The sequence below is a fragment of the Antechinus flavipes genome, chromosome 5, assembly GCF_016432865.1.
Source record: "Antechinus flavipes isolate AdamAnt ecotype Samford, QLD, Australia chromosome 5, AdamAnt_v2, whole genome shotgun sequence".
Classification (NCBI taxonomy): Eukaryota; Metazoa; Chordata; class Mammalia; order Dasyuromorphia; family Dasyuridae; genus Antechinus; species Antechinus flavipes.
The window spans coordinates 244,701,553-244,989,910 of NC_067402.1; the positions used below are offsets into that span (position 1 = coordinate 244,701,553).

Genomic DNA, 288,358 nt, shown 5'->3' on the forward strand with positions numbered 1-288,358 from the left:
TAATTTTACATTTGGTACAGCTAGGCCATCTTCATTTGGTTTTCTTTCCATTAATTAACTTGAAAATTTGTTATTCCAGATGAATTTTGTTATTATTTCTTCTAGGCCAGCAAAATATTTTCCTAAGAGTTTGATTGGTATAGCACTAAATAAATGGATCATAGTTTAGGGATTATTGTCATCTTTATTATATTCCCTTGACTATCCAATAGCACTTGATATTTTTCCAACTATTTGGATCTGACTTTATTTGCGTGGAATATATTTTGTAGTTTTGCTCATATGGTTCCTGACTTTCCCTTAGCAGATAGATTCCCAAATATTTTACCCTATCAACAGTCATTTTAAATGTAATTTCTCTTTGTATCTCTTGCTGTTGGATATTGTTAGTGATGTATATAAACGTTGATGATTTGTGTGGGTTTATTTTGTATCCTGCAACTTTGCTAAAGTTGTGGATTATTTCTAATAGCTTTTTAATTGATTCTCTGGAATTCTCTAAGTATATGCTCATATCATCTGCAAAGAGTGATAATTTGGTTTCCTCATTAACTATTCTAATTCCTTTAATCTCTTTTTCATCTCTTATTGCCAAAGCTATACTACTTAATACAATATTGAATAGTAATGTTGATAGTGAGCAAAGTTGTTTCACCTCGATCTTATTGGGAATGGTTCTACTTTATTAGAACCATTACATATGATGCTTACTGGTGAATTTAAATAGATGACTTCTGACTATTTTAAAGAAAAACGCATTCATTCTGGCACTCTTTATGATTTTCAATAGGAATGGATGTTGGATTTTCTCAAATGCTTTTTCTGTATCTACTGAATTAATTTGGTTATTGATATAGTCAATTATGCTAATAGTTTTCCTAATCTTGAACCAGCTCTGCATTCCTGGCATAATTCCTACTTGGTCATGGTGTATGATCTGGGGGAAGATTTTCTGTAATCTCTTTCACAGCTGTATTCTAAACAGAGAATGCCAAAATTTGTTTAACTGTTGGTTCTTTTAAAAAATATAATAGAATATATAGATTTAACACATAAAGAAATTAGGGCCTGTCTAATATATCTTCCTTATTTTACAGATAAAAAATTTAAGAATGAGCAAGAGTGAGAAACTTATCCAATATCGCATGGAAAAGATAGTTTTTTTTTAAATATGGCTTTTTATTTTCTTTCTTTTTAAAAATTTATTTTTATTATCGCTTTGTATAAACAAAATATATGCATGGGTAATTTTTCAACATTGACCCTTGCAAAAACATCTGTTCCAACTTTTCCCCACCTTCCCCCTACCCTCTCCCCTAGATGGCAGGTAGTCCTATACATGTTAAATAAGTTAAAATATATGTTAAATATAATGTATGTATAGATAGTTAGATAGATTGATAGAAGATAGATAGATAGATAGATAGATAGATAGATAGATAGATAGATAGATGATACAGTTATTTTGTTGCACAGGAAAGATCAGTTTTAGAAAGAGTAAAAATAACCTGAGAAGAAAAAAACAAAAATGCAAGCAAAGAGTAACAGAAAGAGTGGAAATGTTATGTTATGGTCCATATTCATTTCCCAGTGTTCTTTCTCTGGGTGTAGCTAGTTCTGTTCATTACAGATCAATTGGAACTGATTTGGATCCTCTCATTGTTGAACAGAGCCATGTCCATCAGAACTGATCCTCCTATATTATTGAGGTATTGTTGTTGTTGTTTTTATCTTTTTAATTTTGAAAAAAAAAATTCTTTATAACATTATCCCTTGCACTCACTTCTCTTCTGACTTTTTCCCTCCCTGCCTCCACACCCTCCCCCAAATTGCAAGCAGTCCTATACATGTTAAACATGTCACAGTATTTCCTAGATACAGTATATATGTGCAGAACTGAACAGTTCTCTTGTTTCACAGGAAGAATTGGATTCAGAGGGTAAAAATAACCCAGGAAGAAAAACAAAAATGCAAACAGTTTACATTCATTTCCCCAGATTCTTTCTTTGGGTGTAGCTGATTCTGTCCATCATTGATCAATTGAAACTGAGTTAGCTCTTCTCTTTGTCAAAGAAATCCACTTCCATCAGAATAAATCCTCATACAGTATCTTTGTTGAGGCATATAATGATCTCCCATTTCTGCTCATTTCACTTAGCATCAGTTCATGTAAGTCTCCCCAAGCCTCTCTGTCTTCATCCTGCTGGTCATTTCTTACAGAACAATAATATTCCATAACATTCACATACCACAATTTACCCAACCATTCTCCAATTGATGGGCATCCATTCATTTTCCAGTTTCTAGCCACTAAAAACAGGGCCACCATAAACATTTTGCCACATACGGGTCCCTTTACCTTTTTTAGTATCTCTTTGGGGTATAAGCCCAGTAGTATCACTGCTGGATCAAAGGGTATGCACAGTTTGATAAATATTTTAGCATAATTCCAGATTGCTCTCCAGAATGCTTGGATCAGTTCGCACCTCCACCAACAATTCCTCAGTGTCCCAGTTTTCCCATATCCCCCTCCAACATTCATCATTATTTTTTTCCTGTCATCTTAGCCAATCTGACAAGTGTGTAGTGGTATCTCAGAGTTGTCTTAATTTGCAATTCTCTGATCAATAGTGATTTGGAATACCCTTTCATCTGAGTGGAAATAGTTTCAATTTCATCATCTGAAAATTGTCTGTTCATATCCTTTGACCATTTATCAATTGAAGAATGGCTTGATTTCTTATTCTCTATATATTTTGGAAATGAGGCCTTTATCAGAACCTTTTAGTGTGAAAATGTTTTCTCAGTTTGCTGCTTCCCTTCTAATCTTGTTTACATTAGTTCTATTTGTACAAAGGCTTTTTAATTTGATGTAATCAAAATTTTCTATTTTATGACCAATAATGTTCTCTAGTTCATCTTTGGTCACGAATTTCTTCCTCCTCCACAAGTCTGAGAGATAAACTATTGTATGTTCCTCTAATTTATTTATAATCTCATTCTTTATGCCTAGATCATAGACCCATCTTGATCTTATCTTGGTATATGGTGTTAAGTGTGGATCCATGCCGAATTTCTGCCATACTAATTTCCAGTTATCCCAGTAGTTTTTGTGAAATAATGAATTCTTATCCCAAAAGTTAGGATGTTTGGGTTTGTCAAGCACTAGATTGCTATAGTTATTGACTATTTTGTCCTGTGAACCTAACCTATTCTACTGATCAACTAATTTATTCCTTAGTCAATACCAAATGATTTTGGTAACTGCTGCTTTATAATATAATTTTAGATCTGGTACAGTTAGGCCACCTTCATTTGATTTTTTTTTTCATTAATTCCCTTGAGATTCTCAACCATTTGTTCTTCCATGTGAATTTTGTTATTATTTTTTCTAGATCATTAAAATAGTTTCTTGTGGGTCTGATTGGTATAGCAATAAATAAATAGATTAGTTTAGGGAATATTGTCATCTTTATTATATTTGCTCAGCCTATCTAAGAGTACTTAATATTTTTTCCAATTATTTAAATCTGACTTTATTTGTGTGGAAAGTTTTTTGTAACTTTGCTCGTATAATTCCTGACTCCTTTGGTAGATAGATTCCCAAATATTTTATGCTATCAACAGCTATTTTGAAAGGACTTTCTCTTTGTATCTCTTGCTGCTGGAGTTTGTTGGTGATGTATAAAAATGCTGAGGATTTATGTGGATTTATTTTGTATCCTGCAACTTTGCTAAAGTTATGAATTATTTCTAATAATTTTTAGTAGAATCTCTGGGGTTCTCTAAGTATACCATCATATCATCTGCAAAGAATGATAATTTAGTTTCCTCATTACCTACTCTACTTCCTTTAATCTCTTTCTCAACTCTTATTGCCGAGGCTAGCGTTTCTAATATAGTACTGAATAATAATGGTGGTAGTAGGCAACCTTTCTTCACTCCTGCTCTTACTGGGAAAGGTTCCAGTTTTTTCCCATTTCATATGATCCTTACTGACAGTTTTAAAATATATGCTCCTGACTATTTTAAGGAAAAGTCCATTTATTCCTATCTTCTCAAGTGTTTTTTATTAGGAATGGATGTTGGATTTTATCAGATGCTTTTTCTGCATCTATTGAAATGATCATGTGGTTTTTGTTAATTTGGTTATTAATATAGTCAATTATGCTAATAGTTTTCCTAATATTGAACCAGCTCTGCATGCCTGGTATAAATCCTACTCGGTCATTGTGTATTATTCTGGGATGATTTTCTGTAATCTTTTTGCTAATATTTTATTTAAGATTTTAGCATCAATATTCATTAGGGAGATTGGCCTATAATTTTCTTTCACTGTTTTGAACCTACCTGGTTTAGATATCAGTACCATGTCTGTGTCATAAAAGGAATTTGGTAGGACTCCTTCATTCCCTATTTTTTCAAATACTTTATATAGCATTGGGGCTAATTGTTCTTTAAATGTTTGGTAGAATTCACATGTAAATCCATCTGGTCCTGGGGATTTTTTCTTAGGGAGTTGATTAATAGCTTGTTCTATTTCTTTTTTCTGAAATGGGACTATTTAAGCACTTTACTTTTTCCTGTGTTAATCTGGGAAGCCTATATTTTTGGAGGTTGTCATCCATTTCACTTAGGTTATCAAATTTATTGGCATAAAGTTGGGCAAAGTAACTCCTTATTATTGTTCTAATTTCTTCTTCATTGGTGGAAAGTTCCCCCTTTTCATTTTTAAGAGTAATGATTTGATTTTCCTCTTTCCTTTCTCTAATCAGATTTGCCAAAGGTTTATCTATTTTTTTTATAAAACCAACTCTTAGTTTTATTTATTAATTCAATAGATTTTTTTTTACTTTCAATATTATTAATTTCTTCTTTTAATTTTAGAATTTCAAGCTTAGCATTTGATTGGGGATTTTTAATTTGGTCTTTTTCTAGCTTTTTAAGTTACAAGCACAGTTCATTGATTTTCTCTTTCTCTATTTTATTCATGTAAGCCTCTAAAGATATAAAATTTCCCCTTATTCCTGCTTTTGCTGCGTCTCACAAATTTTGGTATGATGTCTCACCGTTGTCATTATCTTGAGTGAAATTATTAATTGTATCTATAATTTGCTGTTTCACCCAATCATTCTTTAATTTGAGAATATTTAGTTTCCAATTACTTTTTGGTCTATTTACACCTACTTTTGTTGAATGTAGTTTTTATTGCATTATGATCTGAAAAGAAGGCATTTACTATTTCTGCCTTCCTGTATTTAATTTTGAGGTGTTCATGTCCTAATATATGGTCAATTTTTGTATAGGTTCCATGAACTGCTGAGAAGAAAGTATATTTCTTTTTGTCACCATATAGTTTTCTCCAAAAATCTATCATATCTAATTTTTATAATATTCTATTATCCTCTTTAATTTCTTTCTTATTTGTTTTGTGGTTTGGTTTATCTAATTCTGAGAATGTAAGATTGAAATCTCCCACTATTATAGTTTTGCTGTCTATTTCTTCTTGCAACTCTCTTAACTTCTCCTTTAGGAAGTTAAATACTATACCACTTGGTGCATATATGTTAATATTGATATAGCTTCATTGTCTATACTACCCTTTAGCAAGATATAGTTTCCTTCCTTATCTCTTTTTATTAGATCAATTTTTGCTTTTGCTTGGTCTGAGATAAGGATGTCTACCTCTGCTTTTTTTGACTTCACCTGAAGCATAATAGATTCTGCTCTAGTCTTTTACCTTTACTCTGTATGTATCTCCCTGCTTTAAATGTATTTCCTGTAAACAACATATTGTAGGGTTCTGACTTTTGATCCAGTCTGCGACCTGCCTCCGCTTTATGGGAGAGTTAGCCCCATTCACATTTACAGTTAAAATGACTAATTCTGTATTTTCTGCCAGCCTAATATCCCCAGATTATGCTTTTCTTTTTCTTGCCCCATCTTTACCCCCTTACCTAGTATTAAACTTATAGGTTCCCTCTTGCGTCAGGCAGCTCTCCCTCTTTAGTATTCCTCCCTCCTCCCTTTGAATCCCTTCCCCTTTTTTGTACCCTTCCCTTATTACTCTTTTTCCTTTTCCCTTTTCCTCTCCCAATTTTTAATGAGACGAGAGAAGATTCTCTGTAAAACAAATATATCAATTATTTCCTCTTTGAGCCAACTCTGAAGAGAGTAAGATTTACACAGTATTTCTTCACCTCTCTAAGTTCCCTCAGATATGATAGGTTTCCTTTGCCTTCTCATGGGATGTAGTTTCCCTCTTTTTATCTCCCCTTTTCCCTTTTTCTGACATTATCCCCTTTCCATTTCTACTTCCCTTTTTTATGTTATATCAGTAAAATTAAATTATACATGTGGTTTTTATGTATAGCCACAACAGAAATACAGTTTTCAAAAGTTCCTTTTACCTTTTTCTACTTCTCTTGAGTCCTATGACTGGAGATCAAATTTTTTGTTTAAATCTCATTTTTTCCTTAGAAACAACTGGAATTCCTCGGTTTCATTAAATGTCCATCTTCTTCCATGGGAAAAAATGCTCAGCTTAGCTGAGTATTTATTCTTGGCTGCAATCTAAGTTCTTTTGCCTTTCGGAATATTAGATTCCAGGCCCTTCGATCCTTTAATGTTGAGGCAGCAAGATCTTGCGTGACCCATATTGTGTCACGTCGGTATTTGAATTGTTTTTTTCCTGGCTGCTTGTAATATTTTTTTCTTTAATCTGATTTGGCCACAATATTATTTGTAGTTTTTATTTTAGGGTCTTTTTTAGAAGGTGTTTGATGAATTCTTTCAACATCTATTTTCCCTTCTGGTTCTATTACTTCTGGGCAGTTCTCTTTGATGATTTCCTGTAAAATAGTATCTAGGCTCTTTTTTTCATCATAATTTTTGGGAAGTCCAATGATCCCCAGGTTATCTCTCCTGGATCTATTTTCCAGGTCTGTTGTTTTTCCAAGTAAATATTTGACTTGTTTTCCCAATCTTTCATTTTTTTTGGTTTTGCTTGACTGATTCTTGATGTCTCCATGAATCAATCATTTCTATTTGTTCAATTTGTTCAGTTCTGATTTTTAGTGAGTTATTGTCTTCAATTTACTTCAACAAGTTGTTGAAGTGTATAATGATCTCCTTGTTCTGTTCATTTCACTTAACATCATTTTATGTATGTCTCTCCAAGCCTCTTTGTATTCATCCTGCCGGTCATTTATTATAGAACAATAATATTCCATAACATTCATATACCATAATTTATTCAGCCATTCTCCAATTGTTGAGCATCCATTCAATTTCCAGTTTCTAGCCACTACAAAAAGGGCTGCCACAAACATTTTTGCACATACAGGTCTCTTTTCCTTTTTTAATATCTCTTTGGTATATAAGCCCAGTTGTAAAACTGCTGGTTCAAAGGGTATGCACAGTTTGATAACTTTTTGAGTATAATTCCTGATTGCTCTCCAGAATGGTTGAATCCGTTAACAACTCCACAAACAATGCATGAATGTCCCAGTTTTCCCACATCCCCTCCAACATTTGTCATTATCTTTTCCTGTCATCTTAGCCAATGTGACAGGTGTATAGTGGTATCTCAGAGTTGTCTTAATTTGCATTTCCCTGATCAATAGTGATTTAGAACACCTTTTAATCTGACTAGAAATAATTTCAATGTCTTCATCTGATGACTGTCTGTTCATATCCTTTGATCATTTATCAATTGGAGAATGGCTTGATTTCTTATAAATTGGAGTCAATTCTCTATATATTTTGGAGATGAAGCTTTATCAGAACTTTTTAGCTGTAAAAATGTTTTCCCAGTTTATTGCTTCCCTTCTAATCCTGTCCACATTAGTTTTATTTGTACAAAAGCTTTTTAACTTAATATGATGGAAATTTTCTATTTTGTGATCAATAATGACCTCTAGTTCCTCTTTGGTCACAAATTCCTTGTCCTCCACTTGTCTGAGAGTTTACAATCATATGTTCTTCTCATTTATTTATATTCTCATTTTTTATGTCTAGATCATGAACCCATTTTGATCTCCTCTTGGTGTATGTTGTTAAGTATGGGTCAATGACTAGTTTCTGCCATACTAATTTCCAATTTTCCCAGCAATTTTTGCCAAATAATGAATTCTTATCCAAAAGGCTGGGGTCTTTGGGTTTGTCAAGCACTAGATTGCTATTGTTATTGACTATTTTGTCCTGTGAACCTAATCTATCCCACTGATCAACTATTTTATTTCTTAGCCAATACCAAATGGTTTTGGTGACTGCTGCTTTAGTTTTAGATCAGGTACAGCTAGGCCACATTTATCTGATTTTTTTCCCTTGAAATTCTTGTCTCTTTGTTCTTCCAGATGAATTTTGTTGTTATTTTTTCTACGTCATTAGAAAAAGATAGTTTACCCACATCTATCCAAACTAACCCAATAAACACTTATTAAGCACTTAAAATTTGCCATGAAAAGTGTTAAATAGTGGGGAAAGAATTAATAAAAGGAAAAGTGGTTCTTTCCTTCAATATGATTACAAATAAAAGGAGAGATAACACCAAAGAAAAGGAAAAAAGTAGTGGGGGCAGGGGAGGATGGAACAGAGTATACTCAGTTCAAGAGCATCTTATCCCATTGAATTGAAAGGCAAGACAGCAGATAAAAAGTGAAGTTGAGCTGAAAGTCCAGCTTTTGCTCATGTTAAAGGAAAGAATTAGGAGGATTGTGGTATCCTTTCCTCTTACTGTCCACTAAGAAGAAAGAAGATGCTGAGGGAACTAATATTAAGCAAGGTATGAGTTTGTAACATAGTAGTAAGTTTTGAAATAATATGCTGATCCGGGGAGAGTATCTTGTTTTATGGAATTGACACCAGGAAAATGCAACTATAGTGCTTTTTCTACTGTTCCACATTAAATGAACAAATTAACTTAATTGAATTATATAACATATATTACACGTGTATCATATTTTATATTGCTCTAATTTCTTACTATCTCCCTATATATGTCTGTATAAGTTCATGTGATATATGTCTATCTGTGTCTATGTATTTGTGTGTATGTCTGTGTATATGTGTATAGACAGAGATTTATAGTTATAGATATGAAAGTTAAGTGCTACCTAAAAGAATTTAGTTATCAGGAAATTTGAATGAATTAATTTTCAATGATATTATAGAATTCTTTATTTTAAATTTTTAACATTATTTGAAAAAAGTCATCTGGTTTGTTTTGTTGTATTCACATCTGTTTTTGCATATTTCCTCTTTATCTGGAGCAAATTTAAAAGTTTCAAAATAAAATAATAATTTTTGAATAGGTTTTTCAGAGTGAGTTGTCCTTGCCACAACTCAGAGAGATATCTTTAAAAGAATTTATATTGAAAAGTCAGATGTAACTTCAACAAAGGCATTACAAACTCTACTTCCAATTAGCACTGCATCAATTAGCAGCACATATATTAAAATCATAGAATGTATTTTATAAAGTGCAATCCTTTATCCTTTTGCAATATTTATTCTTTCTGAACAACAAAATGATCGTCATTATGTAATGAGAACCAGAGATCCAGTCTACTATTGTCTAGGTAAATAAATGAGCATTCTTTTTCTCATCTGTCGAATAAGGCAATTGGAATAGATGATCCAAATTTCCACCTCCAAAACATCACTAGCAAAACAACTAGCAATATTCTTTTAATTATATAGAGAAGGCTCCTTGGACACCGTCTAGTCCAATTCATTTTACAGGTGAGAAAATTGAGTCTCACAAAGGGTAAAAGATTAATGAAACTTTACACATATAATAACTAAACAGGCTTTGAATTTAAGACCTATTGTTAAAAATCCAGAGTTCCTTTAGTTGTTTAACATACTCTCCCACACTTAAGCCATATTCCCTAATAAAGAATGCATCTATTTATGTGGATATGATTCTAGAATAATAAAAAGACCTTTTTTACATAAAGATTTACATAAAGTCTATTTATTTCTTTACACATAGTTTGTGTAATTGAATATGAATTCCTTTGTTTTATTTTTGAACACTAACCTAAATACTGAATTCACAATCTCATCTAGGTCTATCCATGTGTTTTATTTTAGCTTTCTTCTTGTGAGCCATTTAATTATTTCACATATCTCATCTTCTTTTTCCTGTTGTAATTAAATACTTAAATGTATCTATGATTTTATAGATTCCCATTCATGCCTTTATATTTTATGTGATTGCTCTCAAAAAATTCCCACAGGGAATGTACTGAAAATTTGAAGGACCTTCCTGCAAGGGTACTAATGAAGCCTTCAATTTGTCATGTCTCATTCTGGCCATGTGACTAACACATCTTGTTTTCCTTTTATATAATCCTTTAACCCCTCCTCATTGATTAAAAAATGAAACCACTTCATATTCATCACACATCTTTACATTGATGTTGATAGGATACTCATCCTTATTTCTTTAGAGGAAGCATTAAACCATGTCTTACTGCCATATTAGCAATAGTAGCACAATATTCAAATTGACAAGATAATCCTTTCCTTTATGCAGAATATTGGAACTTTGAAATTTCCAGTACAAAATCCAATACATTCTCCATTTCAACTTTTTGTTCAATTCATTAGATGCACTGACTTTCCCAGATACTTGCACATATGTATCTTAATACATGAGATTTACTACAGTGCACTGGGGTTTGATAACAACATAATGTCATTCACAAATAGGACCATCAGTAGAAACTTGCATTCACACAGAAGCCTTCCTCAATCTGGGTGCTAGATCTCCTCCAACATGATAGCAAACACCTTTGGTTAGGGTACATCTCTCTTTTTTAAGACTTACTTTAACATTCTAATTAGAAGGTTTCAATAAGGTTATTTTTGTTACATCTTAAAATGTCTCTTGAATGTGCTTGAACAATGAATGGCAGGGTAATTGTATAAAAACAACCTATAAAATGATATTTTGTTCATTCTTAATTGCTATACTGTAGAGGGCCACAGAGAATAGGGAACTCTGAGAAAAATATACTTGAAGCAAGGATACTAACAGCAGAGTGTATATTCAGTGTGATTGATGAGATAATGGTTCTCTAGTTCACATATATTTAGTGTGATGTAATGATGTAATCAGACTAAGGTATTTAAGGGCTGAGAGGACTGGAGACGAAAGCTCTCAAGCTTAAACTCATACTCAGACACAGATACAGAGGATACTTGGAGTCAGACACAGAGGAGACTCAGACAAGGACTCAAACACAGAGGAGACACAGAAGACAGAGAGAGAAACAGAGATCCTCCTAGTACCTCTTCTGCCTTTATCATTCCTCCACTTAAGACCAAGGCTCATCTACAGATCCTCCAGAGAGCTAGTCTGGACATTACATTTTGGCATCCAAACGTGGAACACCAAACGGGGGACCCTAGACATGAGGCTCTGGACATAAGGACATACACTCACCAGTTTGACTAATGTGATCATAAGCTCAGTGGAGAAGTCACTGTGATCTGGAAATAGGGTGAGTATAAAAATAGACAAGCAGGAAACTTTGGTAAGGGCTAACCTAGTTATTTACATTTTTTCTGATAAATTACTAAGAGAGTCTCCCACACCCCAAGGGGTGTGTGTAGCTTGCATAATTAGGTTAAAAAATTGTTTGTTAATTAGAAGGGAAACAATAAACTGGGAAAACATTTTTACAGTCAAAGATTCTGATAAAGCTCTCATTTCCAAAATATATAGAGAAATGACTCTAATTTATAAGAAATCAAGCCATTCTCCAATTGATAAATGGTCAAAGGATATGAACAGACAATTCTCAGATGAAGAAATTAAAACTATTTATAGCCATATGAAAATATGCTCCAAATCATTATTAATCAGAGAAATGCAAATTAAGGCAACTCTGAGATACCACTACACACCTGTCAGATTGGCTAGAATGACAGGGAAAGACAATGCAGAATGTTGGAGGGGATGTGGGAAAACAGGGACACTGATACATTGTTGGTGGAATTGTGAACACATCCAGCCATTCTGGAGAGCAATTTGGAACTATGCTCAAAAAATCATCAAACTGTGCATACCCTTTGATCCAGCAGTGTTTCTACTGGGCTTATACCCCAAAGAGATACTAAAGAAGAGAAAGGGACCTGTATGTGCCAAAATGTTTGTAGCAACCCTGTTTCTAGTGGCTAGAAGCTGGAAAATTAATGGATGCCCATCAATTGGAGAATGGTTGAGTAAATTGTGGCATATGAATGTTATGGAATATTATTGTTCTGTAAGAAATGACCAGCAGGATGAAGATAGAGAGGACTGGTTGAGATTTACATGAACTGATGCTAAGTGAAATGAGCAGAACCAGGAGATCATTATATACCTCAATAACAATACTGTATGAGGATGTATTCTGATGGAAGTGAATTTCTTCGACAAAGAGATCTAACTCAGTTTCAATTGATCAAGAATGGACAGAAGCAACTACACTCAAAGAAAGAACAATCAGAAATGAATATAAACTGCTTGCATTTTTGTTTTTCTTCCCGGGTTATTTATACCTTCTGAATCCAATTCTCCCTGTGCAACAAGAGAACTGTTCAGTTCTGCACACATATATTGTGTCTAGGATATACTGTAACCGGATATACTGTAACCTATTTAACATATATAGGACTGCTTGCCATCTGGGGGAGGGGGTGGAGGAAGGGAGGGGAAAAATCGGAACAGAAGTGAGTGCAAGGGATAATGTTGTAAAAAATTACCCTGGCATGGGTTAGAGTGCACATCTCCTTGGCTCTCTAAGGAAGAAAAATTATAGCCAGATATGTGGAAAATAGTGGGAGAGCAACTAATTGAATGTTATGAAGTTATGGGGTCTTGCTTCAATTCCTGAGGAAACATTCCTAATGTACAATGTAATACAATTGGGTTTAAAGAAGCCTACAAGATCTAAAAGAAGGAAAGATTTTCATGTGTATAAGCACACAAGTAAGGGTGAGGAGAAAGAGCAGGGTGGGGGGGTGGTATTGACAAAGCAGCTGAAAGGCATGGAGAGTTGGACAAAACAGGAGTTAAGTACAATGCTGATGACCTTAAAGAGTGTGGAGTTTCTCACTTTAACAGCTCAGTTTCACTTCCTCCTATACCTGAGCAGGTGCCCTTAGGGCATTCCTCATTTCCTGACCTTCCTCCCTCAATTTCAACTTCATGGGCAGAGGAAGAAGGAGGAATGGGAGGGGTAGTGATACCATCAGCACTACCAATACAGCAGTTTTGTCCACCCCCTATGACACAATTACAAAAGGCATTAATTAAAGCTAAAGAGGAAGGACAGGATACATCTGAATTGAGACTAGAAGCACACCCTATGATTGAAGATTTTGACTTTTCAGGTGAAGCTAGGAAAAGATACACTCCTTTTAATTTGGAAACTATCAAAGATCTGAAAAAGGCTTGCACTCTTTATGTTAAGATGTTATTAGAGAATTTGGCTTATGAAATTTTAACCCCTAGTGATTGAAAATCTATAGCAAAGACATGTTTAGAAACTGAACAAAATTTGTGGCTTTCTGAGTATAGTGAACTCTGGAGAATACAAGCCCAATGAAATAGGCAATTTGGAGGTAATATAACAGTCACCTCTGACAAACTAACAAATGCAGACAATTTAGCACAAATTAATTACCTTATAGAAACATATGAGCAAATTGCTGCTGCTGCTGCTGCTGCTGCTATCAAAGCATGGGGCACCCTCCCAGGAAGACAAGATAGAGGGGAAGCCTTCAGGAAAATAGTCCAAGGTCCAAATGGATCCTTTGTTGATTCCATGGGACATCTGCAGACAATTGTCATATGAATTATTGGTGAAACTATAGCAACATAAATTATGATAAGACAGCTTGCTAAAGAAAATGCTAATGAGGTTTGTAGAAGATTATACTAAGGCTACACAAGGATGCTTCTTTAGCGGACATCATAAGATGCTGTGCCATAGTGGGTACAGATAACTTTTATTCCCAGGCTATGATGCAGATTTCTCAAGATCTGAACATGGGAGGACAAGGTCCCTTTTGGAAAGGGACTTCTAGACAGACTTGTCAATGCTTTCAATGTGGTAAAGCAGGGCATCTGAAAGCTCAGTGTTAGCATAGAAGATGGTGGGAGAGCAAGACCTGAAACCATATGTCCAAAATGCAACATAGGCTTCCACTGGGGATCAGAATGCAGATTGATTCAGTGAAAAGGGAAGCAGGGTCCAGATCCAAGGCCTCAATGGGCATCAGAATGTAGATTGACTCAGGGAAATGGGAAGTGGGGCCCAGCTCCAGAGCCCCAGGAAAAACACATATGGAGCATGATGGCAGTTGCTGTTACAACCAGAGAATCTCTAGATGTTTAGTACTCCCACATGATCAATCAACTGAGAAGCAACCTGATAGGAGAAAGGGATTATAATAAGGAAGAATAGAGATGTATGCAGCTGGGACTATTGAAATATCCCCTGGAGAGGTGAAATCTGTCCCTATCCCACCTTTAGATCTTTTGCCTCCAGGCACAGTAGGCTTGACCATTTCACCACCTGAGAGTGCTTACAAAACAGTATCCATCCATACACTGACGTGGGAAATTAAAGAATGTATAGCTAATATCCCAGTCACTAATACAGATAGAAGATGTGTAATTTATCAAACAAAAGAAGTAGTAGCATCAAATTTACTGATACAGACTTCTAATAGAAAATTTGGTGATATTTGCCCAAATTCTGACTCCCAACAACAGAATTCAGGAATATTCTGGACTGTAGCTATTACAGCTGACTGTCCAGTGCTCACCATCTATGTAAATGACATACCATTGAAAGGGTTGGTAGACACGATGCAGGTCATATAGTCATTAGAGGTGCCATTTGGCTCAGGCATTGGCTAAAGATTAAGGCAGACACCTATATGTCTGGCATAGGAGGATCAATAGTAGTTGAAGTTAGTGTTATCCCTTTGAGATGGATATTTGAAGGTAAAACAGGAATTTTTACTTTTTTGTAGTTGAAAAAAATACCCATCAATCTATGAAGAAGAGACATCTTGCAACAGTTAGAAATATAATTGATTTCTTCAACTTTTTAGACAGGGCTGCTATTGAAGGCCTGCCTTCACTCTCATCAATGGAAAACTGATATATCAATGTGGGTAGAACATGGCCATTAGTGAGTGAATTTGGTCCTCATTAGATATAGTACAAGAGCAACTTGACCAAGGACACTTGCAACCTTCTCTAAGTCCTTGGAATCCTTCTGTATTTGTAGTAAAGAAAGAAATCTGGAAAATAGAAGATAGTGACTGATTTGAAAAAAGTAAATGAACAGATGGAAACTAAGGGAACTCTTCAGCCTGGACTTCCATTTCCTGCTCATTTGCCTAGAGAATGGCCTCTTTGGGTTATAGATATTAAGGATTGTTTCTATTTTATCCCTCTAGATAAGGAGAATATGAAAAGATTTGCCTTTTCAGTACCCAGTGTTAATTTAGCTGAGCCTTATAAAACATATGAATGGACAGTATTGCCACAGGGAATGACAAATAGCCCTACTATGTGTCAAATGTATGAGGCTGCTGCTCTTACTCCAAGATGAAAAGCATTTCCAAAATTTATGTTGTTACATTATATGGATGATATCTTGGGGTGTGTATTTGAGGAGCACATGTTAGAAGCATGTCTACAAAAGACCATAAAAACACTAAAGAACTACAAATTGCATATAGCTCCAGAAAAAATACAAAGACATACTCCTTTTCAATATTTAAAATATGAAGTATATCCTAAGGTGCTTATAGTACAAAACTTTTTTTTTTTAAGAATAGTGATGTTGAACACCTTAAATGACTTTCAGAAATTAATAGAAGATAGCCAATGGATGCATCCAGTGTTAGACTTGACTACCTATCAATTACAACTATTACATGATATTTTAAAGGGAAACATTGCTTTAAACACCCCACGCTAGCTTACAAAAGAAGCTCAAGTGTCTTTGAGAGAAGTTGAACTGACTTTATCCAATGTGGTTGAATGAGTTATTCAAAACCTTTGGAAATATCAGTTTTTACTACAAAAGAGTCACCCACAGCAGTCTTTCATCAAGGATACAGTGTGATCGAGTGGTGACCTTCTCAGCACAACCAGAACAAAGCCTTACTCCTAACTGAGTGCTTGTGGCTAGAATTTTATTAAAGGCCTTTAAGTGAGCAGGACAATTATCTGGGATGAGACCTGACAAGAAAAATACCTTTTATACCAATGCACAAATTAATGTATTCTGTGAATCAATATCAGAATGACAAATTTTATTGGCCACAGCTCCAATTTTTACACATGGATCTCATGAAAGATAATCTACCTATTAGATAGTTGGCAATGGATTTTTGAAGAAACGTTTTCTAAGGTTCCTCTTGAAGGACCAACTATCTCTACAGATGCATCCAAACATAACATTTGTGCTATATACTCTCACCTAACTATAAAGAGAGTAGTCAGAACTCCTTTTCAGTCCACTCAGCAGAATGAATTGTACACAATCATGCTAGCTCTTACTAATTATTGAGGAGATGTACATATACTATCTCATTCAGCTTATTCTGTAGGTGTGGTACAAAGAATTGCCTCAGCCCAAATAAAATTTGTAGCTTCTAATATATAATCAGCTCTTTAAGGAATTTCAAGAACAAGTACAAAAGCATCAAGGTAAGATTTATATCTTGCATGTCCACTCTCATAGTAGACTTCCAGGTCCTATTTTTTATGGAAATTCAAAGGCATATCACCTTGTAACTATGGTAGCCAATTCTCCTTTATTTCAGGAAGCCCAAGAATCTCATTCTAAATATCATCAGGCTGCTCAAGGTTGCAATTTGGGATAAAAAAAAGAGGAAGCTAGGAGCATAGTAAAAGCTTGTACAACTTGCCTTTCTTTCCATGCTCCTATGCTCCTTCCAGGGAAGAACCCTCGTGGTTTGAATCCCAATGAAATTTGGCAAATGTATATGACTCATTATAAATCTTTTGGTCATCTGTCTTTTATCCATGTTGTACTAAACATCTTTTCAGGATTTACTTTTGCATTACCAGCAGCAAAAGACAAAGTCTGAGTAGTCACTGAATTCCTTATACAAGCTTTTGCAATTATTGGTGTACTACAAGCAATAAAAACAGATAATGGACCTGTATATACTCTAAACATTTTGCACACTTTTGTGCACAATATCAGATTTTAACACCACAGGCATACCTTTTAATCCTAAATGGCAGGCAATAGTAGAGAGGAGAAACAGAGACATTAATATGCTTTTCCAAAAACAAAAGAAAGGGGGAGCCACAGGTAACCCTAGAGAACTTCTAAATTTATCTTTTTATACTATTAATTTTTTGATTTTTGATAAAGATGCACTAGCTCTGGCAGATAGGTTTTATGACCCATTGGAAAGACAGTGTCTAGTGCAAGCAGCTTCACTATCTTTAGATAATGGTGAGGTGATGTGGAGAGATCCAGAAAGTAGTGAATAGAAGGGACTTAACATAGGTTAAGTGATTTGGGGGAGGGTTTGCTTGTATCTCTATAGATGGAGAAGGAATTATATGAGTGCCAATGAGTGGTATTTGCCTTGTCCATCAGAGAGAGACAGAGAAGACCCTTGAAACTAAGGTAAAGACCCAAGAAATATCAGATATTTCCATCTCTGACTACATGTGCCATTGAAAAAACATGGCTGTTAACCCTATAAGTATATCAATTGACTAATGAACATAAAAAATTGTTAACAAAACCACTGCAGGGCTTCAAAACCAGCAGGAATCATTTGATTCCCTGAGACATGATGAAAATGTTAGAGCACATCAAAATCTACAGGAATCTTTTGATTCCCTGACACATGAAGTAATGGGCAATAGATTGGTTTTGGACTATCTCTTGGCTGCTAAAGGAAGTGTATGTGTGATTGTTATTTATATGCCCTTCTTCTTAGACTTATGGATATATATAATTCCTCATATTGATTTATGTTGTTTGTTATGTCACTACTAGCCTGTGTTATGTTACTATGTGCTTGTGTAATACCCCCATGCTGATGGATTTATGTATACCTATTTCAAGTAAGACCCTGCAGGCCAGAGGAAACCTGCTAACAATATCTGGTTTGGTGTTCCCACCTCCCTGAGAAGTCAGGGAGGGCATGACCACCTTGTTCTAAAACAAAAGAAAGTGGGAGATGTAGAGGGCCAGAACATTGGAGAAGTATACTTGAAAGAAGTATATTTGAAACAAGATGTTATCTCAGTGGAACTGACAAGAGTATGACTCTCTAGTTCACATATATCTAGTATGATATAATGATAGAATCATTCTATATTGACATACTCAGTATGCTATAAGTTTGTAATTTTAATAGGGTATTTAAGGGCTGAGAAAACTGGGGACAAAATCAGACTCAGATTGAGACTGGTTGAGACTGACAGACTATTGGACTGCTGGAGGAGACTGGATCAGACTGAGACTAGGTCATACTATGAAAGACACAGACCATGAAGGAAACAATAAAGACTTTGAACTCTATTCTTGTCCATCCTTGTGGTGACTATCCTACTGAGACCAAGGCCCTTCTGGAGGACCTCCAGAAAGCTAGCACAAACGTTAGAGTTTCTGATTGGATTCTCTGTTCCTATCCAGAGTTAACATCATTGCAGCCTTTTATTCTGTTGACCATCTAATTCTATTGTCTTCAGAGATAACACATTTATCTGATTCAAATCTTTTATAAGCTCTGTCTTTATTGGATCCTCATATGTTCAGCAAATACTGTAGTTATTCTCCCAAGGTCTGCATTTGGCTTGTTTCTATTTGCTATTTACTTTTTTCATAAGAAATTCCTTTTATTTCCAAAGCTTCAAACATCATATTATATAGATGACTCCCCAGAACACATCTAAGATTTTTCGATATTTATCTTTTACCAAAATCTTGTCATATCATAAATATATATGTACAATCACATATAAATATATACATACACGTGTATGTATATGTGCATATATGTGTGTGTGTGTATATATACATATATATATATGTTATATGCATATATAAACATAGATTATGGCAGTTAGAATTAGAGAAATCAAATTATTTGCTATACATACATTTACATATATGTATGTAGTTATGTGTATATATGTACAGCATTTATATGTTATTTTAAAGTTTGGTAAATTATTTATATAATATTGTATCTCATTTTATCCTCATAACAACCCTGAGAAGTAGATGGTATTATTATTTCCTTTTTGATGACATGGAAACATCGACATTAAGAAATTTGCTCAGAATCTCATATGTACCTGAAGATGGATTGAAACTTGAGCATTCTAAACAATCCATTGTATCAACTACTAGTCAAAAGATAGATGAATAGAAAGATAGATATATAATGAATAGGTAGATGTAGATAGACACACTCATATATATCTATATATATATGTGTGTGTGTGTGTGTGTGTGTGTGTGTGTGTATACAACACACACACATGTGTATTTGCATGTTGTCTTATTTCTGGGAATTTGCCAAATGATATAGTGATGTTTCTAATTTATTTCAGGTGTTATTTCTTTCCTAGACATTTTAGGGCAAGTTAGTCAGATTCTCTGTTAGATGGACACAGTTTGATAAACCATCTTGATAAACTGGAATGTGTAATGCTTATAACAGCAGAAATTATAGAAATGCTATCTTAACAAGAAGAAAATGTTACCCAGTCTTTAATAATCTGCTGATGTCTACAGATTTAGCATGGCTGAATGAATTAGCTTAAATGTGCTAAAGTTGAAGAAACTGCAGGATTAGCTTTTAAGCTCATTAGTTCTGCAAAAGGCTAAGAAACAATGCTCAAATGCTAAATGTAAATGTATTTATTTCTCTCTAAAGATTCTAAATGGAGCATTTAAGTTTGAATTGAAAGAATTTCTACTTTCTATTTACATTGCCATTTACAGTGGGTTTTTTTTTTTATCTCTAGCACACATTTCTGAAATATTCCCTTGAAAACATCTCTGATCTAGAAATAATGGCCAAAAAACAGCAGCTGGGAGAGCCCTTCATCTGTGCTTTATCAGTTCCATGTCTTTGAGAATAATGTGAAAAAGGGTACTAGTGGTTGAATCAATTTTTTAAAATACATTATTCAGAAATTATAGTGCTATTCCATGATTCAATATTTAGGGAAGCCATAATATGCAAGTCTAAGTAATTCAGGTTTCCATATGAATTGTAAAGGATGTCTGGAGTCTTAATGTATACAATGGATTATGGAATTTAAAATTATTAAGGTGTGGGAGTATGAAGAATAGTCAGGAGTATTTACTGTTTGTTCAAAATGAAGGAAAAATATTCTCTCTCCCTACCCCCCATCGGTCTCTCTGTCTCTCCACATGCCATATATATATATGCACACATATTTACAGATACATATTTTTATATGAAAATGTTTACATATACATACATTTGTATACATATATAATCTGTGATTTCAACAGTGTGGGGAATTCACAGCATAAAAATCCCCTTCATTATTGCAAACCACAAACTCTTCTAAATATAGTCCTACAGAGGCAGCCAGGGTGTTGGGAACTTAGGTGAGTTGTTCAAAATTAAATAGTATGTATCAGTGGTAGGGCTAAAACACAGGTCTTCTTGATATGAAACCCGACTCTGGCTACTATGATTTGTCATTTTCAGGAAAGAGGCAAATCCTGCATCTCAGCCTTTTAATACAGTTCTGTGATTACTCAAAAACTCCTCAGTCTCAGATTTAAAACTCTCACTCTCCCCAATGACTCCTTGGAAATGAGTAAACTATCATTGTTTGAGATTCCAGAAACTTCTCAAAGAAAAAGTATGTAATGTTATTGATACAAATGCTAGGAATTCCACCTTCATTTCTCATTATGGAACCAAAGCCTTTAATATATAATGATAATTTTTCATTTATGTAGTACTTCAATGTTTGCAAAATGTTTTACTAATACATCCCATTAAGTTCTCACAACAACCCTGGGAGATAAAAGCTATTATCTTATTCATTTTTCAAATGAGGAACCTGAGTCCTGAATTTTAAGTACTTGGACAAAGTCACAAAGCTAAGAAATGTGTAAGGAAGGCAGAACCAAGATGGCAGAGAGTAGATGGGGCCAAAGTTCTTTCTGGCTTTCCTCAGAAGCAATACTGAATGAAGACTATGAACAGATTTGGAGTGACTGAACCCACATATATTTGAAGTATAACAAATTTCCACCATAAAATATCTTGGAAGAAGTTCAGGAAAAGTCTGTCTCAATTGGGCAAGGAAATGTGGTCCAGTGCAGGTATGCCTTGAGGATGCCCAGGGTGAAGAGGCCCTGAGTGGGAAAATCTAGTGGGAAGCTTTTAACTAAAATACAGCAGTTTGGCTGTTCTGTTCTGATTCAGAAGGACAATGGACATCAGATTAGTTATGAGACCTCCAACACAACTACAAAAGTCAAATAGTGAGCTCCTGAACCCCATCATAACAGGCAGGAAAGCCTATAGCATAAGCATCCCCAAGGCAATGAGAAGCTTCTTCACCCTATAAAGAACTTCAAAACAATCTCTCATTTTCTAGGAGCAAAACTCAATCTTGAAAAATGAGCAAAAAAATTAAAATAAAAGTTCTGATCATGGAGAGCTACTATGCAGATAGGGAAGAAAAGAACCTTAAGGACACGAGAGACAAAACACCTTGAGATGAAGCCTCAAAGGGAGATATGAATTGGTCTCCAACTCAAAAGGCTCTCATGGAAGAATTCAAAAAGGATCTTTGAAAGAGTTAGAAGAAAAATGGGAAAAAGAAATGAGAGCTTTGCAGGAAAGTTTGGAACAGGAAACAGAAATTTACTGAAGAAAAAACTCCTTCAAATACATTTGGGAAATTGGAAAAAATTAAACTCAAGAAAAAAATTCTTAAAAATAGATTTCATTAAATGGAAAAAGAAAACAATTCTTTGAAAAACAGAATTGGTGAAATAGAAAAAGAAAACAACTTCTTAAAATAGAATTGGTGAAATGAAAAAAAAATCCAGTAAACAGAACAACTCATTTAAAAGTTTAATTGGTCAAATGCATAAGAAAATAAAAAAGTTAACTGAAGAAAAAAATTTACTAAAAATTAGAATTGAACAAATGAAAGTGAATGACTTTGTGAGACATCAAGAATCATCAAACTAAACCAAAAAAAAGAAAAAAGAAAAAAAAATAGAAGAAAATGTGAAATACCTCAATTGAAAAACAACTGACCTGAAAAAATAGATCTTGAAGACAATCTAAGAATTACTGGACTTCCTGAAAATCATGATGGAAAAAAAAAAAAGATCCTGGACATCATCTTTCAGGAAATCGTCAAGGAAAACTACCCTAATATCCTAGAACCAGATGGGAAAATAGCCATTGAAAGAATACACCAATAATCCCCTGAAAGGGACCCAAAAATGAAAATTCCAAGGAATCTTATTGCTAAATTCCAGAATTATTACACAAAGGTGAAAATACTGTAAGAAGTCAGAAAAACATAATTCAAATATTGAGGAGCTACAATCAGGATTACCCAGGACCTAGGAGCTTCTACTTTAAAGGTTTGCAGGGCCTGGAATATGATGTTACAAAGGGAAAACAGCTTGGACTGCAACTGAGAATCAGCTATCCAACAAAACTAAATATTATCTTTCAGGGGGAAAAGATGGACATTCAGTCAAATAGGGGATTTTAAGTTATTTTTTGATAAAAATAGCAGAATTGAACAGAAAATTTGATCTTCAAATATAAAACCAAAGAAAAGCATATAAAGCTAAAAGAAGAGAAAACAAAACTTTGTTTTTTGGAGGTTAAAATTTTTATATATCTACATGAGAAGATGACACAGGTAAATCTTGAGAACTGTAGCTTTGTCGAGAGTATACTTAGAGGATGTAGGTGTAAATTGATTTTAATATGATGACTAAAAAAAAGAAATTAGGGGTATAAAGGTATTGTACTGAAAGAAGAGAGAAGGGAAGGTAAAATGGGGTAAATCACCTTAGATGTAGAGATGACGAAAAAAAAAAAAAAAAACAACCTATTACGCTTGAATTAAAGAAAGGAGGGGAATGAGCATTGTTTGAACCTTAAACTCAGCATTTGCCTCAAAGAGGGAATACCATATATACTTAGTTTGGTATAGAAACCTTAAGGAAAGTAGGAGAGAAAAAGGGAAAGGAAAGAGGAAGGCTAATAGAAGGGAGGGCAGAAGTAGAAGGGGAAAGAGATACAATAGGGGGCAAAGGCTGAAAAAAGGAGAGCAGATTAAAAGAGGAGGTTGTCAGAAGCAAAACACTTGTGAGGAGGAAGGGAGTGAAAGAAGAGAGAACAATGTAATTTGAGGAAAATAAAATGGTGGGAAACAAGAGTTAATAATATTAACTGAATGTGAATGGGATGAACTCATAAAATGGAAGCAGAAAGCCAAGTAGATTAAAAGCCAGAATCATACAATATGTTGTTTACAAAAAACATATTGAAGCAAAGAGATACATACAGAGTAAAGGTAAAAGGCTGGAGCAGAATCTGTTATGCTTTAACTGATCTTAAAAAAAAATCATGATGGTGATCCTGATCTCAGATCAAGCAAAAGCAAAAGTAGCATCTAATTCAAAGATAAGAAAAGAAACCAAAAGGTACCATAGACAGTGAAGTAATATTAACACTAAATATATGCACCAGGTGCAATAGCATCCATATTACTAGAAAAGAAGTTAAGAGAGTTGCAAGAAGAAATAGATAGCAAAACTATACTAATGGGCAATCTCAACCTCCCTCTCTCAGGCCTAGATAAATTTAATCACAAAATAAATAAAAAAGAAGTTAAGAAGATAGACAGGATTTTAGAAAAGTAAGGTATGATAGACCTTTGGAGAAAATTAAGTGGAATGTTTTTCTCAGTGGTACATGAAATCTACACATCAATTGACTGTGTATTAGGATCTAAAAACAAATGAAATGCACAAAGGCAGAAATAGAAAATGCATTCTATTCAGATCATGATGCAATAAGAATTACATGTAATGAAGGTCCACTAGACCAAAAGTTAATTGTAAATTAATAACCAAATCCTGAAGAATAAGTGAATGAAACAATAAACCATAGGAAAAATGATAATTTTATCCAAGAGAATGACAATAATGAGACAACAAATCTAAAATTTTAGAGATGAAGCAAAATCAGTTTTTAGAGGAAATTTTATAACACTAGACGCTTAAATGAATTAAGTAGCAAAAGAGATCAATGAATTGGCTTGCAACTAAAATAGTTAGAAAAAGAACAAATTAAAATTTACAAATTAAATACCAAATTTGAAATTTTGAAAATAAAAGGAGAGATTAATAAAAATTGAAAGTATGAAAAGAATTGAACCAATAAACAAAACTAAGATTTTATTTTATGAAAACCCCCACAAAATAGATAAACCTTTAATTAATTTGGTTAGGAAAAAGGAAGAAGAAAACCAAATTACCAATATCAAATATGAAAAGGGTGAACTTGCTGTCAACAAAAAGGAAATCAAAACTATAAGTAAATAAATAAAACAAGCTATTTCACCCCATTATATGTCAGTGAATCTGATAATCTAAATGAAATGGATAAATATCTACAAAAATATAGATTGCACAAATTAGCAGAGGAGGAAATCAATTGCATGAATACTCCTATTTTAGAAAAATAAATTGAGCAAGTTATTAAGGAACTCCTCAAGAAAAAAATCTTCAGGAACAAATGTATTCACAAGTGAATTTTACCAAACATTTGAAGAACAATTAATTCCAAATACTATGCAAACTATTTGGAAAAATAAGGGAAGAAAGAGTCCTACCAAATTTCTTTTATGACACAGATATGTGTTGATCTCTAAACCCGGAAGGGTCAAAACATAAAAAGAAAGTTATAAACACATTTCCCTAATTAATATTGATGCAAAAATCTTAAATAAAATATTAGCAAAGAAATTTCAACAATTTATCACTAGGATCATACTCTATGACCAAGTAGAATTTATACCTGGAATGCAGGGTTGGTTCAGGAAAACTATCAGCATAATTGATTCTATCAATATCTAATAAACAGATGTCATATGATCTTATCAATAGGTGCAGAAAAATGATTTGACAAAATAAAACACCAGTTTCTATTAATAAACCAAGTGCATAGGAATAAATGGAGTTTTTTTTTTAAATGATAAGTAGCCTCTATCTAAAATTATCAGCAAGTATTATATATAATGGGGACAAACTAGAAGCATTCCCAATTAGACCAGGAGTGAAACAGGATAGCCCACTATCACCATTACTATTCAATATTGTATCAGAAATGTTTACTTTAGGAATAAGAGAAGAAAAATAAATTAAATGAATTAGAGTAGGTAATGAGGAAACAAAATTATCACTCTTTGCAGATGATATGATGATATACTTAAAGAATCTCTAATTCTCAAATTCTAGAATTCTAGATTCTCTAGAAATTCTCTAATTCTAGAATACTAGAAACAATTAACAACTTAAGCAAAATGGAAGGATATAAAATAAACCCACACAAATCATCAGCATTTCTATATATTACCAACAAAATCCAGCAGAAAGAGATAGAGAAATTTTATTTTAAATAATTATAGATAATATAAAATATTTGGGAATCTATCTGCCAAGACAAGCTAGGTTGAAAGACATAATAGTCAATGACTATAGTAATCTAGTGTTCAATAAACTCAAAGACTCCAGCTTCTGAAAAAAGAAATGAGCATTTGACAAAAATTGTTGGGAAATTGTCCTTTCGAATATCATATTCCAGACTCTTCGATTCTTTAAAGTAGAGGCTTGTAAATCCTGATAATCCTCATAGTAGCTCCTTGATATTTGAATTGTGTCTTTCTGGCTGCTTGTAATATTTTCTCTTTGATCTAATAATTCTGAAATTTAGCCACAATATTCCCTGGAGTTTTCATTTTTGGATATCTTTCAGGAGCTGATCAGTAAATTCATTCAATGGCTATTTTATCCTCTGATTTTAGGACATCAGGGCAGTTTTCCATGATGATTTCCTGAAAGATGTTATCTAGGCTCTTTTTTCATCATGATTTTCAGGAAGTGCAATAATTCTTATATTGTCTCTCCTGGAGATGGTTTCCAGGGCATTTGTATTAAATACTAAGTAGGTATTTTAAATTTTCTTCTTTTTTTTTTTATTTCATTTAACGATTCTTGATGTCTTATTGAGCTATTCACTTCCATTTGTTCAATTCTAATTTTTAATGAATTATTTTCTTCAGTTAGCTTTTTAAATTTTCTTTTGCATTTGGTCAATTGAACTTTCAAACTCATTGTTTTGTTCTTTGGATTTTTTTCTCCATTCCACAAATTCTATTTTTCAATGAGTTGTTTCTTTTTTCATGTCACCAAATGTATTTTGTAGATAATTATATGCTTATCCCATTTCTCTAAATCTATATTTAAAGGAAATATTTCTTCAGATAATTTCTGTTTCCTGTTCCAGTCTCCTACAAAGCTCTCATTTCCTTTCCCCATTTTTCTTCTAACTTTTCTAAGATTCTTTTTTGAATTCTTCCACGAGAGCCTTATGAGATGAAGAGCAACTCATATTAATCTTTGGGGCTTCATCTGGAGACAATTAATCTTTCATTTCCTCAGGGTTTGTATTCTGTTCTTTTCTGTCTCCATAAAAGATATCTATGATCAGAGTTCTTTTTGCTTTTTTGCTCATTTTAAAAGGTTGAGGTCTGCTCTTATCCTAAGATTGTCCCAAGCTTCCTCTACAGATGACAGCATCTTCATGCTGCCATGGGGCTAGTGCTACTAACTTCCTTCCTGTGCTTAGTGGACATGGGCAAGTACTATGTTATTCTGGGGTTCAGGAACTCACTATAGGTCTTTTATAGTAGCATTGAATGTCTCACAGTTAATCTGTTGATCCACTAACTTCTGAACTAGGGCAGAATAGTCAATACTACTATATTTTGAACAGGAGTCTCTAGATAGATTCCCCTAGTGTGGGAATGCCACATCTCGCAGGATCTCTGTGCCACTAGGTCATCTTCTCGGTGACCCTTCCTACTCCCTCCTCTGTCTGATTAAAACAGACCTTGTTGCGTGTTCTGTCACTTAAAAAAAAAAAAAAAACAGTTCAGAGGTTTGATCTGGTACTGATCTGAGGGATCTAGAGAAACTAGGAAGAGCTCAAACAAAAGACCTATCTATTCTCTGTCATTTTGACTTTGTCCTAGGGAAATTGGAAAATAGTATGACAGTAACTAGACATTGACTAATACCTAACATTCATATCAAAATAAGGTCAAAATTGGTTTATGATTTAGATATAAAGAATGATGTCAGCAAATTAGGAGAACAGATGATCTGTGAAAAAGGAAGGAATTTATTTTTGAAAAAAAATACTATGAATTGAAAAACAGATAATTTTTATTTTATTAAATTTTTAAAAATTGTAGAAACACAACCAATGCAGCCAAAACTAGAAGGGAAGCAGAAATTTTTAAATCCAAGGTTTTTGATAAAGGACTCATTTCTAAAATATATGGAGAATTGAATAAAATGTATAAAAACACAAGCTATTCTCCAATTGATAAATGGTCAAAAGATAGAAACAATTTTCAAACCAAGAAATTAAAATCATTTCTAGTCATATGAAAAAATGTCCTAAATCACCATTAATTACAGAAATGCAAAATAAGACAACTCTGAAGTACCATTATATGCCTTTCACATTGGCTAAGATGACTGGCAAAGATAACAATAAATGTTGGAGTGTGGGAAAACTAGGACACCAATACATTGTTAGTATTGTTGTGAAATGATCCAACTATTCTGTAGAGCAATTTGGAACTATACCCAAAAGGCTATAAAGCTGGATCAAAATCTTTTGATCCAGCAGTATCTCTCCTGCGTCTGTATCCCAAAGACATAATTAAAAAGGGGGGGGAGGGGGAGAAGGAGGGGAAGGATTCACAGGTGCAAAAATGGTTTATAGCAGCCCTTTTTGTAATATTGCAATGTTCATCAGTTGGAGAATCTCGGAGTAAGTCATGATATATGAATGTAATGGAATATTATTCTTTAAAAATGATCATCAGGCTGATTCCAAAAATGCCTAGAGAGGCATTTGCTTACTTAGCAAAATGGGCAAAACCAAGAGAACATTGGACACAGCAACAGTAAGATTCTATGATGATCAAATGTGAAAAATTTGATTCTTTTCAACAATGAGGTGAATCAGGCCAATTCCAATAGCCTTATGATGGAAATAACCATCTGTATTCAGAGGAAGGACTATGGGGACTGAATGTGGATCACAACACAGTATTTTCACCTTTGCTGTTGTTGTTTTTTGCTAGCTTGTTTTTTCTTCTCATTTTTTCCCATTTTGATCTGATTTTTCTTATGCAGAATGATAAATGTTTAAAAGACTCACACATATTTGATCTATAATCAATTATTTGTTGTCTAGAGGGAGGAAGAAAAAATTGGAACACAAGGTTTTGGAAGGTTGAAAACTATCTTTTCCTGTATTTTGAAAAATAAAAAGCTATTAATAATATTAATTAATTAAATTAATTAATAAAAATTAATTAAAAAGAAATTTTTAAAAAAGAAACACATGAGACTGAATTTGAACTCCGGTCATTCTAATTCCAAACTCAATACTCTATCCATTGAACTGCCTAGACTCTATAGTATACTACTTATGAATCTCTTGAACTTTGTAAATGCAAGAACTTTGATTGTGTGATTGTAGAAAGAGTTAAATTTGTGTTCAGAGGACTTATATTCAAATTCTATTTTTTATACCACAGTTTGAAATTTGGGATAACTAAATCATCTTTCTTCACATTTTTAAATGGATTCTCTTGATCTTCCAAATGTTCTTCCTTGGTGTTCTTCTAAATGATTTTAGTTTTATTTTTCTCTACCCATATAAAATAATTTTAGTAGTTTGATTGATATGATACTGAATGCATAGATTAATTTGGGTAAATTGTTATTTTTATTCTGTTGACTTGTAATCCTGTGAACAATTAATGTTTTTCTAATTGTTTTGATCTGACTTTATCTGTGTGAAAAATGTTTTGTAATTGTGTTCATATATTTCTTGGGTTTATCTTGGTAGATAGACCCCAAATTTTATAACGTGTTTAGTTATTTTAAATGGAATTTCTCGATCACTTCTGCTAGATTTTGTTGTTAATGACACTATGGATTCATTTTATATCCTGCAACATTACTAATGTTGAAAATTATTTCCATTAGTTTATAGTTAATTCTCTAGGATTCTCCAAATGTGCTATCATATCATCTGCAAAGAATGATAGTTTTGTTTCCTTACTTTCTATTCTAATTCCTTAAGATTCTTTTTCTTCTTTTATTGCTAAAGTTTGCATTTCCTATACAACATTGAATAATAGCAGTGATAATGGGCATCCTTGCTTCAACCCTGATTGTATTGGAAAACTTCTAGCATATCTCCATTACAAATGTTTGCTAATGATTTCAATAAATATTATTTATCATTTAAGGTCAGCTCCACTTATTCCTATACATTCTAATGTTTCTTTTGTAAAATAGAAATAGGTGTTATAGTTTGTCAAAGGGTTTTTCTGCATTTATTGAAAAAATCTTGTGATTTCTCTTGATTTTTTTATTGATATGGTCTACTATGTTAATTGTTTTCATGATATTAACCAGCCCTGAATTGCTGGTATAAATCCCACCTGGTCACAGTGTATAGTCCTTGTGATATATTGCTGTGCTGTTTTTACTAAAAATTTATTTAAGTTCTTGCATCAAAGTCAGCAAAATTGATTTATATTTTTCTTTTTCTGTTTTGGCTCTTCATGGTGGAGATATCAGTATCATATTTATATCATAAAAATTGATAGGATCCCTTCTTCCCCTATATTTCCAAGTGGTTTATATAGTTTAGGAATTAATTGTTCTTTAAATATTTAGTAGCATTCACTTGTGAAAAACTGAATAAGTTGTGGTATATGACTTGGTAATGAACTATTATTGTCCAAAATAAAATTTATGACAAATGAAATGATTTCAGGAGAGAATTACATAAATTAATGCAAAATTAAACAGATTCAGAACAATAATGTACACAGTAATGGTAATATAATATGATGAGGGACTGTAAATGACATCTATTCTCAGAATACAATGATCCAAGGCAATTCCAAAGAACTCATAATGAAAACTGCTCTCTTACTCAAGTAAAACAATTAATATTGTCTGGACACAAACTGAAGTATATTATTTATGAATTTTCTTGCATATAAAATGAAGGGATCAATCTAGATTAAACAAAAACCACAACAACAATTGGCATTCATTAAGCCCCTACTATATGCTACACACTGTTAAATTGGGGGGGGGGAGATAGAAAGAAAAGCAAAAAACAGTCCTTGTTCTTAAGAAATTGAATTCTCTTCCAACTTCTGTCAATATACCAGTGTGCTCTCTATGAATCTCTGTTTGATTATGAATGGATAAATGGTTACTATTCTGAATAATTATTGTTATATAGCCTTTAGAACAATGAATGAGTGGATTAATTTGTTAATCACATAAGTGGGAAAGTTTGTCATCTTGGCACTGAAAAACTGATCCAAGATATCTGAATAGAACTCTTCCATCATTGTTGCACCCTTTTTGTTTTCATAAAGAACTTTAAATATACTGACTGTCTTGATTGAATCTAAGTTTATATGTGTGAAATCCTATGAAAATCAGTTAAGCAAAGAAGCTTATTTATGTCTATTGGTTGATCTCTTTTCTTCTGAATACATTTTCCCCCAAAGCTTTTGAAAAGGCGTAGCTTTAGAATATGTGTGCCAGAAGATTTTCATGACAAGGACAAGCAATCTTTTTGTTTAAAAAAAAAAAAATCCTTCGCACATTCACAAAATCTTAAAAATGGAAAGGATTGTAGAGATTATGATTCAAGGTGGGTGAAGGTGGAGATAGAGAGATATTATCTTACTCTTGAGAATGGAATAAGATTAAATTATTTACTGAAATCAGGATGCACTCTACTTTTGCTATTATGAGAAATGGTTTTAAAAGTAATGTTTATAAGATTGTCATGTGGAAGAGGAATGAGCCTCAAAAGACAGAATTTGTAGTAATCACGGGAGTTTGAGTTACAAAAATGAGAATATTGACTGTGTTTGGAAAAACTATCCAAAAGTTAGGATTTTTTAAGTTTAAAAATGCAATACATTAGGAAACAGTGAGTTACTTCTTTAAAGATCATAAATAGGTACTGGTTGCTTATTTAAGGGATATGGAATGGAAGGAATTCCTTTTCTACTGAAGGTTGTGCTAAATGAGTATGACATTACTTCCATCTTTAAGATTCTTCAAGTTGAGGAAATGAATTATAATGATGATGATGATGATGATGATGATGATGATGACGATGATGATGAAGAAGAAGGAAAAGAAGAAGGAAGAAGTAGAAGAAGAAGAAAAAGGAAGAAGAAGAAAGAAGAAGAAGAGAAAGAGGAAGGAGGAGGAGGAACAACAAGAAGAAAAGGAAATCCAGAACCAAGTCATAACTACCAGAAAAATCACCAGTAGGGAGTTCAGATATATTTATCAATGAAGGTTATACAAAGTAATGAGGTTTAATATTAATAACAATAATCACTATTATTTATATCATACTTCTAAAGTGCTTTAGTATACTTTCTTCTTTTGATTCTAATAGACAGATTGATTCTGATAGACAGATGTTATTGTTATGTCAATTTTACAAATGAAGAAACTGAAGTTGAGTTTAAGTGACTTGGCCAGGGACACATGACCAGTAAATCTATGAGGCCATATTTGAACTGTAGTCTTCCTGATTTCCAACCTACTGTTATTGTCTCTTGTAATATCTAGTAAATTGATTAAATTTGGTTCTTGATTCAGGAATCTTGGCCTTTAGTCTGTTTCTACTGCCTACTATCTGTGTGATTTTAGCCATTTCAGCCACAATTTAGTTTCCTAAATTGTAAAATGAGGGGTTTGGATCAGATGGCTATTGATGTTTCTTCCAGATGTTGATCCATGATCTTATGATTTAACTTCCTTGTCATAAAAATTGCTTGGCACACATACTTTGAAGCTTTACATTCAGCTTTGAACAGCATGTTAAGAATAACTTTTTTTAAAATCTATCAAATATCTAGAACGACATGGTCCAGGTATCCAGTGGTCAGCATTATACAACAAAACTTTACTATCCTTCATAACTTATCAGATAACCAATGCCCCTGCTGTAAATATACCTCTCAAGATACCATAGAAAATTAAACTGTACTGAATAAAGTATGATTATAGATGGAACTTTAGCCACAAAAACATTATTGGAAATAGAAATCACAATATTCAATATCCAGTCTTCGTGTAGAACTTCCAAATGTATATATCTAGTGCAAGAAATCAAAGCTATGTGTGAATAGGACAGGTTTATTTCATAGCTGTCATGGTGATTTTTTTTTTTTTGCTTTAAGCATGAGGATGGTTTCTATAAGGCCTACAGAAGATGACCTGATATTCCAATACTTGTTATTTAATGACAAAAAAAAGGTGATTTTATCCATCTTTGCAATATATTCTACAGAACATGTGATATAAAAGCAAATAAAGTTAACAATTTTTTGAAACATAATTTCTACCTGAACTTTATTGAAAAAAAAGAAGTCAGTAAATAAATATTTTGTAAGCCTTTACTATGTGTTCAGGCCCTTGAACTAAAAATCCAAAAACCAAAAATTCAACACATGCTATGTTCACTTTTTTTTCTTTTTCTTCTGTTTTTTTTCTCTTGTGGTTTTCCCCTTTTATTTAGATTTTTCTCTCCCAACAAGATTCATAAAGAAATGTCTATAATAAAAAATTTACATGTATAACCAGCAAAAAAACCAATAAAATACTTTTAGAAATAAAAAAATAAGTAAGTAGGAGTGAAGAGAGGACTTCAGTGGAAAGATAATGAGCTTAGTTTTAAATATTTTGAGTCTAAGATGTCTATTAGTCATTCAGTTCAAGTTGCCTAGCAGGTAGAGATGTCAGACTAGAGATCAGCAGAATGGTCAAGGCAAGATAGGCAAATTTAAGAATCATTAGCATAGAGATGATAACTAAATGTATGGGAGCAGATGAGATTATAGTGTAAAATAGAGAAAGAAGTACTAGTATAGTTCAGTTCTGCAAACATATATTGTATCTAGGATATACTGCAACATATCCAACATATAAAGGACTGCTTGCCATCTAAGGGAGGGGGTGGAGGGAGGGAGGGGAAAAAAATTGGAACAGAAACGAGTGCAAAGGATAATGTTGTAAAAAAAAAAATTACCCTGGCATGGATTCTGTCAATATAAAGTAATTATTAAATAAAAATTAAAAAAAAAAAGAAGTACTAGTATATTCACAATTAGTGGTTATGACCTGGGTAAGGATCTATCAAAGGAGACTAAGAATGAGTTCTCTAATACATAGGAAGTGAACCAAGACAACCAGTTGTGTAATATATAGGAAATGAACCAGGCTTCAAAAATCTAGAGAAAAGAGAATATTAAAAAGATGTATCAACTGTGTCAAAAGCCACATATAGATCAAGAGGAATTAAGAATGAGAAAAGACTATTGGATATGGCAATTAGGAGATCACTGGTAACTTTGGAAAGAGCTGTTTCAGAGTCAGTGGAATGATGAAGTTGCAAGCTGAATTATAAATGATTAAGAAGTAAAAGGAGGAAAAGTAGAGATCCTTACTGTAGAGAGTATTTTCAGTGACAATGGTCACAGAGTAGAACTGTAGAATAATAGTTTGCAGGGATGGATTTATCAAGTGAAGTTTTGTTATTGTTTACAATGGCATCTTTGTAAACACTAGAGAAGGAAGTAGCAGACACGGGCAGAATGAAGATAAATGATAGAATAAGGATGACAAGGGGGCAGACCATTGGAAGATACAGGAAGGAACAAGATGACTTGAATTGGTAGAGGAATGGGCCTTGATAAAAGGCAAGGCCACTTCTTTGTGTGAGATTAGAGTGAAGGAAGAGATAGTTGCAAAAGACACCTGAGGGATATAAAATGAGGAAAGGAGAAGAAGAGGGAGCTTTTGGTAAATAGCTTCAACTTTTTCAGGATTGGTACTTTTTTTTTTTTTTTTCCCTAACCACTTTCCTGAATCCTCCTAGGATCCACATTATCTCCGCCCCCCCCCCTTTTTTTTTACATACTGAGAGAAGGCATCACAGTAAAAGGCACAGGAACAACCTTCTATGCCTTTCATTGTAGAAGAAGAATGTGTCCTTAATTTCCCACAGCTCTCTAGAACCTGATGCCCAGTATATAGTTTTAGCTCACCTACTCTATTCCTAGTTTTAGAACTCGGCTCCCTTTTCCTATCCAGTGTTATATTTTATGTAGAAATATTGGTCAAAGAAAATGGAGAAGTTTTAGATGCTGTGGATAAATTCATTTACTTTGGCAGTATATTCTTCAGAGATAATCACATTGATAATGAGGTTGACACACACATTGCCATAGCTATCTCAGTATTTGGGAGTCTCTAAAGGAAAGTGTGAAAGAAGAATGGTATTAGACTGACTACCAAGCTGAAGATCTGTAGAGCTATTGTGCTGACTTCACTGTTTTGTTTGTGAAACCTGGACAATGTACCAGTACCATGCCAGGAACCTGAATTGCTTCCATTTGAATTATCTTAGGAAGATCCTGAAGATTACTTGTTAGGATAAGATACCAAAAACTGAGATGGTTTCTTTTTTTTTTAATAACTTTTTATTGATAGAATCCATGCCAGGGTAATTTTTTAAAATAACCTTTTATTGATAGAACCCATGCCAGGGTAATTTTTTATAGCATTATCCCTTGCATTCACTTCTGTTCCGATTTTTCCCCTCCCTTCCTCCACCCGCTCCCCGAGATGGCAAGCAGTCTTTTACATGTTGAATAGGTTACAATATATCCTAGATACAATATATGTGTGCAGAACCGAACAGTTTTCTTGTTGCACAGGGAGAATTGAATTCACAGGGTATAAATAACCCGGGAAGAAAAGCAAAAATGCAAGCAGTTTATATTCATTTCCGATTGTTCTTTCTTTGGTGTAGCTGCTTCTGTCCATCTTTGATTAATTGAAACTGAATTAGCTCTCTTTATCGAAGAGACCCACTTCCATCAGAATACATCCTCAAACAGTATCAATGTTGAGGTATATAATGATCTCCTGGTTCTGCTCATTTCACTTAGCATCAGTTCATGTAAGTCTTGCCAGTCCTCTCTGTATTCATCCCGCTGGTCATTCCTTATAGAACAATAATATTCCATAACGTTCATATACCACAATTTACTCAACCATTCTCCAACTGATGGGCATCCATTCATTTTCCAGCTTCTAGCCACTACAAACAGGGCTGCCACAAATATACACCTGCACATATAGGTCCCTTTCCCTTCTTTAGTATCTCTTTGGGGTATAAGCCAGTAGAAACACTGCTGGATCAAAGGGTATGCACAGTTTGATAACTTTTTGAGCATAGTTCCAAATTGCTCTCCACAATGGCTGGATGTGTTCACAATTCCACCAACAATGTATCAGTGTCCCTGTTTTCCTACATCCCCTCCAACATTCCACATTATCTTTCCCTGTCACTCTAGCCAATCTGACATGTGTGTAGTGGTATCTCAGAGTTGCCTTAATTTGCATTTCTCTGATTAATAATGATTTGGAGCATATTTTCATATGTCTATAAATAGTTTCAATTTCTTCATCTGAGAATTGTCTATTCATATCCTTTGACCATTTATCAATTCGAGAATGGTTTGATTTCTTATAAATTAGAGTCAATTCTCTATATATTTTGGAAATGAGGCCTTTATCAGAACCTTTGATTGTAAAAAATGTTTTCCCAGTTTATTGTTTCCCTTCTAATCTTGTCTGTATTTGTTTTGTTTTGTACAAAAACTTTTCAATTTGATATAATCAGAATTTTCTATTTTGTGGTCAATAGTGATCTCTAGTTCTTCTTTGGTCATAAATTCCTCCCTCTTCCACAGGTCTGAGAGGTAAACTATCCTATGTTCTTCCAATTTATTTATAATCTCGTTCTTTATGCCTAGGTAATGAACCCATTTTGACCTTATCTTGGTGTATGGTGTTAAGTGTGGGTCAATGAGATTGTTTCTAGAATTAAATTGCCAGGCATTCAAACTACCACAGAGAGTGCAACTCCATTGGACTAGTCATATTGTTTGAATGACAAACATTTACTTACTCCATTTATTTTGTGGAGAACTCACACAGACAGATCTTGTTTGTACATGATTGCATGCTGCTGCCCAACATATAAGCTGCTTAAAGACAGGGTCAATTTTTTTTTTGTTATTGTTGTTATACTTTATTTGTATACTTACAATGAAGCAAAGGGCTTAGCACATAGTAATTACTAAATGTTTATGCACTTGATGCCATATGATATCAAAAGAGATTTGAGAGATCTAAAATAGAACATTCAGAGGAAAATTAAAAATAACTTGAAGAATTTCATCATTTATTTCCTCCACTAACTTATCATTATCTACATGGAACTTGGCGACACACTGAAAGGGTAAAAATGGATTCATCATGAATTATGCACCAAATCCAGAATGGGCACCTCCTCCCCATAGCTAGGGCCATTGGCACAAACTCCTACACTCTTGCTTTCCTATACTGAAAAAGGGAGGCTTCCTGATGTTAGAGATCTAGGAGAGAAGCATATGAGAGAAATTAGCAAAATTCTTTTCCTCCTTATGGTATAAACCAAAGCCCTGACATTATTCACTGACTTTGCCATGGGTTTGAAAAATATCAAGTTTCTTAAGAATTTTGCAGAAATTTCAGATATTTGAAAGATATTGTTGACATTTGAAGGCCACATTTTTACTCATTTATTTTTTTCATTGGTAAAATTCAGTTCTTAGAAAAGGGTTTTTTCTTCTTTTTTTGCTATGTTCTGTTTGCATCAAATGTCTTAGAATGGACTTTTCAAAAATAAATTAAAAATAACCTCCATTCTGGATACCATCCTTGAAAGAGATATGTGACAAAATGGAACACCATCAAATGATGCAAATGCAGCTTTCTGGATTTTACTTTCAGGTAGTTACTCGGCTTTAGTGAGATTGATTTTATTGTTCTCCAAAACCATCTGATTATGAAAAGTGATATGATTAGGAACAGTAGAAAAGCAAACTAAGCTGAGATAAGAGACATCTTAAGGCCCATGTCTAAGTTAAGGGGCAGATCAATTCTCCAAGAGCCTCCACAGCTGTGAATTATAATACTTGATGGAGTTGCAAAGCAGCCTTTACTAAGGCAGATGTTCCTTGTGGATTGGGAATGAAATAAATTGGAAGCAAGAGGGAAGAGGAGAGACGTCAGAGAACCCAACTGCTGCTCAGTCTCCTTGTAGCATCATTATCCTCTCACATGAAGAGATCCATGTATCACAACAATTCCTGGAGGAAACCTGTCAGGACCAAACTGCTTTGTTATACCTCATTAAATCATATTTAGTGACTTAAATATAGTTTAATATTTAGTATAATATAAGATCATAATCTTTCCTTTTTTACTTTCAATAATTCACAGAAGACAGAGAACCTGGGGTCAATAATATTTTATGAATCTAGAGACTGAATCAACAAACTTCTAAGAAGATGAAAACTTTGTGGAAAGAGACACTGACTGATAGAAATGGTAAACATAAGGAGAAGACAATTTCCAGTGCCAGATGTCTCCCTCTATCTCATTCTCCTTATCCTTTACCTCTCTTCTTTCCCTAATGAAATAAAAAGTTTTCTGAAGGCAGATTTTTTCTTTTGCTTGTTTTCTTAGTCATTTCAAATGTTTAGCACTTTATTATCCATAGAGTAGGCATTTCATAAAATGTTTGTTGAATTAAACTCATGATTGACTTTTATTGCTATTCAAGGCTCTTTGGAATTTCATACCATTCTACTTTCTCAACCTTATCTTATATTAATCTCCTTTAGTCAAGAGAACTACTTACTCTCCCAAAAGACATTTTCTTGCTTTCCTTACTCTAATCTCTATACTTGGTATTCTCTTCCAATCCTATTAACTTTCAAACCTTCTACCTACTTTTAAAAACCAGCACAAATTATGTAGTACAAGAAAAGGATACCTGTCTCTGGAAATAGAGAATGTGGGTATAAATTCTCTCTGTGATGACTTCTTGAGAATGTTGGTTAAATCATCTAGTATCCCTGAACCTCATTTTTCCTCATCTGTAAATGAAGAGTTTGGACTAGATAGCCTCTTATATCCCAATTTCCACAATTATCATGCTGCATAAGAAAAAAGAGACCAAAAAGGGAAAAAAAATGAAAAAAAAAAACCCAACATGCTAATAACCAACAACAAAAAGGTGAAAATACTTAGTCCCCACAGTCTTCTCTCTGAGTGCCGATGGCTCTTTCCATCACAAGAACTAGCCTGAATCATCTTGCTGTTGAAAAGAGCTATGTCCATCAGAATTGATTGTCACATGATTTTGTTGTTGCTATGTTCTCTTGGTTCTATTCACATCACTTTTTATCAGTTCATGTAAGTCTCTCCAAGCTTTTCTGAAATCCTCCTGCTGATCATTTCTTATAAAACAATAATATTCCATAACATTCATATACTATAGCTTATTTAGCCATTTTCTGACTGATGGGCAGCCACTCAGTTCCTAGATCCTTGCCACTACAAACATTTTTGCACATGTGGGTTCTTTTCCCTTTTTATGATGTCTTTGGAACACAGGCCCAGTAGAAAAACTGCTGGATCAAAGAGTATGCACAGTTTGATAATCCTTTAGGTATAGTTCCATATTAGTTGGATCAGTTCACAACTCTAGTTTTCCCACATCCCCTCCAATATTCATCTTTATCTTTTTCTGTCATTTTAGCCAATTCAAGAGTTGTGTAGTAGTACCTCAGAGTTGTCTTAATTTACCTTCTTTGATCAATAGTAATATAGATTATTTTTTATATATGAATAGAAATGGCTTTAATTTCTTCATTTGAAAATTGTCTGTTCATATCCTTTGACCATTTATCAATCAGAGAATGGCTTGGATTCTTATAAATTTGAATAAAAATAACTTTTTTTTATCACAACTGTAATCTGCCTCTTACTCTTTCCTTCCTCTTTACTAAATATCTTAACTGTGACCAAAATTTAGTCTAAATATATCTTATGATTTTTATTTGGTTTTATCTCTAGAATAGAGATGTTTATGTTTATTAGGTCTCCTGTTTCTAGGGCAAACTGAAAATTTTTCTCTGCCTTGGTGGACCAGTGGCCGAATTTCTCTTTCTCTTTATTAAACCACATTCTTTTCCTGAACTTTGTTTTTTTTTTTTTTAATTTAAATTTTATTTTATTTAACAATAACTTTGTATTGACAGAATCCATGATGCCAGGATAATTTTTTTTTACAACATTATCCCTTGCACTCGCTTATGTTTCGTTTTTTTCCCCTTCCTCCCTCCACCCCCCCCCAAGATGGCAAGCAGTCCTATATATGTTAAATATGCTGAACTTTGTTTTAATAAAAGCTCTTGAAGCAAACTTTCTTGCATGTCAGAAGGACTCAAGAGAGTAGTTTGTTCTCTCTTATGATAATAAAACAACATGTTGTGACCTGTGTTCTTTGGGGAATAATAGAGGGTTAACTAAAATTATAGTTTTTTTTTTCACTTTATAGACTGAGTTTTATCTAATTCCATCATTGAATTTTTTAGCACATTTATATTAAATTATGGGGGAGCATTTATATCTTTGTAAACACCATGAAAGAATAACGAGAATTCACTTTAATACAAATAAATTTAAAATAAAATATGCATATGCTGTGACATAGGAAAGAGCTTTCATCTCCCCATAACAGTAAGAAATACCAAGGTATCCTGATGAGCAGCAGTTAAATTATCAATTAGAACTTTCCCTTCCAATCTTCCCTTTAGAGTCCTGACAAATGTTTGCAACAAGATCATCATCTTCTTGGATAACCAGTTTTCCATATTTTGGGGAGCCATACAAAGATATGATATTCTGTATCTTTTATTTTCCCAATATACAATAAGTCTAAGGTTCATTTGTGATACTCATTTTATCCAATAAACCAGAGATGGCAAAAAGTAGGGGGATTATGTTCCCAATCTTCTGCTTTTTCTTTCCACTGATGATTGTTTTCTTAATATTATTTTCTAAGTGAGAAGAGTATTCGATTTAGAATATTGATTATGAGGCAATGTGGTACAGTGGAAAGAACACTTTGAAGTTGGAGGAATGAGGTTCAGATTTAATCTCTGAAACTCACTCTGTATCTATGAGCAAATCATTTAATTCTTTGGGTCTCAGTTTCCTGAAATCTAATATGAGAGGATGAGACTGCATAGCTTCTATGGTCCCTTCTATTATTAGAGCAAAAATCTTTATTTTGTTTGTTTTAAAATTTATTTTATTTGAAAAAAAAATAAAAAGAAATAAAAAATAGAAAAGCAATATAAAACAAAATAAAGAAAAACAAAAGAGAACATTGCCATGTGCCCAGCAGAACATCAGGGAGGATTCAAAACATATAATAACCAATCACCAGATCAAGAAAGTAGTGTCCCTTAAAGCTACTCTAACCTTGTAGCTCTCCTTAGAGATACTCTTCTTGCCCATCCGTGGGCAGTATGGTTAGGCCACACTTACATGGTTTTGGGCACCAACCTGGATAACACAGACACAGACCGACCAGGAGGTAGGGGTGAAGTGAAAGAGAACTTTATTCTTAGATAGCACATATTTATACTCTCTCAAGGATCCGAGGAAAAGGAGGTCCTCTAGGAACCTGGTCAGGCAGGTCATAATGGGATTGGCTTGAGAAGAGGAAGGGAGGCGTGCTACGCTTTGAGAGCACTAAGGTGGGAGACATGGTATCTGAGGTCAGACACCCTGCTTGGAGCTATGCCCCATCTCCACATAGAAATCATTGGGCCTCAGTACCTCTTATCCCTCAGGTCTTCCCATATGTCTTGAACTGAATTCTATGATTCTAAAAGCTTTTTAACCCTTATATCTCCCCCTTTTTTATTAATAAGACCAAGTGTTCTCATGTTGACAAATAAGAAGCTCTTCCATAAGCACCTCTATAGAATTTTTAAGAATATGTATAAAGCATCCTAGCAAAGTAGGCAAAAGCAAAAAAAAAAAAAAGCAACCAACCAGAAATGACTACATAGAGCCCATGGGATACAATAGAAGGGAATGTGAAAGGAAGTATGTTGGATCCCACTAAGCTGGTCCGGGAAAGGTAATCATCTCTCTTCTATGGCGCTGTTTCAGGCATTTCTTGGATCATCTCCTTCTCTTCTTTTTCAGCCCCTATTTTAATTGGGGCAACTTTCCTTGTTCTTCTTTCTGGAATCCAGCAGCCTTTCCCACCAGGACCTGAAAGACATAAATATCCTGGCCCTCTCCAAAGTACTAAGGATGGACCTTGCCAATGTCCTTCCTCATCCTTCCAGAGGACCTTTTGAATGTTCTCCAGTGTTTGAAGCACTGTTTTTATGGGCCCTAGGTTTCTGTCCTGTCTATAAGATTGTGCCAAATGTATCATTTCTGGAAAGAGGCCAGTATCCCTATCCAGGCAAAAATTTGTAAGTATATAAGGTATTATCCACATCCACCATCAGGGATTCTGTCTACTTCTTCCCCCTTTCTGTTTAACAAGGGTGGCCTTCAGAGTATGATGGGCGTGTTCTACTAGGGCCTGACCCTGTGGATTTTATGGAATCCCTGTAACATGTTTAATGGCAAATGTGGCAAGGAAGGTGGCCATCTGTTTAGAGGTATAAGCTGGACCATTGTCAATCTTTATGTATTAGGAACACTATGACAGGGAGAGCAACTATACAAATGTTTAATGAAAGAAGGAGTATTCTCACAGGAGGCTACTATGACCCAAAGGAATTTAGAAAAGGTATTAATGCAGACATGGATGGCCTCACAGCCCACATGTGTCACATCCATTTGCCACAAATCATTGGGGAATAAACCCGGAAAATTAACTTCTTTACTAGGTGGAAAAGGGAGAAATGGAATACATTGCTTCACTATCTGTCAGGCTTGTTCCTAGGTGAGACCATAAAGGTGATGTAGAGAATTAGTGGTAAGTGGAGAAAATCATGGGCACATGGCAACCATGAGAAGGTAGCATTGTACTTCTGGGGGCGGAGCCAAAATGGCGGAGCAGGCACACGACTCTAAGCTCCTCTCATTACCCTCATAACCAACTATTTAATCCAGCCTCAAAAATAACTCTCAAAAAAGAAAAAAAATGAACTTAAATTCATGAAGATTAGAAGCACTACAACTTACCAGCCGAAGTGAATTTGGAAGATCGCCAGGAAAGGTTTGTTTGGAGGAGCCAGGAACAGACTAGCACAGGCAGGGAGAGGCTAGCATCCTAAGCAGACCGGGCAGGGGTGATCTCTGTGGCTAGAGAAGTTATAGGGACACTCTGCTATAGGCTAACTGCTCTGCCTTGATTACAAAGCAGTAAACTGGCAGAGAAATTAAAGCCTAAAACAGAGGGTTCTCTAAAAACGCCAGAACCTAACGAGATCTGGCTGTAACCCCTCAAACCTGGAAGTGACTCAGGCAGACTGTAAGGCAGCCCTGCAGCCATGTCCTGCAGTTCAGGACTTTTGCAGGGGCAGTTACTAATCTGCATGGCAGGGGGGCACAGCCTGGGCAGCCTCTGATCGGCAGAGTGGGAGGTTCGGCCTGGGCAGCCTCTGATCAGCAGAGTGGGGGGCTCAGCCTGGGCAGCCTCTGATGGACAGAGTGGGGGGCTTGGCCTGGGGCAATAGAACCTCCCCAGCTGACTGCTCATCTCAGGCAGACAATTCCAGTCCCTGCAAATCCATTCACTGCTCAACTACTAATACTCACAGCCCCAGGGCAAGGTTTGGCTTGGGAAGTGAAACTCTCACTGCTCAGCGTCTAGCCCCAGGGCAGTCGTTATCTCACACAGCCGGGGTTCTTTGAAGGGCACTTTCCCAGCCCGGCCCTGCAGGCCTGAGTTACTTTCTGGTGGGGAACTCTTTCCCAGAGCACTCCAGTACCTCGCTGCTTTTTGTAGCCGGTCAACAGGACAGCTACCCCGTCCATATACCTTTCACTGCTCTGCAGAGGAAGCTGGTAACCTCCTGGCTCTGAAGGCAGACCTTACAGGCTTTAACAAAATGAATTTAAAAAATCAAAAGAACGATTGATAGTTTCTACACAGAAAGAGAACAGCTTTTCAACCCTGAAGAGACTAATAGCAGACAGTCTCCAGATGATTGTTGGTCTCCAATACAAAAGGCTCTCCTAGAAGAGACTATTAAAAACCTTAAAAGAGAGCTAGAAGAGAAATGGGGAAAGAAACATAACTCACTAAAAGAAAAATCTGATAAAGTGGAAAAAGAAAACAACTTCCTGAAATGTGAATTGGAAAAGGTAAAAAAAACTCCCAAGGAGTGCAGGGAAATAGAATTTGCGAATTGGAAAAAGAAAATGACTCACTAAAAAAAAAAAAAAAAAAAAAAAAAAAAAGCTAATGAAGAAAGTAACTCACTAAAAATCAGAACTGAACAAATAAAAATGACTGATTCATTGAGACATCAAGAATCAGTCAAACAAAACCAAAAAAAAAGAAAGATTGGAAAAAAATGTCAAATATTTACTTGGAAAAACAACAGACCTGGAAAATAGATCTAGGAGAGATAACCTAAGGATCATCGGACTGCCAGAAAATTATGATGAAAAAAAGAGCCTAGATACTATTTTACAGGAAATCATAAAAGAGAACTGCCCAAAAGTAATAGAACCAAAAGGGAAAATAGGCATTGAAAGAATTCATCGAACACCTTCTGAAAAAGACCCTAAAATAAAGACTCCGAGGAATATTGTGGCCAAACTTCAGAATTTTCAGACTAAAGAAAAAATTTTACAAGCAGCCAGGAAAAAACAGTTCAAATACCAAGATGCCACAATAAGAGTCACACAAGATCTGGCTGCCTCAACATTAAAGGATTGAAGGGCCTGGAATCAGATATTCCAAAAGGCAAAAGAACTTGGAATGCAGCCAAGAATAAACTACCCAGCTAAGTTGAGTATTTTTTTCCACGGAAGAAGATGGACATTTAATGAAATAGAGGAATTCCATCTGTTTCTAAGGAAAAAACCAGACTTAAACAAAAAATTTGATCTTCAACAACAGGAATCAAGAGAAGTAGAAAAAGGTAAAAGGAACTCATGAGAACTGTATTTCTGTTGTGAATATACATAAAAACCATATGTATAATTTGATTTTACCAATATAACATAAAAAAGGGAAGTAGAAATTGAAAGAGGATAGTGTCAGAAAAAGGGAAGAGGGGAGATAAAAAGAGGGAAACTACATGGGACAATGAGGCAAAGGAAACCTATCATATATGAGGGAACTTAGAGAGGGAGAGGAACATTGTGTGAATCCTACTCTCATCAGAGGTGGCTCAAAGAGGAAACAATTGACATATTTGCTTTACAGAGATTCTTCTCTCACTTCATTAAAAAGTGGGAGAGGAAAAGGGAGAAGAAAAAAGAGTAATAAGGGAAGGGTACAAGAAAGGGGAAGGGATTCAAAGGGAGGAGGGAGGAATACTAAAGAGGGAGAGTTGCGCGACGTTAGTGGGATCAATAAGTTTAATACTAGGGAAGAAGGGAAGGAGGGCAAGAAAAAGAAAAGTATAATCTGGGGATATTAGGATGGCAGGAAATACAGAATTGGTTATTTTAACCGCAAATGTGAATGGGATGAACTCTCCCATAAAGAGGAGGCAGATAGCAGACTGGATCAAAAGTCAGAACCCTACAATCTGTTGTTTACAGGAAACACATTTAAAACAGGGAGATACATACAGACTAAAGGTAAAAGGCTGGAGCAGAATCTACTTTGCTTCATGTGAAGTCAAAAAAGCAGGGGTAGCCATCCTTATCTCAGATCAAGCAAAAGCAAAGATTGATCTAATTAAAAGAGATAAGGAAGGGAACTATATCTTGCTTAAGGGTACTATAGACAATGAAGCAATATCAGTATTAAACATATATGCACCAAGTGGTATAGCATCTAACTTCCTTAAAGAGAAGTTAAGAGAGTTGCGAGAAGAAATAGACAGCAAAACTATAATACTGGGACTCTCAGATTTAGATAAATCAAATCACAAAACAAATAAGAAAGAAATTAAAGATAAAGTAGCATTGTAAAGCCTGGTCCACCACCTCAGTGCCCACAAATATGCCTCCTGTACAGTATTGCTGAGAGTAACATGCAAAATGTAAATAGGATATTTCCTAGTCTGTAAAATCAGCTGAAATTCAGCAAGAAGGTTAGCAATTGAAGAATTATGAGGTTGTGCGACAGCATCCTCAATGCCTCTGAGCACCCGGACAGCATATAAGCTATTTGATATTATGTTAATGGGCTCTGGGTATCTCTTACAGGCATGGAGAATAGCAAAAGCTCATTTTTCTGGATGGAATCATAAGGAGTCTCTAACACCAGAATCTCTTTTAAGCATTCATGATAAATTGAGGCCTTGTGGTTCTTAGTGGCATCAGTAAAGACATTTGCACCTTGCACAGGCTCATCAATAATTGTCTTACAAGGGGGCTGTACCATAATGTGGAACAGCAAGGGAAGGAGTAAGCATGTAGAATGCAGGCTTAGTGTAGCCCATTGAGCACAATACACCCATGGCTATAAGTTTGCATCATGACTTCTCTAGCTCCCAGTTCAAAGGTTAAATATAGTCTTTTCCTGATTTGATGAGAAGCTTTTTTTTCCTACCTCAAGGACAAGTTCTCCCAGCATTTCAATATGGTTTGGTAATATCTTCTGTGGTCTTATCATTTACACATATTCCAAAATTTTACTACTTTGATATAATACCACAAAAGAATTTTTTTTGGTCTGCTAAAGAGACCTCTACAGAACATGTGGGATCCCACCTCGCCTTTCCAGATTTAGAAGTGAGAGCAATGATCTTATAAATTGCATCCTTCGTGGAGGAGGTCCATTCACGAGGGTAGTTTATATCAGATTCTCCATTTAAGATGTCAAATAAAGACTGCATTAAAGAAATAGGAATAGAGGCATTAGCCTTTAGCCATTGAATTTGTCCAACTAATTTCTGAAATAGGTTCAGAATATTCACCTTGTCTAATTTTAAGCTAGGTATCTGATTAGTAACTGTAGAAGTCCTTATGTGGAATTTCAGGTAAATGATGGGATAGTTATGTTGGATCTTTTCTGAGGCTGCCACCAGTCCATGTTGAGCAAGAGCGCTCATGGTCTCTGAGCAGGGCAGAGAGATCTTTCCCACAGCTCTTTGATAACAGTATATCATCCATATAATGCAGTATCATGGCATGAAGCTACACCTTCCTAGTTGGTTCTAGCACTTGTGCTACATATGCCTGACACAAAGTGGGGCTACAATACATCCCTTGGGGGAGAATTTTCTATTGGTAGTGCAGATTAAGTCCTGCATTGTTTATAGTGGCAATGGTAAAAACAAATCTTTTCTTATCCTGTGGGGCCAGAGGGAAGGAGAAGAAACAATTTTGTGTGTGTGTGTGTGTGTGTGTGTGTGTGTGTGTGTGTATGACTGTAACTGGTCAGCCAATGGGTACTAGATTAGGAGATGGCATGGCAGGCTATAGGGCTTCCATAGGTTCAATAGTAGCATTAACAGCATTAAGGTCCACTAGCATTCTGAATTTCCAATATTTTTTTCTTTATGATAAATACAGGGATATTCCATAGGCTGGAAACTGGTTCTCTATGTTGGGCCTTCAACTGTTGTTGCATAATTTCATGTAGGGCTTGGGCTTTATAAACTGAGAAAGGCCATTGAGGTACCCAAACCAGGGTGTTAGATTTCCATGTTAATGGTGTGGGCATGATATGAAAGTTGGTGCCCAAACACCCAATGACACCAATTAAAAATCCTGTGAAAGGAGTATATAAACTGAGGCCCCACAAACCTTCAATACGTCCTTGCACCATAGATTGTACCTGAGACCTGCAGCCACCAGGGGTTGGAATATCACCTTTTTGTCTGCAAGCTGCCAGGGCAGGTCTTCTGCTGCAACCCCTTTAGATACAGCATCTGCAAGGTCATCCATTTGAAATGCCTTGGAGCCTACATTCTCACATCTCTTTCTCATCTTTTTCAGTTCAGCCTTCCCATTTAAAGTAGGCATGGTCTTTTGGCAGTTAGTATTTGCAGTCTCTCATGTCAATTTCTGCATAAGGAGAAGGAGTCTTCTCCTCTGTCCACTGACCTCTCAACAGCCACCTGTAGGTGGGCCACAAAATCAGGAAAAGGTTCATCTGGGCCCTGTTTAATTTTTGCCATTGAGAGCTTCTGTTTGGCGGAAGCTTTAATTTACTAAATGCTCTTTGGGCTGCATCATATTGCATTTGATCTTCATTTCTTTCATGCCTTCCAGCTTTCTGTATTATTTGTCCTAAACTTGTCTGGGAATCGCCGAAGTCTTCATAAAGAGGCACAGGGAGCAGATAGGAAACATATCTCCTCAGGGAGGGCAGGGGATAGGAGAAAAGGCCATGCCTCAGAGACTAAGGCAATCTTCTCTCTGTTTGCTTTCTCCTCCCTCATCTTATCACTGTCCTTTTCCTCGAGTTCATATGTCTCTCTGTTTACTTTCTCATTCCTCATCTTATCCTTGCCTCCTCCTGTTCCGTCATATCCACTTCCTGCTTCTTCCTCACTACCTCTTCCTTTTTCATCACATCCATCTCCTTTGTCTTCTTATTTACTTCCTGATTCTTTCCCACAGCTAACTTCCACCGGCTCCTTTTTTATGAGCACTGTTGGTCCAGATGAGTGTCAGTTTATGACCCTCATTTGTTTTATGACTTTCAATTTGCACTTCATTATCTACATGCATCTTTTAAAGTACCCCCAAATCACTTGATAAATGATGTTGTTCCGGGATGGCTCCCAGTGTTTCTTTATTGTTGGAAGCCATCTGATTACCTACTACCTCCCACTTTTTAAAATCAATTTCCAGTTCTGCTTGCTTTACTATTTTATAAACTTCTTTCCCTAGCACCTCCTGGTATGAGACCCTCACAATAATTTGTCCCATTTCCTAACTTTCTACTCAGTAGAGCAGAGTTCTGTCTCTCTTCCCACATGTAAGTCTGCTACACCATGAGGTACTAGCCAAAATTGTCCCTCTTCAGGTGCCACTTGTAGCATCTCTTAACATTACTATAAACATATAGCTCCCCTTAGAGATACTCTAACTGCCCACCTGTCAGTGGCACAGCTAGGCCACACTTACTCATCTTCAGGCACCAACCCAGATAACACAGAGACAGACCAACCAGAAGATAGGGTTGAAGAGAAAGAGAACTTTATTCTTAGGTAGCACATATTTATACCCCCCTGAGGATCTGGGGGAAGGGGAGGTCCTCTAGCAACCTGGACAGGCAACTCATTAGGGGATTGGCCCAAGAAGAGGGAGATAAATGTGCTAGACTTTGAGAGCACTAAGGAGGGAGACTTGGTACCTGTGGTCAGACACCACTTCTTGAGGCTCTGCCCTGCCTCCACATAGAACTCATCTGCACTTCAGTACCTCTCATCCCTCAGGTCCTCCTACATGCCTTTGCATTCCTTGCTCCTAGAGGCTTTTAACCCTTACAGAAAGTATAAATATTAGTAGAAGAAATTATACTCATGAATGTTCATCCACCTTTTCCCTCCCTGTAAATTGCTCCCCTATTTTCTGCTGAGCATCCTATTTTATTCTTTTTCCCCCATTTCATCTTCCCTACTCCCAAGCAAACTATAATTAAGAAAAGATACATTTACATATACATATGTATACATACATACATACCCCATATACACTCACATATATCTTTCCTATTCCTGATGACTTTGCTCTACTTCTGCTCCTTAACTCGCTTTGCTATTATGTAACTTTACCCCACTCAAGGATGCCTCTCTTGTCTTCTTCCTCAACACATTGCTCTAGAGCAAAAATGTTGATAGTCCCTAAATTTGTATAGGACTTTAGAGCTTTCACTATGCTATTTGTTGTGATTTACTTGTTTCATTCATGATTCTTTAAGATTCCATTTGGAATTTTCTTGACAAATATTTAGTGTTTTGCTAATTTCTTTTTCAGTATATTTTATAGATGAAGAACTGAGGCTAACAGTGTTAAATGAATTGCAGAGTCACATTGCTAATGTATAAGAAATTAAGAAGATGATTCTTCTTGATTTCTAGTCCAATTCTCTAATTATGGTGCCACCTAGTCACTGTTTAGAATTCTGTTTAGAAGCCATTTTAAATCTTTTCACATGTTTTTTTAACAAGCCCTTTCTAGTAGAGCCTCTACAATTTTATATTTGTGAAATTGATTTTTGAGACCCATGTATAAAGCTTCCCATTTATTTCCTTTTGTTTTATTCAATGTGGCCAACTATTCTAACCCATGAAGATCTTTTGGGAGCCTTATTTTGTCATCCAATGCATAATTTTCTATTATCCTAAAATCCAAAATTTGATAAACACAACATCTATATCTTCAAGTCATCAGTAGATACATTTAATGAAAAAGAGTTGAGAAAAGACATAATATTCCACTGGAGACTTCCTACATTGACATCAATCAGGTCATTGATATTGACACATTCATCCAATCAGTTCTAACTAACTATGCTCAAATATATTAATGTCAACTTATAATCTAGTTTAAATCCAACTCTTTTCCTCTAGAAAAAAAAAGAAAGATGGTATGCACATAAGCAGAAACAGGTTTAGAAAGTAAAATCCATAAACATCAAAAGAATTTTTAAACACTTTAACCAATCATGAAGTCATCTCTCTCTAATTTAATTATGATTAATATTTTTTAAAAAGTGTTTGGTATCCGTTTTCCAAAGAACAATATATTTGTTGACAGTTCTATCTTTTTTTTTGTTGTTGTTTGTTTTCCAAATATAAAATTGTACAAACTTAACCATCCAAGGTCACTCAAAATCATTCCTCATTTCAGGATGGGACTGGCTTCTGGGAATCAATTTGCATGTTGGTTCGTTTCTCAGAGACAATATTAAATAATATTGGTTATTCTGAACCAATGGATAATTATTTTTACGTGTAATTAAATGCAGACTAGTCTGTGTACTATTGAAATGACCCATGATAAAATCATTGGAATGTGAGGCTTTGAATATACTTTACACACATATAAAGAGAGACAGAGAGAGAGAGAGAGAGAGAGAGAGAGAGAGAGAGAGAGAGAGAGAAAGAGAGAGAGAGAGAGGAGAAGAAGAAGAAGAAGAAGAAGAAGAAGAAGAAGAAGAAGAAGAAGAAGAAGAAGAAGAAGAAGAAGAAGAAGAAGAAGAAGAATTTAGCCTGGCATGAGTTTTTCTTGATTGTTATAACCCTTTCTTTAAGATACTTGCTTCTTTAGAAACTCACTATTCAGCCCTTTAGTTGTATTTTTTAGAATTTTTTTTTCCAGTAATCAAAATAAAGCTCAATAATTTACAAATCATAGATTCTACTCCCCATTAAAATAAACTAGGATAACATTTGCTTTTTTTTTCCAGCCCTGTTACTTCTCCCCTATGCCCTCAAGTCCTTTCAAACATCAATGAGAGAAGTTCCACAATAATACTTGCTAGGTTTTTCAGAGATCTGACAGGTAGTGCATTTGGGACTACTGATGGGAACTAGTCTTGGTATCATGTGCTCTCTTTCTGTCTCTTTATGTATCCCCAGTTTTGACAACTGCTATGCTATTTTTATCCTATTGTTTCCAGTCTTAAGCTTATTCTCTTTGGCAGAGTAAACACATGTAAAAGTTAAGTTATTTTATTCATAATTATCATACTATCCACACCAAGGAATTGTCACTTTATCTTCTTTCTCCCAATGTAGCTAAAATAGAACAAAACAAAGTAAAAAATAAATAAGAAAAATTCACAAACTATCATTTTTCTTTGTTGGTCTCTGCTCATTCTGATTTGTACCAATATTACCTTTATTATATATGTATCCCTTTCATTCACTGGTTCAAGGTCCTTGAGTAAATAAATGCCCCAAGTTTCTACCATATATTCATTTTCATTTCTGGTAAAATAAAAGAGTCAGGGATACATGATAGCTGTCTCCAACTACTTAAAATGTTATTTTAAAAAATAGATAAGTTTTGCTTTATTCCAGAGAACAGAAATTGGAGCTACAAGAATGTAGTGAGTTCAAATGTTGGAGTTCTTGTTCTTCTCAAAACACAGCCGGTTTAGCTTAGAGTTCTCCGAATGTCTCCAAATCCAAAGGTTCTGTCCGTTAGCCTCTGCCTCTGCTTTCTTCAACCTCCAACCAGCACAGAGATGGAATGAAACTCTTGTTTCCTTCTCTTGGGGCTCGGCTAGCTTTCTGGTGAGTCTTTCAGACCAGCTTGGTCTCAGTGCAGGAGCCCAGCCACCTACCACAGTGATGTGAGATGAAGATGAATCTGGTTGTCCACTGAACTCTCACTCGTAGCTTTATCCTCTGAAAACTCTTTGTCTGCCACCAGCCAGCCAAGTGGAATATATTCTGCTTTGCCTCGGAGAGAGGGCTTCTGGCATAATTCTGCTGAAATCTGTCAAAATGCTCTCTGTCTGCAACAGAGTCGCTCCACTCTAGTCAAGCTGAACTCTCCTCTGCGACCAGCCAGCCAAGTGAAAAATGTATTCTGGAATAGCTCTCTCTCCTCATTGGCCTTATATGTGAATCTTCTGAGAGAATGGGATTATGGGTTTTCTCCCATAGTGCTCTCTGGCCCAAAGAGCTTTAAGGGAGGTGTGAACACAAAGGTGTAAACACAAGCATTGTACTAATTAGTTCTACTTAGTACCTTGTTTCAGGTTCTGGCCAAAATCTTCTTGTAAGATTAGATCAACTCTAATTAGTTAGCAGTTTGTAAGGATTCCAACATCTCCCCCTTTCTTTTGTTAGATGAAAACACCAAAGGAAATAGGAAATCTAATCAGGTTAGTGGGTTTCTGAAGGGGTACACATAAATCCATCAATATGGGCCAGAACTTTGTAACAGATATACATGGTATACATAAATCCATCAATATGGGAGGCATTATACATAATTTACATAAGCACATAGCAATATAACACAGGCTAGTAGTAATGTAACAACATGAATCAACTTGAAAATTTACACATGTCCATAAGTCCTAGAAATAGTCCATAAGGAATCCATTGTCCATTAGTTCATGTGCCAGGAATCCAATAGTTCCTGTAAGCCCTGAAGTACTGCAAAAGTCTCATCAACAATTTTTCATCTTAAGGAATCCAATGATTCTCGCTGGTTTTTCAAAACTAAAACAGTTTCATCTTGTGTTAGGAAATCCAATGATTCCTGAAGATTTTAAAAGTCTTTTTAACAGTCTCCTTGTCAGCTATGCTCTTTCAATGGTGAGCACCATCAGCAACAGAACCACCCGATATTTCTTGGGTCTTCTCCTTTGTTTCAAGGATCTGCTCCATCTCTCTGCGATGGACAAGGCGAATGCAGCCTGTAGGCACCCATCTGATTCCTTCTCCACATGTAGAGATGCAAGCAAATCCTCTCCCCCAAGCAGTTAGCCTATCTGGTCCCTTCCATTCACCACTTTCTGGGTCTCTCCATATCACCTGGCGATTATCTAAAGATAGTGGAGCTGCTCGCACTGGACACTGATCTTCTGGTGGGTTATAAAACCTGTCTGCCGGAGCCAGTGCATCTTTATCAAAGATTAAAAAATTAATGGTATAGAGAACTAAATTTAGAAGTTCTCTAGGGTTACCTGTGGCTCCCCCTTTCTTTTGTTTTTGGAGGAGTGTCTTAAGGTCCCTGTTTCTTCTTTCTACTATTGCTTGACCTTGAGGATTAAAGGGTATGCCAGTGATGTGTAAAATCTTATACTGAGCACAAAAGTGTGCAAAATGTTTGGAGGTATATGCCGGTCCATTATCTGTTTTTATTTCTTGTGGCACACCCATAATTGCGAATGCTTGAATGAGGAATTCAGTGACCACTCGGGCTGTCTCTTTTGCTGCTGGTATGGCAAAAGTGAATCCTGAAAAGGTGTCTACCACAATGTGGATAAAAGACAGACGACCAAAAGACTTATAATGGGTCACATCCATTTGCCAGATTTCATTGGGTCTCAAACCACGAGGGTTCTTCCCTGGAGGCAGTGTAGGAGCATGGAAGGGAAGGAAAGCTGTATAGCTTTTTACTATGCTCCTAGCTTCTTCTTTTGTAATCCCAAATTGTAAACACAAAGCTCGAGTAGCCTGATGGTATTTAGAATGGGATTCCTGGGCCTCCTGAAATAAAGGCGTACTGGCCAACATAGTTAAAAGGCTATCTGCCTTTGAATTTCCATCAAAAATAGGACCTGGAAGTCCACTATGTGAGTGGACGTGCAGGATATAAATCTTTCCTGGATGCTTTCTCACTTGCTCTTGAAGTTCCTTAAAGAGCTGATATATATTAGAAGCTGCAAATTTTATTTGGGCTGTGGCAATTCTTTGTACCACACCTATTGAATAGGCTGAATCAGATATTATATTTATGTTGCCTGGGTAATAAGTGAGAGCTAGCATGATCACATATAATTCGTTCTGCTGAGTGGACTGAAAAGGAGTTCTGACTACTCTTTTTACGTTTAAATCATGAGAGTATACAACACAAATATTTTGTTTGGCTGCGTCTGTAAAAATGGTTGGTCCTTCAAGAGGAACCTTAGAAACCTTCTCCTCAAAAATCCATTGCCAATTATGCAGTAGTCTGGTTATCTTTAATGGAGATCCATGTGCAAAATTTGGAGCCATGGCCAATAAAATTTGCCACTCTGGGATGGTTTCACAGCATACATTAATTTGTGCATTTCTATAAAAGGTGTATATCTTGTCAGGTCTTGTCTCAGATAATTGTACTGCTCGCTTAATGGCCTTTAATAGAATTCTAGCCACAAGCACTGGGTAAGGCCCAAGGCTTTGTTCTGGTTGTGCTGGGAGGTTCACCCACTCTATCACACTGTCTCCTTGATGAAGGACTACTGTGGGTGCTTCTTTCATAGCAAAAACTGGTATTTCCAAGGGTTTTTGAGTTACTCTTTCAACTACATTGGATAAAGCCAGTTCAACTTCTCTCAAAGCCTCTTGAGCTTCTTTTGTAAGCTGGCGTGGTGAATTTAAAGCAGTGTCTCCCCTCAAAATGTCATGTAGGGGTTGCAATTGATTGGTAGTTAAACCTAATACTGGACGCATCCATTGGATATCTCCTATTAATTTTTGGAAATCATTTAAGGTGTTCAACCTCTCTGTTCTTAGACAGTTTTTGTAGTGTAAGTGCCTTAGGATATATTTCATATCCTAAATATTGAAAAGGAGCATGCCTTTGAATTTTTTCTGTAGCGATATGAAGTTTGTAGTATCTTAGTCTTTCTATGGTCTTTTGTAGACATGCTTCTAGCATTTGTTCCTCAGGTGCACATCCCAATATATCATCCATATAATGTAATAGCATAACTTTTGGAAATGCTTTTCTTATTGGAGCAAGAGCAGCAGCAACATACATTTGACACATAGTGGGGCTGTTCTTCATTCCCTGTGGCAAAACTGTCCATTCATATCTTTTATAAAGCTCAGCTAAGTTAACACTGGGCACTGAAAAGGCAAATCTTTTCATATCCTCTTTATCCAGAGGGATAGAATAGAAACAATCCTTAATATCAATGACCCAAAGAGGCCACTCTCTAGGCAATTGAGTAGGGGATGGAAGTCTAGGCTGAAGAGTTCCCATAGTTTCCATCTGTTCATTCACTTTTCTTAAATCAGTGAGCATCCTCCATTTTCCCAATTTCTTTTTTACAACGAACACTGGGGAGTTCCAAGGACTTAGAGAAGGTTGTAAATGCCCTTGTTCAAGCTGTTCCTGTACTATATCTAAATAAGGCCTGAATTTTATCGCTACTTAAGGGCCACTGTTCTATCCACACTGGTGTATCAGTTTTCCATTGGATAGGAACAGGTGAAAGGGTTGGCAGGCCTTCAACAGCAGCCCTGCTTAAAAAACCGAAGTACTCATTTTTAACCCCAATTGTTGTAAAACGTCTCTTCCCCACAGATTGATGGGGAGTTTTTCAACTATAAAAGGAGTAAAAAACTCCTGTTTTGCCTTCAAAAGTCCATCTCATAGGGGCAGCACTAACTTCAGCTGCTATTGATCCTCCTACTCCAGACATATAGGTGTCTGCTTTAATCTTTGGCCAGTGACTGGGCCAATTGGCACCTCTAATGACTGTACGATCTGCACCTGTGTCTACCAATCCTTCCAATGGTAGGCCATTTATATAGATAGTGAGCATAGGTCGGTCAGCCATTACAGCTGCTGTCCAGTATATTCCTGGATTTTGTGGTCTGGAGTCAGAATCTGGGTGACTATCACCAGGCTGCTTATTGGGATTCTGTATGAGTAAACCTGATGCTACTACGTCTCCTGGGTGATAAGTCACACATTGTCTACCTGTATTAGTGACTGGGATATTATCTACACATTCCCCAGTTTCCCACATCAGTGTGTGGATGGACACTGTTTTGTACATACAAAAAGGAGGTGAAATGGTCAAGCCTACTGTGCCTGGCGGTAGGGGATCCATAGGCTGGAAAGGAACAGATTTCACCTCTCCAGGGGGTATCTCAGTTGTCCCAGCTGCATACAGCTCTATTCTCCCCAATTGTAATTCCCTTCTGCCATCATATGGCTTTCTGGCTGATTGGTCATGTCTGGATACTAGGCACTCTCTGGGTGCACCATTTGCTGCCATCATGCCCCAAGTGTTTTTTGCCTTGGGCCCTGGGGCTGGGCCCCTCATCCCGTTTCCCTGAATCTGTCTGCATTCTGAGGCCCAATGGAAGCCTCTGTTGCATTTTGGACATGGGGTTTGGGGTCTTATTCTCCCACCTTGTTTTCCCATTCTATCTCTATACCAACATTGAGCTTTCAGATGTCCTACTTTTTCACACTGAAAGCATCTACGAGTCTCTCTGGAAGTCCCTTGCCAGGAGGGACTCTGTCTTCTCATGTTTGGATTTTGGGAAGTCTGCATCATAGCCTGGCTATAAAAGGCACCTGTGCCCACTGTGGCACAGCGTCTTATGAGCTCCTCTAAAGGAGCATCCTTGTGCAGTCCTACTATATAATTCTTCTGCAAACCTCATTAGCATTTTCCTTAGCAAGTTGCCTTATCAAAATGTCTGTTATTGCATTTTCTCCATTTGTTCTTGTGATAGCTGTCTGCAAGCGTCCCACAAAGTCAGCGAAGGGTTCATTTGGCCCTTGTGTTATTTTTGTGAAGGCCCTCCCCCTTGTCGTCTTTATTGTGAAGAGAAGCTCACGCTTTGATAGCATTATCAGCAATTTGCTGGTATGCTGCTACAGAATAACTAATTTGTGCTGTGACATCTGCATAAGGACCTACACCTGTTAGTAGGTCACAGGTGATTGCAGTATGAACTCCACTTTGACTATTTTGTTGGGCTTGTATCCTACAGAGCTCACTATATTCAGAAAGCCACAAGTAGTTCTGTCCAGGTTCTAGGCATATCCTTGCTATAGATTTCTAGTCATTAGGGGTCAAGATTTCAAAAGACAAATTTTGTAATAGCATCTTAACATAAGCTGATGTAGCCCCATAAAGAGTACAAGCTTTTTTCAGGTCTTTGAGGATTTCTATATCAAAAGGTGAGTATCTTCTACTTTCTTGAAGTAGAAATGAAGGTGAAGGCCGGCTTCCTCGGGCCGAGGTGGAAAGTGCTGGATGCTGTGGGGGAGGTGTTGGTGCTGTCACTGCCCCCCCCCCCCCCCACTACCCCTCCTCCCTCCATCCCGGAGGGTGGAGTTGATGGAGGAGAGTCAATTACCTGCTCCTCAGGTGGAGCTGAAGCTGCCTCAGATTCACCATACCCTTGAGCCTCACTTAAGTCTCCCTGCCCTGTAGGGATATGGCCATTAATCTGTTCTTTGTTTCCTCTTTTATCTCAGGCTTCCCCCTTTGGCTATTCCTAGAGTTTTTTCCTTTTCTCCTAGAACTAATACGGTATTTTAAGGCCAACTGTATCATATTGTATAAATAGAATACTTCAATGGAAACTGAATGAGGACTGTTTTCATTGTTATATGCAGAGATCTGTTGACCAACCAATGCCCAGTTATTTAGAGAGATTTGCTCTTCCTCTAAGAACCAAGGGGAGGTGCGTTTTAATGTAGCCAGAAGTCTAGCTGCCTGTCCCCAAGTTACAAGTAGCCCTTGATCTTCTATCAGCTTAAGCAGGCTTTCTATAGCACCACTCCTGGGTGGGGCTGGGGTTTGTGGGGTAGGGGTGGGGGATGGAGAATCTTTACCTAGGATCTGTCCCATTTCAGCCAAAAAAGGTTGTACTCACTAAGTTCCTGGTCACTGGAGACTTCTTCAGTGAAAGTAGGGTCCTTGGGCCCCACGTTGGGCACCAAAGTATAGTGAGTTCAAATGTTGGGAGCTCTTGTTCTTCTCAAAACACAGACGGTTTAGCTTAGAGTCCTCCGAATATCTCCAAATCCAAAGGTTCTGTCCGTTAGCCTCTGCCTCTGCTTTCTTCAGCCTCCAACCAGCACAGAGATGGAATGAATCTCTTGTTTCCTTCTCTTGGGGCTCGGCTAACTTTCTGGTGAGTCTTTCAGACCAGCTTGGTCTCAGTGGGGGGCGTGCAGGAGCCCAGCCACCTACCAGTGATGTGAGATGAAGATGAATCTGTTTGTCCACTGAACTCTCACTCGTAGCTTTATCCTCTGAAAACTCTTCGTCTGCCACCAGCCAGCCAAGTGGAATATATTCTGCCTTGCCTCGGAGAGAGGGCTTCTGGCGTAATTCCACTGAAATCTGTCAAAGTGCTCTCTGTCTGCACCAGAGTTGCTCCACTCCAGTCAAGCTGAGCTCTCCTCTGCGACCAGCCAGCCAAGTGGAAAATGTATTCTGGAATAGCTCTCTCTCCTCATTGGCCTTATATGTGAATCTTCTGAGAGAATGGGATTATGGGTTTTCTCCAATAGTGCACTCTGGCCCAAAGAGCTTTAAGGGAGGTGTGAACACAAAGGTGTAAACACAAGCATTGTACTAATTAGTTCTACTTAGTACCTTGTTTCAGGTTCTGGCCAAAATCTTCTTGTAAGATTAGATCAACTCTAATTAGTTAGCAGTTTGTAAGGATTCCAACATTTTTCAAAAAAGTAAGAGGTTTTAAAGAAGAAAAACCAAGCTTCTGACCATTTAGAGCTGTACAAATACAGAAAGAGCTATGTTAACATTCAATTGTTTGTACTTCATTCTTAAAAAGGACCATGATATCAGAGAGTTTATATCATAATATGCAAGTGAATTGGATTAAAATTAGTGAGGACTGTGCAAGGTCATCTGTCTCACTTTCTCCTATAGAGCAATCTGGATCCAGTGTTCAGATATAGGTTTCCCTTCACTGGAGATCTTTCAGCAAGGACTAGATGAAAACTTGTTGACTATGTTATCAAGAGTAATTTCTTTTGGATATTATGAGAAGGTACCTTCCCGTTCTCCTGTTATTTGATTCTGTCACTATAAAAAATTTCCTTTAGTAATCTCCCATATTCCCTTAACAATAATATTTCTGTACAGACAATGACTAACAGATATTTGTCTTACTTAAATTCTTCTGTGTTTTGAGTTCCACATTTCCATTTTACCAAATACTCCTAAATGTAACATAAACAACTCTTCTTTCCAATTTCCCTCCTCCCCACAAATGGTATCATTATATTGTTAGCTACTGTACCACTATTATCCCCCCATATCCAATCAACCATTATGTCCTATTGAGTGTCTTGTATCTTGCATATTTCCCTTCTCTCAACTCCCCCTATCACCAATCTAATCGAATTTCACATCATGTCTTACCTCATGTTCTAACTGAATGTTCCTGATTCCAGGCCACCCACTCATCTGAAAATTGTTCATATCCTTTGACCATTTATCAATTGGAGAAAGGCTTGATTTCTTATAAATTTGAGTCAGTTCTCTATATATTTTGGAAATGAGGCCTTTATCAGAACCTTTAACTGTAAAGATGTTTTCCCAGTTTATTGCTTCCCTACTAATCTTGTTTGCATTCGTTCTGTTTGTACAAAGGCTTTTTAATTTGATATAATCAAAAATTTCTATTATGTGATCAGTAATGGTCTCTAGTTCATCTTTGGTCACAAATTTCTTTCTCCTCCACAAGTCTGAGAGATAAACTATCCTATGTTCATCTAATTTATTTATAATCTCCCATACATTTTGGTATGATGTCCTGAGTACTCCTTACTCTGCTGCATTCAGATCATGCCCTGTAAATGCAGGTACTCACTAAGGCTCTTTCCTGGGCCCTTGTATTCTTCTTTCTTCATGCACATTCTCCTGGTGACTTCATCAGTTCCAATTCCCGTTGGTTCAATTATTATATCTACAGAAATAATTCAAAAATATATGTATCCAACCCCAGGCTTTCTCCTGAGACTCAATCTAGTATTGCAATAATAAATCAACAAGAAGCAATCAACAAGCATTTATCAAGCACCTAATATATTCCAAGGACTGCAACAAGGAAAAACAACCAGTCACTGATCTGGAGGAGCTTACACTCTGTTGGAAGAAATGGAAACAACAATGTGTATATACAAGGTAAATACAGAATAAAAGGAACATAATCTCTGGACAAAGAATGCCAGGAACAATGGGTTGGGATCCCATCACTGAGCATTACTATATGTATAACTCTCAATAAATCACTCAACCAGAACCTTAGTTATCTCATCAACAAAATATCCATAATAATAACTCCAGAAGTTTGTTCATAATGTTATTATAAAGATTAAAAGAGCTAATTTATGTATGTATGTATTTTTTTAAATAATCCACAAAATATGTAATTGCCAGGATTTCATGAGGATCAGAAGAGATAAGGGATATAAAGTACTTTGTAAAACTATAAAATAAAAATATTAAAAGTAAATAATAATATCTATAATAAAATAAATATAAAATAAAAATATTATAATACATTTTAATATGAAATGTAATAAGTATAAAACATAACTATTAAAATAAATAATAAATATAAAACAAACATAATAGTAAATAAATATAATAATTATTAATATAAATTATTGGAATTAATAACAACAATAATAATTAGCCTTTGCCAGATCTCCAATTTGGTGATAATATCACTGTGAGTCTTGTACTGAAGTACTGCAGAGCAATTTTTACAGAATAACACAGAAATGATAGTAAATGTTCAACACCTGCTATTTTCTGGAGTGAATACACATTTAAACTTAATCTGTATTATTAACAATTTCTTAATTCTAGATGACCAGCAAAACAATAACTCAACCCCAGTTTTTATAATTAGTATCATTTCTGAGATATAAATATTTACAATGAAATTCTAATAATTGGTTCTCAAAAACTACTTAGAATTGAATTGACAAATTCCTGTCAATGTCATGATGATAATAACTATGATGATGATAATTAATTACCAATGTTTCTCATTAGCCTCTTAACGAGATGTTTCTTAATGCATTATCCTTTAAAAACTTGCACAAAAATGTACCCATGAATTAATTACTCAAAAGTAACAAAATGAATATTTATTTTCTCTACCTGAAGCTATATCAACAGTAATATGTTTCTTGATAGCTCTTTAATTGAAGGAAAGGCATTGAAAGTCTATCAGATAATCAAATGTCTTTAAAGAGTTTTGGAATTCTTCAGAAGATTGAACCTTTCTCAGTAAATGACAATGAAAATGCTAAATAGTACCAGAAGCAAACAGCATTTCTGAAAATTGCATAGTTATGTAGGGAATCCATAAAGAAAGTTTATCTCTTTGTAAGCTCTAGATAAAATTGACGGTGAAAATGGAGCAGCAGGAGAATATGCAAGATAAAAAAGAAACTACTTCTCTCTCCTCTGGGAATACAAGTTTCTTTTTCTCCCACTTTGCCTCCACCCTACACTAGTTTGTCTCCCCTTCTACTCATCCTTTGATGTGAACACACACACATACATAAATATTCAAACCTGTGTGTACATATATTACATATATATGTGTAATTCTGTACATATATGTACATGCATGTGCATGCATGTTTGTGTATAAAAAGCCAAGAATATATGTTGATACATTCTTTAATTTCCTTCCCCAAAAAGGGCAATTACAGTTTGTATTATATTGGTAGAGTAAGGGGCAAGGCTTTAGATTGTACAGAGATGGACACTGGCTGCTGTGGCTTGGATAATCCATTGATAAGGCCAAGCTCAGTTATGGGCATAGGCAAAAGATGAATCAAAAGTCAAGACCTGCTAGAAATTGGGAAAGCAATCCAGTCTGTCTGTGGCAATAGAGGAAAGAAGATGTAGTCAGGATATATTTCATAAAAGTCTAGGGTTTAGAGTTAGAAGGAACCTTGAAGGTCATATAATCCAACCCCTCATTTTATAGATGAGAAAATTACAAGGTTAATTGCAGAAGTGGAAAGATGAGAATGGGAGTAGAGGTTGACAGGTCAGCACTGAAATGGAAGAAAGAATTAAAGTAGGGAAGAGAGACAGAAACAGAGACAAAAAGTGATAGAACATCAAAAAAATACTTGCAAATTAGCTTGTAAACTTAAAACAATTAAGCTATTTTTCATTATTACTATCATTATTTTAAACATTTGCATTATCATTATTTGGAATCAGAAGATCTGTTTTCCAATTTTTCCTCAGCTACTTATTATTTGCGACCTTGGGATAAGTTACCTAGATTTATCAATGGTTAGGCATCATTTTTTTTTAAGTGTAAAAATGACCCCTAAAGTTGTCTCTGGGCCTAAATCTATGAAACTATCATCCCAGGAAGTGTTTTGGCCAAGGTCACCAGGGGGAAAAATGAAAACAAAATAAAACCAAAAAACCCACAAGAGCCAGAATTAGAGAAAGAAATTATTTTACCATCCCAAATTAGACAAGAATGCCAAATCTCCAAGTGAAATTATTTCAGTTACACAATGCAAAGGCCTATAAATATCTGAGGTAGAGAATCATTCAAAAGGTTTAAGGATTTAACTTTATAGAAAAACTTTAAGCCAAAGGTAGAAAGAATCTGCATTTAGTTCTGTGATAAAATATAAAAAAGGGGCCAAACTTCCTTATATTTTGTATTATTATTTTAAATTATTTTTATATAAATTCTGTTGATGAAGATCTTTCTAAAAGCAGAGAGTTAAAAAGAACCTCCACATCTTCAGCATCAGAGTTGCCACTGTCAGAGTCATTGTGAAAAATCTGAAGCTTTGAAAAAATCTGTAGATATGAAATGGGGGAAGGGTTGGAAATGTGGGGGAGATGAAAAGAGACAGAAACACATAGAGAGAAGAGAGAAAGAGACAGAAAGAGAGAGAGACACACACAGAGAGAGACAGAAACAGAGAGGGAGAAGAAGAGACAGAGATAGAGGCAGAAAAAAAAAAAAGACAGAGACATAAAGATAGACACAGAGACAGAAAAAAAAAGAGAAAGAGTCCAAAGGAGAAAGAAACTTGGAAGGGAGAGGAGAAAAAGAGAGACAAGAGAAAGAAAGGAGAGGAGATAGAGGTCAGGCAAAGACAAAGAGAGGGAAGGAAAGAAAAAAAAAAAGAAAGACAGAATGAAAAGTTAAAAGTATTCTATTATTGAAATTATCTTCACTTGGTGGTGGAGCCAAGATAGTAGAGAAGGCACAGGCCACTTTCTAAGCTCCTTTCATGCCCTCATTAAGAATTTTAAAAATCAGCCTCAAAAATGGCGCTTGACTGATAAAATTCATGAAGATTGGAAGTACAACAACTTACCATACAAAGATAATCTGGAAGATCACCAGAATAGATTTGTCCCGAGCGGTGAAAACAGACCAGTGCAGGCAAGGATAGGACTGGGAGAAGGAGCAGCCTCTGTGATATGAAGGTTTGCAGAGAGCTTTCTGCCATAGGCTAACTGCTTTGCTTTGGTTGTGGAGTAGTGGGTCAGCAGAGAAATTAGAGCCTACGGTAGAAGGTACTCTGAAGGACACCAGAGCCTAACAGGATCTGGCTGTGCCTACCCAGGACCAGAAGTGACTCAGCATAGACTATAACAGAGCTCTTCAGTGGCATTCTTCAGCAGGAGCTTTCAAATCCACACAGCAGGGGGCACAGGCTAGGGCAGTTTGGCCTGGGACACTGGAATTTCCCCTAGCTGTACAATGCTACCCAGGCAGAGACACTTCCAATGCCCTCAGGGATAGGGCAACTGCTAATACTCAAAGCAGGCTTTTGTGGGGGGCAGTGATGCTTTCACTGCTCAGCCTCTAACCCCAAGGCAGTCAATAATCCTCACAATGGGGCACCTCCAAGGCAACTTTCTCAGCTTGGCCAGTGATACACACAGCCTACATCACTTTCAGTATAGAGCTCTTCCTAAAGCATTCCCAAAGCTCAGCTGCTCTTTGCAGCCCATTGACAGGACAGCTACTGTCCATATACTTATCCCTGGTCTGTAGAGGAAACTGGTAACCTCTTTTCCCTGAAGGCAGACTCTACAAGCTTAAAAAAAAAAAAAAAAAAAAAAAAAAAAAAAAAGAGTAAAAAAATCAAAACAACAATCGATAGTTACTATACAAAAAGAGAGCAGGTTTTCAACCTGAAGGAGAATAATAGCAGACAGTCTTCAGACAATACACCAAAGGGGGATATAACCTGGTCCCCAAAACAAAAAGTTCTCTTAAAAGAAACTACAAAAAAATTTTAAAAGAGAACTAGAAGAAAAATGGGGAAAGGAAAGAGAAGCTATGCAAGAGAGCACCAACTTGTGAAATATGAATTAGAAAAATTAAAGAACTCCCAGGAAGTGCAGGAAAGCAGAATTTGTGAATTAGAAAAGGTAAAGAACTCCCAGGAAAACAGGATTTGTGAATTGAAAAAGATAAAGAACTCCCAAGAAAGTAGGATTTGTGAACTGGAAAAAAAAAATAACTCAGTAAAAAAAAAAAAAAAAAAAAAAAAAGAGTGAAATGGAAAAAAAAATCCCATAGAGCAAAACAACTCATACTCAATTGGACATTTACAAAAATAAGTTTAAAAAAGCTAATGAAGAAAATAACTCATTAAAATCAGAACTGAACAAAGAGAAATGAATGATTCCTTGAGACATCAAGAATCAATCAAGCAAAACCAAAAAAATGAAAAAACTAGGAATAAATGTTAAATATCTACTTGGAAAAACAAGAGACCCGAAAATACATCTAGGAGAGATAATCTGAGGATTATTGGACTTCCCAAAAATTATGAGAAAAAAAAAAGCATAGATACTATTTTACAGGAAATCATCAAAGAGAACTGCCCAGATGTAATAGAAGCAGAAGGTAAAATAGGCATTGAAAGAATTCATGGAACACCTTCTGAAAAAAGACCCTAAAATAAAAACTCCAAGGAATATTGTGGCCTAATTTCAGAACTATCAGACTAAGGAAAAAATATTACAAGCAGCCAGAAAAAAAAAATTCAAATACCGAGGTGCCACAATAAGGATCACTCAAGATCTGGCTGCATCCACATTAAAGGATCAAAAGCCCTGGAATCTGATATTCCAAAAGGCAAAAGAACTTGGAATGCAGCCAAGAATAAACTATCCAGCTAAGATGAGCATTCTCTTCTATGGAAGAAGATGGTCATTTAATGAAACAGATGAATTCCATTTATTTCTAAGGAAAAAAGCAGATCTAAACAAAAAAAAATGATCTGCTGCCATAGGACTCAAGAGAAGCAGAAAAAGATAAAAAGAACTCTTAAGAACTGTATTTCTGTTGTGTATATACATAAAGAGTACATATACAATTTGATTTTACTGATATAACATAAAAAAGGGAAGTAGAAATGGAAAGGGGATCATGTCAGAAAAACGGAAAAGGGAAGACAAAAAGAGGGAAACTACTTTCCACAAAGAGCCAAAGGAAGATTATCATATCTCAGGGAATTTAGAAGGGGAAAAACATTGTGTGACTCTTACTCTCATCAGAGTTGGCTCAAAGAGAAAATAATTGACACATTTGTCTTACAGTGAAACTTCTCTCACCCCATTAAAAAGTGGGAGAGAAAAAGGGAAAAGGAAAAGAGTGATAAGGGAAGGGTACAAGAAATGGGAAGGGATTCAAAGGGAGGAGGGAGGGATATTAAAGAGGGAGAGAGGCATGATGCAAGTGGTGCCCATAAGTTTAATACTGGGAAAGGGAGAAAGGGGGGCAAGAAAAAGAAAAGCATAATCTGGGGATAATAAGATGGCAGGAAAAACAGAATTAGTCATTTTAACTGTAAATGTGAATGGGATGAACTCTCCCATAAAGAGGAGGCAGATAGCAGACTGGATCAAAAGTCAGAACTCTACAATATGTTATCTACAGGAAACACATTTAAAGCAGGGAGATACATACAGAGTAAAGGTAAAAGGCTGGAGCAGAATTTTTTATGATTCAGGGGAAGTCCAAAAAACAGGGGTATCCATCCTTATCACATATCAATCAAAAGAAAAAGTTGATCTAATTAAAAGAGATAAGGAAGGAAATTATATCTTGCTAAAGGGTAGCATAGACAATGAAACAATATCTATACTAAATATATATGCACCAAGTGGTATGGCATCTAACTCACTAAAGGAGAAGTTAAGAGAGCTGCAAGAAGAAATAGACAGCAAAACTATAATAGTGGGAGATCTCAAACTTGCACTCTCAGAATTAGATAAATGAAACCACAAAACAAATAAGAAAGAAATTAAGGAGGTAGATAGAATATTAGAAAAATTAGGTATGATAGATCTTTGGAGAAAACTGAATGGTGACAGAAATGAATATACTTTCTTCTCAACAGTTCATGGAACCTATTCAAAAATTGACCATCTATTAGGACATAAAAACCTCAAAACTAAATGCAAGAAGGCAGAAATAGTAAATGCTTTCTTTTCAGATCACAATGCAAAAAAAAAAAAACTACATTCAACAAAAAGTTAGGGAAAAAACTTCAAAACAAAACAACAAAAAGTTACATTAGACCAAAAAGTAATTGGAAATAAAATAATCTCATCTTAAAGAATGATTGTGTGAAACAGCAAATTATACACACAATTAATAATTTCATCCAAGATAATGACAACGATGAGACATCGTACCAAAATTTGTGGGATGCAGCCAAAGTGGTAATAAGGGGAAATTTTATATCTTTAGAGGCTTACTTACTTAAATGAAATAGAGAAAAAGAAGATCAATGAATTGGGATTGCAACATAAAAAGTTAGAAAATGACCAAATTAAAAACTCCTAATCAAACACTAAACTTGAAATTCTAAAATTACAAGAAGAAATTAATAATATTGACAGTAAAAAAAATAATGAATTAATAAATAAAAGTAAGAGTTGGTTTTATGAAAAAAACCCAATAAAATAGATAAATCTTTGGTAAATCTGATTAGAAAAAAGAAATAAGAAAATCAAATTGTTAGTTTTTTTTTAATTTTATAATAACTTTTTCTTGACAGAACCCATGCCAGAATAATTTTTTGCAACATTATCCCTTGCACTCACTTCTGTTCTGATTTTTCCCCTTTTTCTCTCCATCCCCTCCCCTAGATGGTAAGCAGTCCTATATATGTTAGATATGTTGCAGTATACCCTAGATACAATATATGTTTGCAGAACCGAACAGTTCTCTTGTTGCATAGGGAGAATTGGATTCAGAAGGTAAAAATAACCTGGGAAGAAAAACAAAAATGCAAATAGTTCACATTCATTTCCCAGTGTTCTTTCTTTGGGTGTAGCTGCTTCTGTCCATCATTTATCAATTGAAATTCACCTAGGTCTCTTTGTCAGAGAAATCCACTTCCATCAGAAATGATCCTCATACAATATTGTTGTCGAAGTGTATAATGATCTCCTGGTTCTGCTCATTTCACTTAATATCAGTTCATGTAAGTCTCGCCAAGCCTCTCTGTATTCCTCCTGCTGGTCATTTCTTACAGAACAATAATATTCCATAACATTCATATACCACAATTTACCCAGCCATTCTCCAATCGATGGGCTTCCATTCAATTTCCAGTTTCTAGCCACTACAAACAGAACCACCACAAACATTTTGGCACCAGGTCCCTTTCCCTTCTTTAGTATTTCTTTGGGATATAAGTCCAGTAATAACACTGCTGGATCAAAGAGTATGCACAGTTTGATAACTTTTGGGGCATAATTCCAGATTTCTCTCTAGAATGGTTGGATATGTTCACAACTCCACCAACAATGCATCAGTGTCCCAGTTTTCCCGCATCCCCTCCAACATTCATCATTATTTTTTCCAGTCATCTTAGCCAATCTGACAGGTGTGTAGTGGTATCTCAGAGTTGTCTCATTTTGCATTTCTCTGATCAATAGTGATTTGGAAGACTCTTTCATATGAGTAGAAATAGTTTCATTTTCATCTTCTGAAAATTGTCTGTTTATATCCTTTGACCATTTATCAATGGAGAATGGCTTAATTTTTTATAAGTTAGAGTCAATCTCAATATATTTAGGAAATGAGGCCTTTATCAGAGTTTTTAACTGAAAAAATGTTTTCCCAGATTGTTGCTTCCTTTTTAATCTTGTTTGTATTCATTTTGTTTGTACAAAGGCCTTTTAATTTGATATAATCAAAATTTTATATTTTGTGATCAATAATGATCTCTAGTTCATCTTTGGTCACAAATTACTTCCTCCTCCACAACTCTGAGATGTAAACCATCGTATGTTCCTCTAATTTATTTATAATCTCATCCATAAATCATGGGCCCATTTTGATCTTATCTTGGTATACGGTGTTATGTGTGGGTCCATGCCTAATTTCTGCCATACTAATTTCCAGTTATTGCAGCAGTTTTTTTCAAATAATGAATTCTTATCCCAAAAGTTAGGATCTTTGGGTTTATCAAACACTAGATTGCTATAGTCGACTATTCTGTCTTGTGAACCGAACCTTTTCCACTGATCAACTAATCTACTTCTTAGCCAATACCAAATGGTTTTGGTGACTGCTACTTTATAATATAGTTTTAGATCAGGTACAACAAGGCCACCATCATTTGATTATTTTTTTCATTAATTCCATTGAGATTCTCAAACTTTTATTGTTCCATATGAATTTTGTTATTATATTTTCTAGATCATTAAAATATTTTCTTGGAAGTCTGATTGGTATAGCACTAAATAAATAGATTAGTTTAGAGAATATTGTCATCTTTATTATATTTGCTCAACCTACCTAAGAGCACTTAATATTTTTTGAATTATTTAAATCTGACTTTATTTGTGTGCAAAGTTTTTTGTAATTTTGCTCATATAATTCCTGACTTTCCTTTGGTAGATAGATTCCCAAATATTTTATGCTGTTGACAGTTATTTTGAATGGAATTTGTCTTTGTATCTCTTGCTGTTGGATCTTGTTGGCAATGTATAAAAATGCTGAGGATTTGTGGGGATTTATTTTGTATTCTGCAACTTTGCTAAAGTTATGAATTAATTCTAATAGCTTTTTAGTAGAATCTCTGGGGTTCTCTAAGCATACCATCATATCATCTGCAAAGAGTGATAGTTTGGTTTCCTCATTGCCTACTCTAATTCCTTTAATCTCTTTCTCGACTCTTATTGGAGAGGCTAGTGTTTCTAATACGATATTGAATAATAATGGTGATAGTGGGCAACCTTGCTTCACTCCAGATCTCACTGGGAAAGGTTCCAGTTTTTCCTCATTGCATATGGTGCTTACTGACAGTTTTAATACATGCTCCTGACTATTTTAAGGAAAAGTCCATTTATTCCTATCCTCTCAAGTGTTTTTTATTAGGAATGAAAGTTGGATTTTATCAAATGCTTTTTTTGCATCTATTGAGATGATCATATGTTTTTGTTTGGTTGGTTATTGATATAGTCAATTATGCTAATAGTTTTCCTAATATTGAACCAGCCCTGCATTCCTGGTATAAATCCTACTTGGTCATAGTGTATTATTCTGGGGATGACTTTCTGTAATCTTTTTGCTAATATTTTATTTAAGATTTTAGCATCAATATTCATTAGGGAGATTGGTCTATAATTTTCTTTCTCTGTTTTCAGCCTACCTGGTTTAGGTATCAGTACCATGTCTGTGTCATAAAAGGAGTTTGGTAGGATTCCTTCAATCCCTATTTTTTTTTTAATGGTTTACATAGTATTGGAGTTAATTGTTCTTTAAATGTTTAGTAGAATTCACGTGTAAATCCATCTGGTCCTGAGGATTTTTTTTTTAGGGAGTTGGTTAATAGCTTCTTCTATTTCTTTTACTGAGATGGGACTGTTTAGGATATTTACTTCTTTCTCTGTTAGTCTGGACAAGCTATATTTTTGAAGGTATTCTTCTATTTCATTTAAGTTGTTGAATTAATTGGCATAAAGTTGGGCCAAGTAATTGCTAATTATTGCTCTGATTTCCTCTTTGTTAGTGGTGAGTTCTCCCTTTTCATTTTTAAGACTAACAATTTGATTTTTCTCTTTCCTTTTTTTAATCAGATTTACGAAGGGTTTGTCCATTTTGTTGGTTTTTTCATAGAATGAATTCTTTGTTTTATTAATTAACTCAATAGTTTTTTTTTCTTTCAATTTTATTGATCTCTCCTTTTATTTTTAGAATTTCAAGTTTAGTAACTTGAAAAAACTGGGGGTTTTTAATTTGTTCCTTTTCTAGCATTTTTAGTTGCAAGCCCAATTCATTGACCTTCTCTTTCTCTATTTTATGCAAGTAGGGCTCTAGAGATATGAAATTTCCCCCTATTACCACTTTGGCTGCATCCCATATATTTTGGTATGATGTCTCATTATTATCGTTTTCTTGGGTGAAGTTATTAATTATGTCTATGATTTGCTGTTTCACCCAATCATTCTTTAGTATGAGATTATTTAGTTTCCAATTATTTTTTGGTCTACTTTCCCCTGGCTTTTTGTTGAATGTAATTTTCATTGCATCATGGTCTGAAAAGGATGCATTTACCATTACTGCCTTACTTCATTTGAGTTTGAGGTTTTTATGTCCTAATATATGGTCAATTTTTGTATAGATTCCATGAACTGCTGAAAAGAAAGTGTACTCCTTTCTGTCTCCATTTAGTTTTCTCCAGAGATCTATCATATCTAACTTTTCTAGTATTCTATTTATCTCTTTGACTTCTTATTTATTTTGTGCTTTGATTTATCTAATTCTGAGAGTACAAGGTTGAGATCTCCCACTATTATAGTTTTGCTGTCCATTTCTTCTTGCAGCTCTCTTAATTTTTCTTTTAAGAAATTAGATGCTACACCACTTGACGCATATATGTTTAATAGTGATATTGCTTCATTAGCCACGCTACCCTTTAGCAAGATATAGTGCCCTTCCTTATCTCTTTTAATTAGATAAATTTTTGTTTTTGCTTGATCTGAGATCAGCATGGCTACCCCTGCTTTTTTTACCTCACCTAAAGCATAGTAGATTCTGCTCCAACCTTTTACCTTTAACCTGCATGTATCTCCCCGCTTCAGGTGTGTTTCCTGTAAACAACATACTGCAGGATTCTGGCTGTTAATCCATTCTTCTAATTGCTTCCTCTTTATGGGGGAGTTCATCCTGTTCACCTTTATGGTTAAAATGACCAATTCTGTATTACTTGCCATCTTGTTAACCCCTGTTTATGCTTTTCTCCCTTCTTTCTCCCTTACCCCCTTCCCAGTATTAAGCTTGTGAGCACCACTTGCTTTTCACAGCCCTCCCTTTTTAGTATTCCTCCCCCCATCTTAGAGTTCCTTCCCCTATCTTACTCCTTTCCCTCACAGTTTCCATATTTCCTTCCACTTAGAGTATTCCTTCCGTTTTCACTTTTCCCTTCTCACTTTTTAGTGAGGTGGGAGAAATTTCATCATAAATTGAATATGTCTAAAATTTTTCTCTTAAAGCCAATTCTGATGGCAGTAAGATACCCACTATATTCATCTCCCTCCATTCTTTCTCTCAAATACAATAGGTTTCCTTTGCCTCTTCGTGAGATGTAGTTACCCCCACTTTACCCTTTTTCTGGTACAATATCCTTTCCAACTCTAGTGTCTAGAACAAGGTATACATGTATTCTTTATACATCTTTATAGCAGAATATGGTTCCCAAGATTTATTTTTACCTTTTTAGGTTTCTCTTGAGTTCTATATTTGCAGATCAAATTTTTTGTTAAGTTCTGATTTTTTCATCAAAAATCGGTGAAACTTGTTTATTTTGTTGAATGACCATCTTCTTCCCTAGAAAAAGATGCTTATTCTGGCTGGGTAAGTTATTTTTGGTTGCATACCGAGTTCCTTAGCCTTTTGGAATACCATCTTCGAGGCCCTTTGATCTTTTAATATGGATGCTGCTAGATCCTGGGTAATCCTTATTGTGGCTCCTCTATATTTGATTTGGGTTTTTATAGCTGCTTGCTGTATTTTTTCCTTTGTGTGAGGGTCCTGGCATTTGGCCACTATATTTCTTGGTGTTTTGATTTTAGGATCCCTTTCAGTAGGTGATCGATGAATTCTTTCAATGTTTATTTTACCCTCTGTTTCAATGTTGTTCTTTGTAGTTGTCTTTGATAATTTCCTGGAAAATAGTGTTCAGTCTCCTTTTTTCATCATATTTTTCTGGGAGTCTAATAATTCTCAGATTGTCTCTCTTGGATCTATTTTCCAGTGTGTTATTTTCCCAAGAAGGTATTTCATATTTTTTTTTCCATTGTTTGATTTTTTTGGTTTTGCTTCACTGATTCTTGTTGTCTCTTCGAGTCATGTAATTCCATTTGTTCGATTCTGATTTTCAATGTAGTTTTTTCTTCACTCACTTTTTTTTATAGCTTTTTCTAATTGTTCAATTGAGTTGTTTTGTTCTATGAAGTTTTTTTCCATTTCACCAATTTTATTTTTTAGAGAGCTATTTTCTGTTTCCAGTTCACTAATCCTATTTTCAAGGATTTTATTTCTTTATCTACTCTGTCTTTAAATGAGTGGGATGACTTCTCCAAATTCTCTTACCAAGCCTTCTTCTCCTTTTCCCATTTTTCTTCTAGCTCTCTTGTGAGAGCCTTTTTAATTTCTTCTATGAAATTCATCTGTGCTGAGGAACAGATAATCCCCTCCTTTGGGGATTCACTGCTAATAGTCTGTTTTTAGTCTCCTCCTCAGGTTTTAGAGTTTATTCTCTATCCATATAGAAGCTGTCAGTGGTTAAGGTCCTTTTCAATTTTTTGCTCATTTCGTCAGAAAAGAATCAAAGACAAACTAGCAAAAAAAAAAAAAAATGGAATCTGCTTTTTTGGGGGGAGTGGCTGGATAGTGTTACCAAGCTTCCTCTACAGACTGAATGGAAGAGCGATGGGGGCAGCAGTGAGGCCCTAGCAGGACAGTGATGGCTGTGCTGCGCCTGTGCTCTGAGACTCCGATAGCATGCTGAGACACTGTGGGGGAGGGGTGGCCAGGTCCCGAGAGACTCCAGCTGTTTGGGGTTGTATTTTTCACCCCTGGTGTTTTTTTAGCTTCTCTGTTGGGCTACTGACTTGCTGTAAGGGCAAAGTATCTTATCCTGCAACAAAGCTCTCCCACAGAGACAGCTGAGATCACACCCCACCCCCCTCCAGTCTGCTGGGTTATGAGCTACCTTTTGGGCTCACGCTGCCGCTGCCTACCTTCAGCCTGCACCCAATCTAAAACCATCCCCACCTTCGAGCAAAAACAGACCTTTCCTAGCGAATTTCAAGGATGTCTTCTCTTGGTAACTATTTGTAGGTTTTTTTTTTTTCAGTCAAGCATTAATTCAGAGGCTTGCAATGAAATGGATTCTGAGAGAAAACTGGAGCTTACATAGCTGTATGCCTCCTGTCTACCATCTTCGCCGTAAGTCCCAAATTGTTAGTCTTAAAAATGAAAAGGGAGTACTTTTCAACAATGAAGAGGAAATTAGAGAATAATGAGTTACTTTGCCCAACTTTATACCAATAAATTTGATAATCCAAGTGACATGGATGACTGCCTCCAAAAATATAGTCTTCCCAGATTAACTGAGGAGGAATTAAATTGCTTAAATAGTCCCATTTCAGAAAAAGAAATAGAACAAGGTCTTAATCAACTCCCTAAGAAAAAATTCCCAGGACCAGATGGATTTACATGTGAATTCTACCAAACATGTAAAGAACAATTAGCCCCAATGCTATATAAACTATTTGAAAAAATAGGGAATGAAAGAGTCCTACAAAATTCCTTTTATGACACAGACATGGTACTGATACCTAAACCAGGTGGGTTGAAAACAGAGAAAGAATATTATAGACCAATCTCCCTAATGAATATTGATGCTAAAATCTTAAATAAGATAATAGCAAAAAGAATACAAAAAATCATTCCCAGAATAATACACCATGATCAAGTAGGATTTGTACCAGGAATGCAGGGCGGGTTCAATATTAGGAAAACTATCAGTATAATTGAAAATATTAATAACCAAATTAACAATAACCATATGATCATTTTAATAAATGCAAAATTCAACTTCCATTCCTATTCAAAACACTTGAGAGTATAGGAATAAATGGACCTTTCCTTAAAATAATCAATAGCATCTATTTAAAACCATCAGTAAGAATCATATGCAATGGGGTTAACCAGAACCATTTCCAATAAGATCAGGAGTGAAACAAGATTGCCCAATATCACCATTACTATTCAATATTGTATTAGAAATGCTAGCTTTGGTAATAAGAGTTGAGAAAGAAATTAAAGGAATCAGAGTAGGTAATGAAGAAACCAAATTATTACTCTTTGCTGATGATATGATGTTATACTTAAAGAATCCCAGAAATTCTATTAAAAAGCAATTAGAAATAGTCCACACCTTTAGCAAAGTTGCAGGATACAAAATAAACCCACATAAGTCATCAGCATTCTTATATACCATTAACAAAATCCAACAGTCAGAGTTACAAAGAGAAATCCCATTTAAAATAACTACTGATCATATAAAATATTTAGGAATCTATCTGCCAATGGTAAATCAGAAAGTATATGACCAAAACTACAAAACAGTTTCCACACAAATAAAATAAGGTCTAACCATTGGAAAAATGTTAAATATTCTTAGATAGGGCAAGCAAATATAATAAAGATGACAATACTATCTAAACTAATCTATTTATTTAGTGCTATACCAATCAGATTCCCCAGAAATTATTTTAATGACCTAGAAAAAAATAACATCAAAGGGCATATGGAAAAACAAAAGGTCAAGAATCTCAAGGGAATTAATGAAAAAAAAATCAAATGAAGGTGGATTAGCTATACCAATTTTAAATTTTATTATAAAGCAGTGGTTACCAAACCATTTGGTATTCTCTAAGAAATAGACTAGATGATCAGTGAAATAGGTTAGGTTCAAAGGACAAAACAGTCAATAACTTTTATAATCTAGTTTGACAAATCCAAAGACCCCAGCATTTGGGAAAAGAATTCACTGTTTGACAGAGAAAAATGGAAATTAGCATGGCAGAAACTAGGTATTGTTTCACCATATTGGTGATATCACTTATCACCATACATCAAAATAAGGTCAAAATGGGTTCGTGATCTAGGCATGAAGAATGAGATTATAAATAAATTAGAAGGACCTAGGAGAGTTTACCTCTCAGACTTGTGGAAGAGGAAGGAATTTATCACCAAAGAGTAAATAATGATCCTTATTAATCACAAAATAGAAAATTTTGATTATATCAAATTGAAAAGTTTTTGTACAAACAAAATTAATGCAGACAAGATTAGAAGGGAAGCAATAAACTGGGAAAACATTTTTACGGTCAAAGGTTCTGATAAAGGCCTCATTTCTAAAATATATAGAGAATTGACTCTAATTTATAAGAAATCAAGCCATTCTCCAGCTGATAATTGGTCAAAGGATATGAACGGGCAGTTCTCAGATGATGAAATTGAAACTATCTCCAGCCATATGAAAAGATGCTCCAAGTCATTATTTATCAGAGAAATGCAAATTAAGACAATTCTGAGATACCACTATACACCTGTCAGACTGGCTAGAATGGAAAGATAATGCAGAATGCTAGAGAAGATGTGGGAAAACACTGATACATTGTTGATGGAATTGTGAATACTTCCAGCCATTCTGGAGAATGATTTGGAACTATGTTCAAAAAGTTATCACACTGTGCATACCCTTTGATCCAGCAGTGTTATTACTGGGCTTATATGCCAAAGAGATTTTAAAGAAGGGAAAGGGACTTGTATGTGCAAAAATGTTTGTGGCAGCCCTCTTTGTAGTGGCCAGAACCTAGAAACTGAGTGGATGCTCATCAATTGGAGAATGGCTCAATAAATTTTGGTATATGAATATTATGGAATATTATTGTTCTGTAAGAAATGACCAGCAGGATGATTTCAGAAAATCCTGGAGAGAGTTACATGAGCTAATGCTGAGGAAATGAGCAGGACGAGGAGATCATTATAAACTTCAACAACAATACTATATGATGATCAGTTCTGTTGGACATGGCCCTCTTCAACAATGAGATGAACCAAATTAATTCCAATAGAGTAGTAATGAATTGAACCAGCTATACCCAGTGAAAGAACTCTGGGATGTGATTATGAACCACTACATAGAATTCCCAATCCCTCTACTTTGTAGATCTTAATTTTTTATTTCCTTCACAGGCTAATTGTACACGATTTCAAAGTTTGACTCTTTTTTGTCACTAAATAAATGTGGCTAAAAAAATACTAACATTTTGACCAGATTTTCTAGTCCATTGTTGTTTCTGTTTTGTTTTTCCCTGACTCTGGGAAATCTGTATTTACATTTTTTTTTTTTGGAACAAGATCAACTACCCCAAATAGCTATTCTTTTGCTAAAACAAACAACTAAAAAGAAATCCAAAAACTTCAAAACTTAAAAAAAAATCACCTCCAGCACAAACATGTACATAAAAATGTTTAGACCACAATCCTATCTGTATCACTCTCTAAAACTGTTTTAGCAGAATAACTGTTTGGACATGTATACATCTTATACTTTAACATATTTAACATATATTTGTCAATCTGCCTTCTGGGGGAAGGAGTGGGGAGGAAGGAGGGGAAAAGTTGGAACAAAAGGTCTTGCAATTGTCAATGTTGAAAAATTACCCATGCATATATCTTGTAAATAAAAAGGTATAATAAAAATCATTTTGAATGTAATGTGGAAAATAATAAATAAATTGAAATATTAAAAAATATATAAAATAAAATTATCTTCACTCATATGTAAATACTTTATCAATTTTTCTACTCTAGTCTTTGACAATGACTAGTGATTGAGATTTCAACTTCGGGTTTTCTCCTTAACTGGACCTTAAAAAGTTCATCTAGACTTCCGGTTAAGATGGCGGAGAGGAGGCACACAGCTGTGTAAGCTCCGTGCTTTCTCTCACTATCCATTTCATTACAAGCCTCTGAATTAATGTTTGACTGAAAAAAACCCACAAATAGTTACCAAGAGAACCCATCCTTGAGATTCGCCAAGAAAGGTCAGTCTTTACTGGAGGGCTGGGATGGTTTTAGATCGGGCGCAGGCTGCGGGCAGCGGAAGTGAGAGCACGGGAGCAGACTGGAGAGGGGGTGGGGAGTGATTGCAGTCGTCTCTGCGGGGAGAGCTTCACTACAGGATTAGATACTTTGCTCCGGCAGCAAGTCAGCAGCCCAGCAGAGAAGCTAAAAACACCGGGGGTGAAGAATACAACCCCAAACGGCTGGAGTCTCTCGAAACCTGGCCGCCCCCCCCTACCCCCCCCACAGTGACTCAGCACGCTCTGGGATCTCAGAGCGCAGGCGCAGCACAGTCCTGCTAGTGCCTCACTGCTGCCCCCCGTAGTCTGGAGAGGAAGCTCGGTAACACACCCAGCCCCTCCCCCAAAGAAAGACTCCAGTTTTTTCTGTTTTTCTTTGCTAGTTTGTCTTTGATTATTAGACAGAATGAGCAAGAAACTGAAGAGGACTTTAACCCTTGACAGCATCTATACAGATAGAGAGCAGACTCTAAATCCTGAGGAGACTAAAAACAGACAGTCTCCAGGTGAATCCCCAAAGGAGGAGATCATCTGTTCCTCAGCACAGATGAACCTCATAGAAGTAATTAAAAAGGCTCTCACAAGGGAGCTAGAAGAAAAATGGGAAAAGCAGAGTGAGGCTTGGCAAAAGGAGAGGGAAGCTTGGGAAAAGGAGAGGGAGGCTTGGCAAAAGAGCCTGGAGAAAGTTAAAGAGAGAGTGGATAAAGAAGTAAAATCCTTGAAAAATAGGATTGGTGAACTGGAAACAGAAAATAGCTCTCTAAAAAACAAAATTGGCGAAATGGAAAAAAATTCCAAAGAACAAAAGGAGTCAATGGGACAATTAGAAAAAGACTTTTAAAAAGTGAGTGAAGAAAATACTTCATTGAAAATCAGAATTGAACAATTGGAATTGAATGACTCGAGGAGACAAGAAGAATCAGTCAAGCAAATCCAAAAAAATCAAACAATGGAAAAGAATGTGAAATACCTTCTGGGGAAGACTACAGACCTGGAAAACAGATCCAGGAGAGACAATCTGAGAATCATTGGACTACCAGAAAAACATGATGAAAAAAGAGCCTGGACACTATTTTCCAGGAAATTATCAAAGAGAACTGCCCAGAAGTCATAGGAACAGAGGAAAAAATAAACAGTGAAAGGATTCATCGATCACCCACTAAAAGGGATCCTAAAATCAAAACACCAAGGAATATAGTGGCCAAATGCCAGAACCCTCAGACGAAGGAAAAAATATTGCAAGCAGCTAGAAAAACCCAATTCAAGTATCAAGGAGCCACAATAAGGATCACCCAGGATCTGGCAGCATCCACATTAAAAGATCGAAGGGCCTGGAATATGATATTCTGAAAGGCTAAGGAACTTGGTGTGCAACCAAAAATAACTTACCCAGAGAGAATGAGCATCTTTTTCCAGGGAAGAAGATGGACATTCAACGAAGTAAGCGAATTTCATCTATTTCTGATGAAAAAGCCAGAACTTAACAAAAAGTTTGATCTACAAATATAGAACTCAAGAGAAATCTAAAAAGGTAAAGATTAATCTTGGGAACTATATTTCGACTATATAGATGTATAAAGAATACATGTATACCTTGTTCTAGAAATTGATGTGGAAAGGACATTGTACCAGAAAAAGGGTAAAGTGGGGGTAGTACATCTCATGAAGAGGCATAGGAAACCTATTATATCTGAGAGAAAGAATGGAGGGGGATGAATATAGTGGGTATCTTACTGCCTTCAGAATTGGCTTTAAGAGAAAAATCTTAAGACATATTCAATCTATGGTGAAACTTCTCCCTCCTCATTGAAAAGTGAGAAGGGAAAAGTGAAAAGGGAAGGAATAAGCTAAGTGGAAGGGAATACGGAAACTGGGAGGGAAAGGGGTAAGATAGGGGGAGGAACTCTAAGGCAGGGGGAGGGATACTAAAAAGGGAGGGCTGTGAGAAGCAAGTGGTGCTCACAAGCTTAATACTGGGAAGGGGGATAAGGGGGAAAGAAGGGAGAAAAGCATAAACCGGGGTTAACAAGATGGCAAGTAATACAGAACTGGTCATTGTAACCATAAATGTGAACGGGGTAAACTCCTCCATAAAGAGGAAGCGGTTAGCAGAATGGATTAAAAGCCAGAATCCTACAATATGTTGTTTACAGGAAACACACCTGAAGCAGGAATATACATGCAGGATAAAGGTAAAAGGTTGGAGCAAAAACTACTATGCTTCAGGTGAAGTCAAAAAAGCAGGGGTAGTCATCCTGATCTCAGATCAAGCTAAAGCAAAAATTGATCTAATTAAAAGAGATAAGGAAGGGCACTATATCTTACTAAAGGGTAGAATGGATAATGAAGCAGTATCTATATTAAACATATATGCACCAAGTGGTGTAGCATCTAAATTCTTAAAAGAGAAATTAAGAGAGCTGCAAGAAGAAATAGACAGCAAAACTATAATAGTGGGAGATCTCAACCTTGCACTCTCAGAATTAGATAAATCAAACCACAAAATAAATAAGAAAGAAGTCAAAGAGGTAAATTGAATACTAGAAACATTAGATATGATAGATCTCTGGAGAAAATGTAATGGGGACAGAAAGGAGTACAACTTCTTTTCAGCAGTTCATGGGACTTATACAAAAATTGACCATATATTAGGACATAAAAACCTCAAACTCAAATGCAGTAAGGCAGAAATAGTAAATGCATCCTTTTCAGACCACGATGCAATGAAAATTACATTCAACAAAAAGCCAGGGGAAAGTAGACCAAAAAATAATTGGAAACTAAATAATCTCATACTAAAGAATGATTGGGTGAAACAGCAAATCATAGACATGATTAATAACTTCACCCAAGAAAACGATAATAATGAGACATCATACCAAAATGTATGGGATGCAGCCAAAGCGGTAATAAGGGGAAATTTCATATCTCTAGAGACCTATTTGTATAAAATAGAGAAAGAGAAGGTCAATGAATTGGGCTTGCAAATTGGGCTAGAAAAGGAACAAATTAAAAACCCCCAGTCAAACACTAAACTTGAAATTCTAAAAATAAAAGGAGAGATCAATAAAATTGAAAGTAAAAAAACTATTGAATTAATTAATAAAACTAAGAGTTGGTTCTATAAAAAACCAACAAAATAGACAAACCCTTAGTAAATCTGATTTAAAAAAGGAAAGAGGAAAATCAAATTCTTAGTCTTAAAAATGAAAAGGGAAAACTCACCACTAACGAAGAGGAAATTAGAGCAATAATTAGGATTTACTTTGCCCAACTTTACACCAATAAATTCGACAACTTAAATGAAATAGAATACCTCCAAAAATATAGTTTGCCTAAACTAACAGAGGAAGACATAAATATCCTAAACAGTCCCATCTCAGAAAAAGAAATAGAACAAACTATCAATCAACTCCCTAAGAAAAAATCCCCAGGACCAGATGGATTTACATGTGAATTCTATCAAACATTTAAAGAACAATTAACTCCAATGCTAAATAAACTATTTGAAAAAACAGGGATTGAAGGAGTCCTACCAAACTCCTTTTATGACACAGACATGGTACTGATACCTAAACCAGGTAGGCTGAAAACAGAGAAAGAAATTTATAGACCAATCTCCTTAATGAATATTGATGCTAAAATCTTAAATAAAATATTAGCAAAAAGATTACAGAAAATCATCCCCAGGATAATACACTATGAACAAGTAGGATTTATACCAGGAATGCAGGGCTGGTTCAATATTAGGAAAACTATTAGCATAATTGACTATGTCAATAACCAAACAAACAAAAACCATCTGCATCTCAATAGATGCAGAAAAAGCATTTGATAAAATCCAACATCCATTCCTAATAAAAACACTTGAGAGCATAGGAATAAAAGGACTTTTCCTTAAAATAGTCAGGAGCATATATTTAAAACCTTCACTAAGCATCATATGTAATGGGGAAAAACTGGAACCTTTCCCAGTAAGATCTGGAGTGAAGCAAGGTTGCCCACTATCACCATTATTATTCAATATTGTATTAGAAACACTAGCCTCTGCAATAAGAGTCAAGAAAGAGATTAAAGGAATTAGAGTAGGCAATGAGGAAACCAAACTATCACTCTTTGCAGATGATATGATGGTATATGTAGAGAACCCCAGAGATTCTACTTAAAAGCTATTAGAAATAATTCATAATTTTAGCAAAGTAGTAGGATACAAAATAAATCCCCATAAATCCTCAGCATTTTTATACACCACCAACAAAATCCAAGAACAAGAGATACAAAGAGAAATTCCATTCAAAATAACTGTTGATAGCATAAAATATTTGGGAATCTACCTACCAAAGTTAAGTCAGGAATTATATGAGCAAAATTACAAAAAAGTTTCCACACAAATAAAGTCAGACTTAAATAATTGGAAAAATATTAAGTGCTCTTGGATAGGCCGAGCCAATATAATAAAGATGACAATACTCCCTAAACTAATCTATTTATTTAGTGCTATACCAATCAGACTTTCAAGAAAATATTTTAATGATCTAGAAAAAATAACAACAAAATTCATATGGAATAATAAAAAGTCGAGAATCTCAAGGGAATTAATGAAAAAAAAAAAAAACAAATGAAGGTGGTCTAGCTGTACCTGATCTAAAATTATATTATAAAGCAGCAGTCACCAAAACCAATTGGTATTGGCTAAGAAATAGATCAGTTGATCAGTGGAAAATGTTAGGTTCACAAGACAGAATAGTCAACTATAGCAAACTAGTGTTTGACAGACCCAAGGATCCTAACTTTTGGGATAAGAATTCATTATTTGATAAAAACTGCTGGGATAACTGGAAATTAGTATGGCAGAAATTAGGCAAGGACCCACACTTAACACCATATACCAAGATAAGATCAAAATGGGTCCATGACCTAGGCATAAAGAATGAGATTATAAATAAATTAGAGGAACATAGGATAGTTTATCTCTCAGACTTGTGGAGGAGAAAGAAATTTGTGACCAAAGATGAACTAGAGACCATTACTGATCACAAAATAGAAAATTTTGATTATATCAAATTAAAAAGCCTTTTTACAAACAGAACGAATGCAAACAAGATTAGAAGGGAAACAACAAACTGGGAAAATATCTTTACAGTTAAAGGTTCTGATAAAGGCCTCATTTCCAAAATATATAGAGAACTGACCCTAATTTATAAGAAATCAAGCCATTCTCCAATTGATAAATGGTCAAAGGATATGAACAGACAATTTTCAGATGATAAAATTGAAACTATTACCACTCATATGAAAGAGTGTTCCAAATCACTATTAATCAGAGAAATGCAAATTAAGACAACTCTGAGATACCACTACACACCTGTCAGATTGGCTAAGATGACAGGAAAAAATAATGATGAATGTTGGAAGGGATGCGGGAAAACTGGGACACTAATGCATTGCTAGTGGAGTTGTGAACAAATCCAACCATTCTGGAGAGCAATCTGGAATTATGCCCAAAAAATTATCAAATTGTGCATACCCTTTGATCCAGCAGTGTTTCTATTGGGCTTATATCCCAAAGAAATACTAAAGAAGGGAAAGGGACCTGTATGTGCCAAAATGTTTGTAGCAGCCCTGTTTGTAGTGGCTAGAAGCTGGAAAATGAATAGATGCCCATCAATTGGAGAATGGCTGAGTAAATTGTGGTATATGAATGTTATGGAATATTATTGTTCTGTAAGAAATGACCAGCAGGATGAATACAGAGAGGACTGGCGAGACTTACATGAACTGATGCTAAGTGAAATGAGCAGAACCAGGAGATCATTATACACTTCGACGACGATATTGTATGAGGACATATTTTGATGGAAGTGGATTTCTTTGACAAAGAGACCTAACTGAGTTTCAATTGATAAATGACGGACAAAAGCAGCTACACCCAAAGAAAGAACACTGGGAAACGAATGTGAACTATCTGCATTTTTGTTTTTCTTCCCGGGTTATTTATACCTTCTGAATCCAATTCTCCCTATGCAACAAGAGAACTGTTCGGTTCTGCAAACATATATTGTATCTAGGATATACTACAACATATCCAACATATAAATGACTGCTTGCCATCTAGGGGAGGGGATGGAGGGAGGGAGGGAAAAAAATTGGAACAGAAACGAGTGCAAAGGATAATGTTGTAAAAAAAAATTTACCCTGGCATGGATTCTGTCAATATAAAGTAATTATTAAATAAAAATTAAAAAAAAAATAAAGTTTGTTTGTGCAAAAAAAAAAAAAGTTCATCTAAACTCCCAAGGTTTTGGGGAATAATGATTATTGCCCATTTGCACGTCCCAATCAATAGACAAGTTTGTCCAGATGGTCTATAATTCTAGAGGTAGGAGCTTAGAATTCATAGGACTATTGGAAATAGATATGCGATATTGATATGTCGCAAAGTCAAGGCTAAAAACTGTTTTCATTTTTCTACATAAGTGGACTGAGTCTCTGAACATCTCTAGAATAAAGTGAAGTGACAACTGTGATGTTCCTCCAGGGATGGCTGAATCAATGAACAGTATTCATTTGGGCACAATGTGAGTGACAAAGAAAGCAATATCATCAGAAAAGCACTTATGGCTTCAACCCCATTCCCAAAGCTAAATATATGTTACCTTTCCCTAAATGCAATTCATTTAGTCCAGCATCATCAGGCTTGGTGAATAAGAACAGAGGAGGAATATGATAGGGACTGGTAGTGTTTGATTTGGAAGAGGGTTAATGAGAGAATACATAAAAAAAAAAAAAAAAAAAAAAAGAATGCCACATAATAGAAAGAACTAATTCAATTTAACAAGTGCTAATTAAGTACATACTAAGGTCATGTGCCTACTATAATATGCCAGTGCCTGTGAAAAGGAATTTTAACAATTCCTGCCTTCAGGGATCTAGATTGGTAACTAATGGCAAAATTTCCAAATTGTGTTTGATACCTTATGCAAAAGAAAAAATTCTACAAAAATCCTAACTATTTGCAAGATGTTTATGCCTATCAGTGAACCAGTAAGCACTTAGCAAACATCTGCTTTGTGCCAGGCTCTATACTAGGCACAAAACCTAAAGGAAATAGCTTTGGTTGAAGAAACTTAGATGTATTCAGAATATGAACATATATGTAAATACATGAAAATATACACAAAAATACAAGATAGTTTTAGAGAGTGATACAGATAGGAGTGTGGTCTCAACATTTTTATGTACATGTTTGTGCTGGAGGTGATTTTTTTTTAAGTTTTGAAGTTTTTGGATTTCTTTTTAGTTGTTTGTTTTAGCAAAAGAATAGCTATTTGGGGTAGTTGATCTTGTTCCAAAAGAATGTAAATAAAGATTTCTCAGAGTCAGGGAAAAACAAAACAGAAACAATAATGGACTAGAAAATCTGGTCAAAATGTTAGTATTTTTTTAGCCAGAATGACAGAAGAAACTGGGATAATGCACTCCAGAAGCAAACTCTGTATCAATTCATATATATATATATATATATATATATATATATATATATATATATATATATATATATGCAAAACCTTCTGTTCCAACTTTTCCCCTCTTTCCCCCTATCCCCTCCCCTAGATGGCAGGTAGACCAATACATGTTAAATATGTTAAAGTATATGATGTTAAATACAATATATGTGTATGTATGTATATATATATATATATATAGTTATTTTGCTGCACACACACACAAAAAAATCAACTTAGAAATAAGGTAAAAATAACCTGAGAAGGAAATAAAAAATGCAAGTGGACAAAAACAGAGGGAGTGGAAATGCTATGTTGTGGTTCACACTCATTTCCCAGAGTTCTTTTGTTGGGTATAGCTGGTTTTCTTCATTATTGAACAAATGGAACTGATTTGGTTCATCCCATTGTTGAAGAGAGCCAAGTCTATCAGAATCAATCATCATATAGATCATCAACAGTATACTTGTTGAAGTATATAATGATCTCCTGGTCCTGCTCATTTCACTCAGCATCAATTCATGTAAGTCTCTGCTAGAGCTGATTTTTGAAGGAAAGTAGGAATTCTAGATGGCACATTGCAGCTAGGTTTCAGTTAGCATGAAAAATTAATTCCACACACACACACACACACACACACACACACACATATATATATATATTCATGCTTTATGAAGTCATAATATGTAAAATATGGCAACTACTTACAGTCTGATGGAATGTGAATTCAAATACTGTGATCATTTCATGGGTCTTAGATATTGAAAGCTTAAATAATCCTTCCTCTCTCCTTCCCTCCCTCCCTCCCTCCCTCTCTTTCTTCCTTTGTTCCTTCTCTTTTTGCTTACTTCCTTCCTCTGTGCTTATCTCCCTCTCTTCCTCCCTCCCTCTCTTCCTTCTTTCCTAACTTCATTCCCTTCTTCTTTTTTCAAAAATTCATGGAGTGTCTCCTATTTAAGAGGAATAATGGGGTGGGGCAATAAAAAGAATAAGAAGACATAGTCATTATCCACATAATGCTTATATTTTATAAACCACAACTTTATTCTATTTACAGAAAACTAATTTTCCTTTCCCTTCCTTTTTCTTGGATTTTTCAGATTTCACCTTGTTTCACCTTCATCCCCTCTAGCTTGAGAGACTGAAGCATTCTTATCTATGATGAGTCTTTGTAGGCAGTTTATCAGGGACGTCTACAGAGATTATTTTGCAAGTCCTCATCTCCAATCTTCAAAAGCACCATTTTTCAGAGTTCTGGATACTTTAGAACTAACAGATGCTCAAAAAATGAAGTCACAAGTAATATTCTCTCTAAAATGTAACGTTCTCTATTGAGGTTTTCTTGGGGTCTCTGAGAGCAGCCTTCGTTTCATTTCAGTAATCATCACATGAGTAGCCAGGAGTTAAAGTCCAAATTCTTTATTATCTCCTTCAAAGTCTTATCTCCTTCATTTGGGGATCAGCTAGTTTTCTGGAGACCTTCCAGATCTTGGTTTCAGTGCAGAAGCAAAGGAGGGGAGCCTGCCACCACTTCTCTGTCTTCCCTAGTTCTGATTCTGGCTGAGTTTGTTTGAGCTTACATGCTCTCTTATCATAGGTACTAAGTCCATGTACTGAACTAGAGAACTGTTAAACACCATGCTAAATAACCATTGTCTCTATCAATTCCACTGAATTAGCACTTTGTAAGAATCCTTGTTTCAAATTCAAAGTTCTGGTCCATAATAGCCACATATCATAAGATTATCAATTTATAGTTGGAATGGCTCTTCAGAAGTCATGTACTCAAACGCCTTCATTTTATGGTGGTGGAAATAGAGGGTCCACATTTACTTCTGGGGAAAAATTGGTAATAAAAGTGACTTGCCCATAAACACATTGGTAGCAAGATGCAGAAAATGACTCCTCTGACTTAAGAAATATAGATTTTCTTCTTAATCAGGAACATTTTGAGAAGTGATTTGCATTTGATGTCTCACATAAAGTATTAAAATGTCTATAACTTGGACCTACAGTTCCAACCATTAATATATGCCCCCCAAAGAAATCACTGACCAAAAAAAAGAGGCTCAATTAAGCTATTTAGAGTAGGCATTATTAGCATTTTTATTATTATTGTGTGTGTATGCTAGCAAAGAAATAAAAATAAAATTAATTTTCCATCTAATGTAGGATAGTTTAAAAAGTTATGATATATAAACACAATGGAATATGGAATATTGACTGGAATGGAATATAACTATTGCACAAGAAATAAGGAATTTGATGAATACAGAGTAGAATATAAGACAAAATGAGGCAAAAAGGAGTAAACAGAGCCAGTAAAAAACATAACAAATTTTTTTCAATGTCAATGAAAAGAACAATCATAAAACAATAAAGATAGATATCCACAAAATTATAAAGATCAACACTGATCCTCACAGACAGATAAGGAAAACTACATCCCAAAAGCCCAATAGCAAAAGTTGGGGGATCTACAGTTATGGAAGGTGGTATTTAACATAATTTTTTTTTGATATGTTGAATGAATTTTAAACATTAAGCAAATGTTACACCTATTCTGGAAAATTTGGGGTTTCACCCTATGGCTTGAAGTGCTAGGGAATCACCAACTATCTACTTGTCTTCTACTCTTTGGCTAGAAGTTCTTTGAATGTACAAACTAACTCAATACTGAGAGGGTAGGATTATTGTGGAATTAGATCATCAGAATAGCTCTGCAAACTATTTGACTTCCATTACTTTACTATATTTAACCAAGATGTAGTGATTGGTACAATAGCACAAACTTTATATGGAAATAAAGAGACATGGTAACATGGTAGTATTCTGCATATGAATGTGTATGCATATGCATATATGTGTGTTTTCATTTTTTTCCACAGAACCAACAAATCCAACAAAGCAATAAGTAATGATAGTAGCTAACATTTGCATAACACTAAAATTAGTGAAATGAAAGATACTTTACCAGTGTTATTTCATTTAATCCTAATAACAACATTGTAAAGTATGTGTTATTATTGTCATCATTTTACAAACAAGGAAACTGAGACTAAGAAAGGTTAAGCAATTCAATTACAATTACACAGCTACTGTCACAGGCAAGACTTAGCCTTTTTCTTGATTCCAAGTCCAGCATTCTTATCTACTGCTCCAGCTAATTGTTGTAACTGTATATTGCTATTAAAAACTATTATATTAAACAGTAACAAAACATAGGGACCTTGGTTGCACAGTAAATAGGACATCAAGCCTGAAGTTGGGAATGCATGAGTTCAAATCCAGCCTCAGACACTTACTGTGTGAACCTGGGCAAGTCACTTAACCCTGTTTGCCTCATTTTCCTCATTTGTTAAATAAGCTGGACAAGGAAATGCCAAGCCTTTAGTGTCTTTACTAAGAAAACTCCAAATGGGTTCAAAAAGAGTCAGACACCACTGAAAAAATTAAATAATCATAGTAACAATACATAGTAAAACTAACACAATATATTATACAACTACCACAAAATTCCAAGCCCACAATCTCTCCAAACCAGTAGTTTATGGACAAAATATATAACATTCTAAAATTAGAAGTCCTAGTGAATGCATAATTCAATTTCCTTATACCCCTGTACCCACCACCACCACTTCTCAGTCAGTCCTCCTATAAGTCAGAAAATATATACAATACAATGTGGATTGCACCTACTGTCTGACTCATGTATCTATCAATTGAATATTCAATAACTCTAAACCAAAGAACTTGGGCAGAATATGAATTTGTGTCTGGTATCCACTGAAACCTTTCCAGCTGTTACTTTACTTTTCTACTTTTTTACCCCTGATAGAACTCTCCAAAACCTTGCTTCAGTGTATTTATCTTATTTTGCTTAAAGCAGCATATGAAACAAAAGAAAGAACATTAGATTCAGAGTTGAACCAATTTGGATTGAATCTCAGTCTTACTTCTTCACTCTTCATGATCTTGAACAAATCATTTAATATCTTGGAGATATAGTTTTCTCATCTATAAAATGAGAGGCTCAGACAAAATCTTTTCTAAGGACCACTTCCTGTGGCCCATTGTATCTCACTCCCATGCCAAGCCCTACTATTGAGAATGAGAATAATAAGGCCATATGGAGTCTTGGAAGGGGGGAGGGGGGAAGGAAGGGGGAAGGGGAGGGGATCTTAGAGAAATAAGGAATATATTTAACTATCTCAATAAAAATAATTTATACAGAACATATTGTACATCGAGAAATACACATAAAGACTCAATTTCACAGCTAATGAATACATACTTATAGTTAATTACCTGCTTTAATAGGAATTTTTCTGTTTTCCCTGAGGCATCAGAAACTGTCAAGCAGGTACTTGCTAATAAATCTAAGATGCATTGAAAAGCCAGATCTTATTAAAAACCTGTGATCTGTCTCATCAGGAATATGCAAAAACAGGTTTAGTATTAGTATTTCCCATTTTGAACTCTCAGAGATTAACCTCATTATCTATGCAGGGTAAATAGCTTTTTAAAGTATGCATTGTAAAAAAAAAAAAAAAAAAAAAATGCCTTCAAATGGGGCCAAAAGGTGAAGAAGGAAGGGGAAAGTGCAGCTAATTGCAAATATTCCCCATGATTTATTTTATTGTGTTTTTAAAACTGGTGTCTACATATACTACCTCCAGCCCCAGTCCTCAGAGGACTAGTTTCTCAACATTAGTGAGATGTTTGGAAGACTGAGAGAGGGATTCTAGAAGCTTACTAGTGAAAACTAACTTTCAAACTAACTTTTTTATAAGGCTTTTAAGATTATCAATCTGCCATCTACTCAATTTTGTCCTATTCTCAAAACAACCTTAAGAGGTAGGTGTCTGGATTTTCTCCATTTTGCAAATGAGGACACTGAATCAATGACTTGCACAAATTTCCACAGCTAGTATTTGAATTAAGATCTGAACTCATGGCTTTCTGATTTCAAGTCTAATACTATATCTACAATGTTACATGCTTCTAATCACTTAAATTTTTATCCATCATGTCTCGATCCCATTGTCTAACTTAATAATATGATCAGGACCAAATCATGTATATAGTTCCACAAAATTCACACCTATGATACTGGAGTATATAATAGTCAGCAAAGATGAGATGAGATTCATTCTTCAGTCAGGCTTTTGGTGGCTCTCCTGGGGGACCCAGAGGCTCAGAGACAGAGCCAGAGAAGACAAGTGCACTGGAGGCAGGACCTCAAACTCTCGGAGCCAAGCAGAGACAGATTCATTCCATTGTCCCCCTTTGTGGTGGCTGGAGGCTGAAGCACTGTCCCTAAGATTCAGAGAGATTCATTCATTCCATCTTACACCATTGTGGTGGCAGGCCTGTCCTCCATTTCCTCTACTGAGACTAAGCTATCCCAGGCCACAGGCAAGGAGACAATAAAGAATTTTGGCTTTAACACCTGGCTATTCTTATGGTGATTTCTTAACTGAAATGAAGGCTGCTCAGAGACCACTAGAAAACCAAACAACAACATTATGCTTTATGTCTCTGTATTTCTCTGTCTCTCTACTTCTGTCTATGTATGTATAAGCCTATCTGTCTCTGTCTTTGTCTCTCTGTCTATGTTTGTGTCTCTGTGTCTCTGTGTCTCTCTCTCTGTCTCTGTCTCTGTCTCTATCTCTCTGTCTTTCTCTCTCTCTCTTTCTCTCTTACATGTCCTACTAGATAATAAAGAATTTATTATTCTCTAGTCAGATTTGAACCTCAAACAGTATCAATTCTTCCTTTTCAGAATGGAAAGGAGTGCTAAGGATATTATAACACAATGTCTATTATTTCTGATTATGTTTAAGTATAACTCTGGGATCAAATCTGGATAATTTGCAGCAGATTCTCCATATTTATAGGGAAAATTCATGATTCAATATTACATAAGTAACTGAAAAAAAAAAAAAAAAGATTAGGGTCTCCAGGAATGGTAAAAGATTTCAACATGGAAGTTTGGATTCCAAAACACTATCTTGAGAAGTAGTTTGTATTAGCTTCACTCCTACCTCCAGTAGAATATTAGTTCTTTGTGAGCAAAGCCAGTGTTCATTTTTTGTTTTTCATTTTACCTCTAGTACCTGCCACAGAACTGAGCACATAGAAGACATTATTTTTTTGTTGTTGTTGTTGGAACTATTTGGAATCAATTAAATGGAATGAAATAAAGAGAAAATCTAAAAAAGAAATCTCCCTTTTTGTTGCCTCTCAGGTAAAGCAGAAAAATAAGTGAAATAATATTTATTAAGCATTTGAAACTACAAAACAAATCTGTCATTATAGAAATGTATGTACTATACTTCCATGTAAGTATCATAGTGATTACTTATAGATATCATTTGGGGTATTATAAGCATCTATTTATCTAGTACACACACATACACACACACACACACATACACACACATATATAAGAAACAATTAGATAATGAATTTCTTAAGTTTAAATCAAATTTGCAATAATGTTACTATGATTTACAAAGCAGCTACCATGATTCTTAAATATATGTGTTATTCATTTATACTTTGTATATTACATAAATTAGTCAGGTGTCAGTGATTTATAAGCTTTAAAAAATTACTTTATATCATTCAAATATAAATGAAAATTTGCTAAATAATACAATGAAGACTTTTTTGAAGAAGAAAACTATAAATAAAACATTACCTTTCCTCTAAATCCAAATGTCAATGGAGAAAAGACATGAAATAAGTTTAAAAACAACAAAATATTTAAAAGATGCACTCAGAATTGAAGAATGAGATGCATAAATACTCTTTATGCATTTTATATATGCATGTATATATTGTGCTTGCTATTAGGAAATATGCTGGTGTATAGGTAGATATAGATAGATAAATAGATAGATATGGATAGATACATACATACATATATACAAACATACCTGGAATGTATGCATATTCAATGTACATGTGTAGCTTGCATTTATGTGTGTGCATCTGAATTTATGTATGTACACATGAAATTTAATATGCAAAATATGCATATGCACACACACACAAAAAAAAAAAAACACAGAGACACAAAATGCTAGTAAATCTCCTTTACAAGATGGTGAACACATGAAGACAGTTGGGTTTAGAGTAAATATTTTGAATAAAGGAGTCTAAGGTAAAAAGTCCTTGCATTTATCTTCTAATTCAAGCTATTCATGGATATTCAATATTTCAGAAAACAAAGAATAACCTCTTTGCTCAGTAGACTATTCTATGCTTGACACCTGTATAAAACACACATTTTAATTGTAGCCTTTATTGCTGACTTGCATGGCTTTATTATTGGTTGTTTTCTATGCAAATTCGGCAAAAGGTAAACTATGTATGGGTTCTTTTTGAGATTAGTGTGCCAGGGTATAACTTAATACAATACAGGAGTCTCTGAAACAGTTGCCAAGGATGTTTGGATATGCCAAGCTTCTACAACTTCTAATAGGAGACTACTGACACATTTTTCACTGCCTAAATCAATCAATGGCTCTAGTTTTCTCTCTATCTTGACTAATGGCAAGTCTACTCAATTTATAAACACTGAAAATGATCAATTATCATGAAAAGTTGAGACGGGAATGCATGCAGATGTGTGTCATAGTCAAGACAGCATAACCATATGATATTTCTTCTTTTGCTAGGGACTTTTAAACATTATGATAATTAGATTCTATGGACTTCTGGAAAGGAAAAAGAATATCAAGGTTACAAATCTTTGTAAGATGGACCAAGTCATGGGTATATACACAGTACAATTAATTGTTTCACCCAGAATAGAATGAAAATCAGAGTATAGTCCTACTGATGAAATAAATAGGTTGAAATCCTGATCAAACTGAATTCCCTACCTGTTGAGGAAACCACTGTGTCTAGATTTCTTCATAGGTAAAAAAGAATTAGATCAGATGATCTTCAATATCTCTTAAAGCTCTAAATCTTTGATCCTGCGGACCTATGAATACTTTGTACTTCTAAAGAAGTTAGTTGTATTTGTTTGTTTATTTATTTTGTGGGTCCATGTCTATTTATCTCGCACAGGCTGGAAAAGAAAAAGCCATTAATAGTCCAACACCACATTCGTAATGCTAAAGGAGAATAAAAATAATTTCTAGAAATTAATGCAATTCTACAGAATGATGAAATAAACTCCCAATGCTGGAAGCAACAGGTCCACTGTAGAAGGCCAAGTGTACTTGAAACAAATAATCTTACAACAAGGTGTTAATTCAGTGGAATTGAGATAATGATTGTCTAGTTTACATGTACTTTGTACTTGGTATAGTTCTACAAATTGACACCTATGATGATGTACTTATAATAGAGTTTATAAGAGTTAAGAGATCTGGGAGGGAGACAGACTTGAAGATAGACAGAGAAGACAGAGGTCTGGAGGCTGTAGCTCAAACTCTTGGACTCAGACATAGACTCCAGAACAGACTTGAAGAGAGACTTGAGGACAGACTCAAAGAGAAAGACTGTCATGGTGGCTGTCCTCTCTCCTTCACTTATCCACTAAGACCAAAGCCCATCTGAAGGTCCCACAGAAAGCTAGCCCAGCCCAAGAAGAGGGAGACCAACTGTGAAGGAGACAATAAGGACTTTGGACTTTATCCCTGACTATTCTCATGGTAATTATTCTGCTGAGACCAAGGCTGGTCCAAAGGCTCTTCAGAAAGCTAGTCAGAACATTACAGCCCTCTTATGTGATATCCTATCATTCAAAAGGGGATGCCCAATGAGACAGAATCAACAAAAATTAATAAATAACTAAGACATCATGCATTACTTTCCTCTCACCACTTCCCCCTCCCCCCCAAAAAAATTGAAGATCAATGGACATTTATAAATCTAGGTCAATACGCAAATTCTCTAATACTGGCACTAAGACTGGCTTTATCTAAATAGTGTGGAGAAGGTTAGGAAAAAAATACTTAATAGGCCTATCAGCAGGCAACCTTATACATTATGGTCTTTAGGTTGTGACAGGAGGAGTAAGTAAGAAAATGGTTTTGAGAAAAGTTGTTCTCAAGACTCAGTGCATTGCTACATTAACCTTTTGCTAAAATATTCCTCCAACCTTCTCTCAAACCAACAGTGGATAAAGCCTCTACACTGGTTTTGTAGTCAAAGAATCCATAAAAATTTGGAGTACAACACATTTCTAGAAGTAGATACGTTGGAAGAACTTCAGAAGAGATCTATTATAATTAGGCAGTGGGACAGTCTGCCAAGCCTAGAATGCAGCATAGGGAGACCAAGGCAAGAAGCTGGAACAGAATTTTCTGTGAGCCTCTTAGGCCACTCTGTCCTTGTTGCAAGAACGTAATTTGGTAGATTTGCCTTTTATAAAAGACAAATTGAAAACTACTGAGCATGGAAGAATAGAGGACCTAGTCACCATTACCCAGCAATGGAAATCAATCAGCAGAACTACCCCAGGGCAAATTAAAGCAGCTGTTGCTTCTTTGCATTGAGCAGACCTTAAGCCTTAAAAAATGAATAAAAAAAAAAAGAACACTCACCGTTGACAGCTTTTATATATAGAGAGAAAAACAGACCTCAAATCCTGAGGTTCCTAAAGGCAAAGCTACTCCAGAAGAAGCCCCCAAAAGAGACATGAGCTGGTCCCCATTTCACAAGGCTTTCTTAGAAGATTGCATAAAGGATCTTAAAAGAGAATTAGAAGAAAAATGAGGAAATGAAATGAGATCATTACAAGAAGGAATAGATAAAATGGAACAAGAATGCAATGAACAAAAAAAAAAAATTAATTGGTCAAGTGCAAAAGGAGCTAAAAAAGGTAACTGAAGAAAATAATACATTAAAATTAGAAGTGAACAAACAAGTGAATGACTCAATGAAATTTCAAGAATCAATCAAACAAAATGAAAAAATGAAAAAAAATAGAAGAAAATATGAAATATCTCCTAGGAAAAAACAACTGACCTGGAAAATAGATCTAGGAGAGACAATCTAAGGATTATTGGGCTTCTTGAAAGTCATGATGAAAAAAAGAACATAGACATTCTCTTACAGGAAATCATAAAAGAAAACTGCCACTGATTTCATACTATTTTCATTCCTATTAAAAACTCTAGAGAGTATAAGAATAAATGGACTTTTCCTTAAAATGGTCAGTGGCATCTATTCAAAACAATCAGCTAGTATCATATGTAATGGTGATAAATTGGAATTATTCCCAATAAGACCAGGGATGAAATAAGGTTGCCCACTATCACCATTACTATTCAATGTTGTATTAGAAATGCTGGGTTTGACAATAAGAAAAGAAAAAGAGATTAAAGACATTATAGTAAGTAATGAGGTAACCAAATTATCACTCTTTGCAGGTGATATGATGGTATATTTAGAGAACCCTAGAGAATCAACTAAAAAAATATTAGAAATAAACCATTTCTTCAGCAAAGTTGCAGGATATATAAATCCACATCAATCACCAACATTTTTATACTTCACTAAAAAAAATCTAATAGCAAGAGATACAACGAGATACAAAGAGAAATTCTACTCAAAATAACTGTCAATAATATAAAATATTTGGGACTTTTTCTGCCAAGGTGTTGGAATCCTTACTAACTGCTAACTAATTAGAGATGATCTAATCTTACAAGAAGATGTTTTGGGCAGAACCTGAAACAAGGTACTAAGTAGAACTAATTAATACAAGGCTTGTGTTCACACCTTTACTCATTGGAGTTCAAGGAGTTCACACCTCCCTTGAAGCTCTTTGGGCTAGAGAGCACTATGGGAGAAAACCCATAATCCCTCTCTCTCGTATCCCACAATTCCTCCCTCTTGGATAAAAGAAACAGACAGAGGGTCTTGGTCAGATTTCACCGAGTGAAGAGTGGAGCTGGCTGGAGGCTGAAGAAAGCAGAGGCAGAGGCTGAAGGACCAGACCTTTGGATTTGGTGACATTCGGAGAGAGCTCTTGGAACCAAGCAGAGAGATAGGCCTCTACGCTAACCGGGCTATACTAGAGATAATAAAAGATCTGAACAGGTGATTTTATCACCTGGCTGTGTTTTGAGAAGAAAAAGCTCACAACACCAAGGGAAAGTTAGGAACTATATAAGCAAAACTACAAAACACTTTCCATAAAAAAAAAAAAGTCATATCTAAACAACTGGAAAAATATCAAGTGGTGTTAGGTCGATCGAATATAATAAACACGACAATACTTCCTAAACTAATTTAATTATTTAATGCTATATTTCAAACTCCCAAGAAACTATTTTACTGACCTAGGAAAAATAACAACAAAATTCATCTGGAAGAACAAAATGTCGCAAGTTTCAAAGGAATTAATGAAAAAAAAAAATACAAACAAAAGTGGCTTAGCTGTACCAGATCTAAAACTATATTAAAAAGCAGCGGTCATCAAAAACCATTTGGAATAGGTTAAGTTCACAGGACAAAATAGTCAATGACTATAGTAATCTAGTATTTGGCAAACCAAAGACCCCAGCTTTTGGGATAAGAATTCCATATTTGACAAAAACTGCTGAGAAAATGGAAACTAGTATGATAGAAACTAGGTATTGACCCACACCTAACACCATATACCAAGATAAGGTTGAAATGGGTTTATGATCTAGACATAAAGAATGATATAAACAAATTAGAGGAACTTAGGATAGTTTACCTCTCAGATCTATGGAGGAGGAAGAAATTTGTGATCAGAGAAGAACTAGAGATCATTATTGATCACAAAATAGATATTTTAATTATATTAAGTTAAAAAAGGTTTGTACAAACAAAATTAATGAAGACAAGGTTAGAAGGAAAGCAATAAACTGTGAAAACATTTTTACATTCAAATGTTCTGATAAAGGTCTCATTTCTAAAATATATAGAGAATTTATACTCAAATTTATAAGACCTAAAGCCATTCTCCAATTACTAAATGGTCAAAGGATATTAACAGAAACTTTTCATTTTTTTAAAATTTAATTTTATTTAATAATAACTTTGTATTGACAGAATCCATGCCAGGATAATTTTTACACAACATTATCCCTTGCAATCACTTATGTTTCGTTTTTTTCCCCTCCCTCCCTCCTCCCCCCCCCCAAGATGGCAAGCAGTCCTATATATGTTAAATATGTTGCAGTATATCCTAGATACAATACATATTTGCAGAACCGAACAGTTCTCCCGCTGCACAGGGAGAATTGGATTCAGAAGGTAAAAATAACTCGGGAAGAAAATCAAAAATCAAATAGTTCACATTCATTTCCCAGTATTCCTTCTTTGGGTATAGCTGTTTCTGTCCATCATTTATCCAATGAAACTCAGTTAAGTCTCTTTGTCAGAGAAATCCACTTCCATCAGAATACATCCTCATACAATATCGTTGTCGAAGTGTATAATGATCTCCTGGTTCTGCTCATCTCACTTATCATCAGTCCATGTAGGTCTCTCCAAGCCTCTCTGTATTCATCCTGCTGGTCATTCCTTACAGAGCAATAATATTCCATAACATTCATATACCACAATTTACCCAGCCATTCTCCAATTGATGGGCATCCATTCATTTTCCAGTTTCTAGCCACTACAAACAGGGCTGCTACAAACATTTTGGCACATACAGGTCCTTTTCCCTTTTTTAGTATCTCTTTGGGGTATAAGCCCAATAGAAACACTGCTGGATCAAAGGGTATGCACAGTTTGATAACTTTTTGGGCATAATTCCAGATTGCTCTCCAGAATGGCTGGATTCGTTCACAACTCCACCAACAATGCATCAGTGTCCCCGTTTTCCCACATCCCCTCCAACATTCATCATTATTATTTCCTGTCATCTTAGCCAATCTGACAGGTGTGTAGTGATATCTCAGAGTTGTCTTAATTTGCATTTCTATGATCAATAGTGATTTGGAACACTCATGTGAGTGGTAATAGTTTCAATTTCTTCATCTGAAAATTGTCTGTTCATATCCTTTGACCATTTATCAATTGGAGAATGGCTTGATTTTTTATAAATTTGAGTCAGTTCTCTATATATTTTGGAAATGAGGCCTTTATCAGAACCTTTAATTGTAAAGATGTTTTCCCAGTTTGTTGCTTCCCTACTAATCTTGTTTGCATTCGTTCTGTTTGTACAAAGGCTTTTTAATTTGATATAATCAAAATTTTCTATTTTGTGATCGGTAATGGCCTCTAGTTCATCTTTGGTCACAAATTTCTTTCTCCTCCACAAGTCTGAGAGATAAATTATCCTATGTTCCTCTAATTTATTTATAATCTCATTCTTTATGCCTAGATCATGGACCCATTTTGATCTTATCTTGGTATGTGGTGTTAAGTGTGGGTCCTTGCCTAATTTCTGCCATACTAATTTCCAGTTATCCCAGCAGTTTTTATCAAATAATGAGATCTTATCCCAAAATTTAGAATCTTTGGGTTTGTCAAACACTAGATTGCTATAGTTGACTATTCTGTCTTGTGAACCTAACCTTTTCCACTGATCAACTAATCTATTTCTAAGCCAATACCAAATGGTTTTGGTGACTGCTGCTTTATAATATAATTTTAGATCAGGTATAGCTAGACCACCTTCATTTGATTTTTTTTTCATTAATTCCCTTGAGATTCTCGACTTTTTATTGTTCCATATGAATTTTGTTGTTATTTTTTCTAAATCATTAAAATATTTTCTTGGAAGTCTGATTGGTATAGCACTAAATAAATAGATTAGTTTAGGGAGTATTGTCATCTTTATTATATTCGCTCGGCCTATCCAAGAGCACTTAATATTTTTCCAATTATTTAAGTCTGACTTTATTTGTGTGAAAACTTTTTTGTAATTTTGCTCATATAATTCCTGACTTTCCTTTGGTAGGTAGATTCCCAAATATTTTATGCTATCAACAGTTATTTTGAATGGAATTTCTCTTTGTATCTCTTGCTCTTGGATTTTGTTGGTGGTGTATAAGAATGCTGAGGATTTATGGGGATTTATTTTGTAGCCAACTACTTTGCTAAAATTACGAATTATTTCTAATAGCTTTTTAGTAGAATCTCTGGGGTTTTCTAGGTATACCATCATATCATCTGCAAAGAGTGATAGTTTGGTTTCCTCATTGCCTACTCTAATTCCTTTAATCTCTTTCTCGACTCTTATTGCAGAGGCTAGTGTTTCTAATACAATATTGAATAATAATGGTGATAGTGGGCAACCTTGTTTTACTCCAGATCTTACTGGAAAAGGTTCCAGTTTTTCCCCATTGCATATGATGCTTACTGAAGGTTTAAAATATATGCTCCTAACTATTTTAAGGAAAAGTCCTTTTATTCCTATGCTCTCAAGTGTTTTTATTAGGAATGGCTGTTGGATTTTATCAAATGCTTTTTCTGCATCTATTGAGATGATCATATGGTTTTTGTTTGTTTGGTTGTTGATATAGTCAATTATGTTAATAGTTTTCCTAATATTGAACCAGCCCTGCATTCCTGGTATAAATCCTACTTGGTCATAGTGTATTATCCTGGGGATGATTTTCTGTAATCTTTTTGCTAATATTTTATTTAAGATTTTAGCATCAATATTCATTAGGGAGATTGGTCTATAATTTTCTCTCTCTGTTTTCAGCCTACCTGGTTTAGGTATCAGTACCATATCTGTGTCATAAAAGGAGTTTGGTAGGACTCTTTCAATCCCTACTTCTTCAAATAGTTTATTTAGCATTGGAGTTAATTGATCTTTAAATGTTTGATAGAATTCAGATGTAAATCCATCTGGTCCTGGGGTTTTTTTCTTAGGGAGTTGATTGATAGTTTGTTCTATTTCTTTTTCTGAGATAGGAGTGTTTAGGATATTTACTTCTTCCTCTGTTAGTTTAGGCAAGTTATATTTTTGAAGGTATTCTTCTATTTCATTTAAGTTGTCGAATTTATTGGCGTAAAGTTGGGCAAAGTAACTCCTAATTATTGCTCTAATTTCCTCTTCGTTAGTGGTGAGTTCTCCCTTTTCATTTTTAAGACTTACAATTTGATTTTCCTCTTTCCTTTTTTTAATCAGATTTACTAAGGGTTTGTCTATTTTGTTGGTTTTTTCATAGAACCAACTCTTAGTTTTATTAATTAATTCAATAGTTTTTTTACTTTCAATTTTATTGATCTCTCCTTTTATTTTTTGAATTTCAAGTTTAGTGTTTGATTGGAGGTTTTTAATTTGTTCCTTTTCTAGCATTTTTAGTTGCAAGCCCAATTCATTGACCTTCTCTTTCTCTATTTTATACAAATAGGCCTCTAGAGATATGAGATTTCCCCTTATTACCACTTTGGCTGCATCCCATATATTTTGGTATGATGTCTCATTATTATCGTTTTCTTGGATGAAGTTATTAATTATGTCTATAATTTGCTGTTTCACCCAATCATTCTTTAGTATGAGATTATTTAGTTTCCAATTATTTTTTGGTCTACTTTTCTGTGGCTTTTTATTGAATGTAATTTTCAATGCATCATGGTCTGAAAAGGATGCATTCACTATTTCTGCCTTACTGCATTTGAGTTTGAGGTTTTTATGTCCTAATATATGGTCAATTTTTGTATAAGTTCCATGAACTGCTGAAAAGAAGGTGTACTCCTTTCTGTCCCCATTACATTTTCTCCAGAGATCTATCATATCTAATTTTTCTAGTATTCTATTTATCTCTTTGACTTCTTTCTTATTTATTTTGTGGTTTGATTTATCTAATTCTGAGAGTGCAAGGTTGAGATCTCCCACTATTATAGTTTTACTGTCTATTTCTTCTTGCAGCTCTCTTAATTTCTCTTTTAAGAATTTAGATGCTACACTACTTGGTGCATATATGTTTAATATAGATACTTCTTCATTATTCATTCTACCCTTTAGCAAGATATAGTGCCCTTCCTTATCTCTTTTGATTAGATCAATTTTTGCTTTAGCTTGATCTGAGATCAGGATGGCTACCCCTGCTTTTTTGGCTTCACCTGAAGCATAGTAGGTTTTGCTCCAACCTTTTACCTTTAACCTGCATGTATCACCCCGCTTCAGGTGTGTTTCCTGTAAACAACATATTGTAGGATTCTGGCTTTGAATCCATTCTGCTAATCGCTTTCTCTTTATAGAGGAGTTTACCCCGTTCACATTTATGGTTAAAATGACCAATTCTGTATTACTTGCCATCTTGTTAACCCCGTTTATGCTTTTCTCCCTTCTTACTCCCTTACCCCCCTTCCCAGTATTAAGCTTGTGAGCACCACTTGCTTCTCACAGCCCTCCCTTTTTTAGTATCCTTCCTTCCCCCTTAGAGTCCCCCCCCCAACTTACCCTTTTCCCTCCCAGTTACCGTATTCCCTTCCACTTAGCTTATTCCTTCCCTTTTCACTTTTCCCTTCTCACTTTTCAATGAGGTGGGATAAGTTTCACCATAGATTGAATATGTCTAAAATTCTTCTCTTAATGCCAATTCTGAAAGCAGTAAAATACTCACTATATTCATCCCTCTCCATTCTTTCTCTCAGATATACTAGGTTTTCTTTGCCTCTTCATGAAATGTAGTACCCCCACTTTCCCTTTTTTCTGGTACAATGTCCTTTCCACATCTAGTTTCTAGAACAAGGTATACATGTATTCTTTATACATCTTTATAGCTGAAATATAGTTCCCAAGATTAATCTTTACCTTTTTAGATTTCTCTTGAGTTCTGCGCTTGTAGATCAAATTTTTTGTTAAGTTCTGGCTTTTTCATCAGAAATAGATGAAATTCGCTTATTTCGTTGAATGTCCATCTTCTTCCCTGGAAAAAGATGCTCATTCTCGCTGGGTAAGTTATTTTTGGTTGCATACCAAGTTCCTTAGCCTTTCGGAATATCATATTCCAGGCCCTTTGATCCTTTAATGTGGATGCTGCCAGATCCTGGGTGATCCTTATTGTGGCTCCTTGATACTTGAATTGGGTTTTTCTAGCCGCTTGCAGTATTTTTTCCTTCGCCTGAGCGTTCTGGCATTTGGCCACTATATTCCTTGGTGTTTTGATTTTAGGATCCCTTTCAGTAGGGGATCGATGAATTCTTTCAATGTCTATTTTACCCTCTGTTCCTATGACTTCTGGGCAGTTCTCTTTGATAATTTCCTGGAAAATAGTGTCCAGGCTCTTTTTTTCATCATGTTTTTCTGGAAGTCCAATGATTCTCAGATTGTCTCTCCTGGATCTGTTTTCCAGGTCTGTTGTCTTCCCCAGAAGGTATTTCACATTCTTTTCCATTGTTTGATTTTTTTGGATTTGCTTGACTGATTCTTCTTGTCTTCTCGAGTCATTCAATTCCAATTGTTCGACCCTGATTTTCAGTGAGGTATTTTCTTCACTCACTTTTTTAAGATCTTTTTCTAATTGTCCAATTCAGTTCTTTTGTTCTGTGGAATTTTTTTCCATTTCACCAATTTTGTTTTCCAGTTCACCAATCCTATTTTTCAAGGATTTGGTTTCTTTATCCACTCTCTCTTTAACTGACTTCTCCAGGCTCTTTTGCCAAGCCTCCCTCTCCTTTTGCAAAGCCTCCCTCTCCTTTCCCCATTTTTCTTCTAGCTCCCTTGTGAGAGCCTTTTTAATTTCCTCCATGAGATTCATCTGTGCTGAGGAACATATGATCTCCTTTGGGGATTCACCTGGGGACTGTTTGTTTTTAGTCTCCTCAGGATTTGGAGTCTGCTCTTTATCTGTATAGAAGTTGTCAAGGGTTAAATTCTTTTTCAGCTTCTTGCTCATTCTGTCTAATAATCAAAGACAAACTATCAAAGAAACAGAAGAAAAAAAAAACCCTTGAGTGGAGGCTGCTTTCTTTGGGGGAGGGGCAGGGTATTCGTGAGGCACGGGTCCTACTGTGCTATGGCGCCTGCGCTCTGAGACACTGTGGGGGAGGGGTGGCCAGGTCCCGAGAGACTCCAGCTGTTTGGGGTTGTATTCTTCACCCTCGGTGTTTTTAGCTTCTCTGCTAGGCTGCTGACTTGCTGCCGGAGCAAAGTATCTAATCCTGTAGCAAAGCTCTCCCCGCAGAGATGGCTGCGATCACGCCCCACCCCCTCTCTGCTCTGCTCGGCTCTGAGCTGCTTTCTGTGCTCTCGCTGCAGCTGCTGCCCGCAGACTGCTTCCGATTTAAATACTGTCCCTGCCCTCGCGCAAAAACAGACCTTTCTTGACGAGTCTCAAGGATGGTTTCTCTTGGTAAGTAATTGTATGTTTTTTTTCAGTCGAGCATTAATTCAGAGGCATGAAATGAAATGGATAGTGAGAGAAAAACACGGAGGTTACACAGTAGTGTATTTCCTCTCCGCCATCTTGGCCGGAAGTCTCAACAGAAACTTTTCAGATGAAGAAATTGAAGTTATTTCTAGTCATATGAAAAGGTGCTCCAAATCACTATTGATCAGAGAAATGCAAATTAAGACAACTCTGAGATACCACTACACACCTGCCAGATTGGCTAAGATGACAGGAAAGAAGTAACATTAAATGGTTCTCTGCCCAGAAATAATTTATAGAAAAGCAAAAATATAATTTAAAAATCAAATGAGAGACATTGAGTAAAAATTAAAAAACTCAAAAAGTAAAAATCCAAATCATTTTAAAAATCTACCAATCACCCCCTCAAAGAGATCCTTTGTGAAAAGCACATTGAAATATTATTGCCAAATTTTGAAACCTGCATGATCAAAGATTAAATTCTGCAAGGAGCTAGAAAACTAACAAATTAAATAAACTTTTGGTTCATTTGATCAGAAAAAAGAAAGAAAAAATCAAATCATCAGCATCAAAAATGAAGGCTGTGAACTTACCACCAATGAAAAAGAAATTAAAGCAATCATTAAAAGCTGTTTTGCCCAACTCTATGGCAGCAAGTCTGACAATTTAATTGAAATGGATGAATATTTACAAAAATATAAACTACCCATACTTACATAAGAAGAAATAAAATATTCAAATAGACCCATTTTCCCATTTTATTGAATACATTTGAATTTTTCCAATCATTAAAAGAATATAAGTGCAAATGAGAATGGGGTGAGGGAAAAGAAAAATGCAGTTTGGAATAGACTTCACCATGGAAAAAGCTTCATGAGCTTCCATTTATGAGGAAAAAAGGATAAAAGCATAGGGAGAGAAATTGAAGGATTTAGAAAATGCTCTATGCAGATAATAGGGTGATATAATTGGAGAAACCTAGAAAATTATTAAAAACAAAATTAACTGAAATCACAACTTTAACAAAGTTGAAAAATATAACATTAACTTATGTAAATTACCACTGAATACCCACATATTACCAAAAGAAGTCTAGCAGAAAGTTAGAAAAAGAAATTCTATTTAAAATAATTGTGAATTTGCAGGATACAAAATAAACCCACATAAGTCATCAGCATTCTTATATGTATCACTAACAAAATCCAACAGTTAGAGTTACAAAGAGAAATTCCATTTAAAATAACTACCAATAGTATAAAATATTTGGGAATCTCTCTGCCAAGGGAAAATCAGAAACTATATAAGCAAAACTATAAAACACTTTCCACACAAATAAAGTCAGATCTAACCAATTTGAAAAATATTAAATGTTCTTGGATAGGATGAGCAAATATAATAAAGATGACAATACTACCTAAACTAGTCTATTTCTTTAGTGCTATACTAATCAGATTCCCAAAAAACTATTTTAATGACCTAGAAAAAATAACAACAAAGTTCATATGGAAAAACAAAAGGTCAAGAATTTCAAGGGAACTAATGAGAAAAAAAAATCAAATGAAAGTGGCCTAGTTGTACCAGATTTTAAATTATATTATAAAGCAGCAGTTACCAAAACCATTTGGTATTGGCTAAGAAATAGACTAGATGATCAGTGGAATAGATTAGGGTCAAAGGACAAAACTGTCAATAATTTTAATAATCTAGTGTATGACAAACTCAAAGACCCCAGTTTTTGGGATAAGAATTCACTGTTTTACAAAAACTGCTAGGAAAATTGGAGATTAGAATAGCAGAAACTAGGCATTGACCCACACTTAACACCGTACACCAAGGTCAAAATGGGTTCTTGACCTAGGCATAAAGAATGAGATTATAAATAAATCAAAAGAACATAGGATAGTTTACCTCTCAGACCTGTGGAGAAGGAAGGAATTTATGACTAAAGAAGAATTAGAGATCATTATTGATCACAAAATAGAAATTTTTTATTATATCAAATTGAAAAGTTTTTGTACAAACAAAACTATTGCAGACAAGATTAGGAGGGAAGCAATAAATTGGGAAAACATTTTTACAATCAAAGGTTCTGATAAAGGCCTCATTTCCAAAATATATAGATAATTGACTCTAATTTATAAGAAATCAAGCCATTCTCCAATTGACAAATGGTCAAAGGATATGAACATACAATTCTCAGATGAAGAAATTGAAAGCATTTGTAGCCATATGAAAAAAAAAATGCTCCAAGTCATTATTATTCAGAGAAATGCAAATTAAGATGACTGAGATACCACTACACACCTATCAGATTGGCTAGAATGACAGGGAAAGATAATGCAGAATGTTGGAGGGGATGTGGGAAAACTGGGACACTAATACATTGTTGGTATAATTGTAAACACATCCAGTCATTCTGGAGAGTGATTTGGAACTATGCTCAAAAAGTTATCAAACTGTGCCTACCCTTTGATCCAGCAGTGTTTCTACTATACTTATATCTCAAAGAGATCTTAAAGAAGGGAAAGGGGCCTGTATGTGCAAAAACATTTGTGGCAGCTTTCTTTGTACTGGCCAGAAACTGGAAACTGAGTGCATGACCCTCAATTGAAGAATGGCTGAATAAATTGTAGTATATGAATGTTATGGAATATTATTGTTCTGTAAGGAATGACCAGCAGGATGAATACAGAGAGGCTTGGAGAGACTTACATGAACTGATGTTAAGTGAAATGAGCAGAAACAGGAGATCATTATACACTTCGACAACAATATTGTATGAGGATGTATTCTGATGGAAGTGGATTTCTGTGACAAAGAGACCTAGGTTAGTTTCAATTGATAAATGATGGACAGAAGCAGCTACACCCAAAGAAAGAACACTAGGAAATGAATATAAACTATTTGCATTTTTGTTTTTCTTCCTGGGTTATTTTTACCTTCTGAATCCAATTCTCCCTGTGCAACAAGAGAACTGTTAGGTTCTGCAAACATATATTGTATCTAGGATATACTGCAACATATCTAACATATATAGGGCTGCTTGCCATCTAGGGGAGGCGGTGGAGGGAGGGAGGGGAAAAATCAGAACAGAAGCGAGTGCAAGGGATAATGTTGTAAAATAAATTACCCTGGCATGGATTCTGTCAATGTAAAATTATTATTAAATAAAATAAAATTTTTAATTAATTAATAAATAAAATTTAAAAAAAAAAAAAAAAGAAAAAGAAAAAATAGAATCACTTAGGAACAGGCTGATGCTTTTGACAGCAAAATAAAAGATTGAAGATTCCATTTCAAAAAACAAAACAAAACAAAAAAAAAAAAAAAAAAAAAAAACAACTCTATTCTCCCCCATTGTAATCCCTTTCTCCCATCATATGACTCCCTGACTGATAGGTCATGTCTGGGTACTGGACTTCTAGGCACTCTCTGGGTGTAGCATTGGCTGCCATCATGCCCCAAGTATTTTTTGACTTGGGACTAGGGCTGGGCCCCTCATCCCATTTCCCTGAATCAGTCAACATTCTGATGCCCAATGGAAGCCTTTGTTGCATTTTGGACATGGGGTTTTGGGTCTTGTTCTCCCACCCTATTTTCTCACTCTGTCTCTATGCCAACATTGAGCTTTCTGATGTCCTACTTTACCACATTGAAAGCACTGACAGATGTCTCTGGAAGTCCTTTGCCAAAGGGGACTCTGTCTTCTCATGTTCAGCTCTTGCGAAGTCTTCATTGTAACCTGGCTATAAAAGGCATTTGTGCCCAGTGTGGCACAGTATCTTATGATCTCCTCTACAGGAGCATCCTTGTGTAGTGCTAGTATAATTCTTTTACAAACCTCATTAGCATTTTCTTTAGCAAGTTGCCTTATCATAATGTCTGTTACTCCATTTTCACCATTAGTTCATACAACAGCAGTCTGCAGATGTCCCACAAAATCAGCAAAGGGTTCATTTGGTCCTTGTATTATTTTTTGTGAAGGCTTAATCCTTATCATTTTTATTGGGAAGAGAAATCCATGCTTTGATAGCAGCAGCAGCAATTTGCCCATAAGCTGCTAAGGGATAATTAATCTATAGTAAAATTTCTGCATAAGAACCTACACCTGTTAGTTGTTCACAGGTGATTGGAGGATTAACTCCACTATGACTATTTTGTTGGCCTTGTATCTTACAGAGCTCACTATATTCAGAAAGCCACAAATAGTTTTGTCCAGGTTCTAAGCATATCCTTGCTATAGATTTCTATTCTTTAGGGTTAAGACTTCATAAGCCAAATTCTGTAGTAACATCTTAACATAAGCTGATATAGCCCCACAAAGAGTGCAAGCCTTTTTCAGGTCTTTGAGGATTCCTATATCAAAAGGAGCATATTTTCTACTTTCTTGATCTGAAGAGTCAAACTTTTGAATCACAGGATACATTTCCAGTTTCAAATCACCTAAATTCTGCCCTTCTTCAGTGGCTTTAAATATTGCCTTTTGCAATCTAGTCATAGGAGGGGATGATTTTTGTGGGGGAGGTGCTGGTGGTGTCACTGCCCCTCCTACTACTCCTCTCTCCTTCATCCCGGAAGGTGAAGTTGATGGGGGAGTGTCAAGAACCAGTTTGGGTTTAGGTGGGGTTGAAGCTACTTTGTGAGAGCAAGAATCACCATGCCCTTCAACACGCCCTTCATCTTCACTTAACTCCTCATGCCCTCTGGTGATATCGCTTTTAATTCCTCCTTTGTCCTCCTCATTTTTTCTCACACTTCTCATCTGGCCATACTTAGAATTTTTCTTTTTTCTATAACTTGCAGGATTCTTTAAGGCCAATTGTATTATGTTGTATGTATAGAATGTTTCCTTAGAAATATAATGAGGACCTTTATCATTGTAGTATTCACATAATTGTTGTACTAGCTTCCAATTATCTAGCCCTATTTCCTCTTCCTTTAAGAACTGAGGGGATGTGGGTTCTAATGTACCCGAGACTAGCAATCTGCAACCAAGTTATAATTAAGCCTTGTTCCTTGATCAACTCCAGGCCTTGTTACCGCACTCTATGACGCAGCTGCCCATAAGTCACAGCTAACTCATTTGGTTCAGGGATAGAACTCGTTAAGGCTATAATCGGAAGTCATTTATTGTGTATTAAATATCACGGAAGAATATTACGGTTCATTTTTTATTTAACACCCAAAGCATCTTGGAGACCTTTTGTTGCCCAGGTACGTACGTAGAGCTGGCCCGCAAGACACTTTGGTTCGTTCTTTTTCTGAGACGATGTTTACAAGAAGAAGAGTCCGCCCCTTTTTGTATTGTCGAAGTAGTTTGCTCTAGTTGTGTATCCGTTAATTTATTCGTCATCAAGCGAGCACTTTGCCCAAAAGAGAGGACTGACAAGTGTGCAAAATGTTTACAGCCCTTTGTGAGATGGTAGCTTCTCCTCTGTTTGTATCTGTAAGTTATTGTTCCAAAATCTGACCTGTCTCTTTGCGTTACCTACAACTTATACTTTGGAAGTTTGTAGCTGTGAATTTGCAACTGAGATTTCTTTTGCCTTCTGGCTTTGCCCCAAGAGATGAATAAAGCTTCTGTTGCCCCCTTGGATCGGAGGTGGGCATGGGGCTAGGGCTGGGGCTGGGGGAGAATCTTTTCCCAATATCTACCCCATTTCAGCTAGAAAAGGTTACTAGTTTAGTCCTTAATAAAGTAAGTTCCCTGTTTGTCTATTTAAATACTCATCCTATTTCCTGGTCACTAGCACTTCTTCAGTGAAGTTAGGATCCTCAGGCCCCATGCTCGGGCGCCAAATGTAACGATCGCATTAGCACCCAGGATACTGCAGAATCAGCTGGAGACAGGATAAGCAAAAGTTCTTAGTCTTTATTCTTGGTCTTTAGGGGTAGAAGTGAAGTGGATGGAATAAAATTGAGGCAGAAAAATACAGACTAATATTCCTAATAAATATTAAAACAAAATAATCAATAAAACATTTGCAGAGGCAATATTATTATTAAATATTAGTATATCATATATAATATTAATATTTGTAGGGGTCTGAAACTCCAAAAAGGTATGCTTGAATCAGACAACCAAGCACTTAAGGCTAATTACCTATTCGATGTGAGATGATGGCTCTATATCCATATTTAGATGAGATGGTGCTGTAATGGCTCTCCTCACCATTGGTGGTCTCTGAATGTTTGGTGTTGAAATAATTGTAGGCAAGGATTGGAGGGCTGGGGGAAAGAAGTCAGAGGTACTTGGTGGCAGGACAAGGAAGAGAGAGACCGGAGATTCCAGAATCCAGGTTACATCTTTGGCAAACTGCAAGGCAGTTTGCTTGCCTCCTTCACGTCTCCCCTAAAGACTAAGGACTTTGATTTACCCTGACTCTGGCTGATCCTGAGGCCCTCCAGGGAGCTAGTCTGGACATTATAAATATTAATACTATTAAAATATTTAAAAGATAACAAACTATATCCTGGTTGGGTTTGTTCCTGGAATTTGTTTGGCTCAATATTAACAACACTATAAATATAATTCACCATATAAATTAAAAATAAATGATTTTATATGTGTATATATGTGTGTATATATATATATATATATAATCATATATAAATATATGTAAATCATCTATATACCTAAAATCATACATATATATTTATATATGTATAAATATGTTTTTAAAGGTAAAATGAAAATGACAAATATCTGTTTTTATTATTAATTTGATGAATTGTATCTATAGTTTTCTTAATATTAAGCCAAAATAACATTTTTGGTATAAATCATAAATCCAAGTAGTACATTGCATATAGTCTTTTAAATATATTGTTATAATCTTTGTTGCAAATAGTATATTCATATTTTTGTGTGTTTTCATATAAAATATATAAATATATACATATATATCTGCTACATTGTGAAGAAAAACAATTATGAAAGACTTGAAAATCATGACCATGGCCTATACCAATTTATGATTCCAAAAGTACTGAAAAATTAAATTTCTCACCTTTCAATAATGAGATATAATAGACTAAAACTACAGAATGATACATGTATTTTCAGATCCATATGATGATGATGTTATATAACTATTGTTGTTACAAAGGAAGGCTTTAATATTTATGGCATACATAAATTAATGGTGAATGGGAGAGAAATGATATTAAATGATACTAAAAACAAGAAGAAGAAAAAAAATTGTTGTTAGTCACATTTGACTCTTTGTGGCCCCAAGTACCATAGCATGCCAGTGTTTCACATCTCTTGCAGTACAAATTCATGGTCATTATTTCCATTATAACATCTAAAATCTCATCCTCTGTCATTCTCTTTTCTTTTGTTTTCAATCTTTTCCAGCATCAGTAATAACTTCCCTGATCACATTTTTTGTCCAAAATATTTAAGCTTCAGCTTCATTATTCAATTGTTAAATGAAAAACTAGAATAGATTTCTTTAAATATTGTCCTTACTGTCCAAAAAGATGACACTCAAATTTCTTCTCCAGGATGACTGTTCAAAAGTAGTTCATAACTTTATATACAGTCTTATTTTCTCTTCTTCTTTGTGTATGGAAATGAAATGTTCAAGATGTATATTATCTGATGACAGTTCCTTAACCATTTGTTTTTCAGAGCCCCAAACAGGAACTCAATTTATTATTTTAAAATTTCAGCAGTCTACAGTATGTGTCCTTGAATGTATACAATCTAAATCTTTCCTGGCAAGGTTTTGTGGCCTTTCCATTAAAACATATATGGGGCATTTCCATTAAAACATATATTGTTCTCCCCTTCTGTTTGTTGTGTGACTCACACATTATTTATTTCTATTATATCTCTATATATTTATTTTTATTTTAAGTTTCCTAAGGAATGTCTTTTATCAAACTGTAGAGAAAAATAGAAGATTTTAAAACAAAACAACAGGAAAATATACATTTTCAAGTATCCTACAATTTTTAAAAGTAATTTTTCTTTTTTTTCTTTTCTTTTTTTCTTAGTAAATTCATTTATTTAATACACATTACTTTATAAATCATGTTGGGAGAGAAAAAAATCACAGCAAAAGGGAAAAACCATGGGAGAGGGAAAAAATACATTAAAAAGTGAACATAGCATGTGTTGATTTACACTCACTCTCCTCAGTTCTTTTTCTGGATGAAGATGGGATTTTCTGTCCAATCTCTATTAGGATTGCTTTGGATTACTGAACCACTAAGAAGAACTAAATCTTTCACAGTGGATCATTGCACACTCTTGCTGTTAATGTGAACAATATATTCCTGGTTCTGTTGTTTCACTTAGCATCAGTTCATGTAAATTTTTCCAGGTCTTTCTACATTCAGCTTGTTCATCTTTTTTTAATAGAACAAAAATATTTCATTATCTTCATGTACCACAGCTTGTTCAGTCATTCCCCATTTGATGAGCATCTACTCCTTTTCCAATGTTTTGCTACCATCATCAAGATAAATTTTGCTATTATATTTTCTAGTTCTATAAAATAACTTTTGGCAGTTTGATTGGTATGGCATTGAACGGGTAGACCAATTTATTCAGAATTGTTATTTTTATTGTAGTAGCTTTGCCTATCCATGAGCAATTGATATTTTTCTGTTATGGGCCAGAACTCTGAACTTGAAACAAGGATTCTTACAAAGTGCTAAGTCAGTGGAATTGATGAGATAATGGTTATCTGCTTTAGCATGGTGATTAATAATTCTCTAAATTCAGCATGATTGATTTAATCTTACAACAAATAATGGTTTCTCAGTGAAATATCGATTGGTTTATATTCAGTGTAGAGCATATAAGCCAGCAGGATTCAGAACTGGAGAAAACAGTGGACTGGCGGAGAGCTCAGGCTCCTGAAGCCAAGGAGAGAGAGAGAGAGAGAGAGAGAGAGAGAGAGAGAGAGAGAGAGAGAGATTCATTTTCAAGTTCAGCAGCCTTGTGGTGGCTGGCCTGGCCTCCTACATTTTCTCCATTGAAACCAAGTACCCTCTAAAGGCCATGAGAAAGCTAGATGAGCACCAGGCAAAGGAGACAGTAAAGACTTTTGGACTTTACCACCTGGCTATTTGTGTGGTGATTACTCTACTGAAAAGAAGACTGCTCCAAGACCCCCAGAAAACTAAACAGAGAAAATTGTATTTTCCCAATTGTTTAGATATTTATGTGAAAAGTATTTTGTAATTGTGTTCATATAGTTCTGAGTCTCTCTGGAGCATTTTATTTTGTCTACAGTAATTTTAAATGGAATTTCTCTTTCTGTTTCTTGCTGATAGGCTTTGTCAATAATATACAGAAATGCTGATGGTATATGTGGGTTTATTTTATATTGTATAATTTTGTTAAAATTGTTAATTGTAAGTTTTTGGATGATTTTCTAGGATTCTTTAAGTATATGATCCTATCATCTGCAAAGAGAGTAGGTTTATTACCTCATTCATTGACTACCCTAATTCCTTCACTTTCTTTTTCTTTTCTTATTGCTAAAGCCAAAGTTTCTAGGATCATGTTGAATAATAGTGGTGATAATGGGCATCCTCCCTCCCCCCCCCCCCCGATCTTATTGGGAATGTGTCTAGCTTCTCTCCATTACAAATAATACTTGCTGTTGGTTCTAGATAATTATTTCTTATTTTTTTAAGGAAAGTTCCTTTTATCCCTAATGTTCTCTAATGTTTTTAATGGGAATGGGTGCTGATTTTTGTCAAAAGATTTTTCTGCATTTATTTAGATTATCATATGATTTCTGTTGGTTTTGTTATTGATATGGTTGATTATGGCAATAATTTTTTTTTGATATTGAACCAGCTCTGCATTCCTCATATAAATCACACTTTTTCATAGTATATTACCTGGTAAGTTGCTGTAATCTTTTTGCTTAATATTATATTTAAATTTTTTGCATCAATATTCGCTAGGGAGATTGGTTTGTAATTTTCTTTCTCTGCTTTGGCTTTTCCAGACTTGGGTATTAGTACCATATTTGTGTCATATAAGGAATTTGGAAAAATTCCTTATTTACCTATTTTTCAAAATAGCTTATGTAATATTGGAACTAATTGTTCTTTGAATGTTTGAATTCACTTGTGAATCTATCTGGTCATGAAGATTTTTTCTCAGGGGTTTATTAATAACTTGTTCAATTTCTTTTTCTAAAAATGGGACTATTTAAGTAATTTATTTCCTCCATTGTTAATCTGAGCAATTTATATTTTTGTAAATATTCATCCATTTCTAGTTAGATTGCCAGACTTGCTTTCATATATTTAAGCAAAATAGCCCCTAATTATTGCTTTAATTTCTTTGTCATTGGTAGTAAGTTCATCCCTTTCATTTTTGATTTTGTTAGTTTTTTTTTCTTTTCCAATTTCTGATCAAATTAAGCAAAACTTTATCTGTTTATCTGTTTGTTGAGTTTTTTTTCCATAAAACCAATTCCTAGTTTTATTTATTCAATAATTTTCTTTCTATTTTAGTAATCTCACCCTTGAGTTTCAGAATTTCTAATTTATCTTTAATTGGGAAGGATTAATTTGCTCTTTTTCTAGATATTTTAGTAGTGTGCTCAATTCATTGATCTCTTCTTTCTCCAATTTATTCATGGAACCATTTTGAGATATAAAATTTCCCCTTAGAATTGTTGTGGCTGTATCCCATAGGTTATATATATATATATATATATATATATATATATATATATATATATATATATATATATATATATATATATATATATATATATCTTTTTATTTACAAGATATATGCATGGGTAATTTTACAGCATTGACAATTTCCAAACCTTTTGTTCCAATTTTTCCCCTTCTTCCCCTCACCCCTCCCCCAGATGGCAAGTTGACCAATACATGTTAAATATGTTAAAGTATAAATTAAATACAATATAAGTATACATGTCCAAACATTTTGTTTTGTTGTACAAAAAGAATGGGACTTTGAAATGGTATATAATTAGCCTGTGAAGGAAATAAAAAATGCAGGTGGACAAAAATAGAGGGATTGGGAATTCTGTGTAATGGTTCATAGTCATCTCCCAGAGTTCTTTCACTGAGTGTAGCTGGTTCAGTTCATTACTACTCTATTGGAACTGATTTGGTTCATCTCATTGCTGAAGATGGCCACGTCCATCAGAATTGACCATCATATAGTATTGTTGTTGAAATATATAATGATCTCCTTGTCCTGCTCATTTTGCTCAGCATCAGTTCATGTAAGTCTCTCCAGTGCTTTCTGAAATCCTCCTGTTTGTCCCATAGGTTTTGGTATGTTGTCTCATATTTCATTACTGTCATTCTCTTGGATAAAATTATGTATTGTTTCTATGATTTGCTGTTTGACCCACTCTTTAAAAAAAAAAAAAGATTATTTATTTAATTTCCAATTTGTTTTTAGGCTATCTTTCCCTGACTCTTTATTGAATATGATTTTTATTGCATTATAGTTTGAAAAGAAATCATTTACTATTTCTGCCTTTCCTCATTTGAATGTGAGGTTTTATTGCCCTAATACTGCTCAAATTTTATGTAGGAGCCATGTGCTGCTGAGGAAAAGGTGTACTCTTTTCTGTCCTGTTCAATTTTCTCCAGTGGTCTATCATATCTAGATTTTCTAGGATTCTATTAACCTCTCTATTTTCTTTCTTGTTTACTTTGTGCTTACATTTGTCTGATTCCATAGGGGAAATGTTGAGGTCTCCCACTAGAATATTTTTTTTTATCTATTTTTTCCACTAACTGGCTTAAATTCTTTTCTAGGAATTTGCATGCACTACTTCTTGGTGCATTTAGTCGAGTTACTACTTCATTATTAACAGTAACCTTTGTCAAGATGTTCTTTTTTTCCTTTATCTCTTTTAATAAAACCTGTTTTTACTTTTGCTTTATCTGAGATCAGAATTGCCACTCCCGCTTTTTTTTTTTTTACTTCAGCTGAAGCATACTAAATTCTGTTAGTCTTTCACCTTTGTTCTTTTTGTGTTTCTGTGTGTCAAATATGTTTCTTGTAAACAACATATATTAGGATTCTGTTTTTAATCTATTATGCTATTTACTTCTATCTTAAGGGAGTGTTCTTCCCATTCAGATTAACAATTAAGATTACTAGCTCTATGTTTCCCGCCATCCTATTTTCTCCTCTGTATATATTTTAGTTTTCTCTTTCTATCCTATCCATAGACTTATGTTTTTTACCCACCCCACCCACATCTTTTATCACTACTTCTCCCTCTCTTAGTAGTGTTTTTTTTTTTAACCAACTCTACTCACTACCTTATCCTCTATCATCTTTTCTCCCTTCTTTTGCCTTTTTTTCCCCTAGTGTTTCTGCTTTCCCTTCTATCCTGCCCCTCCCTTTACTTTCTTCTTTCTCCTCTTAATTCTTTGTAGGATTAGATAAATGTCTACACTCAACTGATTGATTAAATTATCCCCTCTTAGAGCCAAAAGGGAGGAAATCAAGCTTCAGACAATAGTCACCCCCCTTCCTTTTTTCCCCTCTGTTGTAATAGGTCTTTTAGTCCTCTTCATGTGATCTACTTTTCTCTTTCCAGTATAGATCTTTTCCCACTCTTAATGTCTTTTTCTTTGATGTCATTACATCAGAATCTATTCACAAGCAGATCCTCAGACCATATGATGCCCCCTTCTTGTCAGCCCCAGTGACAAAGTTCACAAGACTTACAGACATTGTTTTCCAATATAGGGATGTAAACAGTTTAACCTTTAAATTATATATATATATATATATATATATTCCCCATGATTATCTTTCTATGCTTCTCTTGAATCCTATGTTTTTCAATTAATTTTCTGTTTAGTTCTGGTTTTTTTTCCAATAGAAATGATTGAAAGTCTTTTATTTCATTGAAGATCCATCACCTCCCCTGAAAGATGATGCTGAGTCTCACTGGGTAGTTAATTCTTGGTTATAATCCTAGGTCCTTTGCTTTCTGGAATATTCTATTCCAGGTTGTTTGATCCTTTATTGTAGAAGCTGTCAGATCCTGTGTAATACCTGGATTCTTTCAATGTGTATTTTCTTCCCCTGTTTCTAGAATATTGGGACAGTTTTCCCTAATGATGTTTTGAAGAATATTATACAGGTTTTTTTTTTTTGTTTGTTTGTTTTTTTGTTTTTTTGTTTTTTTGTTTTTTTTTGGTCTTGGCCTTTACATAGGATGAGAATTTAAGGAAACCAAGTGAGATAAGCAGTTGTAGCTCAAGCCCTAGAATGGAGAGCTCTGGGCCCTGGAGAGATAATAGGACTTCATAAGGGAATCAGGTTAATGAGCAAGATCCATCTGTATAATGGCATTACTGAATTCCAATTAAGTAGATCATACTTATTCAGCCAATAACTGATATAAAGACTTTTTCTTTACGTCACCATCTTTATTCTTTTTCTCTATGAAAGTCTTCTTCCTATTATATTCTCTGTTCTTGATTTGAAAATAAGTGAAAAGGAGTTTCACTTTCTTATGTCTCAGGAAAGACAAGTAGAGATTAAAAGATAAGAAAAGGGGTAAGGAAATGAACAAAAAAGAAGAAAGATGAAGGAGGAGCTAGAAAAAAAAAAGAGAGAATGAAAAGCATAAATGGAAAAGACCAAAAAGAAGAGATTAATGTCCAGGCCACAGAAGAAATCAATTATAATTAGTTTTAAATCTATGTTGTTACCATTTAAAGCATAGTAAATAAGAATATTTATGAATTTATTTTTAACAAAAAGTTTTCCTTAAAATAGCAGTGGGACGGAAAAACAAGTGCAGAATACACAGGAAAAATAACATAAATTACATGATTATATAATTAGAAGTTTGAAAAAAACCTTAGTTCAATAAAGTGATAACTGCGCCAAACTTTGGCCTCAACTTGACAGTACTGTTAAGAATTATAATAGCTTTCTATTTACCCTTGAATGGAGTCCTCCATTTGTCATCAGAAGAAACTAGCTTACTTCTTCCATATACTACTGTAATTCTAAGAGTTGGATGATAGCATTTCCCTTATAGCTAAGCCTTCTAGAAAGAGATGTTCTGCTTGACTATATTTGGCACTTGCTAACTCTATGACCTTAGGTAACATTCTTAAACTCTCTGAGCCACAGCTCCTCTGCTATAAAATGAGGGGACTGGATTAATTATCATTTAAGTCCCTGTTTGCCCCAGATTTATAATCCTATTTTCCCTCCTATCAGTCATAACCCTTAGGCAACTTGAGATTCCAGTTTAAATGTATGGTTTTATGAATCCTTTGTCACCATGAACTGAAGAGGGAGGGGGTTTGAAAGTTTGTAAGAAAAACAAAAGCTACTAAATAGAGAACAACCACTGCGTATCTTCAAATGGAGCAGTCATAGTTTCTGTCTCTCTTTTTCTCTCTCTTTTGATTGCATTGCTTGGGACTTTGTTTCACTCTTCCTTAAACTACATGAAGGGATTTTTCTCTTTCCTTTCCTAATTCAATCACACACAATTGGGAAAATGTATTTGTTTGGTTAAGCCTAAGAGTGAACTTTTAGTCTCTGCTTGACTTATTGGCTTTGTACTTCTTTCCTGGGCATCAGCCACTGAAAAATGAGGCTGAGACATGGGAGTTACCAGCTTCAGTAACTAATTTGTAAGTTTGAGACCTCAGAAGTCCATGGATGAAAAAACCAATAAGAAACAGTTCCTGACATGATCCCCTTTCTCAGAGACAAAAGTGACCACTAATAGAAGAATAAGTGGCAAATGCCTCACTATCCAGAAGATTTGAACCATAAGTAATTTACAACCATAAGTCAATTTACAAATAAAACCTAGCAATGAGTTAAGAGATGATAATATTTAAGTCAGAGTAATTTCATCCACTTTTCCCTCCTCATCAAGAATTCCAAATTTGCTTTTAAATATTGCTTTGTGGTTTGATTCATTGTCCTGACTATCACAACTAAAGACAAGCCACACATATCTTTATGTTTCATTTTCATCATATGTTAAAAAAGAAAGTTTGGGAAACTTTAAAAATTACACATATTTATGATAGAAAATATTTTCTAATTAGAAGACAAAAACCTTTTAAATTTGTATCAGTGTGTTATTAGGAATGTCAAGCAGTGAATAATCTGTCAGGTCTTTTACTTCTACCTTATACTTTGAGTTACCTGACAAGAAATGTGGAGGAGCTAGCATTAAAAAGACTTTTTGCCAAACTTGTTAGAGCCAAATTGAAGATCTGGGAGACTTGCCTCTCTCTATAGATTGATTCTAAATATGCACAGGTGTTGCTTTTCCTCAATTTAGCATAATTTGAGCAATAATTTTGGATTATGAATAGAGAATGAAAGGAGATAAAATAGAGGCTCCTAGTAGTCAGTACATAGCATTTACATAGAACTTTAAGGTTTCCAGTGGAGGAAGAAAACATTTGTGATCAAAGAAGAACTAGAGATCATTATTGATCACAAAATATAAAATTTTGATTATATCAAATTAAAAGGCCTTTGTACAAACAAAACTAATGCAAACAGGATTAGAAGGGAAGCAACAAACTGGGAAAACATTTTTACAGTTAAAAACTCTGATAAAGGCCTCATTTCCAAAATATATCGAGATTGACTCTAACATATAAGAAATCAGCCATTCTCCAATTGATAAATGGTCAAAGGATATGAACAGACAATTTTCAGATGATGAAAATGAAACTATTTCTACTCATATGAAAGAGTGTTCCAAATCACTATTGATCAGAGAAATGCAAATTAAAACAACTCTGAGATGCCACTACATACCTCTCAGATTGGCTAAGATGACAGGAAAAAATAATGATGAATGTTGGAGGGTATGCAGGAAAACTGGGACACTGATGCATTGTTGGTGGAGTTGTGAACATATCCAACCATTCTATTTTTGTTCGTTTATTTGTTTTTGTCTTTTTTTTAAAATAACTTTTTATTGATAGAACCCATGCCAGGGTAATTTTTTACAGCATTATCCCTTGCATTCACTTCTGTTCCGATTTTTACCTCCTTCCCTCCACCTCCTCCCCCAAATGACAAGCAGTCCTTTATATGTTGAATAGGTTACAGTATATACTAGATACAATATATGTGTGCAAAACCAAACAGTTTTCTTGTTGCACAGGGAGAATTGAATTCGGAAGGTATAAATAACCCTGGAAGAAAAACAAAAATGCAAACAGTTTATATTCATTTCCCAGTGTTCTTTCTTTGGGTGTAGCTGCTTCTGTCCATCTTTGATCAACTGAAACTGAATTAGCTCTCTTTATCAAAGAGAACCACTTCCATCAGAATACATCCTCAGACAGTATCGTTGTTGAGGTATATAATGATCTCCTGGGTTGTGCTCATTTCACTTAGCATCAGTTCATGTAAGTCTCTCCAAGCCTCTCTGTATTCATTCTGCTGGTCATTCCTTACAGAACAGTAATATTCCATAACGTTCACATACCACAATTTACCCAACCATTCTCCAATTGATGGGCATCCATTCAATTTCCAGTTTCTAGCCACTACAAAAAGGGCTGCCACAAACATTTTGACACCAGGCCCCTTTCCCTTCTTGACTATCCCTTTGGTATATAAGTCCAGTAATAACACTGATGGATCAAAGAATATGCACAGTTTGATAACTTTTGGGGCATAATTCCAGATTGCTCTCTAGAATGGTTGGATATGAAACTGTGCATACCCTTTGATCCAGCAGTGTTTCTACTGGGCTTATACCCCAAAGAGATACTCAAGAAGGGAAAGGGACCTGTATGTGCCAAAATGTTTGTGGCAGCCCTGTTTGTAGTGGCTAGAAGCTGGAAAATGAATGGATGCCCATCAATTGGAGAATGGTTGGGTAAATTGTGGTATGTGAATGTTATGGAATATTATTGTTCTGTAAGAAATGAGCAGCAGGATGAATACAGAGAGGCTTGGAAAGACTTACATGAACTGATGCTGAGTGAAATGAGCAGAACCAGGAGATCATTATATACTTCAACAACAATACTGTCTGAGGATGTATTCTGATGGAAGTGGATATCTTCAACAAAGAGAAAATCCAATTCAGTTCTAATTGATCAATAAGGGACAGAATCCACTACACCCAGAGAAGGAACAGTGAGAATTGAATGCTGACTACTTGCATTTTTGTTTTTCTTTCCAGGTTATTTTTACCTTCTGAATCCAATTCTTCTTGTGCAACAAGAAAACTGTATGGTTCTGCACACATATATTATATCTAGGATATACTATAACATATTTAGCATGTATAAGACTGCCTGCCATCTAGAGAAGGGGGTGGAAGGAGGAAAGGGAAAAGTCAGAACAGAAGTGAGTGAAAGAGATAATGTTGTAAAAAAAAATCACCCATACATATGTTCTGTCAATAAAAAGTTATAATAAAAAATAATAAAAATAAATAAAATAAATAAATGATTCTTCCTAACTTCAAAAAAAATATTTAAGGTTTCCTAGGTGCTTTAAAATATTTCATGTTATTCTCACAACAATCCCAAAGATATATATCCAAGTATCAAATTTTAATGAACTTAAGTGACTTGGTTCATATAGATAGTAATTTATCTGAGAACAAATTTGAACTCAGTTCTTCCTGACTCAAATCTTTTTTGTGTGTTATCAATGCCTTTAGTAGTTGGATGAAGCCTATGGACTCTTCTCAGAGTAACGTATTTAAATAAAGGAAACAATTTCAGTTAGATGTTAGTGAGAATAAGCATATTTACACACATGCAAATATAGTTTCTATTCAAGTTCAAGGTTATAATTTAAAAGAAGTTTTTTTTTTTGCATTACAAAGTTAATTTTATATCAGATGTATATGAAAAAAAAGTTGTATATGGTTATGACCATAAAAATTTAGTCCATGGAGGTCATGAAGTCAGACATGACAACAACAACTAAAGATTAAAGGAAGGTAAATGCTCATTATACAGTCAGACTAATTATAATGACTTCTACAAAATATATTTCCCCTAAATATTTCATCTACAGACTATATTTCAACGGATAAAACTTATGGTTTCAAGAGATAACTATTACAATATCTATGTAGACAGATATTTCTATATCTATTTCAACTGAGATTTCAGTAAAGATGACACAGAAATAGAGACATAGCTATATAAAGATGTAGACAGAAAAAAAGATTACATAAAGGTATAGACAGATATGGATTAAAGTTAGATACATGTCTAGAACAACAGTATACTGATAAATACTGCATTAAATACTGAAAAACTGCATTAAAAGGCTATCAATGTTTGAATATTTTATTAGGAGGTTGATATGAAAAAAAATTCAGAGAAACATTCACACCAGTAGAATAACTTACAATGGATAAATCAGAGCAATCTTTTTTTATTTTTTATATCCTCTTTCCAATCAGCTTAAAGATATGCTGTTGTTCTTATTCTTGTTTTAGTTGTTTTCTTTTCCAAAGGAAAAAAAAATGAAAATTTCAAGTATAGGTGGAAATTTCTCCAGCACTACACTTTGAGGAAAAGGGAAGGAAAACATTTGTTCACTAGAATTTCATCATTAAATTTCTTAGCTACTGATTCAACTGGGTCTCAGCTTCAGTCATTAACAATTTTCTTTTTCTCTTCCTGTCCATTCTCTTCTCACCTTTCCAGCTCAATTTGTCTGATACCAAAATAGGTACAGAAATGATTTCTCTGAATCCACTGGAACTTTCCCCCACCAAACTGAACTCTGAAACATAATATAACTTTTGGATTCTCTGTCGCCCCAGGAAGGTCCTCCAAAGTTTCTGGGATTTTGTGGCTCTGTAATTCAAAACTATCTGATTGACAGAAGAGGAAACAAATTACATAAATAACCCTATTTTAGAAAAAGAAATTGAACAAGCTATTAATCAACTAGCAAAGAAAAAAATCTCCAGGACCAGATGGATTTGCAGGGTCAGGTGAATTCTACCATTTAAAAAACAATTAATTCTAATACTAGATAAGCTATTTGGAAAAATAGAAAAAGAAGGAGTCCTACATGGTGCTGATATTTAAATCAGGTAGGGTCAAAACAAAGAAAGAAAATTATAGACCAATTTTCCTAATAAATATTGACAAAAAAAATCTTAAGCAAAGAGATTATAGCAAATTCTCATCAGGATAATATGTGACCAAGTAGGATTTATATCAGGAATTTAGGGCAGGTTCAATATTAGGAAAACTATTAGCGTAATTGACTATCAATAACCAAACTAACAAAAATCATATAATTATCTCAATAAATGCAGAAAAAGCATTTGATAAAATCCAAAACCCATTCCTATTAAAAACATTAGAGAGCATAGGAATAAATGGAGCTTTCTTTAGAATGATCGTTAGCGTAAGCAAACCATCAGTAAACATCATATATAATGGAGACAAACTAGAAGCATGCCCAATTAGATCAGGAATGAAACAAGGTTTCCCACTATCATCATTACTATTCAATATTGTATTAAAATATTAGATTTAGCAATAAGAGAAGAAAAATAAATTAAAGTAATTAGAGTAGGTAATGAGGAAATCAAAGTAGCATTTTTTGCAGATTATATGATGATATACTTAGAGAATTCTAGAGAATCAACTAAAAAATTACTAAAAATAATTAACAACTTTAATAAAGTGCAGGATACAAAATAAAACCCTGTTGTCAGCATTTCTATATATTACCAACAAAGTCCAGCAGCAAGAGATACAAAGAAAAATTCCATTTAAAATAATTGTAAATAATATAAAGTATCTGGAAGTCTACCTGCCAAGACAAAGTCAGGAACTATAAAAACACAATCACAAAAACACTTTCCACACAAAGTTAGATCTAAACAATTGAATAAGTATAAGTGTTTATGGGTAGGCTGTGAATATAATAAAAATAACAATTCTATTTAAATTAATTTATTTATTAAGTGCCTTACCAATCAGACTGCTGGGAAATTGCTTTGTAGAGCTTGAAAAAATAGTAAAGTTCATTTGGAAGAACAAAAAGTCAAGAATTTCAAGGGAATTAATGAAAAATACAAATGAACATGGACTACCTGTATTCAACCAAAAATTATATTATACAACAGCACTCATCAAAATCTAAGAAAGAAAAAAAAATCTAAGAAAACCTAGTGGCTAAGAAACAGACTAGTTGATCAATGGAATAGGTTAGGCTCACTAGACGCAATAGTCAATGATTCTAGTAATATAGTATTTGATAAACCCAAAGACTTCAGCTTCTTGAATAAGAACTTACCATTTGACAAAAATTGCTGGGAAAATTAGAAAATAATATGACTGAAAGTAGGCATTGATCAACATTTAACCCACTATACCAAGATAAGGTTGAAATGGGTTCATGTCTTAGACATAAAGGATGATACTATAAGCAAATTAGGAGAACAAGGGATAGTTTACCTCCCAGAACTGTGGAGAAGTTCATGGCCAAGAAGAACTAGAGAATATTCTGAAATATAAAATGGATAATTTTAAATATATGAAATCAAAAAGTTTCTGTACAAAGAAAACCAATTCAGATGAGATTAGAAGGAAAGCAGAAAAGCGGGGGGAATTTTTTACATGCAAGCATTCTGATAAAGGCCTCATTTCTAAAATAGATAGAGAATTGAGTCAAATTTATAAAAATAGAAGCCATTCTCCAATTGATAAATAGTCAAAGGATATGAACAATTTTCAAATGAAAGAATTAAAATCATTTCTAGTCATTTGAAAAATGCTGTAAATCACTATTAATCAGAGAAATGCATATTAAGACAATGCTGAGGTACTACTACACACCTTTCAGATTGGTTGAGATGACAGGAAAAAATAATTATATATGTTGGAGGGAATGTGGGAAAACTGGGATACTAATGGTGTTGGTGGAGTTGTGAACTCATCCCACCATTCTGGAGAGCAATTTGGAGCTTTGGCCAAAAGTTTATCAAACTGTGTATAAAATAGTGTTTCCACTGGGTCTGTATCCAAAAGAGATCATAATAAAGGGAAAAGAACGTACATGTGCAAAAACTTTTGTGGTAGTGTTTTTTATAGTGGCAAGGAACTAGAAACTGAATGAATTCTATCAGTTGGAGAATAGCTCAATAAGTTATGGTATATCAATGTTAAGGAATATTATTGCTGTATAAGAAACAAACAAAGGATGATTTCAGAAACTCTGATGGACATGGTTCTTTTCAACAATGAGGTGATTCAGACCAGCTCCAATGGACATGAGCCATTGGCATCCAAAAAGAAAACTGTGGGAACTGAATCTGTGTCACAATGTAGTATTTTCATTATTTTTGTTGTTGTTTGCTTGCTATTTTTTCTTTTTCTCACTTTTTTTTCTTTTTGTTCTGATTTTTCTTCTGCGGCATGTTAAATGGGGAAATATGTATAGCAGAACTGCACATGTTTTACATATATTGGATTTCTTGCTATCTAAGGAAGAGGTGGAGAAAAAGAAGGGAGAAAAATTTGGAACACAAAGTTTTGCAAGATTAAATGTTCAAAGCTATCTTTGTATATATATTATGAAAAGAAAGGGCTATTGTTTTTAAAAATCCAAGCTATTTATCTAATCAATCATTTATCATCTATCTACACTCAGTTGCAAATATATACACATATTCAAATGTATGCATATATACATATGTATATATACAAAAACAATGAGTGTATGCATGAATACATATGCATATGTACTTATGAATATTTGTATCAACATGCATGTGTCTATATAGACCCATATAAGCACACACACACACACACACACACAGAGGCATATGCACATGTGTGATATAAACAACATACATGTATCTTCACTGTATAATATTAGTATATTGTGCACAAATGTATACATATAGAGTTGTACGTGTGCGTATGTGTGTGGGTGTGTAGAAGTCATAGAGTTGAGAGGAGACTTTGTGTTATAGTTCATAGAGAACTTTCATGAGTCATGAAGCATTTAGGTTAGAATGTACTTCTAAAAACTGTTGTGTAAACAGAGCATGTCACTTAACCCTCAGTGACACAAGTTTAATTCAAATATACGGTAAGCATGTTTTCTTCTTGGAATTCAAATTATTTGACTTTAAGATCACTCTTCCAATGTCTCTTTAAAGGGCAAAGAACTTATGCACATTGGATGGAAAGCAAAACAAAGGGAAAAAATAGATTGTAACTTCTCCAAGAAGAAGATAAGTGATAAAGTAAGGACTAGACCCCAGTTTTCTTGATTACTTAAAACACTTACTACATATGTGGCTTTCAAAAAGTTATTTAACCTATCAGCCTCAATTTCAACATTGTGAAAGAAAAATAAAATTAGAACTACTACAGAGTTGTCCTGACCATCATAAGAAATATACGTAAAGTTATTTGCAAACCTCAAAATGATAAATAAATATATGACAAATAATAGTATTGACAGCAGAAAAGAGCAAGAGCAACAGAAGTAGCATTAATAATAGTAATAAAATTATTAAATTATAGTAGAGTAATAGTAGTAGTAGTAGTAATAGCAGTAGCAGCAGCAGCAGTAGCAGCTGTAGCAACAGCTAAAGTGGTAATAGTGGTGGTAGTCATGGTAATAGAAGTATTAGTAATAATAGTGGTTGGTAATCCATCAAGTAGAGGATCCGCAGGATACATTAACCTTAATAGTACTTTTACCATAATTCTCTCCTTTTTTTCTACTCAGGGACTCATTTCTATCTAAACTTCTACAATAAAGACCAAGATTTTTTTTCTGCCTGCCATCTTTCCTCAGTCCAATTTTTCTTTCACACACATATCAAAGAGATTTTTTTTTTAATGCAGAAATGATATTCCTTGAAAGCATTTCATGATCTTGCTCAGTAAATTCAATGGTTCCCACTTACCTTTGGCAGCAAAAGCAAAGTACTCTGTTTGGGCATGGAAAGTCTTCACAACCTGTTCCCAGACAGCCGTTGCAACATATTCCTTTTATACATTAATCACCTTCACATACTTTCTGGTCCAGCCAAGTTGTCATTCTTGTTGTTTCTCATACATAGAACTTTATTTCTGTCTTCAAGCATTTATTTGCATTGGCTGTTACTCATGCCTAGAATGCTTTCCTTTTCCCTTCACCTCTAAGAATTTCTAGTTTTATTCAAAACTGAACTCATTCATACTTTCCACAAAAAGCTTTCCTGATCTTCTCCAACTATGATACCCTTCCCCCAAAGAAATGTTTTACCCATTTTGTTTATAGTTTGTATATGCATACATGTATAAGCTCCGTCTTCCCAAATATAAAGTAATTTCCTTGAGGGCAAGAGATTGCATTTCATTTTGTCTTTGCGTATTCAGTACCTAAAAATAGTTCTTGAAACATAAATGTTTGTTGATAGTTTTTTTTTTTAACTTTAAAAGAATATTTCAGAGTTCTACCTTCCAGTTTGATTCATATTGTCAGCAATTATGCTGCATATCACTTTAGATCTTCTTATGTGTCAAACTTTGAAAAAACTACAGTTATCAAAAGGACTTTGTGCTTTTTTCATCTGCAATCATCTCTGTATTCAACACTGAAATGTTTCATTTTCAATTGTAGTCCAAGAAGTCCTTGTAATTGCATTTTATGCTTGAAGGCTTGATCATCAATTAATTACAAGTATGGGAGTCTTCTGATTGGCCTCTCCTTTGTTGATTTCAGATTACACTGAAGAGCTTTTCAATGAGTGGTAATACTTTCCAAATAACTTTTCCTCTTATCAGAAGAAAGGGCCATTAGCACCCAGGACTTAACATTATTGAGATAAAAATACTTGACATTTATTTATTTGAAAATTTACTCAAGTCCTGAAAGAAAAAAAGAAATAGCAGCAAGAATCCTTGTAATCAGAAAAGAGTAAATTACTCACTTTGAGAAGGGAATTAACTCTTATTAAATCTAAAATTACCTAAAGCAGTGATGGACTGAATAGTCATATTGTGTATTTGTTTGTATGTATGCACACACACACACGTATTACATAAATTGCAAAGTCAAAAAGAGGGGAAACATTAAGGTAATGATGATGTCAAGATCATGTCAGCATGATATAAAAATTACTTCTGTGTAAGATTTGGTACAAGTGATATTCAGGCAAAGCTTTTTAGAAAATTGGAAACTCTGATCAAGTGTTTAAGAACAAGAAATAGCATTCCTCATTTGATAAATGTTGAAGGTATATGAAGAAATAGGTTTCAGAGGAAGAAATCAAAACTATCCATAGTCAGACAAAAAATACTCAATCACTAATAATTAGAGAAATGCACATTTAAACAACTCTGAGCTACTACATTAAATCCATTGCATTGAGAGAAAAGAAAAAAAAATGACAAATTCTGGAGATGTGGAAGAATACAGACTTTAATACACTATAGGTATTTTATACATGTCCAACCTTTATAGAGAAAAATTTATAATTATGTACTCCCGAGAAGCTATTAAACTGTGCATGCCCATTCTGGGTGGATAGCCCAAAGAAATTATTTTTTTTTTTTTAAGGAAAAGAATCTATACCAACTATTTACAGTTTTTTTTTTCTTTTGTGGTAACAAGAATTGAAAACTGAGGTGATAGCCATGAGTTGGGATTTTTATTCTTTTCTGCTCTAAGATATAGTGAAGAGAATGGTTTCAGAAAAACTAACTCCACATATGCCAATAAATGCCAAACCAAAAAAAAAAAAAAATCACTGTCTAGTTCAATACAGATAGTCTTTCTTATGACTTGTTAACTATATGTGGCCACAAGTAGAGTACTGAGCAAGTAATGTATTTGAAGTCAGAAGGATGAGTTCAAATCCTAACTGATATTAATTTTGTAACCCTGGGCAGCTACATGGTTACAGTGGATAGAATACTGATCCTAGAATATTCATCTTTCTGAGTTCAAATATGGTCTCAGACTTAGTATCTGGGCAAGACACTTAATTTAATTTGTCTTTGTTTCCTCATTTATAAAATGGGCTGGAAACAGTAAATCACTCCATTGTCGATAAAATCCCAAATGTGATCACAAAAAATTGGGACATGCTTGGAATGACTGAACAAATAAAACCATTTGCAACACACATGCACAATACATATATATAGATACATGCATGTGTACAAACACATGTATATTTATATATGTGCATAAGTATATACATACATTTGTACATGTGTACAACTTATAGCATTATTCCTAGATTTAAGTAACTGCTCCAAGAAATGTTATACATAATGGTTACTAAGATACTATTAGCACTAGAGTTCAGCTACATTAAATGTTAAATGGGCAATTGTGGACTGAACCATCGTGTTACACATTGTTTCTTTGGATGTATATATTACCTGTTCCAATCAATTTATAAATGGACATTTGGAACATAAACTGAATCTTTATGTTTCAGACTCATTGTCTTTATAAATGGTTCACAATTCATTCTAACCTCGAGTAAAAGAAGAATAAATTTAATAATGTCTTACTTGCTCTGAAGACTCAAGGAGAAGAATTCTATCTGACTAGAAGGAAATTGTTTTGCAAGTTTCTTTCTTTTCTAATCTTGATTTACTGCTTGGCTGGACCTACAGAGTGTGGGGACACAATAATACACCCAATATGATATTTAGGTATTGAGTATAGACCAGGCTTGGGTCTGGGGGAAATTACATTAAATGGGAAGAAGTTCTCTTTTCTTTTCTTTTTTAAATTATAACTTTTATTGGTAGAATATATGCATGGATAAATTTTACAACATTATCCCTTGCTCTTACTCTGTTTCAACTTTTCCTTTCCATCTCTCCATATCCTCACCTAGATGGCAGGCAGTCTTATACATGTTAAACATGTTAAAGTATATCTTAGATACAATATATGTGTGCTGATCCATACAGTTCTCTTGTTGCACAAGAAAAATTGGATTCTGAAGGTAAAAATAACCTGAGAAGAAAAACAAAAATGCAAGTAGTCCACATTCATTTCCCAGTATTCTTTCTCTGGGTGTAGCTGATTCTGTCCATCATTGATCAATAGGAACTGAACTGGATCTTCTCTTTGTCAAAAATATCAATTCTATCAGAATACATCCTCATACAGTATTGTTGTTGAAGTGTATAGTGATCTCCTGGTTCTGCTCATTTCACTTAACATCAGTTCATGTAAGTCTCTCCAAGCATCTCTGTATTCTTCCTGCTGGTCATTTCTTACAGAACAATAATATTCCATAACATTCATATACCACAATTTACCCAGCCATTCTCCAATTGTTGAGCATCCATTCAATTTCCAGTTTTGAGACACTACAAAAAAGGGTTGTCACAAACATTTTGGCACATAGAGCTCCCTTTCCCTTTTTTAATATCTTTTTGGGATATAAGGCCTGAATCAAAGGGTATGCACAGTTAGATAAAATTTTGAGCATAATTCCAGATTGCTCTCCAGAATGCTTGGATCAGTTCTCACCTCCACCAACAATGCATCAGTGTCCCAGTTTTCCCACATCCACTCCGACATTCATCATTATCTTTTCCTGTCATCTTAGCCAATCTGACAAGTGTGTAATGGTATATCAGAGTTGTCTTAATCTGCATTTCTCTGATCAATAGTAATTTTGGAACACTCTTTTATATGAGTAGTAATAGTTTCAATTTCATCATCTGAAAATTGTCTGTTCATATCCTTTGACCATTTATCAATTGGAGAATGGCTTGATTTCTTATACATTAGAGAAAATATTCGATATATTTTGAAAATGAGGCCTTCATTGGAACTTTTAACTGTAAAAATGTTTTCCCAGTTTATTGCTTCCTTTCCAATCTTATCTGCATTAATTTTATTTGTAAAAAAGCTTTTCAATTTGATATAATCACAGTTTTCTATTTTGTGATGAATAATGGACTTTCCTTTGGTAGATAGATACCCAAATATTTTATGCTATTGACAGTTATTCTGAGTGAAATTTCAGTTTGTATCTCTTGCTGTTGGGTTTTGTTGGTGATGTATAAAAATGCTGAGGATTTATGGGGATTTATTTTGTATCCTGCAATTTTGCTAATGTTGTGAATTATTTCTAATAGCTTTTTAGTAGAATCTCTGGGGTTCTCTAAGTATACCATCATATCATCAGCAAAAAGTAATAATTTGGTTTCCTCATTACCTACTCTAATTTCTTTGATTTCTTTCTCAACTCTTATTGCCAAAGCCAGCAATTCTAATACAATATTGAATAGTAATGGTAATAGTGGACAACCTTATTTCACTCCTGATCTTACTGGGAATGGTTCCAGTTTATCCCCATTACATATAATGCTTACAGGTGATTTTAAATAGATGCTCCTGACTATTTTAAGGAAAAGTCCATTTATTCCCTATACTCTCAAGTGTTTTTATTAGGAATGGATGTTGGATTTTATTAAATGCTTCTTCTGCATCTACTGAGATGGTCACATAATTTTTTATTAATTTGGTTATTGATTTAGATAGTTTTCCTGATATTGAATCAGCCCTACATTCCTGGTCATAGTGTATTATGCTAGGGATGTTTTTCTATAATCTTTTTGCTAATATTTTATTTAAGATTTTAGCATCAATATTCATTACAGGGATTGGTCCATAATTTCTTTCTCTGTTTTTAACCTACCTGGTTTAGATATCAGTACCATGTCTGTGTCATAAAAGGAATTTGGTAAGACTCCTTCAATCCCTATTTTTTTCAAATAGTTTATATAACATTGGAGTTAACTGTTCTTTAAATTTTTGGTAGAATTCACATATAAATCCATCTGTTCCTGGGGATTTTTTCTTAGGGAGTTGATTAATAGCTATTCTATTTCTTTTCCTAAAATGGGATTGTTTAACCAATTTATTTCTTCCTCTGTTAATCCAGGCAAGCTTTATTTTTGAAAGTATTTTTCCATTTCATTTAAGGTATTGAATTTATTGGCATAAAATTAGGCAAAGTAATTCCTAATTATTGCTCTAATTTTGTCTTTATTAGTGGCGAGTTCTCCCTTTTCATTTTTAAGACTAACAATTTGATTTTCCTCTTTCCTTTTATTGATCAGATTTACTAAGAGTTTATCTATTTTGTTGTTTTTTTTTCATAAAACCAACTCTTAGTTTTATTTATTAATTCAATAGTTTTTTTTATTTCAATTTTATTAATCTCTCATTTTATTTTTAGAATTTCAGGTTTAGTGTTTGACTGGGGGGGTGTTAATTTGTTCCTTTTCTAGCTTTTTTAGTTGCAAGCCCAATTCATTGACCTTCCCTTTCTGTATTTTATACAAGTAAACCTCTAGAGATATAAAATTTCCCCTTATTACCACTTTTGCTGCATCCTGCACATTTTGGTATTTCATATCTCATTGTTGTCATTTTCTTGGATGAAGTTACTAATTATGTCTATAATTTGCTATTTCACCCAATCATTCTTTAGGATGAGATTATTTAGTTTCCAATTATTTTTGGTCTATTTTCCCCTGGCTTTTTATTGAATGTAATTTATATTGTATCATAATCTGAAAAGGATGCATTTACTGTTTCTGCCTTTCTGCACTTGAATTTGAGGTTTTTGTGTCCTAACACATGGTCAATGTGTGTATAGGTTCCATGAACTATTGAGAAGAAAGTATACTCCTTTCTGTCTCCATTTAGTTTTTTCCCAGAGATCTATCATACCTAATTTTTCTAGTATTCGATTTACCTCTTTGAATTCTTTCTTATTTATTTTGTGGTTTGATTTCTCTAATTCTGAAAGTGCAAGATTGAGATCTCCCACTATTATACTTTTGTTGTCTATTTCTTCTTCCAGATCTCTTAATTTTTCCTTTAAGAATTTAGATATTGCATTACTTGGTGCATATATGTTTAATATTGATATTGCTTCATTATTAGCTACCTTTTAACAAGATACAGTGCCCTTCCTTATCTCTTTAATCAGATCAGTTTTGGCTTTTGCATTATCTGAGATCAGGATGGCTATCCCTGCTTTTTTGACTGCCATTTACCTTTATTCTGTATGTATCACCCCGCTTCAAGTGTGTTTCCTGTAAACAACATAGTGGAGGATTCTTGCTTTTAATTCAGTCTGTTCTCTGCTTTTGCTTTATGGGGCAGTTTACTCCATTCACATTTATGGTTAAAATTATTGATTCTATATCACTTGCCATCTTTTGAACCTCTTCTTGTGCTTTTCTCCTTTCCTTTCTCCTTACCACTTTCCTCTATATTAAACTTGTGAGTACCACTTGCCTCTCACAGCCCTCCCTTTTTAGGATCCCTCCCCCCACCTTAGATTTCCTCCCTTTTTCTTACCTGTTTTCCTCACAATTTCTGTATTCCTTTCTACTTAGCCAGCAGACAAGCAGAGAAACTAAAAACACAGGGGGTGAAGAATACAACCCCAAACAACTGGAGTCTGGCGGGACCTGGCCATCCCTCCCCCACAATGTTTCAGCATGCTCTCAGAATCTCAGAGTGCAGGAGCAGCACAGCCATTGCTGTCCTGCTAGTGCCTCGCTGCTGCCCCCCGCAGTCTGTAGAAGACGCTCGGTAATGCCACCCAGCCTCCCCCCCCCTCAAAAAAAAAAAAAAAAGCAGATTCCATTTGGGTTTTTCTTTTCTTTGCTAGTTTGTCTTTGATTCTTCTCTGACAAAATGACCAAAAAATTTAAATGGACCTTAACCACTGATAGCTTCTATATGGATAGAGAGCAGACTCTAAACCCTGAGGAGACTAAAAACAGACTATCTCCAGATGAATCCCCAAAGGAGGATATCACCTAGTCCTCAACACAGATGAATCTCATAGAAGAAATTAAAAAGGCTCTCACAAGAGAGCTAGAAGAAAAATGGGAAAAGGAAAGGGAGGCTTGGCAAGAAAGTCTGGAAAAGTCATCCCACTCATGTAAAAACAGAGTAGATAAAGAAATCAAATCGTTGAAAAATAGAATTAGTGAACTGGAAACAGAAAATAGCTCTTGAAAAAATAAAATTGGCAAAACGGAAAAAAAATTCCATAGAACAAATCAACTCACTTAAAAACTCAATTGGTAATTAGAAAAAGATATTTTAAAAGTGAGTGAAGAAAATCACTGAAAATCAGAATCGGACTTCCTGCCAAGATGGCGGAGAGGAGGCACACAGCTGTGTAGCTCCGCGTTTTCTCTCACTATCCATTTCATTACAAGCCTCTGAATTAATCCTTGACTGAAAAAAACCCCACAAATAGTTACCAAGAGAATCCATCCTTGAAATTCGCCAAGAAAGATCTGTTTTTGCTTGAGGGCTGGGATAGTTTTGGATGAGGCGCAGGGTGCAGGGAAGCAGCTGAGAGCACGGCAGGCAGCTCACAGCCGAGCAGACTGGAGAGGAGGTGGGGTGTGATTGCAGCCGTCTCTGCGGGGAGAGCTTTGCTACAGGTTTGGATACTTTGCTCTGGCAGCAAGGCAGCAGTCCAGGAGAGAAGCTATAAACACCTGGGCGAAGAATATAACCCCAAACAGCTGGAGTCTCTCGGGACCTGGCCACCCCTTCTCCCCCACACACAGTGACTCAGCACGCTCTGGGATCTCAGAGCACAGGCGCAGCACAATAGGGCTAGTGCCTCGCTGCTGCCCCTACAGTCTGTAGAGGAAGCTCGGTAACACCACCCAGCCCCTCCCTGCAAAAAGCAGACTCCAAATTAGGGATGATTTCTTTTTTTCTTTTTCCTAGTTTGTCTTTGATTCTTTGATATAATGAGCAAAAAACTGAAGAGGACTTTAACTCTTGACAGCTTCTATACAGAAAGAGAGCAGACTCTAAATCTGAGGAGACTAAAAACAGACAGTCCCCAGGTGAATCCCCAAAGGAGGAGATCATCTGTTCCTCAGCACAGATGAACCTCATAGAAGTAATTAAAAAGGCTCTCACAAGGGAGCTAGAAGAAAAATGGGAAAAGGAGAGGGAGGCTTGGCAAGAGAGTCTGGAGAAGTCATCCCACTCATTTAAAGAGAGACTGGATAAAGAAATAAAATCCTTGAAAAATAGGATTAGTGAACTGGAAAAAGAAAACAGCTCTCTAAAAAACAAAATTGGTGAAATGGAAAAAAATTCCACAGAACAAAAGAACTCAATGGGACAATTAGAAAAAGATTTTTAAAGAGTGAGTGAAGAAAACGCTTCATTAAAAATCAGAATTGAACAATTGGAATTGAATGACTCGAGAAGACAAGAAGAATCAGTCAAGCAAATCCAAAAAAATCAAACAATGGAAAAGAATGTGAAATACCTTCTGGGGAAGACAACAGACCTGGAAAACAGATCCAGGAGAGACAATCTGAGAATCATTGGACTCCCAGAAAAGCATGATGAAAAAAAGAGCCTGGACACTATTTTTCCAGGAGATTATCAAAGAGAACTGCCCAGAAGTCATAGGAGCAGAGGATAAAATAGACATTGAAAAAATTCATCGATCACCCACTGAAAGGGATCCTAAAATCAAAACACCAAGGAATATAGTGGCCAAATGCCAGAACCCTCAGACGAAGGAAAAAATACTGCAAGCGGCTAGAAAAACCCAATTCAAGTATCGGGGAGCCACAATAAGGATCACCCAGGATCTGGCAGCATCCACACTAACAGATCGAAGGGCCTGGAATATGATATTCCGAAAGGCTAAGGAACTTGGTATGCAATCAAAAATAAGTTACCCAGCTAGAATGAGCATCTTTTTCCAGGGAAGAAGATGGTCATTCAACAAAATAAGTGAATTTCACCTATTTTTGATGAAAAAAACAGAACTTGACAAAAAGTTTGATCTACAAATATAGAATTCAAGAGAAACCTAAAAAGGTAAAAAGAAATCTTGGGAACTATATGTTTGATTCTGCATAAATATATTGTATCTAGGATATACTGCAACATATTTTACATATATAGGACTGCTTGCCATCTAGGGGAGGGAGTGTTGGGAGGGAGGGGAAAAATCAGAACAGAAGTGAGTGCAAGGGATAATGTTGTAAAAAATTGCCCTGGCATGGGTTCTGTCAATAAAAATTTATTATAAAATAAATTTTAGGTCTTGTCAGTCGGGGGTGGAGCCAAGATGGCGGAGCAGGCACACGCGACTCTCTAAGCTCTGCTCATTCCCCTCATAACCAACTATTTAATCCAGCCTCAAAAATAGCTCTTCATTGCTTAAATTCATGAAGATGAGAAGCACTACAACTTACCAGCCGAAGTCAATCTGGAAGCTTGCCAGGAAAGGTTTGTCCTGAGGGGCCAGGAACAGACTAGCACAGGCAGAGAGAGGCTAGCATCCTGAGCAGACCAGGGTGGGGGGTTGTAATGGGCTGAGGCTTGAGTTGATGCACTGAGGTCCCAAGCACATGAAGCTAAATAGTAATTGGACCATACTCTATTAATATAAGCTTGGAGAAAGAATGGCCCCCGCCTACTCTTTGTGCAAGTCCTGATGTGTTGTATAGGAAATGACGATTCTTCTGAGTGGAGGAAGGGGTGTGAAAAAGGAAGGGGAGGAGAGCTCAGCCCTCACTTGCTCTGCTAGCTGGCTTCCTGTCGCAGCTGCCCATATTTCTAGCACAATCCTTCTTGCCCAGATTGCTATCACAATCTTTTTTCGCCTCTTCACTTGAATAAAGACTGAAGATTTTTCCCTTAACCTGAGTTCCTGACTCTGGCTGATTTTAAATATGCGATCATTACAATTGGCGCCCAAGTATGGGAACCAAGGACCCTACTTTCACTGAAGAAGTCTCCAGTGACCAGGAACTTAGATGAGTATAAGACAAACAGGGAACTTATTTTCTTAAAGACTAAATTAGTAACCTTTTTTCGCTGAAATGGGACAGATCCTAGGTAAAGATTCTCCATCCCCCACCTCAACCCCTCCAACCCCAGCCCCACCCAGGAGTGGTGCTATAGAAAGCCTGCTTAAGCTGATAGAAAATCAAGGGCTACTTGTAACTTGGGAACAGGCAGCTAGACTTCTGGGTACATTAAAACGCACCTCCCCTTGGTTCTTAGAGGAAGAGCAAATCCCTGTAGATAACTGGGCATTGGTTGGTCAACAGTTCTCCGCATATAACAATGAAAATGGTCCTCATTCAGTTTCCATCGAGGTATTCTATTTATACAATATGATACAACTGGCCTTAAGATACCGTATAAGTTCTAGGAGAAAAAGTAAAAATTCTAGGAATAGCCAAATGGGGAAGCCTGAGATAAAGGAAGAAGACAAAGAACAGATTCATGGCCATATCCCCACAGGGCATGGAGACTTAAGTGAGGCTCAAGGGTGTGGTGAATCTGAGGCAGCTTCAGCCCCATGTAAGGAGCAGGTAATTGACTCTCCTCCATCAACTCCACACTCTGGGATGGAGGGAGGAGGGGTAGTGGGGGAGGGGGCAGTGATAGCACCAGCACCTCCCCCCCCCCAGCATCCAGCACCTCCCCCCCAGCATCCAGCTGCTCCTACGAGTAGATTGCAAAAGGGACTAATTAAGGCCAAAGAAGAAGGGGAAAATGTATCAGAATTTCAACACCATATTTTTCCTGTAATTCAACAGTTTAATTCTTATTTATTACCCCTAATGACTGGAAATCTATAGCAAGGATATGCCTAGAACCTGGACAGAACTACTTGTGGCTTTCTGAATATAGTGAGCTCTGTAGGATACAAGCCCAACAAAATAGTCAAAGTGGAGTTCATACTGCAATCACCTGTGACCTACTAACAGGTGTAGGTCCTTATGCAGATGTCGCAGCACAAATTAGTTATTCTGTAGCAGCATATCAGCAAATTGCTGATAATGCTATCAAAGCGTGGGCTTCTCTTCACAATAAAGACGACAAGGGGGGTGCCTTCACAAAAATAACACAAGGGCCAAATGAACCCTTTGCTGACTTTGTGGGACGCTTGCAGACAGCTATCACAAGAACAAATGGAGAAAATGCAATAACAGACATTTTGATAAAGCAACTTGCTAAGGAAAATGCTAATGAGGTTTGCAGAAGAATTATATACTAGGACTGCACAAGGATGCTCCTTTAGAGGAGGACATAAGACGCTGTGCCACAGTGGGCACAGGTGCCTTTTATAGCCAGGCTATGATGCAGACTTTCCAAAATCCAAACATGAGAAGACAGAGTCCCTCCTGGAAAGGGACTTCCAGAGAGACTCGTAGATGCTTTCAGTGTGAAAAAGTAGGACATCTGAAAGCTCAATGTTGGTATAGAGATAGAATGGGAAAACAAGGTGGGAGAATAAGACCCCAAACCCCATGTCCAAAATGCAACAGAGGCTTCCATTGGGCCTCAGAATGCAGACAGATTCAGGGAAACGGGATGAGGGGCCCAGCCCCAGGGCCCAAGGCAAAAAACACTTGGGGCATGATGGCAGCAAATGGTGCACCCAGAGAGTGCCTAGAAGTCCAATACCCAGACATGACCAATCAGCCAGAAAGCCATATGATGGGAGAAGGGGATTACACAGGCAACCAGCCAGGAAGCAATCTGATGGCAGAAAGGAATTACAATTAGGGAGAATAGAGCTGTATGCAGCTGGGACAACTGAGATACCCCCTGGAGAGGTGAAATCTGTTCCTCTCCAGCCTATGGATCCCTTACCTCCAGGCACAGTAGGCTTGACCATTTCACCTCCTTTTTGTACATACAAAACAGTGTCCATCCACACACTGATGTGGGAAACTGGGGAATGTGTAGATAATATCCCAGTCACTAATACAGGTAGACAATGTGTGACTTATCACCCAGGAGAAGTAGTAGCATCAGGTTTACTCATACAGAATCCTAATAAGCAACCTGGTGATAGTCACCCAGATTCTGGCTCCAGACCACAAAATCCAGAAATATACTGGACAGCAGCTGTAACAGCTGACCGACCTATGCTCACGATCTATATAAATGGCCTACCATTGGAAAGATTGGTAGACACAGGTACAGATCGTACAGTTATTAGAGGTGCCAGTTGGCCCAGTCACTGGTCAAAGATTAAAGCAGACACCTATATGTCTGGAGTAGGAGGATCAATAGCAGCTGAAGTTAGTGCTGCCCCTATGAGATGGACTTTTGAAGGCAAAACAGGAGTTTTTACTCCTTTTATAGTTGAAAAACTCCCCATCAATCTGTGGGGAAGAGACATTTTACAACAATTAGGGTTAAAAATGAGTACTTCGGTTTTTTAAGCAGGGCTGCTGTTGAAGGCCCTTCACTTTCACCTGTTCCTATCCAATGGAAAACTGATACACCAGTGTGGATAGAACAGTGGCCCTTAAGTAGCGATAAAATTCAGGCCTTATTAGATATAGTACACGAGCAGCTTGAACAAGGGCATTTACAACCTTCTCTAAGTCCTTGGAATTCCCCAGTGTTCGTTGTAAAAAAGAAATCGGGAAAATGGAGGATGCTCACTGATTTAAGAAAAGTGAATGAACAGATGGAAACTATGAGAACTCTTCAGCCTGGACTTCCATCTCCTACTCAATTGCCTAGAGAGTGGCCTCTTTGGGTCATCGATATTAAGGAATGTTTCTATTCTATCCCTCTGGATAAGGAGGATATGAAAAGATTTGCCTTTTCAGTGCCCAGTGTTAACTTAGCTGAGCCTTATAAAAGATATGAATGGACAGTTTTGCCACAGGGAATGAAAAACAGCCCCACTATGTGTCAAATGTATGTTGCTGCTGCTCTTGCTCCAATAAGAAAAGCATTTCCAAAAGTTATGCTATTACATTATATGGATGATATATTGGGATGTGCACCTGAGGAACAAATGCTAGAAGCATGTCTACAAAAGACCATTGAAACACTAAGATACTACAAATTATACATAGCTGAAGAGAAAATTCAAAGACATGCTCCTTTTCAATATTTAGGATATGAAGTATACCCTAAGGTGCTTACAGTACAAAAACTGTCCTTAAGAACAGAGAAGCTAAACACCTTAAATGATTTTCAGAAATTGATAGGAGATATCCAATGGAAGCAACCAGTGTTAGGCTTGACTACCTGTCAGTTACAACCATTATATGATATTTTAAGGGGAGACAGTGCTTTAAATTCACCATGCCAGCTTACAAAAGAAGCTCAAGAGGCTTTGAGAGAAGTGGAACTGGCTTTATCCAATGTGGTTGAAAGAGTCACTCAAAAACCCCTGGAAATATCAGTTTTTGCCACACAAGAGGCACCCACAGCAGTCCTTCATCAAGGAGACAGTGTGATAGAGTGGGTGAACCTCCCGGCACAACCAGAACAAAGCCTTACTCCTTACCCAGTGCTTGTGGCTAGAATTTTCTTAAAGGCCATTAAGCGAGCAGTACAATTATCTGGGGCAAGACCTGATAAGATATACACCTTTTACACTAATACACAAATTAATGTGTGTTGTGAGACCATCCCAGAGTGGCAAATTTTATTAGCCATGGCTCCAAATTTTACACATGGGTCTCCATTAAAGATAACCAGACTTTTACATAATTGGCAATGGATTCTTGAAGAGAAAGTTTCTAAAGTTCCTCTTAAAGGACCAACTATCTTTATAGATGCATCCAAACACAATATGTGCGCTGTATATTCTCATGACTTAATGATAAAGAGAGTAGTCAGAACTCCTTTTCAGTCCACTCAGCAGAACGAATTATATGCGATCATGTTAGCTCTCACTTTTTACCCAGGTGACATAAATATAATATCTGATTCAGCCTATTCAGTAGGTGTGGTACAAAGAATTGCCACAGCCCAAATAAAATTTGCAGCTTCTAAAATATATCAGCTCTTTAAGGAACTTCAGGAGCAAGTGAGAAAACATCCAGGTAAGATTTATATCTTGCATGTCCACTCACATAGTGGACTCCCAGGCCCTATTTTTGATGGGAATTCAAAGGCAGATAGCCTTTTAACTATGTTAGCCAGTACACCTTTATTTCAGGAGGCCCAGGAATCCCATTTTAAATACCATCAGGCTTCTCGAGCTTTGTGTTTACAATTTGGGATTACAAAAGAGGAAGCTAGGAGCATAGTAAAAAGCTGTACAGCTTGCCTTCCTTTCCACTTACACTGCCTCCAGGGAAGAACCCTCGTGGTTTGAGACCCAATGAAATCTGGCAAATGGATGTGACTCATTATAAATCTTTCAGTTGTCTGTCTTTTATCCATGTTGTGGTAGACACCTTTTCAGGATTCACTTTTGCCATACCAGCAGCAAAAGAGACAGCCCGAGTGGTCATTGAATTCCTCATGCAAGCATTTGCCATTATGGGAATGCCACAAGCAATAAAAACAGACAATAGTCCTGCATACACCTCCAAACATTTTGCACACTTTTGTGCACAGTATAAGCTTTTACACACCACTGGCATACTCTTTAATCCTCAAGGACAGGGAATAGTGGAGAGGAGAAACAGAGACATTAAGACACTGCTCCAAAAACAAAAGAAAGGAGGAGCCACAGGTAACCCTAGAGAGCTTCTAAATCTAGCACTTTATACTATTAACTTCTTGATTTTTGACAAAGATGCACTGGCTCCGGCAGACAGGTTTTATAACCCACTGGAAGGGCAGTGTCCAGTGAGAGCAGCTCCACTATCTTTAGATAATCGCCAGGTGATGTGGAGAGACTCAGAAAGTGGTGAATGGAAGGGACCAGATAGGCTAACTGCTTGGGGGAGAGGGTTTGCTTGTATCTCTACAGGTGGAGAAGGAATCAGATGGGTGCCAACGAGCCATATTCGCCTTGTCCATCGCAGAGAGATGGAGCAGACCCTTGAAACGAAGGAGAAGACCCAAGAAATATCGGGTGGTTCTGTTGCTGAGTGTGCTCACCATTGAAAGAGTGTGGCAGTTAGGACGTTTGACTCGGGACATAGAAAATCAGTGGACTTCAAAACCCTCAGAAATCATTGGATTCTCTGAGACCAATTGTTGTAGGACTTTAAATCCCTCAGGAATCATTGGATTCTTTGAGACATAAGACTTGAAAGCACTCAGGAATCATTGGATTCTCTGAGAAATGATATGACTGTTACAGGACTTCAAAATCTGCTGGAATCATTGGATTCCCTAAGACATAAAAAGACTTTTGCTGGACTTCAAAAACTTGGGGGGAATCATTGGATTCCCTGATATGTGAAGCAATGGACAATAGATTGGTTTTGGATTATCTCTTGGCTGCTGAAGAAGATGTATGTGTGACTGCTGTTTACATACTCTCCTTCTAGGACTTCTGGCAATCTTTTACAACACAATGTTGATTCATATTGTTTGTTATACCATTACTTGGGTGAATAATTCATGTTTGTTACACCACATCAAGCCTTCACTGACTATGGGGAGAGTCATCACTAATAGCCTCTGCGTTGTTGCTATGTGCTTGTGTAATACTTCCCATGCTGATGGGTTTATGCATAATAAGACCCTTGAGCCCAGAAACCTGCTAGCTACCCCCACTTCCCTTTGGTGCTTTTCATCTCCCTTCCTGAGATGTCAGGGAGGGCGTGATCACCTCCTTTTTGGTGCTTTCACCTCCTTTCCTGAGAAGTCAGGGAGGATGTGATCACCTCCCCTTGGGGGCTCTGACCTCCCTGAGGAGTCAGAGATGGCATGATCACCTGTGTTCAAAAACAAAAGAAAGTGGGAGATGTAATGGGCTGAGGCTTGAGTTGATGCACTGAGGTGCCAAGCACATGAGGCTAAATAGTAATTGGACCATACTCTATTAATATAAGCTTGGAGAAAGAATGGCCCCTGCCTACTCTTTGTGCAAGTCCTGATGTGTTGTATAGGAAATGACGATTCTGCTGGGTGGAGGCAGGGGAGTGAAAAAGGAAGGGGAGGAGAGCTCAGCCCTCACTTGCTCTGCTAGCTGGCTTCCTGTCGCAGCTGCCCATATTGCTATCGCAATCCTTCTTGCTCAGATTGCTATCACAATCTTTTTTCGCCTCTTCACTTGAATAAAGACTGAAGATTTTTCCCTTAACCTGAATTCCTGACTCCAGCTGATTTTAAATACATGATCATTACAGGGGGTGATCTCTGTGGTTAGAGAAGTTATAGAGATGACTCTGCTATAGGCTAACTACTCTGCCTTGATTACAAAGCAGTAAACTGGCAGAGAAATTAAAGCCTAAAACAGAGGGTCCTCTAAAAAATGCCAGAACCTAACTAGATCTGGCTGTAACCCCTCAAACCTGGAAGTGACTCAGGCAGACTGTAAGGCAGCCCTGCAGCCACATCCTGCAGGTCGGGGCTTTTGCGGGGGCAGTTACTAATCTGCACGGCAGGGGGGCATAACCTGCACAGCCTCTAATCGGCAGAGTGGGGGGCTCAACCTGGGGCAATAGAACCTCCCCAGCTGACTGTGCTTCCCAGGCAGACTCTTCTGTTCCCTGCAAATCCATTCACTGTTCAGCTGCTAATACCCATAGCCCCAGGGCAGGTGTGGCTTGGGGAAGTGAAACTCTCACTGCTCACTTCTAGCCCCAGGGCAGTTGTTATCTCACACAGCAGGGGTTCTTTGAAGAGCACTTTCCCAGCTGAGCCCTGCTGGCCTGAGTTACTCCCGGGTGGGAGCACTCCAGCTCCTCCCAGCTTTTTGTAGCCGGCTGGCAGGACAGCTACCCGTCCATACACCTTTCACTGCTCTGCAGAGGAAGCTGGTAACCTCCTGGCCCTGAAGACAGACCTTACAGGCTTTAACAAAATGAGTAAAAAAATAAAAAGAACGATTGATAGTTTCTACACAGAAAAAGAACAGCTTTTCAACCCTGAAGAGACTAATAGCAGACAGTCTCCAGACAATTATTGGTCTCCAATACAAAAGTCTCTCCTAGAAGTGACTATTAAAAACCTTAAAAGAGAGCTAGAAGAGAAATGGGGAAAGCAAAGAGAAGCTATTCAAGAGAGCAACAACTTCCTAAAATGTGAATTGGAAAAGATAAAAAAAAACTCCCAAGAAGTGCAGGAAAGCAGAATTTGCGAATTGGAAAAAGAAAATGACTCACTAAAAAAAAAAAAATTAGTAAAGTGGAAAAAAATTCCATAGACCAAAACAACTCAATTGGACATATACAAAAAGAAGTAAAAAAAGCTAATGAAGAAAATAACTCACTAAAAATCAGAACTGAACAAATAGAAATGACTGATTCATTGAGACATCAAGAATCAGTCCAGCAAAACCAAAAAAATGAAAGATTGGGAAAAAAATGTCAAATATTTACTTGAAAAACAACAGACCTGGAAAATAGATCTAGGAGAGAGAACCTGAGGATCATCGGACTACCAGAAAATTATGATGAAAAAAAGAGCCTAGATACTATGTTACAGGAAATCATCAAAGAGAACTGCCTAAAAGTAATAGAACCGGAAGGGAAAATAGGCAATGAAAGAATTCATTGAACATCTTCTGAAAAAGACCCTAAAATAGAGACTCCGAGGAATATTGTGGCCAAGCTTCAGACTTTTCAGACTAAAGAAAAAATTTTACAAGTAGCCAGGAAAAAACAGTAGAGATCTGGCTGCCTCAACATTAAAGGATCGAAGGGCCTGGAATCAGATATTCTGAAAGGCAAAAGAACTTGGCATGCAGCCAAGAATAAACTACCCAGCTAAGCTGAGTATTTTTTTCCACAGAGGAAGATGGACATTTAATGAAACAGAAGAATTCCATCTGTTTCTAACGAAAAAAACAGACTTAAACAAAAAATTTGATCTCCAACAACAGCAATCAAGAGAAGTAGAAAAAGGAGAAACTAGACAACATAGTAAAGTAAGAGAATACAGTTCAAGCCAACTCCTCCGACAATTACTTCAACAAAGATGAGAAATTGAAGGATACACTGCAAGACTCAAGTGTTTCATTCAAGTTTTCTATCTTCAGAGTCAATGTTCTTTTCACTTGCCATTGTGCTTCCCATGGTCAGGCACACTGTAACATGCCCTTGACTCCTGTGCCTCCATATCCTGTATTTGGAGTGACCAAATAAATGTCTCCTCCCCAACCCACTCACAAAAAAAAAAAAAAAAGAGAGAGATGGAGCACAGGACCTGGAGTCAAGAAGAACTGAATTCAAATCCAGCCTCACATCCTGCCTAGCCCTGGACAAGTCATTTTACCTCCGACTATCTGACAAAATGGATCCACTGGATCCACTAGGGAAGATCTCTGCCAAGAAAAGGCCAAATGGGGACAACAAGGGCTGGACATGGCTGCCACAACTGAGCAACAACCAGAGAGAAGCTTTCCTGATGCCAAGCCCAGCCTTCTAGTCATTGTGCCACCCAAAATGCCCTTATTAATAGGCCTATTAGCAACCTTTGTGTTATATATGTTTATTTTAATATGTGCCTATTAACACTTTTGTGTTATATATTATGTGTTAATTTTAATATGTGCCAATTAACAATCTTTGTGTTATATGTTATATATATTAATTTTAATGTGTGCCTATTAACAATTTTGTATTATCTTAATTTTTAACATATGCCTATTAAAATTTTTTGTTTTATTAAAATAAATAAATAAAATGAAATAAATTTAAAAAAAATAAAAAACAAAATGGGTCCATGATTTAGGCATAAAGAACAAGATTATAAATAAATTAGAGGAACATAGGATAGTTTATCTCTCAGACTTGTGGAGGAGGAAGAAATTTGTGACCAAAGATGAACTAGAGACCATTACTGATCACAAAATAGAAAATTTTGATTACATCAAATTAAAAGGCCTTTGTACAAACAAAACTAATGTAAACAAGATTAGAAGAGAAGCAACAAACTGGTAAAACATTTTCACAGTTGAAGGTTCTGATAAAGGCCTCATTTCCAAAATATATAGAGAATTCACTCTAATTTATAAGAAATCAAGCCATTCTCCAATTGATAAATGGTCAAAGGATATGAATGGACAATTTTCAGATGATGAATTTGAAACTATTTCTAGCCATATGAAAAGATGCTCCAAGTCATTATTAATCAGAGAAATGCAAATTAAGACAACTCTGAGACACCACAATACACCTGTCAGGTTGGCTACAATGACAGGGAAAGATAATGCACGATGTTGAAGGGGATGTGGGAAAACAGGGACACTGATACATTGTTAGTGGAATTGTGAATACATCCAGTCATTCTGGAGAGCAATTTGGAACTATGCTCAAAAAGTTATCAAACTGTGCTTTGATCCAGCAGTATTACTACTAGGCTTATATCCCAAATAGATTTTTAAAAAGGGCAAGAGGCTTGTATGTATAAGAATGTTTGTGGCAGCCCTGTTTGTAGTGGCTAGAAACTGGAAAATGAATGGATGCCCATCAATTGGAGAATTGGTGGGTAAATTGTGGTATATGAATGTTATGGAATATTACTGTCCTGTAAGAAATGACCAGCAAGAAGAATACAGAAGTGAAATGATCAGGACCAGGAGATCATTATACATTTCAACAACAATACTGTATGAGGACATATTCTGATGGAAGTAGATTTCTTTGACAAAGAGAAGATCTAACTCAATTTCAATTGATCAATGATGGACAGAAGCAGCTACACCCAAAGAAAGGACACTGAGAAATAAATGTAAACTGTTTGCATTTTTGTTTTTCTTCCCAGGTTATTTTTACCTTCTGAATCCAATTCTTCCTGTGCAACAAGAGAACTGTTCAGTTCTGCACATATATATCTAGGATATGCTGTGACATATTTAACATGTGTAGGACTGCTTGTCATCTTGGGGAGGGGGTGGAGGGAGGGAGGGGAAAAGTTGGAACAGAAGTGAGTGCAAAGGGATAATATTGTAAAAAATTACCCAGACAGGGGTTCTGTCAATAGAAAGTTATAATTATTAAAAAAAGAAAAGAAAAGAAAAGAAAAAAAGAAAGATACTCTTACCTGTGCTCCAAATGTAAATTTCCTGACCTCTTTTTCTAGTTCTCATTTCAGACTTTGTTTCTTTATTTCTTTGTAAATTGTCTAGCCCATACTCTCTGCTGCTCTGGCTTAATTACCGTGTTCTTGTTTCCCATCCCCCAACCTGGTCTTGAGCTCACCAACCCACAGGGCACTCTCCCTCCCCTTCCTTCTTACAGAAGGGCCCCTTCTAATTTCACGGCTAACTCACAAAATCCTTGAATTTGGGTACCACATCTCTGGATCCCACCACCAGGGGCAGCCAGGGGCTTTCCATTACTAATCTTCAAACTACTTCTAGACATGGCCAGCCATGCTCTTCAGTGCAAAAGTCAGGAGTCAGAGAAATGAGAAAGAGAAGACAACTTTATTGCCAATCAGTTACATGTTCAGGAACTCCTCAACTCCTTGTCCCCTTTGCCAATCTTATAAAGCAAAACAAGTGAACATGCGGGGAGCTTTGGAAATAGCCACAGTCACCTACCAGGAGCCTGGGAGAGACAAACAAGAGGATGTGCATGCTCTTGGGCAAAAAGGCCACTATTTTTTTCCTGATTCTTTTTGGGTCCCTGGAAACAATGCAGTCTCGTGTGACAGCACACACCCTGAAGCTCTCACCACATTCTTCTGTTTCCATGAGAATGTGCCCTTACCTGACCATGTTGATTTTGGCCTGGCTGTTTGGAGAGGCCCCTAACAGATAAATGTTAGAGGGATTGTGAGAAAACTGCTACTCTATTGCATCATTGGTGAAGTTGTAAAATGATCCAATCATTCTGGAGAGCAATCTGGAACTATACCCAAAGGGCAATAAAATTGTACATATCTTTTGACCCAGCAGTGTCATTACTGGGCCTGTATCCCAAGTAAATCATAAAGGAAGGAAAAGGTCTTACATATGCAAAAATATTTGTAGTAGATATTTTAGTGTTAGTAAAGAATTGGAAAATGAGTAGATGTCCATCAAATGGGGAATGGCTGAATAAGTTGTAGTATATGAAGATAATGGGATGTTATTGTTATGTTTAAAAATGATAAACAAGCTGATTTTAGAAAGGCCTGGAAAACTTTACAAGAACTGATGATGAGCAAAACAAATAGAACCAGGAATACATTGTATGCAATATCAGCAAGAATATGCAATGATCAACTATGAAATATTTAATTTTTCCCAGTGGTTCAGTGATCCAAAGCAATCTCAATAGACTTCAGACAGAAAATGCCATCTGCACCCAGAAAAAACAATTCAGGAGATTAAATGTAAAGCAACACATGCTTTGTTCACTTTTTTTTAAATTTCCTTTTTGCTGTGATTTTTCTCTGCCAATATCATTTATAATGCAATGTGTATTAAAAATAAATAATTTATTAGGGAAAAGCATTGTGATGGTTTCAACAATAAATTGACTCAAGATAATTCCAGCAGACTTGTGATAAAAAAACCACCTGCATTCAAAGAGAGAACAATGGAGACTGAATGTGGATCAAAGCATAGTATTTTCATCTTTTGGGTTAATGTGGTTTGCTTGCTTTTTTTCTCCCATTCTCACTCCCCCATCTTTTGGCCTGATTTTTTTGCACAGTATGATGAACATGGAGATATGTCTGGAAGAATTGCACATATTTAATCTGTATTGGATTACTTGCTCTCTAGGGGAGGAAGGAGGATAGGAGGGAGGTAGAAAAATTTGGAACACGAGGTTTTACAAAGATGAATATTAAAAACTGTCTTTGCATATATTTGGAAAATTAGAATAGAATTAGTAAAAATAAATAAATGCTTATTTTAAAAAATAAAACAAAACCAACAGAATGAAAAAAGCTAAAAACAATGTGAAATATCTCATTAAAAAAAATAACTGAACTGGAAAAAAAGATCCAGAAGAAAGAATTTATAAATTATTAAATTACCTGAAAGCCGTGATTTTTAAAAATACCCTAAGGGCAGCTAAGTGATGCAGTGGCTAGAGCCCCAGCCCAGAAGTCAGGAGGACCTGAGTTCAAATCTGCCTTAGCAAAAAGCAAAAAATTAATGAATCAATGAATAAACCAATAAATATCCTAAATGCTATTTTTCATGAAATTATTCGGAAAGCTGGCCTGGGGGAGAAGAGGGAGCCAAATTGGTGGAGAGCAGATATGACTTTCTGTGACTTCCTCTCACCTACTCTCAAATCAACAGCAGATTAAGCCTGTAAACTGGTTTTGGAGTCAAAGAACCCACAAATATTTGGAGTACAACACATTCCCAAAAAAGATACCTTGAAAGAACTTCAGAACAGGTCTATTTCAAATGGGCAGGGAGACAGTCTGCCAAGCCCAGACTGCAGCACAGGAAGACTGGGGCAAGGAACTGGGGCAGGGAGTCAAAGTGTTGCAGTTTCCACACATCTGGGAATGTTCTATGAGCCTTTTAGGCTACTCTGTCCTGGTTGCAAACAGGTGGCTTGGCAGATTTGTTACAAAAGGCAAATTGTAAACCATTGAACTCTGGAATAATGCCAAACAAAGCTGTGATTACCCAGCACCAGAAGTTAATCAGCAGAACTGCCCCAGGGTGAACTAAAGCAGCTGTTGCTGCAAATTCAAAGAAAAAGAAATGAAAAGAATCTTGACTATAGAAAATTATTATGGTGACAAGGAAGACCAATTCAAACGTCCACAGAGAAAACCTCAAAGAATGATATGAATTGATCTTAAGCCCAGAGAGGTTTGTTGAAAGTGTTCATAAATGAGTTTAAAAGATAAATAAGAGAAATAGAAGAAAAATATGAAAAGAAATGAAGGTATGCAAGAGGGAGTCAACAGCTTGGAAAAGGGAGGAAAAATTGACTAAAGAAAACAACACCTTCAAAAGTAGAATTAAGCAATAGAAAAAGAGATACAAAGGGTTAACTCAAATACAAAACTCACGAGAATAATAAAAAGGTAAACAGGAAAGGGAAATCATAAAGGATTTCATAAGACTGTTTACCTCCCTACTTTGGAAGATGATACTTGTTACCCCTAAGAACTTTGTCATTGTTAGGTAAGTTTGAAGAAGTGTGTGTGTGTGTGTGTGTGTGTGTGTGTGTGTGTGTGTGTGTTGCATGTGAAAGAAAATTGATGATTGAAAGAAGAATGCCCTGAGAGAAAGGGAAAGGAAGAGGTAGAATAGGAAAAAAATCTCACATAAAAGAGGCAAGAAAAAATTTTATAGTAGAGGAAAGGAGAGAGGTAGGTGATGGAAAATGAGTAAACCTTATTACTCTTATCAGAATTGGTTCATAGAAGGAATAATATATACACTCAGATATAGTCATCTCTCTTAGCTCATAAGAAAGTAGAAGGGGGAAAAGATAAGAGAAAGAGAGTTGAGAGAAGGAAGGGCAGATTGAGAGAGATAGTAGTCAGAAGCAAAACACTTTTGATGATTGACCCAGTGAGTGGAGAGAGAAAGAAGAGAATATACAGGGGTGGAGAAAAATACAGTTAGTCATAGTGATTATGAAAAAAAAATTGAAGCAAATTTCTCTGATGAGAGCCTCATTCATCAAAATATAGATTTTTTAATAACAAGACCCATTCCTCATTGATAAATGATCCAGAAATAGTAATACTTTTCATATGAAGTAATCAAAACTTTAGCCTTATGAAAAAATATTCTGGCTCAGTTTTGCTTGAATAAATTCAAATTAAAAGAATTCTGAGGTACTATGCCATATCTATTAGACTGTGTAATAGGACAGAGGAGGTAAATGAGAAATGCTGGAAAGAATATGGGGGAAATGAGATATCAATGCATTATCAATAGAGTTGTGAATTGATTCAACCATTATATAGAATAATTTATAACTATGTCCAAAACACAATAAAAACATGCATACCCATTGAACTAGGCCTATATCCTAAGAGAAAAAAAACAAAAAACAAAAAGCAAAACACCATATATACACAAAAAAATTATAGCAGCTCTTTTCATAGAGAAAAAAATGAAAATTGAGGAGGTACCCATCAATTGGGGAATATCTGAAGAAATTGTGTTAAGTGGTAAGGATGGAGTAATATTGTGCTATAAGAAATGATGAACACAGTGCTCTCAGAAAAACCTGGAAAGACTTCTATGAGCTGATGAAAAATGAGATATACTATGTACATAGACAGCTATATTATGAGGTGATCAGCTGGGAATAACTTAACTATTCTCAATACAAGGATCCAAGACAACTCTGAAGGACTTAAAATGAAAAATACTATCCATCCCAGGGGTGGGGAGGGGGGAGAAGGGGAACTGATGTTCTTTGATATAGTTTGAAGCATAATTTTTAACTTTTCTTATTTTTCTTGAGCTGTTTATTTTTTGTCTGGTTTCTTTCACAAAATGACTATCATATACATGTTTTGTTGACTACATATATATATATAATCCATATTGAATGGCTTGCCCACTCAATGATTGTGGTGGTATGGAGGAATGGAAAAAATCTGGAATTCAAAGTTTTTAAAATGAATATTAAAAATAGCTTTATCATATCACTGGGGAAAATAAACAAAAAAAAAACTAAAAGAAAAAAATCATCAAGGATTCAGTAAGGTTATACATTTCTATATGGAGAGATGATATTTGTAATCCTAAGAACTTTCTCATTATTAGAGCTGTTAGAAGGACAGAGAGTTGCAATATGAGTTGCAACTGTGAGTTGAATATGAAGAGAAGCTATCAAAAAAATTAAAATTATTTATGTATACAAGAAATATCGGGTGGTTCTGTTGCTGATTGTGCTCACCATTGAAAGAGCATAGCTGACAAGGAGACTGTTAAAAAGACTTTTAAAATCTTCAGGAATCATTGGATTTCCTAACACAAGATGAAACTGTTTTAGTTCTTGAAAAACCAGTGAGAATCATTGGATTCCTTAAGATGAAAAATTGTTGATGAGACTTTTGCAGTACTTCAGGGCTTACAGGAACTATTGGATTCCTGGCACATGAACTAATGGACAGTGGATTCCTTATGGACTATTTCTAGGACTTATGGACATGTATAAATTTTCAGGTTGATTCATGTTGTTACATTACTACTAGCCTGTGTTATATTGCTATGTGCTTATGTAAATTATGTATAATGCCTCCCATATTGATGGATTTATGTATATCATGTATATCTGTTACAAAGTTCTGGCCCATATTGATGGATTTATGTGTACCCCTTCAGAAACCCACTAATCTGATTAGATTTCCTATTTCCTTTGGTGTTTTCATCTAACAAAAGAAAGGGGGAGATGATGGAATCCTTACAAACTGCTAACTAATTAGAGTTGATCTAATCTTACAAGAAGATTTTGGCCAGAACCTGAAACAAGGTACTAAGTAGAACTAATTAGTACAATGTGTTTACATCTTTGTGTTCACACCTCCCTTAAAGCTCTTTGGGCCAGAGAGCACTATGGGAGAAAAGCCATAATCCCATTCTCTCAGAAGATTCACATATAAGGCCAATGAGGAGAGAGAGCTATTCCAGAATACATTTTCCACTTGGCTGGCTGGTCACAGAGGAGAGTTCAGCTGGACTGGAGAGGAGCAACTCTGGTGCAGACAGAGAGCACTTTGACAGATTTCAGCGGAATTACGCTAGAAGCCCTCTCTCCGAGGCAAGGCAGAATATATTCCACTCTGTGGAATATCAGTAGCTCTTGCATACATGATATAATTGCCATTTTCTTTCTGTCCTAAATTCTTAGATTCTCCTGGAGTACATTCTGTTCCAGAATCATGAGGAGAACCAAAGTTGTGTCCAACCTCATGAGCAAAAGTAATGTGAGAAACTTTTGGTGGCACATGAGAACCATAGTTCTGGACAGTGATGATGCCAGTATTTAAGGATTTCTTTTTGCCATCTGAATACAGCTTATTTTTTTCACATATTCCTCCAGAGCTTCCTGAGTGAAGATTTGTCAAATGCAAAATGGTCCGATGCAGAACTGTCAAAACTTGAATTAAGCATAGAAGACTCCAAATTGAAGGTGCTCCAACCCAAGCCAGACCTAAAACACCATCATCAAAATCTCGATCTGTGAAGACATAGGCCAAACAGTAGTCATCATGATTCTGCTCGGAGTTCAATTCCAGGAACTTCTCCACACCAATATTAGGAAAGTGGAAAGGATTCGTTGAGTCTTTCTCATCAGCAGTTGTGTTTATCCTTATTCATTTCACCATGAAACTGATGTTACGGATTCCAGAGAAATCTGTTGATTGGTAAATTGTATCAATAGCTTTCACATGACTGGATATCTGAGCAATCACAGCTTCCCGTGTTCCATAGTGTTTAAAGAATAGATGATCTGTCTGAATATAAAGCTGACAAGTATTTTTTTCAGCTGAAGCAGCATGCTTTTTCCTTAGCAGCTCTGGACCACTTGTAACGTGTTCTTCTAGAGGTTTCTGTGTGCTTTCCTCTACACCAGTCATCTGGTACTTTCTCATTCTTTCGAATACTGAATGATCTGCACAGCCTCCCTGTGGCCCATACTTATGGGGATATTTGATATCATCTTCATGATAAATGACAGACACTCCATGTCTGTGTATTGGGAGAAGGGAAAGAGAAAAATAGAATGGGATAAATTATTTCACAAGAGCTTTTACAGTGGATGGGAAGATGGGGGATTTTTTTTGGGGGGGGGGAGTAGTTTGAACCTTATTCTCATCAGAATTGGTTCCAAGAGGAAATATCATCTACACTTAAAATCCATATTACCTTATAGGAAAGTAGGAGGGAAAGAGATTTAGAGAATGGAAGTTTGACAGAAAGGTGTATGGATTGAGAGAGGTGATAGCCAGAATCAAAGAACGTTTGAGGATGAACAGTGTAAAATAAATGAAAAAGACAGACAGACAGAAACAGCAAGAAATGGAAAAATACAGATGAAGACAGAGAGAATGATGGAGAAAGCAGAATGGAGGGAAATACAGAGTAATCACAATATTTACACCAAGTTTTCTCTGATAAAAGACTCATTTCCCACATATATAGAAAACTAAATCAAATTGATAAAAATGGGAGCTATTCTTAAACTGATAAATGGTCAAAGACTATGTGTAGGCAATTTTTAGACAACATAATCAAAACTATCTATAATCATATTAAAAAATTCTCAATTGGAGAAATGCAAATCCAAATAATTCCATCATCCTACATCTATCAGATTGGCTACTGTGACAGAAAAGGAAAGTAATGAATGTTGGAGGGAAGGTGGGAAAATTAAGACACTAATGCCCTGTTGGGAGAATTATAAAGTGATCCACTATTATCATGCATATGCTTTGATCTAGCAATATCACTACTAGATCTTCAAAGGAGAGAGAGAGAGAGAAGAGGGAGAGAGAGAGAGAGAGAGAGAGAGAGAGAGAGAGAGAGAGAGAGAGAAACCCATATGTACAACAACATTTATAGCAGCTTTATATGTGCCTATGTTTGTGTGTGTGTGTGTGTGTGTGTGTGTGTGTGTGGTGTGTGTGTGTGTGAAATAATTAGAAACTGAGTAGATGCCTATCAATGGGAAAATGGCTTTACAATTTGTGCTATATGATTATAATGAAATATTGCTGTGCTATAAGAAATGATGAACAGACTGATTTCAGAAAAAAACATGGAAAGATGTATATGAACTGATGCAAACTAAAGTGAACAGAATCAGGAAAACATCATACAAAGCAACAATAATTCGGTATGATGATGAATTGTGAATGACTCTGCTCTTCTCAGCAATATAATGATCCAAGACAATTTCAAATGACTTATGATGAAAAATGTTTTCCATCTCAAAAGAAAGAACTGATGCAGTATGATAGCACATTAAAGCATATTTTATTAATTTATCTATTTTTTTTTGTTTCTTGTGGGAGGGTTTTTGTCTTTTATTTTTCACAACATATTTAATATGGAAATGTTTTGCATGACTATACATGCTTATAATATATATTTTATCAAATTGATTGATTTCTCAATAAAAGAGGAAGAAAGAGAATTTGGGATGCATTTTTTTTCTTGCTGAGGCAATTGGGGTTAAGTGACTTGCCCAGAATCATACAGCTAGGAATATTAAGTGTCTGAGGCCAGATTTGAACTCAGGTCCTCTGACTTCAGGGCTGGTGCTCTATCCACTGTGCCACCTAGTTGTCCCTGGGCTGCAATTTAAAAAAAAAAAACTTGTTAAAATTATGTTTACATGTGATTGAGGAAAAATGATACATTAAAACTGACTAATAGACAAAAAAACCCAAAAGGACAAACAATAAGAAGATAGAAAATTTGGGTGGAAATCCTATTTCTGGTCCAGTTTAACTTTGTGACCTTGGACAAACTACTTAATTTCTCAGTTCTCTGGGCAACTAAGACTTTTGAGTTGTACAAAAATGGCTGAATATGCATTGGCCAAGAAAGCTCTTTCCTCATTAGTACTTTCCCACCCAAATAAAATCATAGATATACTGGATGACAAATTCTGTGCAAATCACTTTCTATTTTTATATCCCAGGCAACTTCCTAAAATTCTACATTGAAAAGTTAAGTGCTGAATTCCACTGTCATTGAAAGTTTCTTTAAAAAATAAAGAAAAAACTAAACTAATTATCCATTTGCAAATACGTGCTTTCTATACAAATGATTCAAGTGCGACCAAAAATCGGTAAAGATTACTGAGGAATTTTGTAATGAAAGTGGCTCCGTATTTTCCTCATAGAAACCTTTGAGTGACAATGCAAGAAAGATTGGCTAACATTAATAGCTATGGAAACAAATTTGGAGAGATGCAATGATTTTTCTGAAGTCCAATAACCGTTAAGTATTGAAGCCAGGAAGTGAACCCATGTTTTCTGATATCAAATCCAGTAGTCTAACCATTCCTTTTATCACTCTATAGGTAAGATAAAGCTGATTGAGTATTTGGGACACTTTACTTTTTGGTTCTACCAGATGCCTATAGATTCAGGGCCAACTTGTTTAGGTAGCACAGATGTCTCATGATTTCTGGAGTGTATTCAGAGGAATTTATAATGCATAATTGTCACTTTCACAATTTCTCATTTGTTTCATTCTATGGTCATTTCATGTAATGTGTCTGACTGTTTTAGATCATTTTCATTGTAAACGATGCCAAAAACATAAAACAATCATGCACATTAAATAATTTGTTTCTGAGAAGAGCAAAATGCATATATTTGCATTGGATTTTTTCTGCCAGAAAGACATGATGTATATACTCTAAGGAGACAAGACGCCCTCTAGGTGACTGCCTTCCTAGGATATTGTGACCCATGCAAATGAAAACACTAAATTTATAATTGGTGAATTTGATTTCATAGAATTATAGACTTAGAATGGTCTAGATCAGACTAGACTAGACTAGAATATGGACTAGAATGGTCATTTAATTCAATTCATTTACAAAATGAATTTCTACAATAACACCCAACAGCAGATCATTTGGCCTGTTCCTGAGACCACTAATGAAATACAAGATGTTTCTGCATTCCATAAGATTTTGGTGAGAGGTTTTCAAGATTCAGTGGGAAGAACACTGTTTCCAGAGTCAAAGTATCAAAATTCAGTCTCTGATAATTGACAAGTGTGAAATTGGGCAAGTCCCCTGTTAGTCTCAGGTTCCTCATGTGTAAAGTGAGAGAGTTGGAGTAGATTATTCCTTAGTTTTCTTTGTCCTCTTAAAAATGATCTTTGCATTCAAGAATAACCTTTCCTTCTTTAGTTATACTACTGTTTTGAGATTCTTTTCTGTTTCCACTGTTGATCTTGGGTAGCAAGCCCCTTAACCTATATTCCAACAAAAGATTTTTCATATAAGGCCCAGTCTTCTCACTAGAATGTTTGCAAATATCAGGTGCTACAGCTAGCTTATATGATCCAAGAGTCATTTAAATTTTTTTTAATGTAAGAATTTATACCTCAGCAATAGACAAACTACAAATCAGAGATTGATTTATTGTTTTGTTGATTATCTAGTTTTAAGTGATGGAGAAAAAGGCTCATAAAATAAATTAAACATAAATGTATATTTGTGTACACTTTGGATTTTTTTGGAGTTATTTGAGGAGGGAGGTGAAATAAACATTTATATGTCGCCTACCTGTTATTGATACTGTGCTTAGTATTTTACAAATATTCTCTCCTTTCATTCTCACAACTTTGGAAGGTAGATGCTATGATCAACCCTATTTTACGGTAGAGAAAAATGAAGCAGCAGAGTTTACTTGACTTGCCCAGGTTCACACAGCTTTCATCTGAGGCTGTGTTCAAACTAAAATCTTCCTGACTCCAGCTTCAGCCCTTTATCTATTGTGCTACCTTGTTTGTTGTTCAGTCATCTGTAGTTGTTTCTGACCCCATTTGGGTTTTCTTGGCAACAATACCGGAGTGGTTTGCCATTTTCTTTACCAGCTCATTTTATAGATGAGGAAACTGAGGCATATAGTATTAAATGCTCAAGAGAAGATGAATCTTTCCAACTCTAGGTCCAACTACTTAGGAGTCTATTAAACATTGACCAGAATTTTTTGAGTTCAGTCAATGCTGCAGTTTAAGTTCATAAAGTCAGTATCAGTTAATCTAGTTATACACACACATATGTATACACACATATATGCATGTATATATAATATATAGATACAGATAATTTTAGACTGCAACTTTTCCCTTACAAAAGAGAATATCATTGAATAGAAGGGGTGTCATGAGCTAAGATATGAAGCTGGCCCCTTTTTTCTGCATAACTGTATTTAGAAAGCTGTAGGTGTTCCTTTCTTTTGGAGACACCCTCATCTCTTACTAACTTCTGTACAGACTATTAAAAGTAGAGACAACTGTGACATTATCTACAGAAAGAAAGTCTAATTAATTTCATACTATTTTGGATTAGAACTCCTAATTAGATTCAGGATAGGTGATAACATTACCAGTTGGAGTAGGCTTGGGGTGAGGGTTGGGTGAAGTTATCATCCTGTTGGCTTCTATCTTTCAGGCTTGCTGTTATATTAAGGAAACTTTGTAATTATAGGTGTCTATTTATGGGATTTTACTTGGTTAACACTGCTCACTCTGTGAGCCAGACAGCATCATAGAATAGAAAGATCATAGAATTTGTAATCAGGAAATTTGGCTCCAAAACCCTCCACTTTCTCCATAGGTGACCTTGAAAAAGTCACATGAATTTTTTCACCTTGTTTTTCTCATTTCCACCAATCAATCAATAAGCATTTATTTAGTGTCTGTTATGTATCAAGCAATGTTCTTAACATTCAAGATAGAAATACAAAGGATGGAATAAACTTCATTTATAAGGAGTTCACAATCTTAATGAAATGATAGGGTTACATGATTACTGGAAGGAGCCTTTTCTTTCCAATTCCTTAGTTATGAGTCTATGACTATGAAGTCAGGAATTCAAAACATAATTTATTAATTTTATGTAAAGGGGGAGCAAATTTTGGGATGTTCTTCTAATCAATTATGTGACTCAATATTTGTTTATCATTGCTGATGTTTTCCTATTAGAGACTATATATATATATATATATATATATATATATATATATATATATATATATATATAATGAATCTTTACACAGAAACATCTAAACAGCTTCTAGCTCCATTTTCATTCTGAGTTCCCAGAACTGCCAACTAAAGCCAGAAAGTAGTTGGGTGTCTCTTTCTACAAAAGAATCCTGGATTTACAAGCTTCCTGGTAGAGTGACAAGAAAATTAGATAAGAAATTTGATGGTCATTATTCAGATTCAAGCTCTATCACGAAGTAAACATGTGATCTGGGAGAATTTGTATCAAAACTCAGTAGCACTGAATTCATCTGTAAAATAATATTGCAGAGGACTAAATAATTTCCAAATTAGCTTCTAGCTCTTAATCTCAGATTTTATCTAATCCTGTAGTCGGGAAAGTGACTTTTATGCACTTGGTTGCAATGAAACCTAAATTCTTATGAAGTCAGTTGTGGAATAAGATTTAAGTTTGAAACTTTAACTGGATTCCTAATCTCTGAAAGATATGAAACATTACCATCTTTAATAAGCAAAAATAACTCACAGAGACTAAATATAAGTAACACAAATATCATTTTTCAAATAGATGCCATTGAAATGAATGAAGTCCAGATTCATTTCTAAGTTTGGATGCCACATTCATCTATCCAAGGCTTTCTTGGTATACTTAGATGTTAGTGTTGTATTGAAATGGGGACATATTTTGTTTTGACATGTTTTAATATGTTGTTTCCTCTCAATAAAATGTTAAGCTTCTTGAATACAGGTTCTTTTTTTATTTGTTTCCATATACTTGCCACCTCATGCTTTGTACACAGTAAGCAAAACACAAACACTTTTTTTATATTGAGTTGAAATAAATTTTTAAAGAATATCATCTTAACAATATTACAATTCTTAGAATGTATTCTTCATTTGGAGCCCATAGACTCCAAAAGTCTCTACAGACAAATTTCAGAGAGTCTGTGAATTTATTTTTGGAATGTTTTGATAGTCTTTTTTCAATCACGTAAGTTCTGCTGTAATTCTATATACTTTCCTTTATGCAGCTACAAAAAGAAAAACAAATTTATTCTGCTTGGGCTTGATGAAAGATAGTTGTTATTTTTGCTACAGAGGAGGGTGAGACTTACTGATCACTAAAGTTGGTGAATTCTATCAATAACAAAATATTTTGTATAGCCTATCTCCATAAATATATTTAAAGGTGAACGGGTCTTTGAGGTCATCAAAACAAATCCCTTTATCTTATTGGTGAGAAAACTGAAATCCAGAATGGATTGTGACTTAAAGTTATACAGATAGACAGGATGAAAATAGCAATAAAGGACAATTAAAGACACCATCTGCAGCCAAAGAAGAAGCATTGTGTATGCACACACACACGCGCGCGCGCACACACACACACACACACACATGTATGTGTGATATATGATATATATATATTTATTTATATATCTATATATACATTTTTGTGCATAATGGCAGCCATTTCTAGGATAGGAGAGAAGAAAAAAGGGAAAATTAAAAAGAAATTGTCATAGCTATAATATATTTAAAAGGAATAACAACTTGTACATAATAGATTTGCAATTTCATGTGAAATTATCCTTTTATTATACTATATTATAGAAATGTTTTCCCATAAATTAAAAATAAAATAAATTTAAAGAAAAAAACAGTTATTTTTTATTACAAATCTGATGCCCTAATACCTATATCATTTTGTCTCTTAAGGAAGAGAGTGTTCAAATTTTAGGGTCTGTACAATTTTTAATATAAAAATTGATCTTCATACTTGAAAAGAACGACTGGTATTGCCAAATTAATCTGCCAGTGAAAATTCTCATTTTAACCTAATGATTTTGGCATAATGCAAATGAAACCCAATTGTTTCATTTAGAGAATGGAGAGGAAGTCATAGACAATGCCTATTAAAATACTAGGTGGATATTCATCTGAAACATTTCTTAACAATGTCAAATTTCAAAACATCAGACATATACTTGCAATGGAAATCAGCAACCACATACTTCACTCATGCAAACCAGATGTCGTGTCCCTGTGTGAGCAGCTGGGGGAATTCCAGTAGAAAATAATGAAACCGTAAATGGTAAGTTCCCATAGCAGCTAAGGCATTCCCATGAGAGCCAGGAGCAGCTGGCAAAAAAGATTGAAGAGCTGGGAGCTCACTATTGACATGAAACAGGTGTGCATACCAGCTCGGACTTGAATCTAGCTGTCATCTCAGCAAAATGCATGGACCCAAAGGAGTCCAAGAGAAGATTTGGCTAGAACAAGCTCCTTCAAAAAATGTACCCTGGAAATCCAATAATATCGTTCTGGAGATAACCTGAGTGGTTTGTAGGACTTCAAGTGACAATGTTAAATCATAGTATTGAAGGAAGAATATTTGTCTCCTAATATTTTAAAATTAATTCTTCTATGGGAAGCATCTGCTAAAAGGGTAACTAAATCATTTGCCAGTGGGAAACATATCTGATTGCATTTGGAGGGGGTATTTATTTTTAGAGAATAGAGATTCATACGGACAATCAACTGTGTCAGCATAGAAAGGCAGGGGCTCATTTTCTCAAGAAGTTTGGAGAGAAATTGGAACTTATTTATTTATTTATTTTTGCCAGAGAGGAATTATTAACAGGAATCTTTTAATGTTCAAAGAATAGACACAATGTGTACAAATTAACCTACAGATTCAAATTTAGAAATAGCTTTGACTATTCCCCTAAAGTACAAAAATTTCTAAAATACAATTTAACTCACTTGAGAGTGAAATCAGATCCACATCACCAAATGCCATCCCAAAGCAGCCCCAAATGGAGGCATTCTTGCTACAGTCTCATAATCAAGGCTAATAAACAGGAGGAGAGAGCAACCTGCCCATCTACTGCAAATAGGGGATAGAATTAGTGTATACAGACATGCTAGAATGAAGAAATTGGATAGTATTGATTTTTCTGTTTAAAAGAAAAATATGTGGGACAGCTAGGTGGCACAGTGGATAGAGTACCAGCTCTGAAGTCAGGAGGACCCCGAGTTCAAATCTGGTCTCAGACACTTAATACTTTCTAGCTGTGTGACCCTGGACAAGTCATTTAATCCTAATTGCCTCAGCACAAAATAAATAAATAAAAGAAAAATATGTAACGAGGACTTGACAATGCTGTTTATAGAAAGCCAAAAATAAATAAATAAATAAATAAATGCTGTGGTTAGAATTAAGGAGATACAGATGGCATATTTTACACAAAGTACATTAGGGTTGCCTTGAATCACTGAACCACTGAGAAGAAGCAAGTATTTTGTAATTGGCCATCACACTGTCTTGCTTATATCCAATGTATTTCTGGTTCTGCTTGTTTCAGTCAGCATTGGTTCATGTAATTCTCTCCAGGCCTTTCAAAAATCAGCTTGTTCATAAGTTTTACAGAATTTTTTATACAATTTTTATATTCCATTACCTTTATATACCACAACTTATTCAGTTATTCCCCAACTGATGGACATTCATTCAGTTTTCTGTTCTTTGCTACAACAAAAAGAGGCTGCTATAAACATTTTTGCACATGTGGGTCTTTCTTCCTTGTTTATGATTTCCTTCTGATACAGACTTAGTAGTGGCACTACTGATTCAAAGGATTTACACAACTTTATAGTCCTTTGGGCATAGATCCAAATTGCTCTCCAGAATGGTTGAATTTAATTTAACAATTCCACCAACAGTGCATCAGTCATCACCCTCCTCCCCACACACACACACACACATTACCTCCTATATTTATCTTTGTCTTTTCTTGTCATCTTAGCAAATCTAAAAGATATGAGGTGGTACCTCATAATTGTTTTAATTTGCATTTCTCTTATCAATAATGATATACAGTATTTTTATATGACTGTAGATGGCTTTAATTTCACCATCTGAAAATTGTTCATGTGCTTTGACCATTTCTCAATTAGAGAATGAATTATATTCTTATGAATTTGATACAGTTCTCTAGATATTTTAGAAATGAGATCTTTATGAGAAACATTGGTGGTAAAAAAAAAAAAATCCCACCTTTGTACTTCCCTTTTAATCTTGCTTCTGTTGCTTTGCTTGTGCAGAACCTTTTTAATTTAATGTAATCAAATTTCCAGCTAAGACGGTGGGAGAGTGGGAAAGGACACACACACGTACTTAAGCTCTGTCTTTGCTCTCAGAAAACTTTATTTCATGACATGGCCTTGGAACTCGTGCTTGACTAAAATACACACACACACACACACACACACACACACACACACACACACACGCACACACACGCACACAAATAAGTACCAACAGAAGATCTCCTCAAAATTTACCAGAAAAGGTCTGTTTTTGCTCACAGGTGGGGATGGTCAGATCTTGCTCAGACTGAGGGCAGGCAGTAAGAGTACAACAGGCAGCTGACACTATCCAGGACCCTCCCCCCAAAATAAAACTGCATTTTGTTGTTGTTGTTGTTGTTGTTGTTAGTTCATTTTCTTTGATTCTTCTTTGAAAAAATGAGCAAAAAATGTAAACGGGCTCTAACTATTGATAGCTATTTATATGGATAGAGAGCAGAATTTAATCCCGGAGGAGACTAAAAACAGAATGTCTCCAGATGAATGCCCAAAGAGGGATATGATCTGGTCCTCAACACACAAGACTCTCATAGAAGAAATTTAAAAGGCAAGACAGCTAGAAGAAAAATGGGGAAAGGAAAGGGAAGCATGGTAAGAGGATCTGGATAAGTCATTCCACTCATTTAAAGATAGAGTGGATAAAGAAATCAAATCCTTGAAAAACAGAATTGTGGTAAACAATTAGGTAAACAACTAGGAGAGATAATCTGAGAATTATTGGACTTCCTGAAAATTATAATAAAAAAAGAGCTTAGACACTATTTCCCAAGAAATTATCAAAGAGAATTGCTCAGATGTTATAGAAACAGAGGGTAAAATAGAATTGAAAGAATTCATTGATCACCTACTGAAAGGGACCCTAAAATCAAAACTCCAAGAAATATAGTGGCTAAATTCCAGAACTATCAGATGAAGGAAAAGATACTATAAGCTGCTTTAAAAAATCAATTCAAGTATAGAGGTGCCACAGTAAGGATTACTCAGGATCTAGGACTTTCCACATTAAAGGATTGAAGGGCATAGAACCTGACATTCTGAAAGGCTAAAGAACTTGGTATGCAGCCAAGAATAACTTACACAGCAAAGTAAGCATTTTTTTCCTCAGGGAAGAAGATGGACATTCAATAAAAGAGGTGAATTTCCTCTATTTCTGATGAAAAAACTGGAAGTAAACAAAAAGCTTGATCTTCAAGAGAAACCTAAAAAGGTTAAAAATAAATCTTGGGAACTTTATTTCTGTTATAAAGATATATAAAGAACACATGTATAATTTGTTCTAGAAACTAGAGATGGAAAGGAAATTGAACCAGAAAAAGGGTCAAGTGGAGGTACTACATCTTACAAAGAGGCAAAGGAAACCTATTATATCTGAGAGAAAGAACGTAGCGGGATGAACATAGTGTGTAGCTTACTCTCATCAGAATTGGCTTAAAGAAAAAAATATTAGACATATTTGATTTATGGTGAAACTTCTCACACTTCATTGAAAAGTGGGAAAGGAAAAAGGGAAAAGGGAAGGAATAAGATAAGCAGAAGGGAATACAGAAATTGTGAGAAAAAGAGGTAGGATAGGGGGAGGAAAACTAAGGTGGGGGAGGCATAATAAAAAGGGAGGGCTGTGAGAGGCAAGGGGTGCTCATAAGTTTAATACTCCCAGTATTAATACCCCAAGGCAGGTAAAGGGGAAGGAAAAGAGAAAACATAAGCCAGGGGTTAACAAGATGGCAAGTAATACAGAATTAGTAATTTTAGCCATAAATGTGAATGGGGTAAACTCCCCCATAAAGAGGAAGTGGTTAGCAGACTGGATTAAAAGTCAGAATCCTACAATATGTTATTTACAGGAAACACACTTGAAGCAGGGAGATACATACAGAGTAAAGGAAAAGGTTAGAGCAGAGTTTATTATGCTTCAGGTGAAGTCAAAAAAAAAAAAAAAAACAAAAAACAAAACAGGGGTAGCCATCCTGATCTCAGATCAAGCAAAAACAAAAATTGATCTAATTAAAAGAGATAAGGAAGGGCACTATATCTTGCTAAAGGGTAGCATAGGTAATGAAGCAATATCAATATTAAACATATATGCACCAAGTAGTATAGCATCTAAATTCTTAAAAGAGAAACTAAAAGAGCTATAAGAATAAATGGATAGCAAAACTATAATAGTGGGAGATCTCAACCTTGTGTTCTCAGAATTAAATAAATCAAATCACAAAAGAAATAAAAAATAAGTCAAAGAGGTAAATAGAATACTAGAAAAATTAGGTATGATAGCTCTTTGGAAAAAAAATTAAATGGAGACAGAAAAGGAGTACACTTTCTTCTCAGCAGTTCATGAAACCTATAAAAATTTTATCATATATTAGGACATAAAAACCTCAAATTCAAATGCAGTAAGACAGAACTAGGAAATGCATCCTTTTCAGACCATGTTGCAATGAAAATTACATTCAATAAAAGCCAGGGGAAAATAGTCCAAAAAAAATTGGAAACTAAATAATCTCATACTAAAGAATGATTGGGTGAAACAGCAAATCATAGACATAATTCGTAACTTCATCCAAGAAAATTACAACAATGAGACTTTATACTAAAATGAGTGGGATGCAGCCAAAGCGGTAATAAGAAGAAATTTCATATCTCTAGAGGCCTACTTGCATAAAATAGAGAAAGAAAAGGTCAATGATTGGGCTTACAACTACAAATGCTAGAAAAGGAACAAATTAAAAACCCTCCAGTGAAACACTAAACTTGAAATTCTTTAAAAAAAAAAAAAGGAGAGATCAATAAAATTGAAAGTAAATAAACTATTGAATTAATTAATAAAACTAAGAGTTGGTTCTATGAAAAAACTAACAAAATAGATAAACTCTTAGTAAATCTGATTGAAAATGGGAAAGAGGAAAATCAAATTGTTAGTTTTAAAAATGAAAAAGGAGAACACTCCACTAATGAAGAGGAAATTTGAGCAATAATGAGGAGTTACGTGGCCCAACTTTATGCCAACAATTTATGCTTAAATGAAATGGAAGAATAACTTTAAAAATGTAGCTTACCAAGATTAACAGAGGAAGAAGCAAATTGGTTAAAGAGCCCCATGTTAGGAAGAGGAATAGAAGCTATTAATCAACTTCTTAAGAAAAAAATACCCAAAACCAGATGGATTTACATGTGAATTCTACCAAACATTTAAAGAACAATTAACAATTAACTCCAATGTTATGTAAACTATTTGAAAAAAATATGGATTGAAGGAGTCCAACCAAATTCCTTTTTTTAAAAAATTTTATTTAATAATAACTTTATATTGACAGAATCCATGCCAGGGTAATTTTTTAAAAAACATTATCCCTTGCACTTGCTTCTGTTCTGATTTTTCCCTCCCTCGCTCCACCCCCTCCCCTAGATGGCAAGCAGTCCTATATTTGTTAGATATGTTGCAGAATATCCTAGATACAATATATGTTTGCAGAACTGAACAGTTCTCTTATTGCACAGGGAGAATTGGATTTAGAAGGTAAAAATAACCCGGGATGAAAAACAAAAATGCAAATAGTTCACATTCATTTCCCAGTGTTCTTTCTTTGGGTGTAGCTGCTTCTGTCCATCATTTATCAATTGAAACTCAGTTAGGTCTCTTTGTCAAAGAAATCCACTTCCATCAGAATACATCCTCATACAATATCGTTGTCGAAGTGTATAATAATCTGGTTTTGCTCATTTCACTTAGCATCAGTTCATGTAAGTCTCTCCAAGCCTCTCTGTATTCATCCTGCTGGTCATTTCTTACAGAACAATAATATTCCATAACATTCATATACCACAATTTACCCAGACATTCTCCAATCGATGGGCATCCATGCAATTTCCAGTTTCTAGCCATTACAAACAGGGCTGCCACAAACATTTTGGCACATACAGGTCCCTTTCTCTTCTTTAGTATCTCTTTGGGGTATAAGCCCAGTAGTAGCACTGCTGGATCAAAGGGTATGCACAATTTGATAACTTTTTGGGCATAATTCCAGATTGCTCTCCAGAATGGCTGGATTCATTCACAACTCCTCCAACAATACAAAAGTGTCCCAGTTTTCCCGCATCCCCTCCAACATTCATCATTATTTTTTTCTGTCATCTTAGCCAATCTGACAGGTGTGTAGTGGTGTCTCAGAGTTGTCTTAATTTGCATTTCTCTGATCAATAGTGATTTGGAACACTCTTTCATATGAGTGGTAATAGTTTCAATTTCATCATCTGAAAATTGTTCATATCCTTTGACCATTTATCAATTGGAGAATGGCATGATTTCTTATAAATTTGAGTCAGTTCTCTATATATTTTGAAAATGAGGCCTTTATCAGAACCTTTAACTGTGAAGATGTTTTCCCAGTTTGTTGCTTCTCTTCTAATCTTGTTTGCATTAGTTTTGTTTGTACAAAGGCTTTTTAATTTGATATAATCAAAATTTTCTATTTTGTGATCAGTAATGGTCTCTAGTTCATCTTTGGTCACAAATTTCTTTCTCCTCCACAAATCTGAGAGATAAACTATCCTATGTTCCTCTAATTTATTTATAATCTCATTCTTTATGCCTAGGTCATGGACCCATTTTGATCTTATCTCCCAAAAGTTAGGATCTTTGTGTTTGTCAAACACTAGATTGCTATAGTTGCCTATTCCATCTTGTGAACCTAACCGTTTTCACTGATCAACTAATCTATTTCTTAGCCAATACCAAATGGTTTTGGTGACTGCTGCTTTATAATATAATTTTAGGTCTGGTACAGCTAGGCCACCTTCATTTGATTTTTTTTTTCATTAATTCCCTTGAGATTCTCAAAGATACAAAATAAATTCACATAAATCCTCAGCATTTTTATACATCACCAACAAAATCCAACAGCAAGTGATACAAAAAGAAATTCCATTCAAAATAACTGTTGATAGCGTAAAATATTTGGGAATCTATCTATCAAAGGAAAGTCATGAATTATTCGAGCAAAATTACAAAAAACTTTCCACACAAAGTCAGATTTAAATAATTGGAAAAAATATTAAGTACTCTTAGATAGGCTGAGCAAATATAATAAAGATGACAATATTGCCTAAACTATTTATTTATTGCTATACCAATCAGACCCCCAAGAAAATATTTTAATGATCTAGAAAAAATAACAACAAAATTCATGTGGAAGAACAAAAGATTGAGAATCTCAAGGGAATTAATGAAAAGAAAAATCAAATGAAGGTGGCCTAGCTGTACCTGATCTAAATTATATTATAAAGCAGCAGTCACCCAAACCATTTGGTATTAGCTAAGAAATAAATTAGTTGATCAATGGAATAGGTTAAATTCACGGGACAAAATAATAACTATACCAACCTAGTTTTTGACAAACCCAAAGATCCCACCTTTTGGGATAAGAATTCATTATTTGACAAAAACTGCTGGGAAAACTGGGAATTAGTATGGCAGAAATTAGGCATGGACCCACACTTAACATCATATACCAAGATAAGATCAAAATGGATAAATGATTTAGGCATAAAGAATGAGATTATAAATAAATTAGAGGAACATAGGATAGTTTATCTTTCAGACCTGTAGACAAGGAAAGAATTTGTGACCAAATATGAACTAGAAATCATTACTGATCACAAAATAGAAAATTTTAATTATGTCAAATAAAAAGCCTTTGTACAAACAAAATTAATGCAAACAAAATTAGAAGAGAAGCAACAAACTGGGAAAACATTCTTTACTGTTAAAGTTTCTGACAAAGGCCTCATTTCCAAAATATATAGAGAATTGACTCTAATTTATAAGAAATCAAGCCATTCTCCAATTGATAAATGGTCAGAGGATATAAAGAGACAATTTTCAGATGATGAAATTAAAACTATTTCTACCCATAAGAAAGAGTGTTCCAAATCATTATTGGTCAGAGAAATGCAAATTAAGACAACTCTTAGATACCATTACTTATTTGTCAAATTGGCTAAGATGACAGGAAAAAATAATGATGAATGTTGGAGGGGATGCAGGGAAACTGAGACACTGATGCATTGTTGGTGGAGTTGTGAATGAATTCAACCATTCTGGAGAGCAATCTGGCATTATGCCCAAAAAGTTATCAAACTATCATACCCTTTGATCCAGCAGTGTTACTACTGGGCTTCTATCCCAAATAGATACTAAAGAAGGGAAAGGGAACTGTATGTGCCAAAACGTTTGTGGCAGACCTTTTTGTAGTGGCTTTAAACTGGAAAATTATTGGATGCCCATCAATTGGAGAATGATTGGGTAAATTGTAGTATGTAAATGTTATGGAATATTATTGTTCTGTAAGAAATGGCCAGAAGGCTTGGAAAGACTTACATGAACTGATGCTGAGTGAAATGAGCAGAACCAGGATATCATTATATATTTCAACAACAATACTGTATGAGGATGTGTTCTGATGGAAGTGGATATCTTTAACAAAGAGAAGATCTAATTCAGTTCCAATTGATCAGTGATGGACAGAATCAGATATATCCAAAGAAGGAACACTGGGAAATAAGCCTGAAGTGTTTGCATTTTTTGTTTTTCTTCCCAGATTATTTTGAACCTCTGAATACAATTCTTCTTGTGCAACAAGAAAACTTTACAGTTTTGCACACTATATTGTATTAGGATATAGTATAACATATGATGGAGGGAGGGAAGGGAAAAGTCGGAACAGAAGTGAGTGCAAGGGATAATGCTGTAAAAAATTACACATGGGGGCAGCTAGGTGGCGCAGTGGATAGAGCACCATCCCTGAAGTGAGGAGGACCCGAGTTCAAATCTGGTCTCAGACACTGTCTAGCTGTGTGACCCTGGGCAAGTCCCTTAACCCTAATTGCCTCAGCAAAAAAAAAAAAAAAAAAAACATGCATATGATCTATCAATAAAAAGTTATAATAATAATAATTATTAAAGTAATCAAAGTTATCCATTTTGCATTTCATAATGTTCTCTAGTTCATCTTTGGTCACAAATTCCTCCTTTCTTTAAAGATCTGGAAGGTGAACTTGCTTTCCTCATTTGCTTATGCCAAAATCATGTACCCATTTTGGCATTATTTGTATGTGAGATGTGAGATAAAGGTGTATACCATGTTTCTGACATATTATTTTTTAGTTTTCCTCCTAGCAATTTTGGTGAAATCATGAGTTCTTATGCCAGAAAGTGAAGTTTGGGTGTTTATCAAATATCAAATGCAAATCAAATACAATGCTATAGTCATTGATTTTTGTGTCGTGTGAATCTAATCAATTCCTCTGATCTACCTACCACTATATTTCTTAGCCAGTACCAAATGGTTATGATGACTGCTGGATAATAATTTTGTTTTAGGTTTGATACTGCTAAGCCATCATCCTTTTTTATTGATATTCTTCATATTCTTGGCCTTTTGTTTTTCCAGGTGAATGTTTTTATTATTTTTCTAGTTTTACAAAATATTTTTTTATTTTTTTTTACAAAATAATTTTTAGTGGTTTAATTCAGTAAATACACCAATTCAGTGTCATTCAGTATTGTACTAAACAAATACACCAATTTAGACAGAATTGTCATTTTTATTATATTAGCACAATCTAACCCATAAGCAATTGACATTTGTCCAATTATTTAAATCTGATTTTATTTGTATGTGAAGTGTTTTGTTATTGTATTCATATAATTCCTGAGTTTGTTTTGGCAGGTAGAACCCAATAATTTTATTTTGTCTATAGCAAATTTTAAATTGAATTGTTCTTTCTTTCTCCTGCTGATAGGCTTTGTCAGTAATATAAAGAAATGCTGATAATTTGTGTAAGTTTATTTTATGTCCTAAAACTTTGCTAAAGTTGGGAATTGTTTCAAGTAATGTTTTGTATGATTTTTTAGGATTCTCTAAGTATATTATCATTTCATCTGCAAAGAGTGATAATTTTACCTCTTTGTTGCTTTTTCTAATTCTTTTAATTTCTTTTGTTGTTTCTTACTGCTAAAGTCAACATTTTTATTGCATCTTCTCTCCATTACAAATGCATCCATTTTCTCACCATTACAAATAATACTTCCTATTGGTTTTATATAGATATTGGTTATTATTTTAATAAAATCTCACTTTATCCCTATGCTTATAATATTTTTAATAGGGTGCCATATTTCATCAAAAGACTTTTCTGTATTTATTGAGATTATTATATGATTTTAGTTCAGTTTGTTATTGATGTGGTCTATGATTGTGATATTTTTTTCAGATATTGAACCAACTCTGAATTCCTGTTTTAGATCTTGGTCATAGTGTATTATCCTGCTGATAAGTTGCTGGAATCTCATTGTTAGTATTTTATTTAAAAATTTCCCACCAATATTCATTAGAGAGATTGGTTTGTAATTTTCTTCCTCTGTTTTTGCTCTTCCAAATATCAGTACCATATTTGTGTCATAGAAGGAATTTGGCAGGACTCCTTCTTTACTATTTTTCCCAAATAACTTAAATAGTATTGGAATGACTTGTTCTTTAAATGTTAGGTAGAATTCACTTCTGAATTTAACTGGCCCTGGAAATTTTTTTCTTGGGGAGTTCATTGGTGACTTGTTCAATTTTTTTTTCTAAAATGGGACTATTTAAGTAATTTAGTTCATCTTCTATTAATCTGGGCAGTTTGTATTTTTGTAAATATTCATCCATTTCAGTAAAATTGTCAGATTTTCTGCTATACAGTTAAGCAATATAGGTTCTAATTATTACTTTAATTTCTTTGTCACTGTTGGTAAGCTCATCTTTTTCATTTTTGATGCTGGTAATTTTTTCTTTTCTTCTTCTAATCAAATTAACTAGTCTTACCATTGTTTTGTTTCTTTCATAAAACCAATTCTTAATATTATTAAATAGTTCAATACTTTTCTTAGTTTCAACTTTATTAATCTCTACTTTGAGTTTCAGAATTACTAATTTGGTATTTAATTAAGTGTAAAAGTCTGAAACTATGAAAAGGTGTACTTGAATCAGACAACTGAGCACTTAAGGCTAATTACCTATTCAATGTGAGACAATGACTTTATTAGCATATGTTTTGGATAAATGGCTCTTCTCATCATTGGTGCTGGCTCAATGCTTCATGTTATAGGCAAGGATTAGAGGGTGGGGTGAGAGAGGCAGGATGAGGAACAGAAAGGTGGAGATTCTGGACTTCAGAATCTAGGAGAGATCTTTGGCAAAAACTGTTGGCAGTTTTCCTGCTTCTTTCACTCCTCCACCTAAAGACCAAGGACTTTTACTTATCCTGACTGTGGCTGATCCTGGGGCCTCCCGGGATATAGCTTGGAATTAACATTTTGGTACCCAACATGAACTAAGAATCCTAATTTCACTGAAGAAGTGCCAGTGACCAGGAAATAAGGTATTTTAATAGACAAACAGGGAACTTACTTTGTTAAGAGCTAAACTAGTAATTCTCATTTTCTACCTGAAATAGGGCAGATATTAGGAAAAGATTCTCCCCCACTCCCAAATAGACCCCCACACCCAACCCCATCCAGAGGGAGATTTACAGGAAGCATGCATAGACTAATTAAAGGGCAAGGTTTGATTGTAACTTGGGAGCATATTGTTGGACTTGTGGATACATTAGAACACATGTCCCCTTGGTTCTACAAGAAAGAAGAAATAGAAGCAGATAATTGGAAACTAGTGGGAGATAAACTACATGAATATTATGATGATAAAGGTCCTGATTCAATTTCTTTTTTTTTTTTTTTAATAATTGTTTATTGATAGAACGCATGCCAGGGTAATTTTTTACAGCATTATCCCTTGCATTCATTTCTGTTCCAATTTTTCCCCTCCCTCCCTCCACCCCTTCCCCCAGATGGCAAGAGTCCTTTACATGTTGAATGGGTTGCAGTATATCCTAGATACAATATATGTGTGCAGAACCAAACAGTTTTCTTGTTGCACAGGGAGAATTGAATTCAGAAGGTATAAATAACCCGGGAGGAAAAACATAAATGCAAGCAGTTTATATTCATTTCCAGTGTTCTTTCTCTGGGTGTAGCTGCTTCTGTCCATCTTTGATCAATTAAGGCTCTCTTTATCAAAGAGGTCCACTTCCATCAGAATACATCCTCAAACAGTATCATTGTTGAGGTATATAATGATCTCCTGGTTCTGCTCATTTCACTCAGCATCAGTTCATGTAAGTCTCACCAGTCCACTCTGTATTCATCCTGCTGGTCGTTCCTTACAGAACAATAATATTCCATAACGTTCATATACCACAATTTACTCAACCATTCTCCAATTGATGGACATCCTTTCATTTTCCAGCTTCTAGCCACTACAAACAGGGCTGCCACAAACATTTTGGCACATACAGGTCCCTTTCCTTTCTTTAGTATCTCTTTGGGGTATAAGCCCAGTAGAAACACTGCTGGATCAAAGGGTATGCACAGCTTGATAACTTTTGGAGCATAGTTCCAAATTGCTCTCCAGAATGGCTGGATGTGTTCACAATTCCACCAACAATGTATCAGTGTCCCTGTTTTCCCACATCCCCTCCAACATTCCCCATTCTCTTTCCCTGTCATTCTAGCCAATCTGACAGGTGTGTAGTGGTATCTCAGAGTTGTCTTAATTTGCATTTCTCCGATTAATAATGATTTGGAGCATATTTTCATATGTCTATAAATAGTTTCAATTTCTTCGTCTGAGAATTGTCTGTTCATATCCTTTGACCATTTATCAATTGGACAATGGTTTGATTTCTTATAGATTAGGGTCAGTTCTCTATATATTTTGGAAATGAGGCCTTTATCAGAAACTTTGATTGTCAAAATGTTTTCCCAGTTTATTGTTTCCCTTCTAATCTTGTTTGCATTTGTTTTGTTTGTACAAAAACTTTTCAATTTGATATAATCAAAATTTTCTATGTTGTGGTCAATAGTGATCTCTAGTTCTTCTTTGGTCATAAATTCCTCCCTCTTCCACAGGTCTGACAGGTAAACTATCCTATGCTCTTTCAATTTATTTATAATCTCATTCTTTATGCCTAGGTCATGAACCCATTTTGACCTTATCTTGGTGTATGGTGTTAAGTGTGGGTCAATGCCTAGTTTCTGCCATACTGATTTCCAATTTTCCCAGCAATTTTTGTCAAATAATGCATTCTTATCCCAGAAACTGCTGTCTTTGGGTTTGTCAAACACTATATTATTAAAATTATTGGCTGTTTTGTCCTTTGAACCTAACTTATTCCATTGATCAACTAGTCTATTTCTTAGCCAATACCAGATGGTTTTAGTAACTGCTGCTTTATAATATAATTTTAGATCTGGTACAGCTAGGCCACCTTAATTTGATTTTTTTTTTTCATTAATTCCCTTGAAATTCTTGACCTTTTGTTTTTCCATATGAACTTTGTTGTTATTTTTTCTAATTCATCAAAGTAGTTTATTGGGAGTCTGATTGGTATATTGCTAAATAAGTAGATTAATTTAGGTAGTATTGTCATCTTTATTATATTTGCTCGCCCAATCCAAGAGCATTTAATATTTTTCCAGTTGGTTAGATCAGACTTAATTTGTGTGGAAAGTGTTTTGTAGTTTTGCTCATAAAGTTTCTGATTTTCCCTTGGCAGATAGATTCCTAAATATTTTATACAATCAGTAGTTACTTTAAATGGAATTTCTTTTTGTATCTCTAACTGTTGGGTTTTGTTAGTGATATATAAGAATGCTGATGACTTATGTGGGTTTATTTTATATCCTGCAACTTTGCTGAAGGTGTAGATTGTTTCTAATAACTTTTTGGTAGAATCTCTGGGGTTTTCTAAGTATACCATCATATCATCAGCAAAGAGTGATAATTTGGTTTCCTCATTGCCTATTCTTATTCCTTTAATCTCTTTCTCAACTCTTATTGCCAAAGCTAGCATTTCTAATACAATATTAAATAGTAACAGTGATAGTGGGCAACCTTGTTTTACTCCTGATCTTATTGGGAATGGTTGCAGTTTGTCCCCGTTACATATAATGCTTACTGCTAGTTTTAAATAGATGCTACTGATTATTTTAAGGAAAAGTCCATTTATTCCTATACTCTCAAGAGTTTTTAATAGGAATGGATGTTGGATTTTATCAAATGCTTTTTCTGCATCTATTGAGATGATCATATGGTTTTTGTTAATTTGATTATTAATATGGCCAATTATATTGACAGTTTTCCTAATATTGAACCAGCCCTGCATTCCTGGTATAAATCCTACTTGATCATGATGTATTATCCTGGCGATGATTTTCTGTAGTCTTTTTGCTAATATCTTATTTAAGATTTTAGCATCAATATTCATTAGGGAGATTGGTCTATAATTTTCTTTCTCTGTTTTCAACCTACCTGGTTTAAGTATCAGTACCATATCTGTGTCATAAAAGGAGTTTGGTAGGACTCCTTCATTCCCTATTTTTTCAAATAGTTTATAAAGCATTAGGGCTAATTGTTCTTTGAATGTTTTGTAGAATTCACATGTAAATCCATCTGGTCCTGGGGATTTTTTTTTAGGGAGTGGATTAATAGCTTGTTCTATTTCTTTTTCTGAAATGGGACTATTTAAGCAATTTACTTCCTCCTCTGATAATCTGGGAAGCCTATATTTTTGGAAGTAGTCATCCATTTCACTTAGGTTATCATATTTATTGGCATAAAGTTGGGCAAAGTAACCCCTTATTATTGCTTTAATTTCCTCTTCATCACTGGAAAGTTCTCCTTTTTCATTTTTAAGACTGCCAATTTGATTTCCCTCTCTCCTTTTTCTAATCAGATTTACCAAAGGTTTATCAATTTTATTGGTTTTTTCATAAAACCAACTCTTAGTTTTATTTATTACTTCAATAGTTTTTTTTTTTTTTTTTTACTTTCTATATTATTAATTTCTCTCTTTAATTTTAGAATTTCAAGTTTAGTAATTGATTGGGGGTTTTTAATTTGGTCTTTTTCTAACTTTTTAAGTTCCAGGCCCAATTCATTGATCTTCTCTTTTTCTATTTTATTCAAGTAAGCCTCTAAGGATATAAAATTTCCCCTTATTACTGCTTTGGCTGCATCCCATAAATTTTGATATGATGTCTCCTTGTTGTCATTATTTTGAGTGAAATTATTAATTGTGTCTATAATTTGCTGTTTCACCCAATCATTCTTTAAGATGAGATTATTTAGTTTCCAATTACTTTTTGGTCTATTTACACCTAACTTTTTGTTAAATGTAGTTTTTATTGCGTTGTGATCTGAAAAAAAAAGCATTTACTATTTCTGCCTTCCTGCATTTAATTTTGAGGTCTTTATGTCCTAATATGTGGTCAATTTTTGTGTAGGTTCCATGAACTGCTGAGAAGAAAGTATACTCCTTTCTGTCACCATTAAGTTTTCTCCAGAGATCTATCATACCTAATTTTTCTAATATTCTATTTACCTCTTTAATTTCTTTCTTTTTTGTTTTGTGATTTGATTTATCTAAATCTGAGAGTGCAAGATTGAGATCTCCTACTATTATAGTTTTGCTGTCTATTTCTTCTCGCAAATCTCTTAGCTTCTCTTTAAGGAAGTTAGATGCAATACCACTTGGTGCATATATGTTTAATACTGATATTGCTTCATTCTCTATAGTACCCTTAAGCAAGATATAGTTTCCTTCCTTATCTCTTTTAATTAGATCAATCTTTGCTTTTGCTTGATCTGAGATAAGGATGGCTACCCCTGCTTTTTTGACTTCACCTGAAGCATAATAGATTCTGCTCCAGCCTTTAACCTTTAGTCTATATGTATCTCCCTGTTTTAAATGTGTTTCCTGTAAACAACAGATTGTAGGGTTCTGACTTTTGATCTGGTCTGCTATCTGCCTCCTCTTTATGGGAGAGTTCATCCCATTCACATTTGCGGTTAAAATAACCAATTCTGCATTTCCTGCCATCCTAATATCCCCAGATTATACTTTTCTTTTTCTTGCCCTCTTTCCCTTCTTCCCTATTGATCCCACTAACGTCGCACAGCTCTCCCTCTTTAGTATCCCTCCCTCCTTCCTTGGAATCCCTTCCCCTTTCTTGTACCCTTCCTTTATTAATCTTTTTCCTTTTCCCTTTTCCTCTCCCACTTTTTAATGAAGTGAGAGAAGAATCTGTGTAAAACAAATATGTCAATTGTTTCCTCTTTGAGCCAACTCTGATGAGAGTAGGATTCACACAATTTTCCTCCCCCTCTCTAAGTTCCCTCATATATGATAGGTTTCCTCTGCCTCATTGTCGCATGTAGTTTCCCTCTTTTTATCTCCCTTCTTCCCTTTTTCTGGCACTATCCCCTTTCCATTTCTACTTCCCTTTTTTATGTTATATTGGTAAAATCAAATTATACATATGATTTTTATGTATATTCACAACAGAAATACAGTTCTCAAGAGTTCCTTTTACCTTTTTCTACTTCTCTTGATTCCTGTTGTTGAAGATCAAATTTTTTGTTTAAGTCTGGTTTTTTCCTTAGAAACAGATGGAATTCCTCTATTTCATTAAATATCCATCTTCTTCCATGGAAAAAAATACTCAGCTTAGCTGGATAGTTTATTCTTGGCTGCATTCAAGTTTTTTTTTTGCCTTTCGGAATATCTGATTCCAGGCCCTTCGATCCTTTAATGTTGAGGCAGCCAGATCTTGCGTGACCCTTATTGTGGCATCTCGGTATTTGAACTGTTTTTTTCCTGGCTGCTTGTAAAATTTTTTCTTTAGTCTGAAAATTCTGAAGTTTGGCCACAATATTCCTTGGAGTCTTTATTTTAGGGTCTTTTTCAGAAGGTGTTCGATGAATTCTTTCAACACCTATTTTCCCTTCTCGTTCTATTACTTCTGGGCAGTTCTCTTTGATGATTTCCTGTAAAATAGTATCTAGGCTCTTTTTTTCATCATAATTTTCGGGTAGTCCGATGATCCTCAGGTTATCTCTCCTAGATCTATTTTCCAGATCTGTTGTTTTTCCCAGTAAATGTTTGATATTTTTTTTCCAATCTTTCATTTTTTTGGTTTTGCTTGACTGATTCTTGATGTCTCAATGAATCAGTCATTTCTATTTGTTCAGTTCTAATTTTTAGTGAGTTATTTTCTTCATTAGCTTTTTTTAACTTCTTTTTGTATATGTCCAATTGAGTTGTTTTGCTCTATGGAATTTTTTTCCATTTCACTAATTTTTTTTTTTTAGTGAGTCATTTTCTTTTTCCAATTCGCAAACTCTGTTTTTTACCTTTTCCAATTCACATTTCAGGAAGTTGTTTTCTTTTTCCACTTTATCAAATTTTTCTTTTAATGAGTTATGTGCCTTTTCTGTACTCTTTTGCATAGCTTCTCTTTCTTTCCCCATTTTTCTTCTAGCTCTCTTTTAAGGTTTTGAATAGTCTCTTCTAGGAGAGCCTTTTGTATTGGAGACCAACAATCATCTGGAGACTGTCTGCTATTTGTCTCTTCAGGGTTGAAAAGCTGTTCTCTTTCTGGGTAGAAACTATCAATCGTTCTTTTGATTTTTTTTACTCATTTTGTTAAAGCCTGTAAGGTCTGCCTTCAGAGCCAGGAGGTTACCAGCTTCCTCTGCAGAGCAGTGAAAGGTATATGGACGGGGTAGCTGTCCTGTTGACCGGCTACAAAAAGCAGCGAGGTACTGGAGTGCTCTGGGAAAGAGTTCCCCACCAGAAAGTAACTCAGGCCTGCAGGGCCGGGCTGGGAAAGTGCCTTTCAAAGAACCTCAGCTGTGTGAGATAATGACTGCCTGGGGCTAGACACTTAGCAGTGAGAGTTTCACTTCCCAAGCCAAACCCTGCCCTGGGGCTGTGGGTATTAGCAGCTGAGCAGTGAATGGATTTGCAGGGACAGGAAGTGTCTGCCCAGGGAAGCACAGTCTGCTGGGGAAGTTCTATTGCCCTAGGCCGAGCCCCCCACTCTGCCAATTAGAGACTGCCCAGGCTGTGCCCCACTGGCGTGCAGATTAGTAACTGCCCCCGCAAAAGCCTCGAACTGCCGGATGTGGCCACAGGCCTGCGGTAAAGTCTGCCTGAGTCACTTCCAGGTTTGAGGGGTTACAGCCAGATCTCGTTAGGTTCTGGTGTTTTTTAGAGGACCCTGTGTTTTAGGCTTTAATTTCTCTGCCAGTTTACTGCTTTGTAAACAAGGTAGAGTAGTTAGCCTATAGCAAAGTGGTCCCTATAAACTTCTCTAGCCACAGAGATCACCCCCAGCTCTGGTCTGCTCAGGATGCTAGCCTCTCACTGCCTGTGCTAGTCTGTTCCTGGCCCCTCAGGACAAACCTTTTCTGGCGACCTTCCGGATCGGCTGGTAAGTTGTAGTGCTTCTTATCTTCATGAATTTAAGCTGTGAAGAGTTATTTTTGAGGCTGGATTAAATAGTTGGTTATGAGGGTAATGAGAGGAGCTTAGAGAGTCGTGTGTGCCTTCTCTGCCATCTTGGCTCCGCCCCTCTTTCCTCCTGATTCAATTTCTAAGGAAACATTCTATATATACACCTTAATACAATTGGCCTTAAAGAATCCCACAAGTTATAGAAAAAAGAAAAGTTTTAAGAACAGCCACATAAGGAAGTGTGAGGAGAAAGAAGAAGAGAAAGGAGAGAATAATGGAAATATCGCCAGAGGGCATGAGGACTTAAGTGAACTTGAAGGGCATACTGATTCTCAGTCTCACTGTCCAGCTTCAACTTTGCCTACACCCAACCAGGCTATTGACCCTCCCCTATCAACTTCACATGTTCCTAGGCAGAGGGAGAAAGTGGAGTGGGAAGGGCAGTGGTATCACAATTACCTACCCCGCCCCCAGAAATTACCCCCTACTGTGACTCGATTGCAAAAGGCATTACTTAAAGCCAAAGAAGAAGGCCAGAAAACAGCTGATTTAAGAATATGTCCTGTGATTGATCAGCTTAACTCTTCAGGTCAAGAAAGCAGAATTTACCCTCCTTTTAATCTAGAAATCATCAAAGACCTAAAAAAGGCTTGCTCTCTTTACAGGGCTACATCATCTTATGTTAAGATGTTATTACAGAATTTGGCTTATGAAATTTTAACCCCTAGTGATTGGAAACCTCTATCAAGGATCTCTATCATGGACAAAACTTGTTGTGGCTTTCTGAATACAATGAACTCTGTAGGATACAAGCCCGATGAAACAGGCAAACTGGAGTTAATACTTCAATCACCTGTGACCAACTAACAGGTGTAGGTTCTTATGCAGACACTTCAGCACAGATTAATTACCCCATAGCAGCATATTAGCAAATTGTTTTTGCTGCTATCAAAACATGGGGTTTTATCCCAGGTAAACAGGACAGAGGAAAGGCCTTCACAAAAATAGCACAAGGGACAAATGAATACTTTGATGATTTTGTGGGATGTCTGCAGACAGCTGTCATATGAATCATTGGTGAAAATGCAGCAACAGAAATTATGATAAGGCAACTTGCTAAAGAACATGCAAATGAGATTTGCAAAAGAATTATATTAGGACTACGCAAGGATGGTCTTTTAGAGGAGATCATAAGACACTGTGACACAGTAGGCCCAAACTTTTTGTTGATAGAACCCATGCCAGGATAATTTTTACAGCATTATCCCTTGCATTCACTTCTGTTCCAATTTTTCCCCTCCCTCCCTCCACCCCTTCCCCCAGATGGCAAGCAGTCCTTTACATGTTGAATAGGTTACAGTATATCCTGGATACAATATACGTGTGCAGAACCAAACAGTTTTCTTGTTGCACAGGGAGAATTGAATTCAGAAGGTATAAATAACCCGGGAAGAAAAACAAAAATGCAAGCAGTTTATATTCATTTCCCAGTGTACTTTCTCTGGGTGTAGCTGCTTCTGTCCATCTTTGATCAATTAAGGCTCTCTTTATAGAAGAGATCCACTTCCATCAGAATACATCCTCAAACAGTATCGTTGTTGAGGTATATAATGATCTCCTGGTTCTGCTCATTTCACTCAGCATCAGTTCATGTAAGTCTCGCCAGTCCTCTCTGTATTCATCCTGCTGGTCATTCCTTACAGAACAATAATATTCCATAACATTCATATACCACAATTTACTCAACCATTCTCCAATTGATGGACATCCTTTCATTTTCCAGCTTCTAGCCACTACAAACAGGGCTGCCACAAACATTTTGGCACATACAGGTCCCTTTCCTTTCTTTAGTATCTCTTTGGGGTATAAGCCCAGTAGAAACACTGCTGGAAAAAAGGGTATGCACAGTTTGATAACTTTTGGAGCATAGTTCCAAATTGCTCTCCAGAATGGCTGGATGTGTTCACAATTCCACCAACAATGTATCAGTGTCCCTGTTTTCCCACATCCCCTCCAACATTCCCCATCCTCTTTCCCTGTCATTCTAGCCAATCTGACAGGTGTGTAGTGGTATCTCAGAGTTGTCTTAATTTGCATTTCTCTGATTAATAGTGATTTGGAGCATATTTTCATATGTCTATAAATAGTTTCAATTTCTTCGTCTGAGAATTGTCTGTTCATATCCTTTGACCATTTATCAATTGGAGAATGGTTTGATTTCTTATAGATTAGAGTCAATTCTCTATATATTTTGGAAATGAGGCCTTTATCAGAACCTTTGATTGTAAAAATGTTTTCCCAGTTTATTGTTTCCCTTCTAATCTTGTTTGCATTTGTTTTGTTTGTACAAAAACTTTTCAATTTGATATAATCAAAATTTTCTATGTTGTGGTCAATAGTGATCTCTAGTTCTTCTTTGGTCATAAATTCCTCCCTCTTCCACAGGTCTGACAGGTAAACTATCCTATGCTCTTCCAATTTATTTATAATCTCATTCTTTATGCCTAGGTCATGAACCCATTTTGACCTTATCTTGGTTTATGGTGTTAAGTGTGGGTCAATGCCTAGTTTCTGCCATACTGATTTCCAATTTTCCCAGCAATTTTTGTCAAATAATGCATTCTTATCCCAGAAACTGGTGTCTTTGGGTTTGTCAAACACTATATTATTAAAGTTATTGGCTGTTTTGTCCTTTGAACCTAACTTATTCCATTGGTCAACTAGTCTGTTTCTTAACCAATACCAGATGGTTTTAGTAACTGCTGCTTTATAATATAATTTTAGATTTAGTATAATATTAATTTAGAAGGTAGCTAGGCCACCTTCATTTGATTTTTTTTTCATTAATTCCCTTGAAATTATTGACCTTTTGTTTTTCCACATGAACTTTGTTGTTATTTTTCTAGTTCATCAAAGTAGTTTTTTGGGAGTCTGATTGGTATAGAGCTAAATAAATAGATTAATTTAGGTAGTATTGTCATCTTTATTATATTCTTTTGCCCAATGCAAGAGCATTTAATATTTTTCCAGTTGGTTAGATCAGACTTAATTTGTGTGCAAAGTGTTTTGTAGTTTTGCTCATAAAGTTTCTGATTTTCCTTTGGCAGACAGATTCCTAAATATTTTATACAATCAGTAGTTACCTTAAATGGAATTTCTTTTTGTAACTCTAACTGTTGGGTTTTGTTAGTGATATATAAGAATGCTGGTGACTTATGTGGGTTTATTTTGTATCCTGCAACTTTGCTGACGATATGGATTGCTTCTAATAACTTTTTGGTAGAGTCTCTGGGGTTCTCTAAGTATACCATCATATCATCAGCAAAGAGTGATATTTTGGTTTCCTCATTGCCTATTCTAATTCCTTTAATCTCTTTCCCAACTCTTATTGCCAAAGCTAGCATTTCTAATACAATATTAAATAGTAACGGTGATAGTGGGCAACCTTGTTTTACTCCTGATCTTATTGGGAATGGTTGCAGTTTGTCCCCATTACATATGATGCTTATTGCTGGTTTTAAATAGATGTTACTGATTATTTTAAGGAAAAGTCCATTTATTCTTATACTCTCAAGAGTTTTTAATAGGAATGGATGTTGGATTTTATCAAATGCTTTTTCTGCATCTATTGAGATGATCATATGGATTTTGTTAATTTGATTATTAATATGGCCAATTATACTGATAGTTTTCCTGGTATTGAACCAGCCCTGCATTCCTGGAATAAATCCTATTTGATCATGATGTATTATCCTGGGGATGATTTTCTATAGTCTTTTTGCTAATATCTTATTTAAGATTTTAGCATCAATATTCATTAGGGAGATTGGTCTATAATTTTCTTTCTCTGTTTTCAACCTACCTGGTTTAGGTATCAGTACCATGTCTGTGTCATAAGAAGTGTTTGGTAGGACTCCTTCATTCCCTATTTTTTCAAATAGTTTATAAAGCATTGGGGCTAATTGTTCTTTGAATGTTTGGTAGAATTCACATGTAAATCCATCTGGTCCCGGGGATTTTTTTTTAGTGAGTTGATTAATAGCTTGATCTATTTCTTTTTTCTGAAATGGGATTATTTAAGCACTTTACTTTTTCCTGTGTTAATCTGGGAAGCTTATATTTTTGGAGGTAGTCATCCATTTCGTTTAGGTTACCAAATTTATTGGCATAAAGTTGGGCAAAGTAACCTCTTATTATTTCTGTAATTTCCTCTTCATCACTGGAAAGTTCTCCTTTTTCATTTTTAAGACTGCCAATTTGATTTCCCTCTCTCCTTTTTTCTAATCAGATTTATCAAAGGTTTATCAATTTTATTGGTTTTTTCATAAAACCATCTCTTAATTTTATTTATTAGTTCAATAGTTTTTTTTTTTTTACTTTCCATATTATTAATTTCTCCTTTTAATTTTAGAATTTCAAGTTTAGTAATTAATTGGGGGTTTTTAATTTGGTCTTTTTCTAACTTTTTAAGTTCCAGGCCCAATTCATTGATCTTCTCTTTTTCTATTTTATTCAAGTAAGTCTCTAAGGATATAGAATTTCCCCTTATTACTGCTTTGGCTGCATCCCATAAATTTTGATATGATGTTTCATCGTTGTCATTATCTTGAGTGAAATTATTAATTGTGTCTATAATTTGCTGTTTCACCCAATCATTCTTTAAGATGAGATTATTTAGTTTCCAATTACTTTTTGGTCTATTTACACCTAACTTTTTGTTGAATGTAGTTTTTATTGCACTGTGATCTGAAAAGAAAGCATTTACTATTTCTGCCTTCCTGCATTTAATTTTGAGGTCTTTATGGCCTAATATATGGTCAGTTTTTGTGTAGGTTCCATGAACTGCTGAGAAGAAAGTATACTCCTTTCTGTCACCATTCAGTTTTTTCCAGAGATCTATCATACCTAATTTTTCTAATATTCTATTTACCTCTTTAATTTCTTTCTTATTTGCTTTGTGATTTGATTTATCTAAATCTGAGAGTGCAAGATTGAGATCTCCCACTATTATAGTTTTGCTGTCTATTTCTTCTCGCAACTCTCTTAACTTCTCTTTAAGGAAGTTAGATGTTATACCACTTGGTGCATATATGTTTAATACTGATAATGCTTCATTGTCTATAGAATCCTTAAGCAAGATATAGTTTCCTTTCTTATCTCTTTTAATTAGATCAATCTTTGCTTTTGCTTGATCTGAGATAAGGAAAGCTATCCCTGCTTTTTTGACTTCACCTGAAGCATAATAGATTCTACTCCAGCCTTTAACCTTTAGTCTATATGTATCTCCCTGTTTTAAATGTGTTTCCTGTAAACAATAGATTGTAGGGTTCTGACTTTTGATCCAGTCTGCTATCTGCCTCCTCTTTATGGGAAAGTTCATCCCATTCACATTTATGGTTAAAATAACCAATTCTGTATTTCCTGTCATCCTAATATCCCCAGATTATACTTTTCTTTTTCTCGCCCTCCTTCCCTCCTTCCCTGGTATTAAACTTATTGGTCCCACTAACGTTGCACAGCTCTCCCTCTTTAGTATCCCTCCCTCTTCCCTTTGAATTCCTTCCCCTTTCTTGTACCCTTCCCTTATTACTCTTTTTCGTTCTCCCTTTTCCTCTCCCACTTTTTAATGGAGAGAAGAATCTCTGTAAAACAAATATGTCAATTGTTTCCACTTTGAGCCAACTCTGATGCGAGTAGGATTCACACAATGTTCCTCCCCCTCTCTAAGTTCCCTCATATATGATAGGTTTCCTTTGCCTCATCATCACATGTAGTTTCCCCCTTTTTATCTATCCTCTTCCCTTTTTCTGACACTATCCCCTTTCCATTTCTTCTTCCCTTTTTTATGTTATATCGGTAAAATCAAATTATATATGTGGTGTTTATGTATATTCACAACAGAAATAAGTTCTCAAGGGTTCCTTTTACCTTTTTCTACTTCTCTTGATTCCTGTTGTTGGAGATCAATTTTTTTTTGTTTAAGTCTGGTTTTTTCCTTAGAAACAGATGGAATTTCTCTTTTCCATTAAATGTCCATCTTCTTCCGTGGAAAAAAATACTCAGCTTAGCTGGGTAATTTATTCTTGGCTGCATTCCAAGTTCTTTTGCCTTTCAGAATATCTGATTCCAGGCCCTTCGATCCTTTAATGTTGAGGCAGCTAGATCTTGTGTGACCCTTATTGTGGCATCTTGGTATTTGAACTGTTTTTTCCTGGCTGCTTGTAAAATATTTTCTTTAGTCTGAAAATTCTGAAGTTTGGCCACAATATTCCTCGGAGTCTTTATTTTGGGGTTTTTTTCAGAAGGTGTTCGATGAATTCTTTCAACATCTATTTTCCCTTCCAGTTCTATTACTTCTGGGCAGTTCGCTTTGATGATTTCCTGTAAAATAGTATCTAGGCTCTTTGTTTCATCATAATTTTCTGGTAGCCTGATGATCCTCAGGTTATCTCTCCTAGATCTATTTTCCAGGTCTGTTGTTTTTCCAAGTAAATATTTGATATTTTTTTCTAATCTTTCATTTTTTTTTGTTTTCCTTGACTGATTCTTGATGTCTCAATGAATCAGTCATTTCTATTTGTTCAGTTCTGATTTTTAGTGAGTTATTTTCTTCATTAGCTTTTTTTTTTCTTTTTTTTTTCTTTTTACTTCTTTTTGTATATGTCCAATTGAATTGTTTTGCTCTATGGAATTTTTTTCCATTTCACTATTTTTTTTTAGTGAGTTATTTTCTTTTTCCAATTCACAACTTCTGTTTCCCTGCACTTCTTGGGAGTTTTTTTACCTTTTACAATTCACATTTCAGGAAGTTGTCTTCTTTTTCCACTTTATCAAATTTTTCTTTTAGTTAGTTATGTGCCTTTTCTGTACTCTCTTGCATAGCTTCTCTTTCCTTTCCCCATTTCTCTTCTAGCTCTCTTTTAAGGTTTTTAATAGTCTTTTCTAGGAGATCCTTTTGTATTGGAGACCAACAATTGTCTGGAGACTGTCTGCTATTAGTCTCTTCAGGGTTGAAAAGCTGTTCTCTTTCTATATAAAAACTATCAATCGTTCTTTTGATTTTTTTACTCATTTTGTTAAAGCCTGTAAGGTCTGCCTTCAGAGCCAGGAGGTTACCAGCTTCCTCTGCAGAGCAGCGAAAGGTATATGGATGGGTAGCTATCCTGCCAACGGGCCACAAAAAGCATTGAGGTATTGGAGTGCTCTGGGAAAGAGTTCCCCACGGGAATGTAACTCAGACCTGCAGGGCTGAGCTGGGAAAGTGCTCTTCAAAGAACCCCTGCTGTGTGAGATAACAAGTGCCCTGTGGCTAGGCACTTAGTAGTGAGAGTTTCACTGCCCCAAGCCAAATCCTGCTCTGGGGCTGTGGGTATTAGCAGCTGAGCAGTGAATGGATTTGCAGGGACAGGAAGTGTCTGCCCGGGGAAGCACAGTCAGCTGGGGAGGTTCTATTGCCCCAGGCTGAGCCCCCCACTCTGTCGATTAGAGGCTGTGCAGGCTGTGCACCCCTGCCATGCAGATTAGTAACTGTCTGCCCAACAGCCCCGAACTGCAGGATGTGGCTGCAGGGCTGCCTTACAGTCTGTCTGAGTCACTTCCAGGTTTGAGGGGTTACAACCAGATCTTGTTAGGTTCTGGCGTTTTTTAGAGTTCCTCTGTTTTAGGCTTTAATTTCTCTGCCAGTTTACTGCTTTGTAACCAAGGCAGAGCAGTTAGCCTATAGCAGAGTCATCTCTATAACTTCTTTAGCCACAGAGATCACCCCCACCCCTGTTCTGCTCAGGACTCTAGCCTCTCACTGCCTGTGCTAGTCTGTTCCTGGCCCCTCAGGGCCTTTCCTGGCGAGCTTCTAGGTGGACTTCGGGTGGTAAGTTGTAGTGCTTCTAATCTTCATGAATTTAAGCAGTGAAGAGTTATTTTTGAGGCTGGATTAAATAGTTGGTTATGAGGGTAATGAGAGGAGCTTAGAGAGTCGTGTGTGCCTTCTCTGCCATCTTGGCTCCGCCCCAGAAAAAATCTCATCAATGTTTTAAATATGGTAAAGTAGGGCATCTGAAAGCTCAATGTTTTCATAGAGACAGAGTGAGAAAACAGAGTGGGAGAACCAGACTGAAAGCCCCATGTCCAAATGCAACAGCAGCTTCCACAGGGCATCAAAATGTCGGCTGATTCCAGCAAAGAGTATGGGAGTCCCAGCCCCAGGGCCTAAAACAAAAATACTCAGGGCATGATGGCAGCCTATGCTACACCCAGAGACTCTTTATTAGTCAGTATTCAGACATGATCAGCCAAGAAGCAATCTGATGGGAGAAAGGGATTACAATTGGGGAGAATAGAGTTGTATGCAGCTGGGACTCCTGAAATATCCCCTGGAGAGGTGAAATCTGCTCCTCTCCAGCCTATGGATGCCTTGCCTCCAGGCACAGTAGGTTTGATCATTTCACCTCCTGAGAGTAGGTACAAAACAGTGATCATCCATACACTGATGTGAGAAACTGGGGAATGTATAGATAATATCCCAGGCACTAACACAAGTAAACAATGTATGACTTATCAACCAGGAGAAGTAGTAGCATCATGTTTACTGATACAGACTCCTAATAAACAATCTGGTGAATCTGACTTCAAGCAATAGAATCCAAGAATAGTCTGCATTTGCAGCAGTTACAGCTGACCACCCTATGCTTGCTATCTATATAAATGGCATAACATTAGAGGGATTGATAGACACAGATGCAGATTGTACAGTCATTAGAGGTACCAGTTGGCCCTGTCACTGGCCAAAGATTAATGCAGACACCTACATGTCTCATGTAGGAGCATAAATAGCAGCTAAAGTTAGTGCTACCCTTTTGAAATGGCCTTTTAAAGGTTTTACTCCTTTCACATTTGAAAAAATCCTCATCAATCTGTGGGGAAGAGACATTTTACAACAGTTAGGATTATGAATGAATACGTCAGTTTTTTTAAAATAACTTTTTATTGACATAACTCATGCCTGGGTAATTTTTTACAACATTACCCCTTGCACTCACTTCTGTTCCGATTTTTCCCCTTCCTCCCTCCACTCCCTCCCCCAGATGGTAAGCAGTCCTATATATGTTAAGTATGTCACGGTATATCCTAGATACAATATATGTTTGTAGAACCGAACAGTTCTCTTATTGCACAGGGAGAATTGGATTCAGAAGGGAGAAATAACCCAGGAAGAAAAACAAAAATGCAAACAGTTTACATTCATTTCCTAGTGTTCTTTCTTTGGGTGTAGCTGCTTCTGTCCATCATTGTTCATTTGGAACTGAGTTAGATCTCTTTGTCAAAAAAATCCACTTCCATCAGAATACATCCTCATACAGTATCGTTGTTGAAGTATATAATGATCTCCTGGTTCTGCTCATTTCACTTAGCATCAGTTCATGTAAGTCTCTTCAAGCCTCTCTGTATTCATCCTGCTGGTCATTTCTTACAGAACAATAATATTTCATAACATTCATATGCCACATTTAACCCAACCATTCTCCAATTGGTGGGTATACATTCATTTTCCAGTTTCTAGCCACTACAAACAGGGCTGCCACAAACATTTTGGCACATACAGGTCCCTTTCCCTTCTTTAGTATCTCTTTGGGGTATAAGCCCAGTAGTAACACTGCTGGATCAAAGGGTATGCACAGTTTGATAACTTTTGGGGCATAATTCCAAATTACTCTCCAGAATGTTTGCATTTGTTTACAACTCCACCAACAATGCATCAATATCACAGTTTTCCAACATTCCCTCCAAAATTGATTATTATTTTTTCCTGTCATCTTAGCCAATCTGACAGATGTGTACTGGTATCTCCGAATTGTCTTAATTTGCATTTCTCTGATCAATAGGAAAAAACACTCTTTCAAATGAGTGGAAGTAGTTTCAATTTCATCTGAAAATTGTTTGTTCATATCCTTTGACCATTTCTCAATTGGAGAATGGCTTGATTTCTTATAAATTAGAGTCATTTCTCTATATATTTTGGAAATGAGACCTTTATCAGAACCTTTAACTGTGAAGATGTTTTCCCAGTTTGTTGCTTCCCTTCTAATCTTGTTTGCATTAGTTTTGCTTGTATAAAGGCTTTTTAATTTGATATAATCCAAATTTTCTATTTTGTGATCAGTAATGGTCTCTAGTTCATCTCTGGTCATAAATTTCTTCCTCCTCCATAATCTGAGAGATAAACTATCCTATGTTTCTCTAATATATTTATAATCTCGTTCTTTATGCCTAAATCATGGACCCATTTTGATCTTATCTTGGTATACAGCATTAAGTGTAGGTCCATGCCTAATTTCTGCCATATTAATTTCCAGTTTTCCCAGCAGTTTTTGTTGAATAGAGAATTCTTATCTCAAAAGTTGGAATCTTTGGGTTTTTCAAACACTAGATTGCTATAGTTATTGACTATTGTGTCCTGTGAAACTAACCTATTCCACTGACCTACTAGTCTATTTCTTAGACAATACCAAATGGTTTTGGTGACCAGTGCTTTATAATATAGTTTTAGATCAGGTACAGTTAGGCCACCTTCATTTGATTTTTTTTTTCATTAGTTCCCTTGAAAGTCTTGACTTCTAGTTCTTCCATATGAATTTTGTTATTTTTTTCTAGGTCATTAAAATAGGTTCTTGAGAGTCTGATTGGTATAGCACTAAATAAATAGATTAGTTTAGGTAATATTGTCATCTTTATTATATTCGCTCGGCCTATCCAAGAGCACCTAATATTTTTCTAATTGTTTAAATCTGACTTTATTTGTGTGGAAAGTGTTTTGAAGTTTTGCTCATATAATTCCTGACTTTCCTTTGGCAGATAGATTCCCAAATATTTTATGCTATCAACAGTTATTTTGAATGGAATTTCTCTTTGTATCTCTTCCTGTTGGATTTTATTGGTAGTGTATAAAAATACCTAGGATTTATGTGGATTTATTTTGTATCCTGCAACTTTGTTAAAGTTGTGGATTATTTCTAATAGCTTTTTAGCAGAATCTCAGGGATTCTCTAACTATACCATTATATCATCTGCAAAGAGTAATAATTTGGTTTCCTTATTACCTACTCTAATTCCTTTAATCTCTTTCTCAACTCTTATTGCTGAAGCTAACATTTCTAATACAACATTGAATCATAATTGTGATAGTGGGCAACCTTGTTTCACTTCTGACCTTATTGAGATGGTTCCAGTTCATCCCCATTACATATGATGGTTACTAATGGTTTTAAATAGATGCTACTGATTATTTTTTTTTTAAAGTTCACTCATTCCTATACTCTCAAGTGTTTTTATTAAGAGGATGTTGGATTTTATCAAATGCTTTTTCTGCATCAATTGAGATGATCATATGGTTTTATTAATTTGGTTATTGATATAGCAAATTTAATAGTTTTCCTAATATTTAACCAGCCCTGCATTGATGGTATAAATCCTACTTGTTCATGGTGTATTATCCTGGAGATAATTTTCTGTAATCTTTTTGCTAAGATTTTATTCAAGATTTTTGCATCAATGTTCATTGGTCTATAATTTTTTTTCTCTGTTTTCAAACTACCTGATTTAAGTATCAGTATCATGTCTGTATCATAAAAGGAATTTTGTAGGACTCCTTCATTCCCTATTTTTCAAATAGTTTATATAATATTGGAGTTAATTGTTTTTTAAATGTTTGGTATAATTTGCATGTAAATCCATCTGGTCCTGGGAATATTTTTTTGAGAGTTGATTAATAGCTTGTTCTATTTCTTTTACTAATATCGGGGTATTTAATCAATTTACTTCTTCCTCGGTTAATCTGGGCAACCTATGTTTTTGAAGGTATTCATGAATTTCATTTAAGTTATCGAATTTATTGGCATAAAGTTGGACAAAGTAACTCCTAATTATTGCTCTAATTTCCTCTTCATTAATGGAATGTTCTCCCTTTTCATTTTTAAGACTAAAATTTTGATTTTCCTTTTTCTTTTTCTAATCAAATTTACCAAGGGCTTATCTATTTTTTTGATATTTTCATAAACCAACACTTAATTTTATTTATTGATTCAATAGTATTGTTTTTAACTTTCAATTTTATTAATCTCTTTTTTTTTATTTTTAGAATTTCAAGTTTAGTGTTTGGGCGTTTTTGATTTGCCCTTTTTTAGCTTTTTTACTTGTAAGCTTAATTCATTAATTTTCTTTTTCTCTATTTTATGCAAGTAGGCCTCTAGAGATATAAAATTTCCTCTTATTATTCCTTTGGCTGAATCCCACAAATTTTGGTATGACATCTCATTATTGTCCTTCTCTTGAATGAAATTATTAATTGTGTCTATGATTTACTGTTTCATTCATTCATTCTTTAGGATGAGATTATTTAGTTTCCAGTTACTTTTTAGTCCATTTTCTCCTGGCTTTTTATTGAATGTAATTTTTATCACATTATGATCTGAAAATGATGCATTTACTATTTCTGCCTTTCTACATTTGAGTTTGAGGTTTTTAATGTCTTAACATATAGCCTTATTTTGTATAGGTTCCATGAACTGCTCAGAAGAAAGCATACTCCTTTCTGTCTCCATTTAATTTTCTCTAAAGATCTATCATATCTAACTTTTCTATTATTCTATTTATCTCTTTGATTTCTTTCTTATATATTTTATGATTTGATTTATCTAATTCTGAGAGTGAAAGGTTGAGATCTCCTACTATTACAGTTTTGCTCTCTATTTCTTCTTGCAGCTCTCTTAACTTTTCCTTTAAGAATTTAGATGCTACACCACTTGGTGCATATATGTTTAATATCGATGTTGCTTCATTATCAATGTTACCCTTCAGCAAGATATAGTATCCTTTCTTATCTCTTTTAATTAGGTCAATTTTTGCTTTTGTTTGATTTGAGATCAGGATGCTACCCCTGGTTTTTTTTTTTTTTTACTTCACCTGAAGATTCCACTCCAGCCTTTTAACTTTACTCTGATTGTATCACCCTTCTTCAAATGTGTTTGCTGTAAACAACATATTGTAGGATTTTGACTTTTAATCCAATCTGCTCTCTGCCTCTGCTTTATGGGGGAGTTTACCCCTTTACATTTATGGTTAAAATTACTAATTTTATATTTCCTGCCATCTTATTATCCTCAGATTGTGCTTTTCTTTTTCTTGCCCCCCCTTTCCCAGTATTAAACTTATGGGCACCATTTGTGTCACACAGCTCTTCCTCTTTAGGATCTCTCCCACCCCCTTTGAATTCCTTCCCCTTTCTTGTACCCTTCCCTTATTATTCTTTTCCTTTTCCCTTTTTCTCTCCCACTTTTTAATGAGATGAGAGAAGTTTCTCTGTAAACTAAATATGTCAATTATTTTCTCTTTGAGCCAACTCTGATGAGAGTAAGATTTACCCAATGTTTCTGCCCCTCTCTAAGTTCCCTCAGATATGCTAGGTTTCCTTTGCCCCTTCATGGGATGTAGTTTCCCTCCTTTTATCTCCCTTTTCCTCTTCTTCTGACATTATCCCCTTTGCATTTCTACTTCCCTTTTTATATTATATCAGAAAAATCAAATTATACATGTACTCTTTATGTATATCCACAACAGAAATACAGTTCTCAAGAGTTCTTTTTACCTTTTTCTGCTTTTATTGAATCCTATGGTTAGGGATCAAATTTTTTGTTTAGATCTGTTTTTTTTTTTCCTTAGAAACAAATGGAATTCATCTGTTTCATTAAATGTTCATCTTCTTCCATGGAAGAAAATGCTCAGTTTAGTTGGGTAGTTTATTCTTGGCTGCATTCCAAGTTCTTTTGTCTTTTGGAATATCAGATTCCAGGCCCTTCGATCCTTTAATGTGGATGCAGCCAGATCTTGAGTGGTCTTATTGGGGCACGTTGGTATTTGAATTGTTTTTTTTTTTTTTCCCTGGATGCTTGTAATAGTTTTTCCTTAGTCTGATAGTTCTGAAATTTGGCCACAATATTCCTTGGAGTTTTTATTTTAGGATCTTTTTCAGAAGGTGTTCGATGAATTCTTTCAATAGCTGTTTTACCTTCTGATTCTATTACATCTGGGCAGTTCTCTTTGATGATTTCCTGTAAACTAGTATCTAGGCTCTTTTTTTCATCATAATTTTTGGGAAGTCCAATAATCCTCAGATTATTTCTCCTAGATCTATTTTCCAGGTCTATTGTTTTCCCAAGTAGATATTTAATGTTTTTTTTTCCCCCTAACTTTTCTTTTCTTTTCTTTTCTTTTCTTTTCTTTTTTTTTTTTTTAGTTCTGATTGATTGATTCTTGATGTCTCAATGAATCATTCATTTCTATTTGTTCAGTTCTGATTTTTAATGAGTAATTTTCTTCATGAGCTTTTTTTACTTTTTTTTTTTTTTACATGTCCAATTGAGTTTTTAAATGAGTTGTTTTGCTCTATGGCATTTTTTTTCCATTTCACTAATTTGTTTTTTAACTGAGTTATAGTCTTTTTTCCAAATCACAAATCCTATTTTCTTGAGAGTTCTTTATCTTTTCCAATTCACAAATCTTACTTTCCTAGGAGTTCTTTACCTTTTCCAAGTCACAAATTCTGTTTCCCTGCACTTCCTGGGAGTTCTTTACCTTTTCCAATTCACATTTCAGGAAGTTGTTAGTCTCTTACATAGATTCTCTTTCCTTTCTCCATTTTTATTCTAGCTCTCTTTTAAGATTTTCAATAGCCTCTTCTAGAGAGATTTGTGTGATGGCAGCCAGGTTACATCCCCCTTTGGGGTATTGTCTGGAAAATGTTTGCTATTAGTCTCCTAGGGGTTGAAAACCTGCTCTCTTTCTGTATAGAAACTATTGATAGTCCTTTTGATTTTTTTTTTTTACTTATTTTTTTAAAGGCTATAGTGTCTGCCTTAAGGGCAAGGAGGTTACTAGCTTCTTCTGCAGAGCAGGGATAGATGTATGGACAGTAGCTGTCCTGCAAATAGGCTTCAGTGTGCAGCAAGGTACAGGAGTTCTCTGGGGAAAAGTTCCCCAATAGAAGTGATTCAGGCCTGGGAAGCACGGGCAAGCTGTGGAAGTGCCCAGTGAAGAAACCCACTGTGCGGATTAGTGACTGACCTGGGGTTAGAGGCTGAGCAGTGAAAATGGCACTACCTCAAGCTAAAGCCTGTTTTGGGGCTGTGGGTATTAGCAGCTGACCAGCGAATTGCCCTGCACAGACCAGAAGTGTCTCTGCCCAGGGAAGCACAGTCATGCTATGGAAGTTCTATTGCCTCAGGCCAAGCCCCTCTACTGTGCAGATTAGAGGCTGCCCTATGCTTCACTCCACTGTGTGCAGATTTGTGACTGCCCCAGCCCATGCTGCAGAATGCAGCTGCACAGCTGTGCTGTGGTCTGTTCTGAGTTATTTCCAGTTTGGGGTGGGTATAGCCATATCTTGCTAGGTTTTGGCATTTTTTAGAGTATCCTCTACCTTTGGCTTTAATTTCTCTACTAGTCCACTGCTTTGCAACCAAGGCAAAGCAATCAGTCAATGCCAGAGTCACCTCTGTAAATTTTCTAACCACAGAGACTATCCCCACCCAGTCTGCTCAATATTATCTAGCCTCTAGTTCTATCCCTGTTTACTCTGTTCTGTTCCTGCCACTCAGGACAAATCTTTTCTAGCGATCTTCCAGATTATGTCTGGCTGGTAAGTTGTTGTACTTCTAATCTTCGTGAATTTTACCAGTCAAATGCTATTTCTGAGGCTGAATTTAATAATTGTTCATGAGGATATGAGAGGAGTTTAGAAAGTCACATGTGCCTTCTTTGCCATCTTGGCTCTGCCTCAGCCACAATATTTCTTGGAGTTTTGATTTTGAGATCTCTTTCAGTAGGTGATTGATGAATTCTTTCAATGTCTAGTTTACCCTTTATTTCTATAACATCTGGACTGTTCTCTTTGATGTTTCATGTAAAATAGTGTCTAGGTCCTTTTTTTTCATCATGTATTTTAGGGGGTCCAATAATCCTTAAATTATCCCTCCTAGATCTGGTTTCCAGGTCTGTTGTTTTCCCAAGTGGATTTATAATATTTTTTTTATTGTTTTCATTTTTTTTGGTTTTGTTTGACTGATTCTGCATGTCTCCTCGAGTCATTCATTTCCATTAGGTCAATTCTGATTTTTAATGAAGTCTTTTCTTAATTTACTTTTTTTATTTCTTTTTGTAATTGTCCAATTGAGTTTTGTTCTTTGAATTTTTTTTCCATTTCACTAATTTTATTTTTTAGAGAGCAATATATATTTTTTCCAGTTCACTAATTCTGTTTTTCAGGGAGTTGATTTCTTTATCTGCTCTATCTTTTAATGAAAAATGACTTCTCTAGATACTCTTGCAAAGCTTCCCTTTCCTTTCCCCATTTTTCTTCTAGCAGTCTTGTAAGAACCTTTTAAATTTTTTCTATGAGACCTCTGTGTAGTGAGAACCATATCATATCAAACCCTGCAATCTTCTTTTAAGGCAGTGTGGTGTTGACAAACTTCCACTATAGACAAAAGGAAGTAGCAGTGAAGCAGCAGTGTGATAGCAATGGCTGTGCTGGGATCCGCCTCTGCACTGGGATCAGCTGAGATTGTGCTGAGTCATTCTGGGGGTTGAGTGGATGTGGCCAGGTCTCAAGAGCCTCTAGCTTTCTTGGGTTATGGTCTTTACCCTTTGTGTTTATAGCTTCTCTGCTGATCTACTGGCTTACTGACAGAGCAAAGGAGCTCACTCTGTGGTAAAGTTCTCCCCACAAATTTTCCACTGGCTGAGACCACACCCTGCCCCCCTCCCATCTGCTCAGCATAAGCTGCCTTCTGTACTCTCACTGCCAACTTGCCTGATGCTGTGCCTAGCCTATCTGTCCCTGTCCATGAGCAAAAACAGACCTTTTCTGGTGAGTTTTGAAAATATCTTCTGTTGGTAATGTATTGTACTCCCAATATTCATGGGTTTTGGTAGTCAGGCACTAATTCTGAAGTCTTTTATAAAAGAAGTATTTGGAGAGTAATGAAGAGCTTAGATAGAACACGTGTGTCTCCACCATCTTGGCACAACCCCAGGATATATTTTTTTCCATGCATCTAACTGGTACTTTGGGGGTGAAGCATCCTAGCAATTATTCAGGGATGAGGGAATATTTCCCACAGCTCTACTTTTCTGTCCTTCAGTTACTTCCTGACTGCCCTCCTGAGGAGTGCAGAAGGCTGCAAAATATTGACAGTATTTTCCAGTTGCCTGTCTGCTCTAAGTAGAAACCTTTGCTCCTTTGCATTTATTTTTAAGGAACTAGATCAAACATCATCTTCATAAAATCCTATCCATATTTTAATCCTAACTGAACTTATTTATTTTTTGTAGAATCTTCCAGAGTCAGAATTAAAGAGGAAAAATAAATTAGCCTATTTAATTCACAAAAACCATTAGGAGATCATAGTAAATTTGAGAATATCCAGATTCAATTTTCCCCAAAATACTTGGTTTAATGAAAATTTATCAAGTCACTAATACATTATATCTTCAGAGAGTTAGAGCTAGAAAGGACTTTAAAGATAATTTAGTCTTTATTTACATATTGGAAAAGTGAGGCTCAAAAAATTTAATGCAATTACCCAGCAGACCCAATAAATAGCAAAACAATAATATGAACCCATATCCTTTGATTACAAATTTAGATCTATTATGTATAGAATTGAGAGGGGAAAAAAAACAGGGGAAAAACACATTTGGGAGTTAAGGTGATGTTTCCCCCCCCCCACCTCTGAATTATAATTCTAATTCAAAAAATACACTAGGGATTTTGTAAAATGTACTAATTTTTTTTCTTGGGATTGGGCTGCATTTTTTATTCAGAATGCCATCATTGGCTGGCTAGGAGGAGTTCCTCTATGCCTTGAAAACTTCAGTTACAATACTGGTCACATTCATTGCCAAGTTTTCAAAAATAAAAGTCTGGGCTGCTATTTCATCTCAATACTATGCCGCCTCCATGACAGATGGTGTTCAGTTACGCAGAGGACACAGCTGAAAATACCTTATGGAGGTGTTATTCCACTGTTAACATTTTGGATAAAGTTGCACCAGAGAACATGCCAAAATGTAATAGCATACCTTTTGTCTTCAGTGATTCCTTCTCAGTGATAGAAACATTAACTCTTATCACTTATCCTTACTTCCCCATGAGTTAAGCAACCCAAAACTCAGGCTTAGCTCCTCTGCTCTTCTTCCTATTCACTCAGATTTCCCTGAAATGAATTCCTTGGCTCATATTCATTTCAAATGACTTTAAAATGTATGTTTCTATCATTGCCATCTTATTTTCCCTCCAACTACCTATAAAATCCATTGGGATACAATACTACCAAATGTGAGAAGAAATGTGATTTCATTGGTGTAATGAACTCCCAAGGAGAAAGTCTTTCCTTTATTACTAACTAGCACATTTCCAAGTAACTCAAAGAGCACTAGTAACTTGTCCAGAGCTGTAAAGAAAGTATGTGTCCAAGGCAGGAGTTGAACCCTATTCTTCCTAACTCTGATATTTGTACTAGTCATTCATTATCTTTAAAATAATATTCAGATATTATATAAAAATCTCAAGCCTAACTTGATGACTATTAAGTTCTATTATTTTTCTTTCCTCTCTTAATTGTCATCCATTCAAGTTTTCCTCATTACTATCAATAGCATAATCATACTCTTAGACATTAAGGTCTGTGCTCTTGGAGTGATAATTGAAGTCAAATAAAATCCATCACCAAGTTTTATTTCTTCTGACTCCATAGTATTTTTGCTTCCATTGTCACAACCACAGTCCAGACTTCACTTGCTAATTAGGTTTCTACACTGGCTCCCTATCTAATTTCTGTAGCTCCTACAAAATAAAAGACGATCCAGCCAGATAACCCAGAAGGTTTTATTCAGTTTAAAAGTTATAGACTGTGATGTATGACCTTGTATAAACCTATTAGAATAACCATATTATTTGAAATATAGTACTCACTTGGCTGAAAATTTACAGTGGTGCTCTATTGATACAATATACACATTACAGTTGGCTTTTCACAACCCTCTAGTAATATCACCTCCAACTGAAACTCTAACATTCTGTCTTCTCTCTCTCTTTCTCTCTTTCTCTCTCTCTTCCCTATAGTATGTGAACCCAGATCTTACAGACTCCAAATCTAGCTCTTTTTTCCCATTATGCCACCTTATTTCTCTGATTCAAATAGACAAATCAAGAATTATATAAACATGGAAAATATATTTAATAAGAATAGACAAATAATAATATTAAATTTATATGCTAATAGCATAATAGCTCATTTTTTCAAAGGAAACTATTGAATTACAAAAACAAAAATCACGAGAGAATTAAGGCTCCAATTAATAGTGTATTCATCAAATGGAAATTATTCATGGAAAATTTAAATGAAACAATATATTCATGTTGAAATGGAAAAAATAGAAATATTATCAAAGGAATTAGCACTCAAAATTATGGAAGGGGAAAATGGTTAAACATTCATGAGAACAATTTTAGACAAATGATATTAATATAAATATATTAAAATAAAAAGATTTTGTACAAGATATTTGCATAAAAATGAGAGGGTAAAAAAGACAAAATAAGCCTATCATTGTCACAATCATTTCCACTAGAATTCTGGCATCCACTCTCTATAAATAATATGCAATAAGCAAAAAAAAAAAAAGACTATTTATATTATACTATATTATTTATATCATACAAAATGTAACATAAAAGGTCAATAATTACATATAAAATCTTTATGTTTTGATTAGAATATTAATCAAGATAACTTTCAAATACTTTTATTATATCTATCAATTGATTTTTAAAATACAGTTCAATGATTCTAGAAAAAATAGACAAACAAGGGAAATATGAATTGATTAAATTTGAAAAGAAAAAATGTTATGAAGTTCAGGCTCGCTCCCTGGAGGCCTCAAGAATAGCCAGAGTCAGGATAAGGAAAAATCCTTGGTTTTCAGGGGGAGAAGTGAAAGGGATGGACAAAAGTGCCAGGAGTTTTGCCAAGAATCTAGAATTCAGAATATCCACACTTTTCTCCTCTCCATTCTGCGACCAAGTGAGTCTGGCTCGTCTCACTCCACCCTCTAATCCCTCCTACAATTATCTGTATACACCAAAGGATGGAGCCAGCATGGACTAGTGAGAAGGATTATCTTTCCAAACATACGCTTAATAGAGTTTTGTCCAATAGGTAATAAGCTGATTCAAGCACACCTTTTAAAAGTTTCAGACCTTTACAAAATATGACAAAAGTTTAAAAGATATGTATACCATTTGATGCTATTAATATAATTATACATTAAGAAGATTATAATTTGAGAAAAAATAGACCCATATATACAAACATAATAGTAACAATAATGTTGGTTTTAAAAATGGTGCTAAAAACAATGTACATCAATTAGGAAATTCCTGAATGAATTGTGAAAAATGAAATTGATATCATTATATATATGAAGGAATGAAATTTTATATATATGAAAAAATTTTCTAAAATAAGAAGATTAATAAAGTTATGCAAACTGAAGAAAGCAGAGACAAAAGAATAAATAACAAGATGACAGTTTTATCAAGACAGAAAAAAACAGCAAAAAAAAAAAAATCTTGCTGAGAGAAAATAAAAGACAGACCAGAAGGTAATATAGAGATGGGAAAACATGGTACTGTCACAGCAACTTTTGTAACTTTATAACAAATAAGATAGTTACAGAGAGGAAACTGAGTACATTTTTCTTATTATTAAAGCTGTTGCTTGAGAGGAGACCAATTTGCCTTACAGATTTTTTCCCAATTACTTTTCAAACCTTGCAACAGATCCAGAATAATGGCTCATTTTTTCCCATCTGAAAACATTCTCCTCATGTCTATCCTAAATGCTAGTTAGTTAATGTGAGCACATCACAAGAAAAGTATGTTTCACAAATGCTAATGATTAGCAAAGTTCAGATGGAAATGAAAGGTGGTAAGAGATTTCAAAAAAAAAATGAGCAGCTGGAACTTAACTGCAAAAATAAAATAATAAAAATTCAGATGGTGCTCTAATGAGATTGTACTAGTGTTCTAAAGAAACTGGAAGATTGAAACAGTTATTGTTGATACTAAGCAGAAGGTACAAATGAATTGTGAGAGTATTTTTCAGTCTATGAAAGCATAGGCATACCAGATGCCCTCACATTTGGGGGCCTCCCTAAAGACTATGAAGGCTGCTGGAGGGAAGTCTGAGGAAGGTGAATCCATAGCATAGGGAACAGAGTAGAAGAAAGAGAAATAAAATTCAGGTAAACTTCTATAGTTTTAACCCAATTTGATAGAACCTCCCGGATACTATCTAATCTCTTTTTGCCAAAAGGGCAGGAATAGGGAGTGATACTGAAAATAAAGGCCTTTTTCACAGCTTTGCTTGGCTTCCTGTTGGAAGTCTGTATGGCAATTAGTTAAACAATCACCTCATCACACATTTGGTTTCAGAACTCCTATATTCCCTCTACTCCTAAGATTACTTCAGAATCTGACTGAGATGGGGATATCCTTAACCACAGAAAATATCCTCATTTACAAGGCTTAAATTGGAAGGGTTTGTTTGTTACTCCAATATTGGATGATCGCTGTTATTTCTATTTTTTTAATCCATGTCTAATTTCCTAGAAAGCAATGTTTTGCTTGTGCTGTCAGTAAGAATGAGAGATAAAATAATGAAAGAGCAATTCTTTCTCCCTCTTCCATTTTCAGTTTTCTCCATATAAAATTATATGCATCTATGTGTGATAAAGGAAAAGAGAGAAGGAAAAGAGAAAGGAAAAGAGAGAAAGGAGGTGTGGGTGTGGGAAGAGAAGAGAAAGAAAGATGAGATCATTATCTGTCGTTAGATCACATCTACCAAGAGTGCTTTTTATAACTATTTATCTGCATCTGATTTATAAGCATATAAGTGTCTGAATGAATAAGATTATGTTTTCTGAGATCTCAATCATTACTATAGATAGAAAGATAGATACATTGATGGACAGATAAAACATAAACATCAATCATTTATATGAATGACCAGCTCAGCAAGCAAAAATTTAAATAGATATTTAGAACTGAAAATTTTAAAATTCTGATGTGTAATCATGAGTTTTGTTTATTTCAACAGATGTTGAAATAAACTCAGCAGCCTGCTGAAAATTATGCCCCAAATGTGAAGAATATCTAGATTTTATTTCTATTCTCAGTATTTGAAATCAGGCCAGCTGTAGGCTATTGGACTTTTAAGGTATGTTCAAACTGTCACTGAGGATTTAAAAAAAAAGAAAAAAGAAAAAGCATACCCACTATATTTCCACAGCTTAAAAGTTGACTTTATGGGAGATATTTGAGGGAATGAAATGAAAGAAGCAAAGAAATCATTGTCTTTTCATGGAAAACTTACCAGAATATCAGGTTCCCTGAAGGAAATCAAATATCTTATGACTGCAGGTGGCCAAATAAAGCACCATATGCCCTGTAAATTCAATTCCCTGCTCTTGTGGAAGAAGAGTGGTTTCTCCTAGTGTTCTATAATATTTCATTAAACATGTGACCAAGTAAAAGAATTTAACAAAAAGGAGGAATTCTGGGTTGAATTATATTTGACGTTTGCAGCAAGCTCTTGTGCCATGTCTTGGTGAAAACATCTTTGGGCACACTATCAAGGAATGGGTAGTATGCTAATGTCTGTCATCTTGGATAACTGTAGATATAGTAAAAGACCAGTCAAGTGGTCACTTAAAGGCAGTATTTGAAGTGAAAGATACTCCATCTACCATTTCAAAGGCTTTCCCTAGGCTATTGCTCATGCCCACAACATACTTCTGCCACATCTCTAATACTTAGATTTTCTTTTTCCTCAAGACTCACCCTACATGCCATTTCTACTTCTTATAGAAAGTCTTTTTTGATTTATTAAGTTGTTTTCTCTTTTTAAAATTATTTTGCATATATATATGTACTGGCCTGGCAAATTATTGAAGGCAAGAACTTGTTTTCTACATTTTTTTTCCTTTGTAAAGTACTTAGCATAGTGCCTTATACATAGTAGGTATTCAAAAATGTTTGTTACATTTTATGGGAAAGAAAGTTCACTGTGATATGCATGAAAAATTGCCATGGCTGTAAGTGAGTGCTTATCAGATTTGCAAATGGAACAAAGCCTAGAGGGACAGCTAACACATCAATTGACAGATCAGGATCCAAAAAGATCTTGACAGGCTAGAACATTGCCTAGAATCTAATAAGGTAAAATTTAATAGACCTAAATGCAGACAATGCTGTAAGACAATAAATTACAAATTAGCTTCAGTCTGTTTTAGTGGATGGAGTTACTATGCAAGTACTTCCCCAAACTGATGAGATCATAAGTCTGAGCCCCAAACAAAATAAAACAAATAAAATCAAGTCTTACAAATCAGTCAAAAAATCTTAACAATTACAAGATGGAAAAGAAAAGGCTGGAACTGAAAAAAAAAACTATTTTTTAGTTTTATATGACAAAATAAAGTATGAGTTTATATGATATGGCACCCTCCCCTCACACTTTCTCCTCCCCCCCCAAAAAAGAAAGATATTCAAGCCTTAGATTATTTTGACAAGCATAATGCTGAGAACAAACAAGTTGTGTTTTTTTCACTGTTCTACCATGAGAGAAGAATTATGGTGAAGAATTATGTTCAGTTTTAAGTGCCATATTTTTAGAAGATCCATAAGTGATGAGTAGGATAGTGATGTTAATCATAATATATGAAGTTGGAATGAAGGAACTGTGGAAGTTAAATATTAAGAATAAAAAAGGTAAGGGTACAAGAGGACATCTTAATTCTCAATTCATTTCAAATATTTGAAGGACTGTTAGAAGGAAGAAAAGTAAACTTGTTCTAATTGACTTCATCAGAAGGCAAAAGTAGAATCAATGTATGATTTTGAAAAGAATCAAATTTAAGTTTGTTGGAAGAAAAATCTTAAATAGACTTTACAACAAAGAACAGAAAAAGATAGGTGGAAAGAAGAAGCAGTAAACTTCAAATGTCTCCCACCAACATCTCTAACAAAAACCTAGAAAAAATGACATAGAAAATGATGATTAGGAAATCCAAGTTAAAAAGTACAAATTATTATCATCTCAAGATCATGGTAGGGATAGTTAGGGCCCTGCAGAAATGGATAGAGAAGAAGTCAGAAAGCTCCAATACAAATTTTTTCAGCATGGCAACTCAACTAAAGGCTGTGAAAATACACCACGGCAATAATTATTACAAATATAATTCAAACCAGGTCCGAGATGGCATACTATGCAAAAAGCAGGAATAAAAACGAACAGCAACATTTTGTGATTTCAAACTTACACATCCAAGCTGAGGTGTACAGATGAATAGCTAGGACAAGGAGCTAAGACTGAAGAGAAAGTTTTGTTCTGAACCTGCTGAATCTTACATTGGATTGGCAGGAACTTGGTTGATCAATAATCTGTTGTAGTACCAAATGGTATAAATTGATAGTTTTGTTATCCAGACCTAAAATTGAGTCAGGATTATTCAAAGCTAAGAACAGGAAACAACCATCAGACTTCACTATGGAAAAAAATCTCTTTGAATGCAAGGAAATTTTGTAAATCCCTCCAAGCCTGAGGCAACCTTGAAATCTTTGAAAAACACAACAGAAACAGCTTCAGAAGGATCTGAGATGGTGCAAATCAAGACATAACAATTCTAAAACATTCCCTTAAGAGTTGCACAAAATCTGGCCTTAGTGAAAAGTCCCAACTTTTTAAGTAAGCCTTCATATAATGAATGAATATAATACTGAATAAGAAAAGAGTATGTTTTTAATGATAAAAATCTCAAATTTCCATTAAATTCTAAGATTAAATACACAAACTGAAAAGTAAACACCAAGACATGTGTAAACTAAATCTCAAATAAAATACAAATTGATCTTAGAATTTTTGAATAAATGAAACTGGAGTTTAAAAAAATTAAAATTATAAATGAAATGAGAGTGACTTGAGAGGGAAAATAGACAATAAAGAAGGACTTTAAAAGCATGAAAAAATTAGAAGAGCTAAAACCTTTATCAAAAGTTACAGAATCATAAGTTAATCACACCATGAAACAAAAAAAAATTAAAATAATATCAAAAGACTAAAAAAGATAAGTGCAACTTATGTCATATGATAAACAAATGATTCTAGGCTGTTAAGTCCAGACTAGCTCCCTGAAGGCTTCAGGGTCAGCCAAAGTCAGGTTAAGTAAAAGTCCTTGGTCTTTAGGGGAGAAGCAGGCAACCTGCCATGAGTTTAGCCAAAGATCTCTTCTCAATTCTGGAGTCCAGTATCTCTATCTTTCTTCTCCTTGTCCTGCCAGCAAGTGAATCTGTCTTTTCAACCCACCCTCTAATCCTTGCCTACGATTATCTGCATACACCAAATATTGAGCCAGCACTGAACAGTGAGAAGGTCTATTTTCCCAAACATATACTAATAGAGTCATTGTAAATGTAAATAGGTAATTAGCTTTAAGCGCTTGGTTGTCTGATTTAAGCATACCTTTTAAGAGTTTCAGCTCTTTACATCAGGAAGCATACTCACACTGATAAAGTGACAGGGTTTGATTGTAACTTGGGAGCAGATTGATGGACTTCTGGAAACATTAGAATGTACATCCCTTTGCTTATTCAAGGAAAATGAAATAGAGGCAGACAATTGGAAACTAAGTACGAGATCAACTATGTGAACATTACAATGATAATTGTCCTGATTCAATTTCTAAGGAAACATTCTATATGTACAAATTAATACAATTGGCCTTGAAGAATCCTGCAAGTTATAGAAAAAAGAAAAGTTTTAAGAACAGTCAGATGAGGAAGTGTGAGAAAAAAGAGGAAAAGACTGGAGAGGGTAATGGAAATATCACCAGATGGCATGTGGAACTTAAAAAATGTGATTCTCACTCTCACAGTCCAGCTTCAACTCCACCTGCCTCCGAGCAGGCTGTTGACACTCCTCCATCAATTTCAATTTCCTGGGTGGAGGGAGAAGGAGGACTGGGAAGGGCAATGATTTCACCAGCACCTTCCCCACAGCAATCACCTTCTCCCATGACTCGATTACAAAAGCACTACTTAAATCCAAAGAGCAAGGACAGAATACAGCTGATTTGAGAATATAAATGTATCCTGTGATTGAACAATTTAACTCTTCAGGTCAAGAAAATAGAAGATACACTCTTTTTGATCTGGAAATCATCAAAGACCTAAAAAAGGCCTGCACTCTTTATAAGGCTACATCATCTTATGTTAAAATGTTCTTAGAGAGTTTGGCTTATGAAATTTTAACCCCCAGTGACTGGAAATCTATATCTAGGACATGCTTAGAACCTGAACAAAACTTGTTGTGGCTCTCTGAATATAGTGGACTCTGTAAGATACAAGCACAATGAAATAAGCAAACTGGAATTAATACTCTAATCACTTCTGACCAGCTAACAGGTGTAGGTTCTTATGCAGACATTTCAGCACAGATTAATTACCCTATAGCAGCATATGAGCAAATTGCTTTTGCTGATATCAAAGCATGGAGTTTTATCCCAGGTAAACAGGACAGAGGAGAGGCCTTCACAAAAATAGCACAAGGGCCAAATGAACCCTTTGCTGATTTTGTGGGATATCTGCAGACAGCTGTCATATGAATTATTCATGAAAATGCAGCAATAGAAATTATGATAGGGCAACTTGCTAAAGAAAATGCTAATGAGGTTTGTAAAAGAATTATACTAGGACTATACAAGGATGCTCCTTTAGAGGAGATCATAAGATGCTGTGCCACAGTGGGCACAAATACCTTTTATAGACAGGCTACAATGCAGACTTCCCAAGATCTGAACATGGGAAGACAAGGTCCCTTTTGGCAAGGGACTTCCAGAGAAACTCATCAATGCTTTCAATGTGGTTAAGTGGGGCATCTGAAAGCTCAATGTTGGCATAGTGACAGAGTGAGAAAACAGGGTGGTAGAACAAGACCCAACACCCCATGTCCAAAATGCAACAGAGGCTTCCATTGAGCATCTGAATGCAGACTGATCCAGGACTTGAAAGCTTTCAGGAATCATTGGATTCTATGAGACATGATGAGACTGTTGTAGGACTTGAAAACCCTCAGGAATCGTTGGATTCTCTGAGATATGATAAGACTGTTACAAGACTTCAAAATCTTATAGAATCACTTGATTTCCTGAGAAATGATAAGACTGTAGCAAGACTTCAAAATCTGCAATAATCATTGGATTCCCTAACACATAAAACACATAAAACTTGCAGGGATCATCGCATTCCCTGACATGTGAAGCAATGGACAATAGATTAGTTTTGGACTATCTCTTGGTTGCTGAAGGAGGCATATGTGTGATTGTTATTTACATACCCTCCTTCTAGGACTTCTGGAAATCTTTTACAACACCATGTTGATTCATAGGGTTTGTTATATTTGCATGTACAATTCATGTTTGTTACACTACATTGAGCCTGCATCAGCTGTGGGGAGAGTCATCATTGCTAGCCTATGCTTTATTGCTATGTTCTTGTGGAATACCTTCCATGCAGATGGGTTTGTGTATACCTATTTCTAGTAAGACCCTTCAGCCCAGAAATCCATTAACAATATCTGGCATGACTCCCCACTTCCCTTTAGTGTTTTTCATCTCCTTTCCTGAGAAGTCAGGGAGGGTATGATCATCTCCTTTTTAGTGCTTTCATCTCCCTTTTTGAGAAGTTGGGAGGACTGTGATCACCTCCTTTTTGGTGTTTTCACCTCCTTTCCTGAGAAGTCAGGGAGGGCATGATCACCTCTTTTGGGGGTTCTCACCTCACTGAGAAGTCAGGGATGGCTGTAACCACCTGTGTTCTAAAACAAAAGAAAGAGGGAGATTTGAAGGGCTAAAACTCTTAAAAGATGTGCTTGAATCAGACAACTGAGCACTTAAGACTAATTACCTATTTGACAATGACTCTATTATGTTTGAAAAAATGGCCTTTCTCACTGTTTGGTGCATAGGCAAGGATTAGAGGGTGTGGTGAGACAAACTAGATTCACTTGGCGATATTTTATAATGACTGGCCGCACTTCTCACTTGGAGGAGAAAGGTGGAGATTCTGGACTCCAGAATCAAGAAAGAGCTTTGGCTAAACTCCTGGCAGTTTGCCTGCTTCTCCCCCTAAAGACCAAGGACTTTTATTTATCTTGACTCTGGCTGATCCTAAGGCCTCCAGGGAGCTAGCCTGGATTTAACATTAGGCAATAAATCAAGGTGAGATAATTTAAGAATTATGAAACTATTTGAAAGTCATGACCAAAAAATGATGGTTATTATTTAAGAAATCATGGAAGAGAACTACTCAGCCTAATGAAAAAAAAAGACAAAATAAAAATAAGGACTCCACAGGGCATCACCCAAAGAAATACCAAAATTACAACTACAAGAATTAACATAGCCAGAACTCTGGATTTTTAAGTTAAAGGCAGGGGAGGGGAGAGAGCATAAATAAAGAATTTACATTTACATTACATTTTTTCTGGCCCTCCTGACCCCTCAAAATTCTCCAGAACATTGGTTTTTGTGTAAAACATAAAGTACTTTGAAAAAAAAAAAAGAGGTAATAACTCAATGAACTAAAAAGCAAGGAAGGATAGGATAATCCTTCATTCCTAACCTGCTCATTTAGCAAATCTTTCCCATTGGTCAGCATTGCTAAAACATCTTGGTTGCACATATTTACAACAGAACTCAACTGTATTTTACTGTCTCCTCTAAGTTCCAAAGAAAACCAAAAAGTAAAAGTTTGTTTAGGTTCTGATAGCAGTGTAGTAATGCTGGATGCTTCAGCAGAATTTTGCCAGATAACTGAGAAAAAGAAGGTGTAACTTCGTGTGTTTTTTTCTTATTCTACCAAATCTTTGTAAGCTCATTGTATCCTTCTGGGAAGAATTTTATCCTAAAAATCACATAAGGCAGAGTCTGAAAGTGTGAAAAGGTAAAGTGCTTAATTGGGATCCATATCTTAGAAAACCACAATTGAAAATACTGTAATATTTTAGCTATTGTTTTTCTTGCTATCATCATTATCATCATCATCCCCATCATTATTCATGTTTAGACTCTTTCCTCTTTGATTTGATATAAATTAAGCAACTTGTCCAGCATCATATAGCTAGTAAATGTCTAGGGCTGGATTTGAATTCTGAATTTTCTGAGTTCAGAGCCAATTCTCTGGGGGTGATGTGATAAACTGAGACTTTTTGGGGGAAGGGTTGGAGAGGCCCTGATGTGAACTGTGTCCCCTTTAATCTGTGGGAGAAAGGTGTTTGGGGTCTGAAACTCTCCTCTGGAGGAGGGGGGGCACATCCTTTTGTCCATGAGGGAAACTCCCAAGATAAGTCATCTCATTCAATTTTTAACTGAATCGAATTGAAAATCAGTGTCCCAGATTCATCCCAAGATACATCCTTGGTTTGCAGCCAAAGATCAAAGCAACCCCAAAATATCCAGTGCTGTATGCCCAGACATCTTTGCAGAAATCCTAACAGATTTTGCCGACTGGTGAAGATATTTTCTTCTCAGTGTTAACCCATTTTGGCCAAATTCCTAATCAGGAGCTATTTGCCTTTCTGGACTTGGCCCACTGATGAAGATATTTTCTTTTCAATGTAAATGCACCTTTGCTAATTCCGAAACAGGACCCTGCCCACTAAGAAAGCTTTCTTCTTACTGTCAACAAATCCCTTTTAGCCACAGACTTTGGGTTTGTGAATGGACATCAACCAGAGGGGATCTCCTACCCTCAATTCTCGCACCTCATCATTAAGGGAATAAAGGAAATAAAAATTTAAATTACCAAAGATCTCAATAGGAACATAACTCAGATATAGCCCTTGAGCACAAGTAGATAAACCAATAAGGATCATACTAGTAATAAAATTGAATTATCCCCTCAAAAGCAGGTAAAAGAGAATAGAATCTATGAATAAATATTGAGACAAAAAATAATAAATCAATTACTGATGAGTAAGAGGACTCTGTGGATTCTCAAGAGCATAGAATTAAACATGATGTTATTGAATATTTAAAAGAGAAAATAATTTTGAAAATTTTATTGCATCCACAAATGAAATATTTAGCAGAATAGAAAAATTTAAAACTATGGATACAAGTCTGACTGAAAAAATAAAAGAAAAATTAACTGCAAATACACTAAAATTGTATCAAAATTAAAATACATTGAAATAAAGAAGAATATGAAAGAAAGAAAATGCAACTGCTTAAAAGAAAATGTTAAATAATAAACCTCTTTTATCAATCTAAAAAAAATGTTATCTTCAGAAAAACTTACACAACAAATCTAAATATAATCCTACAGAGTGATCAAGAATGGGGTAGAAATAAATGTTTAATGACACAGGTGAAAGAAAAGTTTTTCTTAATGAAATAACCAAAATTGAGAAAAAGCATTAAAATACAAATATAGGACTAATGAAAAAAAATTAGAAACTAAGTCAGAGCAAGCAATTTAGATGACTATACTATAGAAGGACAAAGTTTGTACATTCTAATGAGGGAGATACCCTCATTAAAATTATATGAATACAAGAATATACAGTCAATTCTCAGCTTTTGAAGGGGTAAGATTCCTAGAAAAAATATAAAAGTTAAAAAAATAAGAAGAATAATCATATATTAAATCTATGGTAAATAAGAGGTTGCATTCCTGAGAAACCCCTGCCTCCCCCCAAAAACTAATATTTCAGTAAAGATAGTGGAAAATATACCTTTTCTGCATATAATCCTTTTTTTAAATTTAATAATGAGTTTATATTGATAGAATCCATGACAGGGTAATTTTTTTTACAAAATTATCCCTTGCACTCACTTCTGTTCCAATTTTTCCCCTCCCTCCCTCCACCCCCTCCCCTAGATGGCAAGCAGTCCTATATATGTTAGACATGTTGCAGTATATCCTAGATACAATATATGTTTGCAGAACCGAACAGTTCTCTTGTTGCACAGGAAGAATTGGATTCAGAAGGCAAAAATAACCCGGGAAGAAATACAAAAATGAAAATAGTTCACATTCGTTTCTCAGTGTTCTTTCTTTGGGTGTAGGTGTTTCTGTCCATCATTTATCAATTGAAACTGAGTTAGGTCTCTTTGTCAAAGAAATCCACTTCCATCAGAATACATCCTCATACAATATCGTTGTCGAAGTATATAATGATCTCCTGGTTCTGTTCATTTCACTTATCATCAGTTTATGTAAGTCTCTCCAAGCCTCTCTGTATTCATCCTGCTGGTCATTTCTTACAGAACAATAATATTCCATAACATTCATGAACCACAATTTACCCAGCCATTCTCCAATTGATGGGCATCCATTCAATTTCCGGTTTCTAGCCACTATAAGCATGGCTGCCGCAAACATTTTGGCACATACAAGTCCCTTTCCCTTCTTTAGTATCTCTTTGGGGTATAAGCCCATTAGTAGCATTGCTGGATCAAAGGGTATGCACAGTTTGATAACTTTTGGGGAATAATTCCAGATTGCTCTCCAGAATGGTTGGATTTGTTCACAACTCCACCAACAATGCATCAGTGTCCCAGTTTTCCTGCATTCCCTGAAACATTCATCATTATTTTTTCCTGTCATCTTAGCCAATCTAGTGTGTGTGGTGTGTAGTGGTATCTCAGAGTTGTCTTAAATTGCATTTCTCTGATCAATAGTGATTTGGGACACTCTTTCATATGAGTGGTAATAGATTCAATTTCATCATCTGAAAATTGTTTGTTCATAGCCTTTGACCATTTATCAATTGGAGAATGGCTTGATTTCTTATAAATTTCATTCAGGGAACTTCCGGTTAAGATGGCGGAGAGGAGGCTCACAGCTGCATAAGCTCCGCGCTTTCTCTCACTATCCACTTCATTACAAGCCTCTGAATCAATGCTTGACTGAAAAAAACCCACGTATAGTTACCAAGAGAAGCCATCCTTGAGATTTGCCAAGAAAGGTCTGTCTTTACTGGAGGGCTGGGACGGTTTTAGATCGGGCGCAGGCGGCGGGCAGCGGCACTGAGAGCACAGGAGCAGACGGGAGAGGGGGTGGGGAGTGATCGCAGCCGTCTCTGCGGGGAGAGCTTCGCTACAGATTTGGATACTTTGCTCTGGCAGCAAGTCAGCAGCCCAACAGAGAAGCTAAGAACACCGGGGGTGAAGAATACAACCCCAAACAGCTGGAGTCTCTCGGGACCTGGCCGCTCCCCCCTTCCCTCCCCACAGTGACTCAGCACACTCTGGGACCTCAGAGCGCAGGAGCAACACAGTCCTGCTAGTGCCTCACTACTGCCCCCTGCAGTCTGTAGAGGAAGCTTGGTAACACACCCAGCCCCTCCCCCAAAGAAAGACTCCAGTTTTTTCTGTTTTTCTTTGCTATTTTGTCTTTGATTATTAGACAGAATGAACAAGAAGCTGAAGAGGACTTTAACCCTTGACAGCTTCTATACAGATAGAGAGCAGACTCTAAATCCTGAGGAGACTAAAAACAGATAGTCTCCAGGTGAATCCCCAAGGGAGGAGATCATCTGTTCCTCAGCACAGATGAACCTCATAGAAGTAATTAAAAAAGCTCTCACAAGGGAGCTAGAAGAAAAATGGGAAAAGGAGAGGGAGGCTTGGCAAAAGAGCCTGGAGAAGTCAGTTAAAGAGAGAGTGGATAAAGAAGTAAAATCCTTGAAAAATAGGCTTGGTGAACTGGAAACAGAAAATAGCTCTCTAAAAAACAAAATTGGCGAAATGGAAAAAAATTCCACAGAACAAAAGAATTCAATTGGACAATTAGAAAAAGATCTTAAAAAAGTGAGTGAAGAAAACACTTCACTGAAAATCAGAATTGAACAAGTGGAATTGAATGACTCGAGGAGACAAGAAGAATCAGTCAAGCAAATCCAAAAAAATCAAACAATGAAAAGAATGTGAAATACCTTCTGGGGAAGACTACAGACCTGGAAAACAGATCCAGGAGAGACAATCTGAGAATCATTGGACTCCCAGAAAAGAATGATGAAAAAAAAGAGCCTGGACACTATTTTCCAGGAAATTATCAAAGAGAACTGCCCAGAAGTCATAGGAACAGAGGAAAAAATAAACATTGAAAGGATTCATCGATCACCCATTGAAAGGGATCCTAAAATCAAAACACCAAGGAATATAGTGGCCAAATGCCAGAACCCTCAGATGAAGGAAAAAATATTGCAAGTGGCTAGAAAAACCCAATTCAAGTATCAAGGAGCCACAATAAGGATCACCCAGGATCTGGCAGCATCCACATTAAAAGATCGAAGGGCCTGGAATATGATATTCTGAAAGGCTAAGGAACTTGGTATGCAACCAAAAATAACTTACCCAGCGAGAATGAGCATCTTTTTTCCAGGGAAGAAGATGGACATTCAACGAAGTAAGCGAATTTCATCTATTTCTGATGAAAAAGCCAGAACTTAATAAAAAGTTTGATCTACAAATATAGAACTCAAGAGAAATCTAAAAAGGTAAAGATTAATCTTGGGAACTATATTTTGACTATATAGATGTATAAAGAATACATGTATACCTTGTTCTAGAAATTGATGTGGAAAGGACATTGTACCAGAAAAAGGGTAAAGTGGGGATAGTACATCTCATGAAGAGGCATAGGAAACCCATTATATCTGAGAGAAAGAAGGGAGGGGGATGAATACAGTGGGTATCTTACTGCCTTCAGAATTGGCTTTAAGTGAAAAATCTTAAGACATATTCAATCTATGGTGAAACTTCTCCCACCTCATTGTAAAGTGAGAAGGGAAAAGTGAAAAGGGAAGGAATAAGCTAAGCGGAAGGGAATACGGGAACTGGGAGGGAAAGGGGTAAGATAGGGGGAGGAACTCTAAGGCGGGGGGAGGGATACTAAAAAGGGAAGGCTGTGAGAAGCAAGTGGTGCTCACAAGGTTAATACTGGGAAGGGGGGGGGAGGGGAAAGAAGGGAGAAAAGCATAATCCGGGGTTAACAAGATGGCAAGCAATACAGAATTGGTCATTTTAACCATAAATGTGAACAGGGTAAACTCCCCCATAAAGAGGAAGCGGTTAGCAGAATGGATTAAAAGCCAGAATCCTACAATATGTTGTTTACAGGAAACACACCTGAAGCGGGGAGATACATGCAGGTTAAAGGTAAAAGGTTGGAGCAAAATCTACTATGCTTCAGGTGAAGTCAAAAAAGCAGGGGTAGCCATCCTGATCTCAGATCAAGCTAAAGCAAAAATTGACCTAATTAAAAGAGATAAGGAAGGACACTATATCTTGCTAAAGGGTAGCATGGATAATGAAGCACTATCTATATTAAACATATATGCACCAAGTGGGGTAGCATCTAAATTCTTAAAAGAGAAACTAAGAGAGCTGCAAGAAGAAATAGACAGTAAAACTATAATAGTGGGAGATCTTAACCTTGCACTCTCAGAATTAGATAAATCAAACCACAAAATAAATAAGAAAGAAGTCAAAGAGGTAAACAGAATACTAGAAAAGTTAGATATGATAGATCTCTGGAGAAAATGTAATGGAGACAGAAAGGAATACACTTTCTTTTCAGCAGTTCATGGAACCTGTACAAAAATTGACCATATATTAGGACATAAAAACCTCAAACTCAAATGCAGTAAGGCAGAAATAGTAAATGCATCCTTTTCAGACCACGATGCAATGAAAATTACATTCAACAAAAAACCAGGGGGAAGTAGACCAAAAAATAATTGGAAACTAAATAATCTCATGCTAAAGAATGATTGGGTGAAACAGCAAATCATAGACATAATTAATAACTTCACACAAGAAAACGATAATAATGAGACATCATACCAAAATGTATGGGATGCAGCCAAAGCAGTAATAAGGGGAAATTTCATATCTCTAGAAGCCTATTTGGAAAAAATAGAGAAAGAGAAGGTCAATGAATTGGGTTTGCAACTAAAAATGCTAGAAAAGGAACAAATTAAAAACCTCCAGTCAAACACTAAACTTGAAATTCTAAAAATAAAAGGAGAGATCAATAAAATTGAAAGTAAAAAAACTATTGAAATGATTAATAAAATTAAGAGTTGGTTCTATGAAAAAACCAACAAAATAGACAAACCCTTAGTAAATCTGATTAAAAAAAGGAAAGAGGAAAATCAAATTGTTAGTCTTAAAAATGAAAAGGGAGAACTCACCACTAACGAAGAGGAAATTAGAGCAATAATTAGGAGTTACTTTGCCCAACTTTATGCCAATAAATTCGACAACTTAAATGAAATAGAAAAATACCTCCAAAAATATAGCTTGCCCAAACTAACAGAGGAAGAAGTAAATATCCTAAACAGCCCCATCTCAGAAAAAGAAATAGAACAAACTATCAATCAACTCCTTAAGAAAAAATCCCCAGGACCAGATGGATTTACATGTGAATTCTACCAAACATTTAAAGAACAATTAACTCCAATGCTAAATAAACTATTTGAAAAAATAGGGATCGAAGGAGTCCTACCAAATTCCTTTTATGACACAGACATGGTACTGATACCTAAACCAGGTAGGCTGAAAACAAAGAAAGAAAATTATAGACCAATCTCCCTAATGAATATTGATGCTAAAATCTTAAATAAAATATTAGCAAAAAGATTACAGAAAATCATCCCCAGGATAATACACTATGACCAAGTGGGATTTATACCAGGAATGCAGGGCTGGTTCAATATTAGGAAAACTATTAGCATAATTGACTATATCAATAACCAACCAAACAAAAACCATATGATCATCTCAATAGATGCAGAAAAAGCATTTGATAAAATCCAACATCCATTCCTAATAAAAACACTTGGGAGCATAGGAATAAATGGACTTTTCCTTAAAATATTCAGGAGCATATATTTAAAACCATCAGTAAGCATCATATGCAATGGAGAAAAACTGGAACCTTTCCCAGTAAGATCTGGAGTGAAGCAAGGTTGCCCTCTATCACCATTATTATTTAATATTGTATTAGAAACACTAGCCTCAGCAATAAGAGTCGAGAAAGATATTAAAGGAATTAGAGTAGGCAATGAAGAAACCAAACTATCACTCTTTGCAGATGATATGATGGTATACCTAGAGAACCCCAGAGATTCTACTAAAAAACTATTATAATAGTTCATAATTTTAGCAAAGTAGTTGGCTACAAAATAAATCCCCATAAATCCTCAGCATTTTTATACATCTCCAACAAAACTCAACAGCAAGAGATACAAAGAGAAATTCCATTCAGAATAACTGTTGATAGCATAAAATATTTGGGAATCTATCTACCAAAGGAAAGTCAGGAATTATATGAGCAAAATTATAAAAAAGTCTCCACACAAATAAAGTCAGACTTAAATAATTGGAAAAATATTAAGTGCTCTTGGATCAGCCGAGCAAACATAATAAAGATGACAATACTCCCTAAACTAATCTATTTATTTTGTGCTATACCAATCAGACTTCCAAGAAAATATTTTAATGATCTAGAAAAAATAACAACAAAATTCATATGGAACAATAAAAAGTCGAGAATCTCAAGGGAATTAATGAAAAAAAAAATCAAATGAAGGTGGCCTAGCTGTACCTGATCTAAAATTATATTACAAAGCAGCAGTCACCAAAATCATTTGGTATTGGCTAAGAAATAGATTAGTGGATCAGTGGAAAAGGCTAGGTTCACAAGACAGAATAGTCAACTATAACAATCTAGTGTTTGACAAACCGAAAGCCCCTAACTTCTGGGGAAAGAATTCATTATTTGATAAAAACTGCTGGGATAATTGGAAATTAGTATGGCAGAAATTAGGCATGGACCCACACCTAACACCATATACCAAGATAAGATCAAAATGGGTCCATGACCTAGGCATAAAGAACGAGATTATAAATAAATTAGAGGAACATAGAATAGTTTATCTCTCAGACTTGTGGAGGAGAAAGAAATTTGTGACCAAAGATGAACTAGAGACCATTACTGATCACAAAATAGAAAATTTTGATTACATCAAATTAAAAAGCCTTTGTATAAACAGAACAAATGCAAACAAGATTAGAAGGGAAGCAACAAACTGGGAAAACATCTTCACAGTTAAAGGTTCTGATAAAGGCCTCATTTCTAAAATATATAGAGAACTGACTCAAATTTATAAGAAATCAAGCCATTCTCCAATTGATAAATGGTCAAAGGATAGGAACAGACAACTTTCAGAGGATGAAATCGAAACTATTACCACTCATATGAAAGAGTGTTCCAAATCATTATTGATCAGAGAAATGCAAATTAAGACAACTCTGAGATACCACTACACACCTGTCAGATTGGCTAAGATGACAGGAAAAAATAATGATGAATGTTGGAGGGGATGCGGGAAAACTGGGACACTAATGCATTGTTGGTGGAGTTGTGAACAAATCCAACCATTCTGGAGAGCAATCTGGAATTATGCCCAAAAAATTATCAAATTGTGCATACCCTTTGATCCAGCAGTGTTTCTATTGGGCTTATATCCCAAAGAAATACTAAAGAAGGGAAAGGGACCTGTATGTGCCAAAATGCTTGTAGTGGCTAGAAGCTGGAAAATGAATAGATGCCCATCAATTGGAGAATGGCTGGGTAAATTGTGGTATATGAATGTTATGGAATATTATTGTTCTGTAAGAAATGACCAGCAGGATGAATACAGAGAGGACTGGCAAGACTTACATGAACTGATGCTAAGTGAAATGAGCAGAACCAGGAGATCATTATACACCTCGACAACGATATTGTATGAGGACATATTTTGATGGAAGTGGATTTCTTTGACAAAGAGACCTAACTAAGTTTCAATTGATAAATGACGGACATAAGCAGCTACACCCAAAGAACGAACACTGGGAAACGAATGTGAACTATCTGCATTTTAGTATTTCTTCCCGGGTTATACCTTCTGAATCCAATTCTCCCTATGCAACAAGAGAACTGTTCGGTTCTGCAAACATATATTGTATCTAGGATATACTGCAACATATCCAACATATAAAGAACTGCTTGCCATCTAGGGGAGGGGGTGGAGGGAGGGAGGGGGAAAAAAATCGGAAAAGAAAGGAGTGCAAGGAATAATGTTGTCAATATAAAGTAATCATTAAATAAAAAATAAAAAAAAATTTCATTCAGTTCTTTATATATTTTGGAAATGAGGCCTTTAGCAGAACCTTTAACTGTGAAGATGTTTTCCCAGTTTGTTGCTTCCCTTTTAATCTTGTTTGCATTAGTTTTGTTTGTACAAAGGCTTTTTAATTTGATATAATCAAAATTTTCTATTTTGTAATCAGTAATGGATTCTACTTCATCTTTGGTCACAAATTTCTTTCTCTTCCACAAGTCTGAGAGATAAACTATCCTATGTTCCTCTAATTTATTTATAATCTCGTTCTTTATGCCTAGGTCATGGACCCATTTTGATCTTATCTTGGTATATGGTGTTGTGTGGGTCCATGCCTAATTTCTGTCATACTAATTTCCAGTTATCCCAGCAGTTTTTAATCAAATACTGAATTCTTATCCCAAAAGTTAGGATCTTTGGGTTTGTCAAACACTAGATTGCTATAGTTGACTATTCTGTCTTGTGAACCTAACATTTTCCACTGATCAACTAATCTATTTCTTAGCCAATACCAAATGGTTTTGGTGACTGCTGCTTTATAATATAGTTTTAAAGCAGGTACAGCTAGGCCACCTTCATTTGATTTTTTTTTCATTAATTCCTTTGAGATTCTCGATATTTTGTTCTTCCATATGAATTTTGTTGTTATTTTTTCTAGATCATTAAAATATTTTCTTGGAAGTCTGATTGGTATAGCACTAAATAAATAGATTAGTTTAGGGAGTGTTGTCAACTTTATTATATTAGCTCAGCCTATCGAAGAGCACTTAATATTTTTCAATTTATTTAAGTCTGACTTTATTTGTGTGGAAACCTTTTTGTAATTTTGCTTATATAATTCCTGACTTTCCTTTAGTAGATAGATTCCCAAATATTTTATGTGATCAACAGTTATTTTGAATGGAATTTCTCTTTGTATCTCTTGCTGTTGGATTTTGTTGGTGATGTATAAAAATGCTGAAGATTTATGGGGATTTATTTTGTATCCTGCTACTTTGCTAAAATTATGAATTATTTCTAATAGCTTTTTAGTAGAATCTCTGGGGTTCTCGAGGTATACCATCATATCATCTGCAAAGAGTGATATTTTGGTTTCCTCATTGCCTACTCTAATTCCTTTAATCTCTTTCTTGGCTCTTATTGCAGAGGCTAATGTTTCTAATACAATATTGAATAATAAAGGTGATAGTGGGCAACCTTGCTTCACTCCAGATCTTACTGGGAAAGGTTCCAATTCTTCCCCATTGCATATGATGCTTAGTGAAGGTTTTAAATATATGCTCCTGATTATTTTAAGGAAAATTCCATTTATTCCTATGCTCTCAAGTGTTTTTATTAGGAATGGATGTTGGATTTTATCAAATGCTTTTTCTGCATCTATTGAGATGATCATATGATTTTTGTTTGTTTGGTTATTGATATAGTCAATTATGCTAATAGTTTTCTTAATATTGAACCAGCCCTGCATTCCTGATAAAAATCCTACTTGGTCATAGTGTATTATCCTGGGGATGATTTTCTGTAATCTTTTTGCTAATATTTTATTTAAGATTTTAGCATCAATATTCATTAGGGAGATTGGTCTATAATTTTCTTTTTCTGTTTTCAACCTACCTAGTTTTGGTATCAGTACCATGTCTGTGTCATAAAAGGAGTTTGGTAGGACCCCTTCAATCCCTATATTTTCAAATAGTTTATTTAGCATTGGAGTTAATTGTTCTTTAAATGTTTGATAGAATTCACATGTAAATCCATCTGGCCCTGGGGGGGTTTTCTTAGGGAGTTGGTTAATAGTTTGTTTTATTTCTTTTTCTGAGATGGGACTGTTTAGGATATTTACTTCTTCCTCTGTTAGTTTGGGCAAGCTATATTTTTGGAGATATTCTTCTATTTCATTTAAGTTGTCGAATTTATTGGCATAAAGTTGGGCAAAGTAACTCCTAATTATTGCTCTAATTTCCTCTTCCTTAGTGGCGAGTTCTCCCTTTTCATTTTTAAGACTCACAATTTGATTTTCCTCTTTCCTTTTTTTAATCAGATTTACAAAGGGTTTGTCTATTTTGTTGGTTTTTTCATAGAACCAACTCTTAGTTTTATTAATTAATTCAATAGTTTTTTACTTTCAATTTTTTTGAACTCTCCTTTTATTTTTAGAATTTCAAGTTTAGTGTTTGATTGGGGGGTTTTAATTTGTTCCTTTTCTAGCATTTTTAGTTGCAAGCCCAATTCATTGACCTTCTCTTTCTCTATTTTCTACAAATAGGCCTCTAGAGATATGAAATTTCCCCTTATTACCGCTTTGGCTGCATCCCATACATTTTGGTATGATGTCTCATTATTATAATTTTCTTGGGTGAAGTTATCAATTATGTCTATGATTTGCTGTTTCACCCAATCATTCTTTAGTATGAGATTATTTCGTTTCCAATTATTTTTTGTTCTACTTTCCCCTGGCTTTTTGTTGAATGTAATTTTCATTTCATCGTGGTCTGAAAAGGATGCATTAAATATTTCTGCCTTACTGCATTTGAGTTTGAGGTTTTTATGTCCTAATATATGATCAATTTTTGTATAGATTCCATGAAGTGCTCAAAAGAATGTGTATTCCTTTCTGTCTCCATTACATTTTCTCCAGGGATCTATCATATCTAATTTTTCTAGTATTCTATTTACCTCTTTGACTTCTTTCTTATTTATTTTGTGGTTTGATTTATCTAATTCTGAGAGTGCAAGATTGAGATCTCCCACTATTATAGTTTTGCTGTCTATTTCTTCTTGCAGCTCTCTTAATTTCTCTTTTAAGAATTTAGATGCTACACCACTTGGTGCATATATGTTTAATATAGATATTGCTTCATTATCCATGCTACCCTTTAGCAAGATATAGTGCCCTTCCTTATCTCTTTTAATTAGATCAATTTTTGCTTTAGCTTGATCTGAGATCAGGATGGCTACCCCTGCTTTTTTGACTTCAACTGAAGCATAATAGATTTTGCTCCAATCTTTTGCCTTTAACCTGCATGTATCTCCCCGCTTCAGGTGTGTTTCCTGTAAACAACATATTGTAGGATTTTGGCTTTTAATCCATTCTGCTAACCGCTTCCTCTTTATGGGGGAGTTTACCCCATTCACAATTATGGTTAAAATGACCGATTCTGTATTACTTTCCATCTTGTTAACCCCAGTTTATGCTTTTCTCCCTTCTTTCCCCTTCCCCCCCTTCCCAATATTAAGCTTGTGAGCACCACTTGCTTCTCAAAGCCTTCCCTTTTTAATATCACTCCCTACACCTTAGAGTTCCTCCCCCTATTTTACCCCTTTCCCTCCCAGTTTCCATATTCCCCTCCACTTAGCTTATTCCTTCCCTTTTCACTTTTCCCTTCTCACTTTTCAATGAGGTGGGAGAAGTTTCACCATAAATTGAATATGTCTAAAATTTTTCTCTTAAAGCCAATTTTGAAGGCAGTAAGATACCCATTATATTGATCCCCCTCCATTCTTTCTCTCAGATATAATAGGTTTCCTTTTCCTCTTCATGAGATGTTGTACCCCTACTTTACCCTTTTTCTGGTACAATGTCCTTTCCACATCTAGTTTCTAGAACAAGGTATACATGTATTCTTTATACATCTTTATATCAGAAACATAGTTCCCAAGATTAATCTTTACCTTTTTAGATTTCTCTTGAGTTCTATATTTGTAGATCAAACTTTTTGTTAAGTTCTGGCTTTTTCATCAAAAATAGATGAAATTCACTTACTTTGTTGAATGTCCATCTTCTTCCCTGGAAAAAGATTCTTATTCTAGCTGGGTAAGTTATTTTTGGTTGCATACCAAGTTCCTTAGCCTTTTGGAATATCATATTCCAGGCCCTTCGATCCTTTAATGTGGATGCTGCTAGATCTGGGTGATCCTTATTGTGACTCCTTGATACTTGAATTGGGTTTTTCTAGCAGTATGCAGTATTTTTTCCTTTGTCTGAGGGTTCTGGCATTTGGCCACTATATTCCTTGGTGTTTTGATTTTAGGATCCCTTTCAGTAGGTGATCGATGAATTCTTTCAATGTCTATTTTACCCTCTGCTTCTATGACTTCTGGGCAGTTCTCTTTGATAATTTCCTGGAAAATAGTGTCCAGGCTCTTTTTTTCATCATGCTTTTCTGGGAGTCTAATGATTCTCAGATGGTCTCTCCTGGATCTGTTTTCCAGGTCTGTTGTTTTCCCAATAAGGTATTTCACATTCTTTTCCATTGTTTGATTTTTTTGGTTATGCTTGACTGATTCTTCTTGTCTCCTCGCGTCATTCAATTCCATTTGTTCGATTCTGATTTTCAGTGAAGGATTTTCTTCACTCACTTTTTAAAAATCTTTTTCTAATTGTCCAATTGAGTTTTTTTGTTTTATGGAATTTTTTTTTCCATTTCACCAATTTTGTTTTTTAGAGAGCTGTTTTCTGTTTCCAGTTCACTAATCCTATTTTTCAAGGATTTGATTTCTTTATCCACTCTATCTTTAAATGAGTGGGATGACTTTTCCAGACTCTCTTGCCTAGCCTCCCTCTCCTTTTCCCATTTTTCTTCTAGCTCCCTTGTGAGAGCCTTTTTAATTTCTTTTATGAGGTTCATCTGTGCTGAGAAACAGATGATCTCCTCTGGGGATTCACCTGGAGACAATCTGTTTTTAGTCTCCTCAAGGTTTAGAGTCTGCTCTCTATCTGTATAGAAGCTGTCAAGGGTTAAAGTCCTCTTCAATTTTTTGCTCATTTTGTCAGAGAAGAATCAAAGACAAACTAGCAAAAAGAAAAAAAGAAAAAAACCCTAAATGGAGTCTGCTTTTTTGGAGGGAGAGGCTGGGTGGTGTTGCCAAGCTTCCTCTACAGACTGTGGGGGCAGCAGCGAGGCACTAACAGGACTGTGCTGCGCCTGCATTCTGAGATCCGAGAGCATGCTGAGACACTGTGCGGGAGGGGTGGCCAGGTCCTGAGAGACTCCAGCTGTTTGGGGTTGTATTCTTCACCCCTGGTGTTTTTAGCTTTTCAGCTGGGCTGCTGGCTTGCTGCCAGGGCAAAATATCCAATCCTCTAGCAAAGCTCTCCCTGCAGAGACAGCTGCGATCACACCCCACCCCATCTCCCATCTGTTCAGCTGGGAGCTGTCTGCCCTCAGCCTGCACCTGATCTAAAACTGTCCCCACCCTCGATCAATAACAGACCTTTGCTGGTCCTTTTCTAAGATGTCTTCTCTTGATAACTATTTGTGGGTTTTTTTTCAGTCAAGCACAAATTTTGAGGCTTGTAATTAAATGGATAGTGAGAGAAAACATGGAGCTTATACAGCTATGTGCTTCCTCTCCGCCATCTTGGCTGGAAGTCCTGCATATAATTCTTTATAACACAACATGAATTCTGATATCATGTACATTCCCTAATACAGTAACCATGTAATAACTTATAAAATGAAGTACACAATATAAAATTGGTAACATGGAAAACGTTTTTATTGTTAGTAATTTCCAAAAACTTTGTGACCTTTTGTGTTAACATGTCAAAAAAAATTTGACTTCAGACAATATTCACTTTTTTATAACACATGTAGATTTACATTAATGTATAGCAAATATTCTTAAAACTGTTTTAACTTGAACCTTACCTTCTACTGTATCATACCTCATTATGAGGGTGTTGTACTGTATACCATCCTGCTATAAAATTTTCTATTTTAACTGCCCTCTGAAAACCAACAGAAACATTACTATACTTTAGTTACTGCTATTGGAAGATGCTGCGAATGATGAAGTCTTGACATCAACTCTAAGACATTGTCCTTAATGGCTAGTGAATGACTTCAACACACCCGTTTGAAATAATCTATGAGCAATTTATGATGACATGTTTCATGCATTGGGGAGCTAACATTTAGCTTTGAAGCTATTATAGATGATAGGACCAGCAGTCTTAATGTCTCTAATCAGATGGCTCTTTATGCTAAGATACCATTCAAGCTTGGAAACCGTTAAATGATATAATCTTAGGAGCTTGTTTGTCATAATTGTCTTCACCATCCTAAAGATCTTCTTGAAACATTCCACTCTGGGTTATTCATCTCTTTGAGCTGTTCTTGAAAGATGTCAGAGATATCTTCCTTTTCCACATTCTAAAATCTTTCATCTCTGATGGTATGTGCTAGATACATGATTGTTTCAACATTCTGCCTTGCTGTTTCATCAAACCCTTTAAAGTGGTCCACAGTTTTTGTCCCCAGTAATTGTTCAAAATATATTTCTTCAGACTATATTTATGTAGCCCATGATTTGAAGTGCAGGGACACATTTCCAGAAATCCTGTAGGTAGTTTTCAGGTTCACTTCCTACTCTTCTCCTTTTTGCTGATATAACAAATCATCTTTTTGTTGGCACCAAACTTTGCAGGGGAGAGTGGTTGCAGACATTCTGGCAAGAAGGTTATCTAGCACATTTATTTTCTTATTAAATCATATTACTGACTTAGCACACTTTGGCTTAGTGCTCAAAGGACTTGCACCATGCTTTGAGGATATAACTAAACTATAAAACATGAGTTATAAAGGCAAACAATGAAAATATGGAATGAATGTATGGGAGCTCTTTACAACACTATGTTAGAGAATAATCAGGAAATGACCAGTAGGATATCAGCTATTCCACAAACTTGCATGAATCTCATTATTTTTTCCTCTCATGCAGTCTGAAATATGTAGAGATGCCAATTTGAAAATTAAGATAAGGTTAGTAGTTAAATCATTTAAATACTTAATGTTGGGAAAGTTACATATATGAATGTTGAGGATGCAACATATAGATATACAATTATGAACAGAGTTATATGAAATTATATGGTAGCATTCAACTTGTCAAGGAAAGTTAAATGGGTCAGGGGAACACAGAGAAATATAATGAAAAGGGGTAGGCATATTTAGAGGATGATTAGTTATAAACAAAATAAAACTCTTACCTTGAAGATTAAGCTATTAAGAGGAGTTTAAGAAGAAAAAAAAGTAAAAGAATTTAAGATTAAATTGTGGACAAGAAGAAAAGTAGAAAGAGTGATAGAAATACTTGAAATCAAATATAGCAAGAAGGTGAGAAGGAGAAGAAAATAAGAGAATAAGATAGGGAATATAAACAATGATCAAAACTATGAATATGAATGAGATGAGTCCCATCGATAAAAAAGCAAAAGAATGATAGCCTTATTTTAAAAATATATTGACCAAGTTATTTATAAGAAACTCTCTTGAAACATCAACTTACAAAAGAGTAAAATAAGCGCCATTAACAAATTCTACTATGCTTCATCTGACCTCAAAAAAGCAATCAAACAATGTATCAGAACAATCAAAGTAGTAGGAAAAGGAGATGTGATCAAAAGAAATAATAAAGAAATTTCATTATATTGAAATTATTATAGGCAGTGAACTTAGTTAAGCATGAAACCAAATAGGAAAATGACACAACATCTAAGTATTTAAAATACATCTAAATGTGGTAATAGTAGAAATTGACAGAAAAAGTTGCTTCCAAAAATAGCAAAGGAAGATATCATAACAAATTCCTCCTATCATTCAAATATGGTCTAGATACTAGAGAGATGTGAAACACAGAAAAGAATACCATGGACCATTATCAATTCTATATATCATCAGTAAATTAAGGAAGCAAGCAAGGAACAAGAAGAAGGAAGATGATGATGACTGTGATGATAATGGCAGAACTTCAATAGCACCTTAAGATTTGTGAAGTACTTGACATGCTATTTCATTTGATAATTTCCTTAGTAATGGATGTGGAAAATATTAATTTTCAAATAAAGGATGCAGAGTGTTACAGATTATATATATATATATATAATATATATATATATATATATATATATATATATGTATATATATGCATATATATATATATGTACATATAGGGGATGATTTTATTAAGATAAAATTAAAACATTGTTATAGAAACAACAAAAAAAGACAAAATTAGAAGAAAAACAGGAAAATACAACATATTTCTCTTATAAAGGTCTCTTTTCCAAGAAATTCAATGAAATGATAATAAATAGCTAAACATATAAATTAAAAATTTTCAAAAAAAAAAGAATTCTAATTAAGCACTAGTCATTTAGAAAATGGTTCAAATTACTAATAATAAAAAAGTAAAAAGTTACAGCAGAATTAAAGCAACTCTGCTGTGATTTTATATTCATATGGTTGGTAAACTTGACTGAAAGCAGGGAAGAGGAAGAAATGATAAATGTTTGAGTAGTGAGGGAAAACATATACATTATTGCATTGTTGGTGAAACTATGAATTGGATCAATAATTCTATTTTTTATATACAATGTTCTTTATAGTTCTCATATTCTTTCTTTTTTGTTGTTCTTGTTTATTTTTTAAATAACTTTTTATTGACAGAATCCATGCCAGGGTAATTTTTTATGATATTATCCCTTAAACTCACTTCTGTTCTTATTTTTCCCTTCCCTCCCTCCACCCCCTCCCCCAGATGGCAAGCAGTCCAATATATGTTAAATAGGTTACAGTATATCCTAGATACAATATATGTGTGCAGAACTGAACAGTTCTCTTGTTGCACAGGGAGAATTGGATTCAGAAGGTATAAATAACTCGGGAAGAAAAACAAAAATGCAAGCAGTTTATATTCATTTCTCAGTGTTCTTTCTTTGGGTGTAGCTGCTTCTGTCTATCCTTGATCAAGTGAAACTGAGTTAGATCTCTTTGTCAAAGAAATCCACTTCCATCAGAATACATCCTCATACAGTATCGTTGTTGAGTATATAATGATTTCCTGGTTCTGCTCGTTTCACTTAGCATCAGTTCATGTAAGTCTTGCCAGTCCTCTCTGTATTCATCCTGCTGGTCATTTCTTACAGAAAAATAATATTCCATAACATTCATATACCACAATTTACTCAACCATTCTCCAATTGATGGGCATCCATTCATTTTCCAGCTTCTAGCCACTAAAGACAGGGCTGCCACAAACATTTTGGCACATACAGGTCCCTTTCCCTTCTTTAGTATCTCTTTGGGGTATAAGCCCAGTAGAAACACTGCTGGATCAAAGGGTATGCACAGTTTGATAACTTTTTGAGCATAGTTCCAAATTGCTCTCCAGAATGGCTGGATGTGTTCACAATTCCACCAACAATATATCAGTATCCCTGTTTTCCCACATCCCCTCCAACATTCGCATTATCTTTCCCTGTCATTCTAACCCTGTCATATCTAACCCTGTCTGACAGATGTATAGTGATATCTCAGAGTTGTCTTAATTTGCATTTCTCTAATTAATAATGATTTGGAGCATATTTTCATATAGCTATAATAAGTTTTAATTTCTTTGTCTGAGAATTGTCTGTTCATATCCTTTTGGTCCAATAATTCTAAAAAGCAATTCACAAATATGCCCTCCCAAATCACTGAACATACTCTTTACTAATGAATACTACTACTAGTTCTGGACCCAAATGTTATCAGAGAAACAGAAAAAAAGAATCCATATGTGCAAAAAAAATTATAATTCCTACAGTGTCAAAGAACTGGAAATTAAGGAGATTACTATTAGTTGTGGAATGGCTGAACAAATAAAGTATATGAATGTAATGTGATATTATCATGACTTGAAAATGAGTCAAGGAATGGTTTCAGAAAATCCTGGGAAGACTTTTATGAATTAGTACATTGTGAAGGGAGTAAAACTAGGAAAACAGTTCTATTGTAAAAATATTTTAAAGACAATTTACCTTAAAAAAAACCCTAAGAATTCTAACCAATGCCTATGTTACCTAGGATCACCTAGGAATCTAAAGGACAAATGATGATGGATGCTACCTATCTACTTATCTAGAGGTGAATGAATGAAGATACAGAATAAAATATATGAGTTCTAGTGGTGTTGTATGCAAGAAATTATTTTTCTGCACTATGAATATATGTGATAAAAGTTTTGTTTGTTTCTTCTCAATGACCAGAATGTAGGAAGGATAGAAAAAACATTAATTTTTAAAGTAAAATTATACATTAAAATTATAATAGTTCTAGCTATCCAAATGTAGAATGGACTTTCCTAATGAGCAGCATTTCCATACTTACTGGAGGTCTTTAACAGAAAGCTAAATAAGATTTTGTTAGATATACTGTTCAGTATCAGCTGGACTACATGATCTCTCACCTTTATTTCAACTCTGAAAAAGCCTAGAAATGCCTGAAAAGGCCTTCAGAAATGATAGCACTTTGTATAATTCTAACATTACAGTGACATGAAACCTGTAGAACTGAGCCTGGTTTTTCAATTTCTTATTCATTTTTCACTGAACCAGTATGGAATTTGTTACATTGATTGTATTGTTGATGTACATGGGTCTAAAGTACTTTCAAGCTGATAACTCTATTAAATAAGCTGTGAGACACTGCTTAGTATGCATCTTTTTAATAGAAATTAAAAGTTGCCAACAAAGCTTTAAACAGGGAGAAAACAACTTCTCTCTTGTTAGTTTATTTCTTCATGTTACAGTGTACACGTTCTATGCACGTTCTATTACTCATGTGTTTCAAGATTTGTCACCAAAATTAAAAATATTTCACAAGCTAGTGTATAATAGGAAAATACATGTATTTACTGATAGTTTGGTTTGGTTTTGATTTTTTGTCAAAATTTCAGATGTGCTTTCTTTGCATAGCAGATTCTCATGCCCTTTAAATCGTTTCCCCTCGTGAAATTAAAAAAAAAAAAATTCCAAGTTAGTTTTAACCAAAACAACCAAAAAATACCAGTTGGTTTTCTTTTAGTTTTTAAAAGTGACAATGTCAATCTTGGAAGCTAAGCATCAAGGAGAAATATAATTTGGTACTGGCACAGACTGGCAGCTAAGATGTTGACAATGGGTTTTCTAGTCAAAATATACCCATGAAAACTCCAAACTAATAATGTTCGTTGTACGTACAAGAATGTTTGTGGCAGCCCTCTTTGCAGCGGCCAGAAACTGGAAGCTGAATGGATGCCCATCAATTGGAGAATGACTGAATAAATTGTGGTATATGAATATTATGGAACATTATTGTTCTGTAAGAAATGACCAGTGGGATGATTTCAGAAAGGTCTGGAGAGACTTGCATGAACTGATGCTGAGTGAAATGAGCAGGACCAGAAGATCATTATATATTTCAACAACAATACTATATGACGATCAATTCTGATTGATGTGGCCCTCTTCAACACTGAGATGAACGAAACCAGTTCCAATAGAGCAGTAATGAATTGAACCAGCTACACCCAGCAAAAGAACTCTGGGAAATGACTATTAACCACTACATAGAATTCCCAGTCCCTCTATTTTTGTCCGCCTGCATTTTTTATTTCCTCCACAGACTAATTATACACTATTTCAAAGTCCAACTCTTTTTATACAGCAAAATAACTGTTTAGACATGTATACATATATTGCATTTAACTTATACTTTACCATATTTAACATGTATTGGTCAACCTGCCATCTGGGGGAAGGGGTGGGAGGGAGGAGGGAAAAAGTTGGAGCAAAAGGATTTGCAATTGTCAATGCTGAAAAATTACCTATGTATATATCTTGTAAATAAAAAGCTATAATAATAATAAAAAAACTAATAATGGTCATTACACAATGAGGCCACTGAATATTTTCTATGAAAATGGGAACTAGATAATTTTCCTGGTGTTTATATGGATTTTAATATGGAACTTGAGACCCTAACTCCAAGTATGAAAGAGAAATTAATTCCAGCAATTTATTGTTATTGTATTAAATTTCAATGACCTTGTCTGAACTCACATCCAAATCTTGGAAAGACAAGTAATGAATTGATTTGCTATCAAACAGGAAATGAAGCATGTTACTTTTCAGTTTTCTTCAGTATAAGCTAGAACTTTCATTCAGAACTAACATGTTGGGAGATTCATGGAGGTAGGAGCTGAAGCTTAGATAAGCTGTAATATACCTGTGGGTCACACAGTTAGATTATCAGGAAAGGGCCATGCTATGATTTGGTCTTCTGACTCTTAGTGAAGAGTTCTGAGACTTTTACACTATTTCAGAACCAAATGAGTGGAAATGGGAGGATAGTGTGAAACAGAGATTATCTCTTCATTTTAGAGAAGTCTCATATGTGTGTATGTAAAAGTGTATTATATGTGTGTATACATATGTATTTAATATATTATACACACATTATTTATACACACACATATATATGTTCTTCTTCCCCACCTAGTTATTAAGGCAATGATCACATAAACAGAAAAAGATCAAGACTTTTGTATTAGTAAATTGATTGGCTCCTATACAAGGGAAAAAATAAACATATTCTTTCACACTAAAATCATAAAAGATCAGGTCATAACACATAGGGAAATATTTCATAACATAATTGATGAAGATATATTATCAAGGAACTGAGGTAGACTGTACAGAGGTAGTAAGTTAAACACATTTCAATAATTTTGATTTACTTTTATGTATTCTGATTGACATCTATCAAGTTGAGTGATTTATTTAATATTACTGGAGTATCAAATTAACTTAAAATACAGAACTGATTTTTTTCTCCTTTCTTCTCCAATCCCTACTTGCCCTCATCTCTTCTTCACCCTCATTTTCTCCATGTCCTCTTTGTCCTCCTCTTCATCTTCATCTTCTTCCTCCTTCTTTCACTTCCTCTCTTATTTCATATATATATGTATATATGTGTATATGTGTATATATATATATATATATATATACACATATACACATATATACATATATACATATATATATGGGAATGTCATATATATGTGTATATATATATATGTATGTATGTATGTATGTATGTAAAGAGGGGGGCAGATAATATAAATGAACAAATTAGGTCCAAAATTAAATAGGGAAGGGAAAGCAAGGTTCATTATATTTAGGAAATTTCAAAGTGTCTTTAATGAGTCTTCTCAGAAACAAAGACTTCCCCCCTTTTAATATTCTCTCAGTTTTGTATACCCACAAGACAAAGAATAATTCTAAGGAATTAAAAATGGGTATGAAATAAAGGACAATAGAATTTCCCCCAATGAACAATCTGTAACATGGAAAAATAATATCTCAACTACACAATAAATTGCCTACTTTAGATTAAATTCTGTGACGTGATCCAGGATTTTAAGAATACTTATTTTTAGCCTCTTTCCTTTCTTTATATTCTTGACTTTAAATTCTTTTACAAACTATTGAAGAAAGGCAACTATTTCTGGAATCTCTCCCCTATTCTATTTATTCATGTATCATCATGTAATAAGTACCTACTATGTACCAGATACTGTCCTAGAAATTAGTGGTAGAAAAACAATACCAAAAACAGTTTATAAAAATCTATATTTGGATCCCCTTCCAAATTAACTTGTTTTGTTAGCTATTTGTGCAATACACTTTTTCATGACATGTCTATGTTACACACAGGGAAACCACAAGGAAGTTATCTATTTGATAAGAAATACTCAGGAAATGAATGACCACCATTTTATTAATGAACTTTATATAGAAGCATACATTATGGGCTGTCTCCATCTAAATACACTATTCTCAAGTGTCAGATGGAGTAAATCAGATTTCACTTATATAATTAGCAATTATTTTAGAGATTCAGTTGAAAGATGAAATGGCCCTTTGCCCAGATATTTATCCATATGTTGCAAAGAACACTCAAGAACCTTACAAGTTGCACAAAAATTCCCTGGTAAGATACACAACTCAATAAAGTGGAAATGACTGCCTTTGCTTTTATTTCCTGGCTGCTTCAGGATCAAATGTAAAGGCAGTGTGATAGAATGCCCATGGCAGGAATGAGGATGAAATTGTCTTCCATTTCTAAATATCCCAGCATCATGATGCTGTCCTGCTTACTTTCCTTACCAAACATCATCTGAAGTCAATTAAATACTAAGACACATTCTAAACCAAGTCAACCTGAAAAGGAATAGGGGTTTCTGAGAGGAATCACTACAAAAGGGTAAAATTTGTGGCACAAACCTTAAAAAGGATTTCTAATGATATGTTTATTAGTAAGGGAGTTACTAAAATCTACAGGTCAAGTTTTTGTTCCCAGTGGGACCAAAATATCTTTGTAACTTTAATGAAAAAGTTATCATCAGAGAGGGAAAAAAATTACAGAAGAATAAGACACACATGTACACAAGCAAACACACACATGTACACAAGCAAACACACACAATCACTTAGCCCTTGAGAAGGATCTGACTTCATTTGTCAAACAAAGACATTACAAGGCATCACTTAAAGAGTATTTTTCATTAAGTCAGAAAGAATTCAGATCTTTGGAAGATCCCAGGGAAGTGGGTTTTGTCTATGGCCACCTTATTAGAATTTTCTCCCTGAGTATATGGGTAATTTTACAGCATTGACAATTGCCAAACCTTTTGTTCCAATTTTCCCCCTCCTTCCCCCCAACCCTTCCCCAAGATGGCAGGTTGACCAATACATGTTAAATTTGTTAAAGTAAAAATTAAATACAATATTAGTATGCATGTCCAAGCAGTTATTTTGCTGTACAAAAAGAATCTAACTTTGAAATAGTGTACAATTAGCCTGTGAAGGAAATCAAAAATGCAGGTGGACAAAAATAGAAGGATTGTGAATTCTATGTAGTGGTTCATAGTCATCATGCAGAGTTCTTTCACTGGGTATTGCTGGCTCAATTCATTACTGCTCTATTGGAACTGATTTAGTTCATCTCATATCATATCATCATATAGTATTGTTGTTGAAGTATGTAATGATCTTCTGGTGCTGCTCATTTCCTCAGCACCAGCACAATTCATGTAAGTCTCCCCAGGCTTTTCTGAAATCATCCCATTGATCATTTCTTACAGAACAATAATATTTTCGTAATATTCATGTAATGCAATTTATTCAAGCATTCTCCAATTGATGGGCACCCACTCAGTTTCCAGTTTCTGCCCCCTACAAAGAGGGCTGCCACAAACATTCTTGCACATACAGGTTGTATATACATACTCTTTAGGATATAAGCCCAGTAGTAACACTGCTGGATCAAAAGGTATACAGTTTGATAACATTTTGAGCAATTCCAAATTGCTCTCCAGAATGACTGGATGTATTCACAATTCCACCAACAATGTATCAGTGTCCCTGTTTTCCCACATCACCTCCAACACTCCACATTATCTTTCCCCATCATTGGAGCCAACCTGACAGGTATGTAATGGTATCTCAGAGTCGTCTTAATTTGCATTTCTCTGATTAATAATGACTTGGAGCATCTTTTCATATGGCTATGAATAGTGTCAATTTCTTCATTTGAGAATTGTCTGTTCATATCCTTTGACTATTTATCAATTGGAGAATAGCTTGATTTCTTATAAATTAGAGCCAATTCTCTATATATTTTGGAAATGAGGCCTTTATCAGAACCTTTGACTGTAAAAATGTTTTCCCAGTTTATTGCTTCCCTTCTAATCTTGTCTGGATTAGATTTATTTATACAAAAACTTTTCAATTTGATATAATCAAATTTTTCTATTTTGTGATCAATAATGCTCTCTAGTTCTTCTTTGGTCATAAATTCCTTCCTCTTCCACAGGTCTGAGAGGTAAACTATCCTATGTTCCTCTAATATGTTTATAATCTCGTTCTTTATGCCTAGGTCATGAACCCATTTTGACCTTATCTTGGTGTACGGCATTAAGTGTGGGTGAATGCCTAATTTCTGCCATACTAATTTCCAATTTTCCCAGTTTTTGTCAAACAGTGAATTCTTATCCCAAAAGCTGGCATCTTTGGGTTTGTCAAGCACTGGATTATTAAAGTTATTGACTGTTTTGTCCTTTGAACCTAAACTATTCCACTGGTCAACTAGTCTACTTTTTAGCCAATACCAAATGGTTTTGGTAACCGCTGCTTTGTAATATAATTTTAGATCTGCTACAGCTAGGCTGCCTTGATCTGATTTTTTTTTTCATTCATTCTCTTGAAATTCTTGACCTTTTGTTTTTCCATATGAACTTCGTTTTTATTTTTTCTAGGTCATTAAAATTGTTTTTTGGGAGTCTGATTGGTATAGCTCTAAATAAATAGATTAATTTAGGTAGTATTGTCATCTTTATTATATTTGCTTGCCCAATCCAAGAGCATTTAATATTTTTCCAGTTTGTTAGATCAGACTTAATTTGTGTGGAAAGTGTTTTGTAGTTTTGCTCATAAAGTTTCTGATTTTCCCTTGGCAGATAGATTCCTAAATATTTTATACAATCAGTAGTTACTTTAAATGGAATTTCTTTTTGTAACTCTAACTGTTGGGTTTTGTTAGTGATATATAAGAATACTGATGACTTATGTGGGTTTGTTTTGTATCCTGCAACTTTGCTAAAGGTGTGGATTGTTTCTAATAGCTTTTTAGTAGAATCTCTGGGTTTCTCTAAGTATACCATCATCTCATCAGCAAAGAGTGACAATTTGGTTTCCTCTTTACCTACTCTAATTCCTTTCATCTCGTTCTCAATTATTATTGTTGAAGCTAGCATTTCTAATACAATATTGAGTAGTACAGGTAATAGTGGACAACCTTGTTTCACTCCTGATCTTATTGGGAGTGGTTCCAGTTTATCCCCATTACATATGATGCTTACTGATGGTTTTAGATCATTGCTACTGAATATTTTAAGGAAAAGGCCATTTATTCCTATACTTTCAAGTGTTTTTAATAGGAATGGATGTTGGATTTTATCAAATGCTTTTTTTGCATCTATTGAGATGATCATATGGTTTTTGTTAATTTAGTTATTAATATGGCCAATTATACTGATAGTTTTCCTAGTATTGTACCAGCCCAGCATTACTGGTATAAATCCTACTTGATCATGGTGTATTATCCTGGGGATGATTTTCTGTAGTCTTTTTGCTAATATCTTATTTAAGATTTTAGCATCAATATTCCTTAGGGAGATTGGTCTATGATTTTCTTTCTCTGTTTTCAACCTACCTGGTTTAGGTATCAATACCATGTCTGTGTCATAAAAGGAATTTGGTAGGACTCCTTCATTCCCTATGTTGTCAAATACTTTATATAGCTTTGAGGCTAATTGTTCTTTAAATGTTTAGTAGAATTCACATGTAAATCCGTCTGGTCCTGGGGATTTTTTCTTAGGGAGTTGATTAATAGCCTGTTCTAGATCTTTTTCTAAAATGGGACTATTTAAGCAATTTACTTCCTTCTCTATTAATCTGGGAAGCCTATATTTTTGGAGATAGTCATCCATTTCACTTAGGTTATCAAATTTATTGTCATAAAGTTGGGCAAAATAACTCCTTATTATTTCTCTAATTCTTTTCATTGTTGGAAAGTTCTCCCTTTTCATTTTTAAGACTAATAATTTGATTTTCCTATCTCCTTTTTCTAATCAGATTTACCAAAGGTTTATCTATTTTATTGGATTTTTCATAAAACCAACTTCTAGTTTTATTTATTAGTTCTTTTTTTTTACTTCCTATATTATTAATTTCTCCTTTTAATTTTAGAATTTCAAGTTTAGTATTTGATTGGGGGTTTTTAATTTGGTCTTTTTCTAGCTTTTTAAGTTGCAAGCCCAATTCACTGATCTTCTATTTCTCTATTTTATTTATTTCTCTTTCTCTATTTTATTTAAATAAGCTGCTAAGTATATAAAATTTCCCCTTAATACTTTTTTCCATCATGGGTATTTAGACTATTCTTTCACATGACTAAATGGAAATATGTTTAAAATAATTGTATATGTATAACTTACATCAGATTGTTTTTTGTCTTGGGGAGGGAGAAGGTAAAGGAGGAAGGAAGAAAAAAAATTTCAATTCAAAATTTTACAAAAATTGAAAAAACATTTTTTCATGAAATTGGAAAAATAAAATACTTTTGAAATTACAAAACAGAAAGAAAATTGACTGTTCATACGCTTTGAACCATAGATTTATTGGGACATAGTATTTACTTGACTTTTTAAACTAAATAAAAGATGCTTTATTTTTCCTACTAAATTTCCTTTCATTTAATCCAGCCTATTTTACTAGTTATATTTTTGGATTTTGATTTTCTCACTCTATATGTTATCTATATCTCACAGCTTTATGACATTGATTTTAAAAATGACAAATATGGCATATATTTATTTACCCAGTCATTAATATGTACATTTGTACAGCAGTGACAAGTTCACACCCCTGGGTTTTTTTCTTTGTAGGTCACATGTCAAGTTAGAACAAAATGCTTAATGACTTTCTTTCATCAACCAATTTTGAATTTAGTCTATTCCAAATAAAACTAATTGTATTATCATCTAGTCCCAATATATCTAGATGTTCTGTAATTTTTATGGAACAGGGGAATATCACAAGCTATACTGAAACTGGATTTATTGATAGCATTTCTCTGATCTAAAAGTTTAGAAATTTGTGCAAAAAATGAAAGTTGAGTATGGTCAATTTTTTAATCATATTTTATTTTTCCAAATATATGTAAAAACAGTTTTCAACATTCATTTTTGTAAAATTTTGTGTTCCAAATTTCTCTCTCTCCCTCTCTCATGTCCCTCCTCTCCAAGACAGTAAGCAATCTTATATAAGTTAAATTTGTGCTATCCTTTTAAACATATTTCTAAACTTGTCATGTTATGCAAGAAAAATCAGACCAACTTGTGATGGAAAGAAGCATCTGCATTCAGACAGATAACTGTGGGAACTCGGTATGGATCACAACACATTATTTTCACATTTTTGTTGTTTGCTTGCATTTTGCTTTCTTTCTCATTTTTTTTTCTGTTTTGAGCTGATTTTTCTTCTGCATCATGATGATTGTAGAACTATGTATAGAATTACACGTTTAACATAAATTGGAATACTTGCTATCTAAAGGATATCAATTTGGCTACAAAACTGTATGCCTTTAAACCGTGCAATACCACCACTAAATCTATATTCCAAAGAGATCAAAGAAAAAGGAAAAAAAGGTCTTAAATGTACAAAAATATTTGTAGTAGCCTTTTCTGAGGTACTAAAGAATTAGGAAGTGAGGTTATATCTATCAGCTGAGGAATTTCTGAATGATTATGATGGAATACTAATTTGCTATAAGATATGATGAAGAAGTGGTTTCAGAAACAAACCAGAAAGACTTATAAGAAGTGATACAAAGTGAAAAGAGAAGAATCAGGAGAATACACAGTAAGAGCAATGGTGGAAGATATTCAAATGGGAATTATTTAGTTTTTCTTAACAGTACAATGATCCATGAAAATTCTAAAGTACTTGTTATGAAAAATGCTATCCCCCTTCATATAAAGAACTGATGGAATCTGAATATGGAATGAAATTTTTTTTAATTTATTTTTCTTGATTTTAAAAAAGCTAATATAAAATATGTTTTACATGATTTTACATGTATAATTGAAATATTTTTGTGTTTTCTGTGGGGTAGGGCAGATAGAAAGAGAATTCAAAACAGTGATTTTTTTTAATTAAGGCTTTTTATTCTCAAAACACATGTATGGATAATTTAACAACATTGATCCTTGCACAGCCTTGTGTTTCAGATTTTCCCCACCTTCTCCTGACCCCTTCTCATAGATGGCAAGCAATTCAATATATGTTAAACATTATAAAATATATGTTATATCCTATATATATAGATAGATAGATAGATAGATAGATAGATAGATATAAACATATTTATGCAATTCTCTTGTTGCACAAGAGAAATTAGATCAAAAAAAGAAAATAAATGAGTAAGAAAACAAAATGCAAGTGAACAACAACAAAAAGAGTTAGAATGTTATGTTGTGATCCATATTCAGTTCCTACAGTCCTCTCTCTAGGTGTAGATGGGTCTCTTTATCACAAGATCATTGAAACTAGTATCAATCATCTCATTGTTGAAGTCACAGTCCTTGATGTTATCATGTACAATGATCTTCTGGTTCTGCTCATTTCATTTAGCATCAGTTCATGTAAGTCTTTTCAGGCCTTTCTAAAATCATCCTGCTGATCATTTCTTATAGAACAATAATATTCCATAAGATTCATATACCAACCATAACTTATTCAGTCATTCTCCAACTTATGGTTATCCATTCAGTTTCTAGTTTCTTGCTACAATGAAAAGGGCTGCCACAAACATTTTTGCACATGTGGGTCTCTTTCCTTCTTTTTAGATCTCTTTGGGATATAGGCCCGATAGAACCACTGCTGGGACAAAGCATATGCTTTGATAACTTTTTGAAGAGAGTTCCAAATTCTCACCAGAATGGCTGGATCCATTCACAACTCCATCAACAATGTATTAGCGTCCCAGTTTTCCCACATCCCCTCCAACATTTGTCCTTTTTTTTCCTGTCATCTTAGCCAATCTGAAAGGTATGTAGTGATATCTCAGAGTTGACAATTTGCATTTCTCTGATCAATAATGATTTTTAAGCATCTTCTCATAAGGAAAACAGTGACTTTTTTTTCAAAAGTGAATTTTAATCAGATTTACCAAAGGTTTATCAATTTTATTGTTTTTTTCATAAAACCAACTCTTAGTTTTATTTATTAGTTCAATTTTTTTACTTGCTATATTATTAATTTCTCCTTTTAATTTTAGAATTTAAAGTTTAGTATTTGATTGGAGATTTTTAATTTGGTCTTTTTCTAGCTTTTTTAAGTTGCAAGCCCAATTCATTGATCTTTTCTTTCTCTATTTTATTCAAGTAAGCCTCTGAGGATAAAAAATTTTCCCTTATTACCACTTTGGCTAGATCCCACAAATTTTGGTATGATGTCTCACCGTTGTCATTATCTTAAGTGAAATTATTAATTGTGTCTATAAATTGCTGCTTCACCCAATAATTCGTTAAGATGAGATTATTTAGTTTCCGATTTTTTTTTTGCTCTATTTAAACCTAACTTTTTGTTGAATGTAGAAAGCATTTACTATTTCTGCCTTCCTGCATTTAATTTTGAGGTCTTTATATCCTAATATATGGTTAATTTTTGTGTAGGTTCCATGAACTGCTGAGAAGAAAGTATACTTCTTTCTGTTACCATTCACTTTTCTCCAGAGATCTGTCACACCTAATTTTTCTAATATTCTATTTACCTCTTGAATTTCTTTCTTATTTGTTTTGTGATTTGATTTATCTAAATCTGAGAGTTCAAGATTGAGGTCTCCCGCTATTATAGTTTTGCTGTCTATTTCTTCTGGCAACTCTCTTAACTTCTCCTTTAGGAAGTTAGATGCTATACTACTTGGTGCATATATGCTTAATACTGATATTACTTCATTGTCTATAGTACCCTTTTGCAAGATATAGTTTCCTTCCTTTTCTCTTTGGATTAGATCAATTTTTGCTTTTGCTTGATCTGAGATAAGGATGGCTACCCCTGCTTTTTTGACTTCACCTGAAGCATAATAGATTCTACTCTAGCCTTTTACCTGGACTCAGTATGTATCTCCCTGTTTTAAATGTGTTTCCTGTAAATAACATATTGTAGGGTTCTGACTTTTGATCCAGTCTGCTATTCACCTCTTCTTTATGGGAAAGTTCATCCCATCCACAGAAAAATGCCTAGTTTATATTTAGTTTAGAAATCAAGAAATACACTGTACACCAAGATAAGATCAAAATAGGTTCATGACCTAGGCATAAAGAATAAGATTATAAATAAATTGGAAGAGCATAGGATAGTTTATCTCTCAGACCTGTGGAAGAGGAAGGAACTTATGACCAAAGAAGAACTAGAGATCACTATTGACTACAAAATAGAAATTTTTGATTATATCAAATTGAAAAGTTTTTGTATAAACAAAACTAATGCAGACAAGATTAGAAGGGAAACAATAAACTGGGAAGACATTTTTACAGTCAAAGGTTCTGATAAAGGCCTCATTTCCAAAATATATAGAGAATTGACTCTAATTTATAAGAAATCAAGCCATAATTGATAAATGGTCAAAGGATATGAACAGACAATTCTCAGATGAAGAAATTAAAACTATTTCTAGCCATATGAAAATTTGCTCCAAATCATTATTAATCAAAGAAATGCAAATTAAGACAATTCTTAGATACTACTACACACCTGTCAGATTGGCTAGAATGACAGGGAAAGATAATGCGGAGTGTTGGAGGGGATGTGGGAAAACAGGGACATTGATACTTTGTTGGTGGAATTGTGAACACATCCAGCCATTCTGGAGAGCAATTTGAAACTATGCTCAAAAAGTTATCAAACTGTGCATACCCTTTGATCCAGCAGTGTTTCTACTGGGCTTATACCCCAAAGAGTTACTAAAGAAGGGAAAGGAACCTGTATGTGCCAAAATGTTTGTGGCAACCCTGTTTGTAGTGGCTAGAAGCTGGAAAATGAATGGATGCCCATCAATTGGAGAATGGTTGAGTAAACTGTAGTATATGAATGTTATGGAATATTATTGTTCTGTAAGAAATGACCAGCAGGATGAATACAGAGAGGACTGGCAAGACTTACATGAACTGATGCTAAATGAAACGAGCAGAACCAGGAAATCATTATATACCTCAACAACGATACTGTATGAGGATGTATTCTGATGGAAGTGGATTTCTTTGACAAAGAGACCTAACTCAGTTTCAATTGATCAAGGATGGACAGAAGCAGCTACATCCAAAGAAAGAACACTGGGAAATGAATGTAAATTGCTTGCATTTTTGTTTTTCTTCCCAGGTTATTTATACCTTCTGAATCCAATTCTGCCTGTGCAACAAGAGAACTGTTCGGTTCTGCACACATATATTATATCTAGGATATACTGTAACCTATTTAACATGTATAGGACTGCCGGCCATCTAAGGGAGGGGATGGAGGGAGGGAGGGGAAAAATCGGAACAGAAGTGAGTGCAAGGGATAATGTTATAAAAAAATTACCCTGGCGTGGGTTCTGTCAATAAAAAGTTATTTTTAAAAAAATGAATTTTAAATAAAGCTCTGATTTTTCTCTCCCAACATGACTCATATAGGAATGTGTACTAAAAATAAATAAAATTACTTCAAATGAAAAAAAATCAATAATCAACTTAAAAAAAAAACAGAAAATTGTTATCTAGATGTCTTCTAGTCATGTGTTTTCGAACTTTAATCATTATGATTTTCTTTATTCTCTCATATCTTGAAACCTCCTCTATCAAGAAATCTTAACAAAAAGATAATAAATCCCTCAATAAAAGCCTATATTGTCCAGAAAAACAAATTGCTACATTAGTCATTTGTAAAAATACATTGATTTTTGCATTTTTATCACCTTTATGTCCAGAGATAAATACCATGAATCAAAATCATTCTTTTTGGATTTGTGGTTTATTACAATATTAATCAGAATTTTTCCCTGAAATTGTCTTTCTTTTTAGCGGTTAGCAGAGTGGATTAAAAGCCAGAATCCTACAATATGTTGTTTACAGGAAACACACCTGAAGCGGGGAGATACATGCAGGTTAAAGGTAAAAGGTTGGAGCAAAATCTACTATGCTTCAGGTGAAGTCAAAAAAGCAGGGGTAGCCATCCTGATCTCAGATCAAGCTAAAGCAAAAATTGATCTAATTAAAAGAGATAAGGAAGGGCACTATATCTTGCTAAAGGGTAGCATGGATAATGAAGCACTATCTATATTAAACATATATGCACCAAGTGGTGTAGCATCTAAATTCTTAAAAGAGAAATTAAGAGAGCTGCAAGAAGAAATAGACAGCAAAACTATAATAGTGGGAGATCTCAACCTTGTACTCTCAGAATTAGATAAATCAAACCACAAAATAAATAAGAAAGAAGTCAAAGAGGTAAATAGAATACTAGAAAAGTTAGATATGATAGATCTCTGGAGAAAATGTAATGGAGACAGAAAGGATTACACTTTCTTTTCAGCAGTTCATGGAACCTATACAAAAATTGACCATATATTAGGACATAAAAACCTCAAACTCAAATGCAGTAAGGCAGAAATAGTAAATGCATCCTTTTCAGACCACGATGCAATGAAAATTACATTCAACAAAAAACCAGGGGGACGTAGACCAAAAAATAATTGGAAACTAAATAATCTCATATTAAAGAATGATTGGGTGAAACAGCAAATCATAGACATAATTAATAACTTCACCCAAGAAAATGATAATAATGAGACATCATACCAAAATATATGGGATGTAGCCAAAGCGGTAATAAGGGGAAATTTCATATCTCTAGAGGCCTATTTGTATAAAATAGAGAAAGAGAAGGTCAGTGAATTGGGCTTGCAACTAAAAATGCTAGAAAAGGAACAAATTTAAAACCCCCGGTCAAACACTAAACTTGAAATTCTAAAAATAAAAGAAGAGATCAATAAAATTGAAAGTAAAAAACTATTGAATTAATTAATAAAATTAAGAGTTGGTTCTATGAAAAAACCAACAAAATAGACAAACCCTTAGTAAATCTGATTAAAAAAAGGAAAGAGGAAAATCAAATTGTTAGTCTTAAAAATGAAAAGGGAGAACTCACCACTAACGAAGAGGAAATTAGAGCAATAATTAGGAGTTACTTTGCCCAACTTTATGCCAATAAATTCGACAACTTAAATGAAATAGAAGAATACCTCCAAAAATATAGGTTGCCCAAATTAAGAGAGGAAGAAGTAAATATCCTAAACAGCCCCATCTCAGAAAAAGAAATAGAACAAACTATCAATCAACTCCCTAAGAAAAAATCCCCAGGACCAGATGGATTTACATGTGAATTCTACCAAACATTTAAAGAACAATTAACTCCAATGCTAAATAAACTATTTGAAAAAATAGGGATTGAAGGAGTCCTACCAAACTCCTTTTATGACATAGACATGGTACTGATACCTAAACCAGGTAGGCTGAAAACAGAGAAAGAAAATTATAGACCAATCTCCCTAATGAATATTGATGCTAAAATCTTAAATAAAATATTAGCAAAAAGATTACAGAAAATCATCCCCAGGATAATATACTATGACCAAGTAGGATTTATACCAGGAATGCAGGGCTGGTTCAATATTAGGAAAACTATTAGCATAATTGACTATATCAATAACCAAACAAACAAAAAACATATGATCATCTCAATAGATGCAGAAAAAGCATTTGATAAAATCCAACATCCATTCCTAATAAAAACACTTGAGAGCATAGGAATAAATGGACTTTTCCTTAAAATAGACAGGAGCATATATTTAAAACCATCAGTAAGCATCATATGCAATGGGGAAAAACTGGAACCTTTCCCAATTAGATCTGGAGTGAAGCAAGGTTGCCCACTATCACCATTATTATTCACTACTGTATTAGAAATGCTAGCCTCAGCAATAAGAGTCGAGAAAGATTTTAAAGGAATTAGAGTAGGCAATGAGGAAACCAAATGATCACTCTTTGCAGATGATATGATGGTATACCTAGAGAACCCCAGAGATTCTACTAAAAAGCTATTAGAAATAATTCATAATTTTAGCAAAGTAGCTGAATACAAAATAAATCCCCAGAAATCCTCAACATTTTTATACACCACCAACAAAATCCAAGAACAAGTGATACAAAGAGAAATTCCATTCAGAATAACTGTTGATAGCATAAAATATTTGGGAATCTATCTACCAAAGGAAAGTCAGGAATTATATGAACAAAATTACAAAAAACTTTCCACACAAATAAAGTCAGATTTAAATAATTGAAAAATATTTGTGCTCTTGAATCAGCCGAGTGAACATAATAAAGATGACAATACTCCCTAAACTAATCTATTTATTTAGTGCTATACCAATCAGACTTCCAAGAAAATATTTTAATGATCTAGAAAAATAACAACAAAATTCATATGGAACAATAAAAAGTCGAGAATCTCAAGGGAATTAATGAAAAAAAAATCAAATGAAGGTGACCTAGCTGTACCTGCTCTAAAATTATATTATAAAGCAGTAGTCACCAAAACCATTTGGTATTGGCTAAGAAATAGATTAGTGGATCAGTGGAAAAGGTTAGGTTCACAAGACAGAATAGTCAACTATAGCAATCTAGTGTTTGACAAACCCAAAGACCCTAACTTCTGGGATAAGAATTCATTATTTGATAAAAACTGCTGGGATAATTGGAAATTAGTATGGCAGAAATTAGGCATGGACCCACACTTAACATCATATACCAAGATAAGATCAAAATGGGTCCATGACCTAGGCATAAAGAACGAGATTATAAATAAATTAGAGTAACATAGGATAGTTTATCTCTCAGACTTGTGGAGGAGAAAGAAATTTGTGACCAAAGATGAACTAGAGACCATTACTGATCACAAAATAGAAAATTTTGATTACATCAAATTAAAAAGCCTTTGTACAAATAAAACTAATGCAAACAAGATTAGAAGGGAAGCAACAAACTGGGAAAACATCTTCACAGTTAAAGGTTCTGATAAAGGCCTCATTTCCAAAATATATAGAGAACTGACTCAAATTTATAAGAAATCAAGCCATTCTCCAATTGATATATGGTCAAAGGATATGAACAGACAATTTTCAGATGATGAAATTGAAACTATTACCACTCATATGAAAGAGTGTTCCAAATCACTACTGATCAGAAAAATGCAAATTAAGACAACTCTGAAATACCACTACACACCTGTCAGATTGGCTAAGATGACAGGAAAAAATAATAATGAATGTTGGAGGGAATGCAGGAAAACTGGGACACTGATGCATTGTTGGTGGAGTTGTGAACGAATCCAACCATTCTGGAGAGCAATCTGGAATTATGCCCAAAAAGTTATCAAACTGTGCATACCCTTTGATCAAACAGTGTTTCTATTGGGTTTATATCCCAAAGAAATACTAAAGAAGGGAAAGGGACCTGTATGTGCCAAAATGTTTGTAGCAGCCCTGTTTGTAGTGGCTAGAAACTGGAAAATGAATGGATGCCCATCAATTGGAGAATGGCTGGGTAAATTGTGGTATATGAATGTTATGGAATATTATTGTTCTGTAAGAAATGACCAGCAGGATGAATACAGAGTGGACTGGTGAGACTTACATGAATTGATGCTAAGTGAAATGAGCAGAACTAGGAGATCATTATACACTTTGACAACGATATTGTATGAGGACATATTTTGATGGAAATGAATTTCTTTGACAAAGAGACCTAACTGAGTTTCAATTGATAAATAGTGGACAGAAGCAGCTACACCCAAAGAAAGAACACTGGGAAACGAATGTGAACTATTTGCATTTTTGTATTTCTTCCCGGGTTATTTTTACCTTCTGAATCCAATTCTCCCTGTGCAACAAGAGAACTGTTAGGTTCTGCAAACATATATTGTATCTAGGATATACTGCAACATATCTAACATATATAAAACTGCTTGCCATCTAGGGGAGGGGATGGAGAGGGGGGGAAATCCGAACAGAAACGAGTCCAAGGGATAATGTTGTAAAAAAAATTACCCTGGCATGGATTCTGTCAATACAAAGTAATTATTAAATAAAAATTAAAAAAAAGAAATTGTCTTTCTTTTTTCTTGCATAACTATATTTTATTATAATCATATATCACAATTTCTTTAATGACAACACAATAATTTATATTTTCTAGTTATAATAAAAAATGATGCTGTAAATATTTGTATATATAAATCCTTTGCTTCAGTTGTTGATTTCTTTATATTATAGACCTATTGTTCACATAGCAAAGTCAAAGTATATAAACAACACACAATTTGATAACTTGATTGGCATAGTTAAAAATTATTTTTCAGATTAGTAAACTAATTTGCAGCTCCAACAGTTCACTAATGATACATTTCACATGAACTCTCCACCATTTTTTTTATTTTTCTTTTTTATCATCTTTGCCATTGTGATAAGTTTGAGAAGGGATCTCAGAATATTTAAATTTGAAATTATTTATTTGTGATGTAAAAAAAAAATATATATATATATATATATTTTATTTTTATTTTTTTATTTTTATTTTTTTTAAATATATTTTTTTAAAAATATTGATGATAGCCTATACCTCTTCATTTGTAAACTGAATGTTTAGCTAGGATGATAAGAAAAGATAATGATAAATGTTGGAGAAGATATGGGAAATAAGAATGTTAATACATTGTTAGGAATTGTGAACTGATCCAGCCATTCTGGAGAATAATTTAGAACTATGCCCCAAAAATTATAAAACAATGTATATCTTTTGATCTAACAGTGTTACTGTTAGGTCTATATCCCAAAGAAATCATAAATGAGGGGAAAGGAGTTAAATGTTTAAAATATTTGTAGCAATTCTTTTTATGGTTGTAAGGAATTAGAATTTGAGGAGATGATTATAAATTAGGAATAGATGAATAAGTTATGGTATATGAATATAGTGGGATATTATTGTGCTATAAGAAATGATGAGTTGACTGATTTCAGAAGATACTGGGAAAAGTTACATGAAAATGAGTGAAGTAAGCAAAACCAGAATGTTTTACACAGTCACAGCAAGATTATGTGATGGTATTGGCTCTTCTCAGCAATGCAGTGATGCAAAACAATTTCCATAGACTTGGGATTGAAAATGCCATCTATATCAAGAGAGACAACTCTGGAGACTGCATGTGGTTTGAAACATATTGTTTTCACTTTTTTTTTTTTTTTTGCTTGCTTACTTTTTTCTTCTGTTTTTTTTTTTCTCCCTGGTCAATCCAAATATATAGTTATTGGATAGGGGAAAGAAAGTATTCTTTATAGAGTCAACCTGATTTTTTCAATAATTGGTCATACCAACTAGAATTTGAGTGGATGTCCATCATTTAGGGAATGGCTGAATAAATTGTGGTTTATGAAGGTAATGGAATATTATTGTTTTATAAGAAATGATGATCAGGTAGATTTCAGAAAATACTGGAATGATTTGTATGGTGCTAGGGTGAGGAGAACCAGGAGAACAATGTACATAGTAACAAAAAAGATTACATGCTCAACTGTGATGGACTTGTGTGCTATGATCTGAGATGGCAAGGACATCCAGAGAGTGAACTATGGAGACTGAATGTGGATCAAAGCATAGTACCTTCATCTTTTTGTTTGTTTTGTTTATTTCTCATTTTTTCCCATTTGGTCTGATTTTTCTTTTTGTTTTTGATTTTCAACAAAATATTTTTGATGTCATTTTTAAATAAACCTTTTTCTTTTCAAAACTCATGCATAATTTTCAATATTCATCTTTGTAAAACCTTGTGTGCCAAAATTTTCCTCCCTCCCTTCCCCCAACACCCTCAAATCCTTTTCCAATATGTTTGGACCAGTTCACAGTTCTGTTAATAGATGAGTGTCAAAGTTTTTGCACATTATCTCTAATATATATCATACTTTTCTAAGATGTTAGCTAATCTGGTAAGTAGGACATGGTACCTCAGCATTTTTCTAATTTGCATTTTTCTAATCATGATTTAAAGCATTTTTTTTTATGACTATAGATAAGTTGGCAGTTTTTCTTTAAAAAATTAGGGGGTACTTTATTGTCATTCCTTCATAGTGGTACCATGACCATAAGCATGATGAATCAATAGTAATTTATGACAGCCTCATAAACTAGTGCATTTTTTAAGCATGAATTATGATCAGGCAGCATTACTCAATGCTGGGAATAGAGAGAACACCAACAAAGAAAAATGGTCTTTGTTTTCAAGGAGTCCATAATCTAATGGGGGAAAAGATGCAAAAGGTTGTGTTCCAACAAGATAAACACAAGATGAACTGGAGATAATTTCAAAGAGAAGGCTCTAAAGACTAGTTGGTAAAACTTCTTACAGAAAATGGGATTTTAGTTGGCACTAGAAGTAAATCAGTGAAGCTAAGAAGAAGAAAGTAGGAAGGAAATAATTCCAAAGATGTAGGATAGCTGATGAAAAAGTAGAGAGATGAAATGTTGTGTTCAAGGAATATCAAGGATTCTAGAGTCACTGAATTGCAGAAGACTGTGGAGGTGACTATAGTGTAATAAGTCTAGAAAGATAGAAAGGTATTAAAGAACAAAGAGAGCATTTTAAATTTCAGTCTGAAATTAATACAGAACTACTCGAGCTTATCATATTGGGAAATGATAGCCAGACTTATTTTTTTAAATAACTTTTTATTGACAGAACCCATGCCAGGGTAATTTTTTACAGCATTATCCTTTGCACTCACTTCTGTTCTGATTTTTCCCCTCCCTCCCTCCAGTCCCTCCCCCAGATGGCAAGCAGGCCTTTACATGTTAAATAGGTTACAGTATATCCTAGATATAATATATGTGTGCAGAACTGAACAGTTCTTTTGTTGCATAGGGAGAGTTGGATTCAGAAGGTATAAATAACTCGGGAAGAAAAACAAAAATGCAAGCAGTTTACATTCATTTCCCAGTGTTCTTTCTTTGGGTGCAGCTGCTTCTGTCCATTCTTGATCAAGTGAAACTGAGTTAGATCTCTTTGTGAAAGAAATCCACTTCCATCAGAATACATCCTCATACAGTATCATTGTTGAGGTATATAATGATTTCCTGGTTCTGCTCATTTCACTTAGTATCAGTTCATGTAAGTCTTGCCAGTCCTCTCTGTATTCATCCTGCTGGTCATTTCTTACAGAACAATAATATTCCATAACATTCATATACCACAATTTACTCAACCATTCTCCAATTGATGGGCATCCATTCATTTTCCAGCTTCTAGCCACTACAAACAGGACTGCGACAAACATTTTGGCACATACAGGTCCCTTTCCCTTCTTTAGTATCTCTTTGGGGTATAAGCCCAATAGAAACACTGCTGGATCAAAGGGTATGCACAGTTTGATAACTTTTTGAGCATAGTTCCAAATTGCTCTCCAGAATGGCTAGATGTGTTCACAATTCCACCAACAATGTATTAGTGTCACCAGGCTTATGTTTTAAGAAGACCAGTTTGAGTGATGAATGGGGGATTCTCTTAAGTGGGATATCCTTTCCTCACTTTCTTTAAGGGAGGATTTGATAATTAATTCTAAGGAGTAAGAGGCAGTGAGGAGTTCAGGATGGCATGTAAGTTATAACCTTGATTACTGGGAAGATGGTACTGATATGAATCCAAAACTAACTTATTCTTTATGGTCAAAGAACTGAAATTCATTATTGAACACAAAATCGATATTTTTGATTACATTAATTAAAAAGTTTTGGTTTTGTTTTTGCTTTTGCTTTTTTACTAACAAAACTAATGCAAACAAGATTAGAAAGGAAGCAATGAACTGGGAAAACATTGTTACATACAAAGGTTCTAATAAAGGCCTCATTTCTAAACTATATAGACAATTGACTCAAATTTATAAGCACTCAAGACATTCTGCCATTGATAAATGGTCAAAGGATATGAACAGACAATTTTTAGATGAAGAAATTAAAAATATTTCTTCTCCTATGAAAAAGTGCTCTAACTCACTATTGAGCAGAGAAACGGAAATTAAGATAACTCTGAGGCACCATTACACACTTCTCAAAGTGGCTAAAATGACAGAAAACATAATGATGAATGTTGGAGGGGATGTTGGAAAACTGGGATAGTAAGACATTGTTGGTGAAGTTGTGAACTGATTCAGCCATTCTGGAGAGCAATTTGGAACTATGCCCAAAAGGCTATCAAAATGTGTATACCCTTCCAGTAGTGTTTCTTCTGCGTTCATATCCCAAAGAGATTTTAAAGGAGGGAAAGGGATTCATATGTGCAAAAATGTTTGTGACAGCCCTTTTTGTAGTGACAAAAAACTGGAAACTGAACATATGCCCATGAGTTGGAGAATGACTAAGTTATGGAATATGAAGATTTTGGAATATTATTGTCCTATAAGAAACAATCAGCAGGATGATTTTGGAAAGACCTGGAGAGACTTACATGAACTGATGCTGAGTGAAATAACTAGAATCAAGAGATCACTGTACACAGCAACACTAAGATTCTAAAATGATGAATTTTGATGGAATCAACAATGAGATGATTCAGGCCAGATCAAATGAACTTGCCAGAAAGAGTACTGTGGGAACTGAGTGTGGATCAGAACAGAGCATTTTTCACTCTCTTTGTTGTTGTTTGCATTTTATTTTTTCTTATTTTTCCTCTTTTTTGATTTGATTTTTCTTGTGCAGCAAGATAATTATATAAATATGTATGCATACATTAGATTTAACATATATTTTACCATATTTAACATACATCGGACTATTTGCCATCTAGGGGAGGGGAGGAAGGGAATATGGGGAAAAAATGAAACGCAAGATTTTGATCATGTCAGAAAATTATCCAGCATATGTTTTGAAAAATAAAAAAAAAGAGCTTTAATTAAAATAAATGCCAAAAAAAAAAAACCTAGCTTACTCTGTTCTCTTTTCAGGAAATGCTAAAATGAGCCCATCATGTTCCTGTTATCAATTATAATCAGGACACAAAAGGTCAACTTTCCCAGTCTGTCTTAGTACCATATAATATTCATAATGTGAACTCTATCAACTATAATTGTAAACAAAAAGAAAGCTAGTTTTCCCAAACTGATTTGATTAGATTATCTTTAAGCAGATCTGGAATCTAGTCAAGCCAGGTAGATTTCACTTATCTCTTCCTTGATCCTTCTATGCCCTCTTCCCAATTCCTTCCTATTTCTCTCCTTATTCCCTAGATCCTGCCTGTGCTCCCCCGAGACTTTAAAAGTTATATCCCCAAAAGCATGCTACTCATTCATTTATGACTCAACCTTGATTATTAATATTTGTTTGATCCTATGTGTTATGTAATAAATAGCAAATCCATGTTATCTGTGATGGATGCCTATGGCATAATTTCTCTATTCTATGAACCAAATCTCTATTATACTATTTCATAATATTCTTTTATAATTGTGCTCTCCCAAATCTATTTCATATTTCTTTTCCACATTACCACTTTTGGCACCTTTATTCACACTTCAGTATCCTCAATAGTAATAAGGCTTTAAACTCAAAAAACAGGTTCAAATCCTGATTCTGGCACTCGGTGACTATGGGCAAGACACTTAATCTCTTTGGCTTTAAAATGAAATTAGACAAGGTGACCCAAAAGATGACTTATAGTGTTAAAATATGATTCCTATGATTCTCCTTACTTTTTTCTTTTTTACAAAACAATGTTTTTAGTGATGCCTTTCACATATTTTCCAAACTTTTCTGGAATTATTAGATACAAAGAAATGACCATTTAATTAAATATTGAAATACAACCTGAATGGAATAAATCTATGATCTATGCCTTAGTTATAACTTAAATAAAAAATTGTGCTATCCCTTTCCCTTTCTTTTTTGCCATATCAACATTAAGTTCTTAATATAGTAAAGAGTGTATCATTGGTTAGTATCATTAGTTTCCTTGTTCTTAATCTCTGGATAGAATTGTATTTAATATCTGGGTAGATTTGTAGGCTCTGAATCCATGTTTAGAGGTGAGCCTGAACTTCCAACTAATGGGGGAAAAAGGTCAGAGGGGGAATGGGGGAATTTGGCACTAAGGCTATATAATCCATTCTGTGCTATTTACACTTTGCACTCCTCTGTTGATGACACTTTCTGTTGGAAGTTGCCCTTTCTAGGAAGATTATAATAAATTCTTTTTTGCTTTTCTCCCTGTAGAGTCTCCGATTTCAATTTGGTATTGCTGTCCCACACAATACAGTATTCCAGAAAAAAAGTGGCACTATGTACTCACTTACTTTGTTAGTGCATGCCCTTTTATTTGGTAATATTTTTGTTAAAAAAAAAAAAAGGAATTCATGTCTGCATCTAAAATGGTTTCCTGAGAATCATCATCATAGGGGATTTTTTTTCCTTATCTTAAAGAGATAAATGGAACAATCATTTTATTCATTCCATCCATCTTTGGGAAGAAACAGAATACACTGTTTTCTAATAATCCACTCAGGATGGCCAACAATGAAAACTTTTGATTGATGTTTTTGGTTATTTTGAGTGCCAATAGTTTGATGTAAAGACAAATTCTTGAGGTATAGAAGAGTGTAATCATGTTCCCAAATGATAACCTTGAATCAACAGGAGTTTTCCATAGCTGGACAATAATAGTACTTTCAGAAGTAAAATGAAGTTGGACTTTTTTTTCAGTGGTGTAGGTTGGATTAGCTACCAGCCAGTATAAATCCCAATAAAGAAAATCATTTGTCTAAAGAAGCTATTCCATAGAAATCCCATTTTTTGAATCCATTAGAGTCTGTGTGCTGGCTTGAATCTTGCATCTGCAACCACCTCAGATATGTTTCAGAAAGCAAACAAAATATGAAGAGTTTCCCATAGATATTTATCTCAGTGTTGAAAAGAATATACCTGTAGTCCTGTACTTTGCATAAAATGCATTGATCAGGATGATAACAGTATCACAAAATTTGTCCATTGGTTTCTGACTAGATTTGTATATGGTTATCTTTATCCCTTGTTCTTATATGCATATACAATTTTGTAGCCTCTTGTTTATATTAGATAACCAAGGACACCTGGTACACCTGGTACAGCATAATGCTGAAAGGTACAGCATAATGCTGAATATCTGCCAGGCTTCCTTTACAGACCATGGCTGCTCTACCTACTAGTTCTCATTTCTACCGCTCACAACATTGCCTTCATTTCAGCAGCTCAAGTTCTAAAGTTTTCTGGATTGTTACTAAACACCAAGAAAGTGGGGGGAAATCCATCAAAATATGCCCAAGTGCTTTATAATATGATGATTATAAAAACATGTTGCTAAGTTATACACAAGCTAAATTGTCTGAATTGTCTAAAAGACAGTTAGCTAAATTAAATTATGAGGGCCTAGATAGGAACTAGCAACCCTAAGGTAGAAGTTGATATCACAGATCCCTATTAAAAAGGAAAGCAATTATCCAGCTATTTCCCTGAAATAATTGGTAGCCATGGTAACAAAAGAGTCCTCTTTTCTTGATGAGGAAGCAAAGTTAGGAAGAACAGAAACTTTTCATTATTTGAAGAATTGAATTTAGAGTCATTTGAATATACATTGGAATCCAAGAACTGCTATTTATTTCTTCTGTGAATTTTGGCAAGTTATTTCATATTGCTACACTCAAGCTTCCACATCTGTCAAAGAACAGACAGATGACTTCTTTGGTTCTTTCTAGTTCTAGAAGAAATAGTGTTTCTTTCTTTGTTGCTATGGTGGAAAAGAAGATGGAGAAATAGTGGATAGGTAATAACAGCAAAAAAGTCAGAAAGTAATGCTCAATTTTTTAAGTGAAATATGAATTTCATTTTAGCAACTTAAAGATAAAATATTAGAAATAATTAGTCATATAATTATCAATACTGATGTTGTAACCAAAATTGCTGTTTGAATTGTATAGTCTCAAAGCAGGATTTAGGACTGCAAGATATCCTAGAAGATATATAGAAGACTTCATTTTCATGTGGTAAGATAAAAAGAGGCAAGGTGAGATAATTAATACAGACCAAATTTGTCGAAGTATTATACAATGCTTTGGAGAAATTTCTGAGGGAAAAAGACAAGTGAAGACTGTGATAAAGCAAGAAGTATAAAACAAACATGCATATATACATATACATACATGTATATGTATATATGTGGGTGTATACACCCATTATATATATGATGTATATCTGATGTTTTGAGGAAGGATTCTTTTTCCTTTGTTTTCAAATTTACTATGACAGAAAATTTCTTATATGAATTTAATTGCAATTGTGAGTTGTATTGATCTGTCTTGATAATGAAGATAATTGGGGCAGTCATTTAAGACACTTTGGACTACTCAGATGTCTCTAAATCTTAAAATTTAACTATATATGAAACTGAAAAAGTTTGACATATAAATATTCTCCTTCTATAGTCTATCCTAAACAACATCTGATGGAATGAAACCACTCTCCAACTCAAAATAGATTGTAAATGGAGCCAAGATGGCATTGAAGACACATGTCATTCTAAGCTCCTTTTCCACCCTCACTACTCATTACCAAATTCAGCCTCAGAAATAGTGCTTAACTGGTAAAAATCCATGAATATTGGAAGTACAACAAATTACCAGCCCAAGAAAATCTTGAAAAGGTTTGTCCTGATTGGCGAAGGCAAGCCCAGGCAGGGAAGCAGAACACAGAGGTTAGCATACTAAGCAGACCAGGGCGGGGCCAGTCTTCACAGGTCGAAAATTTGCAGGAAGGATTCTGCCACAATTTGGCTGCTCTGATTTAGTTGCAAAGCAGTAGATCAGCAGAGAAGTTACACAAATGCCAAAGGTAGAGTGTACTCCAAAAAATGCCAGAATTTAGCAGGATCTGGCTACACCCAGCCAGCACCAGAAGTGACTTAGCATGGACAACAGCACAACTGTGTAGCCCCATTCTACAGTACAGGGTTCTGCCCAGGGCAGTCACATTTCTGCACACCAGGGGGACTCTGCCTGAGGAAGCAACAAATCTACACCAGAGTGGGGAGCACTCTGCTCGGGGCAGTAGAACTTCCTCAGCATGGCACGCTTCCCAGGGCAAAGACTTCTGCTGTGAGGCTTTTCCCAAGGCATTTCCACAGCTCGACTGCTCTTTGCAGCTCATTTGCAGGACAATTACTGCCCACATGTGTATCGCATTCTACAGAGGAAGCTGGTAGCCTCCTTGCTCTGAAGGCAGACCCTAAGGGCATTTTAAAAAAATGAGTAAAAAAGCCAAACATATTCTAACCATTAATGGCTTCTATATAGAAAGAGAGCAGGTTTTCAACCCCAGGGAAACTATTAGCAGAAAGTCTCCAGACAAAACCCCAAAGGGGGTTGTAACCTGGTCCCCATCACACCAAGGCTCTCCTAGAAGAAATTATAAAAGATCTTAAAAGAGAGCTAGAAGAAAAATGGGGAAAAGAAAGAGAAGCTCTGCAAGAGAGTAGGGAAAAGACATATAATTCACTGAAAGAAAAATTTGATAAAGTGGAAAAAAAAAACAATTCTTGAAATATGAATTGGAAAAGATAAAGAACTCCCAGGAAAGTAGGATTTGTGAACTGGAAAAAGAAAATAATTCAGTAAAAATAATAATAATAATAATAATAATAATAACTCATTAAAAATCAGAACTGAACAAATAGAAATGAATGATTCATTGAGATATCAAGAATCAATCAAGCAAAACTAAAAAAAAGAAAGAAAGAAAGAAAAATTAGAAAAAAAACCATTAAATATCTACTTGGGAAAACAACAGACTTGGAAAATAGATCTAGGAGAGATAACCTGAGGACCATCGGGCTACCATAAACTTATAATGAAAATGAGCCTAGATACTATTTTACAGGAAATCATCAAAGAGAACTGTCCAGATGTAATAGAATCTGAAGGTAAAATAGGCATTGAAAGAATTCATCGAACACCTTCTGAAAAAGACCCTAAAATAAAACCCCATGGAATATTGTGGTTAAATTTCAAAACTATTAAACTAAGAGAAAATATTACAAGCAGCCAGAAAAAAGCAATTCAAACACCAAGGAGCCACAATAAAGATCACTCAGGATCTAGTTGCTTCCACATTAAAGGATAGAAGGGATTGGAATATGATATTCCAAAAGGCAAAAGAACTTGAAATGCAGTCAAGATTAAACTGCGATGTAGAGGGCTGAAACTGTTGAGTTTATGCACTGAGGTCAGGACAACTGAGCACTTAAGAATAATTACTGATTGGACAATACTCTATAAGCATATATTTGGGAAAAGGCCCTTCCCACTATCCTGTGCTGGCTCGATAATTGGGGTATACAGAGAATTACAGGAGTGACTAGGGGGTGGAGTAAGACTAGCCAGGTTCACTTTGGCAGTAGAAAAGAAAGAAGGAGGTCATAGAGATTCTGCATCCATCCAATTGAATCCTACCTCTAAAGACCAAGAATAAAGACCGAAGACTTTTGCTGATCACGACTCTGGTTGATTCTAAGATATCCAGGGTGCTAGCATGGTCATCACACTACCTAGCTCAGCGGAGCATTCTATTCCAAAGAAGAAGATGGGTATTTAATGAAATTAAATAGGTGAATTCCATTTGTTTCTAATAAAAAAAAAACAGGCTAAACAAAACAAAACAAACAAACAAACAAACAAAAACAATTTAACTCCAACTACTGGAATCAAGAGAAGCAGGAAAGGGTAAAAAGAACTCTTGAGAACTGTATTTCTATTATGGACATACATAAAGAGTGCATGTAGAATTTGATTTTACTGATATGATATCAAAAAAGAGAATTGGATGTGAAAAGGGGATAGTATCAGAAAAAAGGGGAAATGGAGATAAAGAGAGGTAAACTACAACCCACAGATAGACAAAAGAAACCTCTCATATCTGAGGGAATTTAGGGAGAGGGAAGAACATTGTGTTATTCTTACTCTCATCAGATTTGGCTCAAAGAGAAAATAATTGACACATTTGATTTACAGAGAAATTTCTCTCACCTCATTAAAAGGGGGGAAGGAAAAGGGAAAAGGAAAAGAATAATAATGGAAAGGTATAAGAAAGGGGAAGGGACTCAAAGGGGATGGGAGGGATTCTAAAGAGGGAGAGCTATGTGAGGCAATTGGTGCCCATAAATTTAATTCTCATGAGGGAGTAAGAAGGGAAGAAATATAAAAGCATAATCTGGGGATAATAAGATGGCAGGAAATACAAAATTAGTAATTTTAACCATGAATGTGAATGAGATGAACTCTCCCATAAAGCAGAGGCGAATAGCACACTGAATCAAAATCCAGAAGCCTACAATATGTAGTTTACAGGAAACACATTTAAAGCAGTGATATACATTCAGCATAAAGGTAAAAGGCTGGAGAAAAATCTATTATGCTTCAGGTGAAGCAAAAAAAGCTTCTAACTTCCTAAAAGAGAAGGTAAGAAAGTTGCAAAAAGAAATAGACAGCAAAACTATAATAGTAGGAGATCTCAACCTTGCACTCTCAGAATTAGATAAATCAAACCACAAAACAAATAAGAAAGAAATTAAAGAGGTAAATAGAATAATAGAAAAATTAGATATGATAGATCTTTGGAGAAAACTGAATGGAGATAGAAAGGAGTACACTTTCTTCTCAGCAATTCATGGAACTTATACAAAAGTGACCATATATTAAGACACAAAGACCTCAAAATTAAATGCAGAAAGGCAGAAATAGTAAATACATTCTTTTTAGATCACAATGCAATAAAAACTACATTCAACAAAAAGCAAAGGGTAAACAGACCAAAAAGTAATTGGACACTAAATCATCTCATTCTAAAGAATGATTGGGTGAAACAGTAAACCATAAACACAATTAATGATTTCACCCAAGTGAATGACAACAATGAGACAACATACCAAAATTTGTGGGATGCAGTCAAAGCAGTAATAAGGGGAAACTGTATATCTTTAGAGGCTTACTTGAATAAAATAGAGAAAGAGAAGATCAATGAATTGGGCCTGCAACTTAAAAAGCTAGAAAAAAGGCAAATTAAAAATCCCCAATCAAATACTAAACTTTAAATTCTAAAATTATTTTTTTTATTTATTTAATGATTACTTTATAATGACAACATTATTCCTTGCACGCATTTCTTTTCCGATTTTTTCCCCCTCCCTCCCTCCACCCCTTCCCTTAGATGACAAGCAGTCCTTTATATGTTGGATATGTTGCAGTATATCCTAGATACAATATATGTTTGCAGAACCAAACAGTTCTCTTGTTGCATAGGGAGAATTGGATTCAGAAGGTATAAATAACCCGGGAAGAAAAACTAAAATGCAGATAGTTCACATTTGTTTCCCAGTGTTCATTCTTTGGGTGTAGCTGCTTATGTCCGTCATTTATCAATTGAAAATTAGTTAGGTCTCTTTGTCAAAGAAATCCACTTCCATCAAAATATGTCCTCATACAATATCGTTGTCGAAGTGTATAATGATCTCCTGGTTCTGCTCATTTCTTGTTTTTTTTTTTTAAATTTTTATTTAATAATTACTTTATATTGACACTCGTTTCTGTTCCGATTTTTTTTCCCTCCCTCCCTCCACCCCCTCCCCTAGATGGCAAGCAGTCCTTTATATGTTGGATATGTTGCAGTATATCCTAGATACAATATATGTTTGCAGAACCGAACAATTCTCTTGTTGCATAGGGAGAATTGGATTCAGAAGGTATAAATAATCCGGGAAGAAAAACAAAAATGCAGATAGTTCACATTCGTTTCCCAGTGTTCTTTCTTTGGGTGTAGCTGCTTTTGTCCGTCATTTATCAATTGAAACTCAGGTTTCTTTGTCAAAGAAATCCACTTCCATCAAAATATGTCCTCATACAATATCGTTGTCGAAGTGTATAATGATCTCCTGGTTCTGCTCATGTCACTTAGCATCAGTTCATGTAAGTCTCACCAGTCCTCTCTGTATTCATCCTGCTGGTCATTTCTTACACCACAGTAATATTCCATAACATTCATATACCACAATTTACCCAGCCATTCTCCAATTGATGGGCATCCATTCATTTTCCAGTTTCCAGCCACTACAAACAGGGCTGCTACAAACATTTTGGCACATACAGGTCCCTTTCCCTTCTTTAGTATTTCTTTGGGATATAAGCCCAATTTGATAACTTTTTGGGCATAATTCCAGATTGCACTCCAGAATGGTTGGATTCGTTCACAACTCCACCAACAATGCATTAGTGACCCAGTTTTCCCGCATCCCCTCCAACATTCATCATTATTTTTTCCTGTCATCTTAGCCAATCTGACAGGTGTGTAGTGGTATCTCAGAGTTGTCTTAATTTGCATTTCTCTGATCAATAATGATTTGGAACACTCTTTCATATGAGTGGTAATACTTTCAATTTCATCATCTGAAAATTGTCTGTTCATATCCTTTGACCATTTATCAATCGGAGAATGGCTTGATTTCTTATAAATTAGAGTCAGTTCTCTATATATTTTGGAAAGGAGGCCTTTATCAGAACCTTTAACTGTGAAGATGTTTTCCCAGTTTGTTGCTTCCCTTCTAATCTTGTTTGCATTAGTTTTATTTGTACAAAGGCTTTTTAATTTGATGTAATCAAAATTTTCTATTTTGTGATCAGTAATGGTCTCTAGTTCATCTTTGGTCACAAATTTCTTTCTCCTCCACAAGTCTGAGAGATAAAATATCCTGTGTTCCTCTAATTTATTTATAATCTTGTTCTTTATGCTTAGGTCATGGACCCATTTTGATCTTATCTTGGTATATGGTGTTAAGTGTGGGTCCATGCCAAATTTCTGCCATACTAATTTCCAATTATCCCAGCAGTTTTTTATCAAATAATGAATTCTTATCCCAGAAGTTAGGGTCTTTGGGTTTGTCAAACACTAGATTGCTATAGTTTATTATTCTGTCTTGTGAACCTAACCTTTTCCACTGATCCACTAATCTATTTCTTAGCCAATACCAAATGGTTTTGGTGACTGCTGCTTTATAATATAATTTTAGATCAGGTACAGCTAGGCCACCTTCATTTGATTTTTTTTTCATTAATTCCCTTGAGATTCTCGACTTTTTATTGTTCCATATGAATTTTGTTGTTATTTTTTCTAGATCATTAAAATATTTTCTTGGAAGTCTGATTGGTATAGCGCTAAATAAATAGATTAGTGTAGGGAGTATTGTCATCTTTATTATGTTCGCTCGGCCGATCCAAGAGCACTTCATATTTTTTCCAATTATTTAAGTCTGACTTTATTTGTGTGGAGACTTTTTTGTAATTTTGCTCATATAATTCGTGACTTTCCTTTGGTAGATAGATTCCCAAATATTTTATGATATCGGCAGTTATTCTGAATGGAATTTCTCTTTGTATCTCTTGCTGTTGGGTTTTGTTGGTGATGTATAAAAATGCTGAGGATTTATGGGGATTTATTTTGTATCCAGCTACTTTGCTAAAATTATGAATTATTTCCAATAGCTTTTTGGTAGAATCTCTGGGGTTCTCTAGGTATACCATCATATCATCTGCAAAGAGTGATAGTTTGGTTTCCTCATTGCCTACTCTAATTCCTTTTATATCTTTCTCGACTCTTATTGCCGAGGCTAGTGTTTCTAATACGATATTAAATAATAATGGTGATAGTGGGCAACCTTGCTTCACTCCAGATCTTACTGGGAAAGGTTCCAGTTTTTCCCCATTGCATATGATGCTTACTGATGGTTTTAAATATATGCTCCTGACTATTTTAAGGAAAAGTCCATTTATTCCTATGCTCTCAAGTGTTTTTATTAGGAATGGATGTTGGATTTTATCAAATGCTTTTTCTGCATCTATTGAGATGATCATGTGGTTTTTGTTTGTTTGGTTATTGATATAGTCAATTATGCTAATAGTTTTCCTAATATTGAACCAGCCCTGCATTCCTGGTATAAATCCTACTTGGTCATAGTGTATTATCCTGGTGACAATTTTCTGTAATCTTTTTGCTAATATTTTATTTAAGATTTTAGCATCAATATTCATTAGGGAGATTGGTCTATAATTTTCTTTCTCTGTTTTCAGCCTACCTGGTTTAGGTATCAGTACCATATCTGTGTCATAAAAGGAGTTTGGTAGGACTCCTTCAATCCCTATTTTTTCAAATAGTTTATATAACATTGGAGTTAATTGTTCTTTAAATGTTTGGTAGAATTCACATGTAAATCCATCTGGTCCTGGGGATTTTTTCTTAGGGAGTTGATTGATAGTTTGTTCTATTTCTTTTTCTGAGATGGGACTGTTTAGGATATTTACTTCTTCCTCTGTTAGTTTGGGCAAGCTGTATTTTTGGAGGTATTTTTCTATTTCATTTAAGTTGTCGAATTTATCGGCATAAAGTTGGGCAAAGTAACTCCTAATTATTGCTCTAATTTCCTCTTCGTTAGTGGTGAGTTCTCCCTTTTCATTTTTAAGACTAACAATTTGATTTTCCTCTTTCCTTTTTTTAATCAGATTTACTAAGGGTTTGTCTATTTTGTTGGTTTTTTCATAGAACCAACTCTTAGTTTTATTAATCAATTCAATAGTTTTTTTACTTTCAATTTTATTGATCTCACCTTTTACTTTTAGAATTTCAAGTTTAGTGTTTGACTGGGGGTTTTTAATTTGTTCCTTTTCTAGCATTTTTAATTGCAAACCCAATTCATTGACCTTCTCTTTCTCTATTTTATACAAATAGGCCTCTTGAGATATGAAATTTCCCCTTATTACCGCTTTGGCTGCATCCCATACATTTTGGTATGATGTCTCATTATTATCGTTTTCTTGGGTGAAGTTATTAATTATGTCTATGATTTGCTGTTTCACCCAATCATTCTTTAGTATGAGATTATTTAGTTTCCAATTATTTTTTGGTCTACTTCCCCCTGGTTTTTTGTTGAATGTAATTTTCATTGCATCGTGGTCTGAAAAGGATGCATTTACTATTTCTGCCTTACTACATTTGAGTTTGAGGTTTTTATGTCCTAATATATGGTCAATTTTTGTATAGGTTCCATGAACTGCTGAAAAGAAAGTGTATTCCTTTCTGTCTCCATTACATTTTCTCCAGAGATCTATCATATCTAACTTTTCTAGTATTCTATTTACCTCTTTGACTTCTTTCTTATTTATTTTGTGGTTTGATTTATCTAATTCTGAGAGTGCAAGGTTAAGATCTCCCACTATTATAGTTTTACTGTCTATTTCTTCTTGCAGCTCTCTTAGTTTCTCTTTTAAGAATTTAGATGCTCACTTCCAGTTAAGATGGCGGAGAGGAGGCTCACAGTTGCATAAGCTCCGCGCTTTCTCTCACTATCCACTTCATTACAAGCCTCTGAATCAATGCTTGACTGAAAAAAAAACCCACAAATAGTTACCAAGAGAAGCCATCCTTGAGATCCGCCAAGAAAGGTCTGTCTTTACTGGAGGGCTGGGGCGGTTTTAGATCGGGCGCAGGCTGAGGGCAGCGGCAGTGAGAGCACGGGAGCAGAGCTGAGAGGGGGTGGGGAGTGATCACAGCCGTCTCTGCGGGGAGAGCTTCGCTACAGGTTTGGAACCTGCAGCAAGTCAACAGCCCAGCAGAGAAGCTAAAAACACCAGGGCTGAAGAATACAACCGCAAACAGCTGGAGTCTCTCAGGACCTGGCCCCCCCCCCTTCCCCCCCCCCCCCTCAGTGACTCAGCACGCTTTGGGATCTCAGAGCGCAGGCGCAGCACAGTCCTGCTAGTGCCTCACTGCTGCCACCTGCAGTCTGTAGAGGAAGCTCGATAACACACCCAGCCCCCCCCCAAAGAAAGACTCCAGTTTTTTCTGTTTTTCTTTGGTAGTTTGTCTCTGATTAATAGACAGAATGAGCAAGAAGCTGAAGAGGACTTTAACCCTTGACAGCTTCTATACAGATAGAGAGCAGACTCTAAATCCTGAGGAGACTAAAAACAGGCAGTCCCCAGGTGATGCCCCAAAGGAGGAAATCATCTGTTCCTCAGCACAGATGAACCTCATAGAAGTGATTAAAAAGGCTCTCACAAGGGAGCTAGAAGAAAAATGGGGAAAGCAGAGTGAGGCTTGGCAAAAGGAGAGGGAGGCTTGGGAAAAGGAGAGGGAGGCTTGGCAAAAGAGCCTGGAGAAAGTTAAAGAGAGAGTGGATAAAGAAGTAAAATCCTTGAAAAATAGGATTAGTGAACTGGAAACAGAAAACAGCTCTCTAAAAAACAAAATTGGCGAAATGGAAAAAAATTCCACAGAACAAAAGAACTCAATTGGACAATTAGAGAAAGATTTTAAAAAAGTGAGTGAAGAGAATACTTCACTGAAAATCAGAATTGAACAAGTGGAATTGAATGACTCGAGGAGACAAGAAGAATCAGTCAAGCAAATCCAAAAAAATCAAACAATGGAGAAAAATGTGAAATACCTTCTGGGGAAGACAACAGACCTGGAAAACAGATCCAGGAGAGACAATCTGAGAATCATTGGACTCCCAGAAAAACATGATGAAAAAAAGAGCCTGGACACTGTCTTCCAGGAAATTATCAAAGAGAACTGCCCAGAAGTTATAGGAACAGAGGAAAAAATAAACATTGAAAGGATTCATCGATCACCCACTGAAAGGGATCCTAAAATCAAAACACCAAGGAATATAGTGGCCAAATGCCAGAACCCTCAGGTGAAAGAAAAAATATTGCAAGCGGCTAGAAAAACCCAATTCAAGTATCAAGGAGCCACAATAAGGATCACCCAGAATCTGGCAGCATCCACATTAAAAGATCGAAGGGCCTGGAATATGATATTCCGAAAGGCTAAGGAACTTGGTATGCAACCAAAAATAACTTACCCAGCGAGAATGAGCATCTTTTTCCAGGGAAGAAGATGGACATTCAACGAAGTAAGCGAATTTCATCTATTTCTGATGAAAAAACCAGAACTTAACAAAAAGTTTGATCTACAAATATAGAACTCAAGAGAAATCTAAAAAGGTAAAGATTAATCTTGGGAACTATATTTTGACTATATAGATGTATAAAGAATACATGTATACCTTGTTCTAGAAATTGATGTGGAAAGGACATTGTACCAGAAAAAGGGTAAAGTGGGGGTAGTACATCTCATGAAGAGGCATAGGAAACCTATTATATCTGAGAGAAAGAATGGAGGGGGATGAATATAGTGGGTATCTTACTGCCTTCAGAGTTGGCTTTAAGTGAAAAATCTTAAGACATATTCAATCTATGGTGAAACTTCTCCCATCTCATTGAAAAGTGAGAAGGGAAAAGTGGAAAGGGAAGGAATAAGCTAAGCGGAAGGGAATACGGGAACTGGGAGGGAAAGGGGTAAGATAGGGGGAGGAACTCTAAGGCGGGGGGAGGGACACTAAAAAGGGAGGGCTGTGAGAAGCAAGGGGTGCTCACAAGCTTAATACTTGGAAGGGGGGGAAGGGGAAAGAAGGGAGGAAAGCATAAACCGGGGTTAACAAGATGGCAAGTAATACAGAATTGGTCATTCTAACCATAAACGTGAACGGGGTAAACTCCCCCATAAAGAGGAAGCGGTTAGCAGAATGGATTAAAAGCCAGAATCCTACAATATGTTGTTTACAGGAAACACACCTGAAGCGGGGAGATACATGCAGGTTAAAGGTAAAAGGTTGGAGCAAAATCTACTATGCTTCAGGTGAAGTCAAAAAAGCAGGGGTAGCCATCCTGATCTCAGATCAAGCTAAAGCAAAAATTGACCTAATTAAAAGAGATAAGGAAGGGCACTATATCTTGCTAAAGGGTAGCATGGATAATGAAGCACTATCTATATTAAACATATATGCACCAAGTGGGGTAGCATCTAAATTCTTAAAAGAGAAACTAAGAGAGCTGCAAGAAGAAATAGACAGTAAAACTATAATAGTGGGAGATCTTAACCTTGCACTCTCAGAATTAGATAAATCAAACCAGAAAATAAATAAGAAAGAAGTCAAAGAGGTAAACAGAATACTAGAAAAGCTAGATATGATAGATCTCTGGAGAAAATGTAATGGAGACAGAAAGGAATACACTTTCTTTTCAGCAGTTCATGGAACCTATACAAAAATTGACCATATATTAGGACATAAAAACCTCAAACTCAAATGTAGTAAGGCAGAAATAGTAAATGCATCCTTTTCAGACCACGATGCAATGAAAATTACATTCAACAAAAAAGCAGGGGGAAGTAGACCAAAAAATAATTGGAAACTAAATAATCTCATACTAAAGAATGATTGGGTAAAACAGCAAATCATAGACATAATTAATAACTTCACCCAAGAAAACGATAATAATGAGACATCATACCAAAATGTATGGGATGCAGCCAAAGCGGTAATAAGGGGAAATTTCATATCTCTAGAGGCCTATTTGTATAAAATAGAGAAAGAGAAGGTCAATGAATTGGGTTTGCAATTAAAAATGCTAGAAAAGGAACAAATTAAAAACCCCCAGTCAAACACTAAACTTGAAATTCTAAAAGTAAAAGGTGAGATCAATAAAATTGAAAGTAAAAAAACTATTGAATTGATTAATAAAACTAAGAGTTGGTTCTATGAAAAAACCAACAAAATAGACAAACCCTTAGTAAATCTGATTAAAAAAAGGAAAGAGGAAAATCAAATTGTTAGTCTTAAAAATGAAAAGGGAGAACTCACCACTAACGAAGAGGAAATTAGAGCAATAATTAGGAGTTACTTTGCCCAACTTTATGCCAATAAATTCGACAACTTAAACGAAATAGAAAAATACCTCCAAAAATACAGCTTGCCCAAACTAACAGAGGAAGAAGTAAATATCCTAAACAGTCCCATCTCAGAAAAAGAAATAGAACAAACTATCAATCAACTCCCTAAGAAAAAATCCTCAGGACCAGATGGATTTACATGTGAATTCTACCAAACATTTAAAGAACAATTAACTCCAATGTTATATAAACTATTTGAAAAAATAGGGATTGAAGGAGTCCTACCAAACTCCTTTTATGACACAGATATGGTACTGATACCTAAACCAGGTAGGCTGAAAACAGAGAAAGAAAATTATAGACCAATCTCCCTAATGAATATTGATGCTAAAATCTTAAATAAAATATTAGCAAAAAGATTACAGAAAATTGTCACCAGGATAATACACTATGACCAAGTAGGATTTATACCAGGAATGCAGGGCTGGTTCAATATTAGGAAAACTATTAACATAATTGACTATATCAATAACCAAACAAACAAAAACCACATGATCATCTCAATAGATGCAGAAAAAGCATTTGATAAAATCCAACATCCATTCCTAATAAAAACACTTGAGAGCATAGGAATAAATGGACTTTTCCTTAAAATAGTCAGGAGCATATATTTAAAACCATCAGTAAGCATCATATGCAATGGGGAAAAACTGGAACCTTTCCCAGTAAGATCTGGAGTGAAGCAAGGTTGCCCACTATCACCATTATTATTTAATATCGTATTAGAAACACTAGCCTCGGCAATAAGAGTCGAGAAAGATATAAAAGGAATTAGAGTAGGCAATGAGGAAACCAAACTATCACTCTTTGCAGATGATATGATGGTATACCTAGAGAACCCCAGAGATTCTACCAAAAAGCTATTGGAAATAATTCATAATTTTAGCAAAGTAGCTGGATACAAAATAAATCCCCATAAATCCTCAGCATTTTTATACATCACCAACAAAACCCAACAGCAAGAGATACAAAGAGAAATTCCATTCAGAATAACTGTTGATACCATAAAATATTTGGGAATCTATCTACCAAAGGAAAGTCAGGAATTATATGAGCAAAATTATAAAAAAGTCTCCACACAAATAAAGTCAGACTTAAATAATTGGAAAAATATTAAGTGCTCTTGGATCGGCCGAGCGAACATAATAAAGATGACAATACTCCCTAAACTAATCTATTTATTTAGTGCTATACCAATCAGACTTCCAAGAAAATATTTTATTGATCTAGAAAAAATAACAACAAAATTCATATGGAACAATAAAAAGTCGAGAATCTCAAGGGAATTAATGAAAAAAAAATCAAATGAAGGTGGCCTAGCTGTACCTGATCTAAAATTATATTATAAAGCAGCAGTCACCAAAACCATTTGGTATTGGCTAAGAAATAGATTAGTGGATCAGTGGAAAAGGCTAGGCTCACAAGACAGAATAGTCAACTATAGCAATCTAGTGTTTGACAAACCCAAAGACCCTAACTTCTGGGAAAAGAATTCATTATTTGATAAAAACTGCTGGGATAATTGGAAATTAGTATGGCAGAAATTAGGCATGGACCCACACTTAACACCATATACCAAGATAAGATCAAAATGGGTCTATGACCTAGGCATAAAGAACAAGACTATAAATAAATTAGAGGAACATAGAATAGTTTATCTCTCAGACTTGTGGAGGAGAAAGAAATTTGTGACCAAAGATGAACTAGAGACCATTACTGATCACAGAATAGAAAATTTCGATTACATCAAATTAAAAAGCCTTTGTACAAATAAAACTAATGCAAACAAGATTAGAAGGGAAGCAACAAACTGGGAAAACATTTTCACAGTTAAAGGTTCTGATAAAGGCCTCATTTCCAAAATATATAGAGAACTGACTCCAATTTATAAGAAATCAAGCCATTCTCCAATTGATAAATGGTCAAAGGATATGAACAGACAATTTTCAGAGGATGAGATTGAAACTATTACCACTCATATGAAAGAGTGTTCCAAATCATTATTGATCAGAGAAATGCAAATTAAGACAACTCTGAGATACCACTACACACCTGTCAGATTGGCTAAGATGACAGGAAAAAATAATGATGAATGTTGGAGGGGATGCGGGAAAACTGGGACACTAATGCATTGTTGGTGGAGTTGTGAACGAATCCAACCATTCTGGAGAGCAATCTGGAATTATGCCCAAAAAATTATCAAAATTTGCATATCCTTTGATCCAGCAGTGTTTCTATTGGGCTTATATCCCAAAGAAATACTAAAGAAGGGAAAGGGACCTGTATGTGCCAAAATGTTTGTAGCAGCCCTGTTTGTAGTGGCTAGAAACTGGAAAATGAATGGATGCCCATCAATTGGAGAATGGCTGGGTAAATTGTGGTATATGAATGTTATGGAATATTATTGTTCTGTAAGAAATGACCAGCAGGATGAATACAGAGAGGCTTGGAGAGACCTACATGAACTGATGCTACGTGAAATGAGCAGAACCAGGAGATCATTATACACTTCGACAACGATATTGTATGAGGACATATTTTGATGGAAGTGGATTTCTTTGACAAAGAGACCTGAGTTTCAATTGATAAATGACGGACAAAAGCAGCTACACCCAAAGAAAGAACACTGGGAAACGAATGTGAACTATCTGCATTTTTGTTTCTCTTCCCGGATTATTTATACCTTCTGAATCCAATTCTCCCTACGCAACAAGAGAACTGTTCGGTTCTGCAAACATATATTGTATCTAGGATATACTGCAACATATCCAACATATAAAGGACTGCTTGCCATCTAGGGGAGGGGGTGGAGGGAGGGAGGGGAAAAAAAATCGGAACAGAAATGAGTGTAAATATAATGTAATTATTAAATAAAAAAATTTAAAAAAAAAAAATTTAGGAAGCACTAAAAAAAAAAAAAAAAGAATTTAGATGCTACCCCACTTGGTGCATATATGTTTAATATAGATAGTGCTTCATTATCCATGCTACCCTTTAGCAAGATATAGTGTCCTTCCTTATCTCTTTTAATTAGGTCAATTTTTGCTTTAGCTTGATCTGAGATCAGGATGGCTACCCCTGCTTTTTTGACTTCACCTGAAGCATAGTAGATTTTGCTCCAACCTTTTACCTTTAACCTGCATGTATCTCCCCGCTTCAGGTGTGTTTCCTGTAAACAACATATTGTAGGATTCTGGCTTTTAATCCATTCTGCTAACCGCTTCCTCTTTATGGGGGAGTTTACCCCGTTCACGTTTATGGTTAGAATGACCAATTCTGTATTACTTGCCATCTTGTTAACCCCGGTTTATGCTTTCCTCCCTTCTTTCCCCTTTCCCCCCCTTCCAAGTATTAAGCTTGTGAGCACCCCTTGCTTCTCACAGCCCTCCCTTTTTAGTATCCCTCCCCCCGCCTTAGAGTTCCTCCCCCTATCTTACCCCTTTCCCTCCCAGTTCCCGTATTCCCTTCCGCTTAGCTTATTCCTTCCCTTTCCACTTTTCCCTTCTCACTTTTCAATGAGATGGGAGAAGTTTCACCATAGATTGAATATGTCTTAAGATTTTTCACTTAAAGCCAATTCTGAAGGCAGTAAGATACCCACTATATTCATCCCCCTCCATTCTTTCTCTCAGATATAATAGGTTTCCTATGCCTCTTCATGAGATGTACTATCCCCACTTTACCCTTTTTCTGGTACAATGTCCTTTCCACATCAATTTCTAGAACAAGGTATACATGTATTCTTTATACATCTATATAGTCAAAATATAGTTCCCAAGATTAATCTTTACCTTTTTAGATTTCTCTTGAGTTCTATATTTGTAGATCAAACTTTTTGTTAAGTTCTGGTTTTTTCATCAGAAATAGATGAAATTCGCTTACTTCGTTGAATGTCCATCTTCTTCCCTGGAAAAAGATGCTCATTCTCGCTGGGTAAGTTATTTTTGGTTGCATACCAAGTTCCTTAGCCTTTCGGAATATCATATTCCAGGCCCTTCGATCTTTTAATGTGGATGCTGCCAGATCCTGGGTGATCCTTATTGTGGCTCCTTGATACTTGAATTGGGTTTTTCTAGCCGCTTGCAATATTTTTTCTTTCATCTGAGGGTTCTGGCATTTGGCCACTATATTCCTTGGTGTTTTGATTTTAGGATCCCTTTCAGTGGGTGATCGATGAATCCTTTCAATGTTTATTTTTTCCTCTGTTCCTATGACTTCTGGGCAGTTCTCTTTGATAATTTCCTGGAAGACAGTGTCCAGGCTCTTTTTTTCATCATGTTTTTCTGGAAGTCCAATGATTCTCAGATTGTCTCTCCTAGATCTGTTTTCCAGGTCTGTTGTCTTCCCCAGAAGGCATTTCACATTTTTCTCCATTGTTTGATTTTTTTGGATTTGCTTGACTGATTCTTCTTGTCTCCTCGAGTCATTCAATTCCACTTGTTCAAGTCTGATTTTCAGTGAAGTATTCTCTTCACTCACTTTTTAAAAATCTTTTTCTAATTGTCCAATTGAGTTCTTTTGTTCTGTGGAATTTTTTTCCATTGCGCCAATTTTGTTTTCCAGTTCACCAATCCTATTTTTCAAGGATTTTACTTCTTTATCCACTCTCTCTTTAACTTTCTCCAGGCTCTTTTGCCAAGCCTCCCTTTCCTTTTCCCAAGCTTCCCTCTCCTGTTGCCAAGCCTCACTCTGCTTTCCCCATTTTTCTTCTAGCTCCCTTGTGAGAGCCTTTTTAATCACTTCTATGAGGTTCATCTGTGCTGAGGAACAGATGATCTCCTCCTTTGGGGATTCACCTGGAGACTGTCTGTTTTTAGTCTCCTCAGGATTTAGAGTCTGCTCTCTATCTGTGTAGAAGCTGTCAAGGGTTAAAGTCCTCTTCAGCTTCTTGCTCATTCTGTCTATTAATCAGAGACAAACTACCAAAGAAAAACAGAAAAAACTGGAGTCTTTCTTTGGGGGAGGGGTTGGGTATGTTATTGAGCTTCCTCTACAGACTGCAGGGGGCAGCAGTGAGGCACTAGCAGGACTGTGTGCGCCTGAGCCCAGAGCGTGCTGAGTCACTGTGGGGCGGGGGAAGGGGGGGACGGCCAGGTCCCGAGAGACTCCAGCTGTTTGGGGTTGTATTCTTCAGCCCCGGTGTTTTTAGCTTCTCTGCTGGGCTGCTGACTTGCTGCTGGAGCAAAGTATCCAAACCTGTAGCGAAGCTCTCCCTGCAGAGACGGCTGCGATCACTCCCCACCCCCTCTCCAGTCTGCTCCCGTGCTCTCACTGTCGCTGCCTGCCTTCTGCGCCCGATCTAAAACCGCCCCAGCCCTCCAGTAAAGACAGACCTTTCTTGGCGGATCTCAAGGATGGCTTCTCTTGGTAACTATATGTAGGTTTTTTTTCAGTCAAGCATTGATTCAGAGGCTTGTAATGAAGTGGATAGTGAGAGAAAGTGTGGAGCTTATGCAGCTGTGAGCCTCCTCTCCGCCATCTTAACCCGAAGTCCCGAAACTAGAAATTGAATGAATTTCTCCATCAATTGGAGAATGGTTGGGTAAATTGTGGTAGATGGAATATTATTGTTCTATAAGAAATGACCAGCATGATGAATACAGAGAGGGGTGATGACCACACTAGCACCCAGCATACCTTAGAATCAACTGGAGTCTGGATAAGCAAAAGTCCTTAGTCTTTATTCTTGGTCTTTAGGATTAGAAGTGAAGGGGATGGAAGTAGGATCTCCTCATCTACTGCCAAGTGTGACTTTGGTTAGTCTTACTCCACCCCCCAGTCTCTCCTACAATCCTCTGTGTACTCCAATCATTGAGCCAGCACAGGATAGTGGGAAGGGCCATTTTCCAAGCATATGCCCATAGAGTACTGTCCAATCAATAGTTAGCTTCAAGTGCTCGGCTGTCCTGACCTCAGTGCCTCGACTGAAGAGTTTTTGCCCTCTACAGAGAGTCCTGGAGATACTTACATGAACTGATGCTAAGTGAAATGAGCAGAATAAAAAGATCATTATACACTTCAACAACAATACCATAAAAGGATCAATTCTTGTAAAGGGCTAAAACTCTTAAAAGGTGTGCTTGAATCAGACAGCTGAGCACTTAAAGCTAATTACCCATTGGTCAATAACTCTGTTAGCATATGATTGGAATTTCTCTTCTCACAGTTGATGCTAGCTCAATGCTTGGGGTTATGAGAATTGTAGGTAAGGATTAGGGGGTGGAGTGGAAGAGGCAAGAGAACTTTATTTGGCCTCAAAACGAGGAGGAGAAAAGTGTGGAGATTTGTGGAGATTCTGGACTCAAGAATCAAGGAAGCATCCTTGGCAAAACTCTTGACATTTTTGTCCATCTCCTTCACTTCTCCCCCTAAAGACCAAGGACTTTTGCTTATTCTGACTCTGGCTGATTCTGAGGCCTCTAGGGAGCTAGCCGAGACTTTACAAATTGTGATCAAAGTGGCTATCTTTAACAATGAAAAAATTCAAGTCAGTTCCAATTGATCAGTAATGAACAGAACCCGCTATACCCAGTAAACAAACACTGGGAAATGAGTGTGGATCACAACATAGCATTTACACTCTTTCTGTTATTGTGTGCTTGCATATTTGTTTTTCTGTCCAGGTTATTTTTACCTTCTTTCTAAATCCATTTTTTCTTGTATAGGAAGACAACTGTATAAATATGTATACATATATTATATTTAACATATAATTTAATATATTAAACATGTATGGGACTACCTGCCATCTAGGGGAGGGGCTGGAAAGAAAGAGGAGAAAAGTTGGAATGGAAGTTTTTGCAAGGGTCATTGTTGAAAAACTACCCATGCAGGTTTTGTCAATAAAAAGCTATAATTTAAAAAAATGTTGATGAGACTGCCACAGGACTTCAAAACGTGCAGAACCATTGTATTCCATGACAACATGATGAGACTGCTCCAGGATTTCAAAACCTGCAGGAATCATTGGATACCTTGATACATAGATTGGTTTTGTACTATATCTTGACTGCTGAAAGAGTTATATATGTGATTATATTTATATATCCTCCTTCTAGGACTTATGAGCATATATAATTCATCATGTTGATTCATATTTTTTGTTACATCACTACTAGCCTGTGTTACAATACTATATGCTTGTGTAATATCTCCCATGCTGATGGATTTATTATACCTATTTCAAGTAAAAAAGATAAAGCAGGAGATGTAGAGGGCTGCAGATAGTGGGGGAAGTCTGGGTAAGGTATAAGATCCTTTAACCTAGAGGAAACTCACTGACAATATCTGGTTTGGCTTTCCATTTCCCTTGGTGTTCACATCTCTTCTTTCTTTTATTTTTTCTTTTTTTCACACCTTTTCTTGAGAAGTCAAGGAGGGTGTGACCACCTGTGTTCTACTTGAGACAAGGATACTTACAGCAGGATGTTTATTCAGTGTAATTGATGTAATAATGGTTCTCTAGGTCACATATACTTAATGGGATATGGTGAGGTAATGGTTCTACAGTTGGCACATGCTCAGTGTGCTGTAATGATGTAACTGTACTAAGGTATTTAAGGGCTGAGAGGACTGCAGAGGAGAGTTTGTGTGCTTGAGCTTGATCTCAGATTCAGAGACTCAAACACAGACAAAAAAAGAGACTCTAGACTCCATCCTTGATCATCTTGGTGGTGGCTCTCCTACCTTTATCACTTCTCTACCAAAGACCAAGGCTCATCCAGAGATCCTCCAGAAAGCTAATCCCAACACTATACATACCAAACTAAAAGATTTCTAACAGTGTGGCAAAGAGATTAAGGATTAAATTTGAGATTTTACCAGTGATAAAGATGAAGACATACATTACATGCTTGCTTAATTTAATGACAAAATATCTAGAAGAATAATTGACAAACTGGGTAATAATAAAGAACTGAAAACATTTAACAGTTTAGAATGAGAGATTCAAATAAAATCAATGAAATTCAGCAGATATATTAAGGATATGTCTTAAAGACAGGCAAGAAGAAGAAAACAATGTCAATCATGAAATTAATATTTTTAAAAGCAGTATTCAAAAGAACACTGTTACACAGTGCAATATAATTTTTGTGTGACCAGTACAAGAGGGTACAAGTTCAAGACCAGTACAAATACTGTAGAAAATGTTCATTCTTAAAACTAGTTGACAACCATGAGGTTAATGCAAAAATGGCAGAAATGTGGATTTGGTTTATTACCAAAGTTCTATTATCAAAATAGAAGTGAATTATATCACTGAAAAGACCCTATTTTAACTGAGATGAATTAAGGACTAATGAAACACCTCAGAGGTATTTCAGAAAAGACACTGTTGAGCCTTTAAAAAAGATGCCAGAAATTTCATTATATAAACCACTGTAAGAAAGAGATGAGTGGAAGAAGATAGTCATTTCTGCTATAATACAATTAATTAATTCACTCAAAGCACTATATTATACAAATATTTACAATAAAAATCACAAAAAAGAGTAGGGTTAGGAGTATCACACTCAACACTTTCATTGACGACAATTTTTAAAGGATAATAACAACACAAATGCACAGTTTTATGCATATTAACTGTTAAGAAATATATAAAGACTACAGTTTCGGCCTTTGGCTAAAGCTTGATTGCACGCGCAAGTTATGTAGGATGTCATGGTAAAAATGAGTTTACCATAGAAGTGAAAGAAATGAAGAGGGGACTGGAGGTAAGGACAAGAGTGAGGATGATAGTAGGGTTGGAAGGAGAATGGAAATTGGGGTAAGAGTGAAGGTAGAGGTGAGGTTAAAATGGGGGTTAATTATATGTCTGAGTAACCTAACTTTATAGGTTATAATATTGTTCTGAACTACTAAAATCAAATTTATAAGACAGAGATTTAAAGTCTTAATCTTGTGAGTTAAAACATCTACTTCAGAAGTGTAAAGGGGGAAATATTTTTTAATTTTTATTTTTTATTATATGTTTTTATTTATAAAATATATGCATGGGTAATTTTTCAGCATTGACAATTGCAAAACCTTTTGTTCCAATTTTCCCCCTCCTTTCCCCAATCCCCTCCCCCAGATAGCAGGTAAACCAATACATGTTTAAAATGTTAAAGTATAAGTTAAATACAATATATGTATACATATCCATATAGTTATTTTGCTGCACAAGCAGAATTGGATTTTGAAATATAACCTGTGAAGGAAATCAAAAAATGGTGGCAGACAAAAATAGAGTGATTAGGAATGCCATGTAGTGGTTCATACTCATTTCCCAGAGTTTTTTCTCTGGGTGTAGCTGGTTCTATTCATTACTGCACAATTGGAATTGATTTGGTTTATCTAATTGTTGAAGAGAGCCACATTCATCAGAATTGATCATCATATAGTATTGTTGAAGTATATAATGACCTCCGAGGTCCTGCTCATTTCACTTAGCATCAGTTTATGTACGTTTCTCCAGGCCTTTCTGAAATCATCCTACTGGTCATTTCTTACAAAGCAATAATATTCTATAACAGTCATAAACCAAAATTTATTCAGCCATTCTCCAATTGATGGACAGTCCACTCAGTTTCCAGTTTCTGTTCAGCACAAATATGGCTGCCACAAACATTTTTGCACATACAGGTCCCTTTCCCTTCTTTAAGATCCCTTTGGGATATAAGTTCATTAATAACACTTCTGGATCAAAGGGTATGCACAGTTTGATAACTTTTTGAGCATAGTTCCAAATCGCTCTCCAGAAGGGCTGGATGTGTTCACGATTCCACCAACAATGTAGCAGTGTCCCAGTTTTCCCACATCACCTCCAACATTCAGCACCACTTTTCCCTGTCATTGCAGCCAATCTGACAGGTGTGGTAGTGGTATCCCAGAGTTGTCTTAATTTGCATTTCTCTGATTAATAATGACTTGGAGTATCTTTTCATATGGCTAGAGATAGTTTCAATTTCTTCACCTGAGAATTGTCTGTTCATATCCTTTGACCATTTATCAATTGGAGAATGGCTTGATTTCTTATAAATTATAGTCAATTCTCTATATATTTTGGAAATGAGACCTTTATCAGAACTGGTAACTGTAAACATGTTTTCCAGTTTATTGCTTCACTTCTAATCTTGTCTACATTAGTTTTGTTTGTAGAAAAACTTTTCAATTTGATATAATCAAAATTTTCTGTTTTGTGATCAATAATGGTGTCTAGTTCTTTTTTGGTCACAAATTCCTTCCTCCTCAACAGGTTTGAGAGCTAAACTATCCTATGTTCTTCTAAATTATTTATAATCTCATTCTTTATGCTTAGCTAATGAACCCATTTGACCTTATCTTGGTTTATGGTGTTAAGTGTGGGTCAATACCTAGTTTCTACAATACTAATTTCCAATTTTTCCAGCAGTTTTTTTTCAAACAGTGAGTTCTTATCCCAAAAGCTGGAGTCTTTAGGTTTGTCGAACACTAGATTATTAAAGTTATTGACAATATTGTCCTTAGAACCTTACCTATTCCACAAATCAACTAGTAACCAATGCCAAATGGTTAAGGTAACTGCTGCTTTATAATATAATTTTCCATCTGGTATAGCTAGCTAGTCGTTTTTCCAAGTAGATATTTAACATTTTTTTCTATTTTTTTTTCATTTTTTGGTTTTGCTTGACTGATTCTTAATGTCTCAATGAATCATTCATTTATATTTGTTCAGTTCTGATTTTTAATGAGTTATTATCTTCATTAGCTTTTTTTTTACTTCTTTTTGTATATGTTCAATTGAGCTTTTAAATGAGTTGTTTTGCTCTATGTAATTTTTTTTTCCATTTCACTATTTTTTTTTTTTTACTGAGTTATTTTCTTTTTCAAATTGACAAATCCTACTTTCTTGGGAGTTCTTTATCTTTTCCAGTTCACAAAGCCTACTTTCCTGGGAGTTTGTTTTTTTATCTTTTCCAATTCACAAATTCTGTTTCCTTGGGAGTTTTTTACCTTTTCCAATTCACATTTCAGGAAGTTGTGTTCTTTTTTCACTTTATCATTTTTTCTTTATATGTTTTATATGCTTTTGTGTACTCTCTTGCATAACTCCTCTTTCCTTTCCCCATTTTTCTTTTAGCTTTCTTTTAAGGTTTTTTTATAATTTCTTCTAGAAGAGCCTTGTGTTATGGGGACCAGGTTATATACACCTTTGGGGGTTTTCATCTGGAGACTGTCTGCCATTAGTCTCCTCGGGATTGAAAACCTGCTCTCTTTCTTTATAGAAGCTATCAATGGTTAGTGTATGCTTGGCCTTCTTACTCATTTTTTTTTTTTTGATGTACAGAAAGAATTTATTAAAATCTCGAGAAGTGGACTATCCTGTCCTGTGGACCCAAAAGGACAGTAAAGGTACCCACAGTACTTCTTACTCATTTTTTTAAAAGGCCTTTGGGTCTACCTTCAGCACAAGAGGGTTACCAGCTTCCTCTGCAGAGCAGGGACAGATATGTGGACAGTAGCTTACCTGCAAATGGGCTGCTAATAGCAGCAAAGCTTGGGAAGTGTCCTGGGTAAAGACACAAGAAGTGTCTCTGCCCTGGGAAGCATGGCCATGCTGCGGAAGTTCTATTGCCCCAAGCAGACCCCCTCCCCTACCCCACAATGTGCAAATTTGTTGCTGCCTCAGGCAGAGCCCCTCTGTTGTGCAGATTTGTGGCTGTCCCAGGCAAAAGTCCTGTGCTACCAAATACAGCTGCACAGCTGTGCTGTAGTCTGTACTGAGTCACTTCTGGTTTTGGGTGGGTGAAGCCAGATTCTATTACATTCTGGAGTTTTTTGGAGTACACTCTATCTTTGGCTTTTCTGTTACTTCTCTGTTGATCTACTACTGTGCAACCAAAACTGAGCACCCAATCTATGGTAGAGAGTCCTCCCTGCAAAATCTCCACCTGCATGGAGAATGCCCCCGCCCCTGTACAGTCAGTGTGCTAGCCTCTGGATCTTCCTCCCTGCCTGTGCTGGCCTCTCCAGCACAATCAGAACAAAGATCTTCTAGTGATCTTCCAGATTATCTTTGGCTGGTAATTGGTTGTACTCCCAGTATTAGTGTATTTTACCAGTCAAGCACTATTTCTGAGGTTGAATTTGGTAATTAATAGTGAGGGTAGAAGAGGAGCTTAGAATGAAGCATGTAGTGTTCTCTGCCATCTTGGCTCTGCCCCTCAGGGGAAATATTTTTAGACAATAATTTATCTTTTAAGATCTTAAAGCCTCACTGGTCTGCAAGCTCAATACAAATCATCAATGAGATATGGCACCAAAGAGATCTTTTGCAAGTTTAAGTTAGAATGAAGAACCAAGCTTGATGGCAAAAGTACTTAATAATCTTGTTATAATACACACACATAGGCACACACATCCTAGCCAGATAATATCTGGTATAGTTTTTCTCCTATGGGCCACATTTCCAGAGGTGTACTGTAAGGTAGAGAATTTAAAGGGATAAAGGAGTTTTGTATTCATGTCATATGGGAATGATTTAAAGAATGTGGGAATTTTGGGTTAGAGAAAAGATGTCTTCAGATGGATTCGGCCACCATAGTTAAAAGATCTACCTTTTTTATTACTAGTTGACCCCTAAGAATTCTTCCAGTTCTGAAATTCCATGATTTTCGGTATTATAAGAAAATTAGCATGGACTATTATAGTAAAATGGCCTCAAAGCAAAGAAGGTATAAGTAAAAGACTTTTCTCTGACCATAATATCTCTGTGACTTTTGGCAAGTTATTTAAACTCCTAATATTCCAACTGAAGCTCTAGAACAAAAACCTTTTTTTCTGCCAAGGGCTGTCTGGATATTTGCAACATCATTTGCAGGTCTTACAAAATTATCAATTTATAGAACTCAAGCAGTGGGAGATTGTAGCTATCTTTCAGCTCATCATTTCTTGAAGTTGATTTTGCACATGATTTCTCTGGCCTTATACAATGTTCAGCAGAAGGTTCTCCATCCCCCTGCCCTAGAGAGATACTTTCCTTAAGGATGTTCATAAAATAGTTATTCAGATTTGTTTTACCAAAATTTTAAATGAAGAGAATTAAAAAGCATTGAACTCTGAAAAAACTTGAAATCTACATGTGAATTTAAACTGATATTTAACCCATCATTATTTATTTTCAAGGAACTTATGCTAGGTCACTTTTGACATCCTTGTTACTAAAAGCATAAAACATATTAAGAAAGTTGTGGAAGCCAATGTCAAGAAGGAAAGGGGCTTAGGCCTTTTGTATTGGAACTGCCAATATATTTTGTGAATTTATCCTAGTGATGAGTAAAGAATTTTAAAAATATGTTGATAGTGTGTGTACATCCAAGACAGTATGTGTTTGAGACATTGATTCCTTCTTAAAGGGAATTATTGTAGATGAAGTATGAGCAATATTTGCAAATGAACTATTTAGATAAATGTTATTTCCTGAATAATCAGACAAGCCATTTTCTGTCACTCTCAAAAGAAAGATGGAAGTTTTTAAAAAATAGCTTTGGTTATGAATTTTTTAAATGTACCAGCATGTTTTAAATTATTCTGAAAACTGAAATATCCACTAAAATGCCATAATATTTCAAATGCTATTTTTATTGTGAAAATTTGAAAACTAAAAAGCAAATATTTATACATATTTAGTGAATGACTTAACCATAGGCAGCTAGGTGAAGTAGAGGCTAAAGTACTGGACTGGGAGTCAGGAAGAACTGAATTCAAATCTATTCTCAAATACTTATGAGCAAATCATTTGGATAAGTCCATTAATCTTTCTTGCGAAAGACTTCTCAGCTGTAAAGCATACATAATTATACTTGTCCACTTAGCTCATAGGATTGAAGATATTTTAAATGGAAAATGTTTTTCTTGCCCATTCCTAACTAGGAACTTGCTGCTGCACTGAAACTCCCTACCTCAAGCTGTTTCCTTGCCCTGTGGACAACTTAGCTCCTCAGTTCTTTGGGGACTATGTTCATGGCTCACTACCAGATAGGATGATAAAATACTTGAAATCATTCAGAGATCTTACAAATGACTGAGGTGAATTTACTTAGGTGACCTTAGGCAAATCATTGAATTGCTCTGGCTTCAGAAGAGCTAGATTAAATGGTTTCTAAAAGTTCCTTTTAACTCTAATTCTATGACTTCTAATTCTATGAAATACAACCTTGCCAATAAAATGCAATATCAAAATGCTTTGATGTATTATTAGAAATATTTGCTAGATTATAATTTCAAAAGAGTGTGAGATATAGCTGCATCAAGTTACCATTCTAAAATTCTCAAATCCACCTTGGACAATTTTAATACTATGTCCTTCAGATACTGTGATCTGCATTAATGAATCATATATTCACACAGAGTTTCAACTAAAAGAATCAGAGGAGATGCACTGACTGATGAAACCCCCTAAAGAGGAAATGAAGATGCTGGCCTCCAATTTTTCTAATTTTCTTTTGAAGCATTTTCCTAGATTGAATAGCAATCAGGAATTCTATGAACATTTACATAGGAAGCCAAGAGTTCAACTGTCTCTTTCACCAGAATGAACAACCCTCCTGGAGTCTTCATGCTGTAATGTATATAAGGAACTATCTTTAGATTTTCCAATTAAGAGTTGCTGAAAATAGTTTCATAATAACAGTACTGGGTGTCAAGTATAAGGGGTGTCAGCTCATTTGGCTCTAGCTGCTTATGTTAGAATTAAAACTATTCTCCTGGAAATACATTGTGAGGATGATGTTAGAATTCACTTGGTCCTCATCTAACTTATTTTTCCATTCATTGTTGTTGCCTTTGGGTAAGGGAGTACCTTTAGGAGTATCTAATGCATTTTCAGTGACCTTTAAATTGTTTGTTTCCAGAAGTTGTGATGGACTTCCTTTTGGAATCTGAGATTTTTATATTTGAAAGGAACCTTAGAGATCAACTAATTCATGGTATTATCCTATGTAAGAATGGTTTGGAAAATATCATTAACTAAAAAAGTAATTATCAAGACAGTTCTTGAAACCTGCTAATGTTAGGGACTTTCCTTCTTCACAGGGGAGCCCATTCCAGCTATGAGAGAGTGAAAATTGTTTGAACATTATTTCTTTCATTACTAATAAAAAAAGGTGTTACCCTGTAATTTTGATGTGAAACCAAGTAAATTATCTGTGTACTCCTACCTTGGCCTTCCATTTAGGACTCTACCTTTCTACTGTTGCAAATAGTCTCTATTCTTCAAATTATAATTACAGAGAGTTGGTTAAAATGCTGAACCATTAAGCTACTCATTTATAATTACATATATAATTTAATGTAGTTTAATGTCAGAAGTGAAACTTGAATTCAGTGTTTCTTAATTCTTAAGCTAATTCTCATTCACTGCACCATGTTTCCCTTTATCACACCCACTCACCCACCCACACACATCACACACATCACACACACCTTTCTCATGGCAAAATGCTTACCCTATAATAGTCATTTAAATGCTTCTTATCCATTAACTGGCATGTGTGTGTGTGTGTGTGTGTGTGTGTGTATGTATACACACATTATTAAACATTTTATTAATCTATGTTATTATCTATCATCCATTAACAGCTCATATGGCTATCAGTCTACTATTTCTTATTATGCCTGTGTTACTCAATAGCCAGACACATAGGAATAAATTATACCCATTCTCAATTTCCATTTCTCTCATCTGCATCATCCTTAATCTTAATTTTCACTGTGCTCTCTGAATTTCCTATTATATAATAAACTAACTTTATTTTATTCTACAGATCTCTTTCTTTCATAACTCTATGCTGCTATTTTCCATATCTAAATATCCAGCTCTCATCTCTATCCTAATCTCCAAGCCTAAATGTCCTATGGAACATCACAGAGACATTTTAATCTATATAAATCCCAAACAAAATTCATTATCTCTTTCCCCAAACTCATTCCACTTCCAAACTCCCCTTTTCAGCTAAAATGTTAACATTGTTACTTTTTACCAGTTTTATAACCTCAACATTTTTTTTCATTCCTTGTTTTTTTTTTTTAATACCCAACTTATATGTTGCTAAATCTTTTGGGTTCTAACTCTAAAGTATATTTTGGATTCCATGTCTTGACACAGCTACTATATTTGTTCAGGCCCTCATCACCTCATCCTAGATTATTTCCCAATCAGTGTCATCTTTCCCCTCTTCTGCCCATTCTTCACAAATTTTCCAAAGTTACTTTCTTTGAGCACAGATCTAACCATGTCGTTCCCCTTCTCCCTAAACTCCAATAGCATTTTATTTTATTTTATATTTAGTGTGCAAGATAATCTTTATTTGAAATATTTCCATAGTTTTCTCTCTGGACAAAGATGGTGTTTTCTATCCTAAGTCTTTTGGAATTATCTTAGATCACTGTGTTGCTGAGAAGAGCTAAGTCTATCATAACTGATCATTACATAATCTTGCTGTTACTATGTTAATGTTCTCCTGGTTCTGCTCAATTCACTCAACATCTATTCATGCAAGACTTTCCAGGCTTTTCTGAAGTAAACCTCCTCATCATGTCTTATAGGACAATAATATTTCACTACATTGATATAACATAACTTGCTCAGCCATTCCCCAATTGAAGAGCATCCATTCAATTTCCAAATTCTTGCCACCACAAAAAGAGCTGCTACAAACATTTGTTTTTGCACATGATCTCTTTGGGCTACAGACCCAGTAGTGACACTATGGAATCAAAGGGTATGCACAGTTTTATAGTACTTTGGGCATAGTTCTAAATTGCAGTAGCATTTTATTGTCACTAAAATAGCATACATACATACACTTTAGATTTCAAAGTACTTTACAACATGGTTTCAATCTATTTTTCTAATTTCATTCTATTTTCCATCCATCTTACATTTTGTGAAGCAAAATTTTTCTCTCTGTTTCTCAAACATGACATATTAATGTGTTTCCAAAACTGTGGAGCTCAGATTTGACACAATACCTTAAATGTTGCCCAACAAAAGCAAAGTTCAAAGGGTCTATTACCTCTTTATTCTTGGGAGCTCTGCTTCTGTTACTTTGTATTAGTCTTGAGATAATAGTCTACTAGTTATCCTGACCCTGGACCAGTATTTACATGCAAAATGTGATCTTTAAAATCATTCAAAATTTGATTGGATCACACTGTACTCTTCTCAATCAATTCAAAAATGACTTTCGCTATATGGAGCTGTTTTGAATTAGAAATACTTTCTTTTTCCAAAAGAAAACAAACCTTTAAGTTCATCAAATAATATAGTAATAAAAATAATTAACATTATTCTCCTGTACAGGAGTAATTGACTATACCTTTATTTACCCTCCTTATTAAAAAAAACAATAGGAAAGTTCTACTCTTAACTCAAGTAATCAGTGATATTGCTGGACACTACTATTCTACCTCTTAGCCACAGTGAAAATCAAAGAGCATCAAAGATATGAAGTCAGTTTGGTATCAGTGAATACTTTACCTTTAAAAGGTAAAAGTTCCCTTTTAGAGTACACACAGTCTTATCTGAGCTTTGATTGCTTCTCTTTCAATTTTAGTCTTATGTAAAAGAAATATATTACCATGATCTGAAATAAGAAATTTTGGATAGAACCATCTTTTTTCTTTAATTTTTAAAGCCTCTTGAACAATTGAAAGATGCCTATTTGGTAGGATTATGTTGTTATTGTTGTTGTTCGGAAAATGAAAGAAAAGAAGAGTGATTACAGTTTTGTATACTGAGAAAAATCCAAACAGAATTCTGGAAATAATAAAAGAAATAATTTTCATAGCCAGCATCAACATGAAACAAGGTATCATATCATTCTTACTGATAGCTGCTCTAAACAAGAAGAAAATCTTTCAGTTTTGTCCAGCAAAACAAATAAATAACAGCAAAAACACTAGAAGGATATTGCAGCCTAAGCATTTATCACTCATCCATGAACTTAACTACACTCCCAGCCCTAACCTCAGCAGAAGTCTTCTATAATTAATAGGAGTAAAGGTTAGTTTAATGGCTTAATGTAGAGTCATTCTTGTTCCTGCTTATGTTCTGATCCTAGTATTCCCATTTTCAGTTAAAAGCATTATTGTCTTGTTCTTCCGGGAACAAAGTCCTACCTTATTCTCCAATTCCACTTTGACTGAATTTATACATTCTATCTTAGTTTCTCAGGAATTAATTTTCTTTTTGTTTCTCTGTTCCCCTGTAACTAAATCCCTGACTTGTTATTCTAAAGCCCCCAAGAAAATACAATTAAATTTAAAGTCAGGAAACACTAGCTCAAATCCTGCTTTTGCTTTTTATTTAAATTATTTTTGTAACTTTGGCAATCAAACTAACTTTTTAAGGCTCAGATTGCTCTTTTATAAAAAGTATAAAATAATAATATAATTTAATGTATTGATTTTAAAATTTATTTAATTTATTTCAATTAATAATATAACATAAAGAATCAAAGTATTATAAAAATAATACTTATGTTAACTTTGCCTTGAGTATTGTTTAAAAAATCTTTTGTCAATTTGAATTTTATGTAATTTCGTGTTCTATTATTGTGATTTCAGTTACTGGGCTTCTTATGATGAGATCCTAGGTGTGTTCAGCAAAGAAAGAGTGAAATATTGATGGAATTGATTGCTCCCTGAGGCAGTCAGGGAAAGTCCCCTATAGGAATCAGTTTAGCCTCTTGGCTAAATCCTCCATGGAGGTTCTCTCCTGTGGAGACCCCACCCCGCTATGTCCAGCTAAGAAATCCCAACTCAATCACTAAAGTTAAATTTCCTCTATAAATCTGTCCATAGGTAATAACACTTTGCTGAACCCATTTTGGTCAGTCTACTGTAATGCTCTGCCTTGTGTTGTCTTTCCCTTTGCCCATGTCACATGGTGTCTCTATGCTTATCCCCCACCATACTTTTTTTTATTATTATTAAAGATTTTTATTTACAAAAAAAATATGCAAGGGTAATTTTTCAACATTGATCCATGAAAAACCTTCTGTTCCAAATTTTCCCCTCCTTCCTCCAACTTCCTCCCCTAAATGGCAGGTAGTCTAATATATGTTAAATATGTTAAAATATATATTAAATCCAATATATGTATACATATTTATGAGGTTATCTTGCTGCACACACACACACACACACACACACACACACACACACACACAAAATCAGATCATACAGCTCTCTCTCTGGGTGTAGCTGGCTCTCTTCATCACTGAACAAATGGAACTGGTTTGAATTATCTCTTTATTGAAGAGAGCCATATCCATCAGAATTGATCATCTTATAGTCTTGTTGTTGGCATGTATAATGATCTCCTGACTCTGCTCATTTCACTTAGCATTAGTTCATGTAGGTCTCTCCAAGCCTCTCTGAAATCATTATGCTGGTAGTATCTTACATAACAATAATAGTCCATAATATTAATATATCATAACGTATTCAGCCATTCTCCAACTGATGGTCATTTATCCAGTTTCCAATTTCTTGGAACTATTAAAAGGGCTGCCACAAACATTTTTGCACATGTTGATCCCTTTCCCTCCTTTAAGTTCTCTTTGGGATATAAGCCCAGTAAAAACACTGCTAGATCAAGTTGAGTCCAGAATGGTTGGATGCGTTCACAATTCCACCAGAAATGTATTAGTGTCCCAGTTTTCCAACATCTCCTCCAACATTTGTCATTATCTTTTCTTGCCATCTTAGCCAATATGACAGGTATGTAGTGGTATCTCAGAGTTGTCTTAATTTACATTTCTCTGATCAATAGTAATTTGGAGCACATTTTCATATAACTAGAAATAGCTTCAATTTATTCACCTGAAAATTATCTGTTCATATCTTTTGAACCATTTATCAATTAGAGAATGACTTAATTTCTTATAAATTTGAGTCAGTTCTCTATGTATTTTAGAAATGAAGCCTTTATCAAAACCTTTAAATGTAAAAATGTTTTCCCAGCTTATTGCTTCTCTTCTAATCTTGTCTGCATTAGATTTGTTTTTACAAAAAACTATTTAACTTAATATAATCAAAATTATTTATTTTGTGATCAGTGATGATCTCTAGTTCTTCTTTGGTCACAAATTCCTTCCTCCTCCACAGGTCTGAGAGGTAAATCATGCTATGTTTTTTCTAATTTGTTTATAATATCATTGTTTATGTTGAGATCATGAACCCATTCAACCTTATCTTGGAATACAGTGTTAGGTGTGTTTCAATTCCTAGTTTCTGCCATACTAAATTTCCAATTTTTCTAGCAGTTTTTATCAAATATTGAATTCTTATAACAAAAGCTGGGGTCTTTGGGTTTGTAAAACATTAGATTGCTATAATTATTGACTATTTTGTCCTGCAAACCTAACTTACTCCAGTGATTGACTACATTTTTCTTAGGCAGTACCAAATGGTTTTGATGACCACTGCTTTATAATATAGTTTTAGATTTGGTACAGCTAGGCTGCCTTCATTTGCTTTTCTTTTCACTAATTCCCTTGAAAATCTTGACCTTTTGTTCTTCCAGATGAATTTTGTTGTTATTTTTTCTAGGTCAGTAAAATAGTTTTCTGGGAGTTTGATTGGTATAGGATTAAGTTGATTGGTATAGGATAGGTTTAGGTAGAATTGTCATCTTTATTATATTCACTCAACCTATCTACAACCACTTGATATTTTTCCAATTGCTTAGATCTGACTTTATTTGTGTGGAAAATGTTTTGTAGTTTTGTTCATGAAGTTCCTGACTTTCCCTTGGCAGATAGTTTCCTAAATATTTTATCCTATCAACAGCTATTTTAAATGGAATTTCTTTTTGTATCTCTTGCTGTTGGAATTTTTTAGTGATTCATAAAAATGATGATGATTTATGTGGATTTATTTGGTATCCTGCAACTTTGCTAACATTGTCAATTATTTCTAATAGTTTTTTTTTTTTACTTGATTCTCTAGGATTCTCTATGTATAACATTTTATCATCCGCAAAGAATGATAATTTTGTCTTCTGATGACCTACTCTAATTCCTTTATTCTCTTTTTCTTTTCTTATTGCCAAGGCTAGCATTTGTAATACAATATTGAATAGCAATGGTGATAGTGGGCAATCTTGTTTCACCCCTGATCTTATTGGGAATGGTTCTAGTTTATCCCCATTACATATGATGCTTACTGATGGTTTTAAATAGATGCTACTTACTGTTTTATGGAAAAGTCCATCTATTCATATATTCTCTAGTGTTTTTAATAGGGTTTGATATTAGATTTTATCAAATGCTTTTTCTGCATCTACTGAGATAATCATATGGCTTTTGTTTATTTGGATATTGATATGACAATTATGTTAATAGTTTTCCTAATATTGAACCAACCCTGCATTCCTAGTATAAATCCTACTTGGTCATGGTGTATAATGCTGGGGATGATTTTCTGTAATTTATTTCCTAATATTTTATTTAAGATTCTTATATCAATATTTATTAAGGAGATAGGTCTATAATTTTCTTTCTCTGTTTTAGTCCTATCTGGTTTAGGTAAAAGTACCATGTCTGTGCCTTAAAAGGATTTTGGTAGGAGTCCTTTATTCCCTATTTTTTCAAATAGTTTATATAGTGTTGGAGTTAATAATTCTTTCAATGTTTGGTAGAATTCACATGTAAATCCATTTTATCCTGGGGAGTTTTTTCTTAGGGAGTTGGTCGATAGCTTGTTCTATTTCTTTTTCTAAAATGGGATGATTTAACTAATAAATTTCCTCCTCTGTTAATCAGGGCAATCTATATTTTTCTGAATATTACTCCATTTCATTTAGGTTATCAAATTTATTGGCATAAAGTTGGGCAAAATAACTCCTGATAATTGTTCTAGTTTCCTTTTCATTGGTGGATAGTTCTCCCTTTTCATTTTTGAGACTAACAATTTGATTTTCCTCTTTCCTTCTTTTAAATCAAATTCACCAAAGGTTTATCTATTTTGGTGGGGTTTTTTTCATAAAACAAACTCTTAGTTTTATTTATTAATTTAATAGTTTTCTTTTAACTTTCAATTTTGTTAATCTCTCCTTTTATTTTTAGAATTTCAAGTTTGGAATTTGATTGGGGTTTTTTCAATTTGCTCTTTTTCTAGCTTTTTTAGTTGCAAGCCCAATTCATTGATCTTCTTTTTCTCTATTTTATGCAAGTAAGCATCAGAGATATAAAATTTCCCCTTACTACTGCTTTGACTGCATCCTGCAAATTTTTGTATGTTGTCTCATTATTGTCATTCTCTTGGATGAAATTACTGATTTTATGATTTGCTATTTCACCCATTCATTCTTTAGGATGAGATTATTTATTTTCCAATTACTTTTTGGTCTATTTTCCCCTGGACTTTTATTAATTGTAATTTTTATTGCATTGTGGTCTGAAAAAAATGTATTTACTATTTCTGCCCTTCTGCATTTGATTTTGACCTCTTTATGTCCTAATATATAGTCATTTTTTGTGTGGGTTCCATGAATTGCTGAGAAGAAAATGTAATCCTTTTTGTCTCTATTCAATTTTCTCCAAAGATCTATCATACCTAACTTTTCTAGTATTCTATTTACCTCTTTAACTTATTTCTTATTTATTTTGCAATTTGCTTTATCTAACTCTGAGAGTTGAGATCTCCCACTATTATAGTTTTGCTGACTATTTCTTCTTGCAGCTGTCTTAACTTCTCCTTTAGTAATTTCCATGCTGTACCACTTGATGCATATATGTTTAGTATTGATGTTGCTTCATTATTCTACGGTACCCTTTAGGAAGATAAAGTTTCCTTCCTTATCTCTTTTAATTAGATCAAATTTTGCTTTTGTTTCATCTGAGATCAGGATGGCTATTCTTTCTTTTTTTTTTTTTAACTTCCCCTTAAGTATAATAGATTCTGCTCCATCCATCCTTTTACCTTTTACTCTCTATGTATCATTATGCTTTAAATGTGTTTCTTGTAAACAGCATGTTGTAGGATTCTATTTTTTTATCCAGTCTGCTATCCTCTTCTGCTTTATGGGAGAGTTCACCTCATTCGTATTTATGGTTAAAACTACTAATTCTATATGTTCTGCCCTCTTATTAACCCCAAATTATACTTTTCTCTTTACTTTTCCTCTTTCCCTCCTCCCCAGTATTTTACTTATGAGCACCACTTGCCTCTAACAGCCCTCCCCTTTTAGAATCCCTCCCCATTCTTACAGCTTTCCTCTACTATTTTTGTTTTCCCTTCTATTAAGCCTACCTCTTCCCTTTTCCCCTTTCCCCTCCTACTTTTATATAAGGTGAGAGAAGTTTCTCTGTGAAACCAAATATGTTTAATATTTTCTCTTTGAGCCTAATCTGATGAAAGTAAGAATCACACAATGTTCATCTCCCTCCCTTCTTTCCTTCAGGTATAATAGTTGTTTTTGTTTGTTTGTTTGTTTGTTTGTTTTTTGTCTCTTCATGAGATGTAATGATCCTCTTTTTATCTCCACTTTCCCCTTTTTCTGGCACAATCCCCTTTCCATCTCTAGTTTCTTTTTTTGTATTATAACAGTAAAATCAAATAATATATGCAACTCTCTATGTATACCCACAACAGAAATACAGTTCTCAAGAGTTCTTTTCTTTTTACATTTTTATGCTTCTCTTGAGTTTTATATTTGGAGGACAAAATTTTTGTTTGGGTCTGGACTTTTCATCAGAAATGAATGGAATTCAATTCTCCCTGTGCAGCGGGAGAACTGTTCGGTTCTGCAAATATGTATTGTATCTAGGATATACTGCAACATACTTAACATATATAGGACTGCTTGCCATCTTGGGGGGGGGGGAGGGAGGGAGGGGAAAAAACGAAACATAAGTGATTGCAAGGGATAATGCTGTGTAAAAATTATCCTGGCATGGATTCTGTCAATACAAAGTTATTATTAAATAAAATTAAATTAAAAAAAAAAAAAAGAAATGAATGGAATTCACCTATTTCATTGACTGTCCATTTTCTTCCCTGAAAGAAACTGTTCCGCTTATCATGGTAGTTTATTCTTGGCTGCATTCCAAGTTCCTTTGCCTTTTGGAATATCAGATTCCAGGCCCTTTGATCCTTTAAGGTGGAAGCTGCTAGGTTCTGGATAATCCTTATTGTGGTTTCTTGGTATTTGAATTGCTTTTTTTTTTCTGGTTGCTTCTAGTATTTTTTCCTTGATCCAATAGTTCTGAAATTTAGCCACAATATTCCTTGGAGTTTTCATTTTGGAGTCTCTTTCAGGAAGAGTTTGGTGAATTCTTTCAATGGCTATTTTATCTTCTGATTCTATGACATCTGGGTAGTTCTTTTTGAGGATTTCCTGGAAAATAGTGTCTAGGCTTTTTTTTTCCATCATGTATTTCAGGGAGTACAATAATCCTTAGATTGTCTTTCTTAGATCTATTTTCCAGATCAGTTATTTTTCCAGGTAAGTATTTTACATTTTTTTTTTTTTTGGTTTGCTTGACTGATTCTTTACGTCTCATTGAGTTATTCATTTCCATTTGTTCAATTCTGATTTTTTTGTAAATTGTTTTCTTCCTTTACTTTTTTTTACTTCTTTTTGTATTTGTCCAATC

General features: G+C 35.1%; 1 protein-coding gene and 1 pseudogene across 1 annotated transcript; both read right to left on the reverse strand.

The window, feature by feature from the left end:
• Window positions 1-47,532: 47,532 nt before the first annotated feature.
• LOC127538726 (disintegrin and metalloproteinase domain-containing protein 10-like) lies at window positions 47,533-204,153 on the reverse strand. The gene is given in 4 exon segments (XM_051962479.1): window positions 47,533-47,614; window positions 146,028-146,168; window positions 151,531-152,412; window positions 204,011-204,153. Coding segments are annotated over 4 exon segments (1,248 nt in total).
• Window positions 204,154-250,284: 46,131 nt separating this feature from the next.
• LOC127538727 (protein ARV1-like) lies at window positions 250,285-253,073 on the reverse strand (annotated as a pseudogene).
• Window positions 253,074-288,358: the final 35,285 nt, after the last annotated feature.